Here is a 234393-nt window from a genome sequence, read left to right as displayed (position 1 = left end):
CCGGCTAGCACTTCTAGTACTATGTCGAATAGGATTGGTAAGATTGGGCACCTTTGTCTTATTCCTGGTCTTCAGGGAAAAGCTTTTAACCTTTTACCCTTAAATATGATGTTAGCTGTGGGCTTGTTATGTATGGCCTTTACTGTGTTGGGGTATGTTCCTTCTGTATCTGATTTGTTGAGTTTTTATCATAAATGGATGTTGAATTTTGTTGTAAATGCATTTTCTGTATCTATTGAGATCATGATTTTTCTTTCATTTTATTAATGTCATGTATCACACTGGTTTGCATATATTAAACCATCCTTGCATCCTAAGGATAAATCCCACTTGATCCTTCTGAAACATCGTTATAATGTGTTGCCAAATTTGGTTTGCCAGTATTTTACTGAGAATTTTTTCATCTGTGTTCGTGAGGGATATTGACCTATATATTTTTTCTAGTGATGTCCTTTTTTGGCTTTGGTACCATTGTAATGCCTATCTTATAAGATGAATTTGGGAGTGTTTTCTTCTCTTGGAGTTTTTGGAAAGCTTTGAGAAGGATTGGCATTAATTCTTGAAATGCTTGGTAAAACACATCTTTGAAGACATCTGGTCTTGCGCTTTTCTTTGTTGGGGGATTTTTGATTGCTGATTCAATTTCCAAATATTAATTGGTCTCTTTGGATTTTCTACTTACTCTCAATTTAGACATGGTAGGTTGTATTTTCTACTAAAATTTCCCATTTCAGGGAGCCTGGCTGTCTGAGTAGAACACAAAACTCTTGATACTGGTGTCCTAACTTAAGCCCCATGTTGAGCATAGAGCTTACTTAGAAAAAAGAAAACAAGTTTTTTTCTGTTTCTTCTAGGTTATCCAGTTTGGTGTATAGTTGTTCATAGTAGCCTCTTAGGATACTTTGTACTTCCATGGTATCAGTTGTAATGTTTTGTTTTTCATTTATAATTTTGTTGACTTGGAATCTTTTTCTTGGTTAGTCTAGCTAAATGTTTGTCAGTTTTATCTTTTCAAAGAACTATCTCCTTGGTTAATCTTTTCCATTGTTTTTCTTTTCTCTATCATACTAATTTTTAAAAATTTTCACAGCTAGTTTATTTATTTATTTATTTATTTATTTATTTATTTATTTGAGAGACAGAGACAGAGTGAGCATGAGCTGGGGGACAGGCAGAGGGAGAAGCAGACAGAGTGAGCATGAGCTGGGGGACAGGCAGAGGGAGAAGCAGACTCCCTGCAGTGGAGGGAACCCGACACAGGGCTCCATCCCAGGAATCTTGAGATCATGACCTGAGCCGAAGGCAGGTGCTTAATCGACTGAACTACCCAGGTACACCTATCATATTTACTTTTGCTTTAATCTTTATTATTTGTTTCCTCCTGTTCACTTTTGGCTCACTTTGTTCTTTTTCTAATTCTTTAATGCATAGAGTTGGGTTGTTTACGTGAGGTCTTTCTTATTTCTACTGTAGGTGTTTATTGCTGCGAATTTCCCTTTAAGAACTGCTATTGCTGGCGCCTGCGTGGCTCAGTCATTTAAGCGTCTGCCTTCGGCTCAGGTTATGATTTCGGGGTCCTGGGACCGAGTCCCACATCTGGCTCACTGATCAGCAGGGAGCCTGCTTCTCCCTCTCCTTCTGCCTGGCACTCCCCCTTCTTATGTGTATGAGCTCTCTATCTCTCTCAAATTTAAAAAAATAAAACTGCTTTTGCTGCATCCCTTAAGTTTTGGTAGATTGTGTTTCCATTTTTGTCTGTCTCAAGATACTTACTTCTCATTTAGTTTCTAATTTGATCTACTGATCCACTGTGGTTCATGAGAGCATTCAGTTTCCATGTATTTGTGAATTTCTCCGTTTTCCTTCTTTTGTTGTTTCTAGTTTCATACCATTGTGGTCAGAGAAGATACTTGGCACGATTTCAGCTTTTTTTTTTTTTTTTTTTTTTTTTTTAATTTTATGTATTTGAGAGAGAGCGACACACAGCAAGAGTGGAAACACAAGCAGGGGGAGTGGGAGAGGGAGTAGCTGGCTCCCGGCTGAGCAGGGAGCCTGATGTGGGGCTGAGTCCCAGGACCCTGGGATCATGACCTGAGCTGAAGGCAGACTCTTAATGACTGAGCCACCAGGCGCCCCCTGAAATCAACCTTATTAAGTCTACTAAGACTTGGGACACCTGGGTGGCTCTGTCAGTTAAGCATCTGCCTTTGGCTCAGGTCATGATCTTCGGGTCCTGGGATTGAGCCCCATATCAGGCTCCCTGCTCAGTGAGAAGTCTGCTCCTCCCTCCCCTTCTGCAGCTCCCCTTGCTTGTGCTCTCCTGCACATAGACATTCTGTCTCTATCTCTCAAATAAAAATCTTAAAAAAAATTTTACTAAGACTTATTTTTTTGGCCCAGCATTTGGTTTATCCTAGAAAATATTCCCTGTGTGTCTGAGAAGAATATGTAGCCTGCTCTTTTCAGATAGAATGTTCTGTATATGGTTGTTAGGTCCATTTGGTCTGTAAGCATTGTTCAGATCTGTTGTTTCCCATTGGTTCTGTCTGGATGATCCATCCATTGTTGAGAGTGGGGTATTAAAGCCCCCAACTCTTAATGTATTGCTTTTTATTTTTCCTTTTAGCTCTGTTAGTTTTTGCTTTATATACTTGGATGCTCCGATTTTGGTGCATAAATATTTACAATTGTTATAGCTTCTTGAAGGATTGACCCCTTTATCATTATATGATGACCTTTGTATCTTTTTACCATTTTTATTTGAGGTTTATTTTGTTTGATATATATATATATCTACTGGTTGTTGGGGTTTTTGGTTGTTTGTTTGTTTGTTTTATCATTTCCTTGAAATATCTTTACCATCCCTTCAATCTTAGTCTGTGTGTGTCTTTAAGGCTGAAGTGAGTGTCTTGTAGGCAGCATTTTCATTGGGTCTTACTTTTGAATACAGTCAATGTGTTCTGTGTATTTCAGTTGCAGAATTTAATATAGTTAAGGTAATTATTGATAGAGACTTATTATTGCTATTTATTAAATTTTTAGATCCATTTTTGTAGATTTGTAGATCCGTTCCTTGTTTAAATTTTGTCTTTTTTTGTTTTGATATCCTTTGATATCAGAATGCTTTGACTTCTCTGTCATGTTCTTTTATATAATTACTGTGTTTTCCCCTTGTGCTTACCATGAAGCTTATATAAAATATATTAAAATTATAACACCTTATTTTAAGCTGATAACTTTAGTAGGATTTCTAAACTTTACACTTATACTTACCCTCCTGCTCACACTTTAGGTTATTGGTATTTTATATTTTTAATATTGTGTAACTAATAGCAGATTATTATTGTTATTCTTTTTCCTGTTTTAAATCCTTTTTAAATTTTTTAAACTAGAGTTTAAGTGCCCTACACACTGCTGTTACCATGGTACAGAATCTAATTTTGACTATGTGTTTATCATTACCAGTAAGTCTCATGCTTTGTTTTTTTCAGTATTATTTAGCATATTTTTTACTTCCCTTCTAAGGACTTCCTTTAGCATTTCTGATTAGGGAGGTCTAGTGGTGTTAAACTACCTTGGCTTTTGTTTGTTTGGGAAAGTATTTTTTCTCATTTCTAAAGGCCAGCTTTTCCAAGTATAGAATTCTTGGTTGACAGTTTTTTTTTTTCCTTTCAATGATTTTAGTATGTCATCCTATTCTGCCCTGGCCTAAAATGTTTCTGATTAGAAATCTTCTGGTAGGGTGCCTGGGTGGCACAGTCAGTTAAGCATCTGACTCTTGGTTTGGTTCAGGTTGTGAGGTTGAGTTCTCTCCGCTCAACATAGAGTCTGCTTGGGGTTCTTTCTCTCACTCTGTCCCCCTTTCTGCTATCTCATGCTTACTCGCTTGCTCGCTCTCTCTCAAATAAATAAATATTGAGAGAGAGTGTGCACAAAATGGGGAGGGGCAGAGGGAGAAGTAGATTTCCTGCTGATCTGTAAGCCCTTAAGAACCCTGAGATCATGACCTGATAAGGGCATTAGCTTAACTGACTGCGCTACCCAGCTGCCCTGCAAATCTTAAAAAAATAAAATCCCAATATTCGTATGCGGGTTCCTTTGTATGTAATTTACTTTATTCTTGCTGCTTTCAAAATTCTTTGTCTTTGACTTTTGACAATTTTTTAAAAATGTGTCTTGGTGTATTCCTGTTTGGGTTCAGTCTAATTGGGGTCCTTTGGACCTCAGGGATCTGGATGTCCATTTCTCTCCCAGGTTTGGAAAGTCTTTAGCCATTATTGCTTTAAGTATACTTTCTATATTTTTCATCTTTTGGAATTCCCATCACATGAATATTGTTTCTTTTGACTGTCCAGTAAATCGCTAAGGTATTCTTAACTCTCTTCCATTTTTTTTCTTTTTGTTCCTCTGACTGGATAATTTCTAGTGTCCTTTACCTCAGGTTGCTAATTCTACTACTTTTGAATTTCTTTATTTTTTTATTTTAAAGATTTTTAGAAAATTTATTTTTAAATTAACATATAATGTATTATTTACCCCAGGGGTACAGGTCTGTGAATCATCAGTCTTACATAGTTCACAGCACTCAACATAGCACATACCTTCCCCAGTGTCCATCACCTAGCCACCCCATCCCTCCCCCCTCCCACCCCATCCAGCAGCCCTCAGTTTGTGAATGTTTTCATTAAACGCCTCTGCAGTCATTGTATTTTCAGCTCTAGGATTTTTTTTCTTTTTTTCAAAGATTTTATTTAATTATTTGACAGATCACAAGTGGGCAGAGAGGCAGGCATAGAGAGAGGGGGAAGCAGGGCAGAAAGCCAATGCAGGGCTTGATCCCAGGACCCTGAGACCATGACCTGAGCCGAAGGCAGAGGCTTTAACCCACTGAGCCACCCAGGCGCCCCTGGGATTTTTTTTTTAATGGTTTCTATTTCCTTGTTGAACTTGTCGTTTTGTTCATTTGTTTTTCTCACATTGTGTAATTCACTAAATGTTAAGAGGATAATTTTGAACTCTTGGACAGTTTGTAGATCTCCACTTCTTTTGGACTGTACATGTTTATTTTAGCAGAGATAGTTCCTCACCAGTCAGCTTAGTTCGGGCTTCTGGATTGTCTGCTAGTGACATCATTGAGCAGGTGGGGCTTGCTGTCAGCTCTCTTCTTTGATGAAGCCATTGCCCAGGCTCTGAGCTTTGGGGCTGGGGGTCGTACTGGGAACAGTTGGCTAGGACTGCTTCCTTGGCTCCCTGCCAGAGTGAGTCTAGAGGATAGACTCTGGGGTTCCTTAGCTTCTCTGATCAGGCTTTCTAGATGGTCAGGATGGGGTTACTCAGTAGGTTGGGCTACAAATTGGGCTCTCTGCGGCAGTCAGGTAGTAGGACAGGCCCTGGGCCTGCATGGCTCAGTGTTTGGTACCAAAATCAAGTGTGACTATACCCTGAATTCCCTGGCTAGTCAGGGCCCATGATTTACCCTGTGGATGGGGAGTGCACACTGGTCAGTTCCAGTGCTACGGGGAGCAGGGGCTGTTGTGGTGCTGGCGGTTTCCTGTGGGCACTGGTGCAGTTCCCTTGTGCGTGGGCTGTAAGCTGTCTTCAGCCGTGGGTGGGCCTAGGGGTTCAAGTCCCTGCCCAGGCTCAGCAGAACCAGCTTCAAGGTCAGTAAGATTGTTGTCTTGACTCAAGCCAACCCACATTCCAAACCCTCTGGCTGGATGCGGCCCCCAGTTTCGTTCTGCAGACTCTTCAGACCTGCCTGCCGGACTCCCTGCTCAAGTGTTGTGGGCTGTGCAGCTTTCCAGGCTCTCTGGTTGGGCAGGATCAAGAGCTCCACTCAGCCGTGGGCAGGCTTATGACTCTGCTCCCTCCAGGGCTGGAAAGTTGCTTCATTTGAGGACCTAGATCAGGCAGCCCTGCTTCCTACCGAGTCCCCTCGTCAGACCACGTCACTGACTGACTTCTGCAGGTGAATAAGCCACGGGTTGGGACCACTGCTTAGGCACTGCAGGTAGGAACTCGGGCCGCCAAGATCTGAGAGCTGGTTGTTGCAACCCCTTCTTCCTCTTCTCTCATGATCAGATTGCCAGTGGTCAAGCTCCGCAGATCCCCTGAAATCCTGGTGTGGCCAGACCCAAGCTGGGGCTCCAAGACGTGACCCACAATGTTGGGAAGCTTGCTGGCCACCCTGGCTGTTTTTCCCACTGGAGAAACCAAGGCCAAAGGGAGGGGTGGTGCAGAAGGGTGCTTCAGCCTCCCCTTTGTGTTCCAGAATTCTCTCAGTGGTCTTTTCCTTGTATACTTGTTTTTGTGACGGGGAGCAAAGTCAGGAATGACCTGTGTCACCATCTTGGTGATATCACCTGTCACCATTTTGTTTTATTGGTTAGGTGTGGAAATGCATTTTGGACATCTCAAACACTTCATCTTGTGTGCAAGGAGACATACGTGAAGGCCGCCAGCACAGAGTTGAAGGTAAGCTACTCTGCTGCCAGGTGTGTGTTAGTAGTAGTTTCTAGCTAACCCTGTGTTCGCCAGTATTGTATACTGGCTTGTTGATATCTTTTGTCCAAACTTTCACAAAGGAGTAAATTGAGATGTAGTAAATGCAGTATTTTGCTCAGTTGTCACACTTGCAAATTCTGTAGCTTTACCTCATTCACTTGCATTTTTTTGTGTTGTGCCTTGATCCCCCCCTGGCTGCTATGTGGAAGAGGAATTTCTCCCATCTACCCCTTCTGGTGGCCTGAGGATTGTGCCACCTGGTGACATGTGAGGAGAATTGTAGTTTTGGTGGGAAATTGTGAGAGGGTTCCAGTTGTGTCACAATAAAAGGAAGGACACCCAGTTCTTCTGGGTGTCTAAAAACACTCACCCGAAATTCAAGTTCGAGTTGAAGTCCTATTCTTGCCTCTGCTCATGTCTGCCAGACTTGGCCATCTAGAAGTGAGTGGGAGTGGACGTGGGTGGCCGATTTCAGGGATGAAGACAGCCTTTTGTGCATTTTGATGTGTAATTGAGGACAATCACTGGAAACTTTTAGGGGAGAGTTAAGAGAAATGGAGTTGTACCTGGACAAAAATGTAAAAAGGAACATCCAGCTGCTGCTGTCACTCCCTAGCAGTGTGGCAAGGTGTTGGGACCTGGGGATAGAGGGGAGCCCTGCAGCCAGGGAGCAGAGTCCTCGCAAGAAGGCCAGGCGGGGATACCCACTGCTTCTGGTCTGCAAACACACAGTCCGGGCTTTGTTTGGGGAGCTCTTGGAGGTCACAAGCAGATAAAACCTGTTCCGAATGTGGGATTTTGGCATTTGGATTCATAAATTTCCCATTTACTACCAATGAATGGCAATTCTCTGGCACAGAGGAGACTCTTCCCTGTAGCTGCTAGCTTCCCTGTAGGTTTCACTTACCAGAGGATTTGGGGTTTCCTGAGACTTTTTTGGGTGGTTCTTAACAAGCCAAGGCCACACACACTGTGTGACAATGCTGGGGTGGTGTCGTGTGGACAGAGTGATGGCCCATCATCCATTTATTGCCGTCCTCGGGGCTTCATGTAGGGAGGACGGGATCTTCTTTCCTGGTATGTGTTTTGCGAGTGTGTCCTCGCTTGTCCCGGTAGGTGTTCCATGAGAGGCAGAGGCTTCTAGGACCCGCGTCTACACTAACTGAACCTTGGATCATGTGTCCCTGTGCTGTCCGGGAGTGTCATGTCAAGTGAGTGGACATTTTTTTTTTTTAAAGATTTTATTTATTTATTTGACACAGATCACAAGTAGACAGAGAGGCAGGCAGAGAGAGAGAGGGAAGCAGGCTCCCCGCTGAGCAGAGAGCCCGATGCGGGCCTCGATCCCAGGACCATGAGATCATGACCTGAGCCGAAGGCAGCGGCTCAACCCATTGAGCCACCCAGGCGCCCATGAGTGGACATTTTTAAAAGTGACTGTCTGCCCTACTTGGGGCTTGAAATCGCCACCCCAAGATTGTCAGTGTGTAGCATAGGTGTCCTGAGGACAGTTTCAGAGAACACCTCGCCAGTAATAGATGTTCTTGTGCCTCCTAAGGATGTTGGACGTGTGTGGTCTCAAGAGGGCACGGGATCTGGAGTTGAAGGCCAAGTGCAACCACATGCAGCTGCTCTTTAAACTGGGCAGGAATGCCCTTTTTCCTCGACATCCGGGCATCCCAGTGGTGTAGAACATGGGGGAATCTGAACACACTCTTCACACTAAGTGTGCCCTGCCCAGAGCCCTTGGGAGTTGCTAGTGGATTCCCAGTGCCCCAAAACCTCTGCAGAGAAAGAGAATTCAGGGAAATCAGCTACTCCTTCTCCAGTCACAAGAGCGTTCCTTACGCCACACAAGTCAGGACACAAGATGCCATGGAGTCCTGGGCTTTGGGTGAACCTCACAGAGGAGGGCATTGATTGGTAGTTGGTTCAATGTCTATGCAAGCCCTGGGTCCAGTGAATCTGGATGATCATCTGGAAGTGTAACTTCCATTTTGCCAGTTTTAAGATTCTTTTCCAAATTAATTTGCAGTTTTGTCCCAGAGGCAGAAGGCAGAGTGTTTAGTTTCAGGTGTCAGGTTTTTTTTTTTTTTTTTTTTTTTAGTTTCTATAAACATATATTTTTATCCCCAGGGGTACAGGTCTGTGAAACGCCAGGTTTACATACTTCACAGCACTCACCATAGCACATACCCTCCCCAATGTCCATAACCCCACCCCCCTTCTCCCAACCCCCCTCCCCCCAGCAACCCTCAGTTTGTTTTGTGAGATTAAGAGTCACTTATGGTTTGTCTCTGTCCCAGTCCCATCTTGTTTCATTTATTCTTCTCCTACCCACTTAAGCCCCCATGTTGCATCACCACTTCCTCATATCAGGGAGATCATATGGTAGTTGTCTTTCTCCGCTTGACTTATTTCGCTAAGCATGATACGCTCTAGTTCCATGCATGTTGTCGCAAATGGCAAGATTTCATTTCTTTTGATGGCTGCATAGTATTCCATTGTGTATATATACCACATCTTCTTTATCCATTCATCTGTTGATGGACATCTAGGTTCTTTCCATAGTTTGGCTATTGTGGACATTACTGCTATAAACATTCGGGTGCACGTGCCCCTTTGGATCACTACGTTTGTATCTTTAGGGTAAATACCCAGTAGTGCAATTGCTGGGTCATAGGGCCGTTCTATTTTCAACATTTTGAGTGGTTGCACCAGCTTGCATTCCCACCAACAGTGCAGGAGGGTTTCCCTTTCTCCGCATCCTCGCCAGCATCTGTCATTTCCTGACTTGTTGATTTTAGCCATTCTGACTGGTGTGAGGTGATATCTCATTGTGGTTTTGATTTGTATTTCCCTGATGCCGAGTGATATGGAGCACTTTTTCATGTGTCTGTTGGCCATCTAGATGTCTTCTTTGCAGAAATGTCTGTTCATGTCCTCTGCCCATTTCTTGATTGGATTATTTGTTCTTTGGGTGTTGAGTTTGCTAAGTTCTTTATAGATTTTGGACACTAGTCCTTTATCTGATATGTCGTTTGCAAATATCTTCTCCCATTCTGTCAGTTGTCTTTTGATTTTGTTAACTGTTTCCTTTGCTATGCAAAAGCTTTTGATCTTGATGAAATCCTAATAGTTCATTTTTGCCCTTGTTTCCCTTGCCTTTGACGATGTTCCTAGGAAGATGTTGCTGCGGCTGAGGTCGAAGAGGTTGCTGCCTGTGTTCTCCTCAAGGATTTTGATGGATTCCTTTCTCACATTGAGATCCTTCATCCATTTTGAGTCTATTTTCGTGTGTGGTGTAAGGAAATGGTCCAATTTCATTTTTCTGCATGTGGCTGTCCAATTTTCCCAACACCATTTATTGAAGAGGCTGTCTTTTTTCCATTGGACATTCTTTCCTGCTTTGTCGAAGATTAGTTGACCATAGAGTTGAGGGTCTATTTCTGGACTCTCTATTCTGTTCCATTGATCTATGTGTCTGTTTTTGTGCCAGTACCATGCTGTCTTGATGATGACAGCTTTGTAATAGAGCTTGATGTCCGGAATTGTGATGCCACCAACTTTGGCTTTCTTTTTCAATATCCCTTTGGCTATTCGAGGTCTTTTCTGGTTCCATATAAATTTTAGAATTATTTGTTCCATTTCTTTGAAAAAGATGGATGGTACTTTGATAGGAATTGCATTAAATGTGTAGATAGCTTTAGGTAGCATAGACATTTTCACAATATTTATTCTTCCAATCCAGGAGCATGGAACATTTTTCCATTTCTTTGTGTCTTCCTCAATTTCTTTCCTGAGTACTTTATAGTTTTCTGAGTATAGAGTCTTAGCCTCTTTGGTTAGGTTTATTCCTAGGTAACTTATGGTTTGGGGTGCAATTGTAAATGGGATTGACTCCTTAATTTCTCTCTTTCTTCTGTCTTGTTGTTGGTGTAGAGAAATGCAACTGATTTCTGTGCATTGATTTTATATCCTGACACTTTACTGAATTCCTGTACAAGTTCTAGCAGTTTTGGAGTGGAGTCTTTTGGGTTTTCCACATAGAGTATCATATCATCTGCGAAGAGTGATAATTTGACTTCTTCTTTGCCGATTTTGATGCCTTTAATTTCCTTTTGTTGTCTGATTGCTGAGGCTAGGACTTCTAGTACTATGTTGAATAGCAGTGGTGATAATGGACATCCCTGCCGTGCCCTGACCTTAGCGGAAAAGCTTTCAGTTTTTCTCCATTGAGAATGATATTTGCGGTGGGTTTTTTATAGATAGCTTAGATGATATTGAGGTATGCGCCCTCTATCCCTACACTTTGAAGAGTTTTGATCAGGAAGGGATGCTGTACTTTGTCAAATGCTTTTTCAGCATCTATTGAGAGTATCATATGGTTCTTGTTCTTTCTTTTATTGATGTGTTGTATCACATTGACTGATTTGCGGATGTTGAACCAGCCTTGCAGCCCTGGAATAAATCCCACTTGGTCGTGGTGAATAATCCTTTTAATGGACTGTTGAATCCTATCGGTTAGTATATTGGTGAGAATTTTCGCATCTGTGTTCATCAAGGATATTGGTCTATAAGCTCTCTTTTTTGATGGAATCCTTGTCTGGTTTTGGGATCAAGGTGATGCTGGCCTCATAAAATGAGTTTGGAAGTTTTCCTTCCATTTCTATTTTCTGGAACAGTTTCAGGAGAATAGGAATTAGTTCTTCTTTAAATGTTTGGTAGAATTCCCCCGGGAAGCCATCTGGCCCTGGGCTTTTGTTTGTTTGGAGATTTTTAATGACTGTTTCAATCTCCTTACTGGTTATGGGTCTGTTCAGGCTTTCTATTTCTTCCTGGTTCAGTTGTGGTAGTTTATATGTTTCTAGGAATGCATCCATTTCTTCCAGATTGTCAAATTTGTTGGCGTAGAGTTGCTCATAGTATGTTCTTATAATAGTTTGTATTTCTTAAAAAATATATATATAGTTTGTATTTCTTTGGTGTTAGTTGTGATCTCTCCTCTTTCATTCATGATTTTATTTATTTGGGTCCTTTCTCTTTTCTTTTTGATAAGTCTGGCCAGAGGTTTATCAATTTCATTAATTCTTTCAAAGAACCAGCTCCTAGTTTCGTTGATTTGCTCTATTGTTTTTTTGGTTTCTATTTCATTGATTTCTGCTCTGATCTTTATGATTTCTCTTCTCCTGCTGGGCTTAGGGTTTCTTTCTTGTTCTTTCTCCAGCTCCTTTAGGTGTAGGGTTAGGTTGTGTACCTGAGACCTTTCTTGTTTCTTGAGAAAGGCTTGTACCGCTACATATTTTCCTCTCAGGACTGCTTTTGTTGTGTCCCACAGATTTTGAACCGTTGTATTTTCATTATCATTTGTTTCCATGATTTTTTTCAATTCTTCTTTAATTTCCCGGTTGACCCATTCATTCTTTAGAAGGATGCTGTTTAGTCTCCATGTATTGGGTTCTTTCCAAACTTCCTCTTGTGGTTGAGTTCTAGCTTCAGAGCATTGTGGTCTGAAAATATGCAGGGAATGATCCCAATCTTTTGATACCAGTTGAGTCCTGATTTAGGACTGAGGATGTGCTCTATTCTGGAGAATGTTCCATGTGCACTAGAGAGGAATGTGTATTCTGTTGCTTTGGGATGAAATGTTCTAAATATATCTGTGATGTCCATCTGGTCCAGTGTGTCGTTTAAGGCCTTTATTTCCTTTATGATCTTTTGCTTGGATGATCTGTCCATTTCAGTGAGGGGAGTATTAAAGTCCCCTACTATTATTGTATTATTGTTGATGTGTTTCTTTGTTTTTGTTATTAATTGGTTTATATAGTTGGCTGCTCCCACGTTGGGAGCATAGATATTTAAAATTGTTAGATCTTTTTGTTGGACAGACCCTTTGAGTATGATATAGTGTCCTTCCTCATCTCTTATTATAGTCTTTGCTTAAAATCTAATTGATCTGATATAAGGATTGCCACTCCTGCTTTCTTCTGATGTCCATTAGCATGGTAAATTCTTTTCCACCCCCTCAATTTAAATCTGGAGGTGTCTTCGGGCTTAAAATGAGTTTCTTGGAGGCAACATATAGATGGGTTTTGTTTTTTTATCCATTCTGATACCCTGTGTCTTTTGATTGGGGCATTTAGCCCATTAACATTCAGGGTAACTATTGAGAGATATGAATGTAGTGCCATTGTATTGCCTGTAAGGTGACTGTTACTGTATATTGTCTCTGTTCCTTACTGATCTACCACTTGTAGGCTCTCTCTTTACTTAGAGGACCCCTTTCAATATTTCCTGTAGAGCTGGTTTGGTGTTTGCAAATTCTTTCAGTTTTTGTTTGTCCTGGAAGCTTTTAATCTCTCCTTTTATTTTCAATGATAACCTAGCTGAATATAGTATTCTTGGCTGCATGTTTTTCTCATTTAGTGCTCTGAAAATATCATGCCAGCTCTTTCTGGCCTGCCAGGTCTCTGTGGATAAGTCAGCTGCCAGTCTAATATTTTTACCATTGATGTTACAGTCTTCTTTTCCCAGGCTGCTTTCAGGATTTTCTCTTTGTCACTAAGACTTGTAAATTTTACTATTAGGTGATGGGGTGTGGGCCTATTCTTATGGACTTTGAGGGGCGTTCTCTGAACCTCCTGAATTTTGATGCTTGTTCCCTTTGCCATATTGGGGAAATTCTCTCCAATAATTTTCTCCAGTATACCTTCTGTTCGCCTCTCTCTTTCTTCTTCTTCTGGAATCCCAATTATTCTAATGTTGTTTCGTCTTATGGTGTCACTTATCTCTCGAATTCTCCCCTCGTGGTCCAGTAGCTGTTTGTCCCTCTTTTGCTCAGCTTCTTTAGTCTCTGTCATTTGGTCTTCTATATCGCTAATTCTTTCTTCTGCCTCATTTATCCTAGCAGTGAGAGCCTCCATTTTTGATTGCACCTCATTAATAGCTTTTTTGATTTCAACTTGGTTAGATTTTAGTTCTTTTATTTCTCCAGAAAGGGCTTTTATATCTCCCGAGAGGGTTTCTCTAATATCTTCCATGCCTTTTTCAAGTCCGGCTAGAACCTTGAGAATTGTCATTCTGAACGCTAGATCTGACATATTACCAATGTTTGTATTGATTAGGTCCCTAGCCTTCGGTACTGCCTCTTGTTCTTTTTTTTGTGGTGAATTTTTCCGCCTTGTCATTTTGTCCAGATAAGAGTATATGAAGGAGCAAGTAAAATACTAAAAGGGTGGCAACAACCCCAGGAAAATATGCTTTAACCAAATCAGAAGAGATCCCAAATCATGAGCGGGGAGAAAGGGGATAAAAAGAGGTTCAAAAAGAAAGAAAGAAAAAAAAAGAAAAGGAATAAAGAAAAATATAAAAAAGAAATAATATATATATTAGATAAACTAGTTAAAAAAGTTAAAAAAGAAAAGGGTAAAAGTTAAAAAAAATTGTAGCAGAAGAAGAGAAAAAAAAATGAAAAAGAAAAAAATTAACTGCAAGACTAAAAAAAATCACAGGGAGAAAGTCATGAGTTCCATGCTTTGCTTTCTCCTCCTCTGGAATTCTGCTGCTCTCCTTGGTATTGAAACCGTACTCCTTGGTAGGTGAACTTGGTCTTGGCTGGATTTCTTGTTGATCTTCTGGGGGAGGGGCCTGGTGTAGTGATTCTCAAGCGTCTTTGCCCCAGGCGGAATTGCACCGCCCTTACCAGGGGCTGGGCTGAGTAATCAGCTGGGCTTTGCTCTCAGGAGCTTTTGTTCCCTGAGCGCTTTCCGTAGAGTTCCGGAGGACGCCAATACGCCCTCAAAGAACAGCGCCCAGTAACTCCCGTCTGCCTGACCTCCGGCCGTGCTCAGAGCTCACCGAGCCTGCGGCCGGTTCAAGGTAACCCCGAGCTGCGAGCTCACTGTCGGCTCTGTCTCTGCAGCCGGCTCTCCCGTTCCAATACCCTCAAGCTCTGCGACACTCAGACACCCACGATCCTTTTGTGACCCTGCGGGACCTGAGGCCATCCTGAGCCCCTGTGGGCTTCGCCCCGGGTTATTCTCTGGAGCGATGTCCCTCAGCGGAACAGACTTTTAAAAGTCCCGATTTTGTGCTCCGTTGCTCCGCCGCTTGCCGGGAGCCGGCCCCTCCCCCCGGGGTCTGTCTTCCCATCACTTTGGATTCACTTCTCCGCCAGTCCTACCTTTCAGAAAGTGGTTGTTTTTTGGTTTCCAGAATTGCTATTCTTCTTCTCTTCGATCTGCCGATGGATTTGCAGGTGTTTGCAATCTTTAGATAAGCTCTCTAGCTGATCCCCTGCTAGCCGAAGTAGTCTCAGCCTGCTACTTCTCCGCCATCTTGACTCTTCCCCCCCTCGGGTGTCAGTTTTATAGCTTGATAGCCAGTCTTGTGCTCACAAGGGGTACAAGTGAACAAGAGAACAAAAGGGTCACTTGGTAACCAGATGGCTTAGTGGCCACATTCCAGGCTCTGCACACTGGAACATTATGCATGGAAGCAGAGGGAACAGACAGACCTGCCTTTTTCTTATCCCAGGTTCCCAATTCCAAAAGATCTACCGTATTCCTGCTCAATAGACAGATGGAAAAGATTGTTTCTCCACCTGCCACGAAGTGGGTGTTTCACCAGCCCGGCACTCACACTAGACTGGTAAGTACCATCTAGGTCTGGTCACTTGAATGTCACCTATGGCCATCAGCATGGTGCTGACGGGGGCACTGGTTCACCGAGCCCAAGGCCCTTTGTGAGGAAGCGTTTGGACGTGGAGGGGTAGAGCTGATTGCCAGGATGAGGGCCCGCGGCAGGCTGGCAGAGGGAGAATCCCCTTGGGGCAAGTGGCCTGGCCTATCTGGTGCCCGGGTGGTGCAAGGTCACAGATGGGCTGAGGCAAGCTGCAGACCAGCCTTCTTTGGTCATACCCACGCTCCCAGGCAGGCACAACTGGGACCTGTTTCTGGTAGATGGTCCCTCTGCAAAAAGGGACAGAAACGGCCGTGCCCGCCAAGACTACTAGGTAATAGCCACTATTGGTAGTTGCTTTTACTCTGAATGGAGCACTGTGGGTTATTTCCAAAGCTTCCCTTTTGGGGCACAAGGGATGGGTCAGTGGGTGTATTGCTCAGCACTGTCCTAGCTTTCGGCACCTGGCTTACGTGGTGTGAAGTTGGCCAAAAACCACAAATGACCCTTCATGGACGCAGATCGACCCGAGCTCCCGCTCCGTAGGCTTGCCGTGGGGGTGGAGTCAGTTGGGCACAGTAAAAGGCATCAGGAAGGGTGTGAATCTACCTTGAGCTCCTCCTGCCAGACCAGTCAGGGCCAGAGGCCCATGTGTCACCGGTGTCCCCAGCTGAGCATTTGTAGCGGCTGCGCCCTGGCTGAGCCTGTCCACATCCTATTCCTTAGTCCCTCAATACTCAGCTGTATCTATTGCTCAGAATGCAAAGGAACCTGCTGGGCTGCGGGGGTTGCTGGAGGCTGCTCTTGCTTGATCTTGCAGAAAGGAATGTGCCAAGCAATGGTGTGACGGCTGGGAAAAGCATTTTCTTTTTAAAAATGACCATAGAAATTACCTTTACACACTTTATAAAAGTATAGTAGGCTGTGTGGCAGCCGTGATTTTTCTTAGAAACGAAAGTCAGGGTAGGGGGCATCTATCTAGCAGGGTCTGAATGGGGCAAACCCCCTACCTCCCCTCCCCATGCTGCTGGCTGTGCACCTCCCTCAACCCTGGCTCTTCTTGTTCCCTTTTTTTGGTAATGACCTTTAAAAGGCTTCTTGATGTCTTACTTCTAATGGAAAATAGTAACTCCCCACCCCAGAACACTGAAGTCTTCAGCACCACGGTTGAATAAGCCATATCCCACTGAGCTGTATTAGCCAGTGAAAATTCTTAGGACAATTTATTTTTACACATGGCTCTTCTACCACAAGAAGGAGAGACTGAGCCATGGGACTCTGGAGCGGGGTCTGCTTCAGCCACCACACTTGGGTTTTGAAGTAAGCTGAGCTGCGCCCTCCCTCCTGGGGTTGGCGGGCTGGGCTGGGGAGTGCCTGGGGGAGCACACCGCCTGCGGCTGGCATGGTGCTGCCCCAGCTCAGGAAGTCTGCTCAGTTCACCTAGCGTTTTGCAAAATCACGTGGGAGACAGGAGCTAGCTGCCTATAGCAGCCAGCTCCCTTGTGAGGTGGGCCGGCCTCCCCTTCCTTGCTGCCCCTCTGGGGGAGGTGTGCCCCAGTGGGTCTCACACTCTGGGTGAGCTGGGAGCAGGAGAAGCCCAAGTGAAGGGCAGAACCCACCCCGGGACACAGTCTGCACGGGCTCCCTCCCCCACCCCCCGGGAGCAGCCAATGCTTTCCGACAGCGTGCGCCTGTGTGGGGGCTTCAGAGTCTCCCACAGGAGCTCCCCACTAGAACCAGGGGGTGGGAGGGAGGGGAGGAAGCATGCACCTAGTAGGGCTGTAGCTCGCTGTTCTGTCCCTACTTTACCCTGCGCTCTGGCCAGGCAGGTGGACGCCTATACATTCACATACAATTCTGGAAATACTGTAGTATTTAAGAACATGCCTCAAACATGCAGCTTGGAGGAAAAAAATAGATATTTTTAATTATAAGCATTCAAAAGTCAAGCACAAAAACTGTGATCCAACCCAGTGTAAGATCATCCATCCTCTCATACTTAAAATGTCTGGTATAAAAATACTCACTCTCTTGGTTTTATTGTTGATATCTTTTATGTTTCGTTTGAAAATATCTCCAAACTGTACAGAAATGTCAGACCATGCGTTCACAAATAACACACTATTTTTTAAAATTATACAGTGTAAAAGAGTAAAACATTTTTATTATATTTGTTTCTTCGAGAAAAACAGATGTGTGATAGAGGCTGTGGCAAAGTCTTGAAGGGATCAAAACTGGGCAAGGTGTTTTCAAGCCTGAAACAGAAAGAACAAATGTGAGGGTGAGTCTGCCTTTCCCCGGGAAACCCCTGGGGGCATCCCAACACTCACAGGTGTGGAGGCACACAGAGCACGACCTCTCACCAGAGCAGCCATGTTCTCACCGTAGACCCAGACACATGGGCAGGACAGACTTCCCTCTTACCAGAAACTTTTCAAGACCTCCTTCCCCCACACTAGGAAGTGTTCATGGGTGTTTTGCTTTGTGGCCCAGGAAAAAAAAAAAAAAAGTGGCTTGAATCATCCCGAGACTTTGCCACTTGCAGAGTCCCAGTGTGGCCCCACGGTTTTCTTCACTGTTGTAAAGGCTGCACTGTGAAACCTCTACTATTACTCTGTCCCCATTTTCTTCCCATCTTCCCAACACGTCAGACCCAAATTTGGAGGTAGAAAAGGTCTTACAAAGGTCTAGGCAGAAGTAACTCCATAGAAACTAGGACTGTCCACAGGGAAAGGCTTATTTGTGTGGCGGAGAAAGCTGTCGAGAAAAGAGCACTGTAACCAAGAGCCCATCCGACCATCCTAAGTCAGGCTTCTTTGGAAAGATGCGCATTCAGCAGGAAATCCTGAAGCGAGAGACCTCCCGTGAACACGCCAACAGCCTGAACTGGACGATTTTAGGAAATCTGAGCCAGGTCTGTAGCACTGGGGCACCCACACTGTGACCCGGGAGATTGTGGCATAGCCTGTGTGCGGGTGACGGCAGAAATGAGGGGCCACGGGTCAGAAGATGCAACATCATAACCACACAGCTACGGTTCATGGAACAGTCTCCCTGGGGAGAGACCAGGGTGCCACTTTCAAGGGCAGTGAGCAGGTCATTCAGAGCCTCACCTGTCACGTTCGAGTAACATGCACCCATGCCAAGCTTGTGGCCACCGTGCTAGTCCATCAGTTTAACTCACCGAGAGGCCCGGCGCTGGAGATGCTCCCAGGTCAAGTTCTGGGAGGCCTGCACACACCACCTCAGGGACCACCCTCTCCCGCCTCACACTCTCAGCAGAGCTTGGACATGCCAGGAACGCCCGGGGAAAGGAACGCCTTCTAGAAATCTCACTTTCCGACTGCTTTGCCTCCCCTGGTGTCCAGCACAGGAAGGGCATCGCCAGTCACTCGGCAGGTGCTCGCAAGCGGGAGGAGAAACCGGAGTGGGCCAGGATGACGCACACCCATCTTGGGTACATGTCACAGGATCTGCGACACACTGTGAACAAGGCCAGAAGGGCCCACTCTTTTCATCTTTGGCCACACCCTGACTTGTAACCAGCGTGGACACCGGGTGTGTGTGGCCTGGAGCAGCCGACCTTCCCAATGGGCCCAGGACCTAAGGGTCCCTCAAATGCCTGATGGGCCCTTGAACTGCCGAAGGAGCCTCCACTCCGGAGTGGGAAGAGGCAGCATCCCCTTGTACCCCCAGCTCTGGATGTGCAGAGCAGAAACCCTGCTTAGACAAAGTGGGCACAAGACATTTTCCCCCACTCTCATGGCTTGTCAGGCTTGGAACAAGTCCCACGTCATCCCAAACTTGACCTCAAGCCAGCAGCCCAAGCTGTGTGTTGGTTCCAGGAAACGGTTTCTGAGGAATAGCAGTCCCCCTACAGCTGTTCCTACTTTGGAACAATTCACAGGGGACGACGCTCGGCAGCCCTCGGACTCTGGGAACCTTCAGGGGCCTGCACGTTGCCAAAGGCCTCTGTCAGAGAAGCTGGGCTTGGAGAGCGCCATCTTGGGAAAGCAGCCAAACCTCCATGTGGGGACACGGCCCCGACACCAAAGTCTGAAAGCAAAGCTGCCACTCTGCCTTCAGAGACAGAGAAGGAATGGAATGAAGAGGCAAAGGAACACTGGCTACCTGTGCTGGCACCTGCCCACGTGCTCAGGAGGGACCAAGGCCCTGTGGTCTTTTCCAGCCCTGGCCAGGGGCCTGGCTGGTCAGCTTTCTCTGAAGAGCTCAACTACGGCCTTTGGGCAAGAACACGTTGCTACTCCTTGCCTTTCTGCCATGACCTCGAAGGCACCATGTCTAAACCAGACTCCCGACTTTACCTTCTTCACAGGACTCCCCTCCTGACCCTCCGCCTTTGTCTCCGTCCTACCACCAGCCCCTGGTGACATGGACACGGCCCTGCTCTCTCAGAGGACTGTGACTTCCCATCCCACCGTCACCATCTCGGGCTCGCTTCTCCCGGTACGTGTTTCTGACTTGACTCTTCATTTTGCTGTGGGCAGCCAGCTGACAGATTCTGAACTCCTCCTACTTCCTCCTGCCTCCCTGAGACCCAAATCCCTAACACATCCCTCAAGGCCCTGGAAAGCCTGGTCCTAATCCACTTAGGACAAGGACATGTGGTACAGCTCTTCCTCCTGCTCTTACACACTCCGCGCTCAGAACCCAGTGTGCGCGCTCCCCTGCAGGGCTCTCTTCTGAGCTCCCACTGGGCGTCCTCACTGTCCGGGCCACTTGTTTGGCTTCCTCAAGGACCAGCTGAGATTATTTTCCTCCCTAAGACTACGTCCTCTTGCTTTCACCCCAGACACCGTCACTTGCATGTAGCAAAACGTCAGACACCCCCCGCACTGTAGGGCAGTAAAGGAAATGGGAGCGACAGACAGTTAATGACACGTGGCCCTGAGACCTGGTTCCTAAGTCGGGATAATGCCCCTTGGCTGAGCGCCAGGAGCCTGTGCCCGGGGGCCCCTCAGCATCCTCCCAGAGCCGCTCTGGCCCTGATGGGGGCCTTCCCAAGAGGCACGTGAAGGGGGGAAAGGGAGAGTCCGTCCAGCTGCCCCGGGGTTTTAGCAGCCGGAGGCAGCTGGGTTTTAGCCCAGGACTCTGTCCCCTTCTTCCTGGACACTCGAGCAGGAAGCGAGGTGCGCGGGGCTGGCGCATTCTGGCCGAGGAGGAAGGCTTTGAAGGGAAAACCATGGCAGAGAGGAGGGAAGAGAGAAGGGGGGAAGAGAGCTGATCGTTTCCCGAGCTTTTCCATAACTGTGCTGTGGCTGTGTAATTCTCACATGGGAAAAGAATGCGTCCACATTGCCATAGATGTTCCCAGACTGAACAGAAGGTCAGAATGTGGCTATTTCAGTCCCTGTAAACAAGGAAGGGGTTTAGCTAAGAACGGAGTTCAAACTTTGGAATGTATTAACAAGGACATTTTAAACAGAATACAGAGACATCCGGGAACACGGAGCACCGAGGAGGGATGGGGGCGGGGTGGGAGAGGGTCAGGCTCTGTTCGCAGAGCAGCTTCTCCTCACAGCCTTTCCTGAATGGCAGTCAACGGACAGACAGAGGGAAGTAGAGGAAACAAAGCTTGCCAGAGGCAGGTCACCACTGTCCCGTGTAAGACCGTAGAGAATGTCTGCTGTCTGAACGAATGTTATAGTTCTGAAACATTTCATGTCCCCTGTCCTTGAGCAAAAAGATCAGCCTGTGGCCCTCAGGACTGGGCACAGCTGCTGCTGCTGGCTGCCACGGGCACGCCGCCAGACCCGGCCGGGCCTGCTCTCCCCCCACTCAACTTTGGGCTCCTTCTCCCAGCAGTAAGAAAATTCTGTTTCCCTCCTCCTACTACATACAGTTGGCCTATTTACTAACGATTTCTTTCCCAAGAGTTTCTCTAAATGTATTCCTTTTTATCCAAAGTCAGATGAACAGTTCCCTCTACCCAACTCCCAATAAACATGGACCAGTTTTCATTTTATAGCTGTAAAAACCCAATACTGGTATTGATTTGTAATAAAAAGCCTCATTAACATTTCAAAAGGTTCACAGGCTATCTCAGGAGACCAGTCTTCTGTAGTTGGAAACTCCTCCCCCGCATCCTAAACACACATCCTTACCTGCCCCTGCACGCGGGCGCCCATGGGCCCCAGGAACTCCCAACAGCCGCCCGCCTCCCCACGTGGGTTCCCGCTCCCACACCTGGTCAGAGAGGGCTCAGCCCCCTGGTGGTCCAGGTCGGAGCAGTCCTGGCCGGCAGTGGGCCACCTCCAGACTTGTTCTTGTAACCCACAAGCGGCCCCAGAACCGGCGAGCCCCATGCTGAACACAGGTAGTGGCGAGGCGCCCTCCAGCTCATCTGGTCGTGCTGGCGGCCGCCTACAAGCTCTCAGCCGCCCCGAGTCCCAGGGCTACTCCCACGTGGCCCTTTCCTGCTACAGGTCACCAGGCCCTTATGTTGTTTAAATGAGGTCACCCCGTGCTCTGGCTACTGGGCTCATCTGCATTGCCCGGAATTACTGATGTTTGGGTTCATTTATTACATTAAAAAAAAAAAATTATTCTAACCTACTTCCAAAAAATTACATGGGTAGGTTTAAATTGGTCTTTAAAAGTACCAGAGAAGGGGAAGAAAAAAACAAGATCTCATCCTTTAAAAGAGTCTTACGTAGGGCACCTGGGTGGCTCAGTCGGGTAAGCCTCAGACTCTTGATTTCAGCTCAGGTCATGATCTCAGGGTCATGAGATCGAGCCCTGCCTCAGGCTCCGCGCTCAGCGTGGAGTCTGCTTGAGACTCTCTCTCACTCTGCCCCTCCCCCGACTCACATTCATGCTTGCTTTCTCTCTAATAAAATAAAACCTTTAAAAAACAAAAAGGTTTTAGCAAGTAATAACATTGGTAAGCATAGGGTGGGCATTGCTATAAAGAACCATGACAAAAAGACAACCTAATAGATTAGGCTGTGGCACCGGTGGGATAAACATTAGCTGCCCCACGTGATGTGGAAAAACCTTCCCTGTTGCTAAGTTTGTCACACTGACCAAACACATCAGTGGGCAGAAAGACCCCAAGTGCAGGCTGCTGGCCTCCTGTCCAGGCCGAGGAGCTGGGCTGTGAAACACGGCGCACACAGCGTGCCTGCCTCTGGATGGCTCTACTCTGAGCAAGAAATACCTAAGTCCCAAAAATGTGGTAATGGCCTCCTTCGCTAGATCTGCCCGGTTCTCTGTCCTTAGCAGGAATCTTGCCCTCTTTCTGACTCATCTTTTCTTCATTGGCCCCTTGTAGGGATGAAATTCACCACCTTATTTGGGCTGAGACATAACTGCTTCGGGCCTGCCCTTAGCACTCCTGTTATTCTAGGCCAAGTTTTGCAGAGAGACTGGAAGCCCCCGGTCACCTGTGGGAATGCGACACCACTGCCGGAGACTACACTTCCTCCTAGAAACTGATGAACCGCAAATCACTGATTATCGTCAGCCAACAGGAAAGCCCAGAAGGGAGGAGGTGTAGTGAGTGCCCTGTCTCGTTCAGCTATGCCCAAGGGCAACCACTTATTTCCGAAGAGGTTCATGAAAACATTTCTGCGTCCCTGAGAGAGGGTTATACTACATTCAGTACAACTGGATGAAGTCAGGGGGAATATACATGCCACATCTAAAAGATTCTCACCAAAATGGTTAATTTCCAAAAAAGGCACAAGTGTGTATTTATCTGTAAATTCCCATTGGTGGACCAGCTCGTCCCACTGCTGTGGCATAGCCAGTGTGGGCACAGACCGTGTGGGCAGAGAGTCTGCAGAACCCCCCCTCCCCGTGCCCTCCCAGGATGCGCTTTCTTAAGCACCTGTGGCTCGACGAGGTCATCAAAAGCAAACCCCCGACTGCAGCACTCCACACCAGTGCGTCTCAACCTAGGGCGCCCAGCAGAATCACCTGGGGTGGGGGGTTAACGCCTGGACTGCTGGGCCCTGGGGTCCCTCCCAGAGGACGCTGGTGCGACGATCCGAGCACACTGGTCTCCATCACCGCGCCCCGCCCAGGACATGCTGCCTCCCCAGAGGGCCTGTTCAGCCTCCCACTGCCACTCACCAGCACGCTCCAGTTTTGTAGAACGGCTTGAGAACAGCAGCCACCACTGAAGGTTGCATTAATACCCACAAGACAGATTGCAGCCACCATCACACACCTGGAACCTGGAATAGAGAAAGAAATCACCCATTAATGGTGTGTGGTCATTTCCAACCCCAGGGCTGGCTGGCTCTTGGGGTTCCCTGGGTCCCGAAGGTCACCTATTCTGCAAGCAAAGAACGGAGAGTCAATGGCGAAGGGACCAAGGCCTCCACGGTGGAGCCAATGACCAGTGCCTGATGAGAATGATCACACCAGTGGCATGGCAGCTCCCCATGGGGACCACCGGCTTCGGGCCCGGTCAGAAGGAAAGCGCCCTAGTGGTGGAGGGGGGCTCCCGGGGGCTCTCTGGCACCAAGGCTGGAGGGGAAGGGACTCTGGAGCAAAGTATGCTGGGGGAGACGCGGTCTTCAGACGTGCGTCCGTCATGGGGGACGGATCAGAGCCACGCTGCAACAGCAGGCCGCCTGGCCAATGAGACAAGGCAGCCGTGCAGAAGATCCGAGGGCCGAACCCCTAGGACTGTTCATAAGCCCTGTCAAGGAACAGTGCAGGACCTGAAGCTCCCCCCCTCCCAAAGAAAGGAAGTGCCCCAAACCTATCCAGCTCCAGGAGCTGCCTCAGACCACAATAACAACTACTGGGCAGCCCAAGGACATAAAAGCCATTCTCCCATAGGGTCCTGTGCTGTCACATGCACCGATGAGCTAAACTTTGCTCCAAGCACCTTCTGGAAAACAAGTACTGAATGGAAACATCTGTGACTACAACCTGCTCCCAAGGGCCTGAGAATTTTGAAATATGAAGGTGCTGAGACCCAGCAGATTATAAATTTTTTAATACTCTTTGGTAGGCATGACTGCCTCTGAGCCAGCTGGTTTTTGCAAGAATTCCCGGAGCCAAGGAAGGATGCCTGCCTCCCAGCACGCGGATGCCAGTGGCCCTCTAACACTAATCTCTTGCGTGTTCAGGCCTAGCGACGCCGCTCTCCTGCCTGCAGAGAAAGAGGTCGACTCAAGCACACGGGGCTTCGTGAACAGAACGACGCAGGGTACTGCTGCGAACCCTGAGTTCCCCAGAGGCCTCCCTGGTCTGCTCCCCGGACAATGGCTATCCCCAGGGCCCTCGTGCTCACAGCCAGAGACAGACGAGGCCGTTCCTCCCAAATCAAAACACGAGGAATACACAGCTTTACAGTCTGGTCTTATCTCTCGCCGTGTCCTTCTCTCGTTTGTTGACACTGGAACTACAAGTGCTTATAATTGCTGTGCATCGTCTTGGTCCTAGGCCAAGGAGATTCTCAGAGTTCTCAAAGAACGCCCTCCCACAGCCACCCCAGCTCCTAACTCACTCAGTTTTTTGGATTTAACTACATGTGGATACCCAACAAGGAAGACTGTGTCATCATTCCCTCTGTAGAGTTACTAAAAACTTGCTCGTGCTCTCCTGTTCTCAACGCATCTGGGAAATGGGTCGTTTTCGGTGATGATCATGTCATCTGGGGTTGTCCACCCCGTGGCTGGACCGTAGGCCAAACTCCAGTGATGCGCAGACAGAGCTCGCAGCCAGACTAAACACCATCAAGCAGGATGCAGGAAAAATTAAAACCCAAATGACACCCACTCCTCTGCTGCGCTTACACCACAGATGACAGTAAACTCGACACCCCCCCCCCCCCGGAGGGGCTTTCCTCACACGCACGTGCCCCGGGAGGGGCTTTCTTCACACGCACGCCCTTCCTCGAGGGTCCTGAGCAGTCACGCTTCTCTGTCACGTGTATCCATGACTCCCACCCACTAGAACTGGAATTTCTTAGGGCCACAGGCCTGGTCTTCCTGCAGATTTTTCCACCTGTCTAGCACATAGCAGACATATAATATATGTTTACTTAGGGGTGCCTGGATGGCTCAGTGGGTTAAGCCTCTGCCTTCAGCTTGGGTTGTGATCTCAGGGTCCTGGAATCGAGTCCCGAGTCAGGCTTTCTGCTCAGTGGGGGGCCTGCTTCCCTCTCTCTCTCTGCCTGTCTCTCTGCCTACTTGTGATCTCTGTCAAATAAATAAGTAAAAATCTTAAGAAAAAAAATATGTTTACTTGAAGGATGGAGAGCTTGTTTACTTTTCTAGTCTAGTCCCTGATTTCCCAGGAAGAGGACAAAGTATATAAATGAAAAGCCCCTGCAGGGCCCTGAGGAAACAGGCCCCGGACGGTGGAGGATTTGGAGGGTGCTCCCCCTCCACCCCCTGAGCTCCACATGTTGGGAGTGACGGCCTGTCTGGGTCTGCGTATAGTTGTCATGTCTGATGTCACTCCTGCTCTTGTCTTCTATTCAGTGCCACCTTCCCACAGAAGACCCCCCCCCCGCAACAAACACAAAGGCCATGTGGAACAGTGATGTCACTGGCCTTACCTATCCTACATTTGGCCTTTCTGAAAGACCAGTTTTGCAGTAAAATGTTAATTATTATTTCATCAGAACCACTGTTTTCAATTCTAATTTACATTTCCCTACAATTACGTAGCCTGGACTATTAGCTCAGAACTTGATCCAAGAGACTAGAAGGAGCCTGAGGAACGGATCCACACTGAGCTGATCTAACCTCAGGCAGGATGGGAGACTGGATCCTGACCGCAGGTGCGGCGGCAGGAAGTGCAGTTATCCGTCCTCCCTGCCCGCCACCCCTCCTCCGCTCCCTCCAACCCCGAGGAAGGAGTCTGGCCCGAGGCCCGAGTTTAGCACAGAACGAACCGTGCGCCCACAGGAGATACTCTGCCTTCTTACGGGTCTGGCAGCTTCGCAAGCCATACTTGCGAAGGGGGAGACCGCTAGGCCTTCTTTGGTAGCTACTGCTGCCTCTAGGTCTCCGGTGGATAGGTCTGTGGGGAAGGATGATCTGGAACAACTTGGGTGAGCCGAGAGAAACAAAGGGCAGGATCTGACTGGCTGGAACCGTGCAGCTGCTTCGTGATCACGCCTTCCCTTCGGCCTATATAAATGCTTAACAAAGTCCTTCCTCAAGCCCTTACGCCACCACCATGCTCGGCCAACTGCCACTGCCAGGTTTGGACGCATCTTCTCAGCTGACTCAACCCTCCTATACCACCTGCTACTACCGACCCCAGCAGCTCACCACCGGCCTTCCCGGCTCCAGCCCTCCCCGGCGCCTGCGGGCACTCTTCGTTTTCCACAGGCTGCTCGTCCTCCACGGACTCTACGGCTGCCGGAGCCTCAGGGCTGCGTCCTGCTGACCTCTCTTCCGGTTTCATCAACTGCCTCAACTTCCTGCTTAGGCTGAATGCCGGGTCTACCCCCAACCCATCAGCTCCTTCGGGGGCTTCAGAATTCCCAGTTACCCAGTCCTGGGTCCCTCTGGGTGAACACCTAGCAGCCTCTCAGCACGGGCAGATGATGCACAGTCCTGGGGGGCAGAGGAGCACGTGACCCATCAGTGCCTTCTGGAGCCAAATGGCAGTGCTGCACCCACCTCGCCCCGGGTAATGGGGGCAGGGTCCCTCATGACGAAATGACTAAGGCTTTTGTGCACAAAGAACAGAGAGCCAGGGACAGGTCATTTTAAAAATTAATTATGGGCATTTGGATATGGTACATGGACTTGGAGAGTCCTGGACATAATGGACCCTAGAATATACCTCAAAGCTTACCAATTGTATTTCCAGGAAGAGAAACCCCCAAACAGCAAACTTTTACATTTCACAAAATAGTAAAATATTTTAACTACCTTCAGTATCTACCATGGACTGACTTTTTTCCCAAGAAGCTACATTTAAAATGCAGTTGCCATTCAGAGATACCACTTCACGTAAAATGGGTACATGAACACACGTACAACATAATTTCAGAATAAGGGGCAAATATAAGCAGCATAAACAAAATCTACTACACTGTCCTAATTTTTTGCCTCAATATAAATTGATTAGTGGCAACTCTAACATAATGACCACTGGTCCAAAGATCTCTGTTAAGTGGGTGTCACTGGTTTAGGTTCTGGGTAAGAGATTAGAGCCAGGCTTCCCAAGATGTGCTCTGTGTGAAACGGCAGGCTCCTGAGCGTCTGTGAAAGAGAGGGCTCCCTTGTCTCCAACGAGTTTGAGGAATGTCGCATCCTTGAGTTCCCTAATCCTACAGATTTATGATGCTCGTGTTATAATAAGGGTCCCAACAATCTTTTGGTGAAAAACCAACAAGCAAAAAAAAAAAAAAGTGTTCTTTTTTACCTTGGCAACATGTATGTACCCTGCTTCCAGTCATCCCCAAGGACTAGCGTTGCTCTGGCCACTTAGGAATAGGTACAATTCTAACTTACTGGAGTTGAGCAAGCAAAGAAATATGATTCCTTGACTTACGCATCACCCCACCAGCAGAGCAAGAATCCCGACCGGTTATGGGGTGGGTGTGCTGCCTGGCTACTCTGATGCCCACCACCAATTCTCCTGTGGTGAGGCCCTTCCTCCAGAACAAGGACGCCGGCCTTCCGACCAAGCGCTCGCCTCTTACGGCAGTAAAGACTTAAGGCAATGAAGTCCACGCTCAGCCATTACCCTGGAAACTGAAATGAAGGTGACATGACCCCCCAAGCAAGACTTCAGGTGAGCAGGGCAGCTTGCTTGCCTGTGGAGAACAAATTCCAAAACACTCTGAAAATCCTATTCAGTGCTCTCCCTCCTCACTAGGAGGGCACTGACCTGTATGAAGCCGGCCTGGCAGCTACTTCCCCAGTACATCTCCTGTGAATGGTCAGAAATTGTTCCCCACTGAAGTTGAACCTGACCCTGACCGGAGGCCAGTTTTTCCCCACATAAGTCCTTCAAAAGATCACCCTGTATAGGTATGTACATAATTGTAGCATTTCTAAATGGATGAAGGTCCGGTCCCTCCCTACTGTCACTTTTCTTCCTGGGTTGTCAAGGAGTGATAGAAACCACGAAAAACCGTAGACTGTCCAAGTGTGACATCTCAGGGACTTTTCTTGAGGGCAGACGCCCCTAACTGACACCCCATATCAGAGTTCAGAGTAACAGTGCTTTAACAGAAATTCGGTCAAGATACTCAATTAAACACGGTGTTTGTAATTTCAGACAAATTATCTATTTACAGAAAAAAAATTGAGTCTGTAGTTTCCTACAGCAAGGTTAGGCCTCAAATAAAAGGGCGCCAAGATTAGGGTTTCCTGGAAGACCCTCGAAGCCTGCCTTCCCGGCAGCGCCAACTCAGCCCAAGTTCAACGCGCGCGCACCAAGTCACGTCTCCAGACCCCGCTCGGCGGCACCGGTGCTGCCGTGTCACCCCGTGTCACGCCGTGTCCTGACCCCCACCCCCCGCCCCGCCCCGCACGGGCTGTGGGGCGCGCGTACTCACATGGTATTCAGCAGAACTGACGGGACTTCCAGCCCTGAGAAGTAGCCTCGGACGGAGGGAGCCAGCGCATCTGCAAAGACACGTGCGGAGAAGCCGGTGAACCAGGGCTCATGGCCACCCCCTCGCTGTTCCCAGATGGGGCCCACTTGCCCCCAGGGGCCGAGGACGAGCGGCGCAGAGGCCCGAGAGGTCTTCCCCGTCCGCCTAGGGCACACGGGGCCCGCGCTCAGGGGGCACAGCGGACCCAGCGGCTCCCACCCTCCGGGCTGAGGCTGCGGCTCGGGCTGCCTCCCGGGCTGTGCAGGCGCACGTGTCTGCTCCCACAGAGGAGCGACAGCTCGCCACCCATCCGTGCCAGCAAGCTGGCCAGGACGTCTTTGAGATTCTGCTCTTGTTCTTTTAAAAAAGGGGTTCTGGCTTCTCGGTCCTGTGGGGTATGTGGTACCCCAAGCTCTCTGCTCACTCTGCTGAGAAGGACCTGCAGCCCCAGCTTTTCCATGAGGTTTCCAAGCGGAAGGCTGGCAACAAAATAGACTGAGTGATGCTCTGCCCACCTGGCAGAACATTCCTGGTCCTGTGCTGAGGAAAATGCGAAGAAACAAACCCAAGGGCAAGCAAACTTTGGCCTTAACAAATGTCTGTCGGCAGTGTCAGTTCAGCCTTTGGCCAGAAGCAAGGAATGGCCATTTACCACTGCCGCTGCTCCTGTTGCCCCGGAGAAGGGAGGCCTCCCCATAAAGCCGGGGAGCAACACAGGCAGCTGGAGCAGGGGGCAGGGAGAGCGATTACACGAAAGTGGGGAGATGCTCAGAAGGGCTGGATGGCTCTGTGGAGAGGGGCTTCCTCCCCAGTGTGGCAGGAGAAAGACGGATCTTTGACCTGGGTCTGGCCCAAATTCTAGAATAGAATGCAATGCTGGAAGGAATTTTATCCTGATAAATCTACTTCGATGGTTTAATAAAGCAGATTTTGCTGGAGAACCCCCTTTTCACACGGCACCTTACTCAGATCTCCAGAGCAGAACAGATGCAGTAGCGTCTGGCAGAGGTGGACATGCAGGGGGCCTGAAACCTGCAGGCAACCCCAGAACTGGGGGACGGGGGGGGGGTGTGCTCTGGGGGGCTGATGACACCCCCTCCTCTTCTAACCTTTTACAGGTGGGGAAATCAATTGAGATCTGGGTATTCTGAGTGACATCCCACTCAGTGGGGTCAGGATCCAGGGCCCGGGCTCCACTAGCTCTCGTGACTTGTCTAGGAGCGCGCCCCCAGACGGAGCTCACCCAGGATCCCGGCCATCGGTCTTGGGCCACACACAGGAGTCCTCAGCATTTCCTTCTAGCCCATGGGCCTTCTTCCTCTCTGGCTCTCAACACAGGGTGAGGGGCCACACTGAGGGACTCGATCCCAGCTTAGGGCCTTAACTACTTAGGAAATGAAGACTTAAAAAGACCAAAGATGCTTTTTGAGCTTCTCCCCATACCAGGAATCCAGCTCAGAGAACCCCTTGGGCCGGCTGTTCGTAGAAGATCCTCTGGGGACCACCTAGAAATCAGATCACCAGCTTGAGGGGTCCCCCACATTGTGAGAGGGCAAAGCTGTATTCCTCGGGAGCCGGCAGCAGGTACTGAAGTTCACCTAAGGGAGGGCCAGAGTCGTTTTCAAGACTCAATAGCAATTACAGGGATGAGGGCTAAAAACCTGTCATCTTGGGAATTCAGGAGTATATGCAGAATAAAGAAGAGAAATAAAGGAGGGAAGTGTGGGAGCATGGGAAGGACAAGGGAGGGAGGAGTACAGGGGTGTGGGAGGAGGGGGCAAAAGGGAGGAGAAGGTCGGTGAGAGAAAGACAAAAATTTCATACCTACCCATGGCTTATGGCTTTGTGCATCTGAATCCACTTGCTCACTAAGCAAAGGGCAGACTTGGAGCTGCCTTCCTGAGCCAGGTGGTAAAGGAGGGGATGGGGGCACAGCCCCATGGCAGGTGGGGGGCTGGGAACCTAAACACACAGCGGGAGGGGATGGGTCTGTGTGCACTGGAGTCGGAGGGAGCGTGGTGGTGGCGACTGGTGATGCCCGGGTGTGGGGCTGGGGCGCTGAGCCCCACGAGGCCAAGACATGTTGGTGTTTCAGAGACACAGGAATGGGGGCGCTGACCAGGGGGGTGGGCGCGCAGTGGATGGCATGACTTTTGGTGACGGTGACTGCGAGAAGGAAGCCCTTCATCTCCCACACACCACCCCAGCCTCAGCCAACCTCTGGTGCACGCTGGCCTCTTCTCCCTGCCCGTCCTGGCACCCGGAGCCCTGGAGTCAGCCCTGTCTAGATCACCTGAGCGCTCCGGGGCGACAAGCAGGCTGACTCTGGGCTGTGGGGTCTGGGAGAAGTTGAACTCAGCTCACGGAGCTGAGGATGGCCCGCTGGCTGATTCTCGGGGAGGATATGGTGATGGAGTCAACAGAGGCCCCGAAATTCATCACTCTGTGCTCCATGGCTCGGACACCACTGCCCCTGCCAACAGGGTGGCTCTTCTCACCGCGTTCCACAGACCTCCAAACCCATAGCCTCTTGCAGGTCTGAGGGGGTGCAATAGCAGCCACTTGCCAGCAGAGGGCAGCGCCTCTCCCCCAGGGCCCAGGTTGAGCTGCTCCCCTGCATTCCTGTGCAGCAGAGCAGAGCAGCAGAGCTCGGGGGCTACACGGAGTTGGGAGAAGCCGCAGCTGGTCCAGGTGAACAATCTATTTTGTGCTAACTGCCGTCCTCCAGAAGTGGGGGGACGGACCCCCACTTGGGCTGCCTGTTCTGCTGTGGTTTCTGACTCCAGGTCACCGGTGGCCATTCCTGCCCACTGCCTAGGGGCTGCTTCCCTGCGTCATCAACAATGGGGAAACCTGGGCTTCCCTGACTCCCTCTCCAGACACGATGCAGCAGGGGTAGGTCTGTGCAGCTTCCGTGTAAGACAGGATCCTGTCTGTAGGAAAATGCACGTGAGCTAGCGCACAGCTACACACACCAACAGCACACTCACAACCCTGCCTACCACCCTGGGGGCTTCTCAGGTCCCTAGCAGAACCTCTCCGGATGTCCGGGACCAGCACGGCTGCACACGCTGCCAGGCGGCTAAGCACACCACTGCGCGCACCAGGGCCTGGGAGCCCAGCAGCAGCCCGGAAGACCCTGGGCCCCGCCTCCCCTCAAACTCGGTAACGCGGAGTCATGACCGCTCCGGTTCACTGTCCAGGGCCCACACTGTTCGGGGTTCCACCGTCACGCTTCGGGAATGCTCTTCGAAACACAGTGGCCCCGCAAAGGGACACTGAGGTCTCCAGTGCCACAACACGGATGGTTCCAGCTCCGGCGACACGTATCAGAGAGCTCGGACAGGAGAGGAGAACCCCCAGAGACAGAAACAGCCCAAGGCAAAAATCAAATGGAATGCTAGGGCAAGTAGTAAGTATCTGTGAAAGTCATTTCTGTCCTCTTCCGCTTACAGATGAGGAAACTAAGGCAGACACAGGATTCATACTCCCAATCATGCTGCCGCAGCACGAAGACCCTGACCAGTCTCTAGAGTGGGGCCCGTGAGCCGCGCAGCACAGAGCAAGCAGGGAGGCCACGGACCTGCGCTCTACTCCCCACCCCTCCCTTCTAGGGACTGCCTGGCCTCACCGCACCGGCCTTAGAAGCAGCAGAGGTGCCTACCAGGCGCCCGCCTTCGTGAAAGGAGCGACCAGCGGTTCTCAGAGCACGGCCCCTGGCCCACCAGCATCCCCTGGGAACTTGTCAGAAATGCAGAAAGCTCTGGGAGAGAAACCCCAGGACCTGCATGTCACAAGCCCTTCAGAAGATGATGCACAAGTCCAAGTTTGAGAGAGACTGCTCCTGGGTGAGGTTTCCAAAGTGCGGCTGGACGCAGGCTGTCTACAGATACTCTGGGGTCAAGCCAGAGAGAACGCAGTCTCTGCCCTTTCCGTGGAATCGAGATACACACTGAAGATTCCAGGAAGTTCCACCACGAAGAAACACGTCTGACTTGCTTTAACCCTGGGTTTCCCAAATTTATCTGCCCACAGAGTCTTTCCATTACATTCGTCGGCAGCTGCCGAGAAATGCTGGAGAGGACGGCCCCTTCCGGGGGTGACCTTTGGTGGGTCTGGGAGGCCAAAGCACGCCAATATGGCATCCACGTTTCTAGCTCTTAACAAAGCTCATACAGCAGGTGCTGTACCTGAATACGGATCTCCCCAGGACCAGCTGTCCAGAGCCGCGCTCTCCTTTTCTAGGCACGGATATTCAGGGTCCTACACGGTGCCCGAGACCGAGCGCCCACTACCCCACTGGGGCTCTCCCAACACTGCAGCAGCGGCAGCCAGCCCCTCACATGTTCTGCAGTGATAACCACGCCTGGCCCGCTCACTGCAGGCCCAAGGATGCACTCCGAGCAGCAGCACCAAAGAAAGCATGTCAGGTCCTACAGCAAACCTTGCCAAAAGGCTCTAGGCTAAGGAGAGGCTGGTAAGCCAGGAGCACACTGGGGTCCAAGAAACTCCAGACTCACCCCAAAGACTCGATTGGTCTGCAACCCAGGAGATGATCTTTTTTATGGGACTAATCACAGGGTTCTTTAAAATAGCACCCCTGCCCTATCTAATACAGTGCTCACCAAAACTGGCAAACACTTTTCAGGAATTTGTTTGATGAAATGAGGCCCACCCAGGATCTAAAGGAACCGCCACCCCCCTCCCCTCCCACAACGGCTGGCCCATCCTCTCAGCAGATGCCCAGGGCACAAAATGCAATCCCATTCTCTCCTCTTTGTCCGGCATCTAATACCCTTGCCTAGGGCAATTCAACAAGTTGCCATCATCTAGGCAAAATGTGAAGATCTATGTGAATTGCTCCAAAGGTTAAGTCTGCCTTCTGACCTACCCCAAAGGCCAGGAAGGGAGCCAGCAAGTTAGTCCAGCCCGGCCGCATGCCCCCCGCAAGAGCTCCCTGTCCAGATGGTGGGACACGGCTGGGGCCTGAGCCCAGGCGGGGACAAGGTCTAGACCCCCGCGAACACCTCCTGCTAAGACCAGTCAGGGCTGGGCTTAATTAACCGTAAGTCTTCGGGGATCCTTTTCTCTCCTGGGCTTTTAGACTCCTTCCCTGTCTGTCCTAAGCACAAGCCAGATTCCTGCCTTCAAACAGGCATGCAAAATGTGCTCAGACACCCCAGAAGCTCACTCAAGACGCCACTCGGGCCGAGGGCACCCAGGCGTGTAACATCCTGTGTCAGATCAGGTCCACGGTGGCTGCTTGTCATCCATCTTTAATTCCGTCAGTCTGTTAATTTTTAACTATGTTTGCTATCAAGGGCCATTAGAGGTCCCCAGGAGCCGAGCCCAGTGAAGCGAGAAGTACTTCATGGCAGAGTGCACGAGGCTTGAAGTTGGGGTGGCCCACTTTCCCATCCTGTCACCGAGCGCTGGCCTTCCCCACCGGCAGCACAAATCCTGAATAAAACATGATCCCATTCGGAGTCGATTTGCCTTTTTCCCCCTGTCAGAATTGGTTTTCTTCAAGAAGTTCACTTTCTTTTTATGAAGGCGCCATTTTGTTTTTCTTAAACTTTCTCTGCTGCAGCCTTGGTTTTGTTTCCAGGGCACTTAGAATTCACATACTTTTGGATGGTATCTGGCTGCCCATTCCTAGGAAAGGAGGCCCAGCCCCGGGCGGATGGCCAGCTGGCCGAACCACAGCCTCGCCTCGGCACACACCATGGCCACACGCTGCTACTCTTGCCCTGGGCCCTCGGGGTTCTCTTGGTGGGGTGCTGGTCTCGAGTCCCTCTACTCTAACTTCTTCTAATGCTACAAAGGGAGGGCTCAGGAACTCTGGGCCATGCGAAATCAAGTTCTAATAAAAAGAAGGAAATAGAAGAGAGCTCGGTTAATAATGACGACTCCGGGCCAAGGACTGTACTCCTTCCCTCAGCAGGACCCCATCAAGTAGATACTCATTCTTCCTACCTAGAGATGAGGAAACCGAGCTTCAGCGGGGGTTAAAATAAACTTGCTTAAACTCCTGAACGTAGCACAGTGAGTGGAAACAGTCATTAAAACTGGCCTGTTTGATTTTAAAATGAGTCCTGATTCCATACCAGACCCCCTGCTCTGTCCTAGTGGGACGGTCCGACCACCATTTTGCTGATAATCTCAAGGATGAGGTGGGCTCATGGACTCGGGGAAGAGATCTCACTGCGAATGAGGCCCGGGGGCTAAACTTCCACAGGCCCTGGGAAGTTCAGCCTTACAAAGGACAAAATGAAACATGCTTCAGAGACCTGAAAGACGGTGCCCCAAGTGAAGGAAACCTTGCGGCCCCCCAGCCAGGAAGAGGCCCACTTGGAGCTGTTCTCTTGGTCATGGCAACGGTGAATTTGAGGAGATTCTTGCTGGGTTCCCCAACCACGGCCAGGGCGGCCACAGCCCCAGGGGCCGCTCGGGTTTCTGGACAGCTGCCGCTGCAAGCTACCTGCTGTGGTGAAGCTGGAGGCTCGGCGGCAGCAGCAGCTCTGGCCAAAGGAGCGCACCATCCCCAGGCATCCTGGTGGAAGGATTTCAGACAGCTTCTGAGGAGGCCCGTGATGACGGGCCGAATGTTTACGGCTCTCACGGCTGCACTAAGGGCTCCCGAGTTCTCCAGACACCGAATAGCAGAGGAGGGGATGAGGAGGACAGAGAAGGTAAACAGGAGGTCATCTGCTTGGCCAGGGTGAGATCCTCTGGGGTCTGGCCAGAGGACTATGGAGAGTAACTTCCCAAGGCACATGAGGCGACACTGCCACCTGGAAACAAGGCCAGGCAGGACTCTAACGGAGGGACTGTGGGAAGAATGAGCCACAGAGTCCAGGGAGGAATGGGCCGGATGACCCATGGGTCTTTCTCTTCTCCAGTTTCTCTGATAGGAAAGCAAGATAAGGCAGCAGCTGGAAAGTTCAGGGACAACGGGTTTGACTGAAGCAACACACAGGAACAACTCGCTCTCTCTGGGAATTCAGCTGTTTCCCACTCTTGATCTATTTCCTGTCAGGGAGCGGTTTTTCTCCTAACAGGCGTGTCCGGGCCTGCTGTAGGGGGAGACTTCCTCTGGGGACGAGTCCTCCCGGCGCTGGCACAGGCTGCAGAGACCTCGCTGCTGGATGGAGGGTGGGTGCCGTCACTGGTGACTGTCCCCAGATGCCTCGCCTTTCTCACCTGTCCATTTATTCTTTCCAACCTCTGGCCTTCCATCTGGCCACAGCCACGAGGACTCTGTGGCTGCCTCAGTGTGGTCAAGACGCTGCTGGATGCCTGGAGCGTTCGAATGATCACAGCCTGGTGGGGAGCTAGTCCTACGTTCTCTTCTCCTTGTTGAAAATGCACATGCTCCTTTAAAAAACATTTATGAAGTGCTTACTATGTGCCTGGCTCTCTTGTTCAGAGATCTCAGTTACTTACTTGGGAAAGAAAGTGTGAGAGAGAAAGCACCAGACAGGGGAGGGTCAGAGGGAGAATCAGGCCAGGGAGCCCGAGGCGGGGCTTGATCCTAGGACCGTAGGATCCTGATCGGACCCGAAGGAAGATGCTTCACTGACTGAGCCACCCGGGCGCCCCCAGGCACTCTTGTTCTACATGAGGGATTCTTAGGCCCACTTTACCGAAGCCCAGAGAGGTTAAGGAAGGCACTTGTTCCGTTGAGGTCACACAGCTCGCCATGGCAGAGCTAGCGTCTGACCAGGTTGCTCCACAGCCCACACGTCCAACCCTGTGCTCCTGCCAGGCTCAGCCCTCCTGAGGAACTCGAGTTCCCGCACAGGCTGGGCCTCCTGGGGCAGGACCGGAAACAGCCCCGAGGTGATCTGTCTGCGAAAGGACAGGGGGCTCTGTGCTCCCTTCAAAGTGGCAGACACAGGCCCAGAGCTCAGAGGAGGCCGGTGCTGGGAACACAATGCCTGGCCGGCCTGCCCCAGCCTGGCCTCGTGTGGGAGGAAGCCAGAGGCTCCTAGACCGGAAAGTTGAACAAAACCAGGAGCTAGAGGAGGCTGGCACATTCAGGAGAGACAGCACCCAGGGGCAGGTCCCCTTCACTGACTGACCTTCACAGAGCGGGAACTTTAAAGGGAAAGGCACATTATCAGAGGATCCACAGTTTCATCGAGGTCTAAAAACAATTTAAAGCCTTGGGCTGATCAGCCCCCAAAGGCAAGCTCTGCAGCCCCTCAAAGCTCTGCTCTCCCAGATAATCACAAGCCCCGGGCGGCCGGGAGCCCGCGGCCGCTGGAGAAAGCCAGGCCTGGAGGACCAGGTCTCGGGTGGTAGGAGCTGGTGCCATCCCGCAGGCCAGGAGGCCGACGCCCTCAATGTCCCAATTCTTCCCTTCCCTTCGAGAGATGCCAGCCACTGGGGTGCCGATACCCCACCCATGGGCCTTGGTCAGGCTCCCGCTGCAGGACCAGCCACCCTACAGCACTGCTGAAACCTGAAGAGGCCTCACCCTGTGAGTCCCGCCCTCTGGGGGCTCCCCCAAGGCCACACTCCCACCTGGCCTGCTCCCTGCCTCTCCCCTGGGCTGTGTGCTTGAGTGACACCCCGTGCCAAAGCAGAGCTCCTGTGTCTCATCTCAGTATTCTCCACAGGACATAGTCAGTGACAGAGGAGACGCTTCATGAAATTCGTTTTTATAAAACAGCGTAAAGGTTCAGTTCGCAGTTGCCTCTTGCTGAGTCAACGCCTGGCTCTGGCGGGCAGGCGGCCACACACTGCTCCTGGCCTTTCTCTCCCCCTGTGATCTCTCTTCCTTCCCTGTGTGCCTGGGTCACTTTCCCTATGGTCCATTTTTGTACTGAGTTTGGGTTTAACCTTTATAATTTGTCCAGTGTGTCACAAGGCACCTCCCAAGGGGCACGTCCCACCCTGGGAAGTCTGTGCTCCGATTTTAGAATCTTCTGCAGACGAGCAGGTGACGGGTTCCAGCCGTGAGCCGCGGAGCAGGCCTGGAGATCTGCAGTGACTCAGGACCAGCGAGGCCTCTGAAGGAGGGGCAGGTACCTGGGAGTGGCTCTCTCAGTCCTACTTACCTGGATGAGTTTCCAGCCCAACAAGGTGGCTCTGGTCAAGGGTAAACGCTATTCTGTTTCTAGAATGTAATGCGAACAGTGCACTTTGTTGGCTTTCACTCTGCCCCCTCAGCAACAGGACGGAATGACGGCACCGAGCAAAACTGCACGGGGACAGAAAAGGCTGAGCGGTGTGAGGGCGACATGGCGGAGGTGCGGTATGGGCTTGAGGGCAGAACTTTCCTAAACGCCGTGGACGAAACCTGCCCTCCTGTTCGCAGTGACTTTCAGAATATATTTAATAAATTTCAAACACCAGTGACCTTGAAAATAAACAGGAAGATCATGTCTACAAATGTGAACCATCTTCTCAGAATGCCATTGTTTGCTGCATCAAGATGTTCTTCACCTCCACTGAGGACGCGGCGGGGCCACAGCCCAGAGTCCCATTACCTTACGCGGTGACGCCTCAAAACTGGGACGTGGCATCAAGCAGGCATCTTCAATCATCTAAAGATGGAGATGCCAGACCACAGACGGAAGCCGGTGCAGAACCAGAAGATGCGACTCCTGATCGTCAATGACAGTTCATGCCCCTTGGGTCCTCCTTCCTCTGGATCAGGGTGGACAGAGCAGAGAACACACTTCTTCGATTCCTACAGGCTTCCGATAGCCAGACACACGATCCCTGCTGAAGCAAGATCTCCTGGCAGAGCCAAGCCACGGATGCGAGGCAGAGAATCTCCCAACGTGCAGCTCTTGATGGCTCTGGAGCCCAAGAAGAGACCAGAAGCAGCACTGAGGACGTGGCTCTGGGCCAGGTCACCGCCGGGTGCTCTGACGCCTTCTCCCACGTGGTATGTGCTCAGCGTCACAGCCCGATTCTACCGTGATCTCAGAGATAACCGCTTAGCTCCAAACTCGCATCACCATGAAAACAAAACGCTGAAGTCTGCTTGAGATCGTTTTTGCTCTGATTAAAATTTTTATTGAAATCTCTCAAATGTTACCAAGAAATAATTTTTGCAAAACGGGGGAGGGGGGGAAATAGCTAACAAGCAAATTCAGCATGGGAGCTCCCTCTGCTGGTCTGCAGTAGGCTGGTATGTTACAAACACATTCCCAGAGACAAATCTAATTTGCTGGAGAAGTGGACAAAAGACAGGTGTGTTGGGCTTTGCCTCAGGAGAGAAACACTAGAAGAAAAAAAAAATCCAAGTCTCAAAACAGAGCACAACATTGCTAAGAAAAGCAAAATCATACAAAAGCTTCTCCAAAGACATACAGTAAGATCTCCAAACAGAACTGGAATCATCCACTAAGGGAACGCTTCATTTTTGTCTTCCCCACTGCTCTACCTCCAGTTAGTAAGAATTTCTCTCGGGCCCTTTGGGTGAAGGTTAAGTTCTGATTCCCTTGTCTTTGCCTCCACGTCTCTTCTTACCGGCTTCTCATCTACTTAGAGAAGAAAGATCCAGGGAGTCAGTGGAGTGAGGCCTTTCCAAAATTCCAACAGAGAGTAAGTCTTTGGTGAGCCAGCACTGAGGCGTGGGAAGAGCAAGGCCCGGGAGTCAGGTGACCTGGCTCCGGTCATGGCAGAGCCACTCGCGACTTTCAAGAAGTCTCCATCTTCTCCGGTCTCTCTCAACTGTAAAATGGGCCAGACCTGCTGGATCGGTAAAGCCTCTACCAGTTCATTCTAGGATTCTCATCTTGGACAAAGACATTTAAATAACTGTATCTGTTCATGAGCCTTTAGGACACAGAACCCAAGCGTGCACTGGGAATGACTCCAAACAAGTTTTGGGGTTGAGCACAAGGATCTCACTGACTTCAGATGAAAAGTTCCACCAACTTGAGGACCGACGTGGCGGAGCCAAGTGGATTCCAGGTTGGGAAAGTCTCAGGATCAAGGAAGAGCTCCCAGGGGAGGGTGCCGGACGGGCAGCACATCCCACTAGGTCAAATGGTTGAGTCCATCTAATCCTGGCACTACCTCTAACCTCTCACGATGGGCATGGGCTTTCTAATCTCTTAAAACTCTTCAGTTCCTTCTCCCACACACCCCAGATATACTCTGGATTACATCCATTACATGAAGCCTGGGCAAGTTACCTGGATGTTAGTAAGGCCCCAAAGTCATCATTCCCAGTCTTTTCTGGCCACTGTCCACTCTGGCTTTCCCAGGGCAATGGTGCAAGGCTATGCAGCCGATTAACAAAGCCACGGATACTCAGAGTACCCTGCACACACGGCCCTTTCCATGGCATTAGGAACATTCGCCTCAACTGTCAGTTTATCTACACTTAGGCAGTCTAGGAAGAGCAGCGAAGACATCTCCACCGACGGGGGGGGGGGGGGGCGGACCCACAAACAGAGGGCGCCTCTCTGAGTCACTCCCCAAGGCCACTGCAAACATTCAGACGACTCAGCAGAAGAGAGCCACAGGTTGCTTTATTCCCCTCTCCCTCCCCTGCCCCGTGAGGACACCGAGTGCTGATGAGGACTGAGGGGGAAGCAGCAGCGAGGGGACGGGAAGGGAAAGCGGAAAGCACAGCTGATTTGGACCCTGGGCCCTCCGGCTCCGAATCCCAGGGCTGCCAGCTGTTCTCACCACCACCATCTACCTTTCCCTCGCTCCTGGTATAGCTTTCTACCTCCTTCTGCCAACACCGAGGGTCACCACTTCGGGGCCCCAGGCACCAAGGCGCTGTCTTTGTAGTTTGCCCACATGGTGCCTGGGAGGCTGGGCCGTGCGCATGTGCACACAGCCCCGAGAGCTTGGCCCAGACCACCAGACGTCTACGCAGCCAGCACCATGCCTGACCCCGGGGCCGCAAGGACAGAAGCTAGGGGCTGCCTGTCCGTGCTTTAGACGACACCGTGGGCTCCGAGCAACACGGAAGAGTTCTCGATCAGAAGTTTTCTGGGAAGCTGTGTGTATTTCGTCCAGCCTTGTAAATAAACACTAAGTGAAACACACAAACACCCCACCTGTCTGTCCAGGCCAACAGTGTTTCGGAAACCAGGCACCCCTGCTTCTAGAGGAGTTACACGTGCGCTAAAACGAATGCCATCTACGTGTTCTCTTAGGTGCTGCCGACCGTCACCCCAAATCCTCACCTTACTTCATTACTACTGCCTGCGCTAAGAGCAAAAGTGACAGCCACATTTGTTTTCAAGGGGAGAGGGACGGTTGGTACGTACGTAGTAATCCTTGTGAAGAAACGAGGACGTTTATTTACTTAAGAAGGGAAATGGGTCCAAAGAGAGACCTTCACCTTGACCTGGAATTACAGTCTCCACACTACACTGTACCTCCTTTTCTAAAGGTGGAAAAAAGGAACCCTTCACCCTTCCTGTAACATCTGCAAGCTAGCACACGGTCCTCCTGGAAGCTTCCACCGTTCCCCTCTGGTCGCTAGCTCTCCTGGGACACGGGAGCAGAGATCTCTGCACACACACTCGTACACACACGGACAGGCTCCGGCAAGCAACGCACCTCCCTCGGCAGCCCCTTCTGCACAACCAGGCAGGCGCGACTACGTTCTGGGGACGCCTTCGGGCTGGCTGGGGGCTTGGGGGTGGGGGTGGGACCTGCGCCCCGTCTCTCGTGTGCGGTATGAGGGTGAGATCATTAGGGAAGAGAGAGGTGTCATTTGGGGCAGACATCAGGCAGTGGGTGATATCATTGCTGTCAGACGGTCCTCGAGTCCCGGAGGAGTGTCAGCTTGATTTAGAGGGGATCATTAATCTCCGGAAGGGGGGTCTGTTAGCCGGACAGGTGTTAGTTGTACGGTGTGCTCCGGGGAACCGGGCTGGAGAGGACCGGGGGTGGAGTGAGTGGAGTCGTGGCCGATGGGCACCAATTACCTGGGCATGCAGTGAAGCGGGGTAGGTGAAAGCAGGAGGAGGTAGAGCAGGCGCTAACTCCGCTGGGTACAGAGGGTACGGGGCCCACACTTCAGGGCTACTGGGGTAAAGTGCAGGCACTGTGAGCTCATCTGCAAGAAAAGAATAAGGGAAGAGTTAGTGGTCACCAAACAGCGGCTTTCAAATCAGAAACAAAACACCGAACGACCCCGAGCCCCCCGCAGAGCCAGAAGTCAAATTACTCTCATGCTTTCGATAACCTGTGGCTTCCGGTCCCCGAACGGCCAAGCAAGGAAGTGGGGAATACAAAGTAGAAAAAAAAAAGTGGCAGGCATCTGCTGCCTGTCGGGCCTGCTGGGATCTCGGGCCTGGGCTCTGCCGGGACACTCTGATGTCCTTCCAACCGTAGCTGGGGGACCACGGGAACAGTGGGGATTTCCTGCCCCAAACCGCACACGTGGCCCACTGAGGGACAGAAGAAGAAAGAGAACCGGCAGGACACATCCCGTGAAAACCCACTGCAGAGCCTTCGGGAGGACATGGCCGGGCCACGACAGGCCCAGAGCCACGGCAGGACCTCTCTGTTGATCAGCGTCCCCCTACCGACAAACACACCACGGCCCCGAGCACGGGGCGGCCGCTGTGCCCACGGGGCATTGAAGATGTCAAAAATGCTGAGAATGGAAGTGAAACAGCCTGGACTGTCCCGACTGAAGTTAAACTCCACGAAGATGCAAACTAGAACATTCGCAGTTGCTGCTTACACTGACGTATTTGCCAGGGGGAAGAAAGCCAGTCGTGTTGCCCACGGACTGGTCCGAATCCGATTCCACTCAGGTCAAGCTGCAGTTTCCCAGACTGAAGGGCGAGCGCCCGGGGCTGCGCGTGGATCAGGACGCGATCCATTAAAGTAACAGCAAACACATGAGGGAGCGTCTCCGCGGGGAGAAAAATCATCTCCGTCCATAGTCACCAGCCCGGGCCCGAAGCAGCCATCTCAGCCCGCTTTTATCACCTGTCAAAGCTGCAATCGAGCCGGCCAAGCGTGCTACCCGGGGCTGCCAAAGGAGTCCGGAAAAGGCGACCGTCCGCAAGCCATTAGGGACTCTGCCGTTCAGGACTTTCCCGGAGTCTAGAGTACACGTGACCCAAGGTCAAAGAGTCATTTCCCTCCTGCCCGCGTGTAAGAAGCCAGCCCAGGCCTGCTCATTCCGGGTCTCCCTCGTCCTCCCCAGCCTCCCCCCGCCCCCCAATCTACGGCTCTGGGCAGGGTTTCAGTATGGGAAAGGGGCTAGAAACACGAAACGGTCCCGAGCGGGACGTGGGGACTCTACGGAGCACCCGGGAAGCCGCTGGTCTTACGGTGCACAGGGACCTGGTCTACACCACCTATTTCCAGTTCTAGGCTGCGTAGTTTCGGTCAGAGAATTCCTAACGGAGGGGTTGGGAAGGGTTGGGAGAACGCTTCGCAGACCCCTGTTTCGGGTCACGACGAGACCATGTGATTCCCGTTAGAGCAACTCTTGAGGGAGCTCCGCTCGTGGAAGCCAACCGCCGCCAGAACCCGGGCCTCGGATTTTAAACAAACAACCATTCTCAGGAACGGCGAGCCATTACTGTTGTCGGGGGTACTGTTATTTCAGCTACCCTGCTATTTTAAGACATTCTGAGTCTTTTTTTAAAAAAAAGAAAAAGTCAAGCCGGTCTCAGGACCTAGTGCACACCCGTCTGAGCCCGCGTTGCTCAGCCCTACCTACTGCGACGGCGGACGACTCGGACTCGCCATCAGACAGGACGAGGCAGGCCTGCGGCCTGATGGCAGCAGCACGTCCTCATCCTGTGGCCGCACAGAACTGGCCAAGCCGGGCTGCTCGAATCTGATCCACTCGCCTTCAGAATTTTGAAAACTGAAAGGAGAGGTCTCTCCAGATAGGACCCGGACGAGGGACGTAACGGGGATGGGTGGAATCGGGATTCAGTCTCAGCCTTGACGGACGGGACTGAGGATTCCCCGACATTTCGGCACCCCAAGCTGCCGAGTAACAGGAGAAGCGGGGGAAGGGAAGAGGAGGCGGAAGAGACACGGGCGTGAAGGCACGTGTGATCGGGTCTCTCCCACCTCTCCATCACCTGCCCCTGCTCCCCGTGAGGACTCTGCAGTTACCGGAGATGTCAGGAGCCGTGCAGCGCGGAGTGCGCCGGCCAGGGGGGCGGGGAGGAAGATGAGCTCAAAAGGTGCCAGTGGAGGGGCGCCTGGGTGGCTCAGTGGGTTAAGCCGCTGCCTTCGGCTCAGGTCATGATCTCAGGGTCCCGGGATCGAGTCCCGCATCGGGCTCTCTGCTCAGCAGGGAGCCTGCTTCCTCCTCTCTCTGTCTGCCTGCCTCTCTGCCTACTTGTGATCTCTGTCAAATAAATAAATAAAATCTTTAAAAAAAAAAAAAAAAGGTGCCAGTGGAGACGTTCTGGGAGAGAGAGCACTGGGGGGGAGGACGGCAGCGAGGAGTTCTCACGCCAAGTTTCCAAGGGCTGGCTAGGGAGAGCCCAGGACCGGAGGACCCGGGTCGGAACCAAGTCAGCAACCCTGGGGCCGGCTCTGAGACTAACATTTAGTGCGCAGCACTGCTCCTTGGGCGGAACAGTACCTGGAGGAAAATTCCCAAAGTTGTTTAAAGACGCGCCACTGTTTTATTAAAGGAGCTTAAGAAATATCCACAGGAACTAGATCTAAAATTTTCCAATCCGTTCAGTATTTGTCACACTAAAACAAAAACGAAAAAACCAGCAAAAGAGCAAAAGGAGGCTCAAACCAGAACAAATTCGACAGATGATGATCTTCAAAGTTCAAAATAAAAGCAGTGGAACCCTTTCTTCAAACTAATTTTTCCCAGAATCCTTTTTTAAAAAAATATGATTTCTTTGAGAGAGAGCGCGAGAGAACGCACGCATGCGCGCATAAGCAGGGGGAGCATCAGAGGGACAGGGAGAGGAGCAGGCTTCCCACTGGGCAGGGAGCCCTATGCGGGGCTCCATCCCAGCACCCTGGGATCATGACCTGAGCCTAAGGCAGGTGCTTAACCGACTGAGCCACCCAGGCATCCCAAAGTGTAGCAAATTTTAGTGGAGTTAGTGGTGTTGGGGTCAAGCTGGACGACCTCAACCCCCACGACAGCCCTGAAGGTCTGCGAGGGTTCCAGAGAACAGTCTGAAAACGGCTCTTAGAGTTGCACTCACTCAGGGACTAACTGGAAAGGAAGTGCCTCTTCCAAGTCTCTGAAGACTGAGCTCACACCTACAGCTCCAGGAAACCCACCTGAGAGAGGCCATGAGCCCCTGGAGCAGGAGGAAGAAACCAAAAACACTGCAGCAATTGGGACAGAAGCCAAAAGGCTCTCCTAACACAGGCTCCAGCCCCCGAGGTCCCTCAGAATGCTGCGGGGGGTCCTCCAGTGCACGGCTCGGGCCTCGCAAAGGGCAAGAAGATTGGAGATGGGAAGTTTAAGAGGTGAAATGAAAGGAAAAAGGGGACTAAATCAAGTCAAGCTATTTGCTCCTTCCTCCAAGCTCCCAAGCCCTCTCTTCTCTGGATGACAGTGCCCAGAGTGCGCCAAGGCCGGGAGTCCGTGTTGCTCAGGGTGCGGCCACCGCACCGGTAGCCGCACCTGGGCGCTCGGGGGACATGCAGGTTCTCAGCCCTCCGGCAGGCTCCCCAAATGACAGTTCGGCCCGCCCGCCCAGGGAATCTCCTGTTCGCCCACCTTGGGGAACCCCTGCCTGAAGCTGTCTTCTTGGCTCTCTTACAGGATCATTATCCCGCATTTTGCTGGCCAAGAGCTCACAGCACTGTTTGTTAGATCAGTGGATGACCCCCTCCCGCAGAGAAATTGTATGAGTCTGGACTTGCTTTGTGAGAGAAACGGGAGGGTCAGAGCAACACAGGAACAACGGGCACCGCGGGGCCAGGACAGAATCACGCATGCGGGAAAGCCGCCCTCACAGACGCCTCCACTTCACTAGGAGGCTGAGGACTCTGAAAACCCACAGCCTCTCCTGTGACGGAAGAGGGCAATAAACTGAAGGAGCTTTTGCCTTTGCATTCTCTTCCCGGTCGCCAGTACTGCCAGTACTGTGTTGAGAAAGCAGGCTCCCTGCTGAGCAGAGAGCCAGATGAGATGCAGGGATGCGATGTGATGCCAAGCAGGGCTCCATCCGGGACCCTGGGATCACGCACGACCTGAGCCAAAGGCAGAGGCTTTAACCCACTGAGCAACCCAGGCGCCCTGAGGATAAGGTTTTTGAGGGCTCCCAGTATACATCTGAATAGGCCCTTTTCTTAGCACAAAATATGCAACCAGAAGAACTCAAATCAAATTCTGACAAACAAGGACTAGAAACTCCCCCAACTCCACCTTTCGATCCCTCTGAAAAGAAAAACTGCAGTGTCTGAGGTCAGTTTAAAGCAAAAAAGCTGGGGAAGATCAGCTGGTCTGCCTTTTCATCTTGGATGAGGAAACCAAGCTGCAGAAAGGTGAAGCTTCCAGTCTAAAGTCAGTCACCGAAACAAAGATGAATGATTCCCAGAAACAAGGGCAAGACGAACAAGGACAATCTTTAATGAACTTAACCTGAGTATAGTTGAGAACGCAAGTTCCAAGAACTTCAAGTCAGTATTTACTTTGCCTCTTGGGTATTTTCATTTGGAAATATCCCACAGCAATCTCCTACTCAATGTGTCTGTAACTCAACACAGTCCCTCCAACTGTCTGTCCTCTTTGGTTCCAGATTTCAGTAAAAAACCCACTTGGTTGCCCAAGCCATGGTGGCCGGGTAGTTCCCCAAGGTCCTACCGAATCTGTCCCACCATCCACTCTGATATTAATTACCATTGCTGAGTTTCTGAAAGGGCCTCCTTACCATCCTGGCAGCCATGCTGCAGCCAGGACAACATTTAAAATACACAATTCTGCAATGTCACTCTCCTGCTTGAAACCCTTCTAGGATTTCTCCTTGCTCTCAGGCCAGTGTCTGAATTGTGGCTACCATGGCCCAGAAGACCACATGTGATCCGGCCATAATCTTCTTTGAGACCTGCCTCCAAAATGGCTCACCATCGCGGGCTAGGACCAGCCCTTTCCACTGCGAGACCATGCCTGGTTCTCCCCGACTTCCAGGCCAGGGGCATTCCTCTCTCTCCTTTCAGCTGGCTAAACCCTTAGTTATTCTTCAAAGGACTCCACTTACATGTCCCATAGGGAGGTGGAGGGGAAGGGGGGAGCACTTTCTCTTTGTTCTACTGGGTCTTCTATCTCCAGGCTGGGCTATACCTCCAAGACTCTTTGCTCACCCAGCACGTAGCACAGAGGGTCAGCAAGTATCAGCAAATCAACCATTTGCTCTCTACTTGATAAAACCAACGGAGAAAGAACATAATTTCTATCTGGCCCTTTGGAGGCAATGATCAAATTGTAGGTTAACTCAATTCTATGTGGGAGAAAACTAGACACAGAAAGAGAATACATGTGCAAGCATGTAAATGTGACTTCTTTAGTATGATTTCATCTCAATCCAGTCTTAATAACACATTATGTTTGCATACATTTTTATATACAACTAAGAGCGTGTATGTCCATTATCATTTTGGATACCCATTAAAAGCTCTGTGGAGAAAAGGGCAGAAATGGGTGGTCTCATTTTATCAATGAGAAAATAACCTATCCATGGTCTCATAGTTAACTGGTACAAACTGGGACCAGAACCCTGGTCTGTTGTCTTGTGGCTCAGGGTCCCTTCCACATACCATCCTGCCCCCGCCCCCACTCCCCACTACTGTGGTGGCCATAGGCCCTAGGGCGCAGGTGGTCTTCATTTCTAGTTACAGCATACTCCGTTTACTAGAATACACCCAGGGACAGAGTCCTTTAGGAGAGCTTGCCTGGCAGATGAAGAATTTGGCCAAAAAAAACCCAAAAGGCCCAAACATAATGAAAAATTCCATTTTTAATGAAAAAAAATCAATTTTGAAGAAAAGACTTAAACAGCCAACTCTCACTCACACATACTCACAAGCAGCTGATTCACAACTGTTACGTAAAGCCCTCAAAAATCAGTCCTACAAGGCCGATTCTTTCAAGGACTATCCTATCCGGACACATTCTCTTGTTAGGGCTAAGAATGCAGCCCATGACCCAGCACAATGATTAGCTCTGGAAGTGGGTGGAAGAGAGGGTCTTCCCCAAATTCACATTTACCTGGAAACGTTTTTGAAAACAGGAATTCTGCAGGTTTAATTATTTAAGGATCTTGAGAAGAAATCATCCTGGATTTAGGGAGGGCACTAAATCCAACGACTGATGTACTTAGGAGAGTAGAGGACACAGAAAAGGTGCTGTGAAGACAGAGAAAGACCGGGACGACGTGCTACAAGCCAAGGAAGGCCAAGGACGGCCAGTAGCCGCCAGTGTTAAGAGACATACGAGATGCTTCCTCCGTTGGAGTCTCCGGAAGGAACCAGCCCTGCTGACACCGATTTCAGACTTCTGTCCTCCTAAACTGTGACAGATTATGTTCCAGCCACCCACTGGTGGTAATTTATTGTGGTCGCCCTAGGAAATGACGGTTCCCAGAGAAGGTTACACACTTTCCCTGACTCCCCAAGAACAGAAGTGTCAGGGAAGAGTCCAGAGATTTGGTGAAAAGCTCAAGGGAGGTCTTTGGCACCACCCAGCACAAATCACAAATGCAATTTCCGTGTTCCGCACGTGGAGCTAGATGCCAGGGAAGCCAAGAGAAATCGAGTCTGTGCTCAGCTTTCTTCCACGTCTACCTACTCTTCACGATGGCCCTTGGCCACTTCCATTGTTTCAATTCTGAACTCTCTTTAGGGTAACTCGTTAATCTACAGCTTTGATTTCCACTCCAAAGTAGACATTCCCAACCCACCCACAAGCAAACTGTCGATCACAACCAAGTCCTCTTCTCACCTCCCCACTCTCTCCTTTACCCCGTTTGTTCAGGTTCAAAGTCTCCTTCATGCCCCATATCCAAACAGCTGCTGAATCCTAGTTAACAGTAAAGATGACCAAGATACTGATTAACAATAACAGTAATAGTGGTAGCAAAGTAGTAACTAATGGTTTACCAAGCACATAAAATGTGCCACACACTGTGCTGGGAAGTATGGACACGGGCCCATTCCCCACGACGAGGAAGCAGAGGCACATGGAGGTTATTAATGCACCAGCCTGTGACTCACAGCAAGTGGCAGAACCAGGATGTGAACCAGGCATCTCAGTCCAGAATCCAACCCTTCGCTTCCCTGCCTCTCCCACTCCTGCCGCCACCACCCAACTGCAGGCTCCAGTCACCTAGAACTGCAGGCTCCAGTCACCTAGAACTGCAGGCTCCAGTCACCTAGAACTGCAGGCTCCAGTCATTGTTGACTTCAAACTGGCTTCCTGCTCACTTCCACTGTCTCCCTACTCCATTTCTTGTCTCGAAACACATAACCCTGGAGCAACCTGCAGGAAGGCCAGCCCAGACCCACAGAGCGCGTGCGCCAAGAAAATTCCAAAACCAAGTTGGTCTTGATTCAGCTGGCCCAGAGTGCCTGCCCCTCCACTGAGCGACTTTTTGCCATGCGTCTGAGCAGTCACTGCTCTTTAACAGTCCCATTCTGTTAAACATTCCCTCCAGCTGTTCCAGGCCAAAAAACCATCCAACACAATCGGTGGTTTTAAAACGATCTGATTCCCGAGCTGAGAGTTGAAGGGAACCCGGAGCATGTGCAGGATGAGAACTGCTCCCCCGGGGACTCGGTTCCAGTCGCTGGTTCTGTGTTCCTGTTCATCCCCACCGGACACGTGCACACCTCTTCCGTCCAGAGACCCGCAAGGGCAGGGCAGAGGGTTGGCTCCCCCCGGCCCCTCCCCCAGTCAGGCACCTGAGCTTGGGGGGGTTCTCGGCCGGCTTCTCCGAGATCTCGGCTTTCTTAACTGCAGTCCAACCTACGTGTGTAACAGGAGCTGCAATTCCAGAAAGTGCTGGTTTTATATCCTGTTAACACTACGAAACCATTCGCCCAGCTCCACTCTGCTAGGGACCAGGCGAAGTTTCCCAAGGTCGGACTCCAGCGCGGCTGTACTCGCAAGTGTGCCCCGGACGCTGGTGCTCAGTAAATACTTCCTGAAGGAATATACCCTTCCTTCTGCGTGGCGCACCCTCCTGACTTTCCTCCGTTCTAGAATGCTGTGATCAGTTAAAGCAAGTCTTCTGCCTCTTCTGTTGCTGAAACGACCCTTTCTGTCCGTGGTAGAGAATTTAAACTGGAAAGGGACTTCAGTATTGTACGTGTGAAGCGTGGCAAGCGCGTGGGGCCATTCGCATATCGATCAGTAATAATAAGGATATTGACACAGCACACACTTTGGGCCGAACACTTCAGAGTCTTGAACCTGTTTATTCTCCACAGCATCCTTCTGAGGCAGGTTCTGCTAGTGTCATCTCGCTGTCACAAATGCAGGATGGTAAGGGCTTGGAGAGGTTAAGTGACAGGCCCAAGGCCATGTAGCTTGGAGTGAAGCCATGATTTCAGGACAGACGATGGGGCTGCAGAACTCATGCTCTCACCCCCCCAAACTGTTAAGGCCTGACTTTTTTTTTTTTCCTTAAGATTTTATTTATTTATTTGACAGACAGAGATCACAAGTAGGCAGAGAGGCAGGCAGAGAGAGAGGAGGAAGCAGGCTCCCTGCTGAGCAGAGAGCCCGATGCGGGGCTCGATCCCAGGACCCTGAGATCATGACCTGAGTCGAAGGCAGAGGCTTTAACCCACTGAGCCACCCAGGCACCCCAAACCTAATTTCTTAACCAAGTTAGAAAGGGTAGGTCACTACCTTCAAAAAACAAAAAAGAAACTGCTTCTGTGGGGTGGAAACATGACAATTCTGATCTGCTTCTCTGGGCCATGATGGTATTTAATTAAAACTTAACTTTATAATGAGAAAAGCATACTTATGTTTTCCAAAAACTAGTCAAGAGACACCCTCTGTGTACATGAACACCGAGTAAAAGAGAAAGGAGGCACGAGGCACCGCAGGTTTGGCTCTCAGAGAGGACAGACAAGAGACATCAACTGCCTGTGCTGTCCTGACAGAGTGAAAGACCCCTCTGCCTTCCTCTGCACAACATGCAGCCTTCTCCTAAAACTTCCAGTCGCCACTCACCTTTGTTTTGGTGAGGGAGGGAAGCTAAAACGGGGGAAGTATTTTCGAGAACATGGGTGGCACAAGGGTCTTTTTCATGACCCTGGTATTTGAAGAGCTCCTCTCTCCAGTCTATACCCGTGCATCAGCCACCGACCACCTGATTAAACCGGAAGTTTCCTGGGGACGCTGTGTCTATTTCACTCACCACCGTATCCTTGGTGCCTGGCACAGCACATGCGACGAGAGACATTCATAACTTTTAGGAAGTGCTGTGTTAGGCATAAATCTCTCAGTACATCTTTTTTTCCATTGAGGTAAGTTCTAAGAATAGGAAAACTATGTCTAAGGTGATGAGCATTTTTTTTTTTAAACAGATTTTTTTTTTTTTTTGAGAGAGAAAGCAAGCGAGGGAGGGAGCAGAGGGAGACAATCTCCTTCAGGCTCCCAGCTGAGAACAGAGCCAGAAGCGGGGCTTGATCCCATGACCCTGAGACCATGACCTGAGACAAAATCAAGAGTCAGACCTCAACCGACTCAGCACTCAGGTGCCCCTAAGGTGATGAGCACTTTTAAGGACGTTGGTATATCTCACTGTGTGGACTGTTCCCCATATTACATTCCCAATAGAGATACATCTGTACCAACTTTTAAATATGACAACATTGGGAGTCATCATTAAACACAAAACTAAACCAAAACAACAACAACCGCAAAACATCTCTCCATTATTTTAATGTGTGCTTCTTTGATAGTTAAAGTTGAACTGATCTGTAGTCAGAACAGGTGCTGCCCAGAGAAGTCTTCATTAAGGCAGGATGCTCTCCTGAAAACCCAGGAGGGACCAAATATCCTTCCGACGGCTCCCTTAATGGTACATGCGTACCCTGATCACTGCCCCTATCTCTCAGACCGAAAATGATCGCTTTCTGTTCCTTTATTTCCCCAAATTGTAACCCCCTCTCTAAGCACCTAGGTTTAGTACACAAAAGATATTCAATCAAAGTCTGTTCAATTTAACTAGTATCACCGAATGGCTGCAATTTCTTACACTCTCAAAATTGAGAAACATATAATCAAGCCAATGATTTCCAGTTTAGCACCTTTTCTTGACTTTTAAGAAAATGTCAGTGTAAATCTGTACAGGTTCTGATCTGGATAAAAAGGCAGAAAACTTCAGTAACTTGTCACAGCTACAGTTTTAAAGGGACTGAAACGGAATTAGGGCACTGAGGAGTCAGAACCTCAAATCATACCTTGGAGTACAAACACCACAAATCCAGACATGGAGAAGCACAGTGGCCTATGGGCCGTGTGAATTCCTAAATGGAGTCTGAACCAAGCCGCCGCTCTATGCACTTAGCAAATCTCCCCCTTTTGGTTCCCCCTATCGATGCTCACTGGCTGCCCTCAGCTACTCACCCTTGCTTTATGCACAGGGAACGTCAAGCACATGCACAAGCCCCTCGCAGAGCGTAATATACCGGCTGCGGCGCCTGCGAAGAGGAGAGGTGTGGGGGCCACATGCGCCACACCTGTCACCCCGCTTCCTACCTTCTTGCTTTTCTCTCCCGACAGTTCGACCCTGGTCTACAGTCTGTTCATAGAAGAACAGAGGTACACAGGAGCAGCTATGTCAAAAAGTTCTATGCACACATTACACAAATCAAGAAAACTTACCCACCTTTATGGAAATTAAAAAAAAAAAAAAAAAAACACAAAAAACCAAAACAGACACTAGCTTATGCTAACACTCTGTATCCCCAAGAGGCCTTTCCAATCACCGGAAAAAAAGAGCCCATAGATTAAAAGGTGTCAGTCCTCCACAGACGAGAAAGACCTCGTGTAGTGAAATGCCATGGTCCCGAGAGAGGAACAGCTGAAAATCTCACTGTCCTTCCTAGCTTCTCAGGGGGTACTGTAAGTGGGACTCCTAGAAATTCAAACTGAAATTGCAACTATAAAACGGAACAAATCAATTCACACAGAGGAGTTGTGGGCATGCTTTAGCATCCTCCTGACTGAGGGGGTGTGGGCACTCGGCTACAAGAAACCCCCCATCCCCGGCTGTCAGTGCTCCGAGGCTGATGCACCCACAGGACACACTGTGGCCACAACGGGGGGCCCTCGAAGCCCTCGGGAGGAGTCTGGGAGCCGGACTGCATGTGTCCCAGGCACAAACATGCTCTCCCCCCAACTGCTCCTGCCCCGGCCTCCACATGGTACTTGAGAAAGACACGATGTAATGAGAACTTGATCCCTTAAGGTGCTTTGGTGATTTCTATTTGAAACAGGATTTTAGGAGCACCTGGGTGGCTCAGTGGGTTAAAGCCTCTGCCTTCGGCTCAGGTCATGAACCCAGGGTCCTGGGATCGAGCCCCGCATCGGGCTGCTCAATGGGGAGCCTGCTTTTCCCTCTCTCTCTGCCTACTTGTGATCTCTGTCTGTCAAATAAATAAATAAAATAAAATAATAAAATTAAAAAAAAAGAGAGAGAAAAAAGAAAAAAGAAATAGGGTTTTAACACCGACCCAAATGCCGGATCACCACCACCATCCTAGAGGAAGCCTTCCTTGGTCTATCAGACCCTCGGCCCCGCACAGCGGTCGGCTGCAGCAGAGACTGCCAAGCGCCGCTCTGTGCTGAGCGGGTTAAACAGCTTTCCAGAGGCTAAAAATCCAACACCTAAATGTGAAAAGTCTCGTGCTGCCCATCATCACTGTGAATGAGAACAGAGCCGTTAGGAACAGAGCCGTCAGCAGACCTGGAACTGGCCGTCCACAACGCGTAACAGAGTCGCTAGCACTCGGGAAATGCAGAAACGCCTCCTTTTCCATCTTCTCCAAACACCTCCCTTCCCTTATTCGTTCAGCTTCAGAATCTGGTGAGTCCAATGAAATGCTGAGTGCAGAGCAGAACTCCACTGGTAGAAAGCTCTGCTGCGGTCTTTGAGCTGCTGCCCTTCGTCCCTCTAGGCTCTGAGAGGCGACAGCGGTTCCAAATGACCACCTGAAGGACAACTCGACCCATGTACGCTGTGATGGCACCAAACAAAATGCCTTCTCGGGGTCCTGAATCAGGAGGACATGAGACGGATAAAGAAACTGGGCAGTCACCCACCAGAGAAACAAAAAGGGACAAAGCTAAGGTTCTTTTTTTGTTGTTGTTGTTGTTGTTGTTATGTTTTTTAATATTTGACAGACAGAGATCACAAGGAGGCAGAGAGGCAGGCAGAGAGAGAGGGGGTATCAGGCTCCACGGCCAAGCAGAGAGCCTGACGTGGGACTTGATCCCAGGACCCTGGGATCATGACCTGAGCCGAAGGCAGAGGCTTTAACCCACTGAGCCACCCAGGCGCCCCCCAAGGCTAAGGTTCTTAACGGCAGCTCAGGGCCAGCATGAGTGAATACATCCCGGTCTCAGACAGGGTAGTCGGGGCTACTTTCTCAAATTTTACCACTTCTCCAGCCATGAGTGCAGCGAGTATATACTAAGTACAGAGCGTGGGCCAGATGCCAGGTGAATGCCACCATCTTTCCAGCCCAAATGTGGGCCAGTGATGCTGAGCCCCGGAAGGCCCTCATTCTCTACAAACTGGAAAGGTAACTCCTATTTACTGGAATGTATCTGGGCCATCCCAGGGTAGGGTGGGGAGAAGAATGTACTTGAGGAAAACTATGTGGAAATGGAACGCCTTCTTAATTTCACAGTGGCAGGCTATTAGGAAGATGCGATTTGTCATCCAGAAAGTGCTGGAAGGGCTGTAAACTCTGCAGGAAGCCAGCCAATGCTCACTGAAAACGGACAGGGGAGGAAACGATGGACCTTCCTGAGTCAGTGTAACACGTGAGGTAATTCCAGAAATGTGGTCAAAAGTGACTCAGTGAGTCTCACCTGAACGCCAAACCGCTGCTTCTCATCTTTGAGTTGCAGGCACTGTCAGCTGAATGACCTCAGACAACTGACCTCATTTCTCTGGGCCTCGGTCTCCTCAGGTAAAAATACAGAGTACCACAGAGCTTCATTGTGAAAAGGAAAGGAGAATCTGAGAGGCACAGAGGAGGTGCTCCGGGTCACACGGCGTCTGTTAGCGAACAGCAGCAGTAAGCGACGCTGACCCTGCCAGGAGGGGAGGACGCGATCTGGGAGTGTAAATGAGGCTGTCTATGCAACCGGAAATCTACCCTCACTACCAGAAAATTCCTTGGTCCACCACACTGACAGGGGCCAGACCTGCAAAGAGGAGGCAGCAGGGAGTGGAGCTTTGGAATGTGTGCCCTCAGCCACTTCTGCTTAACCCTGTTTCTTCCTCATTCTTTTGTGCCTCACACTTACTAGTGAGCTCTTTTTATCAGGAATGAGTTGATGACCACTGGAAGATAAGGTTTTGTTAACTACTATGTTTTTGGTTTTTGTTTTTTTTTAATTTTATTTATTCGACAGACAGAGATCACAAGTAGGCAGAGAGCCCAATGGGGGCTTGATCCCAGGACCCTGGGATCATGACCTGAGGCAAAGGCAGCAGCTTTAACCCACTGAGCCACCCAGGCACCCCTGTTAACTACTATGTTAACCACATGGCATTTTTTAATGTTTAAAATAATACATTAAATGTTAATTGGATTTAAAGAGAAAAAAAACAAAGGACACTGAAATTAAAAACAAACAAAATGCTTTTAAGAGCAGATTTCCCTTAAAAAAAAAAAGTCTCACTGCCCTCTGCTTCTCTAAGGGGAGCTGGTCTGCTCAAAAGGCCCATTTCACCTCAGAATAAAAGCAGCAAAGTTCCTTTGCAGACTGATCTGGACTGTCCTGGCCACCCAGTCCCAAAGGCTACCAGACTTCCACGTTACAACAGCAACTCCGGGTGCGGATCCATCCAGCCCCCCCCACTAGCCAGATTTTCCCATCTTCTCCCCCATCTCTCTGCCTCATAACAATCGGGTTTAACCGCTAAGTTTAAGAGCAACCATAACAAAAAGCCTCGATGTTAATTGTGCAGGAGGTTAATAGTCACACTGTTGACTTTCCAGTAAGATAAACAGCGCCAACTTGGCCAGCGAGAATGTCTACGACCCCGCCTCTCATTCCTGCAGACTGTACTCATTCCCGGCATGTGCGTGCGCTGGAGAGGACGGGGCACCCCAACCTGCTGGAAGCACGGAGCTGCCCAAAGAAAACTGGAGGCGTTTAGGCTGAGCTACTCTATTTGGGGGAATGATAAGTAATTCCATCTCATGAGGACGTGGAGTCTGTGATGAACAAAGTACTTGCAAACCCTGAAAGACTGACTGCCTGGCAGAGTCCAGCTTTTTCCTCCGCCTCCAAGACTTCTGCGCGAGAGGCCCGGCAGGACGGCCGGCTCGCTCCGGAAGGACATCCGAGCCTGGGTGCGGGATCCGCACAGGAACCAACGGGCTGGTGGGAGGGCTTTGCCTCCCCCAAAGCCAGATACCAGAAGGATCTTAGAGTAGAAAGGGGATGCCCAAATCATCATGGTGTCCGCAAGATCCCTCAAAAATCTAGAACTGGCAGCTGGTTAAGCATTATGAAGATGGTCACACAAGGTTTTGAAAAAAAAGAATCAAGGAGGAGACTCTGTTCAAATCTAGAGGCTGATTAAATAAGAACAAAATGACATATTATTATAGCCACCAAAAGGGATGATGCAAGCGATCTCTATTTACGAACATGGAGGTTATGAGACACTGGGCGAAGAAGTGACTAGGGTTACTGGACACTTTATATAGTACAATCCCGTTAATGCAGACACACAGATGCTTTGCATGAGGATCCGGGATGACGTGCCGATCAGGAGGCCCTAGGTTTAAGCCGATCGATCATTAGCTATGTGACCTGGGCTAAGTTAGTAAGTTAAGGCCAAATTTCCTCATCTGAAAACATTAAAGAGGAAAAAGGTGAAGGGGGAAGGGGGGGTTAACATGTTCTCATAGGCTAGCATGAAAATTAAATGAGAGATGCAAGAATAATTTTTAAAAGCTCCTGGTGATGGGGTGCCTGGGTGGCTCAGCCAGTTAAGCGTCCAACTTTTGATCTCAGCTCAGGTCTTGATCTCAGGGTTGTGAGTTCAAAGCCTGGTGTTGGCCTCCATGCTGGGCGTGGAGCCTGCTTAAAAATCAAAACCCCAGAAACACACAGCCGCCGCCGCCACCCTGCCACAGACAAAACCAAACCAAACCAAACCAAGAAAAAACAAAAAAACAAAAACCAAAAACAAATGCAAACACAAAAACCCACTCCTTGTGATATAAAACAATTAAAAATTTTATTTTATTTAGAGTCAGAGAGCGAGCAGGGAGGGACAGAGAGAGAAAGGGAGAGAATCCCACGCAGGCTCCACACTGAGCGTGGAGCCTGACCAGGGCCTCGATCTCAAGACCCTGAGATCACGACCTGAGCCGAAATCAAGAGTTGGATGCTTGACTGACTGAGCCACCCTGACTCCCCTGTGATATAACACCTTTAATAATATCACTATGATTTATCTCTGGATGGTGGATTCTGTGGATAAATATATCTCTGGATTCTTTTTTGCTCATTATGTCTTCTGAATTTCTACTACAGACATGTATTTTACCCATACGTTTTCATTTTTTACAGAGGGGAAAATATTGGGTACCCGGGTGGCTCAGTTGGTTAAGCATCTGCCTTTAGCTCAGGTCATGATCCCAGGGCCCTGGGATCGAGTCCCACATCAGACTCCCCGCTCAGTGGGGAGCCTGCTTCTCCCCCTCCTTTTGCCCCTCCACCCCACCCGACTCCCGCTCCCTTTCTTCTCTCTCTCAAATAAAATCTTCTCAAAAAAACAAATAAATAAATGAAGGGGTAAAAACATAGGGGTCATTAAAAAAAAAAAAAGAAGAACACATCGTTCCAATGTTATAAACAACACACACAGGAAATGGGGGTATGAAAACCGAAGATTTTCTTCATTTTATACTTGTTAAATTTCTTGTCAGTAAAAGCACCCAGAAGAAAAAATATCTAAACCCCAGCACGCAAATCATTAAAAAAAAGTCCTAACACATGTTACACAACATGCATCAATCCTGAAAATATAAAGAGAAAGCATCCAGATATTAAAGGACACACGTTATAGGAATTCTACTTACACGAAATACCTAGAACGGACAAGCTCCCCGAGATAGAAAGTCAGAGACTACTGGGAAGCATGGCAGGGAGGGAACAGGGTGTTACTGGCAAAGAAAAAGCTGTGGAAATAGTGATAATGGTTGCAAATAATGGCTGCAAAACATTGTAGATATATTTAATGCCACTGAACCGTACACTTAAAATGGCTAAAGTGCCAAAATTTACATCATATACATTTTTCCACACACACAAAAACACACTGAATTATACATTTTAAATTGGTGAATTGCAGGGTATGGGAATTATCACTATTTTTAAAAATTGTTATTTTTTAGATTTTTAATTTTATGTATCTGACAGAGAGAGAGGACATGAGTGAGCGCGCACACAAGCAGGCAGAGCGGCAGGGAGAAGGAGAGGGAGAAGCAGGCTCCCCCCTGCGCCAGAAGCGGGACTCGATCTCAGGATCCTGGGATCATAATCTGAGGCGAAGGCAGACGCCTAACTGACTGAGCCACCCAGGATCCCCAAAACGCTATCTTAAAAAAGTTGTCAAAACCCCAGAACCACTTCGGGCGCTGTGGCCAAACTTACCTGGCTTCTGAACCCTAGATGGGCAACTAACCAACTGTGACACGTTTTTTTAACCTCTGAGCCTGACCCCTCGTTTGTGAGATGAGAAGAGCTGTACTTACACCACAGACTGTTTGGAAGAGGAAATAGTAAAAAGAGTTTAACAAAACGCTCTGGATGAGAAACCGTGGCAATCATCATTTTAAACTTCTCACTCCTCAAGATTCCCAAGGGTCAAACACGCTCTACCCCATTGACTCCAGGTTTCACCAGCTCTCACAGGTCTGTAAAACCTAGTGACCCACCGTGGCAGCAAGACAGAATCCGGACACACATCTTGGTTCCCCATCCCAGGACCGCTAGGCAAACACACTGGAGGGGCATGGGGCTGCCCGCCGCAGCCTGCCCGTCCCACGCAGGGTGGGCTTCCCTCCTTCATGACTGAAGTCTCCCAGCAACTCACAGGAGGGACGGAAAGCACACGCGGAACAGCGCCCTGTTGCAGAGACTGGCCCCCTCAGACCACCCATCCTAAGCAATGGAACATTCCGCACAAGGACAGTCCGCCCCTAGCAAGGATTAACACAGATGAAAAGTACCTGTATGGGTTATACTGTTAACTGCAAGGAAGCAAAGGGACCTTCTCTCTCAATCTCTGTCTCCCTGTCCCTTCCCCCCTAGAGCTCAACGCACCCAGTTCCTTTAACCTTTTGTCAAAGCAACACCCCTTTCCAATCTTTCAATCATTTTTCTTGAGCTGGATTCCACCCAAGTTTTTCTTTTCTCATACAGTGCTGAGGCCCAGCACGGGACGCAGGGGCTGGGAACAGTCTGGTAAGCGGGCCACAGAGCCTGCGGTCCATACGGTATGGGGCTTGGACAGTCCATTCTGAAAAGCTCAGGTGGTCTGAGTAAGCAGGGGCTGTGGGCCAGCTAGCGGGGAAGGTGACAGCAGAGGGAAGAGAGACTGTTTGGACGGCTGTCTCTGGACGCAGCATGAGAAGTGAGGACAAGGAGAGGAGCCTGGGATATTTGGGTCAGAGACTCGGAGAACTGGTGACTGGGGGAAAGAAGACGAAACCTCATCCAGAATTCCCCCATCCAGGGGCGCCTGCGTGGCTCAGTGGGTTAAAGCCTCTGCTTTGGCTCAGGTCATGATCTCATGGTCCTGGGATCAAGTCCCACATCGGCCTCTCTGCTCAGTGGGGAGCCTGCTTCCTCCCCTCTCTCTGCCTGCCTCTCTGCCTACTTGTGATCTCTATCAAATAAATAAATAAAATCTTCAAAAAAAAAAAAAAAGTATTCCCGCATCCAGAATGGGAGCCCCAGGAAAGACCTCTCTGGGCAGCTGTGAGATGGCAGTGGGGGCAAGGCTTCCACCGTGTGGAGACAGCACACCAGCTCCCAGGGCTGTTTCGTACTCTAGTTCCTCTGTTCCCGCTGCAAATATAGAATGAGAAGCCTTACTGAGGGTTTAGGGAAACATATCTCGCAGTTTTGTTGGAAAAGTTACTTTTCCCACACTCAAATATCTTTAGAGGAGAATCAGGTCCAAAGGGGCAAATGGTGCTGGAAATAGAGGTGGGGGTAGTACTGGGAAAGTTTCTTGGGAGTCCTTGTCCAAAAAACAGGCTACCGTGCCCTTTTTAGGATGGAGCCACAGAGCTCTAGCTGATTCATGACCCTGGCACTTTTGGGGATGCATTTGTTATCCTTCATTTAATTTTTACAGGATGAGAAAATACCTAAAACAAAGCCACTTTAAAACCCACTGCTCAGGGGCGCCTGGGTGGCTCAGTGGGTTAAGCCTCTGCCTTCGGCTCAGGTCATGATCCCAGGGTCCTGGGATCGAGCCCCACATCGGGCTCTCTGCTCAGCGGGGAGTCTGCTTCCCCCTCTCTCTCTGCCTGCTGATCTCCCTACCTGTGATCCCTCTCTCACTCTGTCAGATAAATAAAAATCTTAAAAAAAAAAAATAATAAAAAAGCCCCCACTGCTCAGTTGCTAGTTCTGTCTGATAATGTAATTCCTCTTCCTACAGCTCTCCGAGAGTTCCCAACTCCTTTGAATTAAAGAGACAACCTAACTGTAATAAGGGTTTCCATTTACACCCTCCTTCCTTCCTTCTTCCCATACCCACCGCACACACCATCAAATCACCTCTAGCAAGGAGTTCGTGAATGAAGTTACTCTTGCCACTCAACCGTAAGACCCATTCTTCCTCTAGCCTGGAATGTAATTTGTCTCAATCAAGGGGCAGCCATAGAGCTTCGAATGGTTTCCCGAAGGCTGTGTGTGATTCAGGAGCCAACTTCAGGGCTTCCGAGGCTTCAAAGCCCCCAAATTTGATCTCGGTGGAGTGTTTTCACTTTTTAATTACAGTCTCTATGCTACTACCTTTGTCTTCCTTCTTGAGAACAAAAACTCTACAAGATCTTTCTCTAGAAAGAAAGCGATCCTTTAGTTCTCTCCTCCTGATAGATGTTCCATAAGCAAGTAAGTGTGCTCTGCCCAGGTGTAAGAACTCACTCCTTCCAGAATATTGCAGTCTTTCTGGGGAACCATCCCCCAGAAGGCTAGACTCTCAACGGCTATCCTAGAAAAACGGGGCTAGACTTGTTCCACGAGGTCCAGGGAGTAAAAAATAGGTGAGTGCAAGTTTCAGGGTACAGAGATTTTGACTACTTAGTAGCAGAACTGGAGCAAGAGTAAATTAATTTAGCAAGCATTTATTCAACACCTACTATGTGTCTGACGTGAGGCAGAGCCCGATCTTACTGCTCAAGAAGCTTTGAGACTACAGAAGGAGACGGAGAAACAGGTGGCAATTTGGATCCAGAACAGCAGGGAATAAAAACAGTTACCAACCCAGCAGGGCAATGAATCCACCTCTGGAGAGTCAGACAAGCTTTCTAGAGGATGAGACAGTGAAGGTCACTTTTGAAGGACAAGCAGCGAATCTGCAAAAGGACTGGATTTACAACCAGGGAACCGACACTATGGGTGGAAAGGTCAGAGGCCAAGAGAGCACAGGATGAGCCAGCAAAGAGGACCCCACCCTGCCCCCCAGCAGAGTACTGCCCGAGGACAGCTTTAAGGAGACCTCTGGCTGGGGGACAGGAACAGAGGTGCAGACCACAAAGGGCCTGTCCCCCATGTGAAGGAAGCAAGACCCTATCCAGAGTGCAGGCCGTGGAGCTCTTCTCAGTACAGTGATGTGAACCTATTAATACCTTTCATCCAAAGGTCTGTTATCATAACTGCTGCTACTCTGGGATTTAAATGCATCAAGTATTTAAAAATAAATCCGTACCTTCTGCACTAGTGGAACGGAACTCTTCCACACACTGTGTAATGGTATTCGGGGGAGAATTCGAGAGAGTGAGCCAGGGGCGGGGATGCCTCAGAGAGGCAGGGGTTCCCAGTGGTGGTAGTCAGGGAGCTCCATCTGGGCTCGTCCTGAGACTAGCAACCTGTCTGGCCTCAGGGTCTATGCCTCATCGACCACCTTCCTCTCTAGAACCCAGGATTTACCTCCCTACAGCTCCCTCAAAGAGTTTCCATTTTTCTAAGCTCTCATCCCTCAGTCACTTAAACGAGTAACACCAGTCTTTCTAGAAACTGGAAAAATTTAAAAAAAAAAAAAAAAAAAGCTCTTACGGTTCCACTTAATCATGTTAAGGCACTTAATGTTTTTCAAGTATAAAGTCTCACACTTTTATCTGATGGTTTGTATTCTGGCTCCAGAATGTCACATGAGTTCAGAGAGGAAGCCAGTGAACTTTGAAAGGACATCATTTACATTTGTTTGTGGTATCAGGTGGCACTTAAAATATATAAATGGGGAGATGTGGGGAAGAAAAACAGAAAGATATCTAAAGTTTCCAGAGGATTACTGTAGATCTTTTCATGGGGGGTGGGGGGTGGGAGGATCAAATGGAAAAATGATTACAGGACTTAAAACATTCAAAAAGAATCACATAGTTTCCTGTTTGCACATCTCTTTTGGCATTTGTTAATATCAGAGTCTAGGTCTTGGGAGAGGCCAATATATTTCAGACTTTTAAAAGTTCACTTGGATTTCAACTAGAAGTGGGAGACTGCTAATTGCTAAATTTAGCTTCTACACAAAATTACTACATTCAAAACTTAGCTCAACCTTTGAGGGGTAACTATTTGCCAAAAGTCAAATTAAATTGCTATTTTAGGAAAAGAACTTAAATGAAACAAGCCTGAGAAACATTTACTATATAATAAAATGGCTTTTGAAATACCTTTTAAAGACAAGGTTTACCAAACACATCTAGATTGAGTTTCTTCATAAATACAGCCACCGCTAAATTAAGAAAGAAGTGCTAGGAAAAACGGTATGTTTACGTGAAAGATGGACTAAGTCTGGAAAGTTCCCATAGGATCCCAGCTTGGGTACTTTTTATAGTGTCAGTAAATAGCCTTTAAAGGGCGTGGAAGAAGGTGCTACACAAAGGTAAGTCTTTCTGGAAAAGTTTGAAATTAAGGTGCTAAAGCCAAGGTCGTTTGGTCAGTTTATTTTGAAAAACACACAGGATCAGGCAATGACCTAACGTCATGATAATCAATGGCGGGATCGTTATAAGTACCAGAGAATCAAAATGAGAGGAGACACCGGGGAATATTCTGGAAATTATTTTTGTCTTTAACTCTCTTGCCTGAACTGTACAGTTCCTTATTTCTTCCCTTCTACCATTTCTAAGTGAAGAAGAGCAATTATCTGGGGCTGTGGTGAGAGGGAAGGAACCTGGTATTATCCTGGACAAGACCGAGCAAGGAAGGACTCCTAGACTGAACACTCGCTACTCTACTGTAGGACCTTGGGGGAAACTATGACCCTCCTTAAGCCTCAGATACCACATGTATAAGAACACTGGGGTACTCTGGACACGGTTGCTGGCTTCGTAAATTGGTACAATCTTTACACGAAGCTATTTGGCAAATGTATAAAATTTTTTTTTAATTTCATGAAATACAATTTTAAAAAGTGAATAAACATAAAAAGGAACAGGTAATTAACCAGTAGATCTAGGAAGAGATCTAGGTAGAGACCCCTGATGCCTCTTACCACTACACAGGGCAAGATAACTAAGCATTATGTGTCTTCTGATGGAAGAACATATTTGCCCTCCACCCCTGATTCTAACCTAAATCTGATCAACTCTCTGTAACTACTAACTTACAGAAAATTCAGAAACAGGACCATGCTAAACACCACCAGAGAGGCAGATGGCAACATCCATACTACAGGGAATTACAGGACTAACAATCTGGCTCCTCCCCAAATACACTCCAAGGGGAAAAGAATGAAACGGAACACAAAGTTTTCTGTAAGAAATCGACCAAATGTAAAGATGGTATAGATCTGGACCTTGCTTCAACCAGCTGTTAAAAACAACAAAACATTATGCTAAGACTCTACTTTTGTTGTTTGAAATATTCCATAATAAAAAGTTAAAAATAAAAAATTAGAGTACTATTAAAAATGGTAACACAGAAAACAAGATAACAAGCAACATGTAAATGTGAACTCTCTTTTCTTGTCTATCCTCTTGGTTATTGATTATTCCCCCTGCCCCAGAAAGTAACAGATTTCATAATTTGTGTCTATATTAAGTGTAATGCAACCTCTGGTCTTCCTAAGAACCAAGAACCAAGAAAAGAAAAAGGTATTTCTAGAGGAATCGGATTCATTCCAAATGAAATGGTTGTCAAATGATTAAGCGTTGAGCTTCACATCCTCCTGGTGTAGTGATGCCATGTGTAAAGTGCCACTAAGCAGCACTTAATACATTCCGACGCACATCATCTCATTTTATTCCCATTACAGCTGGGAGTTCATCATTGTTTTAAAGAGAAAACAGCAGCTGGGAGGGATGCTCACATTATTAGTTTGAGGGGGAGGAAAAAACAGGAAACAGAGAACTACCAGCTTTTCCTTCAACCAAATGATGAAGAGATTATCCACGGAAAATAAACCACATTAGTTAAGAAAGCACTGTTCTTAGTAGATGTATCAATAAAGAAATCAAGAAACAGACAAGTGGTGGGTGCCTGGCTGGCTCAGTGGGTAGAGCATGTGACTCCTGATCTTGGGGTTTTAAGTTCGAGACCCATGTTGGGTGTTAGAGGTTAACTTACAAATAAAAATAAATCTTTAAGGAAAAAAAAAAAAAAAAAGACACACAGATAAAGACCTCTCTCAAATTAAATGACCCATGAGTATATGACAAGAAATTAACTTTATTAATAAACAATTAAAACACCATGCCATTTTTACCTACCACACAGAATGAATCCATTTCTATATGATAATATCCCCCGGCTGAGGAGGAGAAACAGGAAAAAATAGGCATTCTCATACAGAGTGCCCACCTAGTTTCCATGTCCGTGCTAGGTGCCATACTTGTTGATGGACTCAGTCTGCTCTTCACAAACACAAGATAAAAAGTCAGTGAACCCAATCAGATCATAAAGGAATGATACATCCATACTGTCCTGATTCTGGAAAGCCACCCAATTTTCTACGGTATGAACAAGATTGTAAAGAAAACAACTAAAGGGCTTATACAAACAAAGAGAAAATGTCAAACAAACCCACCCATATCACGGAGTATCTTCCCATCTATACATTCCATTCCAGGGAGCAAGGTCAGGTGTTAAAACAAGCAGAGGAGACATGTTCCAGGAACAGTCCCATCAATGGCACACTGCTACAAAGGGAACATTTCACACTAATCTAAATATTTAACTTTCGGTCCCTCGAGCTTATTTTTAAAGCATCTAGTCAAAATCACTGGTCAGTCTGTTTTACGTTTATGTGCATAGTTCAAAAACACTCTTTTTATGAAATAAATTTCATTTCTTCTTGATGAACATTCTGTTACATGTCCCACCTTTCCATTTTTAGTTTAATTGGGGGAAATTCCTAAGCATGTCGAACTATTTTTCATTACTCTTCTGTTCACATATTCTTGATGTTAAGAAGGAAATTACCAATCCTATATAACCACTAATAATCTCCCTGATTAAGGAAATCTGGGAAAAAACTCAAAACCCCAAAACATACCAATCTGTTTTCTAAATATCTTACCCTCAACAAGGTTGTAAAAGTGGCCACGTCTGTGGATAAAAAGTTGCTCTGACCAAAATAGCCAAAGAAACTCATTAAACTCCAAGAATGGCAGCTCCTATCCAAGCACTTGGAAAACTCCAGGACAAAGGCACAATGCACGCATCTTGAACTACAGGCAGGAGACCCCACCACTCATAGGATGGAAAGAAAAGATAGAAATGACAAAACTCCGCCCACTGAGGCAGTCCTGGAATTTACTTCGTTCAAAAAGAGACCTCTGATTCCCTGCCCCCACCCCTTCGGAGTAATGACAGCTATCCATTGAAACACCCTGAAAATAAAGAAACCCAAGTTCATTACGATACTCAAAAGCCAGGTAAGTAAAAGAAAAAGTGATAACCGGGCACCAATCCCTTACACTCAAAACTGGCAACGAATGGGAAAGAATCAAGCACTAAACTTGCCCTCAATCTTTTTTCTGATAAACTATTTCAGGGTAAACAAACAGAATTAGGAAGGCGGTAAAGATCAAAGATGAGAACACAGCTGACGGGGACCTTTACGAAGGAGGCATCCCACCACTGCTACCTGAACCCAGGCCGGTCTCCCCATCACCCAACACGGAACGAGCCAAACGCTGGTTACTCGATCATGTGGCGTCACATAAAAGCACAGGGCACCAGCGAGAACTCCTGACAAGAAAGGTGACCCTCAATTTAACCAACCTTCCAAATCTAATCAAGCCTTTCAATCTGCAGTAAACAGAGGGGACACAGGAACGCTAAAGAAAACAAACCAAAAAACCCAGGAGGTTTTTCTTCTCAGGAAGGCAGATGCTTTTTTCAAAGATGCATAAAAAAGGAACAGGCCAAAAGGGTCTGCTCTAGGTGAAAAGACACTTAAGAGACGTAACTAGATGCAATATATGGACAATTCAACAAAACAGAAGCGGAGAAAAGAAGGAAGACATTTAAAAAGCAAATTGTGGTGTAACTCTGATGCCGCTTCCATATGAATGATGGGTTTCTGGGGTCGATCACAAGGATCACAAGGTTCTCTCCACATTCTGGTATGCTGAAAACAATGGAGAGGGAGCCATACTCGCCCTAAACAGAAATCAAACAAACCCTCAAGACACCAATGTCTGCTGTATTATGGCCAAAAAACAAGTTCCTTCTGGAAAGGTGCCAAGCAGACACGGACGCCATGAAGACGGGGTCCTAAGCGGTAAGTGATTTAAGCTATCAAGGGGATGTGGTTTCATCAGAGCTTTGTTTTACAAACAAGCCCATCCTTAAAGTCACAGAGTAATGAGAAATTTTTTTTTAAAGATTTTATTTATTTGACAGAGAAACACACAGTGAGAGGGAACACAAGCAGGGGGAGTGGGGGAGGGAGAAGCAGGCTCTCCACCGAGCAGGGAGCCCGATGTGGGGCTTGATCCCATGACCCCAGAATCATGACCTGAGTCAAAGGCAGACGCTTAACGACTGAGCCACCCAGGCACCCCAGTAATCAGAATTTTTAATAAAAGGCTTTCCTTTCCCTTAAAAAAAAAAAAACAGCGTTCTAAAACCAAAACAAAACCACATTCCACTCACGTTCTTTGGCCTTTCTCCATCTGCCGAATGGAGACAATGCTAACTCACAGTTCTTCTCAAGGGTTAGCAATAATGTACATACGTGCCTTTATTTGGCCCATGGCAGTGGCTCAATTAAATGACAGCTTATAAAAAATCATACTCCTAGCCAAGGGCCTACAACCGCAACATCCCGAAGCCTACCACAACCATGTGGGCACAGAAGATGAAACTGCACACCAGCCAACCCGCTTGCTTCGGCTTTGTGAGACCGCGGCCGGAGGACCCACCCAGCAAAGGGACGCCTGGAATTCTAACCTGCAGAATCTGTGAAACAGTCAGTGCGTGTCATTTTAACCCCCACCCCCAAGCCGGCCTCCTTTATCAGCTTGCTTAGTCCATAAATGCTTATCTGGGACCACGGCAGCATCGTTCTGGTGAGATGTGAGATTCCTTCCCGAAGGAATAAATAACCAGCAACGGTCTCGTCCTGCTCACCCACTATCTATGGATTTCCTGGATTTGGCACAAGAGCCCACCCCAGTCCGGTGTGGTCACCCTCTACTTCCTGCTGCGCACCCCTCTGGCTTCACCAGACGACCAGCTCCTCCATAATCCCTTCCCTCCTTCCTACACTTTCAGGTCTGATGTTCACATTAGTCCCTCATTCAGTCTGTATGTAGATCGCTTCTGCATCATCTCTGCTTCCTGCGATGTTTCTCATTTCGGACATGAGGTCAACAGACCTCCAGGAGACCCTTCCCCTTCTCCCAGGCTCCTAGCACGATCATCCGCACACGGCATGGCCCGTACCTCCAACGTAGCACTTGGCTCTGCCTTTTCTGCTCATCTGCGGGCCGGTCTCCCTCACTTACGTGTAAACACCTCGAGAGCAGAACTGTACCTTATTCAGTTTTTTATCTCTCACCTCCCCTCAAATGTTTGCTAAACTCGAGCCAGAAAACGGAAAGGGGAACTCACCGTAATTTCCTGTACAGAGCTGTTAATGTTTGACCAGCTTGATCTCCCTGACCTCTGGAGACGTAGTTAATTAAAGGACAGAAAGACACTCCTTCGCAGTCAGACACTAATTACATTATTTTGTTCAAACCAAGATGCTGCTTCCGGCTCCAGCTCCGGGGCTGCTCGGGCCGGCTGAAGCCCCAGCAGCTACACGCATCGTGGAGGGAAAGGGAGGAAGATAAAAGACCCCATAAAGCTTGAGATTTCCACTTCTCTTGCTCTCTAAACCACCACCCACTTTTGCCAGACTCTTCCCCAAGGAAAAGGACTTTGACATTCCAAAGGACATGACATTCCTTTGTTACAATCCAGCTATACATTCATGGATTCCCAAAAATGTGGTCTTGAGTGGACAATGAAAGCAGGTATTGGAGCAGCGTGTAACATACGATGCCCGTCACGTGTAACCATGTGTATCTCTGTAGCACTGTTCATCACAACTGTTAAAATGCTCATCTCTGCGGGGTGGTGTGAGGTAATTTTCTGCATTCGATTAAAAAATACACATGTTGGGGCGCCTGGGTAGCAAAGTTGGTGAGGGGCCTGACTCTTGATTTTAGCTCAGGTGTTATCTCAGGGTCATGAGTTCAAGGCCCTGCACTGGACTCCATCCTGGGCGTGGAGCCCACTTAAATAAATACAGATATTATATAAAAAGTTATATTATGAAAAACCCAATGACTGTTAAGATGCCTTAAACCTCTGTATTTAAAAATTTATCTCATCTATAAAATTACAGGCTAAAAAATACAAGGGAATTTAACACCCTGTGTCTTTAGGGTTAGGAACTTGGAAACATTGATCTGTCGACGTTCTCCACCACACCCCCATTTAAAAAAATCTTTTCCAAGTTTCCTGAAGTGAACTTGTCTTCCATTTGGTAATGGGGGTGCGGTGGGGGTGATTAAGCGGTTTGGAAAGGTACTCAGGCCAGATCCATTTCCGGAAGGAGCGGTCTGCGAATGAATGGGAGGCCTCTTATCCAGCTCTCCAAACCACCACACATGCAGCTATTCTTGGGATGGTCTCTAGAGACTGTGGCATATATAGAAGCCCGTAGTCAAACCTGGGGGCCGGCAGGTGAGCATGCAGGGCCCCCAGTACTGGCCGGGCGCTGCTTTCCCCCAGTCTAGCTCTGAATGGCTTTAACTGCAGCAAACTCAATCACCTGCCCTAAGTCTATAGTAGCTGTGCGGTGACAGCAGGCTCTCCATGCCCGAGACTATTAAAGACCGCAAAGAAATTTTATGTGGGTTCTAGCAGATTAAAAGTTATAACTTAAATTTTAAAAACATCCATCAATTCATTTTAAAAGACCATTACTTTAGATAAATCACGTATGTTTTGTGAAAAAAAGTAAAACAAAAAACCAAAAAGACCCCAAAAAACAAAAACAAAAAAAAACTACATGCACCAAAACTAGTAAGAAAACAATTCAGTTCTACATTTTTGCAAGCCTCTTTAGTATCTGGTGTAACAGAAAACACCTAGATTCTCATATCTGCCTTTAATTCAACCTATTACAAGGGATTATATTGGTTCTAGTAAATTAAAAAGAAAGCATGGCCTCACCGGTGAGAGGTGAGGCCTCTCACCTCTCAGGTGAGATAATTAATAACAATTATCATTATTAATGAATAAAATGAGTCGACATTTGGAAGATCAGCATAAATCAGTGAACCAATACTTTCCAAACGACCAATGCGTCATATCATAAAATCACATATGGGTAAAAGATCCAGTGAAAATAGAAAATGGAATTTAACATAACAATGCAGAAAGCTCATGGATAAAGTTTCAGAGTTCACAATGCAACAAATCTTTTGGTGTAATGTAAAAAAGGGATCTCCACAATTATCTGCAAAAGAATTAAAACACTCCTTCCTTCACAAGTTACCCAGTTCCGTGAGGCCGTATTTTAAAAATGAATCAGTAAATACTTTAAAAATTTGTTTTAATCTTTAATATGGTAATATGGATCCTTCCCGTTTTTGTTAAAAAATCACAAAAAGGACATGTAATCAAGAGCTGAGGCTAAATAAAAAGATTTTTTACTTTTTCATCAAGGACATTCTTGGGTGAAACTGGTTTCTTGTCTGAGAGCCTGGGACCCTAAAGAGTAAATGCTCAGTTCGCCCAATTTGGTGCCGCTGTCCGGACATGTGCGCAGGCGCCCGCAGTTGTGCCCACTGCCACACACTGGGAAAAACAAACTAATCTCAGGAGAACAGCTTAGACCTCAGGGACTCCCTGAAAGGGTCTTGGAGACCAACCAGGGGTTGGCCGGCAAATACGTTGAGAACTGCTGTCCGAGAAAGGCACCTCTTTGAGGATTTACAAGGGTGTGAAAAGGAAGAAAGGAAGAAACAGGGAGCCTGCATCACACTTGAACAAAGCAAGAAATGCCTTCCTTTTAGTGAGTGAGTGAGGAGAGCACATGGCCTTAAAGAATTAAGTCTCTGGTAGCTGTTTCTTCTGGAATGTCCCAGTAAATTAACTCCTTTATTCTTTCATTTCTCTGCAGATGTAATGAGTAATTGGGAGTTTACAAAACATGAAAGTGGGGGCGGTTATTTGCATTACAAAAGAATTCTGTGATTTCCGAGGAGATTTGACTTCCTGAGTTCTTAAGGCCTTTTGTTTATAGCTAATCAATGATTAAACAAGAAACAAATTCAAATCAAAATGTTAATAGCCGCTGTTGATCAAAGATCTGCTACTCATTAGATTGTAACGTAAATGACTGATCAGACTCACTGGTCCCCACAGTACTGCAATAACTTGCCTCCCACATAAAACCAGATTTATCTACATGGAAACCGTTCTTACCACACCCACTACCTGATATTAATACAACTGTTAAATTCACTTTTTAAAAAAAATTTTAATTATGGGGCGCCTGGGTGGCTCAGTGGGTTAAGCCTCTGCCTTCGGCTCAGGTCATGATCCCAGTGTCCTGGGATCGAGGCCCGCATCAGGCTCTCTGCTCAGCAGAAAGCCGGCTTCCTCCTCTCTCTCTCTCTCTCTGCCTACTTGTGATCTCTGTCTGTCAAATAAATAAATAAAATCTTAAAAAAAAAGATTTTATTTATGGTAAGAGTGGGAGGGCGAGAGCGCATGAGCCGGGGGAAGGGGCAGGCTCCCTGCTGAGCATGCGCCCTACTCGGGGCTCGATCCCAGGACCCTGGCATCATGACCTGAGCCTAAGGCAGATGCTAAACGGACTGAGCCACGCAGGGACCCTTAAATTTAGTAATTAAAAAGCAGTAATTAAGAATTATCCACATTAAGCAAGACTAGGAACATGTACAGGTTTGAAGAGAAGACAGAGGCCGCAGTGGGCTGTAAAGAGCCCTAAGGAAAACAATAGTTTTGCTTTGTCAGAGTGGGACCTATGTGGACATAAACCTTAAGGTATCTTGGTTTGTAAGAGTCCTTTGCTGGCCTCGTCATCTGCAGTTTCATGTTTCTGTTCCTCTGAATGTCCAGGGCCCTGAGCCCCTGGTGCCCTTACACGTACCCTGAGTGTTAAATTCCTCTCCTGACTCTTGACAGCAGGCCTTCCTCGGTCATGTGAGAATCACCCCACAAATGCCTGTGGTGCTGGGGTAAGAGAATGCTCAGGGGACCACTGTATCATTAGGAAGTCTCAATACCCAGAGAGGAAACCACTGACAAGTTTCCGTGAATATCACTTCTGGTAGTTCCAAACAGAAGCAAGGACAGCATCCCTGCGCAGGCCCGCGTGAGCTGCCGCCGAGGGAACGGCCACTCGATCCAAGCTGAGCTTTGCAGGATGACGCTTGCTTGCACACTTCGATGTCCTGGTCTCCTTTCCACTGGGCAGCCGGCTGCCTGTTTCCTGCCTGTGTCTACCTCCTGGCCCCCTTGACCACCCCCCCAAAGACTCCCGGTGTCTCTGCTATACTCCCCAACTTCCTTTTTACACTTGGGCTCCCGTTCCCATCAAAAACCTTACCAGCAAGGACTGGGAAAACGGGTGGAATAATAATAATAATGTGTGTCATCACATTAATAATTAATAATAGTAATGTGTATCTTCACCATCCCGGGCTCCCTTTCCTACAACTTCCTGGAAGTGGGGTGTGGGTTTGGGGAGGAGGGAAGCTTCCCTCCTAGAAGCACCACATCCCCAAGGTACTTCCTAGTGGCATTTCAAGTCATATTTTTAAAAAAAATTTCAGGCAAGCACCTTCCTCACTACCACTCAATTCCCTCCGCTACATAAAAGAGATTTTATGTTGTTTTACTTCCAACCCTGTCTTCCCAGTGCAGCTTCCTGGAGTTTTAGGGAAGGAGAGTCTTAAAGCACGAGACGGCCATGCTCAACAACGTGCCTTCTGTTCCCACCAGTTAACGGAGAAAAAATACCGCACCAGGCATCAAAGGCCCTCACCGCTACACCTTCTATGTCAAGAGCCCATAAAGAAAATAATGCTTTGGGGAGACAGTCCGGGATGGAATCCTGGTTATGAGTCAAGTGAGCGAAGAGGACAGTGTGATCATACACTGTAACCAAACTAAAACAAAGACAACCTGACACTCTCTGTTTTCATACACATACGTATAAAAGGATAGAAATGCGTGTAGAAAGAAATACCACAGAACGTTAACAGTGGTTATTTTTGGATGGTAGGAAAATATGTATTGTTAACCCTTTAAATTTCATTTATGGTTTCCTTCTTTAACAATACAATGGATTAAGCGTGGTCATTTTACAAAATGCAATGAAACTCTAATTTTGTAAAGAGAAGATTCAAGGAAAAAAAGTATATTGGGGCTATTTCTGAAATGCAGATGAGCCCAGGTTGTGAATTTGTGGTCAACATACCTGACTGCAAGGATGTTCCTTAAAACGGACTCAAACCTTTTATCTCCCTAAATAACAGACCCAACAACCAGCTAGACAATCCCTGTTTCTGTGTTAGTTTTACCTTGTTTTTTTGTTTTTGGTTTTTTTTTGGGGGTAAAGATTTTTATTTATTTTTTGAGAGAGAAAGAGCATGAAAAGGGGGAGGGTCAGAGGGAGAAGCAGACTTCCTGCTGAGCAGGATGCAGGACTTGAACCTGGGACTCCAGGATCATGACCTAAGCCTAAGACAGTCCCTTAACCAACTGAGCCACCTCGGCGTCCCTTTGTTAGTTATACTTTCAAATAATTGCAGGACTTGGTCCCTCAATCCCATCCTTTAAAGGAGGAGTAGGTAAGGTTTCTTGATCTGTGTGAAAAATTTTCTGCAGATTGGTCATTAGCCTTTTGGGACTTTACAAAGTGGGACCACCCGGAGAACACACGGTCCACTTAACCTTCAACAGGCAGGTATATATATGCCGGTTTCATACCGTCACTGTTTCAAGAGGACTGTGCAGATGAAGTCTTAGGGTCTGAAACAACGTAAAACAGAGCTGTGTTACCGCCTGCTTCCATCCATGCTCACTTCCATTTCCATTTGAATGTTGTGAAAAACTTTAGTAAATTGCCTGCATGTCCTCCAAGTATAAATCAAAGTCAAATATCCTCATCTTCACTGATGATACGTTATTCGTTAAACTAAAATACTGTTCAAAGTGGTCACTCGTATTTTCTGAAGCAACTCAATGAATTATACCAAAACTAAATAAAAACCATCAGTAGTTCAATTTGGTCAACTGTTTGGTGTTTTTTTTTTTTTTTTTTAAGATTTTATTTATTTATTTGACAGAGAGAGATCACAAGGAGGCAGAGAGGCAAGCGGGGGGGTGGGGGAGAGACAGGCTCCCCAAAGAGCAGAGAGCCCAATGCGGGCTTGATCCCAGGACCCTGGGATCATGACCTGAGCCGAAGGCAAGAGGTTTAACCCACTGAGACACCCAGGAGCCCCTGGTCAACTATGTAAGACTATATTTCACCCATTAATGCATCCTGGCCATCAAATTCTGATGCTTAACAGTTACATGGAAGCTTGACTTTCACTGAGGGGTGACCTGCCCTGAAATCTTTTTCTTAGACTCTCATCCAGGCCTCTGGGGTTTCTAGTAAGATCATCTTTAAAGGCTTAAGTGAGTTCGTTTATTTTTTTAGAGAGAGCATGGGCAAGGGGTTGGGGGAGGGAGAGGGTGAGAGAGAATCCCGATCATGTTCCACACTCAGTGAGGAGCCCCACTCAGGGCTCGATCTCAGGACCCTGAGATCACAACCTGAGCTGCAATCAAGAGTTGGACGCTTAGCCAACTGAGCCACCCAGGTGACCCTCTGTATTTTATTTTTTTAAAGATTATGTCAGCGACAAAGACAGAGAGAGAGCAAGTGAGCGCATGGGCAAAGGGAGAAGTAGGTTCCCCACTGAGCAAGGAGCCCAATGTGGGGCTTGATCCCAGAACCTTGGGATCATGACCTGAGCCAAAGGCAGGCGCTTAACTGACTGAGCCACCCAGGTGTCCCAAAACAGACAGTCTTAATATGTGCATTTTATCATTTCCCGATCATACCTCAAGAACACTGAACATTTTTTAATACTTAATTTAATAATACTGTAAATTTGTAAACTTCCAAATGAAAAAAGCATAAAATAAAATCTGTGGTATCTTAAGTTCACTCATATTTCTAGGTTCCAGATGCTAAGTATACAAAGGCAGAAAACAACAGGTCTCAACTATGAGAACAGAAGGCACATGAACATATTCGCTCTTATTTTAAGATATGTTTACTTGGAGTGGGGGAGGGGACGACAGAGAGCATGTGTGCAAGCACAGGGAGGCGAGAGGGAGTGGGAGAGAGAAACTTCAGCAGACCCTACATTGAGCATGGACCCCACAGGGGGCCCCATCTCATAACGCTGAGATCACGACCTGAGCCAAAACCAAGAGCCGGACGCTTAACCAACTGCGTCACCCAGATGCCCCGATGTACACATTCTTACACACGCATATTAAACGGTGACTGAAATTGCTCATTCTTGTGGATGTGGCCCTCTCGAGTCAACTGATTTAATCCTCACCACCCTATGGGTAAGTTTAATTATTATTGCCATTTCATAGATGAGACAATGGAGACAGAGTTAAGTAAGCTGACCAAAGTTACAAAACCAAAAAGTAACCGGTCAGAATTTAAATCCAGGCTCTATGACTTGACCTATTAGTCTGCTCGGGCTGCCATTACAAAATACCACAGACTGCAGGGTTTAAACAATAGAATTTAATTTTCTCACAGTTCTAGAAGCTGTAAGTTCTAAGATCAAGGTGGGGACAGGTGTGGCTTCTCTCGAGGCCTCTGTAAACTTGGCTTGCAGATGGCCACCTTCTTGCTATGTCACCTGGCTTTTCCTCTGTGTGAACACATCCCTGCCCACCTCTTCTTCTTTAAGGAACCTAGTCATATGGAATTGGGGCCCACCCTATTGGCTCTGGTTAATTTGATCCTGTCTTTAGAGACTATCTCCGAACACAGTTATCTCGGGAGCCACTGGTGATTGGGATTTCAACATAAATTTTGACAGAACACAATTCAACCCATAACACCTGATGACCTCAACGTTACTAGAGCTTCCGAAGGCCTGTTTTTGAACTGTAAAATAGTGCTGAGAATCCTCTTTGCATATAGTATCATCACTTTATAGACAAAGAAAACATAACTCAGAGAGATGGTGACTTGCCCTCTTTTCATCTCTCAGGTGGAATTCTTACACTATAGAACACTACTTTCCTGGACAAGCCAAAGCATAATCTAGCAGAATTTTATATAATTTATAAATTTTCTGTATCTCTTACTTCCTTTCTCAGTGTTTTTCTTGCTTTGTTATATACAAGGGAGTAAGAAGTTAAAACTAATAAAAATTTCATTAGGATAGTATAATACTTTCCTGGGACTGTGTGTGACACTTTCATTCATCCTTTCTCCTGATTTACGAAGGCAACTGGCTATAGTCACAGTGATGAAGCCTTGGAAGATCCAGGCCTACTTTTAAAGATTAGGAAAAGAAAATCAACTCCATGTTTTGTTTTGTTTTTTTTTAAACTAAGATTATACTTTATGGTTGCCTGGCGTTCTACATCTATTACAGCTGCTTAATACCTCAACACAATCTTATGACCTTGCTTTATTTAGCTCTCATAAGAAGCACGTGAAGAAGGTATTATTCCCATTTTGTAGCTGAGAGAATGGGCACAGAGCAAGGTTCAGTGTGTTTAAGGTCAAACTTGACAATGACTTGACAAGCTTGACAACGACTGGCAGAACCAGAACTCTCATAGACATCTTCAAGTCTAAAGTCAAGGCTCTCCACTGTAGGCCACCCTCTCCTTTGGCAAGTGCAATACCTAGTTTCCTCACTTCTCGTGCTCTACATAAAGAGAGCAGGTGCTTGGCAGATGAGACAGTCTGATTTGGGGCAATCGGGACTAAGCTGCAAAAAAATCTTTTACATCCTTTACACGGGCCAAGTTTCCTGACCACCACCAATCCCTTGGACCAATAGCTCTTTTAAGGCAGCAACTAGGCCCCATCTTTCCCAGTGTTCAGCACACTGAGAGCTCATTAAAGTTCAACAGATAACTGAGACATGAGAGTTCGAGTAAATATTTGTTATATATAATTGAATCTGAGCACATTCTTCCACTAGTGATGGCAACGGGTACTTTTCAGCACAATTCTACAAAAACATCAACAAAAAGAAACATTCAAAACCTCTCCCATCGTTTACAACAGAGAAGCCTATAGGTTTTTTCCAAAGATTTATTTTACAGAGAGTGAGCGAGCGCAAGTGGGAGGAGGGGCGGAGGGAGAGACAGACGCCTCAAGCAGACACCCCACTGCATGTGGAGACGAAGAGTCACGCGAACCCAGGACGCTGAGATCATGACCTGAGCCAAAAATCAAGAGCTGGGACCTTAACCAACTGAGCTACCCAGGGGCCCCTATAGGCTTTTTCCAATACCTCAACTCTAAGATCCACTGCCGTCCACTCCTAACAGGGGTTGACCTGACCACCACCGTGAACACCCATCCCCGGGCACAGTGCAACGGGACTTGCCAGCAGAGAACCAGCAATGGCTTAGTCTGTGGCATGCTTCCAGGAAAACAATTCTGCATGTGGGACACGGACATTCTTAATTCCCAGGGGGAACTATAATGGACGAGAAGGTCGATCTGAGAGCGGAACTGCTGTTCATCAAGGCCCCTGTGTCGTAGAAAGGAGCCGTATTAAGCGAAATCAGGCTAACTTTTAGTTTCTCAAGAATATACCACTGCTTGGATTTTTTTTTTAAACATCAAGTTTGTTTTGCCACAAGCAGCCCAGGCAAGTCTTGACCGTACCATGGAAACTATCTGACCACGTCTGAGCTGTTGAGTACACAGGGAGGGGACGTGGGCAGGCGTGGCCAGAGCGGTCTTTTAAACTTTGGTCTAAACCCTCTGAGAACTTCAGGGACTTCTGGATGTCCATCTGTTCATCTCTGTTGCTTTTGTGTACCCTGTTGTGAACCGGCTATCACCTTGCTGGCTACCAATTTCACAGAACTTTTGAAATAGATTTAAACAAACAAAAAAACAAAAACAAAATTTGAGGTCCCAGAACAAAAGCATTCAATAAAGAATTGAAAGGATCAAGTATTGGAGCGCCTGGGTGGCTCAGTGGGTTAAAGCCTCTGCCTTCGACTTAGGTCATGATCTCGGGGTCCTGGGATCGAGTCCCACATTGGGCTCTCTGCTCAGCGGGGAGCCTGCTTCCTCCTCTCTCTCTGCCTGCCTCTCTGTCTACTTGTGATCTCTGTCAAATAAATAAATAAAATCTTAAAAAAAAAAAAAAGAAAGGATAAAGTATTATCAATACTATACTTGCTGTCTAAATTCATCTTTTCAAAGCATTCTCCGATCTGAGGCAGAAAATTGACTAGAAAACTACAGAGGCACCTAGGTTACCTTTTCTCTATCAAGGAATCTTACAAATACTCTTTTCTGATGCCTTAATCAAGACAGAAGACATTTCAGAGGGAAATAAAGAGCCATACAAATGGAATAATTCTGCAAATAGCCGAATTAAAATATTTATCCACTTATCACTGTAATATTTACTAAATATATACGATGTACACAAGGTACTGAAGTAGATGCTGTAAGGAGACAGAATTGTGTACGAAATGTCTACTCATCTGCCCGTAGAGCAACTGGACTAGAAGATGAAACTTTTGTTTAGAAAGGATTCAAGTTTCCCTAGGACATGGAAGCGCACATTTCTTTTTTTCATCATTTTGACTCCTGGCCTCGCAGAAAAATTTTAGAGAACGCTGAGGGAGAAACTCTTATCTGTTACTTTCCCCTGACTAGTGGCAGCTTTCTCAAGAGTTACATGGCTACCGAATGGCTGTAACTTCCAAAATAACCTGATTAAATCTGACACACACATGACATGGGGGGAAAAGAAACTCATGTGCCCTTCAGTTGCAATAAGAAAAGCTGAACCGTATTGTAAAGGAAAGCAGGAAGATCAAGATCATGCGGTCTGGAAAGAAGACCGAGAACGATAGGGCAAAAATATTCCAAATAACAGCCATTCGCTTGGGATTCCTTGAATGCCCTGCCACATGCAATCACATATAGCTACGCAATGAAAGGAAAAGTTAAGGCCTATCTCACGCCTCACTTATGCTGAGCTTAAGAAAGAAAATTAAGACAACCTTTTCAAGTTATTCAAAGGCAAAGCTGCAGACTGGCCATTTAAGGGAAGGAGCTCATTAGATGGGGGGTAAACACTTGTTTAGCCATTAGTCAGCATCTTCACCCAATTAATTTAAAACAGGAAGCCCTAGATTTCCTTAAATTTACCACTATTAGTTTGCTAGAACTGATTGTTCCAACATAGAAATTCTTTGTGTGTGTTTACTTTCCCCTCTATAGATTTATGGGCTCAACTGTTCTCAAAAATAGAACTTCTTCATATCTGCTGCCTTCACTTTTAATATTCTCTTTTCCCAAGCCACAGAGCCGATGAGCATCAACAAATGAAGTCCTGGGTGCGGAGAACCAGCTCTCCTATCCCAGGATCGGGCAGATAATAGGGTTTGTAACCCCAGGCGAACAGAACGCCCTCACGATAAGGTCAAGATGACGTGAAGGAATTGACATCATGTCAAATGAAATTCTGTAGTAGTTACAGTTTTAATCTGGCCGGACCCCCTTTCAGGACAGCCGATCATCAAGAACATTGCTGTATTTGGAATTCAGACAGCAAGAATGCACAGCCTCTTCGCAGAAATGGAAAAGGACACTCAGCCAGCACTATGTCCTGTGGCGTAATCTCACGTGCAGCACACAAACAATTCTTGGTTGTTATTATTTTTCTGTAAATGAAAAGTAGATCAACTTACATGGCTCTCTGGCAATGAACTGAGGTACAGTGTTGGGCAGAGGAGTACTGGGGTTTGGAGTCCCTACTAGTTTGTTCTTGGCCATCTTCGTGTTTGCCTTAGCAAACTCTAGTCGTAGTGTTTGCGGAATTTCAGGATCGAAGCGGATGCCCTTTGGAAATAAAGAACAAATGGAAGATGTTTTCATTTCCTTAGAGTCAAACCGGAATGGTGACAAAATAAACACACCAGTAAATCCTGGCCTATCAGAAAAAAAGGTCAGCGAGAGCCCTGGTTCTCACTACTTACACAGAACACACGAAAACCTGTAATACCACATGTCCAGAAAAGTCAAGGGAGATTTTGTTTACTTAATGAAAGCATTTAGCTGCATGTTTTTTCAATTATTTCTTTTCTTCCTGAACAAAAACATTCAGATTCAGGTTTTAAATATGGACTAGCAAATTCCTATCATGTGAAAAACTTCAATTAATGGCCACTGATGAGAATAAAACAATTCCTGTAAAGCTCTGTGCATACTGGAAATCGTGGAGCTCTAGGTCCTTTGCAGTGTTCTGACACTGGCCTAAAACGCTTTAGTTTCATCACCCAGAAATAAAAGGGAGAAAATTCCCCTCCCTAACTAGAGAGCCTTCTTCATGGTGATACATGTACTGAGTTAGTAAAACAGGAACTAAGATTTAAATGTAACTAGTATCACTTAATCCTAGTTAGCTTGTAAGTTTACATAAAATTTTAATGTCTTGATGTGGTAAAGTCCCAGTTTTGATTAGAGCTGGCCTACTAGCTACATGGTTGGAGAGAAATTACTACCCAAAGACAGGGTAGTCATTTCAATTACCCTTGACTCTATTACTGCAGTTTACCTAAAACAAACATACTCAATACATAACAAACATTATAAAAACACAAGATTTAGGACAAGATAAGTCTATTTTGAAACCCTCCCACCATTCAAGAATGCTTCCATTGGGGCGCCTGCGTGGCTCAGTCAGTTAAGCCTCTGCCTTTGGCTCAGGTCATGATCTCAGGATCCTGGGATCTAGCCCAGAGTCTGGCTCCATGCTCAGCGGGGAGTCTCCCTCTCCCTCTCCCTCTGTCCCTCCGCCCCTACCCCCTCGTGCTTGCCCTCTGAAATAAAATCTTAAAAAAAAAAAAAAAGGGAATGCCTCCATCACTAAGTATAATGAATAATATCATATCTATTTTCCAGTGTTATGGTGTCCAATAACAGTAACAAAAAGACATCTCCGTAGACTGCATAAATGTACATCTGAAACAGGCTCAGGTCCCATGTATGTCTGTATGTCTAGAAGGGGGTAGAGTTCTGAAAAGATGTATCCTATGAATACGGCTTTTCCATTTAGTGCACATGTGAGCCTATGGGCCCCAAAGTCCCCTTTCTACTTAAATAGCTTGAAAAATAGTCAAAGCAATTTCCATCAGAAATCAGTAAGAATCTCTATGTACACCAGGATGAACAACTCTGAACTTCACCGGCTCAGCTCCAAAGCTGGGAAGAAGAGCCTGTGACTGGATGGTAGAAGCAAAACGAGAAATATGGGCGGAGGAGGAAAGACACGTGTTCCGGGAGGTACAACAAAAGCCGTGGAGCCCTGACCTACAGACATCCTGGGGTGGGTGGAATGTCTCTGGGAGCCTGATTTATCCATTCTGAGAAGAAACCAACTGAAGGTGGCAAACAGGGGTGGGCAGAAAGAGAGGGAACCCGCTTTGCACAGCCCTAACTGACAACAAGAAGTGAAAAGGGGGGAGCCAGTTATAAGTGTAAAAAGAACTTCTCTCCCCAAATGGTCTCAGCTTTTGTTTCAACTTAGGAAACCTCAGTATTATCTTGCCAAAGACGTCTATGAGGAAGAGAAACAAAGCAGCGTTCTGAAGTATTTCACTGTATCAAAGCTAATATCACAACAGAATAAATATTGCCAAATACGGACCCGAAGAGCGAGCGTCGTCTTCGCTGGGAGACTAATGCAGTCAGTCCCCGGCTATCATGTAAGGGGATGCTGTGGAAGGACTCAAGTATTCACAAGACACCCCAGGAGCTCACACAGTAACGATCTGCCATCAATTTCAGGGTGTCCTCCTTGGCGGTCAACTCCACCAACCTTCCTGTAAAGAAGGAACTTTCCTAAACCTGAGCCCACGTCACCTTGGTCACTGTGGTCAGGGCCCCTATAGCCTGAGAAGAGCATCCTGGGACCGGCCAGTGGTCCTCTGGAGCTTCTAGCCTGGACAACAAGGAGGCAATGAGGCGGCACATCTGAATTCTGCATCCCAGAGTCAACAGAAGCTCTGCACAACATGCTTGCATCTTACGCCGCCTGGACTGGTGGCTTGTGTCCTAAGACATGCTGAATTGAGTCTCCCCCATTCCCAAGCCCCTCTTCATATCCCTCCTCCCTGTATGAGCTCAAGTAACAATGCCATCATGTTCCAAATCAGAGTTCCAGCTCCTTATTTTAACAAAAAAAAAAAAAAAAAAGCAAGCTCAGAAGTTAAAATGACCTAATTTGTTTGGCAGCTTATTCAGAGGCCGGAGGCTTAGAATACAAGCCGCATTCCTCTAACATCTTTAGCAGCAATACCATATTTGGTAATCAATATCCTGCTCGGCTCACTTCCTATCCAGAGGGATCAGCCAAGCCAAAAACATTCTAAATGTTAAAGGATGATGAAGAGGGGGAGAGGGGAGCAGGGCTCGGGAGAACATGGAAATGGAAGGGGAAAATAAGAGGAAGATAGATAAGGAAACATTAAAAAAAATATATGAAAACACACAAAACACACCAAAAAACCAACCCAACACCTTGTGCTTTTAATTAAAGCCCTAATACGATTATTCTCTGGCCAGAGTGACTTCACATTAAACCCTGTCAGGAGAAGATTACTGCCACATCAAGGGCGAACTCTGTGCCTTTCAAAATCAACTTCTTCCCTTTTTGCCTATAACTCCCCAGAACTCTTCAATGAAGGGAAACCCTCCTCTTACACCTGTAAACGGTAACTTATTTACAGTTTCTGGCTAACAGCGTGATGTCAATCTGAGAATACAGTTACTTAGAAGCAACCTAATCGGCCTGACTAGGCTACAAGGACAGCCAACAGCCTCTCTTCAAGGGGGCCTGAAACATACTCCCCAAACCGATACAGGTTCCCACTGATCTACCAAGACGGAAAGCCCTCCGAGAGCAGGCTCCGGGAGGTGTGAAGATCGTGGGGACACAACAACGTACCTTCACAGTCTAGGAGTCCTAAGAGTCTACCAGGGCAGTTTCAAATCATATGCTTTGGTGTCAGGGACGGAATGTTTAAGTCCTCCCCAAATTCCTATATTGAAGCCCTAACCCCCAAAGTGATGGTATCTGCAGGTGGGGTCTAAATCTGCTAAAAGGGGATTAGTAAACACTCATATGAGGAGGCGGAGACACCAGGATGGCTCCCCAACAGCACACACCAACGAAAGGCCACCTGGGCGGTCTGTGAGGACTGCAAGCAAGCCAGAGGGTTTGCACTAGATCTGGACTCTGACGGTAACGTGATCCTGGACTTTCTCGCCTCCAGAACCGAGAGAATCAACCGTCTGCTGTTTGAACCTCCGCAGTCCATCGTGTTTTGTTACGGCCGGCCCAGCGAGTCTTGCCAACATGCTAACACGGTCTTTCCTGGGCAAGTGTCTAAAATGCTGCCCAGTACTTTTTCTGAACCTTCTGTGGCGTCCTGCGCGTAATGTCCCCTTTCCCACGAGCCCCGGCTCCAACCCCACCCACTCCCCCACATCACAGGGACTCGACCCACAGGAGCAGTCTTACTCCACTGGTGCATGGCCTGGGATTATAATCACTGGAAGCCCTAATAATTCAGTCTCAAAAGCTAGTAAGAACAACTAGCAACTCCTAAGGAAAATTCGGGCTCTGCATTTACTACTATGCTTTAAACTCAGTTACTGCATTCAGGACTCTGCTGAAGAAATTTAAAACAACACCACCACCACACATACACACACACACACAAACACTCCAACAACATAACACTCTTTCCCCCTTTCTCTTAAATGTAAACAAAGCTTAAGAAGTATTTGTAAATAAAGGTTAAAAGAGATTTTTCTGAACTGTGGGCTTAAACCTCCAAGTGCAAATTTGTATCCTACTGATACTGAATTAACTTTCTAAGTTAGTTGGCTTAAAAATGCCATCTTACAGCTCAAAAGCTCTATCAAAACCTTGAGTCCTAAAGGGATAAGGAAAGAGCTAGTCAAAGAATGAAACACAAGAAAATGGGCAAGGTAGAATGACCAAATCCTGAGGACTGAAGCCCACAGAGATCCAGAGTCACTGGTAAACGAATTCTAGCTCCTCCAGAGACTTTGTAAGAGAAGATGGAGAAGCTATTATGCGAAGCCCAGATCCCAGGGAGCTCTCCAGTTTCTTCGGTACTTGTGACACTGGCTTCTGGTGCATTCTGGCTGGTCCTGGAATGATTTAGTAGCTGAAAGCAAGGTTTTGGGACCCTATGAGACTAAACCATTCTGAACATAAAGGTACAACATCATTCCAACTCCTTAGTAATATCACTAGTCTTGGATTAATGTTATCCCACATGAGTAGGAATAAAGATTACTAGTTTATTCACTGAATAATGGGGGAGGGGAGGGAGGAAAAGGGCTATTCTACAATGATTAAAATATCCTTACGGGCTTACCTTCATATGCAATGTGTGGTCCTTGAGAAAACAAGCCAGATATAAAAGACCTTTTGTGGAAAAATGGAGAAAACCAAATACAGAATACAAGCATAGGTGATATTTGGGAACTCTCAATTTTATTAGGTGTGAGATTATGGTAATTTAGGAAAATGTCTTTAGCTTTTAGTACTAAAATACAAAGACTGCAATGACAAAATACCACAATACGACAGCATGTATTTACGTTAAATTAATTAGAAAAAAGTAAAATGAAGCCAATGTGGCAAAATGTTAAGTTGGTAAATTCTGGTGATGGGTTAATTACTTCCTGGTATGCCTCAAGTTGCAGGACAGAAAGTTAAAAGGGGGGGGGCGCCTGGGTGGCTCAGCTGGTTAAGCATCTGCCTTCGGCTCAGGTCATGACCCTGGGGTCTCGTGAGAAACACAGCCATGGCAGAAAGTGACTGGGAACGGCAGAGTGGGGGAGATGGGGGACGGGTGGGGGTGCAGAGGAAGTGATGAAAGGGCAGAAACTGACCAGGTGGCAGTCCAGGAAGGGGCTCAGCAGAGCTGCATGTGACAGGATGCACAGCAGGGGGAGGGTGCATGTGGCGCCCAGCGTGCAGGGGAGGTGGGGAAAGGACTGCAGCAGCCGGCTGCGGGGAGATCACAGGGCCGTTCACGCCACGAGGAAGGACCCTGGAGTATGTGGCATGGCAGAGCTATTCCAACTTTTTAAACTGGATAAACAATATGATCAGATTTAGGAGAGCCATGATTTTCAAAGTGTTCGCAGGCATCAGAATCATCTCGTTGACTTCCCGAATACGGAGTGCTGAGCACCCCACCTCCCGAGTCTCTGATTCAGTAGGTCTACGAGGGCACCTGAGAATCGGCATTTCTAACAAGTTCCCAAGCTGACGCTGGTTCTGCCTGCACGGGGCTATTCGAGATTCACCGTCGTGGAGGACAGTTCCGATAGTGCCAGCACAGCAGGGCTGAAAGCCGACACGGAACAGACAAGACGTGAAGCAGTCAGAGCAGATCTGGAAAGAGAAGGTGTTTGGGGTGGTTCCTCTTCTACAGGAGGGCACCCAGAGGTCGGGGTCCGCCTTCTGAGCCCTTACTTTCCTAGCAACAGCTCTGGCTAGTCAAGGGACAGGGGCTGCCCTAAATGACCAAACATGTTTTTTATTCTGAGGATTTCAACCTTGAGTATCAGTGACAGAAAATGGAGGTGACGGGCAATAAGTCCCCTTGACAGTCTCCCACTATAGGAAATGTCTCCCAGTCCCTGTCACTGAGGTCTTCCGAGCTGTCCTGATGCCTGATGAAGGCTTACTTGGTACATTCTTCAAACCTGAGAGCAAGCAGCTTCCCCCCGTGTCTTCACAATAAAAGCAGGTCGGTTTGTCAGTCCTGGAGAACTAGTTTTAGGGACAATGAAAGCATTCATTTAGAGAAAATACTGGTAAAGAATGAGGCGAAGCTACAGCCCCCCCCCCGCCCCAGTGCAGCACAAGGTTAAGAAGAACAACAGTGTTCAGTAGTCCGGCAGGGAGAGGAGACCATATAGACTTGGACGTGAACACGATCTGTGTGAGCCCCGGAATGTTCACAGTGGGACCGACTGACCTGCTAAGAGTGGTAACTTTGGGGGTGCTTTGTGGGGAGGGGGAGAGCACTTGTGTTTTGAATAGTTTGTATTGTGTTTCTGAAAAGTTAGAATTTATAAAATCTGATTAAAAAGGGGGAAGGAGGAACGCTGGCAGGCGAGGGTTCCTAGCAGGTGCTAGCAGAGGCGGAACAGAAGAGGAGAAGACATCCTAGAGCAGAGCCCTCTACCAGCTGCATTAGTGGTTTCTGTTCAGTTTTTAAAAAGGTATTTTGAAGGAACTTCTGATTTAAAGAAAAGCTGCAAACGCAGTACATACAACTCGTATATGCCCTCAGCCCAGCCCCCCCCTCCCCACTTTTTCCTGCCTGACCTGCGTAAGAAGATGATGAAGCACAATGCCCCTTTACCCTTTACGGTTTGATTTCCCACAAGCCAAGACATCTGTTTCCCTGATCGAGGATCTACTCCAGAGTCATACAGAGCACTTCGCTCTCATCTCTTTAGTCTCCACGGACATCTTCCTCTGTCCTTGTCTTCTGTGACCTTGACATTTTTTTTGGGAGTACAGGCTATTTTGAAGAATGTCCCTCAATTTGGGTTTATCTGATTTGTTTTTTTTATTAGATTCAGGTTATGCATTTTTGGCAGGAGTATCACAGAAAAGATGTGTCATTCTCAGTGTACCAAATCAGGAGGCACATGATGTCATTTTTGTCCCATTACTAGTGACAACTTTGATCACTTGCCAAGTTTTTCCACTATAAGGTTATTTTTTTTAATTAAAAAAATAGATCTCCTAATTAAAGATCTCCTAGGGAGATACTTAAGAGACTATATAAATATCCTGTTTCTCATTAAGCTTTCACCAATTTTAACATCTATTGATTCTTGCCTGAAGCAATCACTACCATTGCAATTGTCAAATGCTGATTTGCTACTCTCATCATTCCGTCTGTATTTTTTTCTCCTCTAAGGAAAAGCTTACCTTTCTGCCCCATCTACCGCTTATTCAGTTGTCTATTCATTTGTTCACTCATATTATCAGTACTGATTCATAGCTTCTTGGACTTGATGATTTAGAATTACTATTTGTCTCGGTAATCAGATCATTCCAGGTCTGTATATACACGCACACAAATACTTTCACATCCTTATCTATTTCTCTACATCTATTTAGATATATTAAAAACACTGGGGTGCCTGGGTGGCTCAGTGCGTTAAGCCTCTGCCTTCGGCTCAGGTCATGGTCTCAGGTCCAGGGATCGAGGCCTGCATTGGGCTCTCTGCTCGGCGGGGAGCCTGCTTCCCCCACTTCTCTCTCTGCCTGCCTCTCTGCCTACCTGTGATCGATCTCTGTCAAATAAATAAAATCTTCAAACAACAAAAACACAAGTCTGTACTGACAGCTCCAATTCCAACCTCACACCACTGGGTTAATTCTAGTCTCCCCTCTCCACGTTTCTAACTCCTTCTCTGCACTATACATTTATGTATTTGCTCAGTCCAGGACGGTGTACTAAGTCGTTTCAGAAATCCTGCAACAGTATCAATGTAAAAACAAACTCGCTAACTCAAGTTCAATATTTACAGTTCTTTTTGACTTTTTAGCCTGAAAGTATACAGCGGGTATGTATATTCAAGAACTACTCGCCTTCGGTCTCCTGCCCCCACTTCAGTGTGGCTGTATTACTCATTGGAAACCCAGTCTGACTCAGTCCTTTTGCTTTGTATTCCGCTTGGGTCTCTCCCCATCCTTGCCTTTATGTATTCATAGAAGGGAAGACTGTTTTACCACTTAAAAAGTTAAAAGTTGATTCAACAACCCGTTCACCAATTTTATGTCTGGGGACTAAAAAGTTGAGGACCTAGAATTTTGGCACCCCCTTGCCACCTGCTGGGATGTCCTAAGATCCTGAACCTTTAAAAGGAAGCATCTAACCCAACATTTCTGATCGAATTTGTTGTAGCTAATTTTTATTTAATTTTCAACTTCTAACTACAGTATGTTGGACTGTTTTTTACACGGGGGAGAGAGAAGGGCAAGGGAGAGACAACTGGAGCTTAATCTGCTGTAAAAAAACACCGCTTTTATAAAGGGTCCCTGAAGTTCATGGCCTGAAGGGAGGGGAGGGAGCATTTGTCCAGGCTGACTTGTTCTGGATGCCTGGTTTCTCCCAGTTCAAGTCCCACGCTGAAAGCCTTTACAAAGCCCAATACCAGCAAATTCAAATGTTTAGGATTATTCCATTTGGTGAAGGATAGGAAACCAGTGGAAAGTAACAGGCTACCTCTACTGCTCATTCCATGGTCAGTGGACTCTGCCCTTCTCTGGGAGACAGTCAAGCTACCCAGTAAGCTACCCAGTTCTTTTCGAAAAAAAGGTCGTTTCCTACCAGAATCTTCTAGGCATTTCACACACACTCCTTTCCGATCCAGTAATCCAGCCGATCTGATCTGTACTGGATGTCCTGGGTCAGACGAAACTGTCGCCCCCTTTTTTTGGGGTCAAAGAAAAGTAGTAAGGTGGCAGCCATTCCCTAAGACTCCACTGCAATTGCTGAAAGCATTTCCTGGCTGATTCTAATAAGCTTTTTACTGACCCTTTCCTCCATCCCCAAATCCAACCGAAAACCCACTGCTGCTTGAAAGGAATGTGGGGCATCCAGAAAACCCTGCCTAGCCAGGTGTCTAAGCTGAAGAGGAGAAACAAATGCCCTTTAAGTTGTACGTTTTAACCAATTCATTCCGACTTTCTAATACAGAAGGAGAGGAATCTGTCACCAGAAACCGTACATGTAGTACAATAAAACCTCCGCGTATAAAAATCCATTTTCTTTTGTAATAATCTGCTCAGTTCTTCCTTAGCCTTGGGAATCTTCTAACCTTTACAAATGAAGTCAATGAAACCATCCTGTCTGCAGGAAATGAGAAACCTCAGGAAAGGAGCTCAAGTCAAGGTCAAGCTCAGGAGTGACCACTCTCTGACCTCTTCTAATCTAATCTCGGTACCTGGATCTTGTCTTCTCTACACTCCACACCTCCCTCCTTATCTCAGTTTCTGGTACTAAACTGCAGATCTTTCGAGAGCCGGGAGTTCTGACGTGCCTCTTCAGGTTCACCCAAGCAGAGACCCCCCCAATACATCTCCGGGGCGACTTCACAACCTGCTCTAACAAACTCGAAGACTCAGAGCTCCACCAGGTGGCAGCTGATCTGCCTGGTGTCCACTGCTGGCCTCTCTCACCACTGACGGAGTCTTAACTTTTTTTTAAGATTTGATTTCATTTGACAGACAGGGAGAGAGGGAACACAAGCAGCAGGAGAGGGAGAAGCAGACTCCCCTCAGAGCAGGGAGCCCCACACGGGGCTCGACCCCAGAACTGTAGGATCACGACCTAAGCTGAAGGCAGACGCTTAACGACTGAGCCACCCAGGTGCCCTAAGTTACAACTTTTTTTTTTTTTTTAAGATTTTTAAAATTTTTTATTTGACAGAGATCACAAGTAGGCAGAGAGGCAGGCGGGGGGGAGGGGGGAGCAGGCTCCCTGCTGAGCAGAGAGCCTGATGCGGGGCTCGATCCCAGGACCCTGAGATCATGACCTGAGCCGAAGGCAGTGGCTTAACCCACTGAGGCACCCAGGTATCCCCTCAGTTAAAACTTTAATGCTTTTCTTTCTCTTTTTGAAGGCAGAGATGATTATCCCACAAGGCAGAAGAAATCAGTATGGTGGGACTGAGGCAGGAGGCAGTGGGGAAGGGTGGAGACGGGGAGCGCTGACTTCCTTCTAAATTTTCAAGGATCAGACACAAAAGTTGAAGCAACATCGCTCATTTCTGTAAAAAGTGGTACATTAAACAGTATCTTTGGGGAAGGAAGAACTCGTTCAATTCTCAGGAGTAAGTAAAGAGACTGACCTACTCTGCTGACAGCACACAGGCTTTGTAAAGCACTTAACATACTTAGGTCCTGTGATCACAACCCTGGCTGCGTTTTAGTCAACAGCTATCCATTTCCTCAGCAACCTCTTAGCTTTTTCTGTAAGAGACTTAGTGCTCCAACACCAGTTGCCTCTGCTACAGCAGACAAGACACGCTGATAAATCAGTTCTCTCCCCTGCTGCTGACTAGAACAAGTTCGTAAATAAAAGAGAACGATTATTACCTATATATGCTGCACTCGACAGATTTCCAGTCGTAGTATGTGGGGAAAGATACGGCCAAGAGATTTAGTGGTTGGAGGGAGCTTCATGTTATACTATCCAGCCACAAAAATACATTTAGGTCCTTTCTTGCTAAATGACCAAATATTAAAAATCTATGTATGACTTTGGTTTCTATTTATTTTATGTTGGCTTACCTCAAAATTAAATGTTATCCTTAAAGTTGCTAGAATACCATAAGCTATTTTTTTAACAGCTTTATGAAATATAATTTACATATCCTAAAATTCACCCTTTTGGGCTCAATTCAGTGAGTTTTCATATAGTCACTGGGTTATACAACCATCACCACTATAGAGCTTAATACACTTTCATAGCCCTCTAAAGAAATTCTGTATCCAGCAGTAGCCTCTCATTCCTCCCTCTCCCCATCTTCAACTTACCCCTCAAACCAATAATCTGCTTGCAGTCTCCATGCCTATTTATTCTGGATACTTCCTATAAATGGAATCATACAATACATGGTCCTTTGTGACTGGCTTTTTTCATCCATAATAACGTTTTCAAAGTTCATCTATATTATACCACATAGGAGACCCTCACTGCTTTTTATTGACAAATAATAATCCATTGTACAAATACATCCTATTTTGTTTCCCCTTTCCTCAGTTCATGGTCGTTTCCACTCTTTTTTGGCGGCAAAAACTTGTGTCAATTTTTTGTGTGGACACAACTCTATAGGAGTGCAACTATTGAACCCTATGTCAACTTCTTTGAAGAACTGTAAAACTCTTCTCCAACATGGATATACCAATTCAATCCTACTACCAATTTTTTCACATCCTCGCCAACACTTGTGATTGCCTTTATTATCTCAGCATGATATGGTATCTCATTGTGGTTTTGATTCACATTTCTCTCTGCTGTTGTATTTTAAAACATTTTATGAAGAGGGCTAGGAATCAAGTCCTCCAATTTAAAAAGAGCATTTTGGCTACGGGAAGGAAATAACCTGGGGACAGCAAATCTTTCAACATATAAAAAATGAAGTTGAAAGAATTAACTTTTACCTTCTAGAAGTTAAAAACAAAAGTTAGAAATACAAATGGTTTTTGGAAAATTACTGATAGACATGTCATTCCCATCAGAAAGGAGGAGGTAAATACATACTTCGGAGATACTCTCAAGTCTGAGGGGACCAAGATTTATTTACAGCTTTCTGAGAATTGTCAGCTTTCTCTTTCACAGGCAGCATAAAATATTCAATTAGAAACAGACTCTAGGCAAGGTACATGCAAAAGTTTCCCTAGGAGTCTGAAAACAATTGCTACATTTAGTTGGAACCTTACAATGACTCAAGACAAGCCAAAAAGAAACATGCATCTGGGTAATCTGTTCTGGTGGAGATGAGGCTCAGAAACAAAAGTGTGGAAGGAAGTTAAAGGAAGAGCTACATGTTATAAACAGAAAAGATTGAAAGAAAGGAGATAAGGGACCTGGTTGGGGGGGGGGGGGAGTGGAGGGGGTGGCCGGAATCAACACAATTTCAAAAACTTGTTCCAACGCGCCATTTTTTTTTCTTTTTAAGATTTTATTCACCCATTTGACAGACAGAGATCACAAGCAGGCAGAGCTCTGGCAGGCAGAAAGAGAGGGGGAAGCAGGCTCCCTGCTGAGCAGAGAGCCCGATGTGGGGCTCAATCCCAGGACCCTGGGGCCATGACCTGAGCTGAAGGCAGAGGCTTTAACCCACTGAGCCACACAGGCGCCCCTCAATGTGCCATTTCTGAAAACAAATGAGTAAAAATTTCCTACCACTTATTAAGTGTAAAAGTTTTCTATTACCATTTATAAAACTTTAAAAAAAAAAAAAAAAAGGCAACAAGGGATGCCTGTGGCTCAGTGGGTTAAGCCGCTGCCTTTGGCTCAGGTCATGATCCCGAAGTCCTGGAATGGAGTCCTGCATTGGGCTCCTTGCTCAGCAGGGAGCCTGCCTCTCTCTCCACCTCTGCCTGCCTCTCTGCCTGTTTGTGTGCTCTCTTTCTGACAAATAAATAAATAAATAAAATCTTAAAAAAAAAAAACAAACCCCACCCTAACTTATCTAAATAAAGATCACGGAAGCACATTGCTGGCAGAGGTCTAGGTCAGGTTCTCTGACAGTAAGTCAGTAAGTCATAGAGAGAGAGCAAAATAAAGCATGAAATTCACAGAATTTTAGGACTTAATTTTTGGGACCACCTAACCTAGCAGTTTTTCATGGTAGCATTCCTCACTGGCCGTGTCCCCCAACCACGCCAACTCCTTAGGGATATCTGGAAATGCGTGAGGGTGTTTGGGGCTGTTACAGGACTTGAGACCACACCGGCATTCAGTGGACAGCAGGCAAGGATGTTCGAGTCCTGCTACAAGCGCAGTCTGACACTACAGCAATACGGTCTCGCTCAGAAGGCCAGCAACTTCCTCCATAGAGACGGAGAAATTAACATCCACAAAGTAATCCACCTAAATACACAACTGACTGGGAGAATCCAGAATTCACTTTTTTTTTTTTTAAGGTTTTATTTATTTACAGACAGAGATCACAAGTAGGCAGAGAGAAAGGGAGAAGCAAGCTCCCCGCTGAGCAGACAGTCCAATATGGGGCTCGATCTCAGGACCCTGAGGTTATGACTGGAGCCCAAGGCAGAGGTTTTAACCCACTGAGCCACCCAGGCGCCCCTAAAGATTTTATTCTTGCGAGAGACAAAGAGAGAGCAAGCAGGAATATGGGTGGGAAGAGGGAGAAGCAGGCTCCCTGCTGAGCAAGGACATCCCCCCCCAATGAGGGCTTGATCCCAGGACCCTGGGATGGTGACCCACGAAGGCAGACACCCAACCGAGTCACCCAGGTGTCCCAGAATTCAATTTTCCGATTCCCATAATTGCGTGAACGTGTAATATTACAGTGCTGTAAAGCTATTTATCTGACAAAGACTACATTATCATTCGAAAATAAGGGAGGGTGTTGTTCCGTTTCCACGGTGTTGAAACTTAGGTACGTGGGATTCGACAAGGAATGAGTAATTGAGAAGAAGCTGTCGTATGTAAACCATATTTCATACTTTCCCTAAATAAGGGCATTGCTTGTAGAAACACCAGGATTGTTAACACAACAGCCGGTGCTGCTGGGCCACTGCCCACTGAGAAATTATCATAGCAATTATGCCTCGTTCTTTCTCTTAATCCAACTACCCCACAGTCCTTGCTCTGGATTTACCTCAGAATAATCTGATTTACTACTCATTTCTCCTTACCTAAACAGTCATTTAAAAAGAATGTGTCCCATTCTCTTAGTAATGCATCTCGATTACACTTGCAGAGACCCCTTTCCAAGAGCTCTCTGTACATGTATGTGCCCTTGAACTGAAGTCAAGCTATGTATCCAAGGACAGTTCCTTGCTCCACACTGCCTAATCGAATACTTTTCCAAGTGAATATTAGGGTTTTGGTAGTCCCATGTCCTTGTTTTTAACCCCTTAAATTTAAAAAAAAAAAAATCTGTATAATTTTGTTTCTAAACCACATGTTCCATAAAACACAATGAAACTAACCTGCTTTGAAAATTTTAGTGACAAAGGAATACGTATCCACACCCAGCCCAGAAGGTCTGCAGAGGGCCATCCTTCATTTTTAAGCCTATGTAATTCCTCCTCTGAAAACACTGTGTGACAAGTGCAGTTCTCAGTGTTCTAGTAGAATCAGCTTGGCCACAGTGGAGAAACCCATTATCACCCTTCACTAGCCATCCTGGGTCTGGAATAGAAGTGTTTTGATAGTATTTCCTAGTGACTGGGACACTTCCTAGAACACAATTTTTACCCTTGGCTTCACTTTTATTCATGCCAACAAACTACAGCATTCACATCCATACCCTCTAACTACCAAGCCAGAATCTTACAGGGAAAACCTGCAAAGTAGTTAAAACAGGATGTATGCACCCCAACAAGGAAGGGAGCAGAACCTTGTTTCTGCCCCCTAAGTACAGGACTAGAAAACTAAGAGAAGATGGTCCTGGTGGGTCCCCTTCCCCTTACAGGTAAAGGTAGCAAAACACAAAAAAAGCAAAAAAAAAAAAAAAAAAACCCACAAAAATCCCAGAAAACTGGTTCTCCAAAGTATCAGCTAGAGTTATAGTGACAGTTACAAAAGAGACAACCCAATCCAAGCTCACAACTCATTCTGGATGGAACTTCCTCCCAAACACGCTTAAACTGTGGCAATTAGGAGTGGGTGCTTTGGACTCACATCTCCCTCTGCTGCAGATCCTAGGAATGTTGTTTAACCTTTCTGAGCCTCACTTTCCTCAGTTATAAACTGGAAATCAATAGTCCGTATTTCAGAGCTGCTTTTAAGAAAATGGTTCTTGGGTGCCTGGGTGGCTCAGCTGCTTAAGCGTCTGCCTTCTGCCCAGGTCACGATCCCAGGGTCCTGGGATCGAGTCCCACATCGGGCTCCCTGCTCAGTGGGCAGCCCTATTTCTCCCTCTGCCTTTGCCCCTCCCCCTGCTCATGCTCTCTTGTGTCTTCCTCAAATAAATAAAGTCTTTAAAAAAAAAAAAAAGTTCTTCATGTCTGTGGTTAACATTTGGCCTATGATAAACCTTCCTGTGGCCTAGGGCTCATCCCCTAAGGAGATACCGCCCCTCCACGTGGACTGCTGACTATTACTTCTCTCTTTTGGCTCTTCTGGAAAAGGTGCTTCTACCACTTGTAAAAGGGAAGGGGAGTCATGACTGAACTGTAGGATTCCCGCAACTGGACAAAGCAGCAGGATTATCAGAGCTGTTGGCCAAATTAATGCTGTGTGGTTTCAAATTCTTCTTTTAGTCCACCTGGTTTCACTTCCCTCAGCCCTACCCCCCCCCCCAATGCTTCAGGGAGCTGATGATGGATGTCCTCCTCCTCTTGCCCATTTCTGTTCATTCTCGCAGTCGAGCGGCTCTTGGGGTGCTGACTGCTAACCGCAGAGGCCAGATCCACTTTCTGGGAGAATCAGGCGTGAGGCCTGCGGAGGTATCTGGAGCTCCGTCTGACGTGGCTGTCCACCCTACCTCAATTTCTTTTCTGCTAAAGCACACTTTTCGCGAGCCAGCCAGCCCCCGTGCCCAGAGTCGTGCCCCAGGGGAATCTGCTTTGTATAGGGTGACTGTAAAGTCATGACAGGGTCTTTGAAGAAGCTATAAACTCCATCTTAAACATGTCAACAGACCCCGAGTCAAACAGAGTTTATTTTCCACAGGGCTGCGAGGGCACGATTGTTTGAACTCTTGCCACCAGGTTCTCAAACTGTCCTAAAAAGGATGATCGAAAGACCGGGGCCCTCACAATGTTAGGAAAAGGAGGTCTCCACTTCTGGCATGGACAGTTACCCATTAAAGCGGTATTTTACAGTGACGCCTTGAAACATAGGCCAGAGTGCAGATGGTGTTCTCTCATTCAGGAACCCTGACGTTAACATTTTTACTCCAAGGATTTTGAAGGTAAACAGAGGTCAACTCTTCTGGTCGGGACAGAGGCATTTCTTAGAATCTTGAACACCCCAACACCAGATGTGGCTCGTGTTGCCAGCAGCCATTCACCGTGTAGTCCTAGGGCCGTTCTCGGCCGTAAGCCTCCTCCCTGCCCCTTTCAGGGGGCAGGTAGTAGCTACATGACCGTCTTTTACCTTTTGGTCCCGCTGAACCTACTGAACGTTGGCCCTCGAACAAATGGCACAACTAACAAAAGCTTAAAAGGAAGCAGATGCTAGGTAGTACCAGCATGTAGTTAGGTTTTTGAGCCTCACGAGATCTTGAGGTGGGATCAGGACAAACCTGGGATGGTCCACATCCACCTAATGGGGGCCTGGGACCATCTAGTCTGATATTTGTTGCTTCCATGGACACCCAAAACCCCTCAGCATTTTAATGGCTAACTTCACTTATTTAGGAAACCAACAGGTTCCGCCTCAAGCAAGTACCTCCCTATACTTGTCCAGAGCCTTAGGGCTGTCCCAGCAAAAATTTTTGAGTTATAAAACATAATGCGTGTCAGTGTTTTCTAGGTAAAATGGTTTATCTCTGTAAAGCCCAGAACATGGGCTTACATCAGGGAGTCTGGCACAAAGGGAAAAAGAAAATAATAAAACAGAAGAGATCACAACCCTATTCTTAGCCATAGTTTATATTACTAAACCAGGCCCATCTAGAAAATAGACTTCTTTGGTCACATAGTGTATCTGATGAGAAAACAAAGGTGTTTATGTGCAAATGTATTGTTGTAACTACAAAAAGATTAAATCCCTAATGAAGATTAATTAGGAGCATCACTTTCATAAAGGTCATACATGAGCTCCTACAGCTTGTACCAAGTACAAAAAAAAAAAAAAAAACAAGATCAAACTGGGAAGGGAAGAGTTTCTAATTATTTTCTAATTACATTTCTGATCTATCATTAATAGATGACCATACAGGTCCTTTAAGATAAAAGGGCTACAGGTTTCAAGGACAAGACCAATCATACTATTACAAACTAATCTTCTAATTATTGAAAAGGAGACCAACCTGCCTCTGTACCTAACACACATTAGGCACATGCCAGGCAAAATAAGAGGTATGTGTGTTTGTAGGAAATACCTTATGAATTCTGAGATATGTTAGATGTTGTGTAATATAAGGAGTCTTAGAATGATAAAAACCAAGGAGTCTATATCTAAGTAGAAAAACATATGAAGAGTAAGTTCTACTGGTAAAGTAGACAGACTAAAGTAAAAAATACATTTAACGCACTCTAAGGTTCACTTAAAGTGCTTGTTGGTTCATTTCAGGCACCATCTTAACTTTTTCTATAATTTTCTCTATCTCCTTTAAGGATAATTCTGCAAAGTTTACTTTAAGCCTTTACTGGTGGCTGATGTAGAAGAAAAAAATGAAGGAAGGAGAGAAAAACAAGTGTGGATATTAAGAAACTCTACAACTGATAAAAGACAGGTGCCGTACCTTCCCAAAATCATTGTGCAAAGACTTCCATTTACAGATCAGACATAACAGCCTCCATGTATAATTTTGACAACAGCCCTGTTTCTGCTCTGCAGTTTTTGAGCAATGACCACCCTCCCTAGACAAGAACCAGGCACATCTCCTACTCAATGTGCACACAACCTGTGCATAACCAAGATGAGCTCATCCTAAGGCAAGTACCAGGAGGGAGTAGAAGATGCATATAAGCTTGGTCCTGACTATAGGCAGCACAATAGGGTAAGAGCAATTCTTTAAGAAGGCAGGCTGTATTACATTTAAAAATAAATATTAGAATAATCTTGAAGTCAACAACTTTATACCCTCAATTTTACTGAGGACAAAAATGAGGACCATCTACAGCAATACATTCTTTGGTCCTCAAAGTCACTGATGAATACCACTACAGATAAATCAATCCATGGGCGGGAAAAATCTATTCTCTGATGTATTCGGCAAAAATACAAAAATAAGGAAAGAGGGTAGCATTTGCTCTGTAAACCTGTTTTTAAAAAAACTAAAAGCAAAAACAAAAACCTTTATGAAGCTTCTTCCAACCAAGAGTTTGGGGCTCAGGCATAAATTAGTTGTAAAGAACGTGAACAGTTAAGTTCAAACTTTGGAGGTTCACTGCAAAGTACTTCCTGTGCTGCACAGAGAGCCAAAGGAAAGGGAGTCAAAACAGGTCTCGCCTCTGAGCAACTTGCATCGGCGGTCGGCCTCGGTTCTGATGCATCACCTCAAGTCTATTTACTGTTGATCTGATGGGCTGAGGCTAAACTTCTCCTTGCAAAAAAGCTTGTTCAACCATTAACTTAAGGAATCCCAATGGCTGCTAAATAAAATACTTTCTATGGAATGGATGTGGGGTCTTTGGTTTTAAAGAGATTCAACAGGAACCTGAAATGGACGAAGAAATGTACATGATCAGTTCCACAGAAAAGGGAGAGGCCTGGCTGTTTTTTTGGCTTCACTATATTTTGAAGGCTTGAATATATATTAAGGACAACACTGCAACTTCGTTTTCCAAAAAAGCTCCAAGAAAGGACTAATGAATCAATTGGTCAATAATTTCATTATAATGTAGGTCAATGTTTAGAAGTACTCTGAACCCAGTGGAATGTAGAATTCCACAGACATTATTTTAAAATTAGACTGTCGCAAAGTGGGCTTAAGGAATAAAACCAGTCCTTTGTGAAGATGATCATCCCAATTACCAGAATTTTTACTACTGAGTGGCCAGTGGCTTTAAAAAATATCTCATTTACTTTGAGATACATTTACGCCCTCTGAGATAGGTAGTCATCAACAAAATGTCAATGGGAAGAAAACTGCGGTCCAGAGAAGGCTCTTGAATCCGTAGGTGGGAGAACCTGGATTTGAACCAAGTCAGCTTGATGGACACTTTTATTACACTTTGCCTAGAAAGCCTCCCAGACATAACTGGTTACCAAGAAGAAACCTTCTCTGTTCTCTCTTAGCCTCAGTGTAGAGATTTAGTACCTTTTCACGGGTACCAACACAGTAATAATGTTCTGCACAGAGAACTACAAGTACACAGTACCTATTTAATATCATTGAGTTTCATTTTTAAGACTGTTTTAAGGATGTTTTTAGAATTTGGTGAACATGCCTATAGATCAACAAAGATGACCTGCTCAAGTGTAGGAAAAGCAAACATCTTCCTACCAGAGTTACCTAGGACCTTTCTAAACCTAAAAACCTCCAAGGAGTCCTGTTACTCATTTGTGTAGCATTCTAAGATGTTTAAACAGCCTGATTTCTCTTTCACAACCTTGTTAATTTTCATCAAGGTGTATCCATCACCTGTAACACCTTGAATAGTTTTTCGGCCTTCGGTTTAATGTCCATTTGCACATTACACTGGCCTTCTATGTGAATATTAAAATTCTTTGAAAAATTATACTGTAATATTGTGTGAACTCTAATTTTTATTACTATTTTTGAAAGCATAGAAACACTTTTGTACTTTGCCCATTTTTGCTCCTTTATTATAAACTAACCTTCTCCTTGAGAACATGGTGAATTCCGTTCCATTTAAATTTATTTTTATGTCCCATGTTTCCAAATTTACTTTTTAAGCTCTGTATATTTATTCATCCATTTATACTTTTTGAGTGCTGTCTTATGTAAAGCAAACAAAGGACAAAACGGATTAAAGCGATTCAAAACACAAGAGAACCACTGGTTACTAGTTTATACTAGGAATTTTCTACCCAACTTCATTCTCTAGGGGAATTATTCAGCTCTTTTAATTTTAAAACATTAATCTTTAAAATTAACTTGCCCCACAATCGCTAGGGAAAAAAAAAAAAAAAAAAAAAACAACACTTAGAAACCTTTTTTCCCAATGTCCAGGTTACTCAAGGTACCACTTAATTTTTCAATAATTCACTATTAAAACTTAATTTTTAGAGATTTTAATTCTAAAAATATATTTTTCCCCTATAAATATTAGCCTTTTTAGACAGTATTATTTTTTTTTTTAAAGATTTTATTTATTTATTTGACAGAGAGAGATCACAAGCAGGCAGAGAGGCAGGCAGAGAGAGAGAGAGAGGAGGAAGCAGGCTCCCCGCTGAGCAGAGAGCCCGATGTGGGACTCGATCCCAGGACCCTGAGATCATGACCTGAGCCGAAGGCAGCGGTTTAACCCACTGAGCCACCCAGGCGCCCCTAGACAGTATTATTTTTAAGATTTTAGATTAGTCAGTATAATCATGTTTCTTAGAACTGTTTTATTTCTGGGGCACCTGGCTGGTTCAGTGGGTGAAACGTCTGATTCTTGGTTTCAGGTCATGATCTCAGGGTTTTGAGACGGAGCCACCCTTCCCCTGCTGCCACTGGGCTCTGGGCTGGACCTGGAACCTGCTTAAGACTCTCTCCCTCTGACCCTGTTGCTTATGCGGAAACGTGTGCTCTCCCCGCCACCCCCAAAGAAAAAAACCACCAAAAAACTATTTTCTTATTCCTAACCCCATAGTTACAATACATATTGTATTTTACATACAATACATATTTACAATACATACCGTATGTATATATGGTATGTATTGTGTGTGCGTGTATATATACATATATGTATATACACACACACATATATGGTATATTTTGTAAATGTGTATTATATATATCTAAAAAATATGATCATATATATCTAAAATATATATAAATATATATCTAAAATATATATATATAATCTCTCCCAATTTCAGGATTTACTTTCTCTATTTTATTTCTATTATAAAATAGATTCTATTTATTTCTATTCTCTATTTCTCTATTTACTCTATTTCTTCCCCCCTTATTTTTAATGTACATAAAAATCCCAATTGTGGTTTTGTAAGTTTTTAATGTTTCTATGCAACAATTATTAAATAACCATTAAAAATGGCATGAAAATTTTATCCTAATTATAAAGAAAATACCTCATACTCTATGTATCTGTAAGGAAATAAGAACACAATCATTGACAAAGGTCTTGGCAAAACATCTTAGTCCATTTTAATGGGGTCAAGTCCCATTCCTATGCCCCAAGTCTATAAAATGTTCTAAAGCATTCCAGTTACAAAATAAGACAAAAACTTTGTGGACCAAAAGTTAAAATCTGTGTAGATTATCATCAGAAACACAAAGCCAGTGTGGAATGGAGTGCTGGAACCCCTAGTCCTAAGGATGGTATGATCATTCACTAAGAATAAATAAATAAAAGTGATTTTATAATAAAGAGTAATTTACGGGGCCAAAATGTGCCGTACTGCAGGACAATCAGCAATGTGAACGGCCCAAAGAGCTTTCATTCTAAGACTTAGCAAAAAAGATCCTAGCAAATAACTCATTCTTTGTCCTTCGTGTTCCACAAATACTGTATTTCCTACTTACATTTATGATAGAGGCAAATGGATTCTCAGCATTTCTGAAACACCCGAAGAAACATGCGGGGAAAGGTCAAGGTCAATAGAAGATAGTATTTTTAAAAGGGAGTTCTCGGTTTAAATAAGTTAGATCCTCAGAAAAGGCCGCGATGCAAAGGCCGAGGGCTGTTTCACACAGCCATGTAATATCTGATGAACTCGAGATTTCCACATACACTTATCACTGGAGTAAATCAGTTTATTTGGGAGAATCTGTGGCTCTTCCTGCTTGTTTCCCTGGGGAAAGGATGATGCTAACATTTTCTGGCTACTTTTCTTTCTTTAAACTTCTTCGAGATTTCTTTTAGTAGCATTGCGGTTTCCAGTGTCTTACGTGAATGCTTAGTAGATAACTCACTTTTCGGGGCGCCTGGGTGGCTCAGTCGGTTAAGCGTCTGCCTTTGCCTCAGGTCATGATCTCCCTCGCCTCCCTGCTCGTGCTCTGTCTCTCAAATAAACAAGATATTTAAAAATAATCTAGTTTTCTTCAAGCGAAGACTCTAATTAGAAATTTAACAAATTCCTCGCATTCATCTTCATTAGTTGTTTTTCAGAAAAACTTGTAAATCATGTTGCTGCATTATCCTAGGGAGGTTGTAGAACCATCCAAAAATGCAGGACCATCATAAAGAAAAGCAGAGAAAAATGATCTGACTGACAGACTCTAGAACCTTTAAACAGTCACACCACTGAGCATTTACTATTTTTAGGTTTTTACATTGTATTCGGGTTCTGAGTCACTTTTGGTGGTGTCAACTGTTGTGGAAGCCTATCTCAAACTTTATTGAGGGCGCTAGCCAGACTGAGCTGTTTGTCAAGCCCCAAGCATGCAGTCATGGGGAGAAAGAGAAGAGACCAATAGCCCTGCATCATGGCAGCTCTATACTGACTGGCACAGACCCAGCCCCCAGCCCAGTGACGTCAAATGGCTGTTTTAGAACCTTGCAAGTCAAGAGTCAGCAGTTATAAACAGATTTAACAGATAAACATTAGATTGGACTCATGATCTCATCTGGCAGCCTTGCAGATTTCCCATCCAAAAGTCCCAGCTGGGATCACACTAATTGGGCCTCTTCAACCACATTGAGCAACAGGCGAAGAGAAATTTAAGGAGAAAATTTTAAAACTGATAAGAAACATATTGACAGAGTGCCTGGTGAGGGGGAGCTGACACAGGCCATCTGGATGCTTGTGTCTGTGAAACCTTTTGTTTAGTGGAAATAATTCACCTAACTCACAAGCTGTACAAATATTAAGATCAAAAGTCCTAACTTGCACAACCTGTCAGGAAAACCTGTGATACAGGAAACAGAGACTGTTGTCCAGACTTCTGCTAAACCAAAGCCAGAATGTCTTTGTGTGATCATGGCAGATCTTGACTGCCCTGGAGTCCCTCTACACTCAAAAAGTTTGTACCAGCACTTTATGGCCACATCTTTTGACCATGCAAGTACACTCCTGGTAGAGGTTCACGTCTAGAACATTTGCAAGTGCTTTTGCTTGGTGATTTCCTTTTAACACCTTTGGAAGTGAGTAATACCCCCACCCGTGATGAGAAGCCTGGTCTAGAACAAACGGATTAATTATACCATACTGTTTAGTATCTGGATAGCTGGAAAAGTTCAAGCTAGACAACAAAATTGAAATTATGCACAAGGCTGGAATAATTGTGATATAAATAACCATAGTGTTTACTTTAATACCAGGAATTTATGGGGATGGAAAAGACAGTTTCCCTGATTAGATGGGCCATTTTTTAACACGTGACACTATCAAGTGCATTTTCAACATGCTTTCTTACAAATTATTAAGGATTTTTCTAAAAATTCTTTATATGTGCTACTGAATTGATAACATTTCCTTAATCGTTAAGAATTTAATACTACATATCCTCAAATCCTCTTCATTTTCCACTTATTAAGGCTTCTTCGCATTCAAAGTCTGTGTGACTGCCACTTTTTCCGCTTTGAAACCAAACTGCCCTTCAATCTCTTTTCCAAAGTCTTTTTAGACCTTGAGAAACTACCTTTCCTTCATGTCTTGCATCTTGTACAGAAAAGAATATAAAGCCTAAGTCTTATTTACCCAATGGCTGGCTTTTCCCCCAACCTTTATTTTATTAACAGGTAAACTAAACTATTTAACGGTTACAGTTCTATTTATTAGAACTGCCATCACAGAAGAGAAAGCTTACTAATCCCTGTTAAAAGAACATTTTAAGTCATGTGAGATTTGAAAAGAACCCAAATGTACTATTGCAATCAGTCAATAAGTATTTATCAAGAACCCAATGATCCCTTCATACCTATTAGGATGATCACAATTTAAAAAAACGACAAGTACTGGTGAGGATATGGAGAAATTGGAACCCTTTATATTACTGGTGGGAATGTAAAATGGTGCAGCTACTATGGAAAGGTTTGGAAGTTCCTCAAAAAGCTAAAGCTAAAATTACCATATGACTCAGCAATTCCGCTCCTAGGTATATACCTAAAGTAACTGACAACAGGGACTCAAATAGAAAGTTGTACACCAATACTCACTGGAGCTTTATTCACAAGAGCAAAAAGGTGGAAATAATCCCAAGTGTCCATCAACAGATGAATGGATAAATAAAAGGTGGGAGATCCATATAATGGAATATCAGTCAAAAAAAGGAATGATGTTCGGATACGTGCTACAACATAGATGAATCGTGAAAACATTATACTGAAGAAAGAAGTCAGACACAAAAGGACAAATATTTCAATACCCAGAATAGGTGAATTAATAGACTGAAAATAGATCAGAGGTTACCAGAGGCTAAATTAAAGGAGAAATTGGGAAGTACGGATTAATGGTTACAGAGTTTGTTGGGAAGATGAAAATTTTTTTGGAAATATGGAGCAGTGATGGTGGTACAACACAGTGAATGTAATGGATGCCAATGAATTGTGCACTTAAAAAATCATTAAAATGGCAAATTTTTATAATATATAACATACCCAAAACCACTGAACTGCACACTTCAAATGGGTTTTATGTTATAGGAGTTGTAACTCAAACTTTTAGAAAAGAATCCAACAGACTAGGGCTGGCAATGATAATTGGGATCATTTATATTAAACAGTCTAAAATCTGAGAGTAAAGCAGTTACTGTGCTCATCCAGGCAACGTTTAGTTGTAAAAGCAACTTGCAGTGATGTCCATTGTTCGAGGACTTCAGACTTCTCTAATTCTGATACAATAATTTACAAGAGTCTATGATAAAACCTAGCTCAATAACAACTATTTAAATACAAAATACAATATATATATCACAAAATATGTGTTAATTGACTTTAATTGACTATGGTATCACTAAAGCTTCTGGTCAACAGTAAGCTATTGAGTTTTGGGAGAAACAAAAGGGGTGTGTGTGTGTTTTGTTTTTACTCAGGAAGTGGTTTGCACCCTTGATCCCTGTGACGTTAAAGGGTCAACTGTACTTTAGAGGAATGATTCCCAAACACCAGTGTAAGACAACACCTGTGATGGAAACTTACACAAGCAAGGACCATGACAAGCCTGTTGATCTGAAGTGTTAACTGCAAATCACTCTTATTTCTTAAAACAAGATTTTAACTAGGCAACAGGGGTAATACTGGGGTCTTGGCAGTTGGCAGGAAGACAGGGATGGCCTATTCTCAGTTCTGCTCAGGGTTTTCACCTGTATGCCTACTCTATGTTTTTAAAATTTCCACAAATTTTACTATAGCAGGCTAACTCTCAATCTCACTCACCATATTTGATTTACACTCCAAAGTTACAAACAAATCCTAAAAATAGCTGGATACTTTGGAATATTAACACCACCTTCATGGGAAATAGAAAACTGCCCGTATGGAAATTACAAACGTGTAGGAAGGGTGAAGGGTAGGTCAGATATTTTGTTGTCAGGTTCAAGAATGAATGGGGTTTCTAATCATGTGGATTAATGGGACCATAGATAACCTGAAGGGAAGTCTGGGTTTTGGTTATTTTTAGCTTAATTTGGGAGTTTTTGCTGTAAAAACAAAATATACTATATTTACTTTAGAAGATTTGAGTAACCTCTTGATAAAAGTTCAGTGTTACCGCTTAATTCAATCTGAGCATGTTTTTCCATAAAATTATCAAATTGATGCATAATCCAAAAATGAAAGAAAATAGATTTTAAAAAAAAAATCAGGCATTTGGGAAAAGACTAATTATTAATACTAATAACTGAACCAAACAGTAACCAAGACAGAGAAGGAGGCGTGGAGAAGTGGTTCGTGACACCATGAACTGTTCTAGATAGAGTTCCTTACCAAACTGAGGCTTTAGTTTCTCAACAGTGGAATGAAACAAAACATGACAACATGGAACTTTCCCCCAAAGGAGTGTGAGGAAACACTTTTAAGAGAAGGCTGAACAAATGACATGAGGGGAATAAATTTTGCAATGGCTATGAGCCTCGTATGTTTTTAATTCACCAATTAGAAAGATGACCTGAAAAGAGCATAATATGTTGGGCCATAGAGAAAAGCTGTCAGCTTCATATTAAGTAAATTATCCCGAATGGGCCCATTTTGTCTGTAGAGAAAAGAAACCCTGCCCCACTGTCACACAGGCCAAACTTTATCATGGCCATTTGTCCTGGACGATCTAAGTTAAACAGTCTGTCACTGCCATCAGGAAAAATGCAGCAGCTTTCCATGGACCAAGGGAGCAGCAAGATGTTGAACAAAGCAGACAGGACAAAGATGCAGAAGGCTTCCTTCTAGTTGTAGCTTTAAACCTAAGCTTCCTGACAGAGCCATCCATCCTTTCGAGGTCTCTGTTCCCAGAACAAAAGGATGGTTTCTAAGGTACAAAGGCCTCTAATACCTTATATATAATAAAAGTTAAACATGTCAAGAAATCAAGCATGAGCTCAGTAAATGCCTACACTCACGAGTCAGCCTCTGAGCAGAACAGAGCTCAGGTTCAGTAATTCACAAATAGTAAGCCACCCTTAGAGCCACAGAATTTGAACAGTTTCGCTTGGAGTTCTTCCCGAGTTATTAATACACGAGCAACAAAAGAACATTAATGACTAAGGGAAACGAAGCTGCTAAAGGAAAGCTCACTGCCAATGAAAGAGGAAGAGCCCACCTAAAACCAGATGTCAGGACACGCAAGCACAATGACCTGGGGCCGGCTGGCCTAGGGATGGACTTGGAACACCTCACCTCCACTGCTATGGTACAGGAGGGCTCCAAACCTGATTCTTGGAATGGATATAACCCTTGTGCACCAAGAAATATTGAAATTGTTTGCTATACTCCCACTTGCTGAGGCAAGGAAACACAGTTTATGACCATTTAGGCAGTTTGAAAACAAGCTTCCACCAAACAGAAACACAAACCCTAGCCCGTAAGAGAAAGTTGCCTTCGTCAGATGACGGAAGTCACTCTAAAAGCCTAGAGCTCCTCAGACAGTCAAGGCAGGCCACAGAGAGCCAATTCTGTAAACAACCTTCAACGCTGTTACTTCCTTTAGAAGAACAATGAAAACAACATGGTGAAAACTTCACCTCACATAATTTTGAAGGACTCAGAGTAGTTCTGCAGTTAGAAACGTGCTATGTGATAAGAATAAAAGAATACCAGGATCTAAATAAAAGCCTAGATTTATTAAGAAGCTTAAAATTTGGTTATACTGAGAAAATTCTGGCTCCATCTGTGTAATGTATGTAAAAATCAAAATAATTTTTATATCAAAATATTCAGTCATACACTGTGTTTCACTGTGTACCACTGGTACACAATTGGTTTGTATTTTGTTCTGTGGAAGACAAACAGGTTAAGGCAGCAGTTTCTCTGACCAGAAGGTTATTCGCCCAAATCCAGGAAAATCCTGAGCTCTTCGGAGTTCCTGGATTCCCAAGACGTTCATGAAAAACCAACAGTAAGAAGCAAACCATGTCTTCTGAGAGTGTGTGCGGTTTTTTTCAAAGGCTGAAAACCTTTTAAGATTGTGTCACAATGACACCATTATGCTGAGGAAACAGACCCCTCTGGAGGTCTTTCCCTGCGGCCTCCAAGTCTCCAGGATACCATGTCTCTCCCACAGCCCTCCTCAGGACAGTCTGCTCTAGCATCCAGGGGCTCAAAGGAGCAGCTGGGAGGGGCACCTATAGATTCCATAGCAACACAAGGGCCTACACTATGTCCCTCAGATGGCAACCAGTCAAGTGGCCCCTTGCCTTGTAAGAAGCACCCTAAACCCTTTTGGCCGCCTTCATTGACCCTGATTTCATGGCCTCTTAGGCCAACGGCCTGGAGCAGGAGGGAGCCAGACTTCTTCCCTCCAACTCTTCACCTCAGGAGCAGCCCTCAGCATCTGGAACGCGGATTCTGCTTCCTTTCACCTTCTCTCAGCTGGGTTCCCCTTAAATTGTTTTGGTTTTCAGCACACTAAAGTGGAAAAATATTTTCTAAAATGAAGCTGGCAAAAGCTTCAAAACATACGGCAGACAAGATGCCTACAAACCAAAACAGGTACCTCTACTCAACGCAACGGACAACCATTTGCTACAGCACAATGCAGAAGGTCTTTGGGGAAAACAGGGAGAGAAAGACTATAACCTTAAAAAAACAAGACAAAAAAAAAAACACCACTAAACAACAACAACACACACACATACACAAACTCACACAGCTAAATGGAAACCTCGTATGAGAAGGAAAGCCAAGTCTTCGTCTACTCTTGGGTTAGGTTTAATCTCTGAGAGTATGACAATGGCTAAACCAAGCTGCACATTACCATGGGCGGTGACCAAGCTCAATTAGAATAAGACATTGGCAGGTATTTTGAGCATTACAATAAAAGTTGGAGAAGAGCAAAGCATTATTCAGTAGTTGGCACATCGGACCACGATTTAAGGGAAAATCTCTTCAGATGGCTAATTAAATGGATGAATCCTCCTATCAGAATGAGCAGTCACATTCCCTCCCTGTGATGTCCTGTCCAAAGAGCTTCTACTGCCTCCCACCACCACCTCACAAGGAAACACCAATGATGACATCATTACTACTTACATTCAAAGCATTCTTTGCAGCTTCTGCTTCTGAGCGACTGTCAAAACTGACAAAACCTACGGGCTGAGGAAAGAAAAAAAAAATATGAACAAAAAACAAATCAGGAGATTATCTATTGTTCTGGGTCAAAGGTGATGTCAAACCAAAAAGAGCTAAGATAAAGAAATGACCACAGGCAATGGGTAGAAATAAGAAAGCCAGTTCAAAAGAATCATGACGCAGTGGCTTAGCCAAATTTCTAACATGAATCAAAAGGGATTGTGAGGGTGGTTCTTCAAGGGCACAGCTGGGGATTTAGAGAATTAGAAAAAAAAAAATTCTAGAAGGGATTGGAAGGCGAGCAGCAGTGGACAAGAGAATAGAGGAAAACTTGGGTCGAGAGGCTCTACTTTCCTAAATCAAATTCACTGTACCTCAGTTTCTTCATCTTTTAAAATGGGAAGAGAACCGAATCACCTTTCGGTACACTGTAAGTGCGAGGAATACGATGACACAATGACACAAGCCCAGTACACGCTCACCGCGTGATCAGAACTGTAAAATGCACATTTCCAGCTCAAATCCCAAGGGATACCCTTAAAACGTCTTGTGTTTAACTAGGTGTGTAAACCAAATCACCCCACTCTCTCAAGAGAGGGATGATAATCCCTTTGGACTCAATCTTTCAGTCCAGAAAGAAGTTCGGAACATAGCTTATTCCTGACGAATCGAGAATACCTTACCGAGAGACGAAAAGCGACGGAGAGGTGAGCACGCTGAGTATTCAGCATTTTGTGGGGAGAGGGGGAGCCTAAAGCCAAATATTTCAAGCAGTCTGTAGAAACTGTCAGGGTCACTAACTACCACTCTCTATCCTGCTCCTTCTGTGCTCTACCCTAGACTTGGGACTCTGCCTGTGGCTATTACAAGTTGGAAACACAGCATGATTCTCCACCAACAGATACTTACACGCACTGTGAACGTTTGCCTGTTTAATCTTGTTTTTTAAAAAAGGAAGGATGGGGAATAAAAGGGGGTTTGGATGATTTCTTTTCAATATAAGGACCAATCCCAACATAATCATGCTGTCTGTCTTCCTCAGGGATGGTCCCAGACATCCCAGCTGGAGACAACGGAACTGTAAATCATTTTCCTGTGCTAATTCCTAACTAATCTCACACTGAATTTTAAATCAACAAAAAAATTAAATCCTGATGAGAATTACAAAGGAGAATGCTGAGACCCAGGAACATTCTAGAAGAAAATCAACTCAAATTTATTGTGGAAGTGATCATTTATACACAAGTTTGAAATTCTTACCTGCTTAGATGTGAGCTTTATAAGAGAACCCTCGTAGCCCTGAAAATTAAGAACCAAATTTAGACGAAAAATTACTAGGAAAAAAAAACAACTATAATAGCATCCTGCTCAAGTAAAAATGAGTCCATTATGACTACTGATGAACTCTTCTTACGAATGCCTCAAAGTAACTGAGAAGGCAGATTTTACAGACATAAGCATATATGTGCCGATCCTTCTATCCTTAAGGCCTAAAACAAAGCATACCTTGAAATTTATGCACATTATCTAGGTTTTCCTCTTTTTTTTCCCATGAAGTCGTACAATGGTAGGAAAATAGGTTCTTCTGTCAACAGATCTTTCTCATTTTACAGAATTAGAATAGTGAAGGGAGTAAATTTAATAAGACAGGAAGGTAAGTATGTGAGGACTTGGTCATGTGTTTGCTATAAAATAACATTAAAACATTAAGAATGTCCTATGTAGAACTTATTACTCGAAATTTCAAAACTGCCGGGAAAAGTTACACAGGTAGCGATACTAAATTCTGCTGAGTTATTTTGCTTAACTTCCTGAAGCAGCTAGTTTTCATGCTGGTATTCTGACTAGGACGTTACAAAAATCCCCTGTAGGGCTCTTACTCCAGCCCATCCTCAAGGAGGACAGAAACCCTCCCTTTGCACTCCCTCCCGTCACCCCTCCTGGCTCCTCAGGAGAAGGATAACAAAGTGTGTTTATTTCGGAAAATAATCAATGGCTGGTGGCTTGCCCTGATGGATGACACAGGGGGAAAAACACCACTTGACATGACTGACCACTGCACCGATCAGTGCCAAGACAGATTTGCAGACTGGGGTCAACCTCCGGGGACTTTAATTAAAAGAGGGTTGTTAGGAATGTACCAGGGTCCTGACTCTTGCGTTGGGGTTTCTGGGCAGGATGTTGGGATTGATTCATCCTCCTATCTTCCCAGCAGAGAACTATGTTACCAATTAGCTACTGTAAACATTTTACCTCAAAGACCTTGAGCTCTTCTGGCCCGAGAGGTCATGATTCACGGCCCTGTCTCTTCCTTTCTCAAGGTGCTTTCTCTCCGAAAAACCTGGAGGCTTAAACACCCTGAAGGCCTCAGAGGCAAAGGACAAATGGATATTTCTTTTTTTTTTTTTTTTAAAGATTTTATTTATTTATTTGACAGAGAGAAATCACAAGTAGACAGAGAGGCAGACAGAGAGAGACAGAGAGGGAAGCAGGCTCCCTGCTGAGCAGAGAGCCCGATGTGGGACTCGATCCCAGGACCCTGAGATCATGACCTGAGCCGAAGGCAGCGGCTTAACCCACTGAGCCACCCAGGCACCCCACAAATGGATATTTCACTCAAGCACGTCACCACTGGTGGCAATGAACTGTGCTCCCTCACAGACTACTTCAGCACGGACGGCAGTCAGACTGCGTGGGTTTGAATCCTAGCCCTGCCATTTATGAAGTGTGACCTTGAGCAAAATTTATTCAGTTGCTCTAAGTCTCATTTTCCTCATTGGAAGAACGGAGGCCACCCCCCTTTAAAGGGTTATGATAAAAATTAAATGGAGTAATTCATAGGAGGGGCTTGCTGGCTAAATCTCCAGTATTTTGAAGAGATCAACTCGCTTCAAAAGTCCCCATCTGCCTCTGGATGGCTCAATCCTAAGAGTCTGCCTTCGGCGCAGGTCATGATCCCAGGGTACTGGGATCGAGCCCCGCATCCCACTCCCTGCTCAGTGGGAAGCCTGCTTCTCTCTCTCTCTCAATCTCTCTGTCAAATAAATAAAATCTTAGAAAAGTCCTCATCCTACAAAAGGGACAAATAGTAAAAATGGGAACCCTGCAGAAGATACTCGGGAAATTCTACGAAGCCAAACCCCATCCCCAGCGTCTTCTCTTCCTTTCCCACTTCCTTGCAGCTGACCTCACGTCTAACCCTTCTATTTCCCCCTGTACTGTCATCACTGTTAAAGTAAGAGGATGGGTACTGGAACAGAGGTAGCTCTATTATTACATTATTACCTTCCCAGAACAGAAGTTAGACTCTTAGCTTTGCTGGCTTTAAACTGGCTGCCCCTCCCACCTTTCTGCCTCTCCTACTGTTTCCAGTGGTCACATCGCTCTCCCCTTAAAGGCTAGATCCTGTCCCTCAACCTGTCTTGCCTCTGTGGCTAGGGTCCTGCTTCAACAAGATGGAGCTTTAATCATTAATCAGGATGGTCTGCCACCTAATCCTAAAGGGACCCCTGGCCAGGCTACCATGTTCTCAGGGACCAGACACAAGCCCTCAATTTATCATGACTTCCGGGTGTTCCCCTTGAGGGCCGAGGCCTCCAGCCCACAAACCTCCTAGTCCCAGTTTTCTCTTACTCTCCATAGGTTAGCCTTCAAGGTTTCTCCTTGGCAGCATGATTATTTCAGCTTTTGTCCAATTTCCTGTTAAGTTTTCAATTCTAGCAACATTAACTATCTCTCAATACTACTGTATCTCAGTAGTCCCCATGGACAGGCAACTGAATTAAAATACTATACTGTGTACCAGCGTAACAAGTAATTCCTTTAAAGTTCATTTTACTTTGTTTGAAATTTAGGACATTCTTCCTACAGAAAAATAATGGTGGTCAGGTTCTCAATCTGGTTTATGAAAGTGTAATCGACTTACTAGTCTCCAAAGAATAATATTAGCACTATTTCAACTAATAAGAAACCTTGCAGAACAGGCCTTGACTTAGGTTATTTTATTGGGAATATTATAAGTAACAGGAATTGATAGTATTTTTGGTGAGCTGTACTCAGAAGAACACTCCCATTGGCAAATGGTGAACAGGAAGGACACTAAAACTGTTCACAACAGAGCCAGACACATGTCCCCATTACTGGGAAGCAAAGAGACTTTTCTAGATCAGCTATTGGGAAGGACAAAAGGCAATCTCAGTCTTTCCTGAGACTGCACACCTGAACTGATTTGTTAAATCTCTTTTACTAACTAAACTTTTAAAGGGGGGGGGCACTTTGTAAGATGCTTTCTCAAACATATTTCCTCCTGCAAAAAGCCCCCTTTTTGCTTATTTATAAATAAGCCCTTTATAGCTTATTTATACACACACTTTTTGTCTCCTTTTATTAATTTCTGAAACAGAAAAGGTACCTTAAATGGTCTGAAAAGCAGGTAGAGCTCCCGAGGTTTGATATCCAGAGGGAGACCGCTGACAAATAGGGTCCGGACCTGGAAAATAAATAAGAAACGTGATCACAAGACTGTACAACCTGAGGAATAGCTGTCACTTGTCATCTCAAAAACACAAGTCTTCATATATTTCACAAACCCTATGTAATTCCTGCTCTTTCCGTGACCCAATGAACACTCTCATCTTAAGACACCATTAGACCGGGGCGCCTGGGTGGCTCAGTGGGTTAAAGCCGCTGCCTTCGGCTCAGGTCATGATCCCAGGGTACTGGGATCGAGCCCCACATCGGGCTCTCTGCTCACCAGGGAGCCTGCTTCTTCCTCTCTCTCTGCCTGCCTCTCTGCTTGCTTATGATCTCTGCCTGTCAAATAAATAAATAAAATCTTTAAAAAAAAAAAAAAAGACACCATTAGACCAACTCTTGGGTATTTCTATGGGATGACTCAGAGTGAATTACTTCCAGCTGATTTAAATTTATAAACGGATTTCTCCTTTCCCAATTAGCCATTACCTGGTTCTGACATTATGAAGTAAAGAGAAGGAGGTCTACATAGTTAAAATATCAGTTTAAGGAAGAAAAAATAAAAGGTCACAAGAACAGTAAACCTACCACTTCTTTGCTCTAAATCAAATGAACACAAAACACGGTTCAAAAATAAAATCAGAACGATTTTCATTTTTTCTGTTTTGTCCTTGCCTCCATCCTCGGCATTAATAATTACAGTCATTTTCAAAAGTATCTTATTTTTAAGTCATCTCTACACCCAACACGGGGCTTAGATTTACAACCCTGAGATCAAGAGTCACGTGTTCTATTGAGCCACCCAGATACCCCCATAACTTTAATCCATGTAAAAAAGAATCCAAACACATCTAAATAGTAGCCAAAATGTAGAACTCTTCATCTGTTCGGTTCCGAAACAGCAGGGAGGGAAGACTTCACTGACCTATAACCCATCAGGCCAAAGATACAAATTACATGATCAGAGTCTACTAAAATAGAACACAGATGACACACTTCCATTTGGGAGATCAGAGAAAACATGTTAGCATTTGACTGGGAACTGAAAGGATGGGTAAAACTTCACCACATGGATATAAAAGGTGAGAGGAAATGGAAAAAAGACTCGGAGGCAAAGAAAAGCATTAACCAAGCCGGTAAAGGGGGAGATACCTCAGAATATTCTGGGAGAAGGCGAAGCCAAACCAAACCAAAGCTGAGTTCGAACTACAGGGGACACCACAAGTCACTGGCTCAGGAATCTGGTCTTCATCCAACAGGCAAAGAGAAATCACCGAATGAACGGTCACCACCATGTTTTCTTTCTACTTATTTTAGCTAGTGTGCCTTTAAGTTTTCTAACCTCCCCCCCAACACTGAAATGTAATGGACATATAACAATGTGTTAAGTTTAAGATGTACCATGTAGTGATTCACTAAGCTTATATATTACAAAATGATTGCCGCTATGGTCTTAGCTACTGCCTGCACTGTGTCCTAGAATTAACCACTTCTTTTGGGGGGTGAGAACATTTAACATCTACTCTCAGTGACTTTTGAGTATATACAATACAGAACTGTTACCTCTAACCACAATGCTGTGCACTGGATCACATAACATACTCAACTTCTAACTGGACATTTACAATAATGTTTGACCAAATTCTCATTTCCTCCATCCTGATTCCCTGGTACCCACCATTCTGCTGTTTCTAGGAATCTGACTTCACCCCCACATTTTCTATTCCTCTTCTCTATTCTGGCTGATACAACATGACTGAGGTCCTCATTAGAAATCATGTTGCTACTTAAAGATTCAATGCTCTGTTGTTAACCGTCTAGAACTCTAGATTTTCTCCCTCAGTGTGAATCACGGGAGATCTTCTAGAACCCTAACGCTTTCCATTGATTCTGGCTGTGAAGAAGCACAAATCAGCAAGAAGGCCCTTTTACTGATGACACACGTCATCTGTGTACAGGTGTATAACCGACACTATGATGATGTAAACAGCCTCAGAATCATGAAGGCCTTATTTTGTTACTCATTCATATTTTAGATAGATTTGTTGTGCAATTGTTGATACGCAGTTGACCCTTGAACACAGGTTTGAACCATGTGGGTCCATTTACAGGCAGATTTTTCCCTCCAATAAATAGAGTAACCTAAGTGTACTTTCTCTTCCTTACGATGTTCTTAATAACTTTTTCTCTAGCTTATTTTACTGTAAGAATATTGTATGAAAAACATATAATATACAAAATCTGTGCTAATCAAGTGTGTGTTGCCAGTAAGGCTTTCGGTCCACAGCAGGCTATGAGGAGTTAAGTCAAGGGAGTCAAAAGCCATATGAGGATTTCTGGAGATCAGTGCCGTCTAGTCCCTACATGGATCATGGGCCAACTGTGTAATAAACTGTCCTCTTTGTTTACAATTTGTTAAGTTTTGACCTATGCATAACCTGTGAAACCACCACAACGATCAAGATAGTAAACAGATCTACCATCTCTGAAGTTTCCTGCCACCCTGGTTCTACCATCCACATCCCCAGGCAATCACAGATCTGCCTTCTGCCAGGATTCACTGGTATGTATGTTCTCAAGGTTTATACAAACGCAACCATAATGTATCCTTTTTGTCTGGCCTTTTGACTTTTGTGTAACTATTCTGAGATTCACCCACTGTTGGATGTATTCATAGTCTGCTCCTTTTCACTGCTGAGTAGTATCCTGTTGTATGGATATACCACAGTTCATTTATCCATTCACCTGATGGGACATTTGGGTTACTTCTAGTTTGTGGCTTTTACAAATACAACGGCTAGGAGCATTCATGTATCAATTTGTACAAATCTTCGTATGGATGTATGTAGGTTTTCTTTCTTCCTGGCTCATTCAATACCTAGGAGTGGAAGGGCTGAATGATAGGGTAGGTACATGTTTAACTCAAAAAAACCAAGAAAACAACAAATTGGCCCTTCAATTCCTTGTTTTAGGGCCCAGAACATGATAAATGCTGTGTATTTAAGAACAAATGTGTATTCTGTTGCTCTTGGATCGTATGTTTTACAAATGTCCTTAGGGAAAGCTTGTTATTCAATGTTATCTTTTGCCTTCTCCAAACTCCCTGAACTTCGCCAGTGATGAAGACTCTTTTTCCAGGAACTTGTTTTATCAAAGCTAAAGCCGAATTATGGACAAGTGCAAAAGACACAGCTGATGAGGGAAACCTGCTCTTCGGTGTGCCCTCCCTGCATCCACAACCCTCTTCCCACAGTCCGAAAAAGTAAATACCATCTGTCCTTGGCTGCTCTAGCCAGGACTTGAGTAGAGAAGGAATCGCAGCTCACATTCATTCAGATTTTGCTGAGTACCCAACCCAACGTCTGACCCGGTGCCAGGGGTTGAATGGATTACAGAGTTTTCTGAGGAAATAATGCAATGAGCGAATCCTATAGTTTAAGCCCTGGAGTTCCTGTTGTCCATCAGGGAAGCTTAGCTATGTAACAGGTATCAGTTAAAATTCAGGGAGTTAGCTTAGAAAATAAACTACCATTTATAGTATTGTTCTAAAGAAAAAGCCCACAAACTTGCAAGTCAAACAATTTACCAACAAAATACAACAGAACTCTGGGGGTTATCAACAAAATATTACTTGATATAAGTTAAGGTTCATATACATCAATAAAATGTATTATGCAACCAATAAAATTATGTTCAAGAAAAAAATTACATTCAAGGAAAAAGTTTGATTTTATTCTATAAAACAAACACTGACACACATACGTATTAAGATAGGGATAACACACCTTTGCAGAGACACCAAAATAGTTATAGAATTTACCTGGAGTGGTAAAGTGATTCTAATGTTTATTTGCTTATTTGTATTTTTTCTATATTATAGAAATAATACTTTGTTAGATTAAGAATTATTTTTATTGGGGGCGCCTGGGTGGCTCAGTGGGTTGAGCCGCTGCCTTCGGCTCGGGTCATGATCCCAGGGTCCTGGGATCGAGTCCCGCATCGGGCTCTCTGCTCAGTGGGGGGCCTGCTTCCCTCTCTCTCTCTCTGCCTGCCTTTCCATCTACTTGTGATTTCTCTCTGTCAAATAAATAAATAAAATCTTTAAAAAAAATTAATTTTTAAAAAAAGAATTATTTTTATTGTTTCCTTAAGGAAACTATAAACAATGTCAAAATTTACACCAATAAAAACAAAGTTTATGGAGGGAACTTTTAATGTAAATATTTCAGAATCAGAAGTGATTATTTTAATATCTCGAACTAGTATACATGAAAAAAAAAGAAAACCCTGAACTCCCATTAACCCTAAGTTTGCCAATCACCCACAGATGACAAGAAGCTCAAAGCAACTTTTTTTTTTTTTTTTAAGATTTTATTTATTTGAGAGAAGGAGGGAGAGCATGCAGGAGGGCGGCAGCGGGTGAGGAGAAGCAGACTCCCCACTGAGCAGGGAGCCCCATGCAGGCCTTGACCCCAGGACCCTGAGATCATGACCTGAGATGCTTAACTGACTAAGCAACCCAGGCGCCCCACAACTCTGTTTTGTTCATCAACTGGAGGCAACTAAAATGTCCAACATTTTATTTACACGGATAGGAGTTACACCTTCCATAATCTAACAAATCTCGTGGTCCCAAAAACCTGCCACGATCTCTCATCTCTCACTGAAGAGATATACTCTCTCCTCTGACAGAACAAACTGACTAGCAGAAATAATTTTTCAATACTTCCACATCTATGAATACAACTAAAAGTCACTTGAATCCAAGCGCTTGGAATCTGCAAGCTTTGAATCCTTTCTAGACCTCCTCACACTCGGAAATTTCATGAAGTTAAAAAAAAAAAAAATCATGGATAATGTATGAGAAAAAAACCCTTCCTGAATATCTAATTCATGCTTTTCTATAGTGACTGGGACCTCGCTCACAGGGATATTTGAAAACAGCTTAGTTTCCCCACTCTTCTCCCTCCGACACTTCTTACCTTAGCCATTAAACAGGAAACACTTGCGGGCCTTGTCTTTGCCATGCCCGAGGAAATCACAAAGTTAAAACGTGATTCTTTTTTTTTTTTTTTTTAAATATTTTATTTATTTGACAGAGAGATCACAAGTAGGCATTGAGACGGGGGGAGCAGGCTCCCCGCTGAGCAGAGAGCCTGATGAAGGGGCTCGATCCCAGAACCCTGAGATCATGACCTGAGCCGAAGGCAGAGGCTTAACCCACTGAGCCACCCAGGCGCCCCTAAAATGTGGTTCTTGCTTGCAGGGAGGTTTCAGTCAGTGAAGGCAACGTACATAAAGGACCATCTACGTGAACTCGGTTCATTCACAAAGTAACCAAGAGTGAGAGGAAAGTTCGAGACAGGTAAATAAATGGTCAAATACTCAGGTTATGGGGGGAGGGGAGGGAAGTTCCCCCAAACAACGAATGAATAACACCAAATGAACTCTGTGGCAGGTCAATCATGACCCAGGACAGCCCTTAACTTACCAGCAGTGTCGACGGACACAGATGTGCCTGGCACCAGGCCCTCAGCATCGCAGATGTTTAGTTTATCAGACACACGGGGAAACATATTTCTTAGTCAAGGACACAACATGCCTCACAGAAGATCAAGACATGAAGCTGCTGACAGCTCTATCCCGAAGGGACGCTAATGGATTCTGTGGATGTACCTCCAACTTCATTTTCACGACAAAACTGAAAGAAGAAACGCTAGGGGAAAGCCCTGCGCTGGGCAGAGAGAGCTAGAAGACTTCTCTGCCCGGCCGTGTATCGGCCGTTCCCTACAGAGGCCACAGTTCTATTTTGGATAAAACGAACTCTGTGTTCTTCAACGGCACTGCCAGTTCCCACTCAGAAAATCAAGCCACATTTCAGTGACTTTTTTTTTTAAGCTTTTATTTTTGAAGTAATCTCGACACCCAACGAGGGGCTCAAACCCGAGATCAAGAGTCACGTGCTCTACTGACTGAGCCAGCCAGGCGCCCCTGAGTGACTAACTTCTAGCTTAATAAACTCTAAGTCATTGTGTCAGTCTTGAGTTTTCCTGGATAGAAAGGTCAAAATAGAACTTGAAATGGAAAGGTCCTACCTTTTCTTTTCTTTTTTAAAGCTTTTACTTAACCATTTTATTTGAGAGAGAGTGCGCATGCTCTCATACATGCCTGCGCAGACACATGCACACACGCAGGGAGGGGGGAGGACAAAAGGGGGAGAATCCCAAGCTGACTCTGCCTTGAGCACGGAGCCGGACAAGGGGGCTATCCCACAATCCCGAGACCACAGCCTGGGCCAAAACCGAGAGAGAGAGAGAGAGAGAGAGATGCTCAACCAAATGGGACACCCAGGTGCCCCCCAAAGGTCTTAACCTTTAATAAAGAACACATAGGTCATCTAGACATGAAAAATACAAATCAAAGGGACACATACTTAATTTCAGCAGAGAATTATCACTCTTCAGCCAATGGCCCTATCCACTAGACTCTATAGTGTCCTAAGACTATAGGCCCATGGGCATTTTCTGTGTATGTTTTTAGTTGTTTATAAAAAGATGGTGGGGATCACTTCTAGCTGCTCTGAGGTAACCTCTTAAGGTTCACCTTAATTTCACAGGATAGGGAAAGGCTAGTTCTCAGGTTCTAATGACTCACAAATAACTAGGTGAGTCACTCATTTAAAACATTCTAATGAGTAAAGCCCATGGAGGTGCTTCTTGGTAATCTATCCTCGGCTAGCTTTCTCTCCATCCATCCACATTCTTAAACCTATGAAGAAATGTAAACTTCACAATAAGCTTTCAAACATGCTCTACGTTTAAGTCATTCTTTTGGAGTAACCATTCTTTGAATCACACAAGTGTATTTACAGGTAAGATCTTTCAAACGGTGTTTTAGAGTCTGAAGTCTCTTATTTGGTACAGTGTAAGCCTAATCCTAGGCACAGAGCATATAGTCTGTAAATCTCCCTGGAATTACTTAAGAAATCGAATATTGTGTGTTTATGGGAGACAGTTCTGTGTTTGCATGTCATCAGCTCTGGTGACAACACAGCAAGCACAATGAGGCAGCCCGGTTTCCCAGGCACCAGCAGGTCAGTAGGGTTCCAGCACCAAATGCTAAACACTTGTACGACAGAAAGGTTAACATTATACGGACAGAAATTCAGAAGAAAAAGAAATGAGACAAGAAACTGTCAGAACCCAGGGAGAAAAATGAAGAGTGAAATTCATGTAGACTTGAAGACAAACAGATCATTAAAAAATTATGGACCAAGCACTCATTAACATGGAAAGAATGATCAAAATATGGTTACCAGTAAAATCATTCACATTTCAGTTCCTAATGACTTAAACCTACTTGTGTATAAGTCCCAAAACAAAGGCTATAGGAGTCATCTACAAAGGTTTTTGAAAAGATACTCTAACTCGCTAGTCTGCACACTTAAAATGGCAAGTAGAGATCCCTGTTTATCAATTGAAAACAAGGCTTCTATTAGTGAAAAAGCAAACACCAGAATTTGCCCACCCCCGTTTAATTCAAGTGGTTTTACAAGTTAGTACATGCTTAAAAAGGGGGGGAGGAATATTTATTAAGAATATTTAAGAAGAATTTTTAAGAAGAATATTTATTAAGAATTATTAAGAATATTTAATATAATTAAATATTAAGAATATTTAATAGAATAGAAAGAATATTTATTAAATTACTCTTGTGTTAATAGCAGGGAGAAAAGGTGGTATTAGAGAACTTTCATTTTAAATAATTATGCATGTAAGCATTTAAATATTCATAAGCATAAACCATTTCTTGAAGAAGAGGAGGAGGTAGGAGAAAAGGAGGAGGAGGAAAAGAAGAGGACAATGACGACAAGTCCAAACAGATCTCCTTCATTTGAAAATATGCACCCTGGGTCCAGCCTATCATTTGTCCATAGAGACTCCGTTTTTCTGCCTGTTGCTCCACAGGAACAAGCTTGACCAAGCAGAAGTATATACTCATTTAAATTTGCTTCACATTTCAATTCTGACTGAGTCCATGTTTCTTTGTACTTATACCAGAAATAAAACCTAACCAAAATGTGCAACAATGACTCGAAATTAAGGCCCTAGGAGCAGGCCCATCCTAGTTTCAAAGAGGTCTTCCTGCTGTGTGACCACCCTACTCCCCACTAAGACAAGAGAGAGAGGGGATCACGCACTGTCCAACCCCCAAGGAAGTGCCGTCGTTCTTCTGAGACCACGTAATAACTCGGTTTCAGGGACAGAAGAATTAAAGAGCTCCACAGATCGAACAAGCATAAATCCCCTAGTGCTGGGGGTGGCTCAGAACCTTAGTTAAGCTTTACAGCCTGATTATTTTATTCTTTTTAAATCAATTCTTGGTGGATTTAAGTTCTTGGCTTCTTCTGTAAGCATCACCCGAAACACCGAACTGCAACAATGAACCGTGCTGAGGACGGCCCATCAACTCATTTCCAAGGGCGGCTTTGCTGGCCTGCTAGGATTCTGCATTCATGTCTTGTCACTACAAAAACAGACCACCAAGTTATGAAAATGGGTCTGCCAGGAATTTAATCCTGGTTGCTGCTCAACAAAAACTGACCAGCCTTTGGTCAAGCTCCAATTTCTTGTTGGCACTGATTTCAAGATGGAACAGGTGGCCAAGTTCCAGTCTCCTGGCTACCTGCTGGACTTACAGATGATCCATTTCCAGCCCAGGAAAGGTATGTTTTGGTTCAGGAGACCAGGCTGCTACAGACACCAGGTACCGACTAACCATAAGGATAAAAGGATCCCTTTGTTGTTATGAACTCCCAGGGTTTAGTTCTGGATTGGTAATCTCAAACATAATGATCCACACATGGGAGCGCTTATAGAAGAGGAACCAACAAGGTTCCATAAATTTGTATGCGCAGGGCTCAGAACATGCACAGGAAGTAAGAACAGCAAGTTCGCACTGAGCACACCACACCACTATGTTCACTGAGATGTCCCAGCCCAACCCAATGACTGTTGATAATCAGATGATCTCCCAGTATCACAGAACTGCTTAAGACCAAAGTCTGACCTAGGCCATACCTCAGGTCTGCTATATAGTGAAAAGCTAAGAGACAAATTGAGAATTTCTAGGGTTTGAAACCACCCAAGATTGGGCAGATGCAGATATGTCTGTACATGTGAGCCCTCAACTTCATTATTAAGAAATTTCCTTGGTGCTGTCAGACACAAAGGGAGGTGGGTACCAGAGACAAATCAGGAATTTAGGGTTTCAATTAGTCTACACAGAAAACGAGATGCATAAAAGTGTGCATGTAAGAACTTAACCTCGTTATTAGGAAGTTCACAGAGTTCTGTCAAACACAGTACATGGTTGTCAAGTCAGAGTTCAAGAAGAAACTTACTATGAAAGCAGGACATTTTACCCCTCTAACTCTAGTCCTAGTCTCATCTACCCTGGTTTCCCTTAGTCTCCCCTCCCTTTTTTTTCCCTTAGTTCCCTCAAGTCAACTTTGGATGGCTTACTCTATTCAGCCCTGGATCGCCCATGGAATCCTACTCTTCAATTTCACTGCCTGTATTGCTAAAACATGAAGATTTTTAAATGTATTCATTAATGCAGTGTATTGTAAACAGAAGTTTGCATTTGAATCCCCTAAAGTGCACCTGCCCTTAGGATGTTAATCCTATAGAGTACCCTGAAGTTCAATGTCCACAAGATTATCTGGCCTATCCACGTACACGCTTTTCCAAGCACTGACAAAATGAAATATAAGAAAAAAGAGCTTCTCAGAATCTCAAGCCTTTTCTTTCTCCTTCCGCGCAGTTTGGGTGATTGAATAGATCTGCTTCACAAAATAAGAAAAAAAGTCACTCCCAACTACACAGCAAAAACTATCCCCAACAGCACAGTCCTACAGAATACCCTTAAAAAAATTTACTCACTGGCAGATTATGGTCCTGACACTGTCCAGGGCTCTAAAGTATGCGTTTTTGCTATTAATAGTGGATAGAGTTTATTTGGAGGAACTTGATCCCACTGCAAACTTTAGTTTGCCCTTTTTTTTTTTTAAGATTTTACTTGAGGGGCACCTGGGTGGCTCAGTGGGTTAAGCCTCTGCCTTCAGCTCAGGTCATGATCTCAGGGTCCTGGGACTGAGCCCAGCATCAGGCTCTCTGCTCAGCAGGGAGCCTGCTTCCCCCTTCCCTCTGCCTACTTGTGGTTTCTCTGTCAAATAAATAAAATCTTAAAAAAAAAAAAAAAAAAAAAGAATTTACTTGAGAGGGAGTGCTCAAACAGGACAGGGTGGGGGACATGGGAAGGGAGGGAGAAGGAGAAGCAGACTCCTTGCTGAGCATGAAGCTCGATCACGGGACCCTGGGATCATGACCTGAGCCGAAAGCAGACACTTAATTGACTAAGCCACCACCCCCATCCCCACTCCTGGTGCCCTTGCAATGTATTCTGAATAACCACCCACAATGCACCACTGTGCTAACATAACTAGAAAGCTGTGGTGAAAAGGTCTGCTTCCCAGTATTTAGCTGTGGGAGATGACCCAATATACACTTTCAAATTGTTTGCTGGCCGGTCAGCTCACTTTCAAACTGAATGTTCTTCCCCATGATTAGTAGGAAGCATCCTAGTACACAGCAGTAGGTGCTAAGTATCTATGCAAGGAACTAAAGGAGTGAATGTAAAAACCGAGTCACAGTGCTAGGACTGAGGCATAGGAGACAGCCATGTAATTTATGAATATCCAGATATGGAGGAATATGAAGAAACAAAGTCATTGTGATTTTTTTTTCTTAGATGCATTCAAGAGGTAAGTACTCAAAACAGTAAGAAGGATATATAGGAAAAATAAACAAGCATTCATGTGGAACTAGGCTGCTGGCATTCAAATCCCAGTTGTCTAACTCCCTAGCTATGAACCTTGGGTAAGACCCTTAACTACACCACTCAGAAGTTTCCTCATTTGGGAAATGGAGACAACAGAGGCACCTACTTGTGGCAGTTTTTAAATTATGTCCACAAAACTTCCTAGACGCTTCCCTTCAAGAACTTAATTCCCCTCCCCTTCAGGGTGGGCTTCCTTAGTGACTCACTTCTATCGAAAAGAATACAGCAGAAGTGATAGTGCATGACTTCTAACCCTGGGTCAAAAAAGGCACTGCTGGCTTCCTCAGCAGAAGCAGGTCCTCTCGGATCTTGCTCTGGGGGAAGCCAGCTGCTGTCATCTGTTACTCAAGAAACAATATGGAGAGGTCCACATGACAGAACTAAGAGGCCGCTTGCCAAAAGCCAAGTGAGGCAACCACCTTGGAGGATCTTCCCGCCCCAGTCAACTCTTCAGATGACTGCAGCCCTTAGCTAAAAATGCCTTGACTGCATCCCCAAGACTCTGAGCCAGATTCACCTATGAAAGCTTCTCCCAAATCCTTGATCCTTACGAACTGTGAAATGTTGTTTCAACTACTAAATTCTGGGGTAATTTCTTAGAGTTGTTGGAGGGATTAAATAAATTAACAGATGTGAAATGTCTAAAGTTCAGTACCAGGTTCACAGAGTAAGGGCTCAGAAAATGTTGTATTAAAGCAGCTGAGCACATTCAAAAGATCCATTTTCATGCTCCAAAGGCCATCTTAAGAGGCTGTACTGATAATATCATGCAATGTTATATACGGGCTTAAAGTGGGCAGAAGGAAAAATTTGCATAGCAAAAGGAACACTAACATGCCTAAGTATTTTCCATGGGGCACATTTTCCCAAAAGTGAGCCTCAGTGTCCCTTCAATACCATCCCTCTACCTCTCCGGAAAGCCAGGAGCAAATCCGACTCTAGCCAGCACCCCACCTTCCTGCTGCTCATGCATCCGCCTCAACTCTTTTCTCATGTGACAAGAGTTGAACAAGAAAAAGGAGAAATTTCTCTTCATTTAGATTTTAAAAAAATATCAAGACTAATGGTTTAAGTATTCCTGATCAAGGAGAAAGTAACAGACGATGAATGATACTAAGCCAAGTTTTCAATCCCTTAGTTAAGTAAATTTGGACTGAACATCTGCCCTCTTCTTACGTACTTTAAAAATATATATATATTATTTATTTATTTGACAGACAGAGATCACAAGTAGGCAGACAGGCAGGCAGAGAGAGAGAGGAGGAAGCAGGCTCCCCGCCGAGCAGAGAGCCTGATGCAGGGCTCGATCTCAGGACCCTGGGATCATGACCTGAGCCGAAGGCAGAGACTTTTTAACCCACTGAGCCACCCAGGCACTCCATTCTTACCTACTTTTAAGGGAAAATTAAAAATATGAATTAACTTCTTAAGCATCATCATTCAAGGTACATGAAAAGTGTATTTTACTCAATTTGAGAACATTTTTTTCTTTTTTTTAAAGATTTTATTTATTTATTTGACAGAGAGAGATTACAAGTAGGCAGAGAGGCAGGCAGAGAGAGAGAGAGAGGAGGAAGCAGGCTCCCTGCTGAGCAGAGAGCCCGATGCGGAACTCGATCCCAAGACCCTGAGATCATGACCTGAGCCGAAGGCAGCGGTTTAACCCACTGAGCCACCCAGGCACCCCCATTTTTTATTTTCTAATCACTACTTCTTATTGTCTACATTTTAGCTCCATTACATTGGTACCCAAAACTCAATTAAGTCATCCACTTAATATCCACACTGCACTGTATCATCATCTTCTAGGATACAAAAATACTGAGAATACCAACACTGGGAAGGATGCGAAGAAACCAAATCTCTTATATACATTCCTGGCAGGAAATGTGAAAAGGTACAACCACTCTAGAAAGCAGTGTGGGAGTTTCTGATTGAAAAATGTGATTACCCTACAACCTAGCAATTGTACTCTCGAGCGCTTATCCTAGAGAAATGAAAGTTTATATATTCACACAAAAATCTGTACACAAATATTCAGAACTGTCTGTCATAATCAAACACTGGCAATAAGCCAGATGTCGTGCAGCGGGTGAACGGTTAGAGAACTGGTATACCGCTACCATGCGATATCACGCAATTAAAACAAAAAACAAAAAAACAACCTATTAATACAAAAACACGGATAAATCTCAAGGGAATTATGCTGAGTAAAAAATAAAACAATTCTGAGGGGCGACTGGGTGGCTCAGTGGGTTAAGCCGCTGCCTTTGGCTCAGGTCATGATCTCAGGGTCCTGGGATCGAGTCCCGCATCGGGCTCTCTGCTCAGCGGGGAGCCTGCTTCCCTTCCTCTCTCTCTCTGCCTGCCTCTCCATCTACTTGTGATCTCTCTGTGTCAAATAAATAAATAAAATCTTTTTAAAAAATAAATAAATAAAACAATTCTGAAAGATGACAGACTGCAGGATTCCTTTTATGGGACATTCTTGAACTCACAGAGATGAAAAGCAAATGAGTTTCCAAGAGTTGGGAGCAAACGAGGAGAGTACATGGTTTGTGCAAAGGAAAGGACAGGGATCCTTGTGGTAATGGGACTGTTCTAGAGCTGCTCCCACCCCAGAGCGGGTAGGGGGAGCTGAATCTGAAGCTCAGTGTCACACGCTGAGATCATGAGCTGAACCGAAATCAAGAGTTGGGCGCTTAACCAACTGAGCCACCCAAGAGCCCCAAGGCTCTTGTTCTAGACCTTGACTGTGGTGGATATACAAACCTACACACGGGACAGAGTTACACAGAACACCACACACAGCAAAACTGGGGAAGTCTAAATAAAATGAGTGCATTCTATCAATGTTAATTTCTTGACTGTGATGTTGTGCTAGTTTTATAGGAGGTAATCCTTAAGGGAAACTAGGCAAAGAGCACACAGGATCTCTCTGTACTACTTCTTGTCACTGCATATGAACCTACAATAATCTCAAAGTTTAAAGTGTACACTTAAACTGACAAATAGAGGCACCTGGGTGGCTAAGTCGGTTGAGGTCTGCCTTCGGCTCAGGTCATGATCCCACAGTCCTGGGATCAAGCCCCACATCTGGTTCCCTGCCCGGCAGGAAGCCTGTTTCTCCCTCTCCCACTCCTCCTGCTTGTGTTCCCTCTCTCACTGTCTCACCCTCTTGGTCAAATAAATAGACAAAAATACAAAACTGAAAAATAATCACAAACTTTAATCAAGACATTTACATCAGTTGGTAAAACTAGGATGAAAAACTATGTAGTTATGGATTCATATGCATTTCTGTTTTAGAGCTCTACCAGAAAACAATTTTTTTTAAAGATTTTATTTATTTGACAGAGAGAGATTACAAGTAGGCAGAGAGGCAGGTAGAGAGAGAAGGAGGAGGAAGCAGGCTCCCTGCTGAGCAGAGAGCCCGATGCGGGACTTGATCCCAGGACCCCGAGATCATGACCTGAGCCGAAGGCAGCGGCTTAACCCACTGAGCCACCCAGGAGTCCCAGAAAACGATTTTTTAATGGTTGAGATTCACTTTTATAAAAGACACTAGAAAAAAATATGTTCATTTCTTCTTTTTTTTTTTTTTAAGATTTTATTTATTTATTTGACAGAGAGAGATCACAAGTAGGCAGAGAGGCAAGCAGAGAGAGAGAGGAGGAAGCAGGCTCCCCGCTGAGCAGAGAGCCCGACACGGGACTCGATCCCAGGACCCTGAGATCATGACCCGAGCCGAAGGCAGCGGCTTAACCCACTGAGCCACCCAGGCGCCCTGTTCATTTCTTTTTTAAAGGAAGTATGTTGGGGCACCTGGGTGGCTCAGTGGGTTAAGCCTCTGCCTTCTGCTCGGGTCATGATCTCAGGGTCCTGGGACTGAGCCCCACATCGAGCTCTCTGCTTGGGGCAGAGTCTGCTTCCCCCTTCTCTCTGCCTACTTGTGATCTCTCTCTCTTTCAAATAAATAAGTAAAATCTTAAAAAAAATTAAAAAGGGGGGGGGAGTATGTTTTACTCGATTTACAGTTTTCCTGATATAGTCAATCACTACCTTTTACTGTAGTGTATGATAGTTTAGTTATGTTCCACTCTGATCAATATTTTTAGCTCAGGGGCGCCTGGGTGGCTTAGTCGGTTAAACATCTGCTTCCGGCTCAGGTCATGATCCCAGGATGCTGGGATCAAGTCCCACATCAGGCTCTTTGCTCAGTGGGGAGCCTGCTTCTCCCCCTGTGTGCCCCTCCCCGAGCTTGTGTGCGTGCAAGTGCTCTCTGACAAATAAAATTTCCTTAAAAATATCCACAGCTCATTCCAGGATCTCACATGATAACAGGAAATTAAAATATTTTAAACTGATATTTGCTATTTTTAAGTACCATCAGGGAAAAGATGAACAGGTTCAAGCCCAGGGAAGTTCGCAGTGTACAGACACATATGCAGGCCACATTTTGCATTAACTGGGCTATGGTGAACTCACTGCTTAATAACTACCCACCTTTCGAAACTTCTTTCTATGCAAAAATTCATTCAGCCAAAACCTGCTTGCACTTAAAATACTACATGACTGTAAGATGAATACAACCTACTTTAAGGCTACTTCCTGTAATTCATAAACTAGGTACTTTGCTTTCAACACTGCAAAGCCTAGTGCTTCTAATGTGCTCTTCCAGTAAAACAGCAAACTTCCATTTTAAAATTTCGATTACCGTAGCTTTTCCAGTCCTAGGAATTTCCCAATCCAGAATACCTTCAACGCATTTAGGCTACAGCTACCAATCCCCCAGCCTACTACAGGAACTACCAACCACCCCTCCAGTGAGAAATTATTTGTCTGACTTGATAGCCACCTGTGTCTGTAGACCATTTATGTGGTCACTTGAATCAAGTCAGTATTAAGGTTCTAAGTTACTTATGTGTGCATGTACTTATGTAAAGGGATGCAGGTTCCAGAAAACTTGGCATGACTTCCAAGTAAGGACTACACGTGTTGGCTAGGCACAACGAAAGACTAACAAATGTCAGAAAAAAAAAAACATGGGTGAAGTCTGAGAAGCTGAGAAATAACCTATATTAACAAAAGTAATACAGGATTTATAAATCAATCTAGAATATTTAAGTACATGTTGAATATTTAATCTGAACTCCCACAGCACTCTAACTTTCCAACGACCATAATGGAAGGAAAACACCACTACACTGAACCTAGTGGTTTAAATTCCATCTCTGCTTCCAAACTAGCTGTTGAGGGCTTGGGGACTGACCTCTCGGAGCTTCAGTTTCCTTATTTATAAAGAGAAGGTGTGCAATAGTTGGTCTCCAGGTTTCATTTTTACTCCAAAGGAATACTGAAAGGGTGGGTTTTTGGTAAAGGTATATGAGAGTCAAAGGACATCAAGTCAAGACGACCTTGTTCTTGCCACTGAGAACCTCCCAATCAAGCCACTGAAATTTCGCTAAATATTTATATAAATATATTTAAATTAAATATATAATATATATAGCTATATATATTATATATATTGTTATTATAATATATATATAATTTAAATATAAAATATTTAAATAAAACACAATGATATCTTAAACCGCAAATTTCAAGAATTCAGCAGAGTTGTCAGTGCAAAACAAGGGAAATGGGCTCCAGAGCTACCAATGTGCAGTCATCACAAATACTGACCTAATAGTCATGATTAAGTCTATTTGCATTGGGGTTTTTTTCCCCCGTGAGAATTACTTCATAGAGCATAGTGCTTAAGCATGAAGCACATGAAGTCCAGAGCCAGACTGCCCAGATCTGAATGTACACAACATCTACTATGTGAGTGATCCTGGACAACTTATGAACCGACGCAGCCTCAGTTTCCTCATCTACAAATGGGAGCTATAATAAAGCCCACCTAAGCGGGTTGCTAAGAGGTTTAAATAAGTGACTGTTGGTAAAGCATTTAGAAAAGTACCTGGCACACAGCAAGCATTATAGGAGTTTTTGTTAAATAAGCAAACAGGGTCCTTCACCTGCTGTCTGGTAACACTTCTTGCTCATGGGGTAGAACGAGCAGCAAGGAACGAAATTATTCAAATCCTGACACTTACGTCTTCATCTAGCCAGCTGATGGGTAACTTTTCAAAGTCTCATAATAAAATATTATACTCTGGGCGCCTGGGTGGCTCAGTGGGTTAAGGCTCTGCCTTTGGCTCAGGTCATGATCTCAGGGTCCTGGGATCGAGTCCCACATCAGGCTCTCTACTCAGCGGGGAGCCTGCTTCCTCCTCTCTCTCTGCCTGCCTTTCTGCCTACTTGTGATTGCTCTCTGTCAAATAAATAAAATCTTTTAAAAAAAATAAAATATTGTACTCCAAAAATATCTATTAAATTTTAAAAAAAAAAATGACCACTGAGCAAATTGCATACCACTTAAGACAAATATCTCATTATTAATTCCGGGTTTCCAGAGTGAAGGGCGGTTATTCACACCACCTCTACCACTTTCACTCCCTTTCAGGAACTTGAACTCCTCTGCAAGTTTAACATGTGAATGAGAATATGCATTTGTACATTCTACAGAAACCAGCTCATTAGCTCCCATTTTGTGAATTTCAAACAGCTAAGGCAGTTTCCAAAACTATTCCTCTCCAACTGAGGGAAAATTCTCAGAACCGTCGGAGAACCTGGGGGCACGTGAAGGAGCTTTCATAGTGGCCATGACTCAGCCTGTCATGAGCTCCCTGGAAGCTGGTTGCGCCAGCCCAGCTCCAGCCGGAACACGGGCTACGATATTCAACAACAGTAATCGCAGTGCCGGCGCATCTGTGCTCTAATATGACCAAATAAAGATACAACCGACAACCCAGATAAGCTGCTCTATTGTGCCAAAACTTCTCAACCATTCTTCCAAATGGCCACATCTAGGCTATTTATTAAAATGTAATTTATTTGGGGCCTCATGGAAGAATTTCCAAGTGTTCTGAACACAAGAGAACATAAAACCTCATCAGAAATCTAAGACAATGTGTGTATATATTGAACTACAATATACCATGACTACTTTTTTTTTTGGGGGGGGGGGAGAGAAAGGAAGAAAGAAAGACCAAGTGAACACGTGTGAGCAGGGGGCAGGGACAGAAAAGCGGTGGCAGGGGCTCTCAAGCAGGCTCCAATCATGCTGCAGAGCCGGACATTGGGCTGGATCTCAGGGCCCAGAGATTGTGACGGGAGCCGAAATCAGGAGTCAAATGCTTCACCATCTGAGTCACCCAAGTGCCCCTAACTACAACTTTAAAAAAAAAAAATCATTTTAAACAGTATAGTTAATACCACATACCACATGTAATACACATTTTTGCTAACTGAAATTGTACAGGTACTACAAACCCAGGGAACATGAATATGGATCCCTGACCTCATACTCCCTCCCTCTGACACCATCCAGGTTTAAGCAGCACTTGAATAATGGGGCCCATAAGCTTCGGTGGGACCCCCTAAAACTAGCACAACCATCTCCTTCACCCTCCTCCAAGTGTCTTGATCTGTGCCGGAGAGTATACCATTCATCAAAAATTTTAGATTTTATTTGTGAAGTTACCTTATGGCTCTAAGATTTTTAAAACCAGAACGGATATACCCCAAAACACTATTGTTTTTCTAACTTCCCAATCAGCTCTGCTACCTTGCATCAGTTCTTTCCCACCTTATCACAACAAAATTCCAGAGCCTCTGCCCTTCTAGTGTTCCATAATTATAGTTCCTTTCTCCTCTGCCACTTTGCTTCCCTGGGCTATCATGGGTCAGTCTTAACATCACACCTTGCTTAATTCCAGACTAAAAGCCTTTCCTTTTATAGCTATTCTTCACTTGTGTTGAAAGCTCACTTCTGGACTTAAAAGCCTAAACCGAGGAAGCTTTCTGCAACTGTTCCAGTTCTTTCCTTCTTTCCTTGAATTCCTGTTGCACTGTTGTTACTACAGTCATAGGTCTTATTCTGTTCCCTAGCTTTCACAGGCTGAGTTAAGTTCTTTCCAATTAAACCATAAATTCCTTGAGAGCAGGTACCGTACCCTACTTACCTATTCCTATAATCTCGATTTAGGGATCTAAACTGCCTTAGATTAGAGACCTGCCTTTCCTGCCTGCATCTGATATTTAACAATGCCCACCTGGAAAAAGTTGTTAGTTGGATAGTATTTAAATTTTTGCACAGAGGGCCACATGGGTAGCTCAGTCAGTTAAGCATGTGCCTTCAGCTCAGGTCATGATCTCTGGGTCCTGGGATCAAGCCCCACATCGGGCTGCCTGCTCAGCGGGGAGTCTATGTTCCTCTAGTTCCTCTCTCTTTCTCTCTCTTCCTCCTTCCTTCCCTCCCTCCCTCCCTCCCTCCCTCTCCCCCCTCTGTCAGCCCCCAATGTTCATTCTCTCAAATAAATAAAATCTTTAAAAATTACTGCACAGAAATGTCAGGTTTTATTTGCAAGAGGACAAGGCTCCCTTTTCTATCTATCCATGAACAACAATTACAAATTTTAAAACCATGAAAGGATTTATGAAATTTAAGAATTTATAAAACATAAGAATATAAGAATGAGATCCCAAACCAGGTAATACTAATTACAGATTTACACAAATAGATCCTGAGAGTCCTTGCAGGTATTACCTTTTTGTCTTCATGCACAAGATTCAAGGATGACCCTATTCGTAAATTAGAGGTCAACACAATTTTTTTCTAAAAACCAGGTTTCTTCTGCCAAGTTCAGAAAGGATGGCCCACGAACAGTTTATTTTCAGGGGGGAAGGGAAGCATAATTTATTTCTCTAAATAGTAAATTATTATTTACAAGTTTCCCTTCTGAGGTAAAAGCACATTCTAGAGTGAAATGTGAAGAAAGGGAGCTCTGAGAGAAGAGATGGCAAACTGCACAGGTCTAAGCCCCTCCTCTTCCCTTCCATGCACAGGGGCACACACATCCCCTGCTCCAGTATCCCAGATGCTTGCTGTGGGTCTTTGTTTCCTCCCTTTCACATGCAGAATGGACAGAACATCCTTAGGACATTTGCAAAGGAACAGAGAAAGCATGAAATAACTAATCAAGTATTTTTTAAATCCCTGAGAAACAGTATCATGCAGTACACTTCATTATCCCCATTTCCGGTTTTCAATATTAATCCTGAACTTCCTCTCTACTGCTCTTAGGGCACTGTCTGCTGGAGAAAACCAAAAGGAAGGACACTAAGAGCTCCAAAAAAATATAATCAAAAAGTTAACCTGGGGGAAAAGGTCACATTAATTCCGTGTTTCTTAAACATGCCTGAGAGCAAGAAAGTCTAGGATGTCGATCAAAAAATAGATCACACCCTCCAGAAATTTCGATTCAGGCGTAGGACTCTGAATTTTTAACAAGCAACAGAGGATTTTCCTGATCAGGCATATTTGGGAAACACTAATATAACACATTACCAAATCCACAGGAAGGTTTTCTAGTTTTAGAAGAACATACAAACAACATTCAATTATTCTTACTACCACTGAGACGAGGTTGTGGCCCCTGAAAACTGCTCACTGCCAAATGCCATAGAGCCTGTTGCTAAGACTTTGCTTGATCTTGGAGTAGAGGCCCTTGAGCCAGACCCAGAGTGAATCTCGCATAGGCAGAGAAGGATTAGATCCTTTTGTATGAGAAACAGATTTGCAATTATATTTTATGAGGTACTTCGGCATTCATTTAGGAGGAAATTACTAAAGCTGTGCTTAAACTGTGACACAGTGAACTCTATGATTCTTTATTGAAAATAATAGTTCTCCTGAGATACTCCCTAAATTTTTAAGACATTAAAAGTTTGTGGGTGTTTTTTAAAAAAAAAAAGAAGAAGAAAAGAAAAACAACTTACTACTTGTAAGAAGTTGTAAAGCCATGTTCAAACTTGAGTGTGCATAATTATCACACAGGAATTTGTTAAAATGTAGACTAATTCAGTAGATCTAGTGTTGGGCCCGAGATTCTGCATTTCTAGCTACTGCCAGGTCCATAGACCACACCTGAAAAATTCTACAGAACAATCACCCAAACTTTAATGTGCATAAGGATCACAGGGAGAACATGATTACTTAAAATGAAGACTCCTCATCTCTCTCTCAAAAAAAGAGGGGAAAAAAAAAAAAGATTCCTGGTCTCCATTCTGATTAAGTAAGGCCAACCCTGGAACTTGCAATTTTATTAGGAAGGGTTTTGCAGGATACAGATATAGGGAAGTGCATGGAACCCATACTGAGAAATACTACGGAGGTCACAAAGATTAGTAAAGCCTGGTATCTCTTTCTGAGGAACTTACAGGGTACGGGAAAGAAGAAAACCATGCCAAACAGCCATGCTTCAAAGGGGGTATGAGATACTTGTTAAGAACAGTACTCAATTTTCTCTAAAAGTTAGGAGATACTGACATTTTGCAAAGGAAAAGATTTTGATGTTTTAATTAACAAACAGTAACTATTAAGTATGAAAAGGGCAGTCTTTAACTAAAAAGAGTTAAGTATCCCTCATATAACATCAACCAATGCCAGGAGTCCGCCTCCCACAGTCTGATATAAATAGCTTAATGCTAAACGCTCTTTGCCCTGGTATATGCCCCACACTAAATACTATCAACAACCCATTGGCAGAAATTTGAAGCAGAAGAATCATCTGGCATCTTTACCTAAGCATCAACAGAAGTCAAAGATAACAGAACTATAGGAACTGTATTCCTGGAGCAACAAAAGAAGGATCAGTCTGATGCACTAAAAGAAACCAGAAAGTTCTTCTAAGGCAGGTGGAGGTGGGGAAGAGAGCTAATAAATTTAGATGCCAACGGTCACATTCATCTAGTATCTGAACAAAATGCCAGCGATGGATACATAACTCTAACATAGTGATTCTCTACCTCTCCTTCCTCTGCATGACAGATAGCATTTTTTATTATGCTCTGGATGTCTTCTCTGTCCGTACAATCCTGTCTGCACATCAAACATGAATTACTCATTCCGTCCCGCTTTCCCTAGACTGGACCTGATGGACCTTAGCTTCTTGGTCACCTCTGAATAGACATAAAAGCCTTCCAGAACACCTATTTTTTCATATCTAAGCACTGTTGACCATAAAATACATTCTGATCATCACCTTCCTCTTAAGTTCAACCTATAGTGAGTTAGCGGGAATGCGGCCTTGTTGACGAAACTCAAAAAAGAGGAAGGAAGATCACTGTACTGTACACCTAAAATTAATACAACACTGAATGTTAACTTTACTGGAATCAAACTTTTAAAAAAAGAGGAAGGTAGAGTGATATGAAGGAAAAGGCACTTGACAAGGAAATAAGAGTCCTGTATTCTAGCATCAATAATTTTTTTAAAAAGGTTTTATTTGAGAGAGAGAGAGAGAGAGCATGAGAAGGGGAGGGTCAGAGGGAAAAGCAGACTCCCCGCTGAGCAGGGAGTCCGATGTGGGACTCGATCCTAGAACTCCAGGATCATGTTCTGAGCCAAAGACAGCTGCTTAACCAACTGAGCTACCTAGGCGCCCCTAGCATTAATAATCTTTGACCACTACCTTCATTCCTAGAATTGCTAAGCAGAGACAGGACATCTTTCTGAGAAAGCTTCAACTACTACTGTAACTAAAATAATGATGAAAAAGAAACACAGAACCAACCACACTATAGTAGTTCCAGAATAAGGACCATTTCTACATTAACGCTGTGTCCAGCAAACTATTCTGCAGTCCCCGGGAGATAGATTTATAGAATCAACAATCTGATTTTAAAAAACAAATGGGCTAAGTATTTCCAGAAATAAAATTAGTCCAAACTCTGCAAAAACCCCGTTTCTCACTTGTTCTTCATTCTCCTCAGCGTATGTCCATCACTGACAGTTTCTTGCTGAGAGACCTCAGTGAAATGGCAGTTTTCCCTGAGAAGACACTAGCCTCATTCACACTTCTAGAGAGCCTGCCATAGTGGGAGTTATCTCCAAAGAGAAAAAGTGTTTGGGGGAGGGGGAGATCATCATCTACCTCTATCAGAACCTCAGCTTAGTTTCTGTGCAAAGCATCCTTGTTTTGCTTGACAGACAGCCTTCGCATAACGATACCAAAGCACCCACACGAAATTATGAGAGACACTTCAGTCTCACCTTAAAAATCAACCAAACCCCAGGAGTATAGACCCTGTGTCAGTGGCTGAACACCTGATCGAGATCATTTTATAAGTGAAATTTATCAGGTATCAGCTTAGGTAAGTATGAAAAAGAAACCTTCTGAGGCTTAGGGGCTTGGGATGGCAGGTGTGAGTCTAAAGACCCCAGGAGGCCAGGCCAGTGAAATGTGCTGTGACCTGCCTCCTTCTGCTATGGAGCAGGTTTAGAAAAAGAAAAAATTGCAATGTTGTAGCACCCAGGGTCTGTTCAAGACTTAAGACTGGAACCTTTCTTTCTGCATGCAAATGATTACATATTCTACCTCCAGGGCTTGTAAAGCAGTCTACTTTTAAACAAATATTAAAATGCTGGCTAGTCATGCTTACTGATATTTTTCTACTTATTTTAATATATGTAGTAGGATTTTTACTGAAAAAATACACCTGCCTTTCATCAGCGTCATGAGGCTAAGAAAAGTAATTTACACAACAAAGCTTTCCTTTTTTTTTTTTTTTTAAAAGATTTTATTTGTCAGAGAGACTGAGAGCACACACAAGCACGCAGAACAGGCATAGGGAGAAGCAGGCTCCCCACGGGGTACAGCCTGTTTCTAGGCTCTAGGGAGGGAGCCAGATGCAGGACTCTATCCCTGGGCTCACGGTCTGAGCTGAAGGCAAATGCTTAACCAGATGAGCCACCCAGGCATCCAACAGTTTTTCTATTTTCAAATGAAAGGCTCTCAGTTTAAGACAACATTTTGGGGGTGGGGGGCACATGGATGGCTCAGTCAGTTGGGTGGCCAGCTCTTGATTTCTGCTCCGGTCATGATCTCAGGGTCCTGGGACTGAGCCTCCCCCTTCCGCTGCCAAGTTCTGTGCTCAACAGGGAGTCCGCTTGAGGATTCTCTTTCTCCCCCTTCTCCCTGGGCTCCCCTCACCCCCACTTGCACACGCACACACACTCTGAAAAATAAATAAATCTTTAAAAAATTTGTTTTTCCTAAAGAAAACATTCTTATTGCTTTCAGCCAGTGAGAAACCAAATCAAACCCGAAACGAGAGATTAACAGCTACGTTTACCATGTGTGTTATAGAAAACTCTGCCAGCATTGAGAACCCCAGGTTTTGGGTTTTTTGTTTTTTGGTTTTTTGTTTTTGTTTTTGTTTTCATAATCGTGCAGTTCTGGATACACTATGCAGCATTTTATGTGATGACCTCCTATAATCCAAGTATCATGAATCCCAAGGCAGGAACCAGGACTGAATCAGGACTGAAGACCTGAGCTGGTTGGAGGGAAACTACCAGAAGTTGCCATTCTCTGGCCACCCTGGAGTTCCCAGCCAACACCACAGGTGTGGGCACGGCGTTCTGCTCACCCCCTCTAGTCCCTACCTATAGTTGGCCACCCATGGTGTCTGCCCTACCTTCCTCCTCAAAGTCTAGTTCTAGTTTTATTCTCTAAGGAATAAAAGCAAGCAGATCGGGTTGTAACCAGAGTTACCACCAGACTGAAACTAAGGCTACTTTGGAGAAAGTAATAAACCCAAAGTTGTCCATCTATAAATTCATTTCATGCTGAACGGTTTAATTATTAATTCTTAGGAACTACCATGCAAGTGACTGAATATTCTACCTCCAGGGCTTTTAAAGCAGTGTATTTTTTTTTTTTTAAGATTTTATTTATTTGACAGAGATCACAAGTAGGCAGAGAGACAGACAGAGAGAGAGAAGGAAGCAGGCTCCCCACGGAGCAGAGAGTCCGACGTGGGGCTCGATCCCAGGACCCTGGGACCACAACCGGAGCTGAAGGCAGAGGCCTCAACCCACCGAGCCACCCAGGCACCCCCAAAGCAGTGTATTTAAAAACAGATTAAAATGCTGGCTAGTCATCGAGCTTCTGGATTGTGAAGTGACTAGTTACAGCAATCTAAAATTCTGTAACTTCAATCCATTCTCCCACCCCTCATTTTTTAAGAGGAGAGTTATTTGGGAGAAGGAAGCCAGGCATTAATTTATTTTGACGTGGCAACCTGCCTTCCATCTGTGTCTCTTCTAATACCTCCATTTGTTTAAAAGAAAGATAAACTGTTCTTTAAAAAGGCTTGGAGCCCTGCTTCTAAACAGGACATCCTAGTTGACTTAGAGTGAAACTCAATGTAAATTGTCATTTTTCATGATTTTCTGTTGAAACCAAATTCTGCCCATAAAACCGTATACTCTGGTCCTGAACAAGTTCTTGCTAAAACAATGGAAAAGTACTCAGAGAAAAGGCTGAAGAGACTACCAGGAGCAGGAACCCCCTAGAATCTGGCCTCCCTGTCACATCTGAACAGTTAGCTATGCTTCTCCCTGGGGCCCAGTTTCTCCCGGTGTGGGGCGGAGGTGACAATGCTTGCTTCTGTCTCCTGAGAGGAGGTGGTATGTGAAGAGGACAGATTTGATGACCTAAGAGCTGAGGGGAGAAAGAGGACATTATTCAAGTTGCTTCAAGATACCAGAACACACCTAAGGGTATGTTCTTTGTCCTAGGACCAAAGTCAGAAAAGTAAGATGTTAGAGATTTTCTATTTTAAATAGAAACTCCAGGTTAAAACTGCTATGAAGCTTGTCTTTCACATTTTCCCTTCTTTTTCTTCTTTTCATTCTTCATTAGGCTCGACAAATTTAAGGAATACATGCCAGACTGGTAAACTATTCAAAAAGCCACATAATGGGGGCGCCTGGATGGCTCAGTGGGTTAAAGCCTCTGCCTTCGGCTCAGGTCACGATCCCTGAGTCCTGGGATCGAGCCCCGCATCGGGCTCCCTGCTCAGCGGGGAGCCTGCTTCCCCCTCTATCTCTGCCTGCTTCTCTGCCTACTTGTGATTTCTGTCAAATAAATAAATAAAATCTTTAAAAAAAAAAAAGCCACATAATGTGGAATTAGCATTGCTCTAATCGCCATTTTCCCCCTTGCAAAAAGTCCCCTGTCCTTCTCCAGAATTACTACTGACTGAACAAAAAATACAATCGGCCACATCCCCCCAGTTCCCTAAGCCTAACTTCAACTCCAGAGAAAGGGCAGGCAGGATGACAGATAAGAGAAACAATGGATAGAAAACCTTCTCCTAGGAGCATGGTCTCATGAAATTTTGATGACGTAGGCATGCAGAAGAAATGGAGAGTATATACAGAGCTGTGTATACCTGCCAAACATACTCTCAAGCATTTTATTATATGCGTTTATTTCTTCTGAACTTCAACTAGATAAACGAGGTCTTATTTCTGCCAGTTTTATGGACGGAAACTGAAGCTCAGAAAGCTTAAGGAACTTGTAACAGAACTTGAAAGTGACAGAGCCAAGACCTGAACCTTGAATGTTCAAGAGCCCTGAACCATCAAAGCTATTTTTACCCATTGCTCCTTCTCTATATTTCTCCAATTTCTACCAGGCACCCTTCTCTTCTTCAATGTACTGCTGCTTCCATTTCAAATTCTCTACTTGACAGATTAAGGTGCCTGGACTTGAATTTGAGAGGCGACATAATAGGGGGAAGGAATGAAAAGGGAGCTGATTTTAAGACAAGTACTGAAAAGAATGGGGAAGCTGCTCCCCATATGCCAGTGAGAGGAAGGGCACAGGGGTCAAACACTGAGAACGCTTCACCCTGTAAGATCTTACAATCTTCCACCAGAAACATTACGCTGTACGTTATGCTCGTCAAAGGAGGACTTCACACATGCTTAATGTTAGGGCATGAACACAATTATGTAAGAAAGTACAGGTAAGCCTTCTGCTCTCCTCACCACTAATTAGTTAACTCCTAAAGTTCCAATTACAGAAGAAATATGTAAAAATTATAATCAGAAAACAGATTGGGTTTTTAAAAAAGGTTTCATTCTGAATTTAGTAGCGGGCACTACAGTTGTAAACTATTTCAGTTGTTTTGCTCTTGGCAGAGCCCACTTACCTCTAACAGCGTACGTATTTTCACAGAAAATTCAGGAACACTGAAGACTATAGATTTCTGAGGCAAGAGGACAAAATGAACTAAGGAGCTTTTGAAATCTCCTGTTTAGATCAGGGAGCTATCTATAATTCATCATCTGGCAAAAAATGTAATCACAAATGAAGTATGTGACAGTTATATTAACAGCAACGTTTAAAAATTCCCCCAAATAAATGCGACATAACTTTTTTTTTTTTAAATGAAGTAGATCTCTATTGTGGATAGAGAGAGGGGTCTAAGACACCCTGGCAAGTTAAAAACACCATGCAGGTACAATTTTGTATATACTGACACAACAAACTTTTAAAAGCATCTCACTGAATGTTGGATGCAGGACTTTTATTTTCTAACCTTTAATTTTTTTTTTTAACCATATGTTTCACTTTTTAAATAGTAATTTCTCCTTACAAAGTCTTCCATAAGCTAAGAATTAGAAAATCTCTCTCCATATGTGACAGATTGGAAGGAAATTTTTTTTTAAGGCTATCCAAGACTGGGAATTTATGGATCCCAATTGCTGAATAGAAGTCGAATCTTTTGGTAAATACTGATAAAGATGGATATCCACAGTTAACTGAACACTGCACTTAACATATGCTCTAGTAACCACTGCCCATCTTCTCCAGTATCTATTCTTCCTATTTCACATTTTAGCTGGGGACACTATTTCTCAAACTCCCTTAGTAATTAGGACTACACCGTCAAGGTCTCACCTATGTGGGCAGAATGGTGCTTGCCTTTAAAAGGGGAGCACATCTTCCCTCTTTCTGGCTGCCGAGAAGATATGATGGTTGGAACTGGAGCAGCCATCTTGGACCCTAAGACGAAAGCTACCCAGGGGCGCCTGGGTGGCTCAGTGGGTTAAAGCCTCTGCCTTCGGCTCCGGTCATGATCCCAGGATCCTAGGATCGAGCCCCACGAGCTCAGTGGGGAGCCTGCTTCCTTCTCTCTCTCTCTCTCTCTCTCTGCCTACTTGTGAACTCTGTCAAATAAATAAAATCTAAAAAAAAAAAAAAAAAGATGAACGCTACCTGTTAAAAATGGCAGAGCAGCAAAACAGTCCCTGATGAAATGGACCCACAAACCTGCCATGGACATTTCCAGGCTTTCAAGTGAGAGAGGAAGGTCTATTATGTTTAAGCCACATTTTGTTTTTTGTTGCTGCAGTCAATATCCTCAGCATGCATGTACGTACACACACACACACACACACCCCAAGAAGTTATTCTCATTCTACAACTAAAATATCATCCCCTTTTTAATTTTTTTTTTAATTTTTTTTTTTTAAGATTTTTTTATTTATTTGACAGAGAGAGATCACAAGCAGGCAGAGAGAGAGAGAGAAGGAAGCAGGCTCCCGGGTGAGCAGAGAGCCCGATGCGGGGCTCGATCCCAGGACCCTGGGATCATGACCTGAGCCGAAGGCAGCGGCTTAACCCACTGAGCCACCCAGGCGCCCCTCATCCCCTTTTTAAACCTAAGTTTATTAAACTGACTGAAAAATTAATCTACTTGTACTAAATCTTTAAATAGAAAACAGAAAAAGAAGAACCTAAGATATCTGACTTTCTTCTTACCCTCCTTGGCTTCTGAGTAGCCAGTTTGAAACACAAATACCATCCCTGGTCTTGTTTCTTACTTGTTACGGAAGTAAAAGATTTTAATTTTAGCTTTCTCACAGTATTTTCAATGTACTTAATAACCTAAATCTATCTCAAAGATTAACTACAATGAATGAGAAAGTGAACTAGAAGGAGTCACTAAACACAATAAACTACAAAATCACCTTTAAAATTAATATACACTGGGGCACCTGGGTGACTCAGTGGGTTAAAGCCTCTGCCTTCAGCTCAGGTCATGGTCCCAGAATCCTTGGTTGAGCCCCACATCGGGCTCTCTGCTCAGCGGTGAGCCTGCTTCCTCCTCTCTCTCTCTCTCTCTGCCTCTCTGCCTACTTGTGATCTCTGTCTGTCAAATAAATAAACAAAATCTTTAAAAAAAAAAGTTTAAAAAAATTAATATATATTACTCTAATGTGAGGCAGCAAAAGATTAATTTATATGAGAAAAAAAGGCTTAATTCAAGCAGGTGATCTTTGACAATTTTGATCTAACTTTCCAAGTTCTGTTTAGTAAACCACATTGGTATGTCTGAACTGATTTCTTTGCCTCTTTAAAAGAGTCCTCACACAAACATATTTATGGACAAATAGAAAATAAATTATAACTATTAGAAAGAAAGAAAACTATAAAAACTCAAATATCAGCTTTCCTTCTACACAGCATAAATTATTTTTAAGAACACATGGATTACTAATTTATGGGTAAAAAATAATTTATAGTTCAGAAAATAGATGATGTTAATAAAGTGATCTAAAAACTGTTATCCTCTTGAAGTATCTAAATACCTAGGTCTTTAGTTACTTTTGTCAATATACCGGTTTCTGTCAAACATAACATTTCCCCTTGACAGGGTATATAGTTGCTGCTTCCAATACCTGGTTTATCTTTTCAAAAGCATACATTATTATTTTTTTTTTTAAAGCATATGTTATTCTTTCAAACGTTTCCACATTCCCCTTTTGGTCAGACTTCAACCAAATAAACACGTGTATCAGGTAGAAAAAGGGGATGCACATCTAAAGGTCTAATTATTTCCTACTATAAGAACGTCAATAGATTCCCAATAGATTTTTTTTTTTAAGATTTCATTTATTTATTTGACAGAGAGAGATCACAAGTAGACAGAGAGGCAGGCAGAGAGAGAGAGGGAAGCAGGCTCCCCGCCGAGCAGAGAGCCCGATGCGGAACTCGATCCCAGGACCCTGAGATCATGACCCGAGCCAAAGGCATCAGCTCAACCCACTGAGCCACCCAGGCGCCCCAGATTCCCAATAGATTTTAATGGGATAAGATATAGCAGATTTTCAGGCCAACCATGACATGGCCATAAGATCATACAAAACACCTAAACCCATAGTTGTAAACTCGGGAGGCTGCTGCTCTCTTTGGAAAGGAAAGCTGAAATCATAAGAGTGCTTCAGTTATTAAAAACTAAAGATTTTTCTACACCAGCAGATGTCCCAGCAATGATCCATCAGCAGCAAAACAGATCAAAAGATTTAGATCCACAGGGTGGCTTCCCATATGCGCGTAATTTAATGTGTGCATAAGAGAGGCAAGTCAAGGCAAAAGTCACAACAACAAAGTAGTTCAGAAGTTACATGAAATCTTTCAAGTAGATGTTCTTTAAAAATGTTCTATGAGGTAGGAAAGGCAAGATGGAGTTAGGGGGAACCAAACTTTTATGCTTTATCTTTCTTGTTCTTTTCTTTCTTGTTCTTTTACAACTTGGAAAAAGAGGTGGCTTGAAACCCAAATGAAACCCTGGTATGTGAAAAACACATACAGTGATGTGTGGCTTCCACCACGTTCACTTAAAACCACAAAGATTTAACATTTAACATTCTTATAAATAATGACAAACCAAAGTCATAAAGGACAGAAAGAAATCAGTTTTGCCCACAACTAGCATTTACATGGTGTTTACAAACGGTTGGTATCTACAGATCCACAAACCCTAATCCACGACTCCAAAATTCGAAAGCTCTCTAATTTGTGTTGAAGGCAGAGGGTTTGTACGTGCAAACTCACTGGGTGGCACAGCACACTGAGGTGGTACTTTTTTATAGTCTTAATTTATCCCCCTCAATGTACCTCCGTGTTTCACTACACACATAATGTGCTTAATTATTAAGGTGTTACCTTTGACCCCACTGTGCTTATTGCATTATCTGTGGGTAACGCACTGTGTTACCTTCTAAAACCTGAAAGATTCTAAAGGACATCGGGTCCCAAGGATTTCAGATAAGAAGTGTAGACCTTTATCCACTCAATTGCCAGCACCACAACCCTAGGGGAAAGAGCTTTCTTGCAAATGAGGAAATGGAGGGTTAAGAAACCTGCCCTAAGTTAAAAACAAAACAACACAACGATTTTAAGTATTAAAGCAACTCAGGCCATTCAAAGCCTGGACTCTTAGCTATTACCTGTGCAGACTTTTCTTTTTACATCACACAGAAGAGTGAGGCTTTTGGTTTTCTCCAGCCATGATTACCAAAATTAATGCAGGAGTCCTTTTATTTTATCAATTTTTTAAAAACTATAGTTACGCCTCAGAAAAAGAAAACACTGCATTTTAAGGAAAAATAGACTTTGGGCAAAGTCACGCTATTATTTTTAAATAACCAACATCCACGCAGCAGATTCTTCCACATCTGGGTTGTGATTAAACAGCGGAGCTTGAAGTGGCATTGCCACAGCTATTTGAACAAGGGTGTCCAAGGACAGGCTGTGTTCATCGTCTTACTGTCGCAAGTGCAGGTTTCAATGGACACTTTAATACAGGGTTACAAGAAAGTTATAGTGAAAAAAAATTAATGATTAAGAGGCACTGCACCAGGAGCATGAGCTAATCGCCAAATCTTTCCTCAGAAGCCCCAGTTCAACCACGGGTATCACCCAAAACCTGACCTCTGACCTTTCCCTCCTCCCCCTGAACGAGGCCTGAATAAAACACTTACAAGTATTTGGGCTCTCCCCGCCCTCTGACCTTCTCTCAAGATGGCGGCAGAGGGAGGCGAAGCTACCGGAAGTGAAGCTGTGCACCAGGCCCCACTTCCGCCCCTGCTGCCGGCTGCACGCAGGAGGGGGGCCTCCGCAGGCGGAGACAAGCGGACAGCAAGATGAGGACCGAGGAACAGGCGTCATGTCAAGACAGGAAGCGTTCCAGGAAGACACGGGCGGGGGAGGGAAGAATGTAATTAAAATGGACAAGGCTGAGCCTGGCCAAGAAGGTTTGGAGAACCAAGATAAAGCGACACCAAATCCGCATTCTGGAGCTGCCAGGGTCAGAGGAGATGGAGCGAGGGAGGAAAACCTTTCCAGGCAGGGGCTTAGTTGTCCTCCAAAATGAAGGGCAAAGGTGAAAAGCCACTAGGGTCTGGAGAGGCAGAGAAAAAGAAAAATGGAGCGTAAAGAAGCTGAGATTATTTTACATATTTTGGTTGACCTATGCCTAGATCACCAGAGGGAACATCTGGCATAGTAAAGGTCCCAAAAAAGTACTATTTAAAAGTGTTAGCCCCTACATGTTCTTATGACTCTACACAAGTTTACTTGATTCTCTAATACGTGTAAACTGCTGGGAGGTAGATTACAGCATTATTTCTCAAACAATATAAAAGGATACAAAAAAAGTAAAAACTACCGATGACAGATTTATCAGAATCTGATGTAAAACATTAGATTCTTCCCTCTCATTTTTTGGAGGGTTCATCCCACAGATTTAACAGCAAGGAAACATTTTGCTACTACCTAGATTCTGAAACAGAGAAAGGATGGAAACAGGCGTTATGATGGAAGAAGTGAAATACTAGAGAGAGCTGAAAAGATCCATCACCTTATCCATCTTCGTGACTGTCCGGTCTCTGGAGAATTTCCATTAATGGGCAGGAAGCATCCCAGTGCATTGACTATGTTCACCTGTTATTTGTAAACCCTTATGACATGAATAATGCTTTCCCCACAATCTGTTCTACTGAACTTTTTGGTTTTTTTTTAAATCAGCTTAATAGTTGTGCCAAGTTTGAGATCTGCAACTTTAGTTAATGTTCCAGTTTTTTCTACCTAGGTTAAAAATTCCCATACTGGCTGTGCTTGAACATCAAGAAACAAGGATATCTGCAGCAGACATTACAAACAATTTACAACTCTAGCTTTTTAGATGGCACACAAATCCCATCTGTGCACCCCTGGAAACTACAAAATTGATTATGGCTAGTGTTAAAAACTGACAATTACTATATAATAATAAAACCAGAAAACAAGGGTAGCCGAAGATGGAGAAAAACTGGAAACCTTCTGCACTCTTAGTGGGAATATCAATGGTGCAATCCCTCTGGAAAACAGTATGGCAATTCTTCAGAAAAACTGAACATAGAATTTACCCTATGGGCCAGCAATCTTACTTCTGAGTATACATCCAAAAGAACTGAACACAGGATCTCAAGGAGATATTTGCATTTTCATGTTTACAGCAGCATAATTCATAACAGCCAGGAGATGGAACCAACCCAAATGCTCCTCAACAAATGAATGGACAGAGAAAAATGTATTTGCACACAATGGGGTATTATTCAGCCTTAAAAAGAAGGGGAATTCTGACATATGCTATAACATGGATGAACCTGAGGACATCATGCTAAGATAAGCCAGTCACAAAAAGGCACACTATACGTATGACACTACTTACAAAAGATATCTACAGTAGACCAACTGATAGAAACAGAAAGTAAAATGGGGGTTGCCAGGGGCAGGGGAGGGGAAATGGGGAGTTGTTTAATAGGTATAGAGTTTCAGTTTTGCAAGAAAAAGTTCCGGAGGTGTTGCACAATGTGAACGCACTTAGCACTGACTAAACTGTACACTTAAAAATTGTTAAGATGGCACATTTTTAAAACCACAATTAAAAATTTTAAGTTATATTTTACAAAAGGAACTGAATTAGCAAGATAGACATGAATGGGAGATTAACTCTAAGGAGGAACGTTTTTCCCCTTTTAGAAAAACAGATTGGGGCGCCCGGGTGGCTCAGTCAGTTGGGTGTCTGACTCCTGATTTCAGCTCGGGTCATGATCTCAAGGTCATGAGATTGAGCCCCACATCAAGAGCACAGCCTGCTTAAGAGTCTTTCTTCCCCCTCTTTCAAAAATAAAAATTTTAAAAAAAAAAAGAAAGAAAGAAAAAGAAATAAAGGATCTTCAGAATGTCAAAAGATTGTCTTACTACCGTATCCCTTTTTTTGAGGCAATCACTACAAAGTCAGCCTAAGATTCTCTCTCAGGTGCTCCAAGATTCTTTGTAAATCAAAAATCAGTGCCTCTACATCATTATGCTACCCTCAGAAAGGACCCTTAAAGGAAAAGATTTTGCTTTATGATCTAAATTACTTCTTCATTTCTTGGAATTTACCAATTCATGACTCCTCCGATTCCACTTTAAGATCCGACAGGAAACATGGAAAAAAGAACACATCCTTTCCTTTTGGCTTTATGATTAAAGAGATTTGCTTTTAAATGATGCACACAAAGTTTATCCTCCAAACATTATTTCCTTGTGGATTACGACTACAACTCACGTTAACTTTATCTAAAATAACATAGGCCAAAATAACCCCTAGTACTATAGCATCAGACAATTTTTGATACTTCTTAAGTAAATTCAGATATTCCTCCTCTGGGGAAAAACAAAAACAAAAACAAAAACCCCACATTTAAAACAAGACCACATCTTCCCAGGCTTAGCTCAAGATAGAACACAAACTTAACCTAAACTGTGGTACATCCAAGCTATCTAAGAATAGTATTAATGCAAATGGAATAAAAATATAGAAAGATAAAACAATATAGTATCTGTATGTAAAATGCCTCTCCCTTTACCTTCCTGTGTTAGGATAAAGAACTAAGTAATTCCAACTGCAGAAGTAAATAGTAATTCCATATTCCTCTGTAAAAGGTAATCAGGTTACACTTTTGCTTGAGCAGGGGTTTTATCAACCAATTTACTTAGTTCAAAGTTTCGGATAAAATGCCTGCTCTCATTTTCCTTAATTCTTGCAACAATAACCACCATCCACTTCTGGTTCTACTTCACTGCTCAGGTAGGACAGAAAAGAAATCTAGTTATATTCTGTACCTGATTAAAGTTGTAACAAAAACCCTAAACTTGGAAATATTATGACTAGCAGTTGGCTTAAAAATCTTAAAGACGGTTAGAGAACTCTGATAATTATTATTTTACCAAAAACAGACTATCGGCAAGGGAAGATGGGAATGAAGACTATAATTGTGCTCAAAGACAAAACTGAACAGGTAAGTCATTTCTTCAGTAAGAACAAAATTTTTTAAGTGCATTCAAACAGTTTAATGCAAATTTTTTCTGAAGTGAACTTATTTACCCAAATGGCAGGATTGGAGAAGATCAATTTTAATGTTTTGACCTATAATCCTGGCAACTCTAGGTCAAACTGCTACACATTTTACAAGGATCGTAAACATATAAAGGTTCATGACTTCCTCAATGATATTCAGTAACCATTTAAGAAGTGCCCAAGAGCAAGGATCTCTGCTAGTATAAAATCCAATTCTATTATCAATGCAATATAATGAATCTATATCTTTCTTTTTTTAAAACCAAAAACACAAGCAAACCATAACTGCATGAAAGAATGCAAGGGCACTATGCAAAGCTGTGGCAAACCACACACAGCCCAGCCTTGGAGAAGCGGGGAAACAAGGTGACATGTGCTGAACTAATGTAGTTCAGTAACAATAACATTCAAGAAACAGGATGGTTGCCAACGTGTTCTACACAGAAGAGCTGTGCTCAAGACTAGCAGGGACAAGCTGGAGACCCAGACATGAGCGATCAGGTCTGTTAAGAAACTGGAAACTGTGGCATATGTAAATAGTTGAAGAAAGTAAAGATGTTAAGCCTGCAGGGGTGGGGGGCGGTGGGAGGGGAGGGAAAGGCTCATAAGAAATTGGAGTAGGTTTATTATGTAGTTGGCCAACTACGCAAAAATAGTGGAATGTAAGTCAGGGATAGGTCTTAAGAGTGTATAACCATTAGAACCATCCATAGTAAAAACAGGCTACCTGCCTTGGAGCACAGAAAGCTCCTGGCAGGCACCAGGAAATGTTTAGAATTTTAGAAAAGTGAACAGAAGTCCTGACCTGAGGGAGATAATGAATGAGTTACTTTTTTGTGAACTCTGAAACATTTCCTGGTGCCAGCAGCTTTCTATGCTCCAAGGTAGCCCATTTTACTATAGACAATTATCTTCCTTAAACAAAAAATGGGGATAATTATTAGAAATTCCAAATACGGATTCAAGGAAATGTTAGAGGAATTGCTGTTCCCTCCCTGTATTTACCCAAACTCCAAAAACTTTATGTCTTGGATCAATATAGTGCTGACTTAAATAAGCTCACCAAAGGTTCTTTTTCTCTCAATGACTTACGTAACTCTGAAACCTCTTCGAGATTGTTCTTTTTAAGATTTTCTTTCTTTATCTGACAGAGAAAAAAACACAGCGAGAGAGAGAACACAAGCAAGGGGAGTGGGAGAGGGAGAAGCAGACTTGCCACTGAGCAGGGAGCCTGATGTGGGCCTCGATCCCAGGACCCTGGGGTAATAACCTGCGCCGAAGGCAGATACTTCATGAATGAGCCACCCAGGTGCCCCAAGATTATTCTTGATGTGGCATCTTCTCTAACTCATCACACACACCACTCACACACGCGTGCATACCCCCACTGGCTGCTGTAAACCCCTCACCTCCCGCTTATCTGTGTGTATCACCAACACAGTACTCTTGCTTCCTAAATATTATTGATATAACGTAATTCTAAATTACAGCAAAGGCTTTGAACTTATATAGTCATAGATCATGAAATACCAGTACTACTGGATTACAAAGGTCTATATTGCTTATGAAAGAGACTTAACCAAATCAGGGGAGCAACGCACCTTCAAAGGCCTCCAGAGAGCATGTAACTCACTTAGCACCTTCCCAAGGAGTTAGCAAGCACTTGGACCACATGGGTATGTGTCTTTGGAAATCCATCCCTTAGAAAGGTGTTTTAGGACATTTTCCATTTTATAGCATTCAGCCTTGCTTAGATTCCAAACTCCTTGAGGATGGAAAGGTCTTCCTTTCCCTGCCCCAGGAGAGCCCTTAGTTGCCGGTTAAATGGAATTTCATAAACTGCTTGCCAACAGAAAAAAATTATACTTGGAGAACTAAACTGCGTGAAAGGAAGGAGTTGTGATTCCTATTTTGGCAAACATGGTAGCATCAAACACCGACTTCTTTTTCTGTTCTTAGTGGGCACAAAAGATCACGGACGGTAACTCCCCTACCCCCACTCTTCCAATAATCCTTGATACAACTGACTTCCTAAGAGTCGTGGAAATTAAAAGATCCCAGTTCTATTAGGAGACTTAATACCAATCACAGAATTTCAGAGTTGGAAGGTAACCTGAAGACCATGTAACGTAGCTCCCACATTCTACTGCTTAGACAAGTAGTGACTTACTGATTCAGAACTCCAATTTTTTCACTTTTCCTTCTTGGTCTAGGACCGCTTAACATTCATGGTTGCTCAGTCATCTTTTTCTTGAAGGAACTCACTTGGAAGGCGTCACTTACAGAATATGTAATATGACAAGACTCACATATACAACCACAAAAATCAGAACATGGAAGTTTAGGTCAAATCAACGCTTACAATGAGTCAACCATAAAAACAACTACCAGGGCACCTGGCAGGCTCAGTCAGTGGAACATCCAACTCTTGATCTCAGGGTGGTGAGTTCAAGCCCCAGGTTGGGCATGGAGCCTACTTTAAAGCAAAACTACCATTCCATGAACTGTCCATGTACTGGGCAGTTGATCCGATCCGATGCAATACACTAGCTCCCGCGATCGGCCCGCCGATGCTGCCACTGCAAAGATAATCATTTCTTTCACCCAAAGAAAAAGCCTCAAAGCACCATGTGGATTTAAACCCAGGCCTATCTGACTTCAAAGCCTGCGTGACACTCGGTTGTCCTACCTTAAATAGTGTCTTACGGTTCTTTGAAACTGTTCCAGTTCTCTAGGATCACATTTTCAAATGTCTGGAAAGGCATCCACGTGAAAGGAGGGGGTTATGGGTCCGTGCAACAAGCAAGAGCCCACAAGCCGGGCCCACCAGACTTAAGAGTCTCGGGAGCACCGTTCGGTGGTTCTGAATCCCCAGAGCACACAGAATAAAGAGGTATTGTGAGAAACTTAAAGCAAATTTTAAGAAGTAGAGTAGTAGAGTTATTCCTAAATCATTGCCCTTAAAATTCACAGAGTATAATCCTTAGACAAAACCCGATCAATTATTCCCAACTACGGTATGACAACCCTAGAAAGAGAAAACACACCCTCCAAAAAAAAAAAAAAAAAGCAGGGGTGGGGGGGGATGTTTTAAAATCCGAACACAGAGAACTCTGTATTTTACCTCCGTGTAGGTGTTTATTTTGTTTCACAATTAAGTGGCCATTGGAAGAATACTTTTTTTTTTTTTTTTTTTCAAAGTTCTGGAAAGTCATCTTCAATTAGGCCCCGGAAAGAAAAGGAATCTCTTTTAGTCATGACTCTTGTTTTCTTTGCAAGTTCATGTTTGGGTCAGCCAAGTTTTAAACGGTAAAATTATATTGCTGTGTTGTTAGTCAAGTTTGGGGGTGGTGTGGGGGTGAAGCCGCTGGCTATTTGGATCCATGGAGGACAGCTTATCTGGCTTCTATACTGAAAGAAGGGTCTGTCTAACTCTTAGGCAAAAGACATCATCATTTTAGAGGAGAAGCCTGCACTGGATTTCTATTGAATGATCCACATGGGAAGACTCCAGAAAAGTCTAGCTCTCCAAAGAAAAGCTGTTTTCAGAGCGTGTGTGATTTTTCTTGGGTCAATGGAATGTCTAAGCTAAAGCGTTTTTCTTTTTGTTTTTCTCCTGTGTTGCAATTTGGCCAAATAGAAAAAATTGTGTAATGATATTTCCCATTTATTCCTTGCCTTATGTTAAGAAGAATAAAGCAATGAGCAACAAATAATGAATTTAAACTATGGTTAAGTTATGAATGAGCCAGAAGCTGTTCTTGCTTTTATTATAATACCTATCCCCCCGGTGGTAGACCATCCGTCACACAGACCTGCCCACTACGGTCTCACACTGTATTAATGAAGCCTACCCAACCTGCACAGTACCGTTTTTTTTTCCACTCTAACTCCCTTCGTGGAGATGGCTGTTGCAGTCACAGGAACTAAGGAAGTGGTTTTGGTTAATAGGAAGGCAAAACAGACCAATGACACAAGTTAAGGCAATAATTTTGTGGGATAAAAACATTTCACTCCAGGAAGGAATTAAGTAGCCCCTGCTACCAACATGTCCAAAGGATATCGAAACAAGTCATGAGCACCTCTGTGGTTAGCACCAGGATCAGCAGAGGTCCAGGAAACAACCTCTTGCTCAAAAGTTAACAAAACCAAACAACAAGAAAAAAACCAATGCAGATGAAATGCAGGCAAAGGGTCTGCCATTTTCCATCTAACCAAAGACTTGGAGCATCTCATTAGACAGTGGGGATTAAAAAAAAAAAAAAAAAGTTACTTTCTTATTGGAGAGGGTTTGAAGACCTTCACATAGGATTTTTTGTCAAGTTATGTTAACAAGTAAGATTAGTACTTTAAAAAAAAAAAAAAAGTGATCTTTGGGACATTAAACGAAGAAAAAAATCTTAGCTCTTGATACAATAGAACTGTCTGATCAGTAGTAAGTATACGGACAGGCCCATCATTGAAAGAGCAGAGATACAAGTTAGTAGGAGCAGGCCTTGGTTCATTTTAGAAACACTTTTAAATATATATTAAAAGTTAAAAAAAAAAATCCTACAAGTACTTCCTTATCTATTGTGCTGTAATTATCTGCTTCACTTTTCATTGCTCTCATTTAAAAGCCTTAGTCAGTCTTTAAATTTTAGCCATTTACACAGTGCCTAGCACACAGTAGGTGCTTGTATCTTTTTAGAATAAACGAAGAGAGGTATTTTTGAAATTCATAGCACTTACATCCATACCAAAGTCGAGACAATACAAATGAGACGCAGGTCACAAATCTGGCTTACGGAGTATGCTCCACTCTCCATGTATTCTCAAACACGTGAAAAAGGACTGCGGCATGGACTTCCACACCCTACCCAATGAGGAACAGAGAGCTACTGCAGCTCAAAGACAATTTTCTCCATATAGCCTTTAAATGTCGAAAAACCCTGTCACTATTGCATTTCTGTTCTTTGGTATATATTTTCTAATGTACTTTGGAGGAACGGATCAAAAATTAAGAACTTGGGATGCCTAGGGGGCTCAGTGGGGTAAGCCCCTGCCTTTGGCTCAGGTCATGATCCCAGGGTCTTGGAATCGAGTCCGGCATCAGGCTCTTTCCTGAGGCGGGGGGGCCTGCTTCTCTCTCTGCCTGCCTCTCTGCCTGTTTGTGCTCGCTCTGACAAAAAAATAAAATCTTAAAAAAAAAAAAAAAATAGTGACTCATTTAAAGACTGGTTTTCAGTGAGAGGCTCAGTCAGTTAAGCACCTGCCTATGGCTCAGGTCATGATCCCAGGGTCCTGGGATGGAGCCCAGCATCGGCCTCCCTGCTCAGCGGAGAGCCTGCTTCTCCTTCTCCCTCTGCCCTTCTTCCGCCTGTCCTCTCTCTCACTCTCAACTAAAATCTTAACCAAAAAAAAAAAAAAAAATTCATTTTCTAAGATCTGAAAAATGTACCCCAAAAGTAGATTTCAGGAATACACATTACGAAGCCTCTTCTTTGCTTTCAGTTCTCAAACACTTTGGTTCCAAATGACAGCAGAAAATCATGACATGCACCTTGTTCTTCTCTTAGAGAGATACTACAGCCATACAGCAATAAGTAGGATTGTCTCCTACATCGTCAACAGTGCCAAAGGGACATACGGAATTTCACATTTTTTAAATTTGCCAAGTCTGTTATAGTTACAACCTAAAGTACGGTTTTAGAAATCAAAATTATTAGGGGTAAGGCATTTAATTTATAAGTTACTATTTAATTTCTCCGAAAGTACCCTCCACCTTTCACTTTTAAAAACAATTTAGAAAGGGAATATCTAAACTACAGGGTTAGAATCAGCATCCAACTCTTAGTTTCAAAGGTTCAGGTCATGACCTCAGGGTCATGGGATAGAACTACTCATCGGGCTCCACACTCAGCGGGGAATCTGCGCGATGCTCTTCCCCTCCCTCTCCCCCAACTCCTCCCCACTTGCGCTAAATCTTTAAAATAGACTTAAAAAGCACAAATTGACACCTTGAGAAAGGAGACAATTGATAAAATTATGTATACCATTTTGGGGGCGCCTGGGTGGCTCAGTGGGTTAAGCTTCTGCCTTTGACTCAGGTCATGATCTCAGGGTCCTGGGATCGAGCCCCACATCAGGCTCTCTGCTCAGCAGTGAGCCTGCTTCCCCCTCTCTCTGCCTGCCTCTCTGCCTACTTGTGATCTCTCTATGTCAAATGGATAAATAAAATCTTAAAAAAAAAAAATTATGTATACCATTTTTTTAAAAACATGGAGACCTGGAGAGAATAGTACAGTTTATTGGGCTGCTGAGCTTTGAAACCATGTAGACATCAAGAAGCCAAACCATGAGAGAAGATGGCTGCAAGAAGTTGACAAAAGGGACCTTGCTGGGTGACTTGATGACCCAGTTGCTTAAGGATGTATGGAGACCTACTACAATTGGTTAAACTTTGATTACAAAATAAGATTATAGACTGTTTTGTATTTCACTACAAAAACTTGGAGACATGTATATCAATCATTGGATGGTATGGTTAAGGCTTCCAACACTGTCATTAACTTAATCGTTTTGTTTTTAAAAAAAAAGGGAAAACTACCCTTCCAGGAGGGCTAGATTTTATGACTTTTAATTTAGGCAAAATTTAGTTTTGAAAGCACAAAGGAGATACTGCCTGGGGAATCCAAGAAGGCTTTCTAGAAGCCAGCGGTGTGCCTGAAGACAGCCAGACACTCCAGCACAGAGACCGGATCAAAGGCACCCCAACGTGCCGTCCTCCACCTCCCCCGCCACCACGGTCATCCACGTGAATCCACATGAGGGCTGATGGCACAGACGGAGTCCACATCCACAGCACAATGTTAGATGGCAACTCACTCCATCGTTTTTGGACCTCAGTCCCCTCATTGTAAGAAAAGAGGCTGGACTAGTGAAATTCCTTCCAGTTTTGACATAGGATTATTACAGTCCTGACTTCAGTGGGACGCCTCGATGCTCCCTACAACATTAAACAGCCTAAGAACTCTTTCCACGGCCTTTTCTCACCACCTCTCACTGTCTTAAAAGCAGAAGCAAATGTGTTTGATGGTCTCTCACGGATTCCCACAGAACAGAGCTACCTGTGGGGCTACCCATGGAGGTGACCCCCTACACTTCGCAAAGCTTGCTGGGGCGGCTCTGAAAGTAACTTGAAAAACACAAGGTTTTGAACACATTAAAACTAACAAAATAGTATGTACTGTATTTCCTTAGAAAAAAGGGATATGTTATAGTCCCATAGTACCTACTTCTAAATGGCTTAAAGCCCTCAAAGAGATGACCGTTAACATTAATACAAAGAGGGCACCTGGGTGGCTCAGTGGGTTAAGCCGCTGCCTTCGGCTCGGGTCATGATCTCAGGGTCCTGGGATCGAGGCCCGCAAAGGTCTCTCTGCTCAGCGGGGAGCCTGCTTCCCTGCCTCTCTGCCTGCTTGTGATCTCTCTCTGTCAAATAAATAAATAAAATCTTTAAAAAAAAAAAAAACATAAATACAAAGAGACGAACAGGCTGTAGGGACGCGTACTACACCAAGCTTCTTTGGGGTGCCTTACGAATGCTTGGTTCATTTATCTGACCTACGCTGGGATTTAAACTTGGAGAACACAGAATCTATTAAACTTCTAGTGTTACCTCCAATTAGGCTGGATTATTTTTAAGAGTTTTTCCACTCACTCAATACTACCTAACATTATGATTACACATCACAGTGATTAGCCCTCGAATATCCTGCCGTGTGCCAAGCATGACAATATACACCGACTCCACCTTCTCCTCCCCTTCCAGCCTACAGCGGGGGAAACAGAGGCACAAAACGACTCACTAACTTCATCACAAGGTCACCACGTCGGGAGTCTGAATCCTGGCATCCTAACCCCACCGCCCACCTGTTTAAATGCTGGAAGGCAAGCCGAGTCAGCACCTGACCGCGCTGGGTGATCAAAGCTGATTAAGACAAGCCCTTGGTTTACACATGGAGGAGTCTGCCAAACACATAAAAAAATAATTACAACATGATATGTGTGCTGTAACCCAGGCCTTTAAAAAAAATCACTGTGGCAACAGAGGGGAGAGTGCGCTGGGGAGCGCAGAAAGGCTTCCACTGAGCCGGGTACAGAAAGATGAGCGGGCATTCCTGGGCTGTAGGAAGAAGGGAGAGGCACTCCGGGTAGAGGACAGCATGTGCCAAGGTACATAAAGGTGAGTGAGCTCGGGGAATCCGGTGTCACAGGAGGGGAGGGGAGGCAGGGCAGGGACGGGGAGCTTTTAAAGGCTGGCTGACCGGACCCATTTCAGCACTGGCTCCGGTCTGGCTTACGGTGGCTAGAGAGCAGGTCCCCTTGCCAGCGCTCTCCTACAGGGACAATACGTGGTAGGGCTGGAGGGTTTTTTTTTTTTTCCTTCTCTTCTGAGATTCGCTTCCTCAGAGTCCAGAAGAATCTAAGATACAGACAGTCCTGGGGCACAAGCATGAATATTTAAGTGCAAGAAACTGACCACTCAGATGAGTTTTGGAGCCAGGCAATCCCTGGCAGAAGGGGGCAGCCAGGAGACCGGGTAGTAAATCAGTCCCCGGGGACAAACTGCCATCAACTGGGCAGCCTACGTGTGTGGCCCTTAAGGGGTCAGGAGCACTACAGTGTGAGCGTGGTTTCTGGGGAGAATACCTGTGCGTTTCACCAGATTCTCCAAAGGATCAGGAGACAGAAAAAACAATCACTGCTTTCAAGCAGGCTTAGTCAGACCTCCAGGCAACTTCTAATACCTGGGGCAATCCTAAGGCACTTTAAGAAAAATCGACAAACAAAAAACACCACTGCAAGCAAAATGAGAAAGCCCTCCTTCCCTCTTGAGCTTCTTTGAAACTCGGACAAACACTTTAGCTTCAGACTCTCTTCAAAAGGCAGTTTAGGGGCGCCTGGGTGGCTCAGTGGGTTAAAGCCACTGTCTCCAGCTCATGGTCATGATCTCGGGGTCCTGGGATCGAGCCCTGCATCGGGCTCTCTGCTCAGCTGGGAGCCTGCTTCCTCCCCTCTCTCCCTGCCTGCCTCTCTGTCTACTTGTGATCTCTGTCAAATAAATAAAATCTTTAAAAAAAAAAAAAAAGGCATTTCAGATACAAGCTCCTTATTGTCTGCCTAATGCTGTTCAGGTGATATGATGCAAGCCTACCCCGCTTCAGAACCCCAGCTGTCAGGATTTACCGATACAATACAAACCCTCCGTTATTTAGCCCAATTTTCCTAGGGAAAACCGTCCCTCTAAATGGTGAACACAGTGAAGAAATCCAAGAAGCTGGATCAACAGACCCGGTACTTAATTAACTTCTCAACTAATATTTAAAAGAAAACTTTAAAATAAACCACACTTCAGTGAAACTCACTTTAATTTTCTACCACAAGATTAAAAGGATGGCTGCCTCCCGAGGAATAATCATCACCCTGGAGTCCGAACCCAAGAACCCTTATTTCCAGGTTGGCAATTTGGCCCCCCGGGGGAACACAAACACCCAGCCCGACATCGGTCATCACCATCATGTGACATCACACGTCACCTGCATTTCAACATGTAATCCTCCTGTTGCTAGAATTCACTCTATCGCTGTTCAACTCCCAGCCACCATCTGGAAAACCGTGCATGGTCAAGGCAGTAAGAGACAACGTTACCGTGCAAAAGACAAAGAGAGAAAAGCTTTCTGTGTGCTCGGCACAGTGGGGAGCGGAGTGGTGATGAAGGACACAGGCGTCAACAGCAGCCTGGGTTCAAATCCCAGCCGCATCCTGAAGCGGTGTGAGCTCAGGCAAGGTACCTACCCTCGTGACCACCTTCTCAGGAATAAAGTGAGAACCCTAGCTGTGCCTCATTTGAGAGGACCGTCACCAGAACTCAGTAACTTGATGTTTGTAAAATGTTTAGAGCAGGGTATTGTATTTGACTAATACGCTAATCATACCATAATTCCTTTGTTAAGGGAACGAGCCATTTCAACAAAACGGAGAAGGAAGGCATGTTCGTAAACAGAGTTCATAAACAGAGTACCCAGAGTTAATGTCCAATGTGAAATAAAACACCAAAAATAATCACCACAGTGCAAATAACTGTCAATGGATAGTTAGAAACAAAATTAGAGAGACAGTCATTGTCTCCTAGCACACATTACATCACCATGCTGGATGGTAGGGATTAAGAAATTAAAGTTGGGGGGCGCCTGGGTGGCTCAGTGGGTTAAGCCTCTGCCTCCAGCTCTGGTCGTGATCTCAGGGTCCTGGGATCGAGCCTCACCATCTGCTCTCTGCTCAGTGGGGAGCCTGGTCCCCCTCCCCCACCCCACTTGCCTCTCTGCCTATTTGTGATCTCTGTCAAAGGAAGAAAGAAAGAAAGAAATTAAAGTCATTCTGCATACATGTCTTTAGATCACAGGAGCAGAGAATACAAAGTAAGACTCGTGTCACATACGCTGCAATATACTGAGCAATGGAGTGGCCTCAACTTTTGAAGGAGGACAGCAATTTCTGACGTAATAATGGAGGAAAGCATTACTATTTAATAACGGGCTGATGCTACCGTTGTGTGTTTGCTCTCTGGGAAAATAATGCAGGTGGGTCGAAGATTCTGGAAGCAGAAGAGCCATGGTTCCAAGGACAGAGGGCCCAGTAAAGTGATCTCTGTTACAGCTTCAGTGGCGGGTCCTCCGCCATGCCTTACTGTTTACTGTAAAGTCCAAGAGCTTCCTTTCTAGATCACTTTCTGTGCCACGGGGCCACCTATTTTGTACACATTACCTGAGGACTCCATGAGGCACCCGTTATCCTCGTTCTCTTCAAAAGAGATGAAGAAACAGATGGAGAGAGATTAGAAGTCCCCAGCCAGCAAGCTAACAGGCTTGGAACCTGTTATGAATCCAACATAACCACGTTGGATTCAGGGCCAAATTTATGATTTGATGTCCAAGGTCACAGGCTCTGGGCTTACTGACCAATTTCTCAATAACCTACTCTCCTCCACTTTGCAGTGCCATGAGCCCTTTCCGGACAGCGGTGCGCGTTGAACACGTTCAGCCCTGCTGCTGGGGGGTGCGCTTGCTCTCTTTATTGCTATGATCCATGTACAACCCTCTGTCGGAGACTCTGTTAATCCCAATTTACACAGGAAGAACAAGCCTCGAAGAAATTAAACAGCTTGCCCACGCTAACACAGCTAATAAAGGACAGCCAGGACAGGATACTCGCATTCATGACCCACAGCGGCGGACTCCCAAGCTCAAAGCACCAGGACGCAATGGAAAGGAAGCGCATCTCAATCTTCTAAACGCGGCTCCGATGGAAACCCTTCACCATCCTGCCGTTCTCAGCTGACCTGCAGGACTCCGGCCCCTGAACATCTCTACTGATGTTCTCTTAGTCCCTCACTCGTCGACCAATCTACTCCACCGATTCTGTGGTCCTAGTGGGCACTAGGGGGCCGAAGACAGAAGCAGGAATGGAGAACTAAAAAGAGAGGACAGGAAAAAGGAAGAGAAAGAATGTACAGAGGAAGGAGAAGGGGCTCTTCCTCCAACAGCAGGTTTCCCCTCAGCCCTTCCCCTCCAAGCCTCACCCACACCGGAGAACCCCTCCCAGCCGTCCCCTAGCAGACCGGTCCTCACCAGTCCCCCGGCAGGGAGCTAGGCAACCAAAGGTGACGTCCACAACGAGCAGAGAGGTGCCAAGTGCAGCCCCGCTGGTCTCCAAACTAAAGCAGAGCTCGTGACCTGTAAATATCCGCAAGGTGACGGAACACAGGGGCAGATAAGGGACACAGACCGCAGAAGTTTGAGAGTCTGCATCTCCAGGCACAGGGACGAGAGAGCTCTGGTGGAGAGAACTGGAAGGCCTGGAAGCCAGACCGCCAAGCTCAGGGAGACTCGGTTGTCCAGGATAAAAGAGCCACAATGGGAGGCTGAACAGCTCTTACTAACGCAGCCATGAAGGGCAGGGGATCCTAATGGACATTTCAACTGCTCACTGCCAGGGGGCCTGCGAGCCAGGTCCTGGTTTCAGCCCGACTTTGGACAGTTGAACAGATAAGTTACCTCTACAAAATGCACCAGGGAATTAGAAAGGGGCTCACTGCAGCAAACCAGATTCCCTGCTGTGCTGAGTGCACCCAGCACAAACGGAACAAATACTGAGAAAGTAACTTTGTTCCAGCAAAACACAGCCAGCGGATACCGTTACAAACTTGCGGTCTTCCCATTTGTTTTTTAAAGAAGGGGCTTTTTTTTTTTTTTTAAATTTCTCCTATGACTTCTTGGGTGTGTGTTTACAGAAGAAAAGTGAGGACACTGAGCTCAAGTAGAAGGATTTCCAAGATCTACCCTCAGATCGGACTAAACTTATTCAGAAACAGACACTGGAGTTTCTTTTGTACAGTAAGTTCCCCCTAAAGGAAGCACCGGGGAGCACCTGTGACTCAACACAGCCCAGATCTGCATATCAAACAACAAGGGATAATCCTACACATCCCAGCCCAAATGCTACCGCTGCTTTTAGGAACTTTTCTTCCCTCTCCAGCCCACAGATAACCTTATCTGTTAGAGCACCTAGTCTTCCCTAGGCTTAATACTTTCCACCTAGCTCACGAGTTGTCTAGAGGGCACCGCACATAGTAGGTATGTGCAAATTTTCTCAAAAAATCATCTGTATGATCTTGTGCTTTCAAATTAAAGAATACCAAGTAGAGTCCATGGAGAGGACATCTGTACTTAAAGGAATCTTTAATGGCAAACATATCTCCACACGCACGCAGTGGTGGATTGTCTGAAAGAGGAAGATGGGGTGCCTGGGTGGCTCAGTGGGTTAAGCCTCTGCCTTCGGCTGGGGTCATGATCTCAGGATCCTGGAATGGAGCCCCACGTGGGGCTCTCTGCTGAGCAGGGAGCCTGCTTCTCCCGATCTCTCTGCCTACTTGTGATCTCTCTGTCAAATAAATAAAATCTTAAAAAAAAAGAAAAAGAGGAAGACGGAGAATACCTACAACTTCTTTAAGAACCCTACTCTGGAAGCGATGGCTACAGATGTGCCCGTCCAGAACTAAAGCTAAATTAGCCTGGGAGCTGCTGTGTGGTGATAACTTTCTTAGTGCCCGGAAGTTGGTGAGTCTGTGATTAAGCAGGTTTCCGCCCTTAGCCCCACCCTTGATGCAATCAGCTCGCGAACAGAAGGTTCGGCAGCTGACCAGCTCACCCCACACTCAAAAATCTGAGAAAAACAAAACAAACCGGGCCACACTTTCACACAAGTAATTGAAACTCTCAATCCCCTCTGTGTACATTCTACTCATCTTCACAACACAAGCTTAAAACATAGAAGAAAAAGTTGAAATTGGCCATTTTCGTGACGTCAAACACAAGTATTTTAAACTTTTAACTCACAATATCACTAGAATATTAACTAGCCTGTCAATCCATCCCAAGTTCCTAACACATTCCTACCTACTGTTCCTAGATAAGCCCCAGGACTCTCTTTACTTTCCACCCCTGAACTATTTGGCTACATTCACAGAGAAAATGCCAGAATATGAAACACACAAGGGCTTGGCAGATTTGCAGGAGCGTTTTCCCCTTCTAACGTTCAAGCCCAACTGGTTGAAGTCCCTAAGCTGATTCCTTGAGTGCATAATTTCCCAAAATACACGGTCTTCTTAGAAATCCCCAAATGGAGTTTTGTTAAAAGTTAAGACTCACAATCAGTTCAGAAACTGAGAAATACTTTTATACTTCATGAAAAATGTCCCTAACCTGGCTCTATGACCTTAAACCAGTCATTTCATACCTCCCCAGCCTTCAAATCCTCCGTTAGTGATTTTATACTATTTCAAAACTACCTTAAAACATTTTTTTAACCTTTTGAGTTGGGCTTTGGTGTCTGGTGAAGAAAAGTCCTCCCTTCATAGCTCTTTTTCAAACTTTTCTTGGTTTTATATACATTTAGAAAGGCCAGCTAACCTCCAGAACTAATTTGTCAACTTCTTTTAAAAATACTTTTGAAAATTTATTTAATTTGTAAATTTGGAAGAAATGGACCTTATGATAACCACCAAAGAATACAGTCTTTATTTTCATTTACCCACATCTTTTATATCCTTCAAAATACAGTATTCTTCAGGTAGCTCTTGCAAATTTGCTTTTACCGCTATCAAGAATACTTCCTTTTCGGGGCACCTGGGTGGCTCAGCTGGTTAAGCGTCTGCCTTCAGCTCAGGTCATGATCCCGGGTCCAGGGATCAAGTCCCGAGTGGGGCTCCTTGCTCAGCCAGGGAGCCTGCTTCTCCCTCACCACCCTGATAGTGTCCTCACTCTCTCAAAAACAAATAAATAAAATATTAAAAAACTATCTTTTTCATTATGTTTTCTAAACTGAGTATGGTGGTACACTGCTTTCTTTCACTGTTATGTTTAAAAAAAAAAAAGGCACTGTGATTTTGTGTTTATCTTGTCAGGCCACCTTACTGAAGTTTGTTATTAGTTCTACCCCCCCCCCATTGATAATCACGGGTTTTTAAGAACATAGTCACACTGACAGCAACAATGCAATTTGGGCCTAAGCAAAAAAAACCTTGGGAAAATATTTCCAAAAATACATGTATTAGACAATGTTTACAATAAAGACCACCTGAGAATCGACAACTTTAATAGAAAAAAGGAATTTCAATAAACTAAATTGTTTAAAAGACTAAAAACTGGTGAACACATTAAAATGGTAACTTCGTCAATAAAAATACAAATTAAAATAATGAAATACCTTCTTTCAGCCAATGATCGCCAAGTAAGATAATTTCTAATGTTGGAAAGCATATGGAAAAATGAGCACTCCAGATGCGATTATAAATTGGTAAGTCTTTTTACAGGGCAATTCAAAATTATCAAATAATTAAGTGCACATACTCTCCTCCAGAAATTCCACTTCTAGGAATCTTTATATCATACTCAGGTTCTAGAGTTAAAGGGTAAATTATACAATGCCTTTTGGTAAAAAAACAAAACAACCTTAATGATCCCATAAACTGTTCCAAGTATAAGTAGTCCATTTATTCAAATATGCTTAAAATACATAAACATAAGTTATATTTACTGATGTACACATATCCCAAAGAACACATGGACAAAATGAAGTCTGAGAATCTTCCATGCCCAGAGCTAAGCCTGAGGCCAAGCTCAATATCATGACCCTGAAAGCATGACCTGAGCTGAAATCAAGAGCTGGAGGCCTGGCGCACCTGGGTGGCTCAGTGGGTTAAAGCCTCTGCCTTCTGCTCGGGTCATGATACCAGCGTCCTGGGATCGAGCCCCGAATCGGGCTCCCTGCTCAGCAGGAGGCCTGCTTCTCTTCCTCTCTTTCTCTGCCTGCCTCTCTGCCTGCTTGTGATCTGTCAAATTAAAAAAAAAAAAAAAGAGTTGGATGCTTAACCGACGGAGCCATCCAGGCGCCCCTAAAATTTACAGTTTTAATTATATAACCGTATAAATGGTTAAATTCTAACAAGTCAAATGTATAAAACGCAACTTTACTGTTTCATTAGAAATACCGCACACCTGTTTCTACATGCAAAGTAGCTTCTTGCAGGATCACTAGGGAACAGCTAAAATCCTGAAAATAATTCAAACGTAAGTAGGAAATAAAATCTATTATTGTACATCTCTACAATGTAATACTATACAGGCCTATACAGCTATTAAAAAGAATGAGGTTCTACTACATATTCTGACATGGAAGACTTAAGATTTATTGTCAAGTTGAAATGGAACAAATCAACAAAACATTTTTATCTGTATCTAAGTGCATCGAAAGATGCATCCTTGGTCATTAACTCTGATTACACTTCTGGAACAGGATGAGGATGAGAGACTGAGGGGAATGTTAAATTATTTGCTACAAGTACTTCTGTATTTTTTTTTTATACCTTAAAAATCAGGAGTATTTATTACTTTGTCATTTTTTTTTTTTAAACAGGAAAATGAGGGGCCATGGTATTTATGGTTCTTTGCAACTTTCTAAGTTTATGAGAAACAGGTGTTCTGAGGAGTCTCCATGTCGATTTCAGCTACTGATAACCCGTTATCTGGGAGGGAGTAGTGAAGATTCATTGTGCCCTGCACAGACAGCAAAAAGAAAAACAGAGCCGGCATCCAACAATTCCAAACATTCTGGTAAACACTTAAATACCCAGTCAATGTTTTGTGCCTGTATGAAAGCAAACTATCTAAACATTTTAAAAGGCTTCTGTGTGATTACAAACACAAAAGACTTTATTGTATCTTAGAGAAGGTAAAAAGATCTACGTGTTTCTTTGAAGAACAAGCTTCCCCCACCCAAAGAACAATAAATGGAAAACATCAAGAAGGCAGAATGCGGGAGAAGAGAGGATCTGGAAGACAGGAGAGCGGACAACATTCTAGTTCTTAGGGATTAACATTTACACAAACACTGACTACAGTAATGGAGGGCCTTTTCCATCCTTTATCATTTTGTTTAGTTTATCTGGACAATGATGCAAAACAAACCCACAATGAAGCAGGGGACAGGGCTACTATCTATGCCACTGTTCCCACTCGTAAGTCACCAGGATATCCAGACATCACTCTGCGTCCTGGCTCCCAGGGATTTCCCAACTCTGAAAATCCCACATTGCAATGTACCAGGACTTGAAATCTTACAAAAGGGATTCGTTGCACTCTTTTAAAACTGGGCCCTACACACAGTCATCTTAAGTATAACACACACAACCAACCTGACAAACCCCAGAAGCAGTGATCTTAGATGAAGAAATCTGATGCTCTTCCCTCCGTGCAATGTGCTCCACGCACATTCTCTCAAGAAGCCACCCTCCACAGTCTGGCAGAAAAGCAAGCTGAAACAGACACAGGGCTTCCAGATGCCAAACACGGAACAAGGCACGGCGTGTCCAGGCACCACCATCTAACACGCCGAGCAGTTAACCACCTGCTCCCGGTCCCGGTTTTCCCCAAGACAAAGCCATGCCAAGCCTGTTTCCAGAGCCTGGTGTCTGATATGGTAGATGATACAAAAGCACAGAGAAGCGAACGCAGCAGCTCAGAAGGATGAAAGCAGAGTTCTCCAGGAGAAAGTCCTTGCAGAGGAGGCTATCTGGCAAGGGGGCCAGCGAAAAGGTTTTAAGCAGGAGGACAGAGCACATTCCCATTTTTTGAAAGGTTACCCTTTGTCCTGTCCTGCAGAGCAAGGACTATGGGGGAGGCACGGTCGGTACCAGCAGTGTGGAAAGTTCCGTGGGTCACCTGAACAGGATGGTAAGGGAGAAGGATGGAGAAAGGTCAACAGATTTAAGATTGGAGGGAGGCAGAACTGTTTTGGGTGAGGGACTAGTTAGGGAGGGAGATGGAAGAGGTGGGCACTGGGTGAAGGGGGACAGATGTGGAACACAGGAGATCTGGGGGCAAGGACAATGACGTCAGTTACTGGACGTGTTGAGTTCATGACGGTGTATGGAAGACCTCCAATTCAAAGTGGTGTGGACCCTTGGGTATATGAATCTGAAACTCGGGCCAGAACTCTGGGACGAAGGACGTCCTGCATGGGCATCCAGGATAAGAAGAAGTGACACAGGACAGAGGTTTTAAGGTATACTTTCATTTTAAGGCCCAAACCAACAACAACAACAACAACAAAATGAAAAGGAGAATAAGAGTGTGGGTACCGTGGGGGAGAAAAGTCCACAGTAACACGGAATTCAAGAGAATGTGAAAAAAAGAAAAATCCTAAAGTAAAACCAGTCAGTAATGGGGTAACAAGCCATTTTTGTTTCTTCTTTATATTTTACTGTATTTCCCTACAATCTTTGGTAGACACATATCTAAATAAAAAAAATTTTTAAGCAGGCCTCCGGCATAGCATGAAGCCCAACATGGGGCCTGAACTCACGACCCTGAGACCAAGACCTGAGCTGAGATCAACAGACTCTTAAACAACTGAGCCACCTAGGGACCCCTCGAAGAAAATTTTTTAAAAGCCAAACTGTGCAAATCATCTGCTATACTATCTCATACACTATCTCTCATGTAGCTATAGTCTACAACCCAGAGGGCCTGTGTTTTGAGTTCCTTTACTGGGTCTGGTAATCTATCTGCTTCATGACCAGTGACACACATTGCCCAGCCTCCTGGCCAAGGTCTGGAATCCCAGCAGAGCACAGCTGGCTGGCCCACACACAGATGGTCCAGTGACCTTGGGTTCATCGGCATACTGCTGGAATCCAATGAGCGAACCAGTAATGGAACCTGCCTACTTTGTCCCACTTCCCACAACGACCAAAGCCAAACCAAAGTTCCCCAATTCTGCACCATTTCCTATAAATAAGAGATTGCCTATATACACTCACACAGATAGGGGAGGGCCACAGCTCACCAAAAATATGTGTTTATTGCCTCTAAAAAGGACTTACGTCGCTTGTAAGGTGCCCGCCCCAGGAAGCAGAAGTGTATCATTAATGAAAACGAGGGGAGCCCACGGGGCCAGCCTGAGAGTAACCAAGGACTTGTTCTGACGACACGAAAAAGGGAGGTATGACCAAGAAGTAACAGTCTCCTCCTCTCTCAACACACCACCATTTTGGCATATTTTCCAGTACTTTCCTTCTCAGCCTCCCCCAAAAAGAGTGCTGTTAATACCTCGCCTTCTGTCCACTTTACAAATGAACACAAACTACAGGAGTTATTTACTTGATACTTGGAATCCTGAAAGACAGGACAGCTCTGCTTCCAGGGAGAGAAATAGGGATTAATTAGAGCAATGCAGGTTTTTGTTTTGTTAAGATTTTTATGCATTTTAGAGAATGCGCAGAAGCAAGTGCACAGGCAGGGGGAGAGAGAACCTGAAGCAAGTCTCGAACCCACGGCTGCGAGATCATGGCCTGAACCAAAACCTAGAGTTCAACACTCAACCCACAGAGCCCCCCAGGCGCCCCTGCAGCCTACTTTAAAAAGAGAATGGGGGCGCCTGGGTGGCTCAGTGGGTTAAGCCTCTGACTTCAGCTCAGGTCATGATCTCAGGGTCCTGGGATCAAGTCCCACATGGGGCTCTCTGCTCAGCAGGGAGCCTGCTTCTCTTCCTTTCTCTCTCTGCCTGCCTCTCTGCCTACTTGTGATCTCTCTGTCAAATAAATAAATGGAATATTTAATAAATAAATAATTAAAAGAGAATGGGCTCCAGCCCAGCAGCCACACTCTCCAAGTCAGGGTATTGAACAAAGGTAACTCATAGTCCCTTCCAGCTCAAAGACCTAAGATAACATAAATCTATGTCCTTACACTAACAACCAGAAGGAGGAAGAATCTTTAAAACTGGATTTTATTTATTTATTTGACACAGAAAGACCACAGAGAGGCAGGCCGAGAGAGAGAGAGAGAGAGAGAGAGAGAGAGAGAGAGAGAGAGAGAGAGAGGAGGAAGCAGGCTCCCTGCTGAGCAGAGAGCCCGATGCGGGACTCGATCCCAGGACCCTGAGATCATAACCTGAGCCGAAGGCAGCGACTTAATCCACTGAGCCACCCAGGCGCCCCTAAAACTGGATTTTGAACATGGAAATGTCCATGTTTACTTACTACTGCTTGACAAGAAAGATCGCTTTCATGAAACAAACTTCTGTTAGAATCGATATTGAACATTGATACATTTTTCCTCAATTATTTCAAAAATGGAGCACAATTCGAACGTTGTACCTGCCATTTCTGTTTTATTTTATTGTTTTAGTAAGTAAACTCGACCCCCAAACGCAGGGCTCGAACTTACCATCCTGAGATCAAGAGTCGCAGGCATCACGGACTGAGCCAACCAGGCAACCCCTGTCCTTTCTTTAAAATACAGCTTTTTTAAAAGAATTCATTTACTTCAAAATAAGTCTTGGGATAAGTAGCTGACCTTTCCGGAAAATCTAAGAATTTGGGATTATTCTGTCAGAGTGGATTTTTACTATACTTTGTTTTCCAAGGGCAAGGATCAGAGACGGGAGGCTAAAAATAGACGCTCCAGCAGAGGGAAAAGTACTTGTGAGAGCCGGACTAGCAATTAGCGAAAAGCGGTATCACCAGGATTAAAATAGGAAATCTGAGCCCATTCCGGGAACAAGGTCCCGGACTGCCACAGCCATCGAGCCTCACAGGCTGGCCCGGCTCCCCCAAAGAAGTCCCAGGGCCCAGTGGACAGCCTTATAAGGCAACCATGCTCAAGAGAGAAGATAACAACCCTGGGCACTTAACATTTCCACAGGCTTCCACCAATGTTAACTCGTTAGTTCTCACGACCTTCTGGGAGAGCTTGGCCACTGTCGTCTCCAAGAGCCTGCAGAAGACGGCGACCTAGCTGACCCCAGTTCCAATGCCCGAATGGGTAAGGAGCCGGGGGCTCTCCCTGGGTGCCTCGCCCGGGGCCAAGAGTGCCTCAGATTGTGTCCCAAATGGAGTCAACGCCTTCCTATTAAGGAACAGGAAAGAGGACGAGGAAGAGCATAGTTTCTGACTGTGACAGTGAGGAAGAGGCTCCGGCCTCCTTCTCCATCTCCCACAGGGTCTCCGTACGATTCCAAGCCTCGGAGTAATTCAGGCTTACAGGCAAGGGGGTGGAGTAAAGACCTGGCGTGTGTGAGGACAGGGCACTTGCTCTCCCCAAGCTGGTTTTCATCCTCCAAGGGGACACTTAATACGCACCTCTTTGCCTTCGTGAATGAATGTGGCAACTGTAGTTATAGCGCCTGTGAAAAGTAAGACAGCCGTCTACACAGCTTGCACAGGGTTAAGGGGTCTTGTTAAATTTTTTTTAATTAAGCAGATTTCCTGGGGTCTGGGTGGCTCCGTTGGTTAAGTGCCTTCGGCTCAGGTCAGGATCCCAGGGTCCTGGGACTGAGCCCCGCAGCACGGGGCGCCCTGCCCCTCCTTCTTCCCATTCCTTCTGCCCCCTCCCTCTGTTCTCTCACGTGCTTTCTCTCGCTCAAGAAAAATTTCAATGTAATAGTTATCAAATAAGGTTTGTTGAGAATCTGTACTGTAGGACATCTTGTGGCCAGGTGCTGGAAATATCCAAGAACAGCAGTAAACAGTGTGTGTGTGTGTGTGTGTGTGCGCGCGCGCACACTTTTTTTTTTTTTTAAAGATTTTATTTATTTGACAGACAGAGACCACAAGTAGGCAGAGAGAGAAGGGGAAACAGGCTCCCCGCTGAGCAGAGAGCCCGACATGGGGCTCGATCCCAGGACTCTGGGATCATGACCTGAGTCGAAGGCAGAGGCTTTAACCCACTGAGCCACCCAGGCGCCCCTGTGTGTACATTTCTAAATCACCTGGAATGTAAGCTCTGCTACAAAGTTTCCACAAGATCAAGACTCGTAGCTGTGTTCACAGATTCTCAACCAAGGCCTATGTGTACCGCAGGAAGTCAGTGTCCACATGTGTTTGCTGAATGGGCTTTAAAAAAGAGTTCAAGGTCGAAACACACAAACATACACAGATACACGTGAAAGGACTGAAGCGCATAAACAAGGTAGCACATTCAGTTGCTAAGTCAGAGGCTGACATTGTCCTATGGAGGGAAAGCTCCACAGGCAAAGAGGAAAGCCCACACGGTAGGCCCAGAAGGAAAAAATATATAAACACATGGAGTGAAAGCAGAAATCACTCTGCACTAGAACATCAGGGACCTGGAGGTGGAAGCCTTGTAAGAACAGAGCACCCCAAAAGTGGCAACTGAGGAATAAGTGAAGAAAATGTGGTATATACCCATACAAGGGAAACACTACTCAGCCATAAAAAGGCGCAAAATACTCAACTCAGGGCCCTGGCAGGCCCTTGATCCCAGGGTCGTGAGTTCAAGCCCCATGCTGGGCCCAGACCCTACTTACAGACCACTAGCTGCTGGGCTGGAGGAGGAGGAGGCCGCGCATGTACGAAGGTGACAGACAAGTTCAGAAATGCAGGCGGGGGCCTGGGCAAGGCAGGGGGGCTTTATCAGCTGAAGAAATCTGGATCTGGGGGCACCTGGGTGGCACAGCTGGTTAAGTGACTCTTAGCTTAGGCTCAGGTCATGACCTCAGGGCTCAGAGAGAGAGATTATCTCAGAGGGAGAGATTCTCTCTCTCTCTCTCCCATACTCCCCTGCTCCTGAGTTCTAAAATAAACCTTAAAAAGCAAAAAAAAAAAATCTGGATCTTACCCACTAACAACAACAAAACAGTGGCAGCTGGTGTGCTACGGTCTTCAGAGCCACCTTCACAAACCTGAGACCCCTTTGATCAAGGAATCTCCAAATGCTTTCAAATGCTTTCAGACGCTGGCTGATTCGTGGGCCTAACGCTTTCGGAAGAGAGTGAACGGACTAGGGGTGAGAGGCTGTGGAGGCTGCGCATGTCACTCAGAGTCCAGACCAGGGGGACGGAAAAGATGGAAGGGAGCAGACTATGGCGTGAGGTCTGAGGCAACCCGGAGTTTCTGGAACCAGAGAGGCCACGTGTAACCAGGTGACTCACCTCCTTCAAAAGAAGCGGCCGCGTTACTGATCACAGAGGACCTGGGCAAGGCCCAGATCTCAGATTCCTCCAGGAAAGCAGAATCCCAAGAGGCACGAGGCTCAGGAGACCTCTTGATCTCTTTGGAATCTACTTCTCTGAAGAACACTCCTCCAGATGGGCAGAGAGGTTCGGCCCGAGAGGACAGCTTTAGAGCTAGCTGCCTAGGTGTTCCAATGCAGGCAATTCATTCCCCTCTCTGAGCCTCAGGTCCTCACCTGTCCGTCAAGACAGGTGGGTTGGTACCCACCTGCCAGGGGAGGGAAGCCTCCAGGAGTCAGTATGTTAAGCATCCAAGAATCGAGGAGAGCAATGCCCGGAACCAGGTCAACAAGTTCCCCTGGTCACCCATGGATGAGCTCTCAGATCAGTGATGCTTCCAACTTACCAGTTTGTGAGCCTATATTTACTTGGGTGGGTTTTTTTTTAACTTGGATTTTTATGTGTATAATACGCACTTCCCAACCACACTGAAAGTTCCAGGAAGGTCAAGTTCAAGGTCTGTCTGCTGCCCATGGTGTCACCAGGGCTTCACAGGGCAGGAGGGCAGTATCACCGGAAGGACTAGCTCACCTAGGAATTATATGTTTGGTTTCCAAAGCCAAGAGGCACGGGGACTGACAAACAGTCATGCTATCCTGAAGAGTCAGAACGGAGATGCAGACAGGGACGAAACAGCTTTATAAAGGTGTGAAACGGTACTGGACTAGACCGAAAGGAAAAGGCTTTATTTTCCCAGTATGCTAATCTAAACAGTCTGTGTGGCCTTGCAAGCCTAGTTTAAAAAAGAAAAAAACAAAACAAAACAAAACCAAAAAAGGTTTAGCATACAGAAATTGGGCCCTGCCGGTTGTAGATCTATCCTATACGGGACAGGCCTGGTTGGGGCAACCCATGACAACTGACAAAACAAAGTCCTGAAAATATCCTTCTCTTTGTCATTCATTTACTTCTTCATTAAAAGTTAACAGCCAGTTAAGGCTTCTCCTTGCCACAGAAGTACACCCACATTCATTCCTACTTCCAAGCTTTTATGATGGGACCCTCCTACCCCAGGGCCCATTTCTACCTATTTCAATCTTACCGGTTCATTAAGGCTCATCTCTTTTCTCCACAAAGCTTGTTTTACTGTCATCCACACTGATCTCTTGGACTTTCTGAGCTCTGTGTTACACAGCTTTTCAACTTGTATAGGAACTCGGTATTATTTTCCCCATTGTTTTCTGTGCTGACTAGGTCTTTCCAAGTAGGAAAGGAAGTAGACAGGAAAAGTGCTTCTTGGTAACCCCACTGAACAGCCAACAAAACACGGGGTTCAAGGCCTGTCTTCAACCAGGACTAATGACCGTACCCCAGGGGAGCTGAACCTCTTCACCACTGAACAATGTTCCCCTTCACCGACTCCTTCGCCAGCTGTCAACTGAAATCAAGGACTCAAGGAAGAGAAGGCACGTTTTCTATTTGCAAGAGAGTTTCCAGCCCCTTTAAGAAGGGCATTATGTGCATCCAAATTCAGTTATATGACCTCCATGGGAATTTACCCTGAAAGACTGTTAGATTAAAGCTAAATGAGATGCAAATTCCATTCATATGTAAGAGTCAGGATGAGTCAAGGCTGAGGTTTCCATTACATCGGCTCGTTTCCTCGAGTCACACTCTAAGAACATGTGTGTAGGCTTTGTGCAGGGTGTGTGCTCTGCAGGAATGTTCTGTTAACAATTAAGGAGGCCTCGTGGGCTGGCACTGCTCTGCCTCCACAGGGAGACCTGAGTTTCCTCTTCAGAGAGCATGTGGCTCTGGCTACACAGTGGGCACCCACAGGGGAAACAGCCCCCGTGGGGAAGAGGAGATGCCCTCACGGTCTGTCATGCAGACGGGGGAACCCTTGTGCCCACTCGGACACTGGAGCTCTAGGCCCTCCTTCGCAACTTAGGGGCGAGGAAAACATTTCCACTAGTCGACACATGGCACAGTCCACACCTAATCCAAGGCACTGGTTTTTGTTTTTTGTTTTTTGTTTTGTTTTTTAAAGATTTTATTTATTTATTTGACAGAGAGAGATCACAAGTAGACAGAGAGGCAGGCAGAGAGAGAGGGAAGCAGGCTCCCTGCTGAGCAGAGAGCCCAATGCGGGCCTCGATCCCAGGACCCTGAGATCATGACCTGAGCCGAAGGCAGTGCCTTAACCCACTGAGCCACCCAGGCGCCCCCAAGGCACTGTTTTAACTTTAGAACCGCTCCTTCCAAAGATGTCATAGTTAGCGGTCCTCCAAAACTTATGCCAAACTGACCGGGGTGTCCAAGAAAGTCAAGAAAAGCAGAGATGGGGACGTACCCACCGGTTCCGAGACCCAGGTTTCCACAACAGGACAGCTCTGAAATCGAGACGCATCTTACAACTCAGTTCTTAACCCGGCAGGTCGTTGGTTCCCCTGAAAACTGTTGGGACGGATTCACGGAGATGCTCTACACATGTACAAAGGACATCCCAGGTACTGGCCTCTTTGCCGGTTACTGAATTTAGAGCCAGCAAAAAATACATCTATCGAGGACCTAATACACGAAGACCACAAAATCCGTACAACTCACGGTGTCCCGCTAAACTCGAGAAGGACGGCTCCAGAAAATGAGCATCTCAGGGCCTACAGCAGTACAAGAAACAATCGGGAGAGGTCTTGACCTGGGGTGGGGCTCTTTTCTGGTTGTTTAAGTCAATACGTAACGTCCAAGTGTGGTACAGATCAGACAGGAATATTAATTATGAATCCCAGAGGGCAAGGGTGGAAAACTCCACAGAGGAGCAACCTTTGAAAACATTTTTAAAACTGCAGCCAAAGGGGGTGCAGGAAAAAGGGGCCTGCTGATAGCCCTGGCGGGAGTGTAAGTTAGTACAGTGTTTCGGAGATTTGGCAATAAACATCAAATGTCGTAAAAAGAATGCATGCCCTTTGACCCAGAAATTCCAGTTCCAAGAACTGAAGCTTAGGAAATCACCGCGGGTGTACACAGAGTGTACACGGCATCCAGATCACAAAGCTGGAAACCAGCTCCACGCGCAGCAAGGGATGGGTAAAACACATGAAGGCCCATCCGGACGGCATCGTATGAAGAATTAAAAAGGAGGCAGCAAAAATGCATCCACTGGCACGCAAAGATGTTCATGACATAATGCTAAGCTTCAAAAAAAAACTCTGAATGTAAACACTTGTATAGTATGATCTCATTTTTGTTGAAATAGAAGGGGGTGCACTTGTACACAGAGAGAAAAGGAAAGCTATTACATTTTAACAGTGGTTGCAGAGGAAAGAACTGCCGAATTGTTTGGGGTTGGGGGGTGGTTTTGGTTTTTGTTTACCTGCATTTGAGCAGAGCAGCGGTAGGGAAGGGAGGAGCATCATGGGGGTGAATTTATTCTCCAGGAAGAAAGAGTGAAAAGAAACCTGGGACACAAGGGGATCCAATTAAGTGAACAAATTGGTTTAGGAATCTTAGAAAGGATTCTCAATCCCGAAAAATCAAAGAAATTAAAAATCCAGTGGACTCATTACCATTATTTCAATCTCTCAAATAGAAGCAATACATTACTACCCTTCCTTTGAGGACTGTTGGGAGAAATGACCGGTAGAATTAAGTGTATAGTAGGATTTAAAATAAGCAAAAATATCCCAGGAGGAAATCTCTGCGGTACAGTGAAGCTAGCCCCGGCCCAGTGCCGTGGGCGTGGGTACACAGATGTCCAATACAGCACCAAAAAAAATTATATTAACTATCCTAGAGCTCCCATAAAAGCCAGCCACCTCAGGACTCCACAATGAATAAGATGCTTCCTCTATCCCATCCCTATAAGGGACAGTTCCTCTGAAAATTTACCCATTCGAAATGGGGAGGGAGGAGAGGCTTTCCAAGGCCTAGGACTACAATTTCAGTTGGGAAAATACAACGCACATTGGTTTTGTGGAGAGATTTCAGAGAGCACCGGAATGAGTGGGAGAACCCAAGTCACACAAATGCATTTCTATGCCTGGGTCTCCTCTGCACTGAGGAGCACCCAAGTTCCACTTGGGCTGCCTTTATTAAGGAGTACAGGGGTGGGGGGAAAACACTTTTTTTGTTGCCTTCAGGATAAGCTCATACCACTAAGATTTCTCCCCATAATCATGACCCATGACTGACAACAGAAACAAGAACAATTTTCCTGTTGATTAAAGGCCTGTGGGGCGTATGGAATGGAGAGGAAAGGGCAGTTAAGAGCTAAAGCTTCTCCAACGTTTAGTTGCCAAAATCAGAAACTCACAATATTCCCAAGCCCCATAAGGATTTTTGAGGCTTTGTTTCCCCCGCCCCGCTCCCCTTCCCACTGACTTCTGTTTTTAAGATACAGAGTCCGCAGGCTGGGTGCAAGGGGACCAGATGGCGACAGATGCTGGTCTTGCAAAGGGCAAGACATTTCCCTTTGATCATCCAAGATCATGGAGACGAGGGACAAACATTCCAGATCAGGACATGTTCACTTAGCTTCAAGGTTTGCCAGGAGCTGCATGAAGACAGTTAACAGTTTACTGGGCGCTCCTCCACCCAGTAAAATCAGATCCACTGCAGCCCCCAGCGAAAGTACAAAAAGCTAGATGAGCTACCCTGGTTTGGGAATGTTCTGTCTTCCTCACCATTGCCTGCAAGGCTGACGCAGAAACCATCTCAAGGCAAAGCATTCCTGTGCCAGGCACTGCCTAGTTAATAAGCCGCCTGAATGTCATGGGTAGATGATCAATGGTGTTTTTGTCTTTTCTTTGTAAAAATAAATGATGTTGCCATAGATAATAACTGGAAAGTAGTAGGATACTTTAAAAACCCAGGATACTTTAAAAATCCAAAACACACATGCAAAGTGTACATTGTATATAAGCCGTCCTATGCATCTCCACGTGTGTAAATTACCACCACAACAAACAGTAACCCTTCTCCAAAGTTCATGTATTCAGAAACCTATCCACACATCAGACACTGAAATTCTCAATGAGAATATTTCTCCCCTGTAAGCCCTGGAATTTTACAAGGATTGGGTCTCTTTCAAACAATACTGCGCCGCTCAATGCATACTTCAAGATACAGTCTTCCAACACATTGAGGACATGAACAAAGCCCTTTCACACCAGAATCACACCAGAATCTGGGCAGCAGCTTCAATCTTCTCTGTGCTGTTAAGACTCTGGGGCCGTGAAGTGAACCATCTCTCTCCCCCAACACACCAGCGCTCACCAAAGACATCAGCAGGCCTTTCTAAAAATACAGTTACACTCTAAAGCCTGAAAATAGGGAGGCAACAATGTTCTTTGAAAAGATGTTTGTCGTTTTCAAGTGTTCTGAAAACTCAGTAAACCACAAAACCATTTTCAACAAAATGTGTGTTTCTAATTATTAGTGGGAAGATTTATATTCCCGAAAAGGGAGGGGGGGGGAATGATGTGCCTGAAAGAGAAATTCACTGCAGCAAGTCAGCAAGAATTTGTAAAGCCAAAATAATTTTGATAAGACAGAACTACTTCTCTAGCAATATAAATTCAGGTTCCCGCTGTACAAATAGTTCTAATAATGCGCAGTCACTTTAAAGTGTGGGAGCATTCCAAAGCAGGGGCAAGGCCCGACATTTCTTCGGATGGGCCCACTATCTAACACAGCAAATGATTACAAATCCCCTGTTAGTCCAGAGGCAGAGGTCACTTGCTATTATTGGATCGCCCCTATAGACTTAGAAGAATGAAAAGTAGTTAACACAGTAATTCAAATCGGATTCATTTATAAACCCACGTTTACTTACAGAGACCTAGATCATACAAAATAGCCCCCCCCCACCCTTGTTCGGTCTCTCTGCATTTTGCTGGTGATGGGTTTTTCCAAGAAGCCCAGATTAAAGATGAATGCCACACAGCATGTAATTCTGCCTAACCTGGATCCTTCTTGCCTCCTTGGGGGGGGGGGTGGTAAGAAATCCTACTATCCCGGGACGCCTGGGTGGCTCAGTTGGTTAAGCAGCTGCCTTCGACTCAGGTCATGATCCCAGCGTTCTGGGATCGAGTCCCACATCAGGCTCCTTGCTCTGCAGGGAGCCTGCTTCTCCCTCTGCCTCTGCCTGCCATTCTGTCTGCCTGTGCGTGCTCTCTCTCTCATAAATAAATAAAAAATCTTTAAAGAAAGAAAGAAAAAGAAATCCTACTATCCCAAAGAGCCTCTCCAGGTCCAATTCTTAAACCACTCTGGCACTCACAGTGGGTACCATCTGGGACACTTGGGAGGGCGAGCCGGGAAGGCATCTTCTCCTTCCTCCCCTCCCCCATGATGGCTAAACAGAGATTAATGTTGTAGCTCAGGTTTTCTGCATAACCCCTTCTCCAAACACAAAGACTCAGGATGGGCCTTAAAGAGTCCTTTTGTTTAGAGAGGGTCATTTCCTGCCCTTAGCTCACACCCAGAAACTCCCACCCATTTCTCAAGGAGAAGCATTGATTTTCTTCATTAAAAAAAAAAAAAGGCAAAACAAAATTTCAGGCTTAAAACCACTCCCCCTCCCAACAGCCTCCACCCTCCACCCGAGATGGAACTTGGCTGGCAGGCCACCACGGCGGCATCGGGGTTCAGAAATGGAAGGGGCATGAGGCAGAGAAACACAGGCGTGGAGTCAGGATTCTTTTCCTGCCCAGCAGGCATTGTCTATCCAATCCTCCCGATTTAGTTAAGGAAGTGAACTTAAATGTCAAAGCAAGCAGCTTAAAGGACTTATCCTAGGTCCCTCAGCAAGGAAAAGGGAGGGAAAAAAAAAAAAAAAATGAAGAGTATGGATTTGGTCAAGAAGTTGACTGATCAAAGGCCTTCTATACCACTGTCTATAGTATAAACCAGGGTCTCTAAGGACTAAAGGACAATGGATGACAGTTAAGTTTAAGAAGTTTGCTCAAGGTCAAGGACGAGGACATAAATGCCATAATTGGGGATAAATCCAACGGCCTGCATGTTCACGAGCACATTAGTATGCTCAATTAACAGGCAGTCTGGTGACCAAAGTAATGACGACTTACATGTTTTTCCTCCGGAAATGTCATCTGCTCTGCTTTACAAGAAGTAAAAACAGTCTGAGCCTGTGAGGCTGACAGGTAGAATCTATGACTGCAAAGTGCCTCCTGCAGAAAGGGTCACAGAGCCCAGATTAGGCTTCCTTCGTGGCAGCCCGTACAGGTGCTTAAAGGCTGGATTGGTCTGGCTAAAGTCTGCCTTATCCTGAGCTAGGCCTGTTGTAGGCATGAGGAGGAAAGCGCGGGGAGCATGGGGCTAGACTCAATCAAAGGAGAGTGCTAAGTCTATCTCCAAATCAGTTCCACCTGGGTTATTAACATTAACCCTTTGCAACCCCACCGACCCATCTGCAGAACAGGAATCCAATTCATCTTGCCCTACTTCTACGTAATCACGCCTTGCCCAGCCCACATCACACTCCCGGCTCTGTGGAATTTTGAGCTAGGTTTCCGTTCTGACTGGACAAAGGCAAGGATTCCCTTATGTGTGCCAAACCGCTACCTATCCCCCCAGACAAAGGACCTAATCGTGTACCACCTAAAATTTCTGGCTCAGAGACTGATAGAACCCTGTAGGTTAACTAGCTGGAATTAAAAACTTAAAAAAAATAAATAAATAAAGTTTCTGACTTACAAACTATGTGAGGATTTTACTTTCTGCTGTAATTAAGTGGGAATGGGCATCCAGAAATGATCATCTCGAAGGCAGCGATAATCAACATTTAATTCAAAACTGCTGGAGAAGGTTTATGACAAGGTGGCATCTTGCATGGGCCCCACGTTTGACAGGTTGGTTCATATTCCAGTCACTTAACAAATTCATTGGGCAGTTCCAGGCACTGTTCTAGGCATTGAGGGTTACAGCCTTAAACAAGACAGAGGTCCCTGCTGCCAGGGAGTAACATTCCAGGAGTATAAGACAAGCACATTAAGTAATGTCAGTGAGTAAGAATGACCCGGAAAATAAAAGAGGGATAGGAGAGTGCTTGGGAATGTGGGGTACTCTAAACCTGGAGAGCGTAGATCTCTCTGGGTAACACCTGAACGGAGTTCTGAAGGAACAACAAGGATGAGGCTGCCATGTAAATATCTGGGAGTAGGATTTTTCAGGCAGACCCAAAAGCACACACAAAGGCCCTGAGGCAGAAACAAGTTGGGCAAGTAGGAGATACCTAAATAAGGCCCAAGCAGCTGAAGCATGAATGAGGTTGTGATTCCTGGTAGATGAGGTCAGAAACCAGCAGGGCCCTGATCACATGGACCTCGTGCACCACTGGAAAAATTTTAAGCTCTTACCCACCAGCACTAAAACTTCAGACAAATTGCTTAATCTCTCAGAGCTTCAGTTTTCTTAGACCTAAACCATGGGATGGTCACACCTCATTTGGTTTGTCAAAGTGCAACTTTTTTCAAAAACAGAGGAGACACTGCTCTGTAAATGCTTAAGGAACGTGCAAAAAGAAAATCCATAAAAGCTTTTGCAAGTTCAATTACATTTGGGTATGCACCTGATCTTCAACTCTCCAATTCTCTTAACACATAGGATGGAAAAAGGTTTTTGCAACCAAGATGGTCTCAGTAATCTAACAGTCCCTTGCTCAGTAGTGGGAAACAACCAGGAGACCCTGGAAAAGAAGGAACTGGGTTGGGGGGCTGGGCGGGGCGGGGGTGGGGGGGAGGCAGAATCAACTCTGGACTCCAGCTCATGGCAGGTTTCTTTGTGCTGATAAGGAAGGCCCAGAGGACTTTAAGGAGAAGCAATTCCCAATGGTTTCACTCTCCTGTCACCCAGCATCCCTGGGCAGGCACAGGACAGAAGCGTGCGTGCATGTGCCTGAGACAGAGAGAGGGAAGAGGGAGCGAGAGAGAGAGAGAGAGAGAGAGAGAGTGTGAGTGTGTGTGTGTGTGTGCGCGCGTGCGTGTGTGTGTGTGTGTGTGTGTGTGTTAGAGACAGAGACCCTCACCGGCCCCCAAACACATCCTGTTGGCTTCTAGAGGGATATTTAAAAAGAGACGGCTCTTCGGAAAATCACACATTTTTAAGTCCTGTAAATCACACATGCTGGGGAAAGTAATTACACTTTCCTAGCACTTCCCCTCAGACACAAAGGAAATTCTGGTACTTCTGTAATAAGGTAGCACTTTCTGTGCTGTGCCTTCTCTCAGGAGGCCCCAAATGCCCATCCCATAGAGGTGGGCAGGACAGAAACGCTCACAAAACAATCCTGGGGATTCAAGCAAAAGCAGGTGTGTTTTGTTTTTGCTTTGGGTTTTGTTGTTGTTGTTGTTTTTAATCTCTAGGATTTCTCTTGGGATAATGCTGGCCACCTATCCGCCTATCTACATGGTGACATAAATTCAGGACGAGCAGAGGAACGGCGTTTCAAAACTGACCCACGAGAGCTAAAGAGGAGTAGAAAGCAGAAACCCGTGTCTAACTGACGTGCATCGGGCTGGGGAGATGCACCTCAGTTCTCAGACTCCCAGATTTCTCTTAACCTTTGCAAAATCCTGGGGGCCCTCAGGATGGAGGTGGGCTGCGTCAGCATTCCTGCGGCATTTTAAATTTGTGTGACAAAGCCTTAGTGCAACCTGGAGTTTGGAACTATCCTCCCGGCGTGACTGGCATTTATTACTGCTATTTTCTTGTTCCCCCTCTAGGATTCTACATAAACTGCATCATAATGGGTGCACGGGGGGGGGGGGGGGGGAACCTATGAGGAATACGAATGCAGGTGGTTGTTTTTCTTAAATTCCCAGACTGGCCTTTCTTTCTTCAGGGGTTGACTCGTAGTTGTAAGCAGCAAGCTTTCCCAACTTTTAGGAAAGCACTAGATGAATCCATGGAAAAGAGGACCCGAAGAATAAGAGTTTGGGGTCTGGCAAAAGGCTCCTCTTACTCCCCACCCAATTAAGTCCAAAAAGAACCAAAAACCCTGAGAGAAGCATTTCTCTAAGTCTGTCCCCTTTACCTTCCAAATCCATCTACAAAAACCTTAGGGTAGTTTGATTTTTCCCTTCCAGGCTAGAGAACAGCGTTGGAAAAAGAAAAGCGGGAGAAGCAAAAAGCTTCAGAATTAACTGCAAAGCATAGAGGAAAACAATTTCCAGAGACCGTTGATGAAAGCCAAAATTAAATTTTAAAAAAAGGTGCATGGGAAATACTATATACACCTAGATTTTTCTAAGCTCCTCTCCCACACTCGGGCTTTCAAACGGATCAGCGCACTGAATGCTATTAGGTTAAACAGTAGGGGATACAGCATACATTCTGATGTTCCTAAATTAAAAAGTGGTTTGAAAATTTTTCTTTTTTTTTTTTTTAAGATTTTATTTATTTATTTGACAGACAGAGATCGCAAGCAGGCAGAGAGGCAGGCAGAGAGAGAGGAGGAAGCAGGCTCCCTGCTGAGCAGAGAGCCCGATGCGGGGCTCGATCCCAGGACCCTGGGATCATGCCCTGAGCTGAAGGCAGAGGCTTTAACTCACTGAGCCACCCAGGCGCCCGTTTCAATTTTTTGAGCATTTCCAGGTCTTCCCCTTCCCCCAAAGTTTTCGGTTTTGTTTTTATCTACCCTCAAGTGTCAGGTGCATGTATCTGGCTCTTGTGGTCTACCCTCACAAGTTCCCCAGGAACCGGAGTCCCACACCGCCCTTCAGCTTTCCAGGCGCTCCTTCCCATCTCCCACCTGCTCAATTACAGGCCGTACACCCTTAAACTGTACTGAAAATTGCTTCCAGGACCAGATCGCTCCTCGCTATCTCTAACCCCACCACCTTCACCTCCTCACGGCCTTCTCTGCCCTTTTCCACCACTCAATTTGCTACTTCTATGAATAGGACCACCATCTGGCTGGCCGTCCAGAGGAGAAACTCTGAGAAGCTTCCAGAATGCAACTCCGCATCGCTCCTTTGCGCTGACAGGGACTGAGGTCCCAGAATACTTGCGGCCACATCGCCGCTGCTTTCCTCAGAGACTAGGATCCTTGCAGGACCAGCCTCGTCTTCTCTCTCAATTCTTCCCCAAACCTGCTGCATCCCCTTTCTCTCTGGAAGGTTCCAGAGTGCCAGGTCCCAGCTGCATGGCAGGGCACATCCAACCACAGGCTGGAGTCCGATCCCCCAGCATGATAGGCTGCTCTGCCTTCTCCCCCACCAGGGGCTCCCCAGCCCTGCCCTCAACTTCCCCTCCTCTCCTGCCATGCCTGGCTTGCTGTCCCCCCAACTTCTCTCAAGCCTGGGTCTCCACACAGGCCAATCCTCCCCCGCACGGTCTCAACCTCTTCCTCATCTGGAAGAATCTTCACGGAGAACCTTTACTCGAATGTCAGCTCTTTGACGCGAGGCCTTCACCCTCCCATCCTGGCAGTGCTGTGTTCCCAACGCTGACACCCTCAAGCCCTCGAGCCCCTGCATCAACCCACCTGTTCACCCGGCCGTCCGCACCCCAGCCCGGCACACGCGGCCCACAGCACTAGCCCCCGTGGCCCCCCTCCGGCCCCGCCCACCAGCTCCCACTCCAGGTCACCTCCCGTAGGACGAGGCTCATCACCATGGTAACCCCTCCCTCGGCTCACTGTGGGGATAAAATAATGGAGTTTGTGCATAAAGTGCCCAGTACCCCGTACATAACCAGAAGTAAATACTCAGAAGTTAGCCATCATTACTTCTGGAGTGAACAGATGAAAAAGACTTTGGAGAACCGCCCTGGGTCAAATATCCCAGTATTTCTTCCTCTATCACAAAAACAACGAGCCAGGGCAACAACTTCAGCGATGAGCCCCAAATCTATGCAACCATGCCCCCCACCCCCCAATGATGCACGTAAATAGTTTGCAATTTTCTCCCAGGACTCTTTCAAGACAGGGATGGGAGGGGCGCCTGGGTGGCTCAGTGGGTTAAGCAACTGCCTTCAGCTCAGGTCATGATCCTGGAGTCCCAGGACGGAGTCCCACATCAGGCTCCCTGCAGTGGCGAGTCTGCTTCTCCCGCTGACCTCTCTCCTCTCATGCTCTCTCTCGTTCTCTCTCTCTTTCAAATAAATAAACAAAATCTTTAAAAAAAAAAAGATAGGGATGGGGGTGCAAGGAGTCCTAACCCCAGTCTTCCCCACACATCAAGGAAGGCATCCCCATCACAGGAGGACATCCGCCCATCACAGCATCAATTTAAATACCCTGTCGCTGCTGGCCTCCAGCCCACGGAGCCCGGCAGCCACTTCTGCTCCATCTGTTAAGGGTCATTCCCTCATTCCTTCCTCGGTTTTTTCTCTGACCAAAGCAAGCACAGTTCGGGGAGGGGGGTGGGGGAACATTTGCATTCCCTCTCCCCTTCCCCCAGGCAGACACTAAGGTGCCAAATGAAACTGAACACAAACATTCCAAAGTGGCTGTCATACAGAGCAGGCTTGTTTGGGAACACAGGGAGCTCCGTCCTCTTCCACCTCGCCAAAGCTTCCAGAAGCCCGCGTCCAAAAGGTCACACAGAGTTCCACGGCACCGACCAAATTCTAGAGGTGAAGACCAAACAACGCACCTGAGAAGCGGGCGTGCCGTGGTGATCGGCGGCCCCGGGCACACGCAAGTGGAGGCTGCGGGTAGCAGGTGGAGGGACGTAATTTCCCAGCTGATCCGGTGTACCAAGTCATCCTCACCAGCCCTTCCCATAAGGGGATCTCCTGTTTCAGATTACGCATTTATAAAGAATTCTATGCATACATATAAATAAGTGTGTGCGATATCCACCCGGTATTGGAGTAGTATATTTGGGTGGGAGTTGAATATTGGGAATATGGTGACAAGGTGGCATCAATCTTTAAAAAAAAAAAATACACAAAAGACGGTAATAATGATCCAGGACTTGGAGAGAGCAAAGCACCGCTACCAGAATTCTGAGGACAGCCATCTCTTTGGGATGGAACCTTTGGGTGACGGAAAGCTGCACAGTGTAGGCAGAAACTCAGCTCCTGCCTTGAAAGCAGCTCAAGCTAGATCAAGAGGGAAAAGATGGTTGAAGCGAATGGTTTACAGAGCATGGGGGTACAGGAGGGCAAGGACAACTGTCAAGTTTGGACTCTCTTGTCCAGAGACCAGATCAGTGCTGAAGAACCCATCAGAGGACCGAGCGGTATGGTACAAGGATGCACTGAGAAACCACGTTAGAACACGGTGAGCAGCTAATGGTCCCTGAAATGAGCCAGGAGAGAAGGAATGGGTGAGATCAGTATTAGAGAAGGGCTCCGAGGAACTGAAGAGGCCCGCTTCCACAGCAAGGCTTGTGAGCAAAAGGAAACAGGACCAAACCAATGGTTTTGTGACATCTACAGATAGGGCAAAGAAATGTCATGGAATACTCAAAAAGACAGTTGGGTTTGTTTGGGGGGTTTTTTGGACGTTTTTGTTCACATGTTCATTTTAAGAAAATTCAGAAAGCATAGAAAAGCATTACAAAGTAAAAATCTAATCATTTTTATTATATTTGTTCTTTTTTTTTTTCCTATTTGGGTTTTGTTTTTTTTTTTAAAGAACTGTCATCACACAGAACTTTTACATCTGTTTTCTTTAATGTCATAATATTAACCATTATGCCCTCAATTAAAATGTTGTCAGAAGCTGGGAAGAAAAAGTCTGATTCTCCCGTACAGCCTTCAGAGGGCATGAGGCAATGGGGACACTTCAATTCCAGATTTCTGGCCTCTAGAACAGTAAGAGAACGCATTTCTGCTACTTTGCGCCAACAAGAACAAAAATAAATGTATCCATATACACATACATCCTTTAAAAGCATGGCTTTTTGTGGCTGCTATTCTCTTTCACAAATTATAAGCATGATTTACGTAGCGACCTCCCTGGGTAAGACACTAAAGAGTCTTCATGAACGTTCACTATCAGAACTAATTCATATTAAAAAATTAAAAAAAATTTTTTAGAAAGTAACTAATTCATGAACATATTTTGCCACATAACGCCGAAGTCCTCCAGAAAGCCGCACTGGCTTGCGTCACCTTGCAATGTACCAGCGATCACTTACTTGCCCCATCACCCACCCCAAATTCTGTCCTTGAAGCACAAATTAATACAAACCCACAAATACCGGACAAAAGCAACTCTGGGAAAGAACATGCACCCTATCAAACGATCCACCCAACAAACAAAATGCCATGGGACACAAAGACTGCACCGGAGCTCAAGGGCTTATGAGGGAAATTTTAAAAACCACTCCTGGAAAAACAGCCCAAAAGCGCATGCCCTATCTGCAGGCTTCTTAAGCATCTGAGTAGGAAGTCACTGTGCTTTCCTTTTAAAAGGATCCCCAAAGCCTATTCGAAGGCTGAAATAGGTTTTGCTGCATTAAATCTGACTTGCAGTAAGAGCCTCCAGACATAGTCGAAACTGTATAGCACTATTCTGATTCTATATGTTGCCCAAGTCATAATGTAGATTAGTTTCATGCCCATCTGAAAGCCCGAGGCTGCTACAAACTGACCCTTTCTGGGGGCCAATTGGAGAAAACTGTTTTTTAAAAAATATTTGTTTATTTGACAGATCACAAATAGGCAGAGAAGCAGGCAGAGAGACAGAGGAGGAAGTAGGCTCCCCGCCGAGCAGAGAGCCCGACATGGGGCTCGATCCCAGGACCCCGAGATCATGACCCGAGCCGAAGGCAGAGGCCCTAACCCACTGAGCCACCCAGGCGCCCCGGAGAAAACAATTTTCTTCATGACCCCAATATCTGGGCAAGATTGCAAAGCAACTTTTTTTTTTTTTTAAAGTTTAAGTAAGCTCTACACCCAACCAGGGGCTCAAAGTCATGACCCGGAGATCAAGAGTCACGTGCTCTACTGACAGCCAGCCAGGCGCCCCACTAAGCACTTTAAAAGGAAAGTGAGGTAAAGATTTGTACTGGCTTGTGAAGAACCAACTTTACACGATTCCTGCCCAACATCTGCCAAACATCTTTTCAGTCAATATCCCAACAATGCCAAGTTTTTTGCTTTTTGAGTTTTAAGTACAAGAAAGTGCACATCAGTTTAAGGAAAAATTGCTATTTACCACTCCAATAAACCACCTTTTAGAAAATGTTTGTGACCAGCCTGAAAAATGCTCAAGGACCCGGATAAAAGTAAAAGCAAAACCAAATTACATATTTATCTGATTTAAATTTTTTTTTTTAATTAAGTGATCAAAAACAAATTTCTCTCTACTACCAGGTAGAAAAAAGTCTCGAGACATAGAACTCAACAAGACAACCAGAGTCTGTTTCTATGCAGATCTACTAATTTTAATAAAGTCTGGTCCAGGTCAAACTGCCAAAGGTGTTTAAAGAGAATATTGCCTGGTCCAAAGTCAAGACAGAAAATTCTAGGGTTTTATCAACTGTAAAATGATTTAAGAAATTATCTAATGCCCTATACATAAGCCCTATAAATCTCAGATCCCAGTTAAAGATTTTGACAACGGCTTCTCTTTGAAGGGCAATGTTGCATGGGGTGCCTGGATAGCTCAATGAGTTAAAGCCTTTGCCTTTGGCTCAGGTCATGATCCCAGGGTCCTGGGATCAAACCCCACATCAGGCTCTCTGCTTAGCAGGGAGCCTGCTTCCTCCTCCTCTCTCTCTGCCTGTCTCTCCACCTACTTGTGATCTCTGTCAAATAAGTAAATAAAATCTTTAAAGAAAAAAAAAGGGGGGGCCATGTTGTAGACAAACACACATATACAGAACACAGGAAGCCAGATGTATTATCTCTTCTACAGCTAGCCAAATCTTCAGAATTTTCCCTCAAAGCTTTAAATACTATCCAAAGCAGAAGTCTGTCCTGTCCAAGTTTTCAAACTTCCAACCTCAAAAAGCTACAGAAATTCTCCTAAACCCTGGGCTGTTCAGTCTATACAGTTGGAACTAAGTAAATGTCTCAGTATCAATTATTTCAGAGTAAGCTTTAAAAGCTCTCCTACAGGGCTAAAATGTACTGGAAGAGAAAAGGAACTCATTTAAAAAATAGAGAGGGGAAAAAAAAAAAAAAAACCCCAACCCTTGGATTCTCTGAAGTGGTAGAGAGAGCCTAAATTGCCCTGATGTTCTAGGAAATAAACTATTTTCTCTTGATGATGATTGGCCTTGCTTTTCCAAGTCAGCTCAATGGCCACCAGAAACAACAACAAAACACATTTTTCCCCTCTTGTCATTATGTGTATATACATTTTATATGTGTGTGTTCTGTTTACTGAAGTCCTCAGTCAAGGCTTTTAAATGTGTTTGAGAACAAATTGCTGATCGCTGGGTGGGCAGGGAAAGGGTCCAGGGTGGTGGTTTTTGTATAATGCTGAGCACATTAATGGGACTCCCCAAATACCATATTTATTTTACTTGTGGCTTTCAGGGTTGGGGGGGTGTAGAGTTTATCAAAAACAAAACAAACTCAAAACAGGGAATTAGTGCAAAATTACCTGGATCACTCAAAGCCTATTTCCTTTCTTTTCCTGAATGTTTAACATTTTAATCCCTTTCTCTTCATGGTGTCTATCTTTATAGACTCCACCTCTGATATGACCTGGGCTCTAAAATCTTAACTGTCCACTGAGTTTTAAAATAACTGTCTCGCCAAAACTGCTGACCCATCAAAGAGCCACATGCCATTGCCTCCTGAAAAGGAACGTGGTCAGGACAACAGAGCAGGTTGAGAGGCAGGAAGTAAGCTCACCTATGATTCTGCTGGTACACAACATCACACATTAAGGCGCCCTACCAACAGGACCAACAACACAACACCCCCAGTCCTGGCCGCATGAGGCAGAGATGGGTTAAGTCAAAGAAATGGGATTTTTCTCTACTTAATTTCCTCAAGTAGGTTATGGTTTTGAACACTTAAACCTCTTTTGCTACCTACCAAAAGAAAAAAAAAAAAAAAAGGCCTTTGGGTCTGCCTGATTAACTTTTTCCATTTACAAAGAGCTCTCAGCTGGGGGAGCAGAGAAAGAGGGTTTCGCACAATACATTCCTACCCTTAGAAATAAACAGACTGCCCTTCTAAGTGAAACAGAAAGGTTTCTGAAGCAATTGGTGTGTTTAGGTGAATTAGTTAAATATAGCAACTCCTTAGAGAAGCACACTTGTCATTTTTAAAATTTTATTTCAAGGGCAGGGAAAATAAATAGCAAAGCAGCCAGTTAAGAGTCAAGAAAAAAAGTGGAACTTGCAATTCAGGTCTCCTTCCCTCTGAAAAGGGAGGACCCTCAGTCGCTCCAAAGAACTAGCATGTAAATAACGCTTTTCAGAATAATAGTTTGTAATAAAAAGCGCAGTTACCCTCAGCTGTGAAAGCAAATTTTCAGCTTTCCGCGATTCAGGTGGGTTGCCCCATACAACCTAAGAGTAAAATCTAGTGTTTTGCATTGATTTGCATGGTCCTAGGTCCCTCTATCTTCATTAAATAGTTCCCTTTCACAAGTGGACCAAGTACTGAAGACTTACAAGAACCAAATAAATCCTCCCCAACGTTCGGTTTCACTCTCAGAATCTCAGTTTGCACGCAATACATTATCTCCATAATAATCTCAACATCCTAACCGACTTGCAATCAGTTTACCATCCTGTTAAGCGTATACAGTGGAACGCCAGACCTCTAAGAATACATTACAGGTCATATCTAGATGCGTACTTTCCTGCATCTACACTCAAGTTCTTTCCAGAATGTTTAAGATCCCAGCTATGTGGGATCCTAAAAAAAAGTAGGCGAAAAAAGTTATTGTTTCTTGGACTCCGGGTAACGTACCTGCAGGAACAAAGCCATTTTCAAAGGACACCACAAATAGCCAATCTACAAAATTCTGAAACGTCTGTTCAGGAGTTCCCTCCCACGGTTAAATTTTGTTTCTACCTACGGAAGGCACCGCCGCCCGCCGCAACATTTTTAACGTTGTTACGGACACACCACCTAAATTTACGCTCAGAAGTCAAAATCCCATTAAAACAGCCCAGACGACCGCTTGGTCAACTGTAAACTTCTGAACTCTTTTCTTCGGCTCCCCCCATGCCCCCCCCCTACATCACCCCTAAATTGACAAAACCTAATCACCCACATTCGGGGTCTTTTGACTCATCAGAAAAGAATGCAGCCGATGAGTTATCTATTAATCCAAAATGCCTCGGCTGGGAAGATATTTCACCAAGAACTTTTTAACACTGCAAGAGAGGGGGCAGGGAACCGAAGGTGTCTTTTCACGAGAATTTTCCCCGAGTTCTTTCCCCACCCCGCGCGCGCGCGCGCACACACACACACACACACACACCCAACCTCCGGCCCCCGTCGCAGAATTAAGCCCTGACCCTCCGGGTCCCCATAAATGGAGGTCACCCAGGAGTCAGCTCTCGATTCCGCTTTTAAAATCCCACGCAAACAAAGCTGAGCATTATACTTACAAAAGTCTCCGAAAAGTCCTCAAAGTTACGCAATTTTAGGAACCCACAAAAACACGCTCTCGGAAGAGCCCCCCCCCCCTTTCCCGGGGCCAGAGTGTGGGGCTGTGCCTCGCGGCGAGGGCACTTCCCAAACCCCGGACTGCGGCGCCCCGGGGTCGGCGCCCGCGCCCCGCCGGCCCGCCCGCCCGCACGCGGGAGGAAGCCCGCGGCCGGCGCCCCGGGCCGTACCCCCGCCGCTGCGAGCCCCGCAGTACCTCTTCCTCCTGAAGGTTCGCCTCGTTCGGGGTGTTCTCCTTCTCGGCTTTGCCGCCGTTGTTCATCTTCCCGGTCCTTCCTCGCCGGGCAGGGCTGGGGCGCGGGGCTGGGCGAGGGCGCGCTCGCCCACTTTTCCCTTCCCCGGGCGCCGGGGCTCCCTCGGGCGGGCGCCGCGGGCTGCGGGGGCTGGAGCCGGGGACAGCGGCGGCTCGGGCTCCCGGGGCGAGGCGAGACTGCGGCGCCGGGCGACCCAGGAAGTGCGAGGGAGACTCCGGGCAGGGCGCGGCGCGGGCCGGCTGGGCAGGGGACGGAGACAATCGGGCCCCGGGAGGGAGACCTGGAGAGGGAGGGCGGGCGCGAGGGAAGGAAGGAAGGAAGAAAGGATGGGGCGAGGGCGCGCGTCCCAGGAGGGAGCCCGGAGAGTTGGGGATGTGGCCGAGCGGGGGCTGGGGGCGGCCGCTGCCCGAGCCTGGCGGGGGCCGGAGGGAGGGGGCGAGGGGTGCCCAGACCGAGGGAGGCGGCGGTGCGGGGCGCGGGCCGCGGCTGGGACACTGGGACCCGGAGAGCCGCTGAGTGCGCGCTCCAGGCAGGCTCTGGGAAGTACGGGATCCAAGCGGCTCCCTTTCTCTCGCTCTCCTCCCTCCCCTCTCTCCTCCCGCTCCTCCTCCTCCTCCTCCTCCTCCTCCCCCCTCCGCCCTCCCTAGACGTGGGCTGCCGGCTTCAGCCCGGAGGGACGGGACGCGGGACGGAGAAGCCCCCCGCGGGAGGAGGGGCTGCCCCGCGGCCGGATGGCGCGCGCCGGGGAGGGGCCGCGGGCCGCAGGCGGAAGCGGCCGACCCCAGCCCCCCGACTCGGCGGTAGGTCGGAGGGCGAGGGCCGAGGCGCGGGAGGGAGGGAGGCCGGGTCCTCCGGCTTCCTCGGCCCGTGGGGGCCCCGGCGGCCCGGCCGGTGGGGAGTTGGCGGACTCGCGTGGCGGTGCGCGCCAGCTCGGAGCGGGGCCTCGGGGAGCCAGCGCGACGCCCGGGAAGCGTGACGGGCTACTGCGGGGAGCCTGCTTCCCGCGGGGATTCGCACCCCTGTCCCCGCGCCTGCCCCTCCTTCTCAGGACCGGCTCAGACCTATTTCCTCCCTTCCTAGTGGGCAGCTCGAAATGACAGGATGCGAGAGAACGAGCGACGTCCGGGCGCAGCCGGGTCCTCCCAAACCTCCCAGCCTCCCCGCACGGCCTCGGCTCCCTCCTAGGCTTCACGGGCCGCCCTGCTCAGGCTCCTCTCACCTCATCAGACCGTCCTGGAATTGATTGTTTACCTGGCTGCCTCCCTTACTCTTCTGGGAGAGCCTTCCCGCAAGACAACACCGTGCCCTCTTTATCATTATAACCCCGCTGCTATTTAAATACGCTACCTGGTATACAGTAGGCACTCAATAAATACTTGTTGGCTAAGTGACTGTTCCTCCCAGGGAGCCGAACTGGAGACCAACACGGATGATCTTCAGAGGGTCAAAGCGGTTTAGGGAAGGAAGAGGGCTCAGCATTCTGGGAGGTCAGCACACAACGCCTTGTTTATGCGCCAGCTCGGGAGGACTGCGTGGTTTTGTTTCCTCACCTGTGAAATGGGAGTAGTTAGAGTTACCTCCCAGGGGGTTGCAATTAAAGGAGATGACAGGTCGGTGGACCTATAGCATGCAGCACCCATGCCTGCCCACTTTAGGTTTGCAGGAACTTGGAAGCTACTGTTATTATTAAGGAAATTTTCCATTTTTTCGGGGGCCGTAGGGAGCTTCTCCATTCCGGTGTCATAAACACATAAATTTAAAACTGCATGTATCAGTAGGTTCTCCCTCACTTCCCACGCCCAGGAATTCTCTCCCACAGCACGCTGTTCCTTTCTTCACAGCACCAATCACAATTTTTGTTTATTTGCTTGCTTCACTGTTTATCTCTCTCTGCTCCCCCTCCCCCAGACATTCTTCACCCTATAGTGGTTTAAGTGCTCCTGGGAGTGGGATGGGGGTGGGGATGAAGATAAGGCTCTTGCTTTTCGGGAGTTTGATCCGGTGCTGCAGACAGGATTCCCAAAACAACTCCACGGCACCGTGATCAGGGATCCTGGTTCAAGTCGCAGGAAGCAACGAAAATACTTGCGTCAAGAGCATTGTAGAGGGGGAGGGGGGAAGAGTGGTGATAACTTCCATTCACCTATTGGGTTTTTCCTTGGCGTGAGGGGGTGGGGGGAGTCTGAGGATTTTGGTAAATAGATTTAATTGCTGTCATGATGTCCTGTCTCTCTATGGGGGGCGGGGAGTGTATCCTGGATGAAAATAAGCCAAGAATCTGTTGAACTTGCAACTGAAGTTTAGAAAAGGCAAGGGCCACAATTAATCTGGAAACCTGGACACAGCCCTTTCCACTCCCTCAGTTACAGGAGGAGCCACCAGGGGGCAGTGTCTTCCTGAGCAATGACTGAGTGGTGGGCTCGGGCCCCCACGCCGCCAATGCTGCCCGCACTCTGCTCTCCTTGGCCCTTGCCCGGTACTGAAACACTCCACAGAAAGATATTGTCTTGCTGGAGCCTGGCAAAGGCCCAAGAAAAATGACAATTGATCTAGTCATTGATGGTTGCAGTCGGACGCCACTTATGAGTAGGTGGAAGATGTCTGATTCCAGGATGCGGCTGCGACCCCAGCCAGGGGGATCTGGCTTCCTTCCAAGCGTAGAACCTGATTCCTTGTCTTTCAGCCAAGCCAGCACTTTTGTCCATTGTTAAAAGTCAAAAGCCTCTGGGATAAAAAAATGAAAATCGGAGCTATGAGACGATTTTTGTCTGATCGGTCATTGTTGTGTTCCCAGCATCTAGACAATGCCCGACACATAGTAGGCACTCAGTGGTTGTGTTTGACTGAATGAACACATGAAGTCTTATCAGATATTGATTTTCAGCCTTGAATGACATCAGATCCTTCCAAGACCCTGCAGGAGGGCCTGAGTTAGACGTGTCTCAGCATGAAGAGCCACCACAAGGGAACTAGGCAGACTCATGGTAGTGGTCTATAGTCACTATTTTGCAGGGGGAGACCCTACCTAGATAGAGAGCTTGCTCAGAATGAGGCAGCTGTTGAGATTTCAAAAATAAAAAATAAAATCACCCCGCTCAACAAGTCGTCTGATGCATCAGGCAGTTAACCGTACAGCAGGGAGGCCTATCAGTGGTGAACATGAAATTCAAGGTGTTTTCAGAAAAGCCTGTGGGGATGGGGGTGATACACCATGAAAAGAGGGACTCCTGTTTCCTGTCCTTTCCAAGAAGAATGGTGTAGACTGACTTGGAAGAAAATAGGGTCACATATTACTAACAACCCCCGCCCCCGAAAATCTGTAAATAGACTTTGACTGTTTATGAAGCCTAAGTGAGAGGAAAAACATCACTCAGGATATAAATGATCCTTATGGCCTGTTGATTACTCTAAAGAACGTTTCAAAAGTGAGATCTCACTCAGTAGCACTGAGTAGCTTCCAGACACACCATGAGGTCCAAGACAACAAAGGGATTCCATATCCTAGAAAAATAGGGCTAATGGCCACGAAACACCTGCTTTCTCCCTTGCCCACCACTTTACCACATTGCTTCCAACCTGCAAGGTTACATGCCAGATGGAAAGGGGAATATTGGATGCACCTGTGACTTTAGGACTTATCTCTGTTTCTCTGGCAGTGTTCATTCTGAGGTTTGCTTTAAGAAATCCAAACGGATCATTACGTCTTCAATGTTTGTCTCTGGGAACTGCAGACATTAAAGATTTTTTGAGGCAGTTTGCATGGCAGGGGTTTTGTACCTGTGCTAACACAGCAGCAGAAAGCTACAGTATCTACCACATGGGGTTCTGAATATCTGTTCACACTTCTGCATCCTCTGCTTGACCCAGAAAGTTCTGGAGGCCAGAGGCTATGTTTTATTGGGTTATGTCATCCTTGAAATCTCTCTCCCTTCACCCCCACTCTCCTCCGGGCCATCATCATCTTCCCCTGATTTGTGACTTTTTTAAAAAAACACAACACTGTAGATGCCACTCCACAGCGCACATTTCAGTCGTGTGAAATACACGCACGTCGTTGCGCAACATCCTCTTGATTTTTACCTCCTACATAGTTGGGAGATGCAATCATTTCCCTCTAATCACTTGTGGAAACTAATGCATGCAGCCACGTGGAGAGGCCCACGTGGAAGGGAGTCAGGTCCCGGGCTCACAGCTCCCGAGGAGCTCCTGGCAGACAGCTGGTACCAATTGCCAGCCTTTCGAGTGCGTTCTCTTGGAAGCGGATACTCTGGTCCAGGTTCAGCCGCCCCAGCTGACGCCACACGGAAAAGACGTGAGCTGTCTTCAGAGTCATGCCCAAACTGCAAAATTGTTAGCAAGAAAGTGAATGCTGTTGTTTTAAAACACTAAATTGTAGGGTGTTTTCTTGTACAGCCATTGAGAACTGAAACGTAATTACATGCCTAGAGGTGAGGTCCCGGGGTATAGAAATCTAGAATGTGGGGCAGTGGCTTTGGGACCAGGTAGAGCATGGAAGCTGGAAGGACACTGAGGAGTCCTTCCAGCAACAAGCATTACTAAGGGGCACCAAATCTTGTTATTAGAGGTTGGAGAGAGGGGGAGTCCGTACACTTAGCTATTGGAAAAATGATTAGCTAAACTAGCTTGCAGTTCACACAAAAGAGAGAAAAGATGCCTAACGAACACGTGGGCCTGGCTAAGGAGCTATTTGGATAGATGTTAAAAAGGTTGAAGAAGGGGCACCTGGGTGGCTCAGTGGGTTAAGCGTTTACCTTCAGCTCAGGTCATGATCCTGGATTCCTGGGATCAAGCCCCACATCCGGCTCCCTCCTCAGCGGAGAGCCTGCTTCTCTCTCTCTGCCCCTAATCCCACGTGTGCTCTCTCTCGCTCTCTCTCTCTCCCAAATAAATAAGTAAAATCTTAAAAAAAAAAAAGTTTGAAGAATTTCTTTGAGATGCTTATGATATAGTACAAGAGACAGGAGAGGAGGAAAAAAAGAAACGGGAACTGTTCGTTTTTTATCTGAATTTAGAGGAAACATAAAGAAGCCGAGACCTGCTGGGTTTGAAATAAAACTGTCCTTCCCAGCTTCTCCAGAAGACCAAACCCTCAAAATAAGATATGGCTTCAGGTCCGAGGTGAAATCCAGAGTGCTCTGGGGAAAAGAGGGCCTTAGGTGAAGTTCAAGACAAGGGTACAGCGAGAAGACCCTGTGTAGACAGTCTCCACCATGGCCCCCGACGATCCCTACTTCCTGCTACTCAAGCCCTTGTGTCATCCTCTCCCTGCGAGTGTGAGCGGGCCCCAGCGACGGACTTTTCATGAATAGAGTCTGGCAAGAGTGATGGATATCACTTCCAAGATTAGACTAAGGGAGACCTGACTCCCTTTGTACACACGCTCTCGCTGCGCTGTCCCGTGCTGCCGCGGATGGAAGCTAGCTCCCGTGAGGCCAGTAGCCCTGTGGAGAGGCCCGTGGGATGAGAAAGGTGGCTTTCATCCAAGCACCAGCAAGGAAATGGTGCTCTCAGTCCAACAACCCACAAGGGACCGAATCCTGCCAACAACTCCATGAGCAAGCTTGGAAGTGGGTCTTCCCTAAGTGCGGCCTTAGATGAGACCCATTATGGCCTGAATGTTGGTATTCCCCAACCCTCCCTCCCCCAATCCATATTATGAAGCCCTAACTCCCCGTGTGATGGTATTAGGGCCTTTGGGAGGTAATTAGGTTTAGATGGGGTCATGAGGGCGGAGCCCCTGGGATGGGATTAGAGCCCTTACAAGAGGTAAAGAGACCTCAGAGCTTCTGCTCTCTGCCCTGTGAGGATAGGATACGTGAGCATGTGGCCATCGACGCGCCGGGAAGAAGCCCCTCACCGAGAACTGAACTGGCCGGCTCCTTGAGCTTGGACTTCCCAAACTCCAGAACTGGGATATTTCGTTATGGTAGCCTGAGCTGACTAAAACAAGAGCACACCCACAACTGACACCTTGGCTGCCACGTTTGAGAAACCTTGAGGCAGAGGGACTCAGCTAAGCCAAGCCTTGGATTTCTAAGCAACAGAAACTGTGAGGTCATAACAGATTGGTGTTTTAAGCCATTTCGTCTGGGTAACTTGTCATTGCAGCCATAGATAAATTGATAGCTCTGAAAGATTTATTTAACACGGTAACTCCTAGATCCTTTCATAGCAGGACTGCTAAGAATCTACTTGGTGTTGCCCACAGCATTCTCACACTGGCCCAACATAGAGAAGGCCTCCCTCAGAAAGGGGCGGCTTTTGCCTAAGGGAGGTGATTATAACCTGAAGCACAGGAAACACATGGCTTGTAAGGATCTCTGCTAGCTCGCACTGAAGTAGAGATTGTACATACCGAAAAGAAGCCTCCAGAGCGTCAAATTCACAGGCAGGAAGCGGGCTGAGGAAGCTACTTATCTGCAGTCATGGGCTGTTTCCAAAAGGGGAGATGACTTAAGATGGAGTGGAAAGGGGAACCTGGGGGGCTCACTTGGTTAAGCCTCTGCCTTTGACTCAGGTCACGATCCCAGAGTCCTGGAAGCAAGCCCCACATTGGGCTCCTTGCTCAGTGGGGAGCTTGCTTCTCCCTCTCCATCAGCCTGTGTGCTTTCTCTCTCAAATAAATGAATAAAATCTTAAAAAAAAAAAATAATAAGATGGTACAAAAAGCCCCTGAGAATCATTTTCAAAGAGAATGAGTAGGCCAAATTAAGGAACAGATCTGAGGGTACCTAGCTGGCTCAGTCAGTTAAGCATCCAACTCTTGGTTTCGGCTCTGGGCTGTGATCTTAAGGTCATGAGATCAAGTCCTGCATCAGGCTGTACGCTCAGTGCGGAGTCTGCTTGTCCCTCTCTCTCCCTCTCTCCTCCTCTCTCTGCTCACTCTCTTTCTGTCTATATAAAATAAGTAAATACCAAAAAATCTTAAAAAAAAAAAAGAGGAAGTGATGTCATTTGACCAGTGGGATTTCAGAATTGCTACGAATCACTTTCCATGTCCCTCTTGTTTTTTCCCCTTTTTTGAACGGGAGTGTCTATTACAGGTTTTCGGTCCCTACCTTATCATTAGATGTTGGGTGTGTGAGACAGATACTTTGTCTCTTTAGCTCACTGGTCTTCATATCAAGAGGGTCATGTCTGAGGAGCCATAGTCAAGAATGACACCCAAGGAACCACATCTGCCCTTGGACCCCCATTTAGAAGCTGGTGTCCTAGACCAGGCATTCGCAAACTTTTTCTGGATAGGGCCAGATAGTAAGTATTTGAGGCTTTGCAGGTCACCTGTGTGATTGTTCTCACTTATTCTTGTTTGTTTTTTTTTATAGTCCTGTAAACATATAAAACCATTCTTATCACAGGGGTCATACAAAAATGGTCCACGGGTTGTGGGCGTGTCCACGGGTTGGCCTTCATGCTGTGGTTTGCTCACCCTCGTCCTAGACTATGAACTGACGTATAATGGGATGGATATTTTCATATCTTAGGAGAGGAGATAAGTGTATTTTTCATATGGGAAGCACGTGTATTGTGGCCATATGGTGAACGGTGGTAGCTAGTCTTGAAACATGCCTACGTCCCCCAATTTCACCTTTTTGTACACACATGCCACTCTTCCCATCAAGAGCTGTAGCTTACATGCCCTCTCTGTGAGTCTGAGCTGGGCCCTTTTCTGCTTTGACAAGTAGAATGTGGAGGAAATGGCCTTTTGGGAATTCTGAGCCCAGGCATTAAAGATTTCTGGCAACTCTGCTTCCTCCCTCTTGGAACCCGGTGTTCATGGAATGAGAAATCCCAAGCAGCCACCTGGAGAGGCCCACATGGAAGAAATTCAAGCCCTACCCATCCCCCAGACCCCACCACACAGGGCTTCATCGGAGCTGCCTGCAGCAGGCCAGAGCCAGCAAACAGCCTTACGCGTGCGCCATCTTGAACGTCAAGACTCTGTGCTGAGCCACCCCAGCTGACGTTACACAGAGCAGAGATAAGCCCTTGTGTCAGAATCCTGACCAAACTGTAAGCACTCTTGTGAGTGAATTAATGATTATCTTTTTAAGCCACATATATATATATATATATATATATATATATATATATAGCAATATATAATGAATCACTGGGATAGGGAACAATGTAAGCAGGGCTCTGGAAACCAGAAAGCCTTGGGCATTCTCAAGGATAAGCAAGGAGAGTAACCCCTGGTGCCAAGGGTTCTATCTGTAAAACCAAAATCACAAATGCTTCTAGCACAGGACTTTTCCTGCGGGGAGACAGTACAGTGGACGAAGTTGAGGATACGTAGAAGATGACAAAGCCAGAGCGAGGTGTGGCTGTGGGGCAGTTGGCGAGCCACTCTTATAATAAGTGACTTTTCCTATCACCCACTTCGTAGCATACGTAACTTGATTTTGTGCTTCAGGAAAATAATAAATTAGCGATGCTCTGGCCTTTTGGAGAGTCACTTCTAAACAATCAAAGGTCAAATGCTAAATTTAATGCTTTTTAATGTCTACCATAGTCTAACTTGTCTGGAATGTGGAGAAATCTTACGTGTGAGGAGGTGAGGCTGAGGACTTAGTTCATTTAGTCATTATTAAGAATTGCTGTTTAGAAAGAAATCTTTAACAGTTAGTGAAGGAGATTTAAGTGATGTAGATTTTTCCCCCCACTGACAAGCAATGAGAAAAGGGTATGGAAATGAAAGCCATTTCCAAAGGGGAAGCTACATAATTTGGTAAATGATTGGATGTAGAGGTTAAGGGAAAATAAGGCATTTGAACTAACAGCCAGGTTTTCAAGGCATCAAGGATCTGGCGATGCCGATTCCAGAAAGGAAGAAAAAGAGATGTTCAGAGGAGAAGACCTGATTGTATGGATATGTAAGGAGCCCGGCATCAGGCATGCAAGGTTCGCTAGTGTCAGGGTTACACTGATGGTTGGAAAAGGAGTCTATAGGGAAGAGATAGGTGATTATGTCTATATTTGAGCACCATCTGAATTGAAATCAGGTGAGTTTCAGCTTCAGAGACTAGAATCTTAGGAGATATCTATGCTTAGACAGGGCAAGGAGAAAGACTTGCCAGAAAAGAGACCAAGCAGTCAGATGTAAGATAATAAGCCTGCTCGTAAAAATAGCAGCGGACAGCATCAGCCAAGGGACCGTGATCCAAACTTTGCATGGATTATCACATTTTATTGTTTCAAGATGGCAAGTTACACTTACATTTTTAAAGGATTTATTTACTTATTTGAGAGAGACAGAGAGAGAGAGAATGCATATATGCCAGTGCAAGGGAGAGAATCTCCAGCAGACACCATACTGACTGTGGAGCCCACCTTGGGGCTGGATCCCAGGACCCTGAGATCATGACCTGAGCCGAAATCATGAGTCTGATGCTTAACCAACTGAGCCACTCGTGCGTCCCTACATGTGACACATCTCAATCCACTCTGTTCCAAAACCTCTCATAAAAACATGAAAAGGATTTGTTGTTGTCATCATCAATGTTTTAAGGCATAAAGATCTTAACAAGGATAAAGAGAATGAAAGAAAACAATGGCGATACAGTTTGGGCAGCCTCAAAGCACCCAGATAAATACCGAGACGCTCCCCCCAAGTCTGATGGGAGAAAACTGAGAAGCAACCTCACACTGACAAATCCCCCCCCCAAATCCCAGGCTTCCCACCAGCAGGCACCTCACAAACAAGAGTGAAAATGGGGCTCTCACTGGAGGCTTGATTGAAGAAAATGGTTTGCACCCAGATTCCTCCCCCCCCCACATTTTATTATTCAATTAACATCTTCAAATTTCTCCTCTCTTCTTAGGACTATCCAACTGCAAAAAGAAAAACAAGCCTTTCTTCATTTTTACTAGTTTATTTTTCTTCATATGAGAAGAGTCTTATCAAATCAGCTTAAGTATAAAATAAGTCCATAAATTTTTAAGAGGCAAAAAATAGGACTAATTCGGTGAGATAAACATCAGTGGCTGAAAACTTGCAAAACCAGATCTTTTGTGTGTGTGTTTGTGTGTGTGTGTGTGTGTGTGTTTAAATTTGGGGTCACTGTAATCCTAAACATTAATATAATTTTACCCTAAGTGACCCACTTGACTAGGACTTGTACCGTTTTTGAGTGTGATTGAGTTTTTTTAAATATATGTATATATATATATTTAAAATTTTACTTATTTATTTGACAGACAAAGACTGCAAGTAGGCAGAGAGGCAGGCAGAGAGAGAGGAGGAAGCAGGCTCCCTGCTGATGCGGGGCTCAATCCCAGGACCCTGGGATCATGACCTGAGCCAAAGGCAGAGGCTTTAACCCACTGAGCCACCCAAGTGGCCCCAAAAATGTGAATTTTTAACATGTATTTTAAGTGGCATTATTATCTACTAATACTTTATACTTACTTTTTCAATTAAGCACATTTTATGGACACTTACCATTTATCATTAACATTGATCATTTATGAACATTTATGAACATTTAGGTTTTTCTATCCCCTCTTTTTTTTTTAAGATTTTAAAAAATTTATTTGTTTGACAGAGAGAGAGATATCACAAATAGGCAGAGAGGCAGGCAGAGACGGGAGGAAACAGTCTTCCCGCTAAGCAGAGAGCCTGATGTGGGGCTCAATCCCAGGACCCTGGGAGACCATGACCTGAGCTGAAGGCAGAGGCTTGACCCACTGAGTCACCCAGGAGCTTCATCCTATCTCCTCCTTTTTAAAGCTTTGTAGGAGTCCACTGTGTAGGCACAAGTTCTGTCCAGGTGTACATTAAGTTGCTTACAGGTTGTTAATGTTAAAAGATGCTGTGATAAACACCCACGTACAAACATCTTTGTACATTGCCTGATGATTTTCTTAGAATGCATTCTAAATAAACTACTAGGTTAGATGGTCAATGAGTTTAAGTATTGATGTTTATGGTTAGAAAGTTTATACAATTTACACTCGCTCCCACAATGTATGAGAGTACCCATTTCATAACAACATTTCCAACACAGAAGAAACCTTTGTTCATTTTACCAGTCTGTTGGTGAATTTTGCCAATCTGTTGGTGAAAAAAGATACTCTTTTTTCACATATTTGTTTATTTATTTATCTGAGAGAGGGAGAGGGGGAGAGCACATGCATGAGGAGGGGGAGGGACAGAGCGAGAGGGAGAGAGAAAATCTTAGGCGCTCCACGCTCAGCGCAGAGCTGATGTAAGGCTCAACCTCACAACTCTGAGACCATGACCTGAGTCGAAATCAAGAGTCTGACACTCAACTATCTGAATCACCCAGGCGTCCCATTATTTATTAATTTTTAAGTAAGTTCTAGGCCCAACATGGGTCTTGATCTCATGAACCCAAGCTCCAGAATCCCATGCTCTACCAACTGAGCCAGCCATGCACCCTGAAAAATACTGTTCTTCTAATTTGTCTTGATCGTTACGGAGGCTGACCATCTCTTCATCTGTTTATAACCATTTGGAAGTTGCCTGTCACGTTTTTGTGCATTTTTCTAATCAGATGTTTGTCTTTTCCTACTTGATATTTGAAATTATTTTGCTTCTACTATCCTGAAACTCCTTCATGTGTCCCACAGACATGACTGCTGGGTACTACGTAGATTCTTAGGACGCAGTAATGAACACAAGAGACACATACCTGACTTGCATGGGTCAGACGATCTATTAAGCAGTTATAATAAGTGGAGTATGGGCTATAATCTGTGGAAATCCAGACATCGAGGGACTTCATAAACGTGGTAAATACATACTCTGGGTGGTCAGCAGAAGTTTCTAGGAGGATGTGACATTTCATCAAGTCCTAATGGATGAGCAGTGAAGTAGGAATGGTAGGAGTAGAGAAGGTTCCATTCCAGCCAGAAACTGGCCTGCGAGGAAGAGAGAGGAATTTTGACTAGGGAATTGAAAAAAAAAAAAAATGTAGAGGGGCACCTATCTGGCTCAGTCAGAAGAGCACTTGACTCTTGATCTCCTGGGTCATGGGTTCAAGCCCCATGTTGGGTTGGAGAGATTACTGAAAAAAATAAAGTTGAAAAAAAAAAAAGAAAAAAGAAAAGAAGAACACAAAAGTGAGATTAGCTCAGAAAGAGAAAGGAGGCCAGATTATTCAGAGTTTAAAATCTTTTTAAGTCATAAGGCAATAATTTCAGCTTTATCCTAAGGCAGTAATAAAGTGTATTCATTAGAATATTTTCAGCTACAGGTAGCAACAAAACACTTGACTGAAAGGACATAAACAAGGAAAACTTGCCAACATTTCACATAATGAGAGCTGTGGTCCCTGGGGTGGTTCATCTTTTCATTCTGCCACTCTTAATGGGCGTGACACCTGCTCTTAATGGTCCCGTGTTATCTCTTCTTCTAGTCCCCATATAGCTGCAGCAACTCCAAGTATCATGTCCTTACAGTCATGGTCAATGGCCTGGAAAAGGTCAATGGCCTGTGCAAACAGAGAAGAAAGTCTTTTCCAGAAGCTTCTATCGGAATTCCCCATTTCTCATTGGCCAGAACCCGGTCGCAGGAGAACAACTAGCCTCCCTGAATGCTAGGAAAATGTGTATTTGGCATTTTCGCCCTTTGTGGGGGGAAGTGGATTCTATCTGCAAGGAAAGGAGGGAAGAGAAACAGCTATCAGGTAGGAAGCCATTGGGGGTGTCCTTGGCATCTGAAGGTTTTGAGCAAACACGTGATGTGATCAGGTTTGCAGTTAGCTTTCTATTCCCCTAGGTCTTCTTGCTTCTTCCATGTCACTGTCCATTACCTCCATTCTCTACTCTTAAGCACCACACTTCTACCTAGTTCCCTATTTTTTTCAGCCATAATAAGCTCACTCTACAACATCTCTAAACATGAATGACACTGTTTGATTTAATTATGATAAAATTACCTAAAACAATTATATCTATTGCATTTGGCATGAGTGTTTCAGAAAATGCCTTGAGTGATCTAAAAAGTGTTCTAAAACAAACAGTATTTGGGGTTTCAAGTACACTCGGGTAAGCGTGGTATTTCCATTGGTATGTTAACCAAAACTTACTTAATTTCCGTTATTAACATAAGAAAACGATACATTCACTTAGATTGTGTGCCGGGTACATAGTGGATAAATATTTATAGAATGAATAGCTTTTAATAAATAATAGTCTCTAATTCACTCTTTATTTTCACTACTTTTTTTAAAAGAAAGAGCAAGCGTATGAATTTTGCTGGAATGTTTACTGATTTTTATTTTAGAGAGAGAGAGAGAGCATGAGTCGGGGGTAGGAGGGTGGCAGGGGAGGTGCACGGAGAGAATCCCAAGCAGGCTCCATACCCAGCACAGAGCCTGCTATAGGACTCAATCTCATGATCTTGAGATCATGACTGGAGCCAAAATCAAGAGTCCGACACCCAAACAACTGAGCTACCCGGGTGCCCTGTTTATTAACCTTTAAATACCAAATAGTGTTATAGCTTCATCTAACACTTCCATTCTATCTGCTTATGTCTATTTAAAGCATGTGAAAATCATTATAGGCAGACTTAGCTAGATGATTCTTTTCTTAAGCCACGATGCAAATCCACTGTATGGTCTTTCAAGAGTGATGTCACATCAATGAAGCATTCTAGAAAATGTTTTCTGAAAACCATTATTTGCTTAGAGACGGTCTGGAACTTATTTTATGAGCACCGATCTTGATTTCGGGCTGACTGGAGAGAACCAGACTTGCTGTCACAGAGGCTGGGCTACAACCGGTCACCTGGTCTGATTCAACAATTGTGTCTGCATCTTCAATGTCAGCCTGAACTGAACAGTAGCCAGTGAAGAAATACGGAGGAGTAGATACATGGAGATTACGGAAGTCGCTTTATGCTTCAGCTTCTGTAACATAATCACTAACAAACACTTTAAGCACTTGTTGATACTTTCAATAACAGAGTACAGAAATGAATGACAGATGAGTACTTTATACTAGCTATTATTGAAGAAATGAGCTTGTTGAGCTATCAATGATAAAATATGAACCAATGGTTTAAGATCACAGACTTACTCCTTAGTGCTGATTCGTGTTTTTTTGAGGGAGACCATTTCAAGAAAGGGCATCTATGTTGAGCCCAAGCTCTGCACGCCTTGTTAAGTATCAAGTTTGGGAAAGGCACTTCATTTGGCTTAGATGTGGTTTCCTTATTTGTGAAATTGGGCAAGTGGTAATGGCTTACCTCCTGCCCAGAGCTGCTGTCAAGACCATATGAGAGAGTGCACATATCTGTTTTAACAGAAGTACAACCATAAGTTAGGACGTGAGTTGCCAGTCTGTAAGTTCCTCAATGGATATATTTGCACGTGGCCGCATGAAATAAATTTGCCATAAGCAACATTTCTACAACGGGCTATACAATGCTAAAATAGAACCTGATTCTCTGGAGAGTAACTCAGCTAAGGGCACGGCGTGCTTCTTCCATCTTTATGATGAAATACAGAATTCCTATTAAAAGGTGTCTCTGTTATTTGAAAAGGTTGAGTAGGATGACTCTTTAAAAAAGGAGAGAGAGAGTGTGTGTGTTCCAGATGGTTAAATTTAGGTCTGAAGCCCATCCTGAGAATGTCCTCTGGCTCCAGGCCCACAGTTCTATATATATGTTATTTTTTTCAGGACTATGTTTTTTATTGGATTTTGAACTACATGCAGTTTCTTCACTTTAAACTCTCGCTTTTCACTCCACAGTTGTGTGTCAAGGTAGTAGTAACAATCACATTCACCTGTATGGGTTTGTGTCCTTTCCTGACGTATCTATTTCTGTTGTATTTTTGTTAATACAAATGTTATTCGCTAAAATATTTTAACCAACTGTGCAAAAGATATTCATATTTTAGAGCCTGTTGCCCTCGGCCCGCAAGAACGACAACCAGCCTGGCATGGTGTTAATGCTTCATCTCTTTATTTCGACAACTTCCTTAGCTTATATGTGTCAGGGTGACCAATAAGGGGCCAAACAATGGGGAGAGCCAACGAGAGTCCTGTTACTATGCTGATTAAATTTTAAACAGCCAATGACTATGTCCTCCTTTAGGCGGGCTTCACCAGAACGTTCCTTGTTCACTTGCAGCGTATTTTGCTGGCAGTGAGCCAAGCGCCATCGTGTAATGGCGGGGACTTTCCCAGCCGGAGGCGGTCCCCGACAAGAGCCATATGAACCCTTTCTTTCCTCCTTTCCTTGATGGCTTTTTCTTTCACTTATTTACCACCAGGAAGAGCTTGGTGCAGCATTCTGTCCTATCCTGTCCTGTTCCTGTCCACATCCCACTATAAATTCAGCACTCTTCTGGCTTTCCTTTGTTTATGACTTTTTCCTTTCTCCTTATTTTGAAAGAACTTTAAACTTACAGAAAAATTGCAAGAATAATACAGAGAATTCCTATATACTGTCCATCTAGAGATGTAATCAAGTTTCAGCAACCGTCTCAACACACAATGTCCTCTAAAGCAAAAGGATCCGATCTAGGGTTATATCTATATCCATACCTATATCCATATCCGTGTGTGTGTGTGTGTGTGTGTGTGTGTGTGTGTTGCTCTGTGTCTTCAGTTTCCTTCAATCTGGAATAGTTCCTCAACTATTGTGTAGAATCAGTTTTGTCTGATGTTTTTTCCTGCTTGAGTACATCAAGGTTATGTGTTTTTGGCAGGTATATCACAGAAGGGAAGCATGCTTTTCTTACTGCATTCCCATCACGAAGCACATGATGTCAGTTTGTCCTAAATAATGTCAGTAGCGTCTGATGGTAAAGTGACACTTTTCCTCTTATAAATTCATCACTATTTTGTGGGGAGGAACTTAGAGACTGTGTAAATATCCTGTTCTCATCCAACTTTAACCTGCCTGTTTTAGCATCAGTTGATGTTTCTTGCCTGAATGACTGACAAGTGGTAATTTTCTACTTCTGTCATGTCTTTTAAACTTATTAGTTGGCCTTCTACTTGAAGGAAGAGTTTTGTCTTCACCCCCAAGTATTTATTCATATGTCTATTTACATTAGTGTGGACTCATGGATTCCTAGTCTACTCAATGGGATATAATCTGTTCCTATCATTGTTTATTTTGATGCCCATATTGTCCCTATTTGGCCGAGATTTGAACCCCATTCAAGCTAACTCCTGTGTTCTTTTGACATGTCCCATTGGTCTCTGAGCACTTCCTTACTTTTTAGTATAAGACTTATCTTGTACTTCCCATGCTCCAGACCTGGAACCAGGCATTTCCACAAGGACCACTTTTAGTGGAGAAGGGAGTTTAGATACCAAGTATCTAAATTTAAGTATGCTCATTGCTACAGATCCTCTTAGTGGACACAGTTGGAGAATATATAAATGTGTATACACAAAGACATAGACATTTTTTTGCACATAGATATATATAGTTGACTCTTGAACAATGTGGAGGTTAGGAACACCAACTCCCCTGAGCAATGGAAAAATGCACATATAAAAATGGAAAACTCCACATTTTTGACTCCCCCAAAATGTAACTACTAATGGCTTGCTATTGACCAGAATTCTTAGTGATAACATGAACAGTTGACTAACATGCATTTTGTATGTCATATGTATTATATATTGTAGTCTTACTATAAAGTTAGTGAGACAAAAGAAAATGTTATTTAAAAAGCATAAGGGAGAGAAAATACATTTATAATACTACACAATATTTCTTTTTAAAATCTGCATAAAAGTAGACTTATGTATTTCTTTTTTTTTTTTTTTAGATTTTATTTATTTATTCGACAGACAAAGATCACAAGTAGGCAGAGAGGCAGGCAGAGAGAGGAGGAAGCAGACTCCCTGCAGAGCAGAGAGCCTGATGCGGGGCTCGATCCCAGGACCCTGGGGGATCATAACCTGAGCTGAAAGCAGAGGCTTTAACCCACTGAGCCACCCAGGCACCCCAGACTTGTGTATTTCAAACCTGTGTTGTTCAGGCATCGATTATATACAGATCTTCTTTGATTTACAGTGGGGTTACATCCCAGTAAACTCATTATAAGTTGAAAATAACATAAGTTGGGATGCCTGGGTGGCTCAGTCAGTTAAGCACCTGCCTTCAGCTCAGGTCATGATCCCGAGGTCCTGGAATCAAGTCCTGCATCTGGATCCCGGCTGAGCAGGGAGCCTGCTTTTCCCTCTGACTCCTGCTCTCCCTGCTTGTGTGTGCTTACTCTCTCTCTCTCTCTCTGACAAATAAATAAATAAATAAATCTTAAAAAAAAAAATAAAACAAGTAAAAAATGAATTGAATACACTTAACCTACCAAACATCATACCTTACTTAGCCTAGTTCTCCTTCCATGTGCTCAGAACACTAACGTTAGCTTACAGTTGGGCAAAATCATCTAACACAAGCCTCTATTCCAGCAAAGTGTTAAATATCCTATGTCTTTATTGAATACTGTACTGAAAGTGAAAAACAGAATGGCTGTATGGGTACAGAATGGTTGTGAGTTTAACAGTTGTTTACCCTTATGACTGCGTGGGCTGACTGGTAGCTAAAGCCCCCGCCACAGCCCGCTGTTGTGGGAGAGGATCGTACCACACATCGCCAGCTTGGGAAAAGATCAAAAGTCAACATTCAAAATATACCTTCTACTGAATACGTATAACTTTCACACCATCATAGAGTCAAAAAAAATTAAGTCAAACCGTTGTGAGTTGGGGACCATCTGTATGTACATAAACATATGTATGTATATATATGTGTGTGTGTGTGTGTGTGTGTGAGTGTGTGTGTGTATTTCTACATACTTATATTCCAGAACATTAGTTCACATCAATCCCTGTAATTCCAATCCAACACTCAGAGCTCATTCTAGTTTTTTCCTTTTCCATATTCGAAATTCTCTTCTGTGAGAATTCTAGCTCTCTTCATCCTCAATATATTTACTACTCGCTTATTGCTCAAATCCCCTGTACTTTTCTAAGAGCTGCCACGCTTGGCTGCTTGGCTGTCTTCCTCGTGTGAACTTCAACCACCTTCCATGCTCAGACCTGGATAATGATTTTTTACATTAGATTATGAAGAAAGAAAAGGATGAAGAAATGAAAGAAGGTTGCTCATGATTATTAAACATTTTAAATTAATAAACATATTTAACATCAGTTATATTTAAGGTGCTTTTCAATAATTCAGTAGAAGAGTGGCCAAAGGGCACAGAAGGACAATTCACTTAAGAAATGTAGTATCTAGGGGCGCCTGCGTGGCTCAGTGGGTTAAAGCCTCTGCCTTCGGCTCAGGTCGTGGTCCCAGGGTCCTGGGATCGAGCCCCACATCAGGCTCTCTGCTCAGCAGGGAGCCTGCTTCCTCCCCCTTCTCTCTCTCTGCCTGCCTCTCCACCTACTTGTCATCTCTGCCTGTTAAATAAATAAATAAATAAAATCTTTAAAGAAAAAAAAGAAAGAAAGAAATGTAGTGTCTAGAGCCACATGGGTGACTCAGTTGGTTAAGCATCCAACTCTGGGTTCCAGCTCAGCTCATGGTCTCAGGGTTGTGAGACTGGGCCTGCACTGGGCTCCAAGCGTGGCATGTTATCTGCTTGGGATTCTCTCCCCCTCTGTCTCTCCCCTCCTTCCCCACTCGAGCATGCACACACATGCTTTCTCTCTAAAATAAATAAAATCTTTTAAAAATGTAATATCTAGATGTTGCACACAACCTAAAATATTTACAAGTAGGTGAATGAATAAACAGATCACATTCACACACTATACTGAACAGTCATTAAGTAGGATTAACATAAATCATTTTTTATTGATTTGAAGACTTCCATGATATGTGAAAATATTGGAACAAAATATTACCTAGGGGCGCCTGGGTGGCTCAGTGGTTAAAGCCTCTGCCTTCGGCTCAAGTCATGATCCCAGGGTCCTGGGATCGAGCCTCACATCTGGCTCTCTGCTCAGCAGGGAGCCTGCCTCCTCCTCCTCTCTCTCTCTGCCTACTTGTGGTCTGTCTGTCAAATAAATAAAAATCTTAAAAAAAAATTACCTATTTCATATCCTAGTTTGTGTTTGTACATAGAAAAAAGCATGTGACGTATAAAGAAAAAAATACTAACAATATTCCTGAGTCTTATAGTAATAGATATTATGAGAGATTCTTGGGAGAGAATCTGAAATCACCATTTAATGATTTTTTTTTCCTCCCTTTGCAAACCACATAGATTTAATACATTTTGAGTATTTAGGTAGGTCTGTGTGTCTGTAGCTGGAAATTCATATTCTTTTACCAACCTCTCCTTATTTCCTCCCACACCCCCAGGCCCTGGTAACCACTCTCTGTTTCTATGAATTTGACTTATCTTATTGTTTTAGATTCCACATGTAAGTAATATTGTGTAGTATTTGTTTTTCTCCATCTGGCTTATTTCACTAAGTGTAATGTCCTCAAGATCCACCTGTGGTGTCCTAAGTGGCAGGATTTCCTTCTTTCTCATGGCTGCATAATATTCCATTGTATATGTATACCATATCTTTATTCATTCATCCATTGTCAGACACTTAGGTTGTTTCCATCTCTTGGCAATTATGAATAATGCTGCAATGAACATGGCAATGTAGATATCTCTTTGATATTGCTGTTTTCATTTCCTTTGGATATATACCTAGTAGCGGGATTGCTGGATCATATGGTAGTTTCATTTTTATTTTCTTTAATTGTTTACTCCTTTGATTGCAATGATCCACACCAACTTGAAGGTCCAAGATGTAGGAAGAAATCCCACTTACAGCAGAGGACTGGAAACAGTCGCGGACATACTGGAATATTGTTTAGCATCATCAATGCAGTGATCTGCCTTTGATGGGTGTCTGTCTCTTGGCATCCTGAAACTTTCATCTCATTGTGATTAAAAGCATTGTGGCAATGTTCTCTAATTTTCTTTTTACTTTAAAAAAACTTTTTATGCATCGTCTGCTTCTTAAAAATGAGTATATGCTACATTTTTCATTAGACAAAATAAAGCTTTCATTTTGAAATTTAAGGAAATAATATCTTTTTAAATTAACATATAATGTATTATTTGTCCCGGCGTACCAGTCTGTGAATTATCAGGCTTACACATTTCACAGCATTCACCATAGCACATGCCCTCCCCAATGGCTATCACCCAGCCATCCTATCCCTACCCCTCCACCCCCAGCAACCCTTAGTCTGTTTCATGAGATTAAGAATCTCTATGGTTTGTCTCCCTCCCAATCCCATCTTGTTTCATTTTTTCCTTCTCTATCCCCTACAACCTCCTGCCCAGGAAATAATATCTTAAGAGTGTGCAAAACTCAGTAAGAGAGCACCTCAATTAAAAATGGACTATTGGCACCCAGGTAGCTCAGTTGGTTGGGCATCTGACTCTTGATTTCTACTTGGGTCATGATCTCAGAGTCGTGGGATGGGCCCTGCGTTGGGCTCTGTGCTCAGTGAGGGGTGGGCTTGAGATTCTCTCTCTCTCTGCCCCTCCCCCTGCTCTTTCTTAAAAATAAACAAACAAATAAATAACATATTTAAAAATGGGCTAGAGATTTGAACAGACATTTATGCAAAGAAGATACATGAAAGGTGGTTAAGTGCCTGAAAAAATGCTCAACATAATTAGTCAATGGTTAAATGAAAATTAAAGCCATAATGAGATAACTTCACATACCTATCAGAATGGCTAAAGCTTTAAAAACTGATAATACTAAGTACTGATGAGGCTATGGAACAACTACAACTCTGCATTGTTGGAAAAAAAATTCAACAGCTTCTATAAGTATACCATACAACTCAGCAATCCCACACCTAGATATTTACCAGGTGAGATTAAAACTTATACTCACTCAAAAGCCTAACAGTATTATGTATAATCTCCAAAGACTGGAAACAGCCCAAATGTTCTCAAAGTGGTGGATGGTTCAACACAGGGTGATATATTCACGGGACTCAATACAATTTAGTAACGAAATTGAACAAACTACTGATCTGCTCAACAACAGGAATGAATCGCAAATGCATTTTGCTATAAAATCTCTCTATGAAAAACCCACAGCAGAATATCATTCTTAATGAGGAGAAGCTGACAGCCTTCCTTTTGAGAGCAGGAACACGACAAGGTGCCCACTCTCACCGCTGTTGCTCAACATCGTAGTAGAAGTCCTTGCAACAGCAATCAGACAACAAAGAGAAATAAAAGGTATTCAAACTGGCAAAGAAGAAGTCAAACTCTCTCTCTTCGCAGATGATATGATACTTTATATGTAAAACCCAAAAGACTCCACCCCCAAACTACTAGAACTCATTCAGCAATTCAGTAATGTGGCAAGATACAAAATCAATGTGCAGAAATCAGTTGCTTTCTTATACACTAACAATGGAAAATATAGAAAGGGAAATGAGAGAATCAATTCCATTTACTATAGCACCAAGAACCATAAGATACCTGGGAATAAACCTAACCAAAGAGGTAAAGGATCTCTACTCGAGGAACTGCAGAACATTCTTGAAAGAAACTGAAGAAGACACAAAAAGATGGAAGACCATTCCATGCTCTTGGATCGGAAGAATAAATATTGTTAAAATGTCTATACTGCCTAGAGCCATCTATACTTTCAGTGCCATCCTGATCAAAATTCCACTGGCATTTTTCAAAGAACTAGACCAAACAATCCTAAAATTTGTATGGAACCGGAAGATACCCCGAATTGCTAAGGAAATGTTGAAAAAGAAAAACAAAACTGGGGGCATCACATTGCCTGATTTCAAGCTTTACTACAAAGCTGTGATCACCAAGACAGCATGGTACTGGCACAAAAACAGGCACATAGACCAGTGGAACAGAGTAAAGAGCCCAAATATGGACCCACAGCTCTATAGTCAAATCATCTTCGACAAAGCAGGGAAAAATATCCAGCAGAAAAAAGACAGTCTCTTCAATAAAAGGTGCGGGGAAAATTGGACAGCTATCTACAGGAGAATGAAACTCTTATACCATACACAAGATAAACTCGAAATGGATAAAAGACCTCAACAGGAGGCAGGAATCTGCCTCAACAGGAGGAGAACATAGGCAGAAACCTCTTCGACATCAGCCACAGCAACTTCTTTCAAGACATGTCTCCAAAGGCAAAGGAAACAAAAGCAAAAATGGACTTTTGGGACTTCATCAAGATCAAAAACTTCTGCACAGCAAAGGAAACAGTCAACAATCAAATGCATTTTGCTAAGTGAAAAGAACCAGCCTCAACAAGGCTATATAGTACTGTCAAATAAAGAAATAAAATCTTTAAAAAAAAGAAAAAAGATGGGGCACCTGGGTGGCTCAGTGGGTTAAGCCGCTGCTTTCGGCTCAGGTCATGATCTCAGGGTCCTGGGATCGAGTCCCGCGTCAGCTCTCTGCTCAGCAGGGAGCCTGCTTCCTCCTCTCTCTCTGCCTGCCTCTCTGCCTACTTGTGATATCTCTCTCTGTCAAATAAATAAATAAAATCTTTAAAAAAAAGAAAGAAAGAAAGAAAGAAAGAAAGAAAGAAAGAAAGAAATGTGGTATTTACTCAGTGTGTCTTTTCTTTTCTTTAGTTTAAATAAGCTTGTTGCCCATGGTGGGCCTCAGACTCATGACCCTGAGATCAAGAGTTGTGTGATCTACTGACTGAGCCAGCTGAGTGCGCCCCCATTTTTGGATATTTTCATTTGAATTTTAAAAATTTATTATTTTTTAAATTGATATGTAATGGACATGGGGCACTCAGTTGGTTGAGCAGCTGACTCTTGGTTTTGGCTCAGGTCATGATCTCCATCAGGTTGTGAGATCGACCCCCAAGTCAGGCTCTGTGCTCTGCACTCAGTGGGGAATCTGCTCAAGGTTCTCTCCCTTCCTCTGACCCTCCCCCTATTCATTCATGCCCTCTCCCTCTCTAAAACAAATGGGTGAATCTTTGAAAAAAAAAAAAAAAAAGGAAATATAGTTGACATAGAACACTGTGTAAGTTTAAGGTGTACAGTATGTTGATCAATTGTGTCTTTCAAAACTTATAGAACAATGCTCCCAAAAGGTGACTTTTATGGCATTTAATCATACCTTAATAATAATAATAATAATATTACAATAATAATGTTTTAATACCCGAGGATCTGGGTATAAGTAGTTTATAAACAAAGAAGTATGGTGATGGAACTTGGAAGTTCTGGGAAAAGAGGAAAGAGTATGCTAGTCAGCAGTCTGTTGTTTCTTCTTACTGGGATTTCCTTAAGACAACAGAATGCACCTCAGAATTGTCCTCCCAAGGGGTAAGAACCCTGGGGTTTTTATTGATGAACTCTCACCCCTCATTGATTAAAATTGCTTTAGGGGGTTTTGCTCCCTATACTTCCAGCTTGCCTGGCACATGGACTGAGCCCTGCTCTACAGCCAGAAAAAATCCTCAAGAAAAGAGCCTTGGGTGTTGCAGGTGATCTCAGGGGTGGATTGGGGGGATATTTGGTAAGCACCAGTGGCATCTGCTACAATATTCCAATTAGTTAAAACATGTTCAAGAAAATGGTCTCTTTCCTGTTGAAGCAAGACTGGAGAACTGCATAAGCCTTGCCGTCTGAAGATACTCTCATTAAGCCCATGCACACCACATAACCAGCTTCCTGCTGCATGACTAGGTTCGTAGCTTTCAGGGTTCCTTCTCCTTTCATTTTCCAGACCATTCTCTGTGGTTCGGTGGAGCCAAACTCCATGTATCTCTTTTTTGACAGAAAACTAGGTGGTGTCTGACAAGGTTATACCTGGTTGTGGATCAGAGCAGCCTGTGCTCTTAAAGAACATTATCCCTTCGGGCCAAACTCAGAGGCAACCATTTCTCCAAATTCCTATTATGCTGCTTTGATGATACTTCTACAGGGGAAGGAGTAGAGAGATGTCAGTTGGACTCCTGGGGTTGCAGGTGAAAAACACTGGGTGACAGATAGTCAAGCACACAGACTCAGATGGAATTTATTGTCTCTTGGACTCCAGGAAAGCTTAGCTGTATCAAGGTAAGAAGCATGTAGGCCTCAGGAGCAACTGGAAGCTAGGTCTTAAAGGTCTCTGCATCCTTGTGTCCACTCAATTCTCTGGCAGACCTGCCTTCTTCACCCATCACAACTTGGCTGCTGGAAGCTCCCAAATTTATATCCTAGAGTTCCAGTATATAAAACTTTCTATCCAGTCACTAGAAAAATCTGAGCTGATTCTTTTGGTTCCAGGTCAAAAACAATGAGAACAAACTCATAGGCTTAGTTTGAATCAGGTGCCCTGGGTGGGTCAACTGGAAGTTGTAAGAACAAGCCATTCCCCTAGGGATCATCCCATGGAACAGGGGTATTGTTCAGAGAACAGAGTGGTGGTGCTTGGCAGGCAAAAATAATGGGTAAGAGAAAGAAAAATAATGTTAGAGTTAAGAGACAGTACACTTTTATATTGTCCAAAGACATGAGGTCTATATTAAAAAGGATAGGCTAATCAGTGCTACAATAGCAAATCAACTCTCAAAGTTCTGTGGTTTATTTCTCATTCACATGAAGTTTAGTGTGGGTAGGATGGTTGCCTCCCAAATTGTACATCCCCATCTAGAAGGTAGGTGGCCACGGTAGTGACAACTAATGTAGAGGAAACCGGTCAATTCCTAATTGTGGTGGGCCCACTGGCAGGTGTCACTTTCTTATAGTTCTCTGGCTGGAACTCATTCCATAGCCCCAACCCACTGCAAAGGGGGCTGAGAGATGTGGGGAGCACATGGGTATTTGGCGAGCACTGACAGTCAAAAGTCATTGTTGCTACTCAATAATCAAATACTTCACAGAAGACAGGAATGGCCAGGGGACACTTCCAGAGAGGGGAGAATTCGTTTTGTGTCTCAGAGGAGACTCCTGGCTTGGATAATTGGAGTGAAGGGAGAAGGCAGTATAACCTCTTGGTGCTCCTGAAGGACAATAACAAGCTCAATTTAGTGGGGTGGAAATTTGCCTAAAGGTAAGGTCAGAGAACTGGATCAGGACACAATCGCAGAAGGCCTTGAGTGTCCAGCCAAAACACATGGGCATTAATATGTAGGCACGGGGGACTACTGAAAGCTTTTGAGCTAGAGATTCAAACATGGAAACATGTTATATTCCCACATAACATGAACAAGGTGAAAATTTTAGGAAGCTTAATCTGGCAACAATGTGTAACGTGGCTTATATTATTCTCTACACAGTCTAATTGCAAGCATTCTGTTGACCTCAAAAACATTCTTTGGAGGACTTCCATTTCTGGTAAAATGGCAGGCGAGATATCCTGAAAAAACATCCCATTACAAAACACCTCAGATATAAGGAGAGACAAATCCAGATGGCACTGGAGGCTCATTTCCTCTCCCATTTCTGTAGCTTAGTAAGCAGCTGCCTCAGCAGGTCTATGTGAGCTCAGCAGAAGGACAGCCTTGCCAGTGGCGGAGCTCCAGAGCTTCCTCCTTTAGAAAGAGATAATTTCCTTGAAGTTCCTATTGTCATATTCTAATTTCCCTATAAATTAATTATGCCTTGTCTCAGCACCTACCCACAGGACAGTGGGAGATGATGGGGGAGTGGAAGGGAGACACATGCATTCTCCTGATTCTTTGCTTGTAAGTTCCCCAGCAAACCTCACATTACAATTATACCACATGTTACTGGAGGTGTATATGTCCTTTACATGGCCAACTGAACATTTTAAAAAATGCGTATCTAAGATGGTAACAAAGAAAGGGACATCCTCAGAGACCAAAGTGGGATGTCACAAACTGTGAGGAGATATTTGCAACCAACAAATGATCAGTAACCAAAATATGTGAACAATTCTTAAAAATCAGTAAGAAAAATACCTAGAATTCAATGGAGGACATGTACAAAAGACAAGGACAGGCAAGAAAGATTTTTTTTTTCACAGAAGAAAAAATGAGGCATAGGGAAATTTCATTAGTAATCAGGGAAATGGAAAATTTAAGCCTGAACATCATTTTATTTTTTATGTTGACAGAAATTTTAAAATCTGGCAATTTCCCATACAAGCTGTATCTCAAGGTAAACCAAATAATTGTGAGGGGAAACTTCCCTTTAGAGAAGTATCCTAGCTAATACACAAAAAAGGAAAGATGGCATCTCACAATTTTACACCCTCTAACGAATTAAGGAACAGTGGTTATCAGTGATTGCTGCCTTTCCACATAAAAGAGACAAAACCAAACATTATGTGCCTTCTTATAGGAGAACATGCCATCACTTACAAACTATTCTTGTCAGAAACTTGATCCTGAATCTAATCAAGTCTCTGGATTTAACAAACACATTACTGGAAATAGGAAACAGAGGAACATGGGAAACAGCACCAGGAGAATGCATTCAGCTGAACCAGGACTGTGGGAGGCTGGTTTGTTCATCAAATAAACTTCCAGGAGGGGGAAAGGATGGATTTTATTTGGACCTTGATTTAAGTGGACAGTAAGAAAAAAAAATAAAAACAAAAACAAATGTATGTTATAATTGAAGAAATTATTGTTAAAGTTTGGGTGTGATAGTGCCATTGTTCTTTTATTTTTATAAGGCCCAATAAAGGAAAATTCTTGGGGGGAAGCTGTAAATATTCTAGATTTTTAAAAAAGATTCTATTTATTTTGAAAGAGAGAATGTGTGTGAGCAAACTAAGGGGGGCAGAGGGGAAGGGAAAGTGACAAGCAGACTCCATGCTGAGTGTGAAGCCTGCCATGGGGCAGCTGGATTACATAACCCCTGAGATCATGACCTGAGCCAGAACCAAGAGTCAGATGCTTAACAAACTGAGTCATCCCTGTAAATGCTCTAGATCTTGATCTGGGTAGTGGTTTCACAGCTGTGAATATGTGTAAAAATTCACCATACATGGAGTTGTACCCTTAAGATTTGTGCACCTGACTATGTAAGTTTTATAATAATTTTTGAAAGGTAGAGTCCATTTTTTTAAGGATACATTCTGAGGTTTTAAAATATGAAGTGATATCATGTCTGGGATTAGCTTTAGAACAATCTGTGATGGCCCATGGAAGCTTGGCCATGACTTGGTAAGTACTGAAGCTGAAGGACGGGTCATAAGACAATTCTTGCACACAATTGAAATTTTCCATAATATAAAATTTTTCTTTTTTTTTTTAAGTGTCTGGCAAGATAACATTGCCAAGAATGTGGAGCAACAGAAACCCTCATACAACAGGAGTGAGAATATAAACTGTAAATTGAGCCGCTATTTCATATTATCCAGTAAAATTGAAGATGGGTATATCTAAAAGCTTAGTAATTTGTCTAAGGTTGTAACTTACAGGAACACTAGCACTTTGCTCATACATTTGTGTACATGGAACACATTTCGTAAACATTGCTTATGATAAACCAAAATAAAAAGGCAAGTAAACAACTCAAATATCAACTGATGGCAAAATGAATAAATGAATTGTGACACACTCACACAATGGAACTCTATGTGATGAATGAATGAACCTCACAAAATTGATGAGCAACTACTTTATAAGTTGTGGAACTAGTGATATCATTAATTAAATGTTCAAGGTATGCACAATGGAAAGATGTATTTTGGGGACATCTATATATGTGGCAAAACAATAAAGAAATGCAGGTGAATGAGAAACACAAATGGTGCAATTGGGTAGAGGCCTAGAGCGGCTTCATTGATTCCAATCTACTTCTTACACTGGGTGATGATGTTTCTTTCAATATTCTTTTTTACTCCACACATATATTACAAAAAACTTAGATGTGTAGAAATACTTTATAATCAAATTATTTTGGCAAATCACTTATGTTGGTTTCAGAAAATGGCCTGATCAACATTTCCCAACTATGTTCTTCAGAACACTAGTTCTAAGACACGTGAAAAACTATTCTGTGGCAACAACAATAACAAAGTTTTGTAGTCAAATTAGTCTGGGGGGTCTGTAGATTAAACAACAGTAAGAGGGGTTCCCCATAGCAAGAATTCTCAGAGCCTTGAATATGCAAGTATGAGTCATAAATCTCCAAGAGAGCAATACAAAATTTTCCAAAGTTCTTTTCCACAGAATCATGTGTATCTGTGTATGGACAACAGCTCTTAAAAAGACAATGGTTTAGGGGCATCTGGGTGGCTCTGTGGGTTAAGCCTCTGCCTTTGGCTCAGGTCATGGTCTCAGTGTCCTGGGATTGAGCCCAGCATCGGACTCTCTGCTCAGCAGGGAGCCTGCTTCCCCTTCTCTGCCTGGCTCTCTGCCTACTTGTGATCTCTCTCTCTGCCAAATAAATAAATAAAATCTTAAAAAAAAAAAGATAATAGTTTGGGAAATCCACGAATAGGTGCTTTCTAAGATCTCCTTCAACCTAATCTTCAGTAATTCTACAATCTCAGATGACTCTTACTGGTGGATGTACAGTGAGCTTTTGGAAAAGACATGGGAGCTGGGATGCCCATGAGGAGATTCTTGTGATGGTCTAGGCATGGGAGCTTGAGGACCTTAAAACAACATGGTGACAGGGATGGAGAGGGAAGACACAGTTGGGAAACATCATGAAGGAACCATGAGGCAGGGCTGAGCACCAGGGCACCCCTTGCCTGATTAAACTCTACACATCAATGTCAGCTAAGCGAAACCACAGTGATTGGTTGCTGCTGTAGTGACCAGTTAACTACACTGAACCTAGCTGTGGCTTTGCAATGTATACAATATTGTTGGAATAGGAAGTTCTCTTAGAGCTCATAGGGTCCAAATCTTGCATTTGCATGAGAGCATATTATGTTCCAGAGTTTAAAGTGACTTCCCCAAGGTCACGTAACTCAGTAGAGTCAAGAGCAGAATGGCTCACGCCTCCTGATTCCCAGACTAGCCTCTGCACCGTGATACCCTGACATCTGAATATGCACGGGGAGCAGGAGTGCCTCACCACAGACCCAATCTAGTTTCTATTCACTTCAATCTCAATAATGACCTTGTGCCATGGAGCATGTATACAGTGAAGTGGGTGTTATGAAATCAAGTGTCGAACTAAGCAACGATAATGGGTGCTTCCACCATTTCACTAGATACCCATCTCATATCTGCCATTAATAACATCTGAGAATGCGAAGGCATTAAGGAAAAGTTGTCATAACCACTGCTCCTACTAAAGAATACACTTATGTCACACCTAGATATAATATTTTGTGTTTTCCAAAATGCTTTCACATATTTTATTTCATTTAATTCTCATAGTCCTGGGAGGAAATTATTATTTTCATTTTAAATAAGAAATGTATTTCTAATAACAAATTGGTGATAGAAATAAAACCTGAGGGGTGCTGGGTAGCTCGGTCATTAAGCTTCTGCCTTTGGCTTAGTTCATGATCCCAGAGTCCTGGGATCGAGCCCCACATCGGGCTTCCTGCTTGGCGGGAAGGCTGCTTCTCCCTCTCCCGCTCCTCCTCCTTGTGTTCCCTCTCTCACTGTCTCTCTGTCAAATAAATAAATAAAAGCTTAAAAAAAAATCCTGAACCCAAATTTCTTTATTTTTATTCCAAGACTCTTTCCATGAAATCACACTTGAATTTCAAAGTATTGATTAGTCTATCATCTTGACTCAAAATAATGATTAGGCAAAAATTTCAAACGGGCATAGGTTCTGTAAATAGTAATAAGCTTTGGCTGACTGAGATCCATAGATTTTTAGAACCCCAGATTATCATTAATGTTAGCTAGATAAAACCATGTGGTTTGGAAATACAGAGACATTCAAGAAGGTACCATGAAAGATAGTTACCATCTAGCTGCCTTGCTGGGCAATTCTTGAGTTCCATTTCAGTTAGCCAGATTAACTGGAATGCTTAGTGCATTTTATCAAGCTTAAAGGCATGCAATCTTCCTATCCTAGTTTTTCCATCAATTACAATATCAAGATAACATCTATTTTCAGAAGGTGGTGTAAAACTTTCTTTCCAGACCAGGTAGTGTAGATCCATTGTTCAATTTTAAAATGTTAAACCCTGGAAGTAGCACAAGAGATAGACAAAGGATATCGCTAAAAGGTGGTAGAGAGAAAGTGAACTAGTTTGGGTCTCCGGAGCTGGAAGAACGTATCTTACACGTGCCCACCCGACAGAAGAAGGCAAGCCAGACCTGGCATTCCCTAACCGCTGGGCTGGTAACAGAAGGCAGCCCAGGCAGGTTCATTCCTCCCCTCTGATTGACTGAAATCCTTGTGATATTAGGTGATCCTGATACAACCAGCAAGGAGGCTCCCCAACATGGGACCAGTTTGGATCCTCTCCAAAACTAAGTGGCCAGGAAAAGCATTCTTATTCTCTGATGGGCCTGAGGCTCCCCTTTCTGCCAAGAGATACTAAGACAGATGGAACTGGCTAAAGAGGGCCAGCTACAGCAGGTCGATTGGCCCAGGAAGCCTTTGTCCTTATGGGTCCTGAGGCCTCCTCTCCCACCCAGAGTCACCAGGTGCTATGGAGCCAATGTTTGTGTTACTCACCTCCAGCCCCACCAAATTCCCATATTGAAGCCCTAACCATCAGTGTAGTTGGAGATGGGGCCTCTAAGAAAGTAATTAAGGTTCAGTGAGGTCATAAGGGTGGGAGCCATATCCAGTAGGATTATTATCCTTACAAGAAGAAACAGAGACCCCAGGGAACAACATCCCCTTCTCTGTGCACTCAGAAGAAAGCCCTGTGTGGACATGGCTATGAGCCAGGAAGAAAGGCTTCACCAGATGTGGAATTTGCCAGCACTCTGACCATGGCATCCCATCTTGGTCTGTTCAGGTTGCTATAATAAAATGCCATAGACTGGGTGATTTATAAACAACAGACGTTTATTTCTTACAGCTCTGGAAGCCCAAGATTAAAAAGTGGCCAACATGGCCACATTCTGGTGAGGATCCTCTTCCTTGTTCATAGCTGGTGTCTTCTACCTGTCTTCACATAGTAGAAGAAACAAGGGAATCCCGCGGGACCTCTTTTATAAGAACTCTAATCCTAATCATGGGGACTCCTCTCTCATGACCTGAGCACTTCCTAAAAGCCCCACCCCATCCCCTGTCTTCTAATATCATCATTTTGGGGGGTTAGAATTTCAACATGAATTTTGGGGTGGCCCAAATATTCAGACCATAGTACCTCCAGACTGAAAAAATAAATTTCTGTTGCTTGAGGCACCCAATTTGTGGTATTTTGTTATGGCAGACCGAGCCAACTAACATATGGAGTCAGGACAGAATGGGCAAGAACACCCCAGCTCCAGCAAGTTGTCTGGTCAAGAAGCTGCCTTTTCCCTGACAGGCCAAGACACTCTTCCTCTATCCAGGGAGTCTGGAGTGGCTGGGGGGAAACTGATAGAGGGATCCTACCATACCTCTCCCTCAATAAGATATACCCAGTGAGGAAAATACTTTTGCCCTCTCAGGAGGCACCAGCAGGGACCAGTGGGAGACCAGTGGGATAAACCACTAAATAATGCTGCAAGGTCTCTGGAAATAAACTGCCACTGAAACCCCAGTCCAGAAATGTAGGCCAGGATCCATGTGCTAAACCTAAACAGGGTGACTATTTGTGAAAATAAATAATTTAAATAGGACATGGTTCCCTTACATAATAGACAAAATGTCCAGCATACAATTGAAAATCACTGTCATACCAAGAGTCAAAAAACAAAAACCAACTAGGTACAAGGTGAATGAGAAAAGATGATCAACTAATGCCATAGGAAGTTTAATAAAATGTTGAAAACATATGACAAAAATTTTTTAAAAAGATGTATTTATTTATTTTGAGAGAGAGAGTGAGCACACAATCAGGAGAAGTAGAGGGAGAAGGAGAGAGAATCTCAAGCAGATTCGCATTGAGTGTGGAGCCCAGCTTGGGGCTCGATGTCATGATCCTGAGATCATGACCTTAGTGGAAACCAAGAGGTGGATGCTTAACCAACTGAGCCATCCAGGTGCTTCCTGACAAAGCTTTTAAAGAAGCCATTATAAATGTGTTTCAAAAATCAAGTACACATTCTCTTGAAATAAATGGGAAAAATAAATATTTCAGCAAAGAAATATAAGTTATAAACAAGAAGAAACAAATGTAGATTGTAGAACTGAAAAATATAATGACGGGGGTGGACTGGGGGGAACCTTACTCTATGAGCTTATTAATGGAGTGGAGATTTCAGAAGATAGAATCAGTGAACTTGAGAACAAAACAATAGAATTCATCCAATCTAAACAACAGAAGTAAAATAGACTGGAAAAAAAAATGAACAGAGCCTCAAGGAGCTCCAGGACAATAACAAGAGGTTCAACAGTCATACATTTGAAGTTCCAGAATACAAAGGAAAAGTAGGCTAAAAGAGTACTTGAAGAAAGACTGGCTGAAACTTCCTAAATTTTTAAAAAGATTGATTTATGTATTTTGAGAGAGAATGAACACACAAGAAGGAGGGGCAGAGGGAGAAGGAGAGAAAATCTCAAGCAGACTCCCACTGAACACGGAGACTTACTCGGGGCTTCATTTCAAAACCCTGAGATCACAACCTGAGCTGAAACCAAGAGGTAGAAGCTTAACTAACTGCACCACCCAGGTGCCCCTGAAACTTCCCAAATTTGACCAAAGACACAAGCCTACAGATTTGAGAAGGTAATCAAAACCCAAACAGGATAAATCCAAAGAAATCCATGCCAAGACACGTCAAAACCCAACCTTTAAAAACCAAAAACAAAGGAAAAAAAACCCGGAAATCAGGGAGAAAAAAAAATGCATTATCTACAGGGGAAAACTGATTGAAATGACAGCAATTTTTCTTCTGAAATCATGGAGCCCAGAAGGAAATGGCACATTCATTTTCAAATGCTGAAAGAAAAGATCTGTCAACTGAGAATTCTATATCTGGTGAAACTCTTTTAGAAACAAAAGGAAATAAAAACATTCTAACACAGGGGAACACTAAAATAATTTGTCATTGTTGGAACTACCCATAAAAATTGGTTAGGGGCGCCTGTGTGGCTCAGTGGGTTAAGTGGTTAAGCAGGCGATTCTTGATTTCAGTTCAGATCACGATCTCACGGTCACGGGATCGAGCCCTGTGTCAGGCTCTGTGCTCAGCACAAAATCTGCTTCAGGTTGTCTCTCCCCCTCCTTCTCCCTCCAGCTTACAGGTGTTGTCTCTCTCTCTCAAATAAATTAATTAATTAAAATTTTAAAGAAAATTGGCTAGGGGGAAAAGGGGATGGGGTAAATGAGTGACGGGTGTTAAGGAGGGCATGTGTTGTGATCAGCACTGGGTATTATATGCAACTAATGAATCATTGAACACTACATTAAAAACTAATGATGTACTATATGTTGGTTAACTAAACATAAATAAAAAATAAAATAAATTACTTTGTAATTTCCAATAAAATCATGCCCCCCCCAAATAATTGGCTAAAGGAAGTTCTTCAAACAGAAAGGAAATGATGAAAGAAGGGACTTTGGGGGCATCAGGAAGAAAAAAGGAACAAAGAAAACAGAGATCTGGGTACATAAAACAATTTTTTCCTCATGAGTTTTATAAATCATATTTGATGATTCAAACAAAATTTATAAAATCATCTGATACTCAAGGCAATGTTATTTAAAAGAGGAAAAGTAGGGGTGCCCAGGTGGCTCAGTCAGTTAAGCCTCTGCCTTTGGCTCAGGTCATGATCTCAGGGTCCTGGGATCGAGTCCCACATCAGGTTCCCTGCTCAGCAGGAAGCCTGGTTCTCCCTCTTCCTCTGTGTTCTCTCTTTCTTGTTCTCTCTCTCAAATAAACAAATAAAATATTTTCAAAAAATTAATTAATCTAAAAAAGGTGGGTAAGTAAAGGGACCTAAGTGGAGGTGGGGTTTCCACATTTTGCTCAGAATGATGAAGTGTCGATACCAGTAGACTATTAGAGTAACCTCTGCAGTGCTTTGCAGAGCAACCACAGCAAAACCTATACAAAAAGACATACTGGGAAATACTATAAAGAAATCAAGAAGGAGGAACATGTGGGTGGCTCAGTCAGTTGGGCATCCTACTCTTGATTTTGGCTTAGGTCATGCTCTTGGGGTCACTGAATCGAGCCCCACATCCTGCTCCCTGCTCAGAGAGGAGTCTGCTTGAGGTTCTTTCCCTCCCTTTCCTTCTGCCCCTCCCCTTGCTGTTATTTTTTTTTTTTTAAGATTTTATTTATTTATTTGACAGAGAGAGATGACAAGTAGGCAGAGAGGCAGGCAGAGAGAGAGGAGGAAGCAGGCTCCCCGCTGAGCAGAGAGCCCAATGCGGGACTCGATCCCAGGATCCTGAGATCATGACCTGAGCCGAAGGCAGCGGCTTAACCCACTGAGCCACCCAGGCGCCCTGCCCCTCCCCTTGCTTGTTCACACAGCCTGTCTCTCTCTCTCTCTTTCAAATAAATAAATAAATATTAAAGAAAAAAAAAAAAAGAAGAAGTCAAGCAGGAATCCTAAAAAATATTCTAGTGACTTGCAGGAAGACAAGAAAAGAAAAACAGAGTAAGAACCAGAGGAGACAAACAAAAAAACAAAATTGCAAACTTAAGCAGTAACATCAAGTACCCTACGTGCAATGGTCTAATTACACCATTCAAAAGACAGAGATTGGGGATGACTGAGTGACTCAGTCAGTTAAATGTCTGCCGTCGGCTCAGGTCATGATCCCAGGATCCTAGGATCGAGTCCCACATGGTGATTTTTGCTGGGCAGGAAACCTGCTTCCCCCTCTGTCTGCCACTCCCACGGCTTGTGCTTTCTCTCTTTCTCTCTGACAAATAAATAAATAAAATATTTTTTAAAAAAAGACAGAGATTGGCAGAATGGATAGATTAATTTCACTCCAAATTCAACAACACAGGTAAGCTGAAAAACAACAACAACAAAAAAAACAAAAAACAAAAAAATGAAAGTGAAAGGATCAAAAGAAAGCAAAAGTGATTCTGTCATCTGATAACATAAACTGCAGACATTTGAGACAAAGGAAAATTACCAGTCACAAGAGGACCTTATAGAATGATAAAAGGATCAATTCTCCTAAGAAGACACAATTATCCTAAATGTATATGGACCAAACAACAGTGACTTAAAATACACAAAGTAAAAACTGACAGAATTGAAAGGAGAAACAGGTAAATTCACATTTACAGTTGGGGACTTCAATCTTCCCCTCTCAGTAACTAATACATCCATAGGATGATACAAAGCCAGCTAGGATATAGAGGATCTGAACAACACAATCAACTAAAAGGATTTAGCTAACATCTATGGGACACTCCATTTAGCAACAGAATACACATTTTAAAAATATTTTTTGGAACATTTACCAAGATAGATTAGATTATACCCTGGTCACAAAACCAACACTTAAAGATTTAAAATAACACAGAGTATATTCTTTGGCCACAATAAAATCAAACCATAAATCAATAACAGAAAGACAATGGGAAAAATCTCTAAACACATGAAAATTAGGCAACATATTCCTGAATGTTCAATGCGTTAAAAAGAAAGACTCAAAAAACTAAAAAAAATACACAGAATTGAATGAAAGTGGACACATAATATATCAAAACATGTTAGATGTAACTCATTAATGCCCAGAGGCAAGTTTATAGCAATAAATACTCATGTTAACAATGAACAAAGGTCTCAAATCAACAACCTAAGTTCTTCCTTTGAGAAACCAGATAAAGAAGAATAAAAATAAACCCAAAGGAAACAGAAAGAAAGAACTAATAAAGAAATGAGTAGAAATTAATGGAATTGAAAATAAGAAAACAGTAGAGAAAAACTAATGACACAAAAAGCTTGTTCTCTGAAATAAGATAAACTTCGAGCAAGACTGAAAGAAAATAAATTTAAAGAAGAGAAGACACAAATCATCAATATCAGAAATGAAATAGGAAATATCATTACTGTTCCCACAGCCATTAAAAAGTTAGCAAGGAGGGGTACCTGGGTGGCTCGGTTGGTTAAGAATCGGATTCTTGGTTCCCTCTCAGGTCTTGGTCTCAGGGTTTGTGGGATCCGGCTGCTCTGTGTTGGGTTTCACACTCAGCACAGAGTCTGCTTGTCCCTTTCCCTCCCGCTCTTTAAAAAGTTAACAAGGAAATAAGTACTTTACTCTCATAAATTTCATAACTTAGAAGATATGGACCAATTCCTTAGAAACCACAAACTACCAAAACTTAACCAAGACAAGATAGATAATCTGAGTAACCATACAACCATGAAAGAAACTGAATTTATAATTAAAAGGCTCTCCAACATCACCTTCCCAAACCCAAAATTCCTCGTGATGGAAGTGTGTCAAAGGGACAGAAGAGCCAAGCCTAGAATACCTTAAGCAATAAAATAAAGTGGTATTAGATTATAACTTAAAATGCATTTCTATGAGTTCATAATAATAAAAGACTGAATAAACAAATAAAAGAGGGAGAAGAAACCAATCTTGCTTACAGAACAATTCTAAATAATGTATATAGATATTCTGCCCTCAAGGAAGGGGAACATAACTTCTCATTCTTTAAGTATGGGCTGAACATAATGTCTTCTTTCCAAAGAGTACAGTATGGAACCAGGGGAAAAGTAAATTTGTAGTGGAGAATCCTGACAAACAACATCTCATCCAGGAGATCAAGGTCAATATCAACAGTGATAATTCATGTTGGTAGTATATCTCCGATACGATGTGATGAGAGTGGCGCTTTACCTCTGTGGTCTTCTCCCTCAAGCCCTTAACCTCAGTCTCATCATGAGAAAAACATCAGACACATTCCAGTGGAAGGAAATCCTACAAAACACCTGATTAGTATTCCTCAAAACCCTTAATGTCATCAAAAATAAAGGAAGTCTGAGAAACTCATAATCAAGAGCTGACTAAGCTAATATGACAACTAAATGTAATGTCGTGTTCTGGATGATTGATTTCTGGAACAGAAAAGGGATATTGGGTAAAAACTAAGATAATTTGAATACAATATGGGTATTAGTTAATAATAATGTTTCAATGTTTTTCATTAATTATAACAAATGTACTACACTAATTTAAGATATTAGTGACCCAGAAAAATGGGTACAGGGTATATGGAAACACTCTGTATCATCTCAATTTTTCTGTAAATCTCAACTGTTCTAAAAAATAAAGCCTATTTTTTTTAAAAAACTCTCCCCACTTCCAAAAAGATCTTCAGGCTCAGATAGCTTCACTAGAGAATTCTATCAAATGGCTAAAGAATTCATACCAATTTTACACAATCTCTTCCAAGAAATAAAGAGAACACTTCCCAACTAACTTTGTAAAAGTATTACCCTGATAACAAAACCAAAAATAGTATAAGAAAAGAATACAACAGACCAAAATCTCTCACAGAAAGAATAATGAACCATGACCAAGTGGGATTTACTTCAGGTATACAAGGGTGATTCAACATTCAAAAATCCATCAATGTAATCTACCATATCAACAAGCTGAAGAAGAAAAATCATAGAACCGTATCACTTTGATGTAGAAATCCAACATTGATGCATGATACAGCAAGTCAGAAAGAGAGGGGAAATACCTTGATAATAGCACCTACAAAAAGTTTAGAGCTAACATCATACTTGGTGATGAAAGAATGAACGTTTTCCCCTAGGACTGGGAACAAGGCAAGGAAGACTTCTCTCACTAACTCTTATCAAACATGGGAGTTCTAGCCACTGCAAGAGGCAAGAAAAAGAATTAAATGTGGACAGATTAGAAAAAGAAGATAGAACTATCTTTATTTGCAAATAATATGATTATCTATGTGGAAAATCCCAAGAAGTCTACAAAAAAAATCTCATAGAACTAATAAGGGAGTTAAGCAAGGATTTAGGATGTAAGACCACACACACAAAATTATTGCATTTTTATTTGACAATGAACATACAGAAGTAGAAATTAGAACATACTGCCACCCACAGTACTCAAATAAAGGAAAATATTTAGATATACATAAAACATGATCTGTATGCTGAAAATTACAAAACCTTGATGAAAGAAATCAAAGAAGATTTAAATAAATGGAGACACCTACCATGGTTATGGGTTTGAAGATCCGATATAATAAAGACATCAATTCTCCTCAAACTGACCTTTAGATTTAATAGTATCCTATCAAAATTCCAGCAAGCTTTATGTATACGTAGAGAAGCTTATTCACAAATTTAAATAGAAAGGCAATAGCTAAAACCATCTTGACAAAGAACAAAGTGGGAGGAATCATTCACTCACTATTAAGGATTACTATATAGCTGCAGTAATCAAGACATTTGGTATTGGCAGAGAGATAGGCACATACAGCAGTGAAAACGAATAGAGATTCCAGAAATAGATCCATAGAAATATGGTCAATTGATTTTTTAATTAAGTTACAAAGCAATTCAATGGAAGAAGAGTAGCCTTTTCACTAAAGCAAGTGGTCATCCATAGGCAAAAAATCCTGACCTAGAACTTACATCTATACCAAAATTAGCTCAAAATGGACCACACATTTAGTGTAAAATGTGAATACTATAAAAATCTTAGATATAAAACATAAGAGAAAATCTTCGTGATCTAGGGCTAGGCAAAAAGTTCTTAGATTTGACACAAAAGCATGATCCATAAAGGGAAAATTGATAAGTTGGACTTCATCAAAGTGAAAACATTTGTTCTGCAAAAGACCGTGTTAAGAGGATGAAAAGACAAACCATTGACTGGGAATGCATATTTGCAAACCACATACTACCTGTCTGACAAAAGACTGGTATCCAGAATACATAACAAACAGACAAACAAACAACAAACTGGCAAAGTTCAACAATCAAAAAATAAGTTAATTAGAAAATGGGCAAAAGACATGAACAGACATTTCAATGATTAGCATCCCTAATGTGGAGTACTAAAAGGAATGAATGACCATTTCCTGCCACAACTTGGATGAATCTCCAGGGAATTACACTAAATGAAAAAAATGTAGTATCTGATTCTATTTATGTATAACTTTTTAAATGACAAAGTTTAAAAAAATGGAAGAAGGCTCGATGCTAGAGTAAGGGACTCAGGGCCTGGGTTGGGGCGGTAAAGAAGTGGATATGGTTTAAAGGGCCAATTTGAAGAGATCCTTGTGGTGTTGGAATATATTCATATCTTGACTCTGGTAGGGGATACATGAGCCTACACAGGTGATAAAATTGCATAGAATTTAATAAATACTCATGCACACATTTGAGTATCAGTATAACTAGGGAAATCTGAATAAAACCAGTAGACTCTAGCCATGTCAATTACCTAGTAGTAATATTATACTATTGTTTTGCAAAATGTTATTATTAGGGGAAACAAGATGAAGTATAATGAGTCTCTCAGTATCATTTCTTACAACTGCACATAGACATATGATATCACAACAAAAATTTCAGTTAAAAATGTGTATGGACCTAGATGTCATCGTCATTAGCAACAGGGATGACTTCGTGATTCTTTAGAAGGGTAAATGACAGTATACAAAAGGAAGAAAAGGGAATTTGGGAAAAAAAACAATTAAGAAAAACAAGGAAAAGAGAAGCTATAAGAAATGCCTATTTGCACCTCTGGATTTTGAAATTCTGGGTAACATTCTAAGTTGCTAAAAGTACTGAAATTCATTCCCTTGTCATGTCTTGTCTGCATTCAATTTCTGATTCTTAAAGCAGCTTGTCTAGTGTATTATACAGGTATAGATCTCTAGACACATCTGGATCTAATTTGATGGAATTCTCTCTATTTTAAGATGGGTATATCTCATTGCCCTGACTCTCAGTGGACAACTCAAGCAGTTTTCAACATTTCTGGCAATGATTAATTGATTTCTGATTTGTCGTGTGTAGCTCTATAATTATAGGTTTTCCTTCCAATCCTTTGACTGTGCTTCTTGACGTAAATGGTTTGCCTGGAAAATTGTCCAGCATTTCGTAAATGTATCCACATAAGGCATGATCAAAAAGCAACGCCTCCTAATTGTCATCTTCCTTGTCAGTGATCAATCATTTGCCAGAAGTTATTCTTTGATGTTCCTGAATCTTCCGTTCCTACTTCTGAGATCATATTAAAGACCAATGGTTGGAGGCTGATTAGAAATAGTTTTGTGGCAAAGGGATTCCACAACTCAGCTGCATCTCATGATCTACAGTCTCTTTTATTTTTTTATTTTTATTTATTTTAAAAGAGTTCATTTGAGAGGTGCCTGGGTGGCTGGCTCCTCTGTGAAGCATCTGTCTTTGGCTTGGGTCATGATCCCAGGATCGTGGGATCAAGTCCCGCATGGTGGTGCGGGAGGGCCTCTGCTCAGCGGGGGGGGGGGGGGGTCTGCTTCTCCTTCTGGCCCCGCCCCCACTCATACTGTGGTACTCTTGTGCTCTCTCTCAAAAATAAATAAATAAAAATCTTTTTTAAATGTTTTCTTAATTAGATAGAGAAATAAGAGTGCAAGAGACTAAGGTGGAGCTTCATCCCATTACCCTGAGATCGCGACCAGAGCTGAAACCAAGAATCCAGTGCTCAACCGCCTGAGCTCCCCTGGCATCCCGACAGCCTCTTTTTTTTTTTTTTTTTTTTTTTAAAGATTTATTTATTTATTTACTTGACAGAGAGAGATTACAAGTAGGCAGAGAGGCAGGCAGAGAGAGAGGAGGAAGCAGGCTCCCTGCTGAGCAGAGAGCCCGATGCGGGACTCAATCCCACGACCCTGAGATCATGACCTGAGCCGAAGGCAGCGGCTTAACCCACTGAGCCACCCAGGCGCCCCCGACAGCCTCTTTTAAAGATTTTATTTTTATTTATGTATTTGACGGACAGAGATCACAAGTAGGCAGAGAGGAAGGCAGAGAGAGAGAGAGGAGGAAGCAGGCTCCTGGCCGAGCAGAGAGCCCAACTTGGGGCTCGATCCCAGGACCCTGAGATCATGACCTGAGCCGAAGGCACAGGCTTTAACCCACGGAGACCCCCAGGCGCCCCGACAGCCTTTTTTAAAACATGTGACCTCCGACCTACCCACCCCAAGCTTACTAGTAATAATCATTAATTTCATCTCATTAAGAACTCTGTGAAGTAGTTCACTGTTAATTATCCTAATTTTGTAGATGGAGAGACCAGCCAGGAAAGATAAGGGACTTGCCCGTGGACACACAGAGTAAAGAAAGAGCTGGAATTTGAATCCAGGCAATCTGACTCCGTAATCTATACTCTGGACCTCCAGGCCTCTTACGGTTCCTAATCAAAGTCTCTGAGGGCTTGGAGTCTGAGATCCTCTTAGTTTAGAAAACAAATAAATCTCCACCCTGCAAAGTTTGAGGACCTCTAGGTTAAACACTGTTTTGCGGGAGACTCTTCTGAGTTGAGGGAGGGCCGCGCGCTCAGGGGGGAGCTGACAGCTTCTTGCTGACTGACCTGGCTGTCCCGAAATCGGTACCATCTGTTGTGGGTAAATATTTTACATACATCTTCCCTTTACAACTGCCCTTCTGGGCAAATATTATTATCCTTATTTAATAGATGAAGAAACTGAGGCTCAGGTACATAACTTGCCCAGATCGTTCTCAGCTCTCAGTGACAGAGGCAAACATTAAAACTCTGAAGCCCAGGGCACCTGGGTGGCTCAGTGGGTTAAAGCCTCTGCCTTCGGCTCAGGTCGTGATTTCAGGGTCCTGGGATCAAGCCCCGCATCGGGCTCTCTGCTCAGCGGGGAGCCTGCTTCTCTTCCTCTCTCTCTCTGCCTGCCTCTCTGCCTACTTGTGATCTCTGTCTGTCAAATAATAAAATAAAATCTTAAAAAAAAAACAAAACAACTCTGAAGCCCAAGCCCTCAGCTCTCTGCATTATTGATTGCCTCTTCGAACATGAGGTCTCCCAGTTAATCTCGATCAACTGGTCCGAGCATTTGCTCTGAGGTATCAGCAAGAAAGTGTTCCCAGAGGTGCTTTGCAATGTTCAAAGTAGGACCATAAATGTGATTAGGCTTCAAGACTCCCTGGGAAGACTGTAATGGTAGAAGCCGGTCCCTGCGATCAGCCCACAGGGAAGATATGTGGGGGCTTGGGGGGGGCGTTCAGCACCTTCCCAATGCCAGCATCTCTGTGGGTGACTGCCTGGGGATACCCACCCACCCATCCTCCAGAGCTGTCCTCGAGTGAGACAGAGAGTTAACAGCGAGTGGGACCTATCTTGGTCTTCCTGGCTTTCCCAGAGTCAATCCTCCCTCTTCTTGTCCATCCTCGGATCTACCCTGGAACTTTGCCTTGTGCCATAGCGCATGGAGAAGGTTTGGGGAAAAAAAAAAAAAAAAGTGTTCTGGGTATGATTCTTAATGTTTGCCCATTTTAAATAAAACACTGTTCATCGCATTGTACATAATGATGAAACTCATTAACTGCTTAATAGCTTCGTGCTCCCTGGTCTGAAATACAGAATATGCTCAGTATTAAAAATTAAAAGCGATCCATCAACATCTAATGGCTAAGTAGGGATATTAAAAAGTGAGAGGTATTATTCGGATCCATGTAAAACTGTCATGGGATTCATGAAAATAATCGGCAGATTCTGACACAGGGCAGAGCCTGAGGCAAAAATAGAAATCTCGTGCAGACCAAGTCGCAGATTTGTGGTGTCCATAGAGTAGAAGGACTCGCGTGATCACACCCCAGTCTCAGTGGGCTTGAGTCCTGAGCCGGTCCCCGCCTCTACTGCCGACTCTCTCCCAAGGTCACCTGAGGCACTTGTCCTAATCCCCACGGGGAGCCAACCAGACGGTTACAACAGCCAACAGCCCCGGGCTCGATGTGTTGACTTTGTTTTCAGCTCCGGGTGAGAGATTTTAATCGCTCCAAAGTCTTCCTGGTTGGGTCTCTGCCTAACTTCGCAAAGTCTCTGCTGCTGGTGGTTATTAAACCTTGTTTCCGTTCCACAGCGTTGGCGTAGGGAGTGTGTCTTTACGTAGCTAAACAATAAATGAAGTCCTGAATATTCGGTTTTGGAAGATTTACACGATGAATTTTTTATATTAGTTTAATACTAACTTGAAGGCTCAGGGTTTTCTCCATATTCTTCCAGGAGTTCTGTTTTGTGTTTTTTTTTTTAAAGATTTTATGTATTTATTTGACAGAGAGAAATCACAAGTAGATGGAGAGGCAGGCAGAGAGAGAGAGAGAGGGAAGCAGGCTGCCTGCTGAGCAGAGAGCCCGATGCGGGACTCGATCCCAGGACCCTGAGATCATGACCTGAGCCGAAGGCAGCGGCTTAACCCACTGAGCCACCCAGGTGCCCCCCAGGAGTTCTGTTTGATGACTCCTGAATTCTTAATCATTTATCCAGTCCCTTTCATCACACCCAAGGTCTCAAGACATAATAAAAAGAACATACCACCTTTGAAAGTGGAAAAAGAAAAATCTTTTGTTTTACTCCCTAGTTTATTATTTTTTTTTAAGATTTTTATTTATGTATTCGACAGACAGAGATCACAAGTAGGCAGAGAGACAGGCAGAGAGAGAAAGAGAGGAGGAAGCAGGCTCCCTGCTAAGCAGAGAGCCTAATGTGGGGCTCGATCCCAGGACCCTGGGATCATGACCTGAGCTGAAGGCAGAAACTTGAAACCACTAAGCCACCCAGGCACCCCTCTTTTACTCCCTAGTTTAAAAGAAGAATATGGATCTGGTCCTTTTCCTTTAAAAAGTTTATTTTAGGGGCTCCTGGGTGGCTCCATCAGTTAAGGGTCTGCCTTGGGCTCACGTCATGGTCTCAGGGTTGTGGGATCCAGTCCTGTATCGTCTGCACTCAGCAGGGAGCCTGCTTGTCCCGCTTCCTTTCCCTCCGTCCCTTTCTCCACCCAACCCCCCCACCCCACACACTTCTGCTCTCTCTCTGTCAAATAAATAAAATCTTTTTTAAAAAGTTCATTATATTATATAATTATAAAGTAATATATGTTCCTTTGAGAAATAGGTAAAAGAGGAAAGAACTACCACATAGAATTCCACTGCTCAACGATAATCTCATTCGAAATTTTTGGCTGATTTATTCAAAGTGACTTTTTCCTTCTGCACACCACTTTTGCTGAACTAGACTCATAATGGACATCCAATTTTCTACCAAGTGTTTTACTTTTTCTAATTTTAATTTTTGTTTTAAGATTTTATTTATTTAGTTAGTTTTTTAAAAAGATTTTGTTTATTTCAGTGAGGGGGGGGACAGAGAGGGAGAGAATGAGTGGTGGGGAGGGGCAGAGGGAGAGAGAGAAGCAGGCTCCCTGCGGATCCAGGAGCCCAATGCAGGATTCAATCCTAGGACCTGGAGATCATAACCTAAGCTGAAGACAGACGCTTAACTGATTGAGCCACCCAGGTGCCCCTTAAGATTTTATTTTTTTAAGTAATCTTTACACCTAGCTTGGAGCGCAAACTCACAACCAGGAGATTAAGAGTTGAGTCATCTACGGACTGAGCCAACAAAGGGCCCCTGAATCCAGCTCCTTACACTTAACATTATAAAAAGTATTTCCCCATATTCTACAAGCGCTATTTTAAAGAAATAAGATATTCTGTTGAATAAATAGAGAATAATTTGCATAAGCATTCAAAAATTGTCAGGTTGGACTATAAACCATGGAGCCACCTTGAATTCTTCTTGTGTGTCACTCACGCATTTGATCTTCCAAGGAAGACCTGCTAATTCTTCCTCCCTGTGTCTGTATGTATTCCTTCTTTACCATCCGCACACGAGTTCAGCACCTTGTAATAATCTCCTAACTGATTTCTTTTTTTTTTTCTAACTGACTTCTATGCTCCAATTTACCCTACATACCACCAGTTGTTTTTCTCATGCCACCTACTTGAAGACCTTACAGTGACTTTTTTTTTTCCACTTAGAGGATAAAACCCAAAGTCTTTAGCATGGCCCTCTGCACCTTCCAAATCTGAAACCAACCTAATCTTTCCAGTCTGATTTGAGCAACTTCCCCCCATAGATTTTCAGCTCTAGCCAGACTGGTTCATTCATTTTTCCACACTCACCCCTTAAATGTTTTTCTACCATTTTGCTCTTTTCCTTATTCTCTTCCCATACCTATAATGTCTCTCCTTCTGCTTCTGTCAAAATCTGTAACATACACTTTTCATAGGTAGGAAACATCGGGATTGATGAAAGCCTTTACAATCTTACGATCTATTGCTAGGAACTGATACCAGTTTTCACCTCCAAG

General features: G+C 44.6%; 1 protein-coding gene and 1 long non-coding RNA gene across 7 annotated transcripts; one reads left to right on the top strand and one right to left on the bottom strand.

Annotated features, from left to right (window-relative positions):
* Positions 1-17218: 17218 nt before the first annotated feature.
* Positions 17219-189533, bottom strand: RBPMS (RNA binding protein, mRNA processing factor). Of its 6 annotated transcripts, XM_044225559.1 has the most exons (9): positions 189012-189516; positions 112572-112649; positions 109421-109459; positions 108122-108184; positions 79605-79755; positions 41650-41780; positions 28694-28763; positions 23281-23384; positions 17219-17438 (listed from the first exon to the last, which is right to left on the bottom strand). In XM_044225559.1, the coding sequence occupies exons 1-7, from the start codon at positions 189075-189077 to the stop codon at positions 28701-28703; spliced, it is 591 nt and encodes a 196-aa protein (XP_044081494.1). In that variant the 5' UTR covers positions 189078-189516; the 3' UTR covers positions 17219-17438; positions 23281-23384; positions 28694-28700. The 6 variants fall into 6 exon arrangements, with proteins under 6 accessions (XP_044081494.1, XP_044081492.1, XP_044081489.1 ...); XM_044225554.1 differs by lacking the exons at positions 17219-17438; positions 23281-23384; positions 28694-28763 and adding exons at positions 38886-38972; positions 39221-39424 and having other exon boundaries at positions 189012-189533; XM_044225556.1 differs by lacking the exons at positions 17219-17438; positions 23281-23384; positions 28694-28763; positions 189012-189516 and adding exons at positions 38886-38972; positions 39221-39424; positions 188111-188187.
* A 207-nt stretch (positions 189534-189740) lies between these two features.
* LOC122889961 lies at positions 189741-191830 on the top strand. Its single transcript, XR_006381006.1, has 2 exons — positions 189741-189869; positions 190150-191830. It is a non-coding gene; the product is annotated as an uncharacterized LOC122889961 (long non-coding RNA).
* The last annotated feature ends 42563 nt before the right edge of the window (positions 191831-234393 follow it).

The sequence above is a fragment of the Neovison vison genome, chromosome 11 (assembly GCF_020171115.1).
Source record: "Neovison vison isolate M4711 chromosome 11, ASM_NN_V1, whole genome shotgun sequence".
Lineage (NCBI taxonomy): Eukaryota > Metazoa > Chordata > Mammalia > Carnivora > Mustelidae > Neogale > Neogale vison.
This window is presented reverse-complemented; position numbering and strand designations above follow the sequence as displayed.

Coding starts and splice junctions, on each gene's coding strand:
- RBPMS (XM_044225554.1), bottom strand. CDS start 189,077: ATGAACAACGGCGGCAAAGCCGAGAAGGAGAACACCCCGAACGAGGCG. Junction 109,460..112,571: donor TGCTTTTCAGACCATTTAAG/GTACCTTTTCTG, acceptor CTTAATTTTCAG/GGCTACGAGGGTTCTCTTAT. Junction 41,781..79,604: donor GTTCATTGCCAGAGAGCCAT/GTAAGTTGATCT, acceptor CTTTTCTTGCAG/ATGAGCTCACAGTGCCTGCA.